Raw genomic sequence first — 262341 nt, 5'->3', positions numbered from 1 at the left:
CTGTTTAGACAGAGTTCAACTGGCATTAGATAAGGGTTAGGATACATCAGAGATCTGGCATCCATAATCTGCATGAAGAATATGCATTGTACTTGTTTTAGGACTATTAGTTGCTTATATCATGGAAAGAATTGAAAGGTCATTGAAGGGGATTCTCTTTTTCACTGTATTAAGGCCCAAAACAAGGAGAGATGCATACGATTTTAGGGGAAGGGGGAAGAAGACTGTATTGACACGACCCGTGATTAGCAAATGTTAGAAATATTATTAATTGTTTAGCATTCTGGTGCGTTCTCATCCTCCCCTCCCCCTTCCAAACCCCTCCGCCCTTCAAGGCCCTGCCTTGTCTTTGGCTCAACTAAAGCTTCCTATAGCTTGCAGCGACCTTTAATTGGCCTGAACATGGATGCAAAACTGACTCATGCACGAAGCTAACACCGTAGACGAAGAGGACACCCCAAAGGCAGTCAAAGGAGGAAAGGAGGGGGAAAAAAACAACCCACACACTGCCCACCCTAGCACCGCATTAACATGGAGACAGACTAACCAGGCTGCAGAAGTCATCTATGCTCTATAAATATCAAACACCCTTTTTGTCATGATCCAATCAATTGTGAAGGCAACGGATTGGATCGTGCAGAAGTTCTTTGCCAGCTGGAAACTACCCGCCTCCTCCTACAAAAGCCATTTGAGCAAACTCAGCACGTAGAGCAAAGGAGCAAGGTTGCAGTTTAGCAACAAGCGCAGGGCGCCTGGGAGGGAGCCGCCGTAGTAATCGTAGTAAGCAGAGCATTGAGCTCACAGCGATGACTCGGAGGCTGTGAGTGAGCGTTGCCTCCTATTGGCTCAGAGCTGCACCTACCAGCTCTCCCAGCCTCGTTTGTGCTGGGGCCACGGCCGGCCTGATTTGTTTGCTCTTCTCCCCATTCATTGGCCTCCTGCGTGCACTCCCTGCCGCTGGAGTGGTTATGGCGCGAAAACAGCCCCCTTTCCTCTCTCGGGTGTTTTTGTTTCTTTCCTCTGGTTGTTCTGTTGGGCCCCTAAAAAAAGGAAACAAAGTGTTACTGGGTAGGATGAAGCGATACAATGTGTAGTTCTTCCTGCGATTCGTTCACCCTCTAATGGCTGATGGAGGGTTCTGCTGGGCTGATGCTTTGTAAACGTGTAAGTTTGTACCACGCTGCAGGACGAGCAATGCAGCTTCTCACCATTTTCGTGTGCCTCTTTCTTTTCCACGCTCTGACTCTGCCTTAGCCGTTAACATCCGTTGTAGGGAGCGAGAATACTTTATTTTCTCGTATTTTTTGTAAAATGACTGCTAATATTCAAACGTTTTTAAAGAAACTACATTAGTAGCTTTCCCCAGAGTTTCCAAAGCTAAATCTTAAAATACATTTTTTAAAAACCGAAAAAGACTAACAAAACAGTACATAATTATTTTGCCATGGACAAAATACATAAAAACCTTTTTGTTTGAAACAGCTACAAGGTAGGTAAGGATGTTGCAGTTTTATGGCTGAACAGCTAGTTCTAGGGTGGCTGATCCAGCCTAGTTTTGTGAAGATGTAAAAATTTGGGGGTGGGGGGTGGTAAGGCAAAAACAAATCCAGTTCAGAGACAAACTGAAAACCAGTGAAATAGGAGTCTTCAAGATGAACAGCAGAGAGACTGAAAAAGTGCATTCACCAAGGTGCTGCAGTTCATTTTGTCACTCGATTACATGATAGCAGTCCAATATCTGATCAATATTGCTACTGTTTGCATTCAAAAACTATCAAGCATATAACCACATACAGCTTTTTTTGCAGGTTTAACTGGAATAATCACTTACACCAGCCAATACCTGTCATATTGATTTGTGTTGCTAATAAGACCAAATGAAAACATCCATTGAGACCTACATTATGTATTTTGTACTAGTATAAATAACTTTTAAAACATTTAAGAAAATTATCTAAAATTAATCAAATAAATAAATAAGAAACTATTCATAACTTGTGCAGTGAACTTGGATGAAAGCAGTTGTAAGACTTTTATATTTTTTGCTATTAGCAAAGTTACAACAGTATAGAAATTCTTTACAGACCATTTCCTGAAGAACAGTTAGTTATCAATTACTGTATTGAAGTTTTAATCTTGAATCCATAACAGTAAGTGAATGAACATAATCAGTATAGTGTATATGTATGCAGTTATTTGCTATAGATACTTACTAATAATGAGGCACATAAATGAGAACTATATCAAGTTTTAGTGGTTGGGGTAAAAATAATTGTAACAGAAATCTGTTTAATTTTTTCACTTAATAAAAATATTAAGAAAATATATAGAAGTTAACTTTTGTGGCTTGATTTACCAAAAAAGTTATTTATTTTTGCTTTATTTATTTGTAATGCTAAGAAGAGTTGTTAAAGAGTTTAGATAAAAATGAAAATAATGGTAGAAACAAAATGTAAATATTCCATTATAATCTGAAAGAGAAATAACTGCAGTGCATACGTGGTGCTATATATTTTAGTGGAAAATTAAATAACTTGCTCTTACATTTTATGGAAGAATATTCTTATGCAGTAACTGATTTCTGTATTTATTGTGTTTCTAATTGTTAGACTTTCCCAAAACAGTTCTTGCAAAATGAAAACCTGATTATTTTTGTATGTTTACATTAGATAAATGTAGCCTAAACTCCTTTAAGATTGCTTATATGTAAAACAGATATTCAGCACAATATTAATTTGCATGGCACAAATGGATTTAAAGTTTGAGCTTCAAAATGACTTACAAATATTTAGTGTATTAATATCTGAAACTTTGTAGATAATTTATAGTACTGTACAGGAGGAAAGCTGGTTATTGTATGGAAAAAATATCTCTGAAATTATAAACCTCATGTAAAACATATCTAGTGAAGAAGCAGGAAAATTCAAAAAGTGACAGTAGTAATTGTTTATATGGCTTCCTCTATATACAAAGGATTTATGGACCCTTTATAAGAAATCAAGAACTGAAAATTAAGTAGTTATTTCACAGACAATAAAAATGCTTGTCCTAATTTAAATGTAATTTATCTTATATATGTATATATTTGCATTTGGAAGAAGTCAAAATATGTTTCTTGTTTGCTACTCATTTGATCCAGCAGGTCTCTTGCCAAGGGGAAAAATGTATTAACTAATGGAGTAAAATGGGACAGCAACCCAAGCATGAAATCTCACTGGAGAGAACAATAAGAAGCTGCTCTACACTATAATATTAGTAAAGCAAAACATATTCTTATGTTTTCAGCTAGTATTCAACATCATAGGTACCTGATGAACATAGCCCAAACCTTTCTTTAATATCTGTAGGTTACAGGAAGAGAGCCTTAAATTTGCTTTTTAATACTGCTTTGTGGTTGGATCTTGGTCTATCCTTTCTCTCTAAATAAACAACATCTATAGATTACATTTCTGTTGGGAAGATTTTCAAAATTTACCTTATTTCATGATTTGTGAAGAAAATCTGATGTAGTGCCAGTCTTTGACAAAACTCTGAAAGACTTACAGCTGTAATAATACTCTATTCTGTGATGTCAACAAAAGAAAAGTTAAACTTGCTAGTGTTGGAAAGTTTCCTAGGATTTACAAATAAAATATTTTAAATTAGTCCCATGTCTTAAAAGTAATTTATTTTGTAGGCTGAGGTTGATATGTGTAACTCCGTTCATTAATGTTTAGTTTAGATTTTGTTTTCTCTCTTTTACAAATTGTATTTCATTAGATTGAAATCATCAAAATAGTTGCTTATAAAATTAGTTACTTACGATTTTATACTTGAAACGATTGGTCAGTAATTTTTTTTAAAGCAAATTTTCAAACACATTAGGGTTTCGTTGCTTGCTACTTTTTATTTTTCTCAAGATCATAAGGTAGCAATGTTAATTGCAATCCAGTTTTGTTGCTCTTCAGTTCTTTCCTCAATTTAGCTGAACAGCTGAGATTGGTTCCTCCTGAAGACAGTAGTGCTTATACCCTTAGTAATTTTGTCACTTCAGTTATTTTTACTTAGTTTTAAACAAATCCTCTGCAGTTGTATGTTTTTCATACAAACCATATAACTGTTTCTTCTGTAACTAGTTAGCTTAACATATTGTTAAGAAAATCAAACTACCAATGATGTATTCATGTAACCACTGTCAACCTAAAATAATCTGCACAATAATATATATAATGAAAATACATAGACCACCCTTTTTACTCAGTTATGGCACTGCAAGTGTTAAGTAGTCTGAACAAATTTACTTATGTTCCCAGATGTTATAAAACATCATCTGGTACAACCAAGTAACTAGGACTTATACAAAGATTTTTTTTTTATTATTATTAGACTGATAACCACTCTTTCAACAATATAATTCTTTGTCCCTGGAAGAAAAAGTCCCATAATCCAAAAAGTATCCTGCATCATCATAATTATAATGTGTGGAAATAAATGTAACTTAATTTGGCAAGGAAAAATACTGCTACTCCCAAACTAATTCTGATTTTAAAATACCTAATTTGTATCTGAGTTTTGTTGTCCTTGGTAAAATTTGGGCTAATAGGATGTTTCTATTGATAAATAACTGGTTTCTGTATATTAAGATTAATTTTTTTTAAAGACTGTTTTTAAATGTCTAATATAAGTGATAAAATCCTATGTTCTAAAGTATAGGTAATGAAACAGCTTACCCGTGTGTCTCCTTCACATGTAAAGCCTCCTGTGAACTAAAGTTGGAATTGTGAGCAACAATAAAATACAGAGAAAAGCTAAACGATATGTTTAGATAAGCCTGAAATTTTAATACTGAGTTCACTCTATTTTGTTATTTTATGGTGAACTTCTATGAGGTTTGTGGTTCATGCATTTAAAAACTCAGGTCACTGAAGGCATACTAAAATAGTATAATAGGGGTCACAGAGGCCAGGGGAAAGAAATCAGCTTTATAGCATCAGACCTGTTATAAAACTTCAACCTATATGTAAACATTCCATGATACATTCATATATGTAGTAGTTTAAGTGCAGAATAACATCTACATTATTTGCTGTAACTTAACATTGCTAAAATAACTTTATTTTTTACAAAGACATACCAATACTTTGGTTTATGTTTGTTCTTTGTTTTGTTTTTGTTTTTTAAAGGGAGACCTTGAATGATGCGGTTGAAACATTGGATATCACTCTTTGAAATTCAGTAACAACCTCAAGAAGTTTCAAAAAGTGTATTTTTTGATATCCCTGTCTTTTGTATATGCATATCTGCTTCAGTTACAATGTTAAAATAATAATAGTTAAAGCTAAAATCAAAATGTTGAGCTAAAAACATAAGATCATGGGCAAAATAAGATCTTTAATCTTTTTTTCAAAATAGGAAATTAAAATGTTGACTTCAGTACTAACTTAAGTAAAATGCAAAATAATTTAATTTAATTCAGTGTTAAAGTTGCTTAATTAAACCATAAATCAGGAAACTCAGGTTAGAGTTCCCAGGGATGTGTAAAGGTAGCCAAAATCCACATGCTTCTAAGATTTAACAATATCAAAATATATTAAGCTATACATTTAAGAAAAATAGGAATAGAAAATAGTACATTTGACAACATGGTCAAATTAAGCTAGTTCTGTGAATCTTAACTTTCGTTTCCTGATCTTGTGATTTTTAACTGTGAGGTCTTAATGTTGCATTAAATCTTTTGACAATGTATAGTCTAATTTTTATATGAATATATTTCCCTGGAGTGTTAGGAGCTTTTTGGTGATGCTGGGGGTTTTTGTTTGTTTTTTTGTTTTGTTTTATTGAAAGAGAGAAAAGGGGTGGGGGGAGGTAAACAGAGAAAGGAGTGGGAATAGGACAAAAGTGTTCACTCAAGAAAACAGGCTCAAGTAAGTCAAAGGCCAACAGGTGCCTGCTCAGTTCCTCATCAAAGCACATTCTGGCCTAAGAGGTTCTACTCAATAGCTATTAATGTGCATTTTTAAATGCTCACTATTGAAAAAACACACACACTGTATCTTTCTATAAGTGCAAATTCTCAGATTTAAGTGACATTGTCTCCCATGTGCAGTATGTAACTTTCAGATGTTCAAAACTAACTTCTAGTCTTTTTTTAATTCAGACTTGTTCATGGATGTACTCCAGTGAGGACTAGTTAAATGTCAAGTTTCAAAGTATAGCTATCTTTTAATTATTGGGGATGTGGGAGTGCCATTTTTTAAAAAACAGAAAATGTACTGCCATTCTTTCCCCATATGTGCATCTGTATACACCTCCAACTTAAGTCACTTTTGAGCAGAAAATAAGCATGAAAACATTAGCCAAAAAGAATAATTTTTCACAAGATTGAGTGATTAAAAGAGATGGGAAGATTATAACTGAAACTACCATGAAGACATTATTATACAGGAGCATCAGGGTTTTCATCTTCCTAAAATAAAAATTTCAATCTAACTTTTTTGTTGCCCACAATGCAACATTTGCATTTGTATACACACACTTTCAGTTTGGGTAAGTCTTTCATGGTGGGTTGTGAGGTGATAAAACAAGATAGGGCTTGCTTACAATGTGTAGCACTGAACAATCTTGAGGTCTTGTTATCAAATTATTATTCCAGATTCTAAAGCCATATGTACATAGCTCAACATACAACATTTATTTTAGAATCTACACTACTTTGTTTTCTTCTTTTTTCAGTAGTACTGGATTTCTGAAATAATAATGCAGGTCTTTTTTTTTAGATTTTTTACTAGATTTTGAGGGGAGTTTTACTGTTTCCCTATTCTGTCTAATTAAATGTTTGTTACATTAGAATAAGTTATTTTACTAATAGTATTTAATTTAAGTCTTTTTACAGAAATAATTCCATGACCATTTAACTTTTCAGTTAATCATTATTCCCTTATCTTTTAATTTTAGTTGCTTTTATAGACTTTGTTATTGTCCTCCATAGTCCTTATAGTCATACATGTTATAAAAAGCTTATATATAAAGATTTCTTAGAACCAAAATATTAGCCGTTATCTCTTAATGTCAATGGAATAGAATAATGGTGTGATGTTATGTGAGAGATGAGGCATTTATTCAAATTAAATATTGAGACACTGCATTTAAAATTTTCAAAATGATCTCTCTATTCTTTGCCTGAGTTCTTTCCTTTGTAGCATACCTGTAAACTTAGGAAAATGTTTTAGACATGGCCACAAATTAAGTTTTCTGAGTGGCCATCAGTTAGGATTGTCACTGCAATCAAGTGACAGTTTAACATCTTTCTTTTCGTTGGCATAGAGAAAATACTTTTTTAATGTTTAGTCACCTATTAGTTTCAATACTATTAAGTACTGACATATTTTCAGCTGGATACAACTGAAAAAGTTGGATTAATATGAAATAAATTAATGTAACATTTTACCTTACTAAGCTGTCACTGGTTTTGTCTCTTTACTGTAAGAGAAAATGGTCACACAAATAAGTATTGTTTGCTTTATAATAAATGTCACTGTACTTTCCTTTCTGGTAAATTTCACCCATATTCTGGCAAATCTGCTGAATAGTGTTGAAGAAATACACTAGCTAAGTACTGAGCGATGTGTTTGGCTGGACCTAGAAAGATAGTGGAAGGAAAAGGAAATAGCTGCCTATGAGACTGATGAGTGGTGTAGGTGAGGTCTTTCATGCACCCCAACTCCCCAGGCTGCAGGTGCAGGGAGAGAATTGTCCTTTGGAAAATTTCTTTAGGACAAATCATTTTTGCCTGTAATCTGCTTTACAGTAGTGCAAAGTTACTGCTTTTCTTATTTCAATTAGGCATAGACCTACACTGCTGCTATGGGTGATAGATGTGCATGTATACCATTTTATCTGTAAAACTACAGCTTCCAGTTTCATATTGTGGAATCCACTGAATGGAGGTTGGATAGAAATCTGCTATTAAACCCGATAGATTTAATGACATTTACAAGCTCATAAAACAAGTTCTTATGATCAATCTAGCAGATAACTTAGGGGCAGTGGTAGAACTTGGTTTTATACACACAATTCCCTTAAAGAACACCTATTGGACTTCAACTAATTAATCTAAATCCAGTTGAGTAAATGGTGCATTTATGGTAGTGATTCTACAGTATACAAAATGAACTGGGAGGCTTTTTGACTTAAGAACTGACTCTCTTCTACCTCTGCTTTAAAATGCAATTGAAGTCTAGCAATTCATAAAAACTGCCAGAATACCAGCTTGCTTCAGGAAACCACAGGAAAGCCATCTTCCTCTGCTGCTCATCTGCTAGTGCAAGGGGTGGGAAAGGCAGAGTTAAATTATGCAAAACTGTGGGCATCTAAACAATGTAATAGTTTTAATTTGCTGGAAAGGCACTAAAAACCCAGTGGGGGAAAGTGCATAGGATAGAAGCTTGAAGTAGCACTGTTACTAGTAGAATGAGATTATGACACCACTATCAGAGAGAGTCGAAGTTGCCAGAAACTTTACATTCTAAAGTCTTATTTCCACTCCATTTAATTCCCCCCCCCCAAAAAAAATGCTTTTGGGACTGAAATGTCATGTTTAGTTTATTCCCAAAGGCAAATGTTTGTTTAAAATGTGAGATTTTTAAATGAGGAGCTACTCTAGTGGAGAGCTGAAAAAGGTTTTTTTGTTCATGTTCATAACAAATGTGCAGCTGATAACTTCAAAACCTGCTTGTTTAAAACCAAACTTGCCACATTTTATGACAGGACAAGTTTGAAGAAATTGCATCCTATAATTATAGCTGTGGAAACTTTAAACCCTCTATGCTAACTAGTGGCAGCATGAACAGTTTGAGCACTGTGAGATGTAGATCTCCAGTGATCTGCAAGTGTGGCTCATTGGGGATGTGCATATTCCCAGTGCATTACCCTCTCTCTCCTCCAGCTGCCTGAAGCCCTCCCATCCCCCACTAAGCTGCCAACTGTCCCTTCCCACCCAATAGAAATCCTCTCTTATCTCCTTTCTCCCAAGCCTCTGCAGACCCTGACTCCTTAAGCCATGACAGAGAAGAGGAGACAAATCACTGCTTGTGGGGCCCTCACTGTGTAAGCAAGGGTGGGGGGATGGGGGGAGAGGGAGTGGTTGTTCTCCAATGGCTGTAGCAAATTCTCAGCTTATGTGAGGTGCATTGCAGCAGTCACTTAAAGACCAGGTATACACAAGAGAAGTCCTCATTCCCAAGCAGCAGAAGAAGAGGCGTCACCGATATTTTCTCCCCATTAACCCCACAAGAGGAGCCCCAAGCCTGAGGTGAGGGAGAGTCCAAACCATCCCAGACTGCTGTGTGTGTGTTTTAAAATGTGCATATTTTGTATGCCCGATTAACAAGTGCTGTTTGAATTTCAATAGGGGTATTTTTAAGCTTGCACCTATTTAAACAAGTGCCTGGAGTGGGGTACTGGTTTCTCTTCTCCTTGGTTGCAGTCTTGAGCAAGGGTTGGGAAAAGTTCTTTTCTCCTTGTTGGCAGGTCCTAAAGAGTTTGGGGGGAGGGGAAAATGTTATTTGTTTCTCCCCATTATAGGGGACCGAAAGGCAAATGCCATATACTCACTCCTTGTTCTGTGCAAGCCCAATCTTAAGTGTAATGGTACCTTTGGCAAGAATTTTTGGAGCATTTTCCTGCTACCTAAATAAGGTGAAAGGGAAGTAGTCAACAATATTTAAATTAGGACTGTCAAGTGATTAATTTTTTTAATCATGATTAATTGCATGATTAATTGCACTGTTAACAATACCATTTATTTAAATATTTTTGGATGTTTTCTACATTTTCAAATATACTGATTTAAATTACAACACAGAATACAAAGTGTACAGTGCTCACTTTATATTTATTTTTAATTACAAGTATTTGCACTGTAAAAAAAAATACTATTTTTCAATTCACCTAATACAAGTACTGTAGTGCAATCTCTTTATCATGAAAGTTGAACTTACAAATGTAGAATTATGTACAAAGAAAACTGCATTCAAAAATAAAACAATATACAATTTTAGAGCCTGAAAGTCCACTCAGTCTTACTTCCTGCTCAGCCAATCGCTCAGACAAACAAGTTTGTCTACATTTGCAGGAGATAAGGCTGCCCGCTTCTTGTTTACATCACCTGAAAGTGAGAACACCCAGGTGTTGTCATGGCACTGTTGTAGCCAGCATCTCAAGATATTTACATGCCAGATGCGCTAAAGATTCGTATGTCCCTTCATGCTTCAACCACCATTCCAGGGGACATGCGTCCATGCTGATGACGGGTTCTGCACGATAACAATCCCAAGTAGTGTGGACTGCGCATGTTCATTTTCATTATCTGAGTCAGATGCCACCAGCAGACAGTTGATTTTAGTTTTTGGTGGTTTGGGTTCTGTAGTTTCTGCACTGGTGGGTTGCTCTTTTAAGATTCTGAAAGCATGCTCCACACCTCGTCCCTCTCAGATTTTGGAAGGCACTTGTAGGACTGAGTGGACTTGCAGGCTCTGAAGTTTTACGTTGTTTTGGTTTTGAGTGCGGTTATGTAACAACAACAAAAATCTACATTTGTAAGTTGTACTTGCACGACAAAGAGTTTGGACTACAGTTCTTGTACGAGGTGAATTGAAAAATACTATTTATTTTGTTTTACAGTGCAAATATTTGTAATAAAAATATACACTTTGATTTCAATTACAACGCAATTCAATATATATGAAAATGTAGAAAAACATCCAACATATTTAATAAATTTCAATTGATAGTCTATTGTTTAGCAGTGCGATTAAAACTGCGATTAATCGTGATTAATTTTTTTGAGATAATTGTGTGAGTTAAATGCAATTAATTGACAGCCCTAATTTAAATAATCTCTTCATGAGACTTTCCCCTAACACGCAGATTGGAATGAACATGGGTAAATTACCATAACCCTGTGCAGGTTTGTTCTGTTTTGTTTCTCGCTACACAGTACTAGACTGCAGGTTCTCAGGCAGAGGAATCTATTAATTGTTCAGCACAGATGACCCATTGTACTATGACATGAACACTTTTACACAAATATAAACCAAATATTTACTAACCTGAAAGATGTGATCTGATTTTTTTCTTTTCTTTTTCAACCTTCCCCAGCTCTCGCTCTTCTTTCTCTCTCTCTCTGTTTTCCTTACACTTATTGTGTTTCATCTTCCATTTCTCTTCTTCACACATCTCTTAATATTTAGCCCTCACAGATTTGTCTCTCTCGAGTTTTACTATATGCTCCCCATTCTCTTTTTCTGTTATCAACATTGCGAGGAAGGGAAAATAGGTAAGTGCAAAGTAATGCACATTGAAAAACATAATCCCAACTATACATATAAAGTGATGGGGTGTAAATTAGCTGTTACCACTCAAGAAAGAGACGTTGGAGTCATTGTGGATAGTTCTCTGAAAACATCCACTCGATGTGCAGTGGCAGTCAAAAAAGTAAACAATGTTGGGAATCATTAGGAAAAGGATAAATAATAAAACAGAAAATATCATAGTGCCTCTGTATAAATCCATGCTACCCCCACATCTTGAATACTGCATGCAAGTGTGGCCACCCCATCTCAAAAAAAGATATATTGGACTTGGAAAAGGTTCAGAAAAGGGCTACAAACATTATTAGGGGTATGGAACAACTTCAATCTGAGGAGAGATTAGTAAGACTGGGACTTTTCAGCTTGGAAAAGAGACAGCTAAAGGGGGATATGATAGAAGTCAATAAAATCATGACTGGTGTGGAGAAAGTAAATAAGGAAGTGTCATTTACTCCTCATAACACAAGAACTGGGGCTTACCAAATGAAATTAATAGGCAACAGATTAAAACAAACAAAAGGATGTATTTCTTCACACAATACGCGGTAACCCTGTGGAACTCTTTGCCAGAGGATGTTGTGAAGGCCAAGGCTATAACAGGGTTCAAAAAAGAATTAGATAAGTTCATGAAGGATAGGTCCATCAATGGCTATTAGCCAGGATGGGCAGGGATGCAAAACCATGCTTTGAAGTATCCCTAGCCTCTGTTTGCCAGAAGCTGGGAATGGGTGTCAGGGGGTGGATCACTTTGATTACCTGTTTTGTTCATTCCCACTGAAGCACCTGACATTGGCCACTGTTGGAAGACAGGACGCTGGACGCAGTGGTGCTGGAACAATGTTCATAGTGGAGGTGCTGAGAGCCAATGAACCAAACTGTAAACCCTGTATATACTGGAAACCTCTTCAAGCCAGGGGGTGGAGCAGCACCCCTCCTCCCAGTATGTATGGACTGGATGGACCATTAGTCTGACTGACCCAGTATGGCCATTCTTATATTTTTTCCTCCTCTTTACTGGGTAACATCACCATGCCCCCAACACCTCACTATCTTTTTTCTTTTAAACAGGGTTCCTTCCCGTCCCCAGCACTGTGTAATAGTACCCATGGGATGTGACAGGAATATTAACCTTTTGTCCTGACCCATGTTGGCTGCCTGAGGCGAGAAATAAATACCGGTCTCTTACCAGAGCTCATGCGAATCACACCTTGCAGGATCCCCCTTCCAGGCTGACTCTCTAAACCTTGTGCCCCCTTCCAACTTTCAAGTTCCCCTTTTCCCTCTCCTTGTCATCCCTTCCAGACTTTTTCCTCCTCCTCCAGGCAACAACTCATGTGATGCTCCTAATAGCAATGAGCCAGGCTGGGGATTCAAAGCAGCATGTGGTGCCCTACAGCAATTGGGAGCAGAAAGCAGTTTCATTCTCCATCACAGCCTGGGAGGCAGAAGGGCAGCCAGCAGGGGGTGGGAGGGCCACTGCTCTTTGGCCACACTGGCACTGCTGCAGCTGTGCACAGCAAAATAGGAGGGAAAGAAATTAAGGAAGCTGTAAGGCAGAGAGGAGAAGGGTCTGTAAACCTGCAGGGCGGGGACTTTGGCACCCTCTGTACTGTAGTACCCTAGATGGCCACCCCATTGGTAGACCATTGTGTTTTTTGCCAATGGGAAAGAACATGAAATAAAATAAAAAATTCACCCCACAGCAGTGGCTCCTGCCCCATAGGGCTGGGCCCAGCTGCCTGCTCCAAGCGATAGCATTCAACATAATATTTAAGAGACGGTGTTCAGCTGAATACACTGAAAGTGGGTTTGTTGCATCTCTGCTTTCGGTAATAGGAAACTTGGTTCTCAGAGGAGATGCTAGCTGACAGGGTCCATAGTTCTGAGGAGACATGGAGATGCTGAGTGGTTTTGGCAGTTAGTGAGGGTGTGGTGCATAAGCACAGCTACCTATTTACTGAGATGTGAAGACTGCAAGAAAGCATAAGATGTGTTTTGCAATGCCCACCATTCGGTGCCCTGGGTGCTGTACCAAGGCATTAAAGATTTCCCACCCGCACAAACAAAGTACTTCCCATCCACCTGCTCCAGAACCCTCATTAACCCATCAACCCCATAAAATCTCCTTCAAACCAGAGAAACCCACAGTATTTCAGTAAATCCTGAACTCTGGTCTCCAGCAAACGGGGGCAAGCATTCCAGATCTGAGGATTCTTTACTGAGGAGTCCTGGCCCTCAGGGTGGCTTTTGGCCCCATCACATTGCCTCAACTAATTGCAGCTGGTGTGATGTAGCCTACGAGGGGAGGGGCAATCTTCTATTGCACCCAGAATCCAAACTCTTTAGAGCATTACAGGTCAAAACTACAATTTAATTTAGCTACAGCTATAAAAACACCCAATGTTAGTTTTTACAGCAAATTGGCTTGGTAACTGAAAATGCATGCAGTTCAGCCTCCCTACTCCGGGGGAGTGCTCTTGTACCCTTTCAGGTCAGGCTGGAGGCTGCATCTTGGTCTTTTCTAAACCTGAGTCTTCTTTCTCTCCTGCTGCTTGGAGGAGTTGAGAACAAAAGCCAGCTGCAGGTTCCCTGTCTGTCCACCATCAGCAGGTTCTCCCCTTCCTTCCACCTGTTACCTGGGTGGAGGACAGGGACAGTGGGGCTTTAGAGAGGAAGACTGACCTTGGAGATGGGGAATGGGGGTGAACTTAGGAAGAGAGAAAATTTGGGAGAATAAACAGAGATGAGGAAAGCTAGAGGGAGACAGGCACACAAGGATCTTGGGGAGGGGTTTTTCATGGCTTAGTGAGTATGGACTAGATAGGCACTCTCAGAATAGGTCTCTATAATGCCTGCAGTGATTAGTTGTGAAGGTAGGCTACCAAGTGCACTTGAGTGTTAAATGGGATATGCTAGGGCCTCAGGTTTGAGAACTGCTGCCTTAAACTTCAGCTGGGAATACATTGTTAGCCACTGATGTGCTGTCTATGGGAAGGGCCTCCTAACAGGCAAGTAGCTCTATTTTGCACTATTATTATTAATTACTCGTATTACCATAGTGCCTAAGAGCCATAGTCATAGACCAGGACCCCATTGTGCTAGGCACTATACAAACACAGACCAAAAAGTCTGTCTCCGCCCCAATGTAAATGGCTAGATTTAGGTGGGACCTCCTTGTAGAACACAAGTAAGAGCACATGCGTGTAGTGTGGCTTGTAAGAGAAGGAGTCTTCATTTTGAGAATGGTTTTCTGAAGCTGGACCTGACTTCTCTTCCCAGGCTTGCTGGATCTGACCCCAAAAATAACAGCAGCCCTCGATGTGGGCCAATGGGGAGAGCCCCATGAAATTCTTTAAAAAAGAAAAGGAGTACTTGTGGCACCTTAGAGACTAACCAATTTATTTGAGCATAAGCTTTCGTGAGCTACAGCTTACTTCATTGGATGCTCACGAAAGCTTATGCTCAAATAAATTGGTTAGTCTCTAAGGTGCCACAAGTACTCCTTTTCTTTTTGCGAATACAGACTAACACGGCTGTTACTCTGAAACATAAAATTCTTTATCATTTTTTGTTCTATTTCTTAGAAATTTCTTGCTAATTTATTTTATCCATTCCATTCCCCATCCCAGGGGTTGGTAGCCCTGGGGGATGGGTTGCAGAGCAAGCCTGCTCCTGTCCTGCAGGGTTGGGCCTGGCTCCCTGCTCTGGGCATTATGACCTGGAGCGTGGGATCAGAGTGCCATTCAGGTTTGCTCATTGAGTTGGTGAGACTGCATGATAGCAGTGAGATTTGCGAGAAAGATAGTGTGATGTTTCCACTAATAAATAGGGAAGCCAGAGCACAGAATATTAGCTTCAGAGAGAGTCCAAGAGACCTCCTTAATTTTCCTCTTGCATCCAATTCCACTGGCTTTCTTCGTGAGTTACAGAACTCCTTCCTATAAAATCAAGGGACTGTATGTGATTTGCACTACAGACTTGTTCTTTCCACCCCCACTTTATCTTCCTGCTCCAGCAACTTCACTTTTTCCTGTCTGCCTCCTGTGGTTTCAACCCCATATAACTCTTTTCTGTTTTTGACTCCTAAACTCAATATCCATGATACTTCCCTATTTTATCCAGGATCTTGCCAGTTTCTTTCAGGAAAAATTAATTCTTTCTAGCTGGAGTTTTCCTGACCCTGAGAGACCTCTCTTACTCTCAGTTTCTTATTCCTCAGCCTATTCTTTTATCACCTCTCATTTTCTGACTCACTTTCTCCCTCATCTTTTCCTTTATTCTCAACTTCTTTCACCTGGCTCCTTTCCTTCAGCCGTCATCTAACCTCTTGTAGCTCTTATCCTAAAAAGCTTTTTCTTTCACCTCCCCTTATTTGCTCATCCAACTATCACTCTATTTCCTTTCTCCACACTGACTCAGAGATCCATAAGCACATTTCTGCTTTCTGTTCTGGCATGTGTGCCTAGCAATTCAGTTTCTGTGCCAGATGCTCCACTGAAACTCTTTGTACCAAAGTCACCAGTGACCTCCTGACCAAAACTGATAACCTTTTCTGTGCTTTCATCTCCCTCAGTCCATTCACCACCCTCAGTGAACAAGGAAGAGTCCAAAATCTCCATTATCTACCATTCCTGTCTTCAGACTGCCGTGATTCTGAACTGTCCTGAGTCTCCTGCTCAGGGCCATCCTTACCCATACGCGAAGCACACAAGTGCGTAGGGCACCAGGAAATTTGGGGCACCAAATTTCCTGATGCCCTGCGCAGCTGCGTGCTGCTCCAGACCCTACTCCGGCTTTTCCCTAGGCCTCCGCCCCGCCTCTTCCTGCCCCAGCCCCGCCTCTTCCCACCTCTGCTCCGCCCCAGCCCCCCCACCCCACTCCCTTGAAGATTGCAGCCAGGCCCTGTACTCATGGTGTGGTAAGTGGAGCGACCTGGCCTCAGCCTGCTCCGCTCCCCTGGCTCCCAAGCTTGGGGGACAGAGGGAAACCACTCGCCGGCAGCACGGCTCGGAGCCAGGGGAGTGGAGCAGGATTGGGGCCAGGTCACTCCACTTCCTGCAGGAAGTGGCCAGCCCCCTTCCCCCATGGAGGCCTGGGGCCACACACACCCAGTGGAGGCCTTGGGCGGGGCCCCACACAGCCCCCCCGCAGAGGCCTGGGGCGGGGCTCCCCTGCTCCCACCCACGGAGGCCTGGGGCCCCAAACAGCCCACCCACGGGGCGGGCTGCATAGGGCACCAAAATAGCTAGGGACAGCCCTGCTCCTGCTCCTGGTCCTCCTCCTCCAAATGTTACTATACCCCCTCTCCACAATCTGTTGAGATCCCTATCCCCTCTGTTTACTTTAACCTTTGGATAGCCTCCTCTTTTCTCATGCCTTCATCTGTACTGATGACTTCCAAACCTACCTCTGATCTTCCCAACTACCGTGTATCCCTACCTTCAGTCTCACATGTCTGAGTCTCCATCTCCCCCTGGATGTCCCAACACCAACTCTCAGCATAGCAAAAATTGAACTCCCTTTCTACCATCTCCCTTCTTTCTTTATGCACATCATATTCCATTATCCTTCCAGTCACTCAGGCTCACAATCTTAGTGTAGTGTTCAGTTCCTCTTCCCATACATCCGTCCTGTCACCAAATCTTGTCTGTTTCTTTCTCTATCCCATCTATAAACAACAACATGTACCCTCCATTTCTCTCATAGGGGGAATTTTCTAACCACTTTGTATATAAGAAGATTCTGATTCAGATTGCACTGACCCTTTTTGTGGAGGCAATGCATTACCATGGTGGAAGGAGGTACAAATGCAGTCTTCCCTGCTTACGTCTGATCTATTGCATTCTGTGAAGTTCTGGAAGTTCTTGGCAGGGCTGAGTTGAGACTTGACATTTTGACCCATGATCTTCCTGATTGGTAAAAGATTGTGGGAAGAGTCTGCATAGAGATTATCAATGCTTCTCTTTTAGAAAGCAAAGTGGCAGCAGCCCTTAAATGAGCAGTTGTTAAGAAATGGCTATATAAGTACTATCTTGACAACTGCAGCTGTCGCTCACCTTTCTTTCTGAGAAGAAGTTACTGAGAAGGGTGTTGGAAGGCAACTTTGGCAATGATTGGAATCTTCAGAGTTTCTGGACCCCTACTAGCCTGGTTTAATTCTTGAGCATGGAGTATGCACTGGTCCTGTTGGTCAGTTGTTTTCTGGCACCGAACAAAGATCAAGTGGCCATTCTGATTCTTTTAACTCCCTTTGGTACCATTGTTGCTAATACTGATACAGTGAGTGAATTCCAGGAGTAAGGCTCTGTGCAGTAGGAGGCTAAAAGGGGGGTAGTAAGGAATGTGGCTTGTGTGAAGCAAAGGGGCAGACATGGAAAACAAAAGGAGACAACAGTAGGTAAGTTCAATTTCTTTCCCAGAGGGTCCAGAGAATGGTATTAGATCAATGCCCTAATTGCTCTTCAGTCCTGAGGGATTTCTTATGTGGGCAGGATTCCATTCTGGCACCTCTCCTGCTCCGTGTGAAGCTAGTAGGGGAGACTGAATATTTCCATTATATGATTGACACTTGCCTCTATATTGCCATTTCATTCAGCCCAAACAGCGTGCGTGATGGACTTTCTCATTTCTTGGCTGAGACTGAACCTAGATTATTGCTAGCTATCCAGGCTCAACCACAGGAGTTGGTGGAAGGTGTTATCAGCCTTCTTGCTTGAGGAGGTTTATCTTTCCCTTTTAGCTAAGTGTTATGATGTGGCTGTTGTTGGCTATTCTGATAGCAGCAGTAGCCAAGAGTGTTTTTTCCCCCCATCAAAGCCTAGTTGGAAGATTGGTGCTGCTATTCCTTTTTGATTCAGATCTTACCCTGGAGAACCATTGCTTTTTCACCTCCAAACCAGATTAATCTCTGAGGAGTTACATTTGAAAGTCACTCACAAACCTGAGAGAGTGCAGCATGCAAATCCTCCCTCAATGAGCAGTATTTTACAGGTATAAAACATATTAGGTTAGTCTGTAACCACAGGACTGAGTAAAAGGAAAAGCTAGGTGAAAATGTAACAGCAACCAAAACACATACTAGCTAGAAGGGTAGGGAAGCAGTCAGCTGCAAAATGGCCATTTTAGGGTTGCATCTGGTTGTCTCTCCCAGATTTAAAAAGACAGTTACCTTTCCCATAACTGGTGTTCTTCGAGATGTGTTGCTCACATCTATTCCATAATAGGTGTGCGTGCTCGCCACGTGCACCAGTGCCGGAAGTTTTCCCCCTAGCAGTATCTGTAAGGGGAGTGCCCCAGCGACCCCCAGAATGGCGCCTCCACGGCGTGATATATGGGGAGCTGTGCACTCCCCCCATCCTCAGTTCCTTCTTGCCCGACAGTGGGGAAGGAGGGCGGGATGTGGAATAGACATGAGCAACACATCTTGAAGAACACCAGTTACGGAAAAGGTAACTGTCTTTTCTTCTTCAAGTGATTACTCATGTGTATGCCACAATAGGTGATTCGAAGCTATATCGGTTAGAGGTGGGTAGGAGTTCACAAATTCTTGGGATGGAGGACAGCCCTGCTGAACCCAGTGTCATTTCTGGTTTGGGAGACAATCGCATAGTGCGAGGTGAACCGAAGACCACGTGGAAGCCTTACAAATGTCCTTGATGGGGACGTGGGCCAAGAAGGCAGCCGACGAGGCTTGCACTCGAGTTGAGTGAGTTTTCACAATCGGTGGCAGGGGTTACCTGCCAGACCATAACAGGTACGGATGCACGAAGTGATCCAGTTGGAGAGCTGCTGAGTGGAGATCGACCAACCTCTCATGCACTCAGCCGAGGTGATGAACAGTTGCAAGGACTTTCTGAACTGCTTGGTTCACTCAAGGTAGAAAGCCAGAGCCCGTCGCACATCGAGCGTGTGGAGACAGTGCTCCTCACTGGACATGTGGGGCTTGGGGCAGAGGACTGGCAGAAAAATGTCCTGACCCATGTGATAGGTGGAGACCACCTTCAGGAGAAATGCAGGGTGTGGGCGGAGCTGGACCTTGTCCTTATGAAAAAACGTGTATGGAGGCTCCGAGGTCAGGGCCCTGAGCTCCGGGTGGGTCTCGGCCAACATGATCGCAACCAGGAAGGCCACTTTCCATGAGAGGTGGGACCAGGAGCACGTGGCTAGCGGCTCAAACGGGGGCCCCGTGAGATGGGCCAACACCAGGTTCAGGTCCCACTGCGGGAGCGGGGGCCTAGCATACAGAAAAAGACGGTCCAACCCCTTGAGGCACCAGCCAGTCATAGCATGGGAGAATACCGTGAGACCCTGCACTGGCAGATGGAAGGCCGATATGGCTGCCAGGTGCACCTTGACTGACAAGGGCGCCAGGCCCTGGGCTCTAAGGTGGAGAAGAGAGTCCAGGATAAGATGGATCGGGGTGGTCACCGGAGAAACACCCCGCTCGTCCGTCGATTTGGAGAACCGGGACCACTTTGACAAGTAGGCGTGGCGGGCCGCCTGCTTTCTAGGAGGATGCGTTGAACCCCTTCTGAGCACGTCCTTTCCTCCCTACCTAACCATTGAGCAGCCACGCCCTGAGATGGAGAGCCGCTAGCTTGGGGAAGAGGTACGGCCCCAGTCCTGGGAGAGCAGGTCCGGGCGGAACAGCAACAGCCACGGCGGAGCAACTGCCAGGCCCGTGAGGGTCCCGTACCAATGTTGCCTGGGCCATGTCTGGACAATCAGGAGGACACGGGCCTTGACCATGTTAGTCTGGTGGGAGTTGACATTGATCCATGTGGATTTTGCCCTGACTTTGCTGGGTGGCGAATGGCATCAGGAACTTTCCCTAGACTGAGACCCATACTGAGCTGGGGGCGACTGCAGAGATCCCAGCGGCAGCTTGCCTACAGAGCTTGGAGCCGACATCAGCGGTGCTCCTGGTACTGGCATGGACATAACATCCCGGGCCGCCTGCAAGGCTTCTGGTGTGGAGGGCATCCGGACATCCGGGGAGGCCTGCTCTGAATGGGCCGGGCTACTCCACTCGACTTGAGTCAGAGCCCTCGAGGCTGGTGGGGGTCAAGGACTGCCCAACATGGGTCTAGCCTCTGTCCTGGGTTTACTTTGGTGCCGCTGCAAAGAAGGAGACTTTCTAGCCTTCTTGGCGTGTCCCGTGGACGAGGAGCGGTGCTGACTGGTTGATGGCACCAGAGGGTCGCTGCGCAGCGACACTACAGTGCCCCGTGCCAACTCAGAGCGGCGCACTGGAGTCAGGGTCAGCGTGGACTCCATCAGAATGGCCCAGAGCCTAATGTCCCTTTCTCTCTTGGTCCGAGGCTTAAACGACTTGCAGATCTTGCAACGATTGCTGATATGGGCTTCTCCCAACAGCACAGACAGTCCACATGCAGGTCACTCCTTGGCATAGATCGCCTACAAGTGTTGAACGACTTAAAGCCTGGGGCATGCCCTGGCCCGGGCACTCTAACTAACTGAACTAACTAAACAGCTAACTAACTACAGGTACCAACACTGAACGACCAAGCAGTTCGGGGGACGAGCTACAGCAAAGCTGGAGCAGAGCAGTTCCGACGCACCTTCACTGGCAGCAAGAAGGAACTGGGGGGGGGGGGGGAGCACAGAGCTCCCCTTATACCGCACCATGGAGGCGCCACTCCAGGGGTCGCTGGGGTGCTCCCCACTACGGGTACTGCTAGGGGAAAAACTTCCCGCACTGGTGCATGTGGCGAGCATGCACACCCATTGTGAAATACACATGAGCAGTCGCTCGAAGAAGAAACATCAGCTACTGGAAAGGAGTATGCTAGGAAGAAAGCACACATTAAACCTAAACAATAACAATAATTCTCCATTTAGAATATAAAGAAATATCTTTCCAGAAACACTTCCAAATGGCTGCTGTTCCCTTTCTGCCTTTTTTATAAGATAAGACCAAAGAAAAAAGGAGACTGCACAAGGAGAAGCAGAAAAGCTCACCAAAACAAAAAGCCCACAATGGGGAACAGCTGCTCTTTCACAACTTGAAGCTTCTTGGTATAATTTCTCCTCATGTCCTGCAAACAAACAAGTAATTTTATGCACAGAAGTCCCAGTGAAGTCAAAAGGAGTACACGTGAGTCATATGTATTTACAGGACAGAGCCACTGGATTACTAGAAGGGATTCCTGGCTTTTATTTACCTGCAAAGCATGATGCGCACCTGTGTAAATAACAAATGAGCACCTGTGTAAATAACAAATGAGCACTCTGTGATCACCTGTGAAGCGATCCTCCCTTTTCAATTTTTTCAGTGGGATGTTTGAGGTGGACTGAGAGACAAAGGGCACCTACCCATAGATCACCACTCCATTCCTCACCCAGCTATCAAAAAGACTTAATATACAGGAGTACAATAGCACACATCCATACATCTCAGTTCTTTAACAAAGGTATTATCCCTGTTTACAGACGGAGTAATTGAACTGCTCTGGGCTTCAATGATTTACCCAACATTACCCAGGGCAGGGTTACAGACAACCATTTTAAATTAAGTAGATAACCCAGCTTCACCTATTGCATGCTGCTTGTCCTCTTTCTTAAGCCCTCTTCCCACCCCATCCTCAACATAATACAGATAATTTGTCTGTGGGAATGGACAGTGAAATAGTCTCATCAAAGAGAGTGTAATGGAGGCCTTGATTTTTTTGTATGAGAGGGTAACATATAAAGTGTATCTTACCTAAATTTGGATAGATCATACATACAATTTAAAATGTAGTATTAATTTCTCTTTCTTTTTGCCCCCCCCCCTTTTTTTTAAGGAACCTGAGGTGTGTAGAAATGGTGAATCCAAGTACTTTGGATTAAAGTGGATTTGGGGGGACGGTCACATGGTTACATAAATAAAATTCCTACTATAAAATGGCCGAATTTCAGACTTCTTTTTTGTTTGTATCTGCTACAGTCTATTTTGTGGGGTCTCCCAACACTCACAGCCAGTATCTCTTGTGGGGGCAGCAGAAACGGCAACTGTTTCCCAGCATCCTCTGCTTCCAGAGAACAGTGGTAAAGGACATATGAAATGGATGGAGGGGCATTATTGTTTGTTTTCATAGCACACCTCTGAACAGTGTGCAGTGTTTGATAAGGACTTTTTATTCTTTTTGGTGGGGTGGGAGGCTGGGTGAACAAATTAGAGAGAAGAAGGCTGGCTGTAAATATTACCAGATGCTTAGATAAAAAGAATACCGGGCAAAACTGGCTTTTCTTTGAATTTGTAAGAAAGTTTAAATTTAATTTAGGGCTGGAACGTACTTTGCTCCTATTTCCTAATGATAGGTTGAAGCTGGGACTGAAGTCATTCCGGTGATGACATGAGCACTAGACAGTAGCTCAAGTAGTTAGGAGCTCAGTGCTGAGACACTGTCACAACTAAAGTAAAAATCCCCCTCCCCCACATTCTCTATCTCCATAATGGAGAGGCTGGGAGAATTAGACTTCCAGCACTACATTTGTGGGTGTTGCCCACTAAGCTAGCTCCTGATCATTGAGGGAGAGGAGCCAACATGTTAATAAAGTCACAATGGAGCAGTGAGAAATAAAACAAGAAAAATGTTTAAATTTGTGTGAGGATAGGATGAGACAGTTCTTGCCCTTCCCATGTACGTATCTGGCACTATTTGCAGCTCATCTCACCAGTGTAGATGCAACAGCCTTCTCCATTGCAATGCCTGAAACAACTTCTCTAAAGCCGTCTGCCTGCCCACCTCATTTAAGACCTCTATTTTCCCCCTTTCTTGTGGAAATATTAAGTATTAGTAATTGTATTTGTTACGGCATTTCCTCTCCTGCTAAACAACTGAATCCCAACCCAGTATAAATGATGCACATAGTCTCTAGAGAGCTAGTCTTAGAGGTTCAATAAAGCCAACATCACAAAGCAGGTTATTAATTCAGATAAGCTGTGCAGTAATATTACACAGCTGGAAATGACCACATCACATATTTCGCTGTATCTTTGAAAACACAGGGCTTCTGGGGATTAGCTCCTACCACTAATGTACATGTAATTTATACTTTTACACTGAGTTCACAAATCGTGACACTACTGCTATGTCTACACTAGAAAATCCTACTATGTTTGACAAAAGAGCTAAACATCTGGCAGTGGCCACTGTCAGAAGACAGGATGGTGGGTTAGGTGGACCATTGGTCTGACCCAGTATGGCCATTCTTGTGTTTAAGGCTCCTCCAGACTTCCTATTGGGGAATTTATTGCCCCACAGATCTGGAGAGGATCAGATTTTTATTTTCCCCCTCGGCCAGTAACTGCTCTGCGCCATAAACGTCAGAGTCTAGATGTTAAGAGGACTTTTAAATGTTGTTTAGTCCTGACAAAGACTCTTTACAAGTCTCCAAATCTGTTTGTTTCCTTAGACAAAACAAGGCTGTAAGAGCTTTTAGAGCAATAATTTCTTGATGAAATAACAACTGTCAATATGAGCAGAAGACCCCTGTACCTCAACATCAGTTTGTACATGCTGTACAACAAACATATCACTGCTCCCTCTAAGGCAGAGAGGGCAATGGATTTAGGGGCACTATATCAGCACCTCCCCCCACCCCAGGTCTGAAACAGTTCCAAAATATATTGCCGTTCAGGACATGCTGCATAGTCCATTTATTTGAACAAGCGTTTGGGGATGTGGGTGGAAAGTAAGTATTTTTCTCCAAAGCTTCGGGGTGGGGCTGTTTTGTTAAGGGTTCTTGCTGTTTAGGGAGGGAGTTGCTGCTTCTTTGTTTTGACTTGTGTTTTTAATGGTTGTCAGGGCACCTTCTGGGATAGTCATCCTCTAAAATGTTAAATTTCAATAAATGATATGGATCTAGTTTCACTCGTTGTAGCTCCCTGCTGTCTAGATCTATCCCCATTCCACAAGGCTGACTTTGATTAGAGTTTTCCAAACTGCCACTCAAGAAAAGTTCACCTCCTTGTTCTTGCTGCTCCTCATTCCAGCTATTATTCACAGACTTGTTTTGAAAGCTAGAAAAAGAGAGGTCAGACAACAAAGGGAGAATTATCTACCAGTAACTGTGTGTGTTACCATCCTCCCTTATTTAATCCTTGTTTGTTTGTTTGTCTATCTATCTAAAATCTTTGTCTGTTACATTTTTCATTGAGAGAAAGAGGGTGGAAAGTGGATAATTACATATTGCACCTGAGATTGGTAGTGTCATTTTAGCTCCCACTTTTTAGTGGTGCTGATGGCTTTAAAGCTTGGTGTGTGGATTATTGGTTTGTTTTCCATTAATACTGATGATAACCAGTGCCCCATGTTTTCTGTGGTACATCAGCCCTAAATTCTGCAGCAAGGGCCCCTGATTTCTGCACATGGTGCTGAATCTTGTGGTAGCATAAAAGGCACATTAAAAATGGAGATTATATTGAATATTAAAATAGCATTAAACTGACACTGCGATACTGAGTTTAATACAAACCTCGGAGTTTGAATGGCTTTCCATACATTTCAATCTGCTGTGCAATTTACAGCTCACTGTGGAATGCAAGACAGGTGTATGTACAGAGGCAGAAATTAGGAGCCCTTACTCCAGATCAACAGTGTTAAACTTGGGATGGGAAATGAAGCCTCAGTCCCTTCTCTCTAATTGCAACAAGGAAGTGGGATTCCGTGTTCCTTAATTTCCTATCACCTGGGAAAAGGAGAAGATTCTAACCCATCCCTTTATCCCAGCTCCAGAGTGAAGGACTCTGAAAAATCCCCTACAGCTTTCCTGCAAAGGCCTTAACTCTTCCTTAACACAGGAACACTCGTGTTGTGTCAGACCAGCAGTCCGTCTAGTCTAGTATTCTGTTTCATAGTGAAATTGCTTGTTGATTCAGAAGGTGCGAGAACCCCATCGTGAATAAATACAAAATAACTTGCCCACTAAGGAAGTTTCTTCCTAATCCTGGTTAGTTAAAGGCTGTTTTATGTCCTGGAGCATGAGGGTTTATAATTCTGTAAATTTTATCTTGTCTAATATAACTATTATTTGTATTACAGGAGAATGTAGAGCCCTTCTGCTTGCTAGGCATTGTCCCTGCCCTGAAGAACTCATCATTAATACAGGTAAAAGGTGGGAGAAAATAAATATTATCCCCATTTTTATATCTGTGAACTTGAGGCAAGGAGAGATTAAGTGATTTGTCCAAGGTTATGCAAGTAGGCTGTGGCACTTCTAAGAACTGAATCGAGACCTCCTGAGCTCCTGTTCTCATTAGCCAGACCAATGTCTAATCCCTTTTTGTACTCTGTTAAGATCTTGGCTTTAATATATCGTTGCAATGAATTTCAGCTATTTATTGTAAAAAGTACTTCCTAATATTTAGTTTAAATCTGCTGTATTTCAATTTCACTGCACTATTGTAATATTAAAAAGGATGAATAGAACACAGTTTACTTTCTGCACATTCTTTATTTTGTATATGTCTTTGTCATGTCCCTGTTGTTTTCTCCTTTCTAAACACTTCTACTCTTGGGTTCCGGGTGTTTCCTCTTCTAGTTTCCTACAGACGTAAGTTACACATGGTTTGTCCAAAGACCGTGTAAATCTCCAATTTAAAAACAGGAAAATATGGTTGTCTCCATTTGTGTGTGTAACCAGAATGGAGTATTTTAAAATAAAATTTGTTCTAGCTACCTTCCCTCAAGACCAAAGCAGCTGATCTGACCTGCATTTAAAACCCTGGGTGCGTCAACTGACTGAATCTAGTACTGGCTTCCCATCTCAGTTACACCTCCATACAGTAGTCTGGGGAGAACACACCCCGTCTTCCATGTTCATTCTTCTTGCATGTCCGAGAAGGAATGGAGTCAATAGAAGGGTAGGCAAATCACCCATTCCTCAAAGCTGTGTGGAGCTTTTAACAAACTGAGGCAAGATGCCGGTTTTCATTCTTTGCTGCTGTCTGGATGTATAGATCAGTCAACTTTTAATGAGTGCACCCAAATGTATTTATTTTTTGTATTACCATAGCAGCACCTAGGAGCCCCAGTCAGGGACCAGGACACCGTTGTGCTAAATGCTGTACAAACTGCGATATCTTTCCTTTGTATTGCTATTCAGACAACAAGCAATATGTTTCAAGTGGGGCCCCGTTTTGAGTAGAAGGGACAGAATGTTGGCACTGATGTTCTGGAAGGTTCTGTGACATTTGGGATGGAAAGAGATACCTTAAGGAAGCAGAATGAAGGCAGCAGTCTCCACTCCCCCCTCCCCCAACCCATGGAGGAGACAGATCGGAAACAGGCAGTGAAAGAAGGTTCATAGGAAGCAGGGTGAAGTGTGTAGAGCAGCTGCATAAGGGAAGTTAAAAGTGCTCTGTAGCAGGGGAAAAGGAGAGGGACAGCAAAAGAAACAACCCATGGAACTAGGGAGGAAAGAGAACAGAGTAAGAAAAACAAAACTGCCCTACCTCCTCCCTGACCCCCAGATAAGTGATCTGCTCTTTGTTACTGCTGGTTCATTGAGTGTATGAAGGGATTGAACTGCTGCATAACCACTCTTATTTAAATATGAAGAGTCAGCCTTAACTGCAGCATTAAGCAATTGCATATACTATTATAAAAACTCAGTGTTTTTTCACAGTTGAATGGTCTTGAAGGCAATCATTCATTCTGTGAGGGATAAACAGGTTTAGTGGTTATTACTACAAATTCTGAGGTATTTATGGATTGTGCTGTGGTTATTTGGGGCTGCAGCCATGACTCCTAGAATCAGGGACTCCAAATAATCTATTCTTTAATTATCATCCATCCTTAATTAAATGCATGTGGAATTCTTAAATGCAGGCAGGCACCTTGTCCAGTGGGCAGTAAATAATATTTGTCATCTGGACTAGGTTTTTGGGCTGTCGGGCTATCGTATATGCCTATGCCTAGCCTACCCAGACATAATCAAGCAGGGAGGAGGGTGAGTGTAGACTTATCTCCCTATCATGCTGTCCACCTGGTATTTAAAGGAAAGAGAGGATGCCTGCAGCAGAGGACAAACATTTTTGTAATTTGCACTCCACTCCTTGACTTGAGCCTATGCCCACGCAAAATGAAGCACTGATTAGAGCATAGACTTCTGCAGCAAGCCCTGTATCAGCAGCAATTTCTGGAAGGCACAGGGCTCTGGTGACAGAATAATGGTGTTGTGACCTGTAAACTACTCTTCCCATGATAAGAACTCATTGGTCTGGAGGAAGAGGAACTGCTGGAAATAGTCCCAAGGAGTCACACAAATACTTGGAAATTACTGAACAATAAACCATTGCACACTGTATAACCCACAACCTGAAACTGCTACAATACATGGCAACTCTTACTGAAAGGGCAGGGTCTGTAGGACTGCTGGATTCTTGTTAGAAGACAAATTTAGAAATAATTGCCGGACAATTGTTGTGCCCTGGATTTTTAAATGCATACCAGACCAGCAGCTGGTTCTTGAGGTAACTTCCCCCTACCCCATTCTCGTACACAAAATGAGTTAATCTGGAGGAAGAGAAACTGTTAGCAATCAGAAAGCAGAAAAAAATGGAGGACAGATAAGAGGAAGAAATAGGAATATGAAGAAAGCATAGCACACTGCAAAATTCAACAAATGAAAGACATCCACCTTATAGACAGCCGTGTTGCTGCTGTCTGCATCATGTAATAAAACACTTTCTCATTGCCCATGTGGTAGCCACTGAACTAGCTGAATATGTCCTAATCCTTGATGAAAGAGTTTTATATGATCTTTTGTAAGATTAGCTGATAAAAAACAGTTACCTTTCCGTAACTGGTGTGCTTTGAGATGTGTTGCTCATGTCCATTCCACATTAGGTGTATGTGCTCGCCACGTGCACTGGGGCCGGAAGTTTTTTCCTCAGCAGTATCTGTAGGGGAGCAGCTCTGGCATCCTCTGGAGTGGCGCCAACATGGCGTGGTTAAGGGGAGCCACTGGCTCCCTCCACCCTCAGTTCCTTCTTGCCAGAAACTCCGACAGTGGGGAAGAAGGGTGGGTCATGGAATGGACATGAGCAACACATCTCGAAGAACACCAGTTATGGAAAGGTAACTGTCGTTTCTTATTAGAGTGCTTCTCATGTCCATTCCACATTAGGTGACTCCCAGCAGTTCCTGTGGAGGCGGGTAGGAGTTCACGGCTGCGCAGATTGTAATACAGCTCTGTGAACCCAGCATTGTCTCTGGCCTGCTGAGTGATAGCATAATGTGACATGAACGTGTGGACTGAGGACCACATTGTGGCTCTACAGATGTCCTGGATTGGGATGTATGCCAGGAAGGCCACCAAAAACGTCTGTGCTCTAGTCGAGTGAGCCCTGACGATTGGTAGCGGCGGGACCTTTGCTAACTCATAACAGGTCTTTATGCAAGAGGTGACCCAGGTGGAAATCCTCTGCGAAGAAACTGCCCTTCATCCTATCCGCCACAGCGATGAAGAGCTGGGTCAATTTACGGAAAGGCTTGGAACTCTCCAGGTAAAAAGGAAAGGCCCTCCGGATATCTAGCAAGTGTGGATGCCTCTCCTCAGCAGTCTTGTGCGGCTTGGGACAGAACACAGGCAGGAATACATCCTGGCTCATGTGGAAGGAAGAAGCCACCTTCATTAAGAAGGCTGGGTGGGGCCACAGCTGGACCTTGTCCTGATAACATTGTGTAAGGCGGTTCCGAGGTCAAGGCCTTAACCTCTGAGACTCATCTCACTGACGTCACTGCCACCAGGAAAGTGACCTTCCAGGACAAGTTGAAAAAGGGAGCAGGAGCCTAGCGGCTCGAAAGGCGGGCCAGTGAGTCTGGAGAGGACCAGGTTAAGGTCCCACTGCGGGACAGGGGCCTGTACCTGCGGGTAAAGCCTCTCAAGGCCCCTTAGGAAGCTGACAGTCATGTCATGAGAAAAGACCATCTGACCTTGGATCGGCTGGTGGAACACAGAGATGGCCACAAGGTGCACTCTGATGGAAGAGTGCACCAGATCCTGGGTTCTGAGGTGCAGTAAGTAGTCCAAGATGGACTGTACTGAAGAACGCTTGGGAGAAATGCCGCGTTCCAACGCCCAGCGAGAAAACCTCATCCACTTGGCCAGGTAAATTAGTCTCGTGGATGGCTTCCTACTTCCGAGACGGACCTGCTGGACCTCCTCCAAGCAGGTTCAACCATGGAGCATCCACGCCGAGAGGTATAGAGACTCGAGGTTGGGGTGTAGGAGCCGACCGTGATCCTGTGACAACAGGTCTGGGCAGTAGGGAAGGGGTCAGGGAGGGGCCACCGACATGTTAATGAGCGTGCCGAACCAGTGCTGGCGAGGCCATGCAGGGGCGATTATGATAACCCGTACCTTGTCCCTCTTGATCTTTACTAGGACCCAGTTGACCAGAGGGATCGGAGGGAATGCGTACATCAGACCCTCGGCCCACGACTGGAGGAAGGCATCAGAGAGGGAGCCCTTGCTCAGGCCCTGTCAGGAGCAAAACCAATGGCACTTTCTGTTTTACCTGGTGGCAAACAGATCTACTTGGGGAGTTCCCCACCTCTGGAAGATCATGCAGGCCACCTCCATGTGGAGCGACCACTCGTGGTGAGAGGAGAAGTCCCTGCTGAGGATCTGCCAGGGCAATCCTGATACGGGGGAGGTGACCAGCTTCCAGATGGATGCCGTGGCCAATGCTGAAGTCCCAGAGACGGAGAGCCTCTTGACAGAGAACCAATGAGCGTGCTCCTCCTTGCCTGTCGATGTAGAACATCGAGGCCATATTGTCCGTCAGGATTCTCACCACTTTGCTCGACACGTGAGGCAGGAAGACCCCACAGGCCAGCTGGACCGCTCTGAGCTCCTTGACATTTATGTGTAACGTTGTCTCCTCTGGGGTCCACATCCCCTGGGTCCGGAGATGTCCAAGGTGCACCCCCCAACTGAGGTCCGAAGCATCCGACACTAGCTCAACAGATGGAGTGGGACTGTCGAACAGGACTCCTTTCAGGACCTTCTCATGATCGGTCCACCACCACAGCGAGGTGAGAACCACCGGAGGAATGGTTATGATCTTTTCCAGGTGATCACTGGATTGGGAATAGGTCGATGCCAGCCATTGCTGCAAGGGCCGCATGCAGAGCCTGGCATGGTGGACCACATATGTGCAAGCTGACACGTGGCCTAGTAGGCACAGGCACACTCTGGTCGTTGTCAGGGGAAACGCGGACACTTCTGCAACGAGGTCAGGACCTGAAACCTGTCTAACGGCAGAAACGCTCTCGCCCAGGTCAAGTCAAGCATGGCCCCAATGAATTCTATCCTTTGAACTAGAGCTAACATGGACTTTTCGTGGCTGACCAGTAGGCCCAAGGAGCGGCACGTGGCTTGTAGTATAGTGACATAGCATTGGACCTGACCCTTGGAGCTGCCTTTGACCAACCGGTCGTTGAGGTACGGGTAAATCTGGATACCCTGATGCCTGAGGTAGGCTATGACTACCACCATACACTTGGTGAACACCCATGGTGCTGTAGCCAGACCAAACGGAAAGACCGCAAACTGGTAGTGGACCGAGCCAACCGTAAAACGGAGAAAGCATCTGTGTCCTGGGAAGATCACTATGTGAAAGTATGCATCTTTCAGGTTGAGGGCAGCATACCAGTTTCCAGGATCCAGGGAGGGCATAATGGAGGCCAGGGAAACCATGAGAAACTTTAGCTTCCTTAGGTATCTGTTGAGGTCTCGCAGGTCCAGGATGGGATGGAGAGCACCCTTGACCTTTAGGATCAGAAAATACCGGGAATAGAAACCCTTGTTCTGGTAAGGAGGCGGGACCTCCTCCACCGCCCCTAGCTGTAAGAGCCCCTGAACCTCCTGCTCGAGAAGATTCTCATGAAAAGGGTCCCTGAAGAGGAACGGGGAGTGGGGGTGGAAATAAATTGGAGAGCACAGCCGTGCACCACCGTACTAAGGACCCAGCGGTCCGAAGTTATCGCCAACCATACCTGGAGGAAAAAGGAAAGGCGCTTGCAAAAAATTGGGAAAACTGGATCCAGGAAACAGACTGGTAGGTCGTCCCCGGGCACACCCTCAAAACGACTTTTTAGCTCCTTGCATGGAGCGGGTCGAGCCTGACTAGGCAGAGGGTGGGGAAAGGTGGCTCGTGTACCATCTGTAACCCTGGGGCTTTTTGTGCGGCTCGTCCTGCCGTGGCTAACTCCCTTGTCCCTGGGGAAGTTGCAGTTTGAACTGCTTACGTGCCACGCCCAGAATGTAGAACCCCAGGGTTTTTAGGGTGGTTCTGGAGTGCTTCAGCCCATGTAACTTGTTGTCCGTCTGTGCCACAAACAGAGCCTGGCCATAGAAGGGGAAGTCCTGAATTGACTGCTGAGCCTCGGAGGACAACCCAGAGAGGAGCAGCCAGGACGCTTGCTGCATGGAGATGGCGGACGTCATGGTGCGGGCGATGGAGTCTGACACGTCAGATGCCGCTTGAAGGGCCACCCTGGCAGTAGCCGGGCCCTCATTGAGGATCGCTCAGAATTCTTTATGGGAACCTTCCGGGAGGGTATTCTCAAACTTGGCCGCGGACTGCCACATATTAAAGTCATAGCAGCCAAGGAGGGCCTGGTGGTTGGCCACTCTCAACTGTAAGCTAGATGAGGAATACATTTCTCATCTAAACAAGTCCAGTTTCCTGGAGTCTTTATTTTTGGTGGTAGCTTCGGGTTGCCCCTGGAGTTCCCTGTGGTTAACTGCCTCAACTACTCGGGAATTTGGGGCAGGATGGGAATAAAGGTATTTGTTTCCCTTAGTTGGGACAAAGTACTTGACGCTCTGCCTGTTTTTAGGAATGGGGGGCAGAGAGGAGGGGGTTTGCCACAAGGCGCTGGATATCTTCAATACCCCTTCGTGAAGGGGAAGGGCCACCCTAGCAGGGGCAGTGGAGGAGAGGATGTCAAACAGGGAGTCCACTTGCTCCTCCAACTCTTCCGCCTGCAGGCCAAGGTGGGACCCTCTTCAACAGCTCCTGGTGCGCCTTAGCATCACCCTGAGGAACCAGGTGAGGGGGCTCTGTGATGGCCTCGTCCGGTGCCAATGAGGAGGAAGCTGGTACCACAGGTTCCATGGCACCCATTGGTGGTCCAGCAGGCTGTTCCCCTTGGTCCCCATGGACATGTGGGGTCTTATCCCCCGGGGCCTTAGGCACCGGAGGGGGTTGGGTCGTCAATGCCACAGGCCAGTCTGAGGCTCCCGAGGCCAAGCGGGTAGGCTAGGAGGACTGGGTGAACCCCCACAGGTGCCAGGGGTACCACGGGCCCGGTCACTAGGCCTGGGGCCATGGGGCAGGTTTCGGTACTGACGATACAGGCTGCACCAAGGGTCTGAGAGGCTGCCCCACCGATACGGAGCCTTGCTCCGTACTGGAGCCATGTGCAGAGCGATTGCTGCCCAGTGACCTGGATCCACTGGAGCGGCGACCCCATGCCTGGCGATAATCTCGGTCGCGTCCAGAGGAGGACCAGTCCGAGCAGGACGTGCGCCTTCATGGGGACCTCGGCGACTGGCAGCTCTCACCAGATCCGCGACAGAAATCCGGCGATCCACACTTGTGCTTCAAGAACTGGTACCAGGATGAGGAGCGGGACTTGAAGATTATTGCAGGCCAGGCACTGGGGGGAATCTCCCCCCGTATGGTGACACCTGACTCAGGGAACGTTGGCGGGGCTCCCAGCTGCGGTCCTCCAATCATTCCCGGGATCTGTAACGGCGTTCCGGTGACACGAAGGGCTGCTCCTGACATTCCTGCTGGGGAGTGCATGCCTCTGTGGGTCTGCGTCAGGTAACTGGCGAAGTCCGCTTCGAATCCCACTGCCAGTACCCAAGGTCTGGTGACCGTAGACGGCTCCAATGCGTCTGCCTCCCTAACTCCGAGGCATGACAGCTTTGAGAAGGTAAATGGTAGCAGGACAGTACTGTTGAGGCGGTACTGTTGAGGCAAGAACGCACGGAAAGGTCCCAAGGCGGGCTTATCCTGTGGTCTGGGCACCGCTGGGGCTGGTGTGGGCAGGACTGGGAGAGTCAGGATCTCCCGCACAGCCTGGAGTACTTCAGGCATCAATGGCACCTGAAGCTGATGAAGGCCCGCTTCTGTGTCCAAGCTTCCAGGCAAGTAATGGGGTGGGCTGCATTGCTTGACATGAGCTGAGGCCCGACTTCCCAACAGGGGAGATGAGCCACCTGGCGCAGGTCTTAGCTCACCCCGAACCCTCTCCTTCCCCTCCCCTTGCGGGAGTAGGTGACCGTCCCCTACCAGCCTTCTTCGACTTCTTGGCCAAGGCCACGGATGAGGATCAGTGCCGGCTCGTCGATGGCACCGGCAGGGCACTACGCACTGATGCCGCGGTGCTGGGTGCTGAGTCGGACCTTTGCTCCGGGGCTGGAATGAGTGCCGACTCCATCAAGAGCACTTTGAGTCTGATCTCATGCTCTTTCTTGGTCCTAGATTTAAAGGATTTGCAGATTCAGCAGTTATCACTTATGTGTCCTTCACCGAGGCACCTGAGACAGCTACTATGTGGATTGCTCACGGGCGTGGGCCGTTTGCAGCAATTGTAGGGCTTAAAGCGACAGGACAAACTCTAACTACTGCTAAGGGCCAACTAACTCAATTACTATGTACGCTAACTTTACAAGAACTCTAGTCTGTACGAAGCCTAAGCAATGCTCGTAAGAGCAGCAAACATTCCATGCACCATCACTGGCGGCAAGAAGGAACTGAGGGTGGGGGGAGCTGGCGGCACCCCTTATACTGTTCCATGAGGGTGCCACTCCAGAGGGCGCCAAGGCTGCTCCCCTACGGATACTGCTGAGGGAAAAACTTCTGGCACCGGTGTATGTGCAAGCACATACACCGCATGCGGAATGGACATGAGTAAGCACTCAAAGAACTAGAGTTCTCTCATAGGCAGATACTGTTTTTCATAAAAAGAGGTTACTTATAGATCCAAAGGCCAGAAGAGACCACTGAGATCATCTAGTCTGACCACCTGCATACACAAGCCACAGAACTTCCCCAAATTAATTCCTAGAGCATCTCTTTAGGAAAATACATCCAACCTTGATTTAAAAATTGCCAGTGATGAGAATCCACCATGACCTTGGATAAGTTGTTCCAATGATTAATTACTCTCACTGTTAAAAATGTATGCTTTATTTCCAGTCTGATTTTGTCTAGCTTCAACTTCCAGACATAGGATCGTGTTATACTTTTCTCTGCTAGACTAAAGAGCCCACTATTAAAAGTTTGCTCCCCATGGAGGTACTTAGAATGTAGTCAAGTTACCCCTTAACCTTCTCTTTGTTAAACTAAATAGACTGAGCACTTTGAGTCTATCACTGTAAGATATGTTTTTTAATCCTTAAGTCGTTCTTGTGGCTCTCTGCTGAACCCTCTCCAATTTACCAACATTATTCTTGAATTGTGGACATCAGAACTGGACAGTGTTTCAGTAGTGGTCACACCAATGCCAAACAGAGAAGTGAAATAACCTGTCTACTCCTCCTTGAGATTCCTCCATTCAGGCAGCCAAGGATTGCATTAGACCTTTTGGCCACAGCATCACACTGGGAGCTCATGTTCATCTGAATATCCTCCTCAACCCCCCCCCAAATCTTTTTCAGTCACTGCTTCCTAGGATAGAGTCCCCAAGCCTGTAAGTATAAACTACGTTCTTTGTTGGCAGATATAAGTTTACATTTAACCATATTAAAATGCATATTTTTTGCTTATGGCCAGGTTAACCAAGTGATCCAGATCTCTCTGTATCAGTGGCATGTCCGCTTTATTATTTACTACTCCCCCAATTTTGGGGTCATCTGCAAACCTTTATCAGTGATGACTTTCTTTTCTTCTAGGTCATTAATAAAAATGTTAAATAGGATAGGGACAAAAACAGATTCCCCACAGCACCTCAACCCAAACATATCTGTTTGATGATTTCCCATTTACATTTTGAGATCTATCAGGTAGCCATATTTTAATCCATTTACTTACCACAGTAGCTCTTGTTCTCTGTATGTATTGCCACCATAGAACCATGCTGTAGGGTTGCAGGCCTGGTCCCACAAACCTTTTATAACTGGATGGGCAGTTGGGCACTCACAAATTCCTAAAGCTTAACAGTGCATTGACCACAGATATAAATATCCTACACACCCTCCAAACTGCCTTCGGTCCCTCTCTCCCTCCAGGAGCTTCTGGGCTTTAAGAGTGAAGCAAAGAGGATGGTCAGTGTGGATCTGTGGAGGTGATGCTGTTGAAGAACATGTTGGTGCAATAGACGACCCTTTTTTGCTTTCATAACCTTGCCTCAACAGCACTATGCTATCGAGAACTAGCTGGCAGTGACAGGCGTCAGGAGGTGTGGGCTGAGACCACCACTTATTTGTTGAACGTTAGCTAAAGCACTGCCATTTTTGAAACCAGCATCTTGTTCTTTGTGAGAATAGTGATTTGTGAAGATGTGAACCAAACTCCATGGACTAGTGGGCTCTTGACATAAGATAGGGCCCCACCTCAGAAGCATTCGTCAAACAACAATTGATGACAGCATAACTGTACAAAACTCATTCGTCCTAATGAAACAAAATCACTATGTAAACAGGGTGCCTTGCAATGAAACTTTGGGTTTGTCCTGCCATGACTTCCCCGAAGCATCGTGTCATGACCAAGAGAACCCGGCTCCTCCTTACCGGTGATCAACCTAGCTGGCCACTAGATTGATCCAGACCCTGGACTGGTAACTATAATATCGACTGGTGGGACAGTGTGTGTGTAGTGTGATTGAATACATATGCTAATTGTTGTATCTTCAGTAAATGCAGTGTATTGCCTTTTCCCCTGAAAAAAATCCTGTGTGCTGCTTATAAGCATAACAATGTGGGGACTGGGATTAGCCAAGATGAGCATACAGATATCTCCAGGAAGCAACAGAATCACAACATACGGGGCTGTAAGAATAATACAAGGCAATAAGAATTCTGCGGGCTGAGTCTGCTCTTCTTAGCTACTCATGCCAACAAAAGACATACACCAAATAGTCTATTTGAGTGAGAATACAACTCTCTGTAGTCTCTATATCAATGGTGGCCAACCTGAGCCTGAGAAGGAGCCAGAATTTACCAATGTACATTGCCAAAGAGCTGCAGTGATATGTCAGCAGCCCCCCAACAACTCCTCCCATTATCTCCCACCCACTAGCAGCCCTGTTATCAGTGCCTTCCCGCACCTACTGATCAGCTGTTTTGTGGCATGCAGGAGGCTTGGGGTGGGGCGGGGTGGAATGGGGGCAGGGCCTGTGGCAGAGCAGTGAGCACCCCCCAGCACACTGGAAAGTTGGCACCTGTAGCTCCAGCCCTGGAGCCGGTGCCTATACAAGGAACCTCATCTTAACTTCTGAAGAGACCCATGTGGCTTCAGAGCCACAGGTTGGCCACCCTGCTCTATATCCTAGAGCCTTGATCAAGAAAAATGCAGTCTGATTATTGCTTGAGACAAATAAGTTGATTTGAGGCCCCCGCTCCCCCAATTTCTCATAGATCTTGATCAGTACGGTATATTTCAACTCCAGTTCCCTTGTGGAAGCGTTTGGTAAGTTAACTAGTCAACTTGAAGGCTGACCTTGCACTTGACATCTGTATCCGAGACAGGTTTCCCATACACTGGGGATTTGCAGAGTAATATTTGATGGAATAGCTGGCTCATCTGTTGCTCTGAAGCAGGATGGAGCTAAATTTCATTTGCAGGCTAAGGGTCTCCAACAGCATTGATCATTGGCCTGACTCCAATTTTTAATCTTGCCATGTTTCTTCCTGGTCCACCTACCATAATGTGTGAAGATCCATGAAAGTGCCTCACCCCAACACTGATGTATCCACAGTTATCTTTGTGGGCAGCATCTCTCATCATACTTTCCCCTGGGATAAATCTATCTTGCTCCACCATCTCAAGGATTATAGTTACTTGTGGAGAGCATTACCTTGTGCCATGGATTCTTCTTGGCAATCCACTGTGTTAGGAAGGATTACAGGTCTGATGCAGGACAGCTAACTGAATTTTGTCTGCATGCATTAGGTCCAGAAGTTTCAGCAGCTGACAATTTAGGGCAATTGGGATTTTGTACAGAGGATCTGCACCCTCGTCCTTAATCTCCTGCTAAAAGGAATACAAGATCTGGATCACGAAATGGGCTGATGTGATGATCATGCTACCACTCCTCTTCTGTACCCAACATTCACAACTATTCTCGCTCTCTGTTGTGGCAGTGTCTGAAATGCCAAAGTTTGGAAAACATCCCCTTAAAGCAAGAAAGGGAGGATTTATGTATGAGATGGCTGCTCTTGTGACTGCCTGAGAAGCACTGTAATCCTCCTTTGAAAGCTTAAGTGCCTACCCTTCCACAGGGATTACTTTGGTATGGGAAGATTTACAACTTCGTAGGCTTTAGTAATATGGCTTTCTATTTTCTTTATATTTTTTAATGTTTTCCCCAAACAGGAATGTCTGTTCATTTGGATGTGCAGAGTATCTATTGGGAATGACTGTCAACCATCCATGATACAGCCACAATAGCCTCCCACGTGGCTAGGATGCAATCATTCTGCAGGGGGTAGCTTCTAATGTTTTCTCTATGGAATCCTTTGGTAAAAAGACTCCCTGACCAAGCTGATCATGTCTTTTGTCAGCAAGGCCACAGCTGTATTAACCTTAATCACCTGAAACTAACACAAGTTCTAAAATGGGTTTTTGTTCGGCCTTTGTTTTTCTAAGTGTTTATTTAGATCTCATAATATTCATAAAGTTGTGAAGGAAAAATCTGCAACCATCCTAGCCTGAATAGTAGACTTACCCTTGGTTTTGAGGCCTTCTTCCTCTATCACTAATGTGGCATCAAAATAGTTGGATGGAAAGAATCTGACCTGAGTATTTGATTCTGATTTGGACATGTCTAATATAGGCAACTGTGCAAGGGCAGGGTGTAGGTGTGTTTAAGAACTACCGCCACTTTGGGCTTTTTCAGTACCCAAGGCCTTTTAGTGTGTTTCAGCAACTCCTGCTGTCTGAAGAAGCTTGCGTAGCAGTGGGAGGGCGGTATCTTGTGCTGTTCAGACAAGGTTCTCTTAATTGCTCTTAGGTGGGGCAATGTATTTGTACTTCTTCAACTGGGGGCAGACCAATCCAATAGAGGCACTGGACAGTGTTCCTTTGGGGGTAGGAAGAACCACTAGGGAGTCCTGGGATCTGAAAGACACTTGTCTGCTTCCCTAAGCCAGTTAGCTCCCATTTAAGTACTTTGAGGGACCTAAGTATCCTAGGTCCTTTTCAAGTAATCTGTGTTTGGTACATGAGAAGGGTTTTTGCACTTAGTGTTCCTTGGGTGCCCCTGAATGAGAGCCAGAGTCCTTTATGTATCTTCTTCTGGGAAGAAGCCACCCAGAACAGTCCCTGTGCTGTGTGGAAATTGGGGGAGGGAAGGAAAAAGGCTCCTTTTGAGCCCTTTTGCCAGCTTGAGAAAACAGATATAGCCCCGCCCCACTTTCTGATGCAGCCTGTGGAGGACTTTGCAGATATTACATAGAGGACAGCGTGCCTGACAGAAGGCACTCCAGGAGAGTCTGTGCTTAGGTCATTTGCCTACCAAATAAAAAATGCTACCCCTTGTAGGGAGCAAGGGAGAAGAATGGGTTTCACTTGTTTTTGTGCCCATCAGTTGTCCAGAAAACGTTAGTTCCAGAGAATTTGACTCCTACCATGTCACTGGAGAACTTCAAGGTAACATAAGATAGTGCTGTGACCAAGTGGAGTAGATAGTTAAGCAACAGTTTGAGTTTCCTCTGCAGCAAAGCAACAAGCCAGTATTGCAGACTAGTGGTGCCCTGAAGCAGAAATACTTGACATTTTACTAAGAACCTAAGAAACAGAAGAGGGGAGATGGACAGAAGGTTCAAGCCAAGTATTTCTGGAAGTGTTAAACAGCTGAATGCATCAAGACTGCTTCATAACTCACATTGCTTCTGTTTTTAAAGCAACTTACTTGCTTCACATGTAGTGAGACAGGACATTGAAAACTCACATTTTCAAGCACAAAGTATGGGTATACAGTATAAATGACATTTTTAAAATGGTAGCTTCAGTAAAGCTATTTCCTCTCATAGCAAACACTTCTAAGGTCCAACTACCACCAATTTTCTGATAATTTCTGTATAACTTATTACAAATAAACTGCCACTTGCTTTTCACAGTAAGTACTGAAAGAATCTACATTGGTTTAACACATTTATGCTATCCTGGGTAATTAGAGGTTGTTTTGGACTCAGTGCCATTTGCAAAACATTTTTCACGACCAGTACAAAATACACTAATGAAACCTTTTCAGACTATCATTAGGTGTTTACATAAAAATGGCACCTTCTATGTCTATTGTGGTCCTGCCCCAAAGCCACTGATCAAGGCCTCCTTATGCTAGGACTGGTAATGCATAACCATTATGCTCAGAAAAAACTTACAACCAAAGCTCACTGAAAACAACCAATCCCTGATTAATGTCAGGTCTGCTTACTTTAGTAACAATACTTTTTACAGCTTTACTCTTGTTACCCTGTAGAATTAACACAGCTACTGGATATGGATTTGATTCCTTGTGCTTAAGAATTATTCCATTGTTACACCAATGCAAGTGCAATGAGAGTTTCACAGGTGTCACTGAACACGAATCTCTACTTTCTTTTCCTGGGGCACCCTCCCCCCTACCTCAGTAAAAGGGGTTTATTACTTAATTTCTTCACAACAGAGTTAGGCTTAATTCTATTTTTTAAAATTGCTTTGAGAGTCTCAGTTAAAGCACTATACACATACAAATAACTATTACTGTGGGAAGTTTTGATGGCTTGGGAATTAAAAGGAGAGCTAATTTCAGCCTAAGTTTAGAAGAGTCAAAACCCTAAAATATGTAGTTAAAAATGCAATACAAATATTTTGAACATTCCTCCTCCATGCTGTTGCATCCAAAAATTTTGCTAGTGAACAAGATCATGTAAATGAGGGAAACTATTTTAATTTTCTAAATTTTGTCAATCATTTGGGATGGTTTCTTTGGAGACATTTACTTCAAATTGGTAAAGCTTTCTGCATGTGACCAGAGCTCCAGCTGTGCATATTTTACAAATCTAAAACTGAATGAAATGCAAAAGGAAATGAAGTAAATTAACTTCCACAGTTAATTAGTAATAGTTAAGTTTAATTAGTTGAGAGTATTCCTTGCTAACTTTTCCACTAAGTCAATACAAATAAAGTGTAATCTAAATCTAGTCATGGGAGCTGGATGATTCAGAAGATTCTTGGAATGTGGATCTTCTCCATCTCTAACTCACTGGTTAGAACTTAGCCCATAGTAGTACTTTTTGTTACCAGATGACATGTAAATGCAGAATAAAAGACATGAAAATCCATTACAGTGTAATTAACTTTATTTTGAGGAAGAAGTTTATATGTAACTGTAATTTTTCTATCCATACCAGCAACTCCAGAAGGACTGAAAACTAGAACTTCCTTAACCATCATTGTAATACCAACATGAGTTTGTATGAACAGCAAATTATATAACTAATTGCTATGTTCAATAAATATTTTTTCTCCTGCACTGATTAAGGGGAAACACTACTTTAAGTTCAATTAAAAAAAATCAGTTAGATTTGTATGGTTTTAACTTCAAATGTTATCCACTGAGTAGCAGTCTAGAAACTTTTCATCTATAAAACACAACTTTTATCTTCAGTGTACAAGAATCTGTTTTTCCAAAGAAGTTAAACCAAATATGAAAATGTGCTATCACTTTAATATTTTACACAAAGCAATTTAACAAAAAAAAAAAAAAAACCTGTCGGGTTCATGACTATCTAGTAAAATTTGTCATTACAGAAAAGGTTCGGAGACGTTACTTATTTTTCAAAATTAACAACCAAGCATTAACAGAAAGATTAACAAGTTATTTTTTGGAAACACAGGTTTATATTAAAGTAGCTGAGTGCGTATATTACACACAACATGCAAGCTTTAAAAAACATCAATGCTCTCTTCTCCTCATTAGATTAGCCAGGAGTACAACTGTTTTAAAAACAAAAACAAAATGACTTACAAAATGTATAACACTTTGGGATTTCTATTTAGTTTTGCTTAAGATGTTTAACTACACAAAACTACAACAATTACAATTTTAAGAGTATTACAATAAAAGGGGGTGGAAAACAGCAATACTTCAACTGAAAATATGTATCTTCTAAATGAACCAAAGATCTTATAAGAGAGATTTGAGGGGAAAGGAGGGGGAGACCAAAGGGAAGCTAAGGGAAGAACTTTATTTAAAAATCATGTCCACAACTGTAATTCTTCCGTTCTTCAGTAGCGTCCTGGAAAAAGATAACAATATTACTATAAAAATCATGTACATTTAAACATTCAAACTTGCAATAGCTGAACTTACACCAAGGTGAATTTTCTGTTGCCACATTCAAAATTTCTCATTCATCACAAGTCTATTTTCCATTAAAACTAACAAATCAAGTCCAGATGCACTAGCATGGTTCAATACGAACTATTTACATACACTTACTTGGGCTATAGGAGCGGGATCTTGACCGTGATCGGTATCTGCTATAATAAGGTGAAGGTGATCGTCTCCTTTAAAGAGAATATAGAAGTTGTAGCTTTGTTATGAAAGTGTCTTTATACAATCACTTCTATATGAAGACAGTTGTTCCCTTGACAGTGGAAGATCGGACTGTATGGTTGATTTAAATCTGATCTGGCAGAGACTCACAATGAAATATTTAAGGAGCTTCCTAGCTTCTCTATTCCAAGTATGGTATTTAAACTTATGAGTTTATTTAGAATATGTTTATTATCCTATATGGTGCTCCGAAGTGTGCACAGCACTTCTGCAGACATGTAGAAACAAGTCCTTACCCCAAAGAACTTAGTTAAACTATACAACTTTGACAAAGGAGAAAGATTTTTAAATGGATTTGACCTCATGCTTAACCATCCCTTTAGTGGCTTTTACTTTCAATAGGACATTTTCCATTTTGTTTTAATATTTCCCATTAATTATACTTGCACCCCTGCCTATTTACATCCATTCTTATTAACTTGGGCTCAGATCTTTTTTCTCTTCCTCCCGATTATGAAACCTCACCTTTTTATTACATTAGCCTTTCCTCCAGCTCCCTACTAACATTATTTCCCCCCCCCCTTATTCCTCTAGAAATTAGTATGTGGACTGCTGAATATGCTATTTAGTTGACATAACTGTATTAGTAAGGCTACAAGGCTTGCTTCTGCTGATCTCTCTCCTAGGGGTCACTTGAAATTTAAGGACACCAGATATGTATGAGAGTCGCAAGCCTCCCCACAGCAACTACCTTTATTAAAAAAATTAAAATGAAAGAATCAAATAATTAATCCAACTTGTTACCTGTACCGGTAGTCATATTCTTCATATCTGTCATATCCTCTATCATATCCCCTATCGTAATAGGAATCACGACGACGACCTGCTCCTCCACCACCACCACCACCGCCACCTCCACTGCTATTTACAAAAAGGAACAAAATGGAAGCACAGAAATCTGCATTCTTTCTTGTGAATTTTAAGTTCTCTAAAATGATCTTCAGCATCCTCAAATGACAACTACTCCCTGTACACTTTCTGTCTCAGACTCAGTAGATCCCACATTTTAAAAAAAATCACTAAGTGCATTAATTGACCGGAGTGGGGAGGGGTTTAGACATTAAAGAGCCCTGGAACAATTCTCTCCCCCCCCCATCTTGTTTATTTTTAATATATTCCTCACCCAGTAAGCTCTTGGGCTATAAAAGATGTTCACCTTAAGTAAAAATACCATACTAAAAGAGGGCTTAATAGTGTACCTCAGGATCAACTGCAACAAACCCACCCACCCTACATTAGAGATAAGGAGCAGCTTAAAAAAGGCAGACGACTGAAATCCTCACAAGAAATACATTGCTCCTAGTGTCTGCAGTTCAATTCGAGTTCAAACATTTAGTTTAACTCGATCTGAGGGCCGTTCACACAGAATGAAGAGTCAATTCCTTACTGGGTTGGCCTGCCCATGTAGATGCCCGGGGTGGGGGTGTGCGCCCTCTTGGTGATGGAGTAATCCACGCGAATCCTCCTGCCGTCCAGCTCCATGCCATTTGCATGTTCCATCGCCTGCAGGGGAGACAGGGGCCCGGCCATTAGCTCGCGAGCTGCTACACCGCTTAATGAATAGGAGATAAAATGAGCGCTTCGCTTCTCAGTACGCGGCGCAAGCCCTGAACAACGGGCTCCAGTCAGGCTGCTTACTAGCGCCCCGCTGTGGCGAGCGGCGCGTCCCGCCCGCCGACATGCCCGTCGCAGGCGGAGTGTTGCAGCGCTGCCTGCACTGGGGCGCTGGAGTTACGTGACACGCGATCCCTGTGCTAGCCATTAACATACTGACGCTTTCCCCAGACTTCGACATTTAGCCAACAAAAAAGTTAACAGGCAGCAAAGCAGCTTCCCCTGCAAACTGCATCCTTCCGAGCGCCTGCTCCGACGCGGAGGGGACGGGCTCATTGAGAAGCCGCGCACACAGTGGCTTCCTACGGGGTGCATATGGCCGCATTACTGCTAGTCGGCTGCCATTTCATGCTCTCTCTGCCTCCTGCCATCTCCCTTACAAGGACCTACTCCAGCAGAGCTTAATAAAATGGCGGGTTTAGCCTACATGGATACCTAATTACAACCTTCCTCCCCACTCGCACTCTGAGCGGCTCGCTAAACCGATACACATCGGAGACTGTGCTGGAAGGCTGCGCCCCCAGACAGGGCTGAAACCCGCGCACGCCACTCATTCACTGGCCCCCTGCGACTCTGAGTTTTGAATCAATACAATGGCCCCCTAGCCCTATTCCAAATCATGCAAACTGGAATTCAAAGGTGCATAACACACTTTAAAGAGTTACGTGAATATAATTAAGACTTCAGTCAAAGAGATCAGAGTTAACCGCTATTATTTAAATATATTTATTAGGTTACAATTAAGTGCTACTTGCAATAAGCAGCAATTTCTGGACCCTTCCATCTAAGGGTGTTCTCAGCTGCTAACAGGTCTTTGGGCAATCGGTTCATACTAACAATTAGTTTACCTTATTTAGATTGTATTTTCCTTCTCCTATGTGAGCTAAATAGAGTTTTATTAAAATTAGCATACCAAATTGTGTTCCCATTTTATGGATTTTAAGTTAAATATCACACACCACACAAAAACTTTCTTGTAAATGATACACAAAGCATTCTCTTTTACAGACACTAAAATTGTAACCTTTAAAACAAAATTAGATTAAGAAATGGTTCCTTTTCAAGCCCTCTTTTTAGCCAACAATTTTATAATTTAATGTTAAAATCAATGCAATAGGAATCTACAAGACACCACCACATGGTCACTGTTCATATCCCTACCAAACTGGAAATAACACGATTCTCCACTAACCAATTTAATCCCACTTAGTTTGCTCTTTTATAATGCTGTTTATATCTAGACTATATTGCCACCTAGTGATATCTATTCAAACTCAAAAATAGCTAGATTTAGTACACTGAATAGCAGAGCAAAACCATAAGGGGATAATAAGCAAGATCTCAATCTTTCAACACTACACTTAAACATATAAATACAAGGTTTTGAAGTGGTTGCATACCCATAATCTTTTAAACTATTCCTATAATGCCATAAAATAAATATGCTGTTCACCAAAGATGTGCTAAGATATAAAAAAGCAACTGGCTACAGAATACCCTAGAACTCAACAGGATTCTCAACTGGTGTCATTTTGACCATAGGCATCTCAGAAACTTGATAAAGTGAAATTAGGTATAAAAGGTGGGGTTATTTTATATTGCAGTGGAAGATGTTTTAAAATCTCAGGAAACATGAGCCAGCAATTCTGGTCAAAGTCTTACAAAGCAAATATGGCGGAAGTGACAGCTAGCTCACAAATACAGACTTCTGATTGAGGTTTTTGTTTAACTGAAGAACTAACTCTACAGAAAAAGGAACTTCTAATTCAAACGGTCCCTTCCGTTTCAGGGAGAAGTCAGCCTTGAAGATGATCCATTTTGAGAGCTTTTATATACCAGCAACATACCTAAGACACTCAAACCTTATTTGCCAGTTAACTGGAAGAACGTCTTAGAACCACCATTAAGATAGGTACCTATGTATCTAAAGAGTGTAATTCTAGTGTCATATTTTGACCCAAAATATTCATAAACCGTTTCCCCAAAGAACATTACACTTTAATATAAAGATTATCCAGTTTAATTTTTAATTCCAGAGCTCTTCAGAAAATCTGACTGGCCTGCTTAGCGTCCCAAATAAATGTTTATCAAAAACAAAACACAAAGATCCCCAAAACCCCCACATAAAACACAAAACTAAAAAAGTTGAACTGTCAGCATCATGGTCAGGATTTTTAAAATAACTTTAAAGCAATTTCCTTTTTTACCTATGTGTATTACAGTTTGTATAGACATCTATTTACCCAACAGGCAAGAACAATGGGGCCTAGTTTTTTAAAATGTAATTTAAGTCAAATAATTTTTATAACCTGATCCCACCTTCAGCCACTAGCAATTCTTCTTAATGATGCTCTGTACTATTCTTAATAGCACAAAGCAACAAACAGAGAAATCCATGCAATAATAGTTCATGGACTGCTTTTGGCATCTAAGGATCATTGCAAAATGACTCAACTAAGGCCACTTTGAAAATCTGCTTCCATTTCCTGCTTCTAAACGGTCCACAGGTGAAAGTGTCTTAAATTTGCACAGACATTGTCAGGGACACACATTAAGAATGCTAATAACTTTTGATATTGTTTGCATTTCTGTATCTCAAACACATTAGTTTTTATGGTTATTTTGTATTTATATGCAAAGCGTATATTTACTACTTACTGTAAAGTATATAATAAAAAAATGTTAACTTGCCTAGGGAAAGTTTCCCATAGTTAATTAAATTCTTTAAACACATTTGTAGCAAATATATTTTCAAATAGGATTGCACGTCCATACGGCAGAGTCTCAGAAATTCAGTTTTTAATAAAAAGGGAGGAAAACAGTATTGATTTGAATGTGCCCAAAATCTAGAATAGATGCCCAAATTTAAGAAGAAAATTATTAAACTTTAATTTTGGTTTTAAGCATCACTGTTTACTACCTTTCAGAGGCATAATATGTTTTCCCTTGTTGATTTTGTCCTTTTCTATTTGAACACTGATTTTCTCCCCAATGCCTGAATGTTTCTACTGGACCTGAAATAATCATGGCTTTTATAAGATGATGTAACAGACAACTCTTCTACAGAAAGAAGTTTTAGTAGTTTACTTGTGTAGATTACATGGGCAAAACTTGGTAAGTCACCATCTTCACAGAGGGAGAAAGAGTAGAAGCATATGAACATTAATTAACCACATGTGAATGCTTCAAATGATCTTAAACATGGAACAGCTTAGTAGCTGTTTAAAGCCTTACAGCTGTTCAGTGGGCTATTAACTTCTAAGTTGGTAGTTTGTGTAGATCTTAGTGGACTGGTATACCACCTTTACCCTAGGTGACAATGGCCAAGGATTCAACAGGCAGAGAATCAACTACACTTTCATCCCCCTAGAACAGAGGTTTCCAAACAGTGGTATGCATAACCCTGGGGATACATGGGAGAAATTGTGCAAGGGTGGATTTTATTTATTATATTATTTATTGCATTTTCATAATAAACTAATCAAAGCTTTAAAACTGTGGGAATTTGTTATATAAAATACAGTAGTTAATTTACTCCAAGATGTACCAAAGAGAACACAGATACATTGATGTACAGAGCCCTCACCTCCAATCACCCTGCAGCATGGGTTCAGTTGCCCACTAGAGGGGAAATATATAAGCTCAAGGGTAATTAAGGCATGGTTCCCTGTAGACTAGGGAAGGTAGCTGCAGGTTAATTGGAGCACCTGCAGTCAATTAAGGCCCTGTTAGGAACCTAATAACCCCTACCAGCACCAGCCCCATCAGGCAGTCAGCGAGAAGGAGGAAGGAGAAAGGACTGGAGCTTGGAGGTGTGTTGAGAGGTTTGGAAGACCTGAGAACTGAAGCAAGGGAGACCCTGCCCAGCAGGACAGGGAGACTCCCTTCCCCCCAGCATCTAAGGACCAAGGGTAACCCCACCTAAGGGGGACGAGGGTAAGAAACCCACAGGGGTTGAGAGGGGCTGGGACTCAGAGTGAGGAGCAAACCCAGACCCCTCCGCTGCTTCCCTCCTCTACCACCTTCCCGGGCTAGTAGCGGGGCCCTCGGCACCCAAGAGCAGGGCAAAGGGTGGCATTTTAGCTCCCCACCAAGAAAAGCCCAGGACCCACCAGACTAAAATCAGACATCTTACCACACCTTACACACTGTAAAAATGTTTTAAATAAAAAAGCTTCCAGCTATAGCTTCTAAATAGTAGTCAATGCCTTTTGGGACATTCAAATATTTCTACATATATTTATTTTCAGTATTTCTTCACTAAGAACTGAGATTACTTGCATAGAAAGACTTTCTACTAAGTCATTGGCTTCTGTTACCTATTTCTTACCTGAAGTCCTTCCTATGTCATAATCACTTCCACAAAAAACAATTGTGATGCAATGGACAGAATTAAAAAATGTGATAGGACTACACAGTCACAATGAATGAATTAAACTAAAGCTTTTATGAAACCAATATATTGTTTAATACCTAATTCAGATCAGAATAAAAAATGCAAACAAATTAAGCATGTAAAAATAGCTTTTTATACTGTAATCTGTGAAGCCTTACATTCAAGACTATTTCCTTATAAGACTCTGAGTCAGTTTCCTACTCTGGTGCAGGTATTTGTAATGTTAAATATGTTAGAAATTACAAGCAAGCCTGCATTTTACATATTTAAACATCCTGCTAAGAATTTGGGATCCTGTTTTTTAAAAAGCTTTTAAGAATTTACGAGTAGATAAATACAGGGTAGAAAACAAAATTATTTTTAACTGGAATGCTTTTCTAATGTTTCTATGTTGTGTGTCAGCAATGTCAGGACATTTTACAATCAGCAAACATGTTTTTAAATAATCATCCCATAGGTCCAAAACTCTCTTAATTTCTGCTGGTGCATTTTGTTCTCAAGAGTTCCTTCTGTATGATTTTTTTAAGCACTCACTGAATAATCTGTATGAGAATTTTCGAAGTCTGTAATAAACTATGTAAATTTATTTCTGAACACACCAACAAGCCAGCACTGTAGAGAGTAATTAGCACTGATAATTCATAACAGTGGTCATAAGTAATGTAAATATTTGGTCAGAATATTTTTGTGATTTTTTTGGAATTAAGTTCATGTTTCAGTGCTTGGGAAAGGTGATGAACTGACTGCCCTTAAGTTCTCTATCTGCAGAACAAAAACACAAAGTACATCTAGCAACAATGTGAAGTTCATGCTTTATTAATGTGTTATGCTGACCCAAGGAAATTAATCTATAAAGGTCTAAAAAGCAGCGCAGTCTCTATGCCTACACAATCCTTGGTGCCTTTACTTAGACTGCCAAGAGTGTAAATTACCACCATTTCTAAAAGTAGTTTTGTAAGATTAACAAAACTGTAAATTCCATACAACTGGCATTGATAAAACTGAAAATTTTCCATATAATTACCAATACCCTGAATTATCCAGTCTCTCACAGTTAGAAGTTTCCTGACCCATTACTGAACAAATACACAATGTTACAGATATTCCACTTAGGATTTTAGTGAGAAGGCATTCCACTTCCCCATATGTGCAGCATTGTTACTGAAAGGTGTTTTAGCTATGAGTGCGGTAGTAGTTTTTCCCACTGCTATATATATTCTTAGTCAACACAAAACATTCCTGAGGATGCATGTTTTTTACAACGGAAAAGTGAACCCCAAAACGCAAATAGGAAGTAGGTGGATAGGTGAGAATGGGCTAGAATTCCATCAAGGTTTTTAAGTAACAATGCTGTAAATAAGTGGAGGTAGACTGATTTTTCATTAGAATTTTATGATGGAATGCCAATCCTGTGAATTATCTCCAAAGGGAGAAGATTACAGATGTGATAATCCCTTGTAATCAAATGCCATTCCTTAAACATCTCATTCTTTGAGACTGAGAAACTCCAGGAAGATCAACGCAAGTGACCACATACTGCAACAGACAAGACAAAAACAAATATCTTAAGAAAATATGTGAGTGATAAAACATCTCCTTTCCTCTAAAAAGCACAATCAGACAGAACCTCAAAGACTGAGCCCTCAGAAACCATACTTGTTTTACAATTGATCTTACTCAAATAAGAAACATCCTGGATAGGACAAAAAAATACTCTAGCAGGTAGAATACTTCAGGTACCTCTGCTTTGAAAATAGCAACTGAAGACCAAACTGGACCCTTAAAGAGTCTTAGTAACATTGTTTTGAAAAAGCATACAGGAAGGACCACGTGCAAACTTTGCATATATTTTGAAGCAAAACAGGTCTTAGGTTGGCAAGTGAAACAACCCAGCCTTATGTAACAGCATGATAGTACAGGACTGCTAAAAGCTTATAGCAGCAAGAAATACACTCAACACAGCCTTTGTAGTAATAGCAACACCTATTCAATTGGTGTTAGATAGAAGAATCTGGGTGGATTAAGGCTGTTCAACAGCTGATCTTTTGGAAACACTGGAATAAAACTGTAAAGTCATTTATTGCATCTATTGAAAACAAAGATGAGTTTTGTCAGTTGACCCCATGGTGTCTTGTAAGCTCAGCAAGTAGATCTTTACAGTACTCCACATGAGAGCTCTTTGGAAAGAAATTACTCGCTTTGTGAAGTAACTGGTTCTTTGAAATGTCTCCTCCTTCAGGTGCACATTCACCCCTCAAAGCCCTTGATCAGAGAGAGTTAGCAATGTCTATTCAGCCCATGCCTCCTTGTGCCCAGTACCAAGGCTACTGAGGGGCATACAGGTGAATCGCCCTTTCCTCTCCACCCAAACAGGAATAGTCTGAAGCAGAGGGGAAGAGGGGTGGGTAGTGGAGCACCCACAGAGAGAGACATCTCTAAGATCCCAGTGATGCTGGAACAGGAGAGGCAAGGGGCTATAGCCCCACTACTTTTAAAAGTGGGAGGGCATACTAGCCCTAAGGGCAAGCGACCCGGGGGGTGGGGGGGAGGCAGAGCCATGGCAGAGGGGACATAGGGAAAGGGGCCACAGTTCAGGCGCTGGTGGTCCCCCCACCTTTAGGGAGCTTCTGCCGCTCCTGAAATAACCAGTTACTGCACAAAGTAACCAACATCATCTTCTTTGAGAAGTGTCCCTATGAGTGCTCCACTTAAGGTAACTTCTGAGCAGTCTTCAGTGGAGGAGGGAGCTTCAGAATAGAGTCCGGAACTGAAGACAATACTGCAGAACCAAGCCTGAACAGCATGGAGCAAGGCGTAATATTTTGATAACGTATGTATTGAAGCCCATGTAGTAGCCCTACAATATTTCAGATACTAGTACACTCACTCAGTAATGCCACAGATGTTGCCTGAGATCTGGTTGAATGTGCTATTACCCTAAGGGGCGGGGGTGGATGAACACCCGCAGCATCATAACAAGTGATAAATACATCTAGATATCCATCTTGATAGCCTATGAGTATTGAGAACTGATTGAGAGATCGAGAACTGTGTGGCTCTATCTGCAAAGGAAATAAAGAGCCTAGGTGTCTTCTTAAATTGCTTGGTCCCATCTAAGTAGAAGGCCAATGCCCTTCTGACATCTAGGGTATAGAAACAAAAATCTTGTAGAGAACTATGTAGCTTTGGAAAAAACACTGATAGATGAATGACTTGAATACGGTGGAACTCTGATAGAACCTTAGATAAGAAATTTAAGATGTGGATGTAAAGAGAACTTACCCTTAAAGACCACTGTAAATGGGGGTAGGGAAAGGGAATCTGCCATTTAGGATCCAGTCTCCTTAACCTTATGGCTGACGTGATGGCTACTAAAAAGGCTGTCTTCATAGACCAAAGCAACAGAGCAGGTTGCCACTGGTTCGAATGGAGGTCTCATAAGGTAAGTGAGTACCAGACTGAGATCTCAGGTTGGGACAGGGTTTCTAATCTGGAGATAGACATTCTTCAAACCTTTAATAAACCTAGACCACACTGCATGAGCAAATATGGAAAATCGTTCTAGTGGAGGATGAAAGGCTGATATTGCCTTAGTATATATCTGAACTCCTGTGGTACCGAATAGGGGATCAGTACTGATACAGTAGCGGAGGCCATGGTCGCTAAAGTAGATGGTACCACCAACTGTGGGCATACCGAAACAGAAGCTGATGGTGTGTGGTGCTGTTGCTTGCTGGTGCCGAATGCATGGGTACTGACAGTTGGGCTGAACTTGATGGTGCCAGTCCTGAGTGTCTGTGCTTGCCCTCCTTGCTGGTAGAAGGTACCAAGTCCTGATTGGACCTCTCTCCTTCCTTGGTGCTCCAGGACTTTACAGCCTCTCCAGTACTGGATGAGGACTCCTTCAATTCAGTGGTATCGATTCAAGAGGTAGAGCCTTCAAGACCATAGATCTCACCAGGGTCCTGGCATAGGGATGGATGAGCAGATTGAACGGACATTGTTAAGTAAAAATCTCCAGTCATGGGCTCGACAGGAGCACCCATAGGGACACCACTTGAAGAAGAAGAGGAGCAGCTTTCTAACACCTCTATCTAGGTCCTGTTCAGTTGGAATGAGTGTAGTGTTATGCCATCTACTTTAGTTATGCCATGCAACAATAGAATCAAAAGCCAAAGTAAGGCTGAGGTTTGGCTTTTATCCATACTGGAGAGTGCCATTAATTACTGCTACAAGGACCGCCTCTTTCTCAAGTCCTATCTAAAGGATGACAGAAAAATTCAACATGTCCACACATATTAATTATATTTAATTTCGTACGGCCTACGAGAGACACTCATGTACCAGGACCCCACTGACAGGCGCTCCATAAACACAGAACAAAAAAGAAGGTTCCTGCCCCAAGGAGCTTACAATCTAATTATACAGCAAGAGACAGAGGGTCACATGAGACAACATTCGCCAGCCTCACTGGCTACTGGTGTGCTGAGACCATAGCCCAACTGTTAAGCTTTTTGGGTGCACCATGGCATAGGAGAGTTTTAAGGACTGATCTGAAGGAGAACACTGAAGTGGTTTTGTGGATGTTTACAGGAAGCTCCTCCCAAGGGTGAGGGGCAGCATGGGAGAAAGCATGAAGGTCCTTGTTTGAAAATCTAACAAATGGGTAATGGAGGCTACCATCATGAGCCAATCAGAAGCAGGAGTAGACATCTTGATACTTAATGAGAAATGATAGGGTGGGGCTATTAAGTGATGTTGAGTTTGGTTGTTACCACCTATGATGTTTTTACTTAAGTAGAGGGAGACTGGATAGGATATGGAGAGGTGGCAGTTACATGTACTCTGAGACATGTTGGATGGACGTAAATTCTACCGTGACAGAAATTTAGCACTCTGGTAAAAGACTGGAAATTCTGTAGCAGTTTCACACTGAAGGAGTATTTTACAGAATTAAATACAAGCACGTTAAATTCAATTAAATGTTGCACCATAATTATCAGTTTTTTAATCAGCTGCAGAATATTGTACTGAAAATACAGAACTGCATTGTGGAAGCTGGAGACTATCAACAGTTAAGAGATAGCTGGGGCTTTTGGAAACTGGGAAAACAGTTTATGATTGTGAAATAAGCATAATACCTAGATGTTTCTGCTAATGTGGTCAGCATCATTATAGTTAATAAGACTGACACAAACTGTCATAATTAGGTTCCAGAATTAACACTCCATTGAGCAGGAAGATAATTCATACTTAGACCTACTGTTTCAAACTGTCTACACACTTAGGAAGACAACACAGAGACAGTTTACACTCATTTCATATTCTCTTCATAACCACGAGGGCTAGAAACTTTAAAATAAAATCTTAAATTTTGCTTAAGGTAGGGTCTGTGTAGCCAGTTACTCAGTAGCAGAAAACACAGGTACTAAACTCAAAAGCTGATCAGCTTTGGCAGGGTCACATTAAAAACTGAAAAGAACCTTAGTGAAGTTTCAGACATGTCAGAATGCACATGAACCTGCTAATAGTCCAAAGAGACACTTGTCTACTTTGGACTAGTTCACGAAAGACTAAAGCATAACTCCATATTGAACAGGAAAGAAAGTTCAGCTGTTTACATGGATTCACTTTAAGGGACACATGCTGGCATGCATGACTTCTACATATGGCAAGTAATTCCCAAAGGTATGTAAAAAAGTGCTCTGCTTCCAGTTACTTCAGCTGAACTGGCGAACAAGAGGGAGCATGGTCTAGTACTGTGGATATGAACTGTTCCCATTGAGGATCCAACCATCAATCACACTTCTTCCTGCAATCCAAAATCCCACAAAACTTGGTGGCCAGAAAGAAGTGCAAATATGGGCACCACAAGAAGAAACTGGGCCTCACTTTGGAGACTGGGGGCAATGTGTTGAGTAAGGTGCTGATAATTACGATGATTTCCCCCATTCCCCAACCTCCTTCCATCCAACTGTTTCAAGTTATTGTGGAATAACAAAGTGAAGTAACTGCAAGAAAAAGAAAGAAGCTTCTCTTTTCCTCACTCCTAAAAGCTACAGCCTCTGGTAGCTTTCTTCCTATCTCCCATTCCTCTCCCATGAGTGCTTAACAAAAAACATTAATAAACTGATGTTCTACACCCATGAGCTATTCTCCATTTTACAATCAAGAAACTTAACCTGCAAATTACTCATCTGTAGTTACACAAGAAATCGGTGGCAGAACCAGGAACTGAACCCAGATCTCTCAAGTCTCAGTCCAACGTTAACTGCTAACCCACCCTTCCTCTTAATCAAAATGCCTTCTACCTTAGCAAAGGAAGTTTTCTGTTTCTCAGCCCCTGGAGTGCAATCAATTGGGTAGCTACCCCCTCATGACCCACTGGTGGGGAGAGTAGGGGAGGTGTCACATCCCAGCATTTGAGAAACTAGTTTAAAGGAAGCAGCATTGACTGCACACTTGAAACTGCTGATGTGGTGTCTATTTTTCTTCATTTTGACAGAGCATTGTTTAGAAAAACTGGAGATACACCTTTAATTGAGGTGGCCTCACAGCCACTTGAAATTTCAATATAATTTCATATCTCGGAAGAAGTAACAATACACCTCTTTTTAAAAGACACACTACTTTTCTATGGTGTTCTGTACCCCTCGTGCAAAAATCAATTTAGATTCTTGGTTTCCATTCTTTCCTCCTCAACTAACCATATCATGGATAGAGAATGATCACTCCCAGGAGCAAGGTATGTCTTAAGTGTTTTGCATTGATTAGTAACCCACTGACCAATAAAGGCACATACTGACAAGTCAAAGTAAGCTTTCCAAATCTTGTTCCTTAAAACAATGGTGACAGACAAAAGCTTAAGACTATGAGGGAAAACAGTGGTATCTCACAATTCTGACAGATAAGAGACTGCTCAGGGGAAGAGAGAAGTGACTTTTTAAAGGCAGATGTTTAAAAAGTTTAATAGTTTAAAAAATCCATGCCCTCTAAAGATTTTATTTCCTTTTTGTAACAGATGTATGAGGCAAAACAGGGCTTGCATTAGTGAGTAGTTATGGTTGTGTTAATGGATGTATAATGATTTTACTTTACAACTGTCAAGCCCAATAATGTTTGCAAATTAAATCCCATTGCTTAAACAGTATACTGGTATATAAAATTACAGTATTTTATAAACACTAAACCATTACTTCTCATGAATTTGACCAATGTACTATTTAAATGGCAATTTTCAGCATTTATGAGATTCACAAAATACAATGCATCCGATGAAGTGAGCTGTAGCTCACGAAACCTTATGCTCAAATAGATTTGTTAGTCTCAGGTGCCACAAGTACTCCTTTTCTTCTTATAAAATACATTTAAATTCTTTAATTTATAAAAATATCTGTAAAGATTTTTACAAATCTGTAATAAGAATCAACTACAGTCAAGAGCAACAACATTAATTTACCTCTTTAGAATCGTCTATTCTCTCAAAATAAACAAAAGCGAATCCTCTTGATCGTCCAGTCCGCTGATCATAAACCACATTGACGCCACTCAAAGGTCCGTAACGGGAAAAGACTTCACGCAAGTCTCGCTCAGTGGTATACAAACTGAGGCCAAACACTCCAAGGCATGTGTTAGGATCTGGATTAGCCTGTTAAAACAAAAATTCAAAATATATTCCATTAAAATGCTATTACTATCATATCCGCCAACTACTATTTGTTTTCCTGGTTATTCAAAGCTTAGCATTTCAACCTTAATAAACTAAAAGATATTTTCAAAAATCAAACTTAATTTTTTGATAAAATCTATTACAGCAAATTAAATATTGGCAAACGATGCTGAATTCACAGTACTGGAAACCGAAGCCCTTTGTTCACCTACAGAACAAGTACAATGTAGACGCCTACTCCAGAAGCTTTCCGATAGCTGCCCCTAGCTGATATGCTACTGGCCTGATTTGGAAGGACAGACACTAGTGGTAAGAGTAGCACTACTCTCCATTGAGATTCCATCCTTGACCTCTCTGCAGAGACTGGAATGTCATTTAACACTCTATTCATGGATATTTAGCATAGGGATGTCTGAATTCCTAATTTATCTTTTGCTAGATATGGACATCTCAACTATTACTATACCTGTAATCTCCCCCAAAGACTGAATATTTCTGTCACTTTCCCCCATAATAGTTCTATGTCTGTAAATAAAAGGCTCAATTTAGGTTTGTAAGGTGCATCTCTCTAAATTGTCCTATCCCTCTAAACTGACCAAGATCACAAACTCATCTTATCTAGATAGTATAGATGTGCACTATTTTAAGGGACCTTGGCAGTCCAGAGCCAGCAGGACTAGAGTTCTGCAGCAAGATGCCAGGATTCTTACATGGTAGACTGGAAATTCTTTGGCACCTTCATTTCAGTTGCACTTTACTACTTTTACTTAACCTACTTTTTTAAAATATAAAATTGAACCATACAATCAGTACAGTACTTCCTTTTATTACATTTATTTTATGTTGTCTCCACATTTTCATTTTTTGATATGCTGGATATTTTAGTTTTAATACAATCCATTGTAGAAACTGTTTAGAAACTTTTGGAGCTGTCGAAGCACTTTAAGACTGTAGGATTAATTGCAGTAGCTGAATGTTTCAACTACAATGATCAGCAGTGAAAGTTAATAAGACTGAAATTTAATCAATCATTTTTAGATAGGACAATGATATGAATGGAGCAGTTCACACTTTTCAGAACTATGGTTTCAGATTTTCTATCCACAAGAAGTACACTGGTTTACAGGTAATTTTCTTCACAGCTCCAGGGATCAGGAACACCCCTCCTCCCATACACACACTTTGGAGCATAATTCCACAGCCATGAAATAATTCACTGACATTTTCAGTGACTACTAACTTGATGCAAGTCACTGATTTACATAAAAAAGTGTAATTTCATTCCTTAATTCCCTAAGGGATCCCACATCTCTACAATTGGCATGAACCTCTTATTCATGTCAGTTATTCTAAAAGTAATACTGTTTGTGACAATGTGTGGGACCTGTGCAATTTGAAATGAGGTTTCCATTCTGTGTAAGGCATAAATACACATTAAATTTAAAAATCAAGCATCTGTATGATAATTTTGTTCTTGTCATTGTTAGAATTTAAAATTACTAACTGAAATTTTAGTGAGAAAATTTGTTTGTACCTTCAATTGGTTTACTTTATTCAACAATGTCAAATGCACAATCAGTTTGAATTATTTCTTTGTGTAAATCTTATACAGTAAAAGAGAATGTTTAAAAAGAAAATGCAATTGTACATGCCATAAAAACTGACAGGGGATTCCTGGACAGACATGGGTTCCAAAACTACTACTATAATGACCAGATCACAAATTTATGGTGTTTCTTTAAGCACTGCTCCTGACTAAACCATTTTCTAGCTGGTTTTCACACTTGTTTATAATTTACACAGCTTAAAGTTTTCCGTGTCTGAGTGTAAGCTCATTTACAATATTATATCGCAATGTTTATAATTCATGGTGAGAACTGATACAGACACGGACCATTGTAATCATCTAATCTGACCTCCTGAACATTTCAGACCACAGAATCTCTCACACTCACTCCTGTAATAAGCTCATAAACCTCTGAGTTACTGACGTCCTCAGATCTTCATTTAAAGACTTCAGTTTCAGGGAATCCAACATTTACTCTAGTTCAAATTAATTAGTGAGTGACCCATGCCCCATGCTGCAGATGAAGGCTAAAAAACCTGTCACTCTCACCTGGGGAAAAATTCCTTCCCTACCTCAAATATGGCAACTGCTTAGGCTCTGAGGATGTCAGCAAGACCCAACAGCCAGACACCTGGGAAAGAATTCTCTGTAGTAACTCAGAACCCTTCCCAGCTAGTGTCCCATCTCAGACTGTTGGGGATAATTGGTACTAGCAATAGTGGATGGGCCACTGCAGGCTATCATTATACCATCCCCTCCGTCAACCTATTAAACTCAGTCTTGAAACAAGTTAGGAAATTAGACAAAAGTTTCTAGCCATCAGAGGAGTGAAGTTCTGGAACAGCCTTCCAAGGGGAGTAGTGGAGGTGACCAGGATGGTGATAGTGACTGTGAAATGCTCAGGGAGATTAAAGAGGCTATTAAAATATAAAACTCAGTAATAATGGGGGATTTCAACTATCCCCATATTGACTGGGTACATGTCACCTCAGGACAGGATGCAGAGATAAAGTTTCAGAGTAGCAGCCGTGTTCATCTGTATTTGCAAAAAGAAAAGGAGTACTTGTGGCACCTTAGAGACTAACCAATTTATTTGAGCATAAGCTTTCATGAGCTACAGTATCCAATGAAGTACTCCTTTTCTTTTTGAGAGATAAAGTTTGATACCTTGAATCGGGGTGGGCAAACTCTTCAGCCCAAGGGCCACATCTGGGTATGGAAATTGTATGACGGGCCATGAATGCTCACAAAATTGGGGGTTGGGATGCAGGAAGGGGTGAGCGCTCTGAGGTGGGGCGAGAAATGAGGAGTTCAGGGGGCGAGAGGAGGTTCTGGGCTGGGGCAAGCCGTTGGGGTGCAGGCTCTGGCTGGGGGTGCGGGCTCTGGGGTGCAGGAGGGTGCTCTGGGCTGGGACCAAGGGGTTTGGAGGGTGGGTCGAGGATCAGGGCTGTGGAGGGAATTGGGGCTCAAGAGGGGGTCAGGGGTGCAGGCTCCAGGTGGCGCTTACCTGAAGCAGCTCCTGGAAGCAGTGACATGTCCCCTCTCCGGCTCTTAAGCAGAAGTGTGACCAGGCGGCTCTGCGTGCTGCCCCGTCTGCAGGCGCTGCCTCTGCGGCTCCCATTGGCTGCGGTTGCTGACCAATGGGAGCTGTAAGGGCAGCACTTGGGGCGGGGGCAGCATGCGGAGCCCGCAGCTGCCCCTCTGCATAGGAGCTGGAGTGGGGGACATGCTGCAGCTTCCAGGAGCCGTGCAGAGCCACACATGGAGCGGGGCAAGCCCTGAACCCTACTCTGCGGCAGAAAAACACAAGAGCCCAACACTGTAGCATTTAATTTCAGAAAGGGGTACTACACAAAAATGAGGAGGTTAGTTAAACAGAAATTAAAAAGGTACAGCACCAAAAGTAAAATCCCTGCAAGCTGCATGGAAACTTTATAAAGACACCATAGAGGCTCAACTTAAATTTATACCCCAAATTAAAAAACGTAGTAAGAGAACCAGAAAAGAGCCACCATAGCTAAACAACAAAGTAAAAGAAGCAGTGAGAGGCAAAAAGGTATCCTTTAAAAAGCAGAAGTTAAATCCTAGTGAGGAAAATAGAAAGGAGCATAAACTCTGGCAAATTTTTAAATTATATTTAAAAATATAATTACGAAGGCCAAAAAAGAATTTGAAGAACAGCTACCCAAAGACTCAAAAAGTAATAGCAAAAATTTAGTATATCAGAAGCAGGAAACCTGCTAAACAACCAGTGGGGCCATTGAACTATCGAGATGCTAAAGGAGCACTCAAGGACAATAAGGCCATTGCAGAGAAACTAAATTCTTTGCAACAGTCTTCACTGCTGAGGATGTGAGGGAGATGCCCAAACCTGAGCCATTCTTTTTAGGTGACAAATCTGAGGAACTGTCCCAGAATGAGTGTCATTAGAGGTGGTTTTGGAACAAACTGAAACTAAAACAGCAGTAAGTCACCAGGACCCAAGAATGCTGAAGGAACTCAAATGTGAAACTGCAGAACTATTAACTGTAGTCTGTAAACCTATCATTTAAATCAGCTTCTGTACCAAATGACTGGAGGATAGGTAATGTGACACCAATTTTCAAAAAGGGCTCCAGAGGTTATCCTGGCAACTACAGGCCGATAAGCTTGACTTCACTACAGGGCAAACTGGTTGAAACTATAGTAAAGAACAAAATTGTCAGACACATAGATGAACATAACTTGTTGGGGAAGAGTCAACATATTTTTTGTAAAAGGAAATCATGCCTCACCAATCTACTAGAATTCTTTGAGGGGCTCAACAAGCATGTGGTCAAGGGAAATCTAATGGATGTAGTATACTGAGATTTTCAGAAAGCCTTTGACAAGGTCCCTCACCAAAGGCTCTTAAGCAAAGTAAACTGTCATGGGATTAAGAGGGAAGATCCGCTTATGTATTGGTAACTGGTTAAAAGATAGGAAACAAAGACTAGGAATAAATTATCAGTTTTCGGAACGGAGAGAGGGAAACAGTGGTGTCCCCCAGGGGTCTGTACTGGGACCAGTCCTAGTCAACATATTTATAAATGATCTGGAAAAAAGGGTAAACAGTGAGGTGGCAAAATTTGCAGAGGATACAAAACTACTCAAGATAGTTAAATCCCAGGCAGACTGCAAAGAGCTACAAAAGGATCTCTCAAAACTGGGTGACTGGGCAACAAAATGGCACATGAAATTCAATCCTGGTAAATGAAAAGTAATGCACATTGGAAAACATAATCCCAACTATACATATAAAATGATGGGGTCTAAATTAGCTTTTACCACTCAAGAAAGAGATCTTGGAGTCATTGTGGATAGTTTTCTGAAAACATCCACTCAATATGCAGTGGCCGTCAAAAAAGCAAACAACGTTGAGAATCATTAAGAAAGGGATAGATAAAAATATAGAAAATATCATATTGCCTCTACAGAAATCCATTGTACGCCCACATCTTGAATATTGCATGCAGGTGTGGTTGCCCCATCTAAAAAAAAGATGGATTGGAATTGGAAAAGGTTCAGGAAAGGGCAACAAAAATTATTAGGGATATGGAATGGCTGCCGTATGAGGAGAGATTAATAAGACTGGGACTTTTCAGCTTGGAAAAGAGACAACTAAGGGGGGATATGATGAGGTCTATAAAATCATGACTGGCGTGGAGAAAGTGTTATTTACTCCTCATAACACAAATTAGGGGTCACCAAATGAGATTAATAGGCATCATGTTTAAAACAAACAAAAGGCAAAAAATTCTTCATACAACGCACAGTCAACCTGTGGATCTCTTTGCCAGAGGATGTTGTGAAGGCCAAGACTATAACAGGGTTCAAAAAAAAACACAAAAAAAAACCACACTAGATAAGTTCATGGAGGATAGGCCCATCAATGGCTATTAGCCAGAATGGGCAGGGATGGTATCCCTAGCTTCTGTTTGCCAGAAGCTGGGAATGGGTGACAGGGAATGGATCAGTTGATGATGACCTGTTCTGTTCATTCCCTCTGGGGCACCTGGCATTGGCCACAGTCAGAAGACAGGATACTGGGCTATACGGACCTTTGGTCTGACCCAGTATATCTGTTCTTATGTTCTTTTTGTTTAGAAAAACTGGTTATCTTCTCAAAGAAAGATCAGGTTAGTCTGGCATCACTTATTTGTAAAACCATGTTGTAATTTTATCCCAATTTCCATTTACCTCTATGTCTTTAATTACTTTTTCAAAATTTGTTTGAACACCTTGCATTCATCTGAGGTCAAACCAACAGGCCTGTAGTTTCCCAAGTCCCACCCCCACCCCCCTTCTTAAATATAGGCACTCTATCTGTAATTCTCCAGTCACATGGTATGACACCCAAGCCTACGGATTCATTAAAAATCCTTGCTATTGGCTAGCAATTTCATGAGCCAGTTCCTGTAATATTCTTGGATGGAGATTACCCAGGCCCCTCAATTTGATCTCCTTAAGCTGTTTTGAGTTTGGCCTCCCCGTACAACGTGGTAGTTTCTACTTCCATATCCTTGCTCCTATCAGCAACCCTACCACTGCCCCCAAGCACCTCATTATCCTTATTAAAAACTGAGGCAAAGTATTTGTTTAGGTGTTGGGCCATACTTATTTTAATCTCCACCATGTCCTCAGTGTTTAGCAGTCCCACTTCCTTCCTTGTTTTCTTTTTGTTTATATGGCTAAAGAACCTTTTACTATTGGTTTTAATTTCCTTTGTAAGGCCCAGGTCTGCTTGACTTTTGGCACTTCTCACTTCATCACTATGCTTTCTGACCTACATTGGTGGGTCAAGGAAAATTGTTTATTCTCTCAAATATACAAATAAATAGGAAATCAAGTCTATTCAAAGTATTTAAAAGGGGAGATGATGAAATATTTAGATCTATCCATAAAGTTAAACAGAAGAAAAAAAATGTGTAAAAAATGCACAATGCCACGTACTATTACAGGAGGAACTGGTGGTAATCTCTATATTTAGGCTTCCTTACGCTTTCCATTATATCAGATTCTTATAACTCTTTTTCCAGAAGCTTTAACACCTACACTGTTCACAGCAGGCTTTTGCAATTTGACAACTGAAAAGCCCTTCGGTAGAAACACGTCTTTAATCCCATGAAATTCCTTTTAGATTTAAGCAGCGTTATAAACAGTTAAATAATTTCCCTTCTTTCACTAGCATTCCTCAGGAAAATTCTGTCTGCATGCCAAAATATTAACAGAACACAGACATTCTAATGAATCAGGCTGCTACAGCACACGACGTACACTTCTATCCTGACATAACGCAGTCCTCAGGAGCCAAAAAATCTTACCACGTTATAGGTGAAACCGCATTATATCAGACATGCTTTGGCCTCGAGCATTTCCTTTATTAATAGTCACTTCCCATCCCCTGACTGACCCCTCTGAACCCCCAACCCATCCAACACCCCCCCCCCGCTCCCTGACTGCCCCGACCCCTATCCACACTCCCGCCCCCGACAGACCCCCACCCCCCGGACTCCCACGCCCTATCCAATGCCCCCTTTCCCAGTCCCCTGACCGCCCCGCCCCCCAGAACCATCCAACCCCCCCCCCCAAGACCCTCTGCCCCTTATCCAACCCCTCAGCCCCAGCCCAGCACCCTAACACGACACTCAGAGCAGCATGTCAGAGCCAGACACACTGACGCGCTGATCCGCCAGAATGCACAGCCCCACTCCGCAGAGTGCTGCTTTACCGCACTATATCGGGGTAGAGGTGTATTAGAAACACCTGGGCCCTACCAGAGCAACCTAGTAGTGCTGTTTAGGGAAGCAGCTTGACCAAGCCCCCTAATTCTCCAACCACATGGGTAGAGCCCTACAAATCTGTGGATATCCACAGACTATGTTTGCAGATTGGACACGGATAAAATTTTATATCCATGCACGGCTCTACACATAGGACTCTGAGGCCATGATCTGGGTCTCCCCAACTCCCTGCCCTTGGGGGCATCATATGAGACAAGAGCTCCCTCAGCTCCAAGGGCAGTTGGGAAGGGAGTAGAGACAATCAGACCAGGATCCCCCATCTACCCCACTGACTCTGCACATGGCACCTGTAGCCCACTCCTGCTTTGGGATAACAGTCTTCTGCTGCTGCCAGTTAATACGGTCAGTTCTTAAGTGGTAGAAATTTTGCTGCACTGCTGAGGGGTTGAGGTCTCAAACTTTCTTGATTATCCATGATGGTGACTGTTACAGCCGTACAACCCGCTTTATATTTTTCCCTTTAACAAACCTAGCGAAGTGCAATACAAATAACTGCTTCAAAAGAAAATTGTTTAGGTTACAAAACCAAGAATGCAAAAGTTAAGAAGGTCCATATTTATAGTTGCCTGTGCAGATTTATAGTTGCCTGTGCAATCTTAATTCTGCAACTTTGTGCACATGCATTTTGACAATCTTTAATCACATTTTCCGCCCCCCAAAGACACCTACCTCATTTAGTCCACAGTATGTACAAGGGGGAAGAATTTAGGTTGCATGGACAACTGTGAATCTGACATTCCCCAACTTTCAAGTTATTTGCTTTGTAACCTAAATAACTAAGGGTAGGTTTTTTAAAATGTAATTTCCTTGGGTGTTTGTTAACATACTTTTAAACCTTAAACAACCTTTTTTAATGCATTTTTGTATATATGCGTAGAATGCATACACTACTCGTAGGTGTGAGTGCCTAAAAAATTGCCACTCAAGTAAAACACATACTCATGTTGTACACATGTTCTAGGCTGAATTTTATACCGAAAATGTTGTATTGTGCAGAATAAATGAAATGGGCATATCGCCATATCCGAAATGCTTTCCTCATTTGAACCTTCTAAAATATTTTAAGGTAGCAAGGGGGTCAATAGCCACTTTTGATATGGAGAAATGTATTGTCTTATTTTGGACTGAAGTTAGCTACCATGGTTACATAAACTAGTGTATTTCCCAAGTTGAGCAATTTAGACTGCTTATTGATAACTCCAACAATAATGTAAAGAACATGTAATCAGGCAAACTGAAGGCAAATGAAATTTTGTTCCACCTTACACGCTGACTTTCAGTGTAGCACTAGTCTGGAATTTGAAGCTGCTATGTTTTTTTACACCACAGATTGCTAGATGCTAGCTAAAAGCCTAAAAACCATTTGACACCACCCCAAAGCCCTAGCTGAAGTTTCAAAAGTGTGAAACATCTAATTTAAAAAACAAACAGAACTCTGAAAAATACCACTAAATAATGGCTAATCAACAGGGGCGTCATGATAAATAGGTCTTTCTGATTCAGTAGGATTTATTTCTGCTGTAATACGTGGTCACTGTATGGAATCGGTTGAGAACCAATGCAGATGACTGGATAAACCAACAGAGGTTTATACCAGGATGGGACTACCAGACAGATTGTCTCCTTTGCAAAAGGTAATTTACATGACATGACAAAAAAAAATGGAGGTTATGTAGGAGCAGGATTTTATAATTGTACAATAAGAATAGAGGTACTAATGTATGTCTTGATTTCATTTTACCAGCTACACCATTTGAATAGCAGAAAGGAATGACCCTCTGGGACGTTGGTAGAAATGCATCTGACAGACTGCCAGTGTCTGTACTGATGTTAAGGCAGGGACAGACCAGAACAATCCTTATGACTGATTATGGTCACCCTTTTGTTTTAGGATAAGTTATGATGTCTACTAGGATTTCCTATATTTTACAAATTATGCACTCTAGTTAAATGTATTGTACATTTCTTTGTTTTAAGGTTTATTAAGTAAGAGACAGGATCTTGTATTGCGTCTATGTTAAGGAGATCCAAAATAAACTGACACTATTGGTATTCTCAAAGGTCTCTGTAAAAGACTGTTTGTGTGAATGAGGAATGTATGCATAAGGAAAAGATAAGGTGTGAAGGCCATTGTTATAGCCAGATGGTCATGGAAGAAGGAGTGAAGAGACTTAACGGACACCAGAGAATCATCAACATGCATCCATAATGAAGGAAGGGCAGACTGACGACCCTGAGATGAAGGCTGGATCAGAACCAGGACAGGAGGACCCTCTCGGAGGTGTATTGGAATGTTTACATCAAAAGATACACCAATTAAGGAGTAACCCAGTCACAAACTGACACAGCAAAATCCAGAGACTTCAGAGAAAAAAAAGACGGTAAGAACAGGGTGCTTGGCCATGGAACTTTGGGTTCGTCTTGCCACACTCCAGGAGCATCGGCTCATGACCGACAGAGCCCTACTCCCCTCTGCGACCAATCTGGCTGGCCACTAGATTGATCCAGACTCTGGACTGGTAACTATAAACATCAACTGGCAGGAGAGTGTGTGTGTGAGAGAGAGAGATTGAAAAGCATATGCTAACTCCTGTATTCTCAATAAATGCGGTGTTCTGCCTTCTCCCCTATAAAGATCCCGTGTGCTTCTTATAACAGTTAGAGCTGCTCATCAGACTGGAATCTGGACTATGTCTAGTAATGTACCAAGTGAACTAGGGTAGGCTGAGATAGGAGAACTAGGTATTGTGCCTGAGACCATGGGTAAGCAAAGGCCAGACTTCAAACAGGCTCAACGGGGAACAGTTTGGTAGGAATATTCTTTGCTGTTTTCAACAACCTTGTGACTTGGGAGAAACCCATTATGAGTACCCAAATGCCCATCAGGACAGACAGATAATCCCTGGAAGCCTTAAGATCAGCCCTTTAAGCCTCCTTGGGAGACAGAGCCAGAAACTAGGGACAGATAGGGAAGTATTACTACCATGATACAAGCCACTGGTGAAATCTCATCTGGAATAGCATGTGCAATTCTGGTCTCCCATGTTTAAGAAAGATGAATTCAAACTGGAACAGGTGCAAAGAAGGGCTACTGGGATGATCAGAAGAATGGAAAACCTACCTTATGAGAGGAGAATCACAGAGCTTGGCTTGTTTAACCTAGCAAAACAAAGGCTGAGGGGAGAGATGACTGCTCTCTATAAATGCATCAGAGGGAAAATACCAGGGAGGGAGAGGTCTTTAAGTTAAGTGCCAGTGTTGACAAGAACAAATGGATGTAAACTGGCCATCAACAAGTTTAGGCTTGAAACTAGACAAAGGTTTCCAACCATCAAAGAGAAGAGAAGTTCTGGAACAGCCTTCCAAGAGGAATAGTGCGGCAAAACAACTAAATTGTTTCAAGACTGAGCTTGATAAACTGACGGAGGGGATGGTATGATGAGACAGCCAACAATGGCATGCAGCCCATCTGTGACAGCAACTATCTCCAACGGCTGGTGATGGGACACTAGATGGGGAGGGCTCTGAGTTACTACAGAGAATTCTTTCCCAGGTGTCTGGCTGGTGGGTCATGCTGACATGCTCAGGGTCTAACTGATCATCATATTTGGGATCAGGAAGGAATCTACCCCCAGGTGACATTGGGTTTTTCACTCTCCTCTGTGGCATGGGACTTGGGACACTTCCTGGTTTAAACTAGAGCAAATGGTGGATTCTTTGTAACTTGGAAGTCTTCAACTCACGATTTGAGGACTTCAGTAATTCATCCAGAAGTTATGGGCCTATTACAGGAGTGGGTGGTTGCAGTTCTGCGGCCTGTGATGTGCAGGTCTGACTAGATGATCATGATGGTCCCTTCTGGCTTTGAAATCTGTGAACTTCTCTCTCAATCTGATACAAATAATAGGAGTGGGAGGGGGGGAGAAAGGGGGAAGGGTGTTTTGTGGTAGGATGGTTGTAGAGGCCTTTGAATTTATCAAGGTGGAAACTACCTTGCCTGACAAAGCCTAGCAAGCCAGAGATTCTCTTTTGCAATCCAGATCTTTAAACAGCTTTTCTAGTACCTTTTCTGGTAGTCAACACATGGAGGCTTTGACTCAAGACTAGGAAGGACATCTATTCTCCAACAGGATCATCCTGATCATTTCTACCAAATTGGGGGTGATCAGAATCAGAGCCACTGAATTCAGTTTCCTCAGGACCCAACAGATCAGAGAAAAATGGTATACATTAGATGAACTTCCTAAAGGATAAGAAGTACGTGAGTTGTCCTTTATAGTAAGTGGATAGCTGGACAGCGTTGGTATTCTTAGTAGTCACAAATACATTTGCAGGAAGAGCTCCTTTCAGCTTTCATTCCCCCTGGCAGTAAAGACTTAAGTCATCCATTTTAATCAGATTAAGCTTGCTGACTCAGTAAATCATCTCGCGGAATACCAAACAGCATATTGCCCAGCCCATCAGGATCACAGGTTCTTGTTGTCATCAGACTTGTGGGACTCTCTTGGTCTTGAAGGAGGGTCAAGATCCTGTGGGCAAGCTTGCCGCAGAATCAATCAGGCATACTCCAGTCACTATAGTGCCCCATGTTTCATTTGGATCTTGCTTCTGCTGCCATAGCTACAGAAGTGCTGAAGTAAGAGTGCCTGACTCACTAAACTAACTGTCAACTGGAGCTGAGAGACAGAGGACTACTGATAGGAAGGGCTCTGATGTGGGCTAAAAGCCTATATGGGAGGTAGAGCTACTTGCAACAATGTAAAGAGCAGCACCTCAGATTTCAGACTAGCAGATTTCTTCCAGAAACTAAAGTCAGACAGGTACTGATTACTCTTGATCATGGATCAAAGTGACACACCAAAATGTATGATAAAAAATAAATCTTATCCAATTCACATTTACACCAATGCCTGATATTCCCCAGAAATTTTTGTATACTTTGCCTTTTTGTTATTTCCTTTGATCCAGAATGGCTTCACTACTTTATTTAATGTTTCAATATAGTTTTGTCTTGCTCAAGTCTGAGTAATTTGAACAAGGATGCCAACTCCTCCTTTGGAAGATTATTGCATCAATTGCATGTTTAAGCATTTTTTCCCCTGAAGTTCAGCCTAACTGGCTCCATTTCACTCCATAATTTCCAGTTATTCCTCCCTGTACCATTAAGCAATTTCTTCTTTATCCTTGACACCCTTAACTATTTGTGTTTGTTACAGCATGGCTTTAGTAGTTTTTTTAGCTTAATAAATATTTCTTCTAGCTTTTCTTCATGGGTAAGTCCCTCTATACATAGTGCTATCTGTACTGCCCTTCTGTAAATCTCCTATTTGCACATAGTATCCCAAAGATGGCTCAACCATTGCTATTACCTTTCTAACGTGCGAAACAGACAGCTAGATATAACAATAACTATGCCACTGTATCACATTGCAAACTTATGCAATAGGTTACAATCCCTGTTACAGGAGGGATTAATTTAATATTGCCTCCCATCACCATAGTATGTGAGAAACCTTTCACGTAAAACCAACGGGAATAGTGAAATTCCTAGTGTTTTTGATAGCATCTCTGGCACTTGTCCACATAAAGAAAAAAATTCTACTTGGGCCTTTTGTTTTCAATTTTTTAGACTTTATAAATTTACCTTTTTGGAGACTCTAGGAGTTTTACCTGGGTTGAAGGGGGCGGGGGGGGGGGGGGGGAAATCAGTGCTGTAAGTGCCTTTCTTATGGTAGAAAGACCTTTTTGAAGAGGAATGATTTGCACTGTCTTTTCTAAAGTAGTAGCAGAATTTACTCTTGCCTCTCCTTTCAGCCCTCACTTAAGAAGATAACTAGCATATTTCCTAAATTTTATTATTAATTCCAGCCAATTTTTCTAAGCGTTATTTAAACATGTATTCTCAATATTTTAAGTGTATACAACTCCATTTGGCATGGTCATCTGCAAATCTAATTAATTCATCCCCAGATCATTGATAAAATAGGCTAAAATCAATTCCTACACTGACATTTCAAGAAGTCCTGCCAAACAGTTAATTCAGACAAGATGGTCAAGTCAAGCAAGATGCAGAATTACTCCTTAATTACATCCTGTCATCTTTTATTCCTTTTAATTTTGTATTTGTCCAATACAGTGAAATTTCATTAGATAAAAATTAATTTGAGGCATATTCAAGTGTGTCAGAGAAGTCTAGATATCTTTCATAGGAAATAATGTCTAAGGGTTTAAGTAGAGAACCAGGAATCATGATCCTATCCTACCAATGTAATGTCTAATCTTAGGTAAATAATTTTAATCCCTCTATTATCCCCCCTTGCTTGTCTTTAAAATAGGGGTTTGGTTTGTTTGTAAAGTGCTTTGATATACTTAGATATTGCCTTTCATAAGTATACATAATAAACTAATGTTTACACTGTAGCTAAATAAAAGTGTAGTTTATTTTAAAAAACTTATAACAATGTTTATTCTTCAAAAATCCATGCCACTTTTATTCATTCAATGCCAACAGATTTGTTCCCCCTTACATGCTATCATGTTGCAGATGAGACTTTGTGGCAAGGCTAGATTCTTTACTCCTCCGGCTGGAATCATTATATAGGCAGATTCCTACATTATGTTCCCAAATCCCATCCAGCCAAAGCACTTAGCAGAACTGATTAACTCCAGATGCACCAAGACGAGAGCCCATAGAGCACCTCCCTCAAGAAGGCGGCACAAGAAATGCATCCTAATCATAGCCCTTCTTTAGCTGTTATTGGACATGAATAGTCACAAGTGCCCTGAACACAGTACACTGCAAGCTATGCATGTATAACCAATCCAGAAATCTCTTACTCCTTCAGTCAGGCTTAGAGGCAGACATCTCCTGGAGTTTCTCTTGCCTTATTCATCCACATACACAAAGAAAATACAGTAAACTCATAAGCACTTTAAAAAAAGAAACTAGCCTCCCTTATGATAGAAATGTCCACAGCGAGCGATACCTTACATCATTTATTTAAAATACTCAGCCTTGATTAATACCACATACTCTGCTGCCAGTGTGCCTTCTTCGGTTAGACATTGGAGAATGACTGCGGCTCCTTCGGCGACGATATTCGGGTGTGTACGATCTGCTTCGAGATCGTCTCCTATGCGAATGAGAATGAGAATGGGACCTGGAGCGAGTGTAACGTCTGTGAGAATGTCTTCTTGATCTGGACCTTCAATGAAGAAAAAAGTTTTCAGAGGTATATATAGAAATTATATATATGATATGTATGTGAAATACACACAATAAATTAAATTTTAAAAAAGTACATGTCCCTAAAGGAGATTTCACAAATTCACTATCACCACACACAATAAATAACATTTAAAATATTGTTTAAATTCTACTTCTTAATGTGCCTATAGATTTGACAACTGCAGATTTGTAGTAGTTTAAAACTGGACTGAGTCTGATCAGTAATGTGATTCAAACTCACATGGCAAGTACACTTTGGCCATGTGAACTGGAATATATTTTAAATTAGAGAAAAGATTTCTAATCTTACACTCACAGCATGTTAATATAAAATGACATCTTTAACATGCAGTGATATGGAAGCCCAATATACTATGTTTTAAGGAAGTCTTACATCAGCAGGGATATGGACAGATCTAGCAGGACTTTTCTGTCTAACTTTTATGATTGAGATAAACCTAAGATCAACAGTAATCCAAAATTAAGGCCAGAAGGACCATGCTAGTTTCAGGTAGGTAGGTTGTTCTTCACATCATTCACACATGTCCAGCTGTTCTCAGTAGGATGGTACAAAACTGTTCAAAGTTATGTGATTTCCACACACAAGTATCATAGTCACAGGTAGGGTACAGTCCTCCTGGCCTAACAGTCCAAGAGAAACATACTGCAACAGCCAAAGAATGCCTGACAGTTTGCAGAGTTCAATTCATGGTCTTTTGGCATTCATATCGTTTATGCTCATTAAGAAACCTATGCTCTAACACCTCACAACTAACTGCAAGTCAGAGGACCTGAAAAGTTTTGGTAAACCACAGAAATTGTCTGACAGTAATTATAAAGAAACCAGTTTGGTTGATTTGAAGTCATTGATCTCAATTACATAAGTTTAGAGATCATCCTCAGAAATGCCCTTTACAAAAACTTCACTGTGTCATTTAAAGTTTGGTTGTATTCAGGCTTCTACAGATTTGACCGTTTAGTGATTGCAATTGACAGCAACCTTTTCACATTCAATCAATCATTCTCGTAACGTAGCCACAAAGCTCCTAAGAGCTTCCAACTCAAGCTTCTTACCTTTGTCATCACTCTGAATGGCCTTCGTGGCTGTTTTTCCTAGATTCTAGCTGTGGACACTTCCCTGATGGCTAAATATAATTTTGCATTTTAACTGTGAGTACCACCAGTCAGCCTTAGGGTACGTCTACACTACATGTGTAAGTGCAATTGCAGCGCAGGCAACTATACCCACACTAGCTTTAATCTAACTAGTGTGGGTAACAGTGGTAGGTAGTGAGGATGTGGCGGATGGGGGGGAGGGAAAGCTACCGCAGTATAAGCCCTCCTGGGACTATGGCTACTGCAAGCTATGCATGGGTAAAACAGTCAACAAATATATGCACCACTCTTCCAGTCATTCCAACCCTTCTAGACTGAAGTTAGCACAAGTATGCCTACCCACATTACTATGTCACATTTATTTGTGGTTCAGACATATTCCTCTACTCTTTACACTCCAGATTTCCTTCCAAATAGCTTTCGCCAAAGACCACAAGTCCAAGTTTGCCTTCATGCAGAGCGATAAAAACTGCCTGCCAGCCTAGCAACAACTGCTAGGTAAAGCATGAATTACAGCTCCACCAAAAAAGGATGAGAACCTTTAATAAATGGTGTAACATCCTATGTAATTTAATTTACCCCTTCTGTTTGAAACAGTCAGCAACTATACTCATGAACCATTTTCCCTTGCTCATTTAGCCCAAAGATACTTTTGGTATGTTTTTCTCTCTGGTTCATCAGGGTATTTTTATTCTACTGAATGCAGTACCATGAGTGGAGGAACCAGGAAAACAAAACCTCGCGGTCCCAATTATATGACCTCATCCATCTCGCACGAAAGTGGTTACGAACCGAGCCCTGGAGTCTGGAGGAGATACTAGAGGTTCTGGTCATCGACTGGTACATGAGGGGACTACCGCCAGACCTTCGTGCCTGGGTAAGCCAGAACGAACCTTCCACCTATGACGAGGTGGTCACACTGGTAGAAAGGCGAAGGACAGCGAGGGAGCTGACCCGACCAGTTAAGGAAAAAGCACCCCGGGTTAAACTAGCAGCACCATGCCCTAGCGCTCGGGTGACTGGGCCACCAGGAGAACCCAGGTGGAAAAAGAGAGGGGCTGAAGGCCCACCAGAAGCACTGAGGGGGAAGAGGATCGTGATGTTAGACTACCCAAACTAAGAGACTGGGGAATGCCTAGGGCTCCATACAGATGTTTTGCCTGCGGGGAGTAGGGACACACAGCTGCACAGTGTCCCAATGCCGAGGAGCCTATGTAGTGTAACCTGGGGAACTAGGCAGACCCATGCTCCCAAATCCACCTTGTGGGGGGTCTCACTAACCCCACATATGTATACTAGACCAGTGAAGCTAAATGGGGTAGAGACCACAGCACTGGTTGATTCGGGGAGTGCTATCACGCTTGTCTCGGGGAAGCTCGTGAAGCGCAGTCAGCTGCTGTGGGCTATGCGTATGGGGATAACATGCGTCCATGGGACAGTTGGTTATTACCCCACCATCCCAATAAAAAAAAATCGAGATTCAGGGGAACACTACTGAGGTAGCAGCAGGTGTAGTCCCTAAACTCCCATACCCAGTGCTCATCGGGAGGGACTTCCCAGGGTTTGGAGACTTACTCCCGGTAGGAGAATTGGAGAAAGGGGCAAGCCCTGAAAGTAATGAGGCATCCACAGTAGACTGGCAACCCCCAACCTTCTCTGAAATATCCCCCGATTTGTTATCCACTCCCAGTCAGCGTAGAAAAACAGAAAGGGAAAGAAGGGCAGCTAAGGCCTTGGGAACCCGAATACTGGCCCAAAGCCAGAGGATTGCTCTCATAGGTAGGCGGACCCGAGCAGCTGCAAAGGAGGCCACCCAGGAGGGAGAAGCACCCAAGTCTGACCCACACCCTTTCGCCTCTGAACCAGTAGAGGCAACAGAGACTGGCCCCTTAGATCTTGGGCATATTAGCCCCAGGAGAGAAAATTTTGGACAGTACCAGGCTGAAGACCCAAGGTACGACAACATTAGGAAGGAGGTGACTGAAATAGGTGGGGTCCCCGTGGAAGGGAAAACCCAGGGACCAGGACCCTACTTCATAATGAAGAAGAATCTCTTACACCAGGTTGCACCAGTACAGGGGCAGAAGGTACAGCAGATCCTAGTATCTCAAAAACACCAGAATGCTGTATTAAGTCTGGCCCATTGTCATCTTTTGGGGGGGCATTTGGGGGTAGAGAAGAGCCTGGCACAGGTCCTGTGATTATTCTTCTGGCCCAGAGTATACGAAGAAGTGCAGAGGTACTGTGCGTCCTGCCCGGAGTGTCAGCTGCACAGTCCCCGTCCCCACTTGAGGGCACCTTTAGTACCCCTTCCCATCATAGAGGTCCCCTTCGAGAGAATAGCCATGGATCTAGTGGGACCCCTGGAGAAGACAGCCCGGGGCCACCAATATATACTTGTTCTGGATTATGCTACTCGCTACCCAGAAGCTGTCCCCCTGCAGAACACGGCCTCTAAAATGATAGCTAAAGAGTTGGTGGGGATCTTTGCCTGAGTGGGGCTACCAAAGGAGATATTAACAGACCAAGGTACCCCATTTATGTCGAAGCTAATGAAGGACCTCTGTACGCTGCTCCATATACATACCCTGAGAACTTCAGTCTATCATCTGCAGACCGATGGGCTAGTAGAAAGGTTTAACCAAACCCTCAAGGCAATAAGGAAAGTGGTAAATCAAGACGGGAAGGATTGGTACACCCTACCTTATGTTTGCAATCTGTGATGTACCTCAGGCCTCAACTGGGTTTTCCCCCATTTGAATTATTGTACGGACGCCACAACCCATGGCATACTAGATACTGCAAAAGAAATTTGGGAAGAGGAACCCAATGAGGGGAGAAATATAATTGACCATGTGTTGCAGATGCGAGAACGGATAGCCCGGGTCACCCCTATTGTATGAGAACATTTGGGAAAGGCGCAGGAGGCCCAGCAAACCCATTACAATTGCCAGGCATAAGTCCGACAGTTCCAACCAAGGGATTGGGTGATGGTGTTGGTACCCACGGCAGAAAGCAAACTTTTGACCCAATGGCAGGGGCCCTATGAGGTCGTTGAACCTGTGGGGGAAGTAGCCTACAAGGTGTGGCAGCCAGGACGCCGGAAACAAGAACAAATTTATCACATTAACCTCTTAAAGCCTTGGCACCAACGAGAGGCGTGTGTAGTGGCCCAAGAGACCCCGATCCAGGAAAATAATATGCAGGAGCAGATCAGGATATCCACTGATCTGACACCAAACCAGAAGAAGGAGGTAACTGAGATGATCAACAGATACCAAGACGTGTTTTCAACCAAACCAGGCCGGACCACAGAAGCATATCACCACTTTATCACAGACCCTGGGGCAAAGGTAACTTTAAGGCCCTATCGGGTCCCAGCAGCAAAAAGGGAGGAGATCAAGGCAGAGGTAAAAAGGATGTTGGAGCTGGGAGCCATCGCAGAGTCCCACAGTCAGTGGTCAAGCCCGATTGTGCTGGTGCCCAAACCCGATGGCACCACTAGGTTTTGTAATTACTTTCGCCGGCTGAATGAGATACCCATATTTGATGCATACCCCATATCAATGAGTTAGTTGACTGCCTGGGCAATGCCCGATTTTTGACCACCCTTGATTTAACAAAAAGATACTGGCAGATTCCCCTTGCCAAAGATGCGAAAGAAAAGACGGTATTCTCTACACCAGAGGGTCTGTTTCATTATACTGTTCTTCCTTTTGGACTGCATGGGGCACCTGCCACCTTCCAGCGTCTTATGGACAAGCTCCTACAGCCCCATACCAATTATGCAGCGGCTACCTGGATGATATGGTTATTCACACCCCCGACTGGGAAACCCACCTAGGAAAGGTGGAAGCGGTTCTGGACACGCTAAGACAGGCTGGCCTCACAGCCAACCCAGCCAAGTGTGCTTTAGGGATAGCTGAGGCTAAATACCTTGGCTACATTGTAGGAAGAGGCATGGTCAAGCCCTAACTAAACAAACTAGAGGCTATCCAAAATTGGCCCCGGCCGAATCAGAAAAAGCAAGTCCGGACATTCCTGGATGTTGTGGAGGTACTACCGACAATTTATTCCCCATTTTGCTACCAGAGCGAGTCCCCTGACAGACCTGATAAAAGCCCGGGGTCCAGACATGGTGAAGTGGACAGATGCCGCAGAGAAAGCATTCATGGATCTACAGACAGCCCTCTGCAGTAACCCCGTGCTTATAGCCCCAGACTTCAACAAAGAATTCATTTTACAAACAGATGCAGCTGAAGTAGGATTGGGAGCTGTCCTACTGCAGATGGTCAGAGATGAAGAACACCCAATCCTCTACCTCAGCAGGAAACTCCTCCCAAGAGAGCAAAAGTATGCTGTGGTTGAAAGTGCCTAGCTGTGAAATGGGCCATGGAAACACTATGTTATTACCTTCTGGGATGACGGTTTACCCTTGTGACCAACCATGCACTCCTCCAGTGGATGCAGCGAAATAAAGAGAAGAATGGAAAGGTGACCAGATGGTTCCTGTCCCTACAACCTTTCCAATTCACCATACAACACCGGGCTGGAAGCCACCATGGCACTGCAGATGGCTTGTCACGAGTACACTGCCTGATGTCCCAAGTTGCCCAACCCCGCAGCGTTGGGGGGGGGGGGGGGGGGGAATATGAGACAGGGTCGGACCAGATGGCTATAGGAGGGTAACAGAAGGCAGATATATTAGCCCCAGACTAAGTAGGTCCCTTTTCCCTGGGTAAGGTAACAGGGAAGGTTCCAGAACAATCAGGAACCTCTGGAGACAGGCTGATTAAAAACACCTGCAGCCACTCAAGAATCTGCTAGAATCAATTAAGGCAGGATAATCAGCACCTGAGTTTTAAGAAGGAGCTCACTTCAGTTTGTGGTGTGCATGTGAGGAGTTGGGAACAAGAGGCACTAGGAGCTGAGAGTGAGAATGTGCACTGTTGGAGGACTGAGGTGTACAAGCATTATCAGACACCAGGAGGAAGGTCCTATGGTGAGGACAAAGAAGGTGTTGGGAGGAGGCCATGGGGAAGTAGCCCAGGGAGTTGTAGCTGTCGCACAGCTGTACCAGGAGGCACTCTAGACAGCTGCATTCCACAGGGCCCTGAGCTGGAACCCGGAGTAGAGGGCGGGCCCGGGTTCCCCCCAAATCCTCCCAACTCCTGGTCAGACAGGAGAGTCGACCTGGACTGTGAATTCAGAAAAACGGCCAAGGTGACGGCTGCCGTGAAGCTCCAAGTCACCAATAAGCGCAAGACCCACCAAGGTAGAGCAGGAACTTTGTCACTATATATATATATATATATATATATATATATATACACACACACACACATATATACACACACACACACCCCCGCAAGCTGGGTTCTCAGACTAACTAGCGCAGCTCAGATCGCTCCACAACTTTTCAGTCAAGAGTATGGGATGTTCCCAAAACTATAATTTATAAAACCTTTTACCAAAGTTGGAAGTGAAAACAGTACCACGCACATTAATTATATTATGTATACCACACTGTAAAACAGTAGCTACAAAGATAGTGTTTGCAAGACTGTTTTCTGCCCCTGTATAGGAGTACTTCTTAAGAGGATGTGTTAGGGCCAGGTAGCTCTTTTGTTACTGTCTGTATAAACAGCGCATTAGGGACAAAAAGCGGAAACTATGTCCCAATAACAAACAAGAACAATGACAATCACAATAAGGTATTTTGGGGCTTCTGTTTTTCAGGTTTGTTAATTTCATTTGGGAAGGAGGGGGTGTTTGTTTTTTTTAGCAATTTGAGTGTTATGTAGTTGTTCAAACACTGGAGTTTCACCAGGACACTCTCTTTGTATCTATTGTAATGAGTAATATTTGTAATTTTCCCTAGTGTGCTTTAAGAGACAGTTACTCACCCTGTACAATAACTGAGGTTCTTCGAGATGGTTGTCCCTGTGGATGCTCCACTTCGGGTGAATCTGTGCCCCTGCGCTTTTAATAGGAGTTTTTAGTAGCGGTACCTGGTTGGGTCGTACATGCGCTGTCCCTGTCTCACGCCGCCTCCGGTGGCTACATAGTGCTGTGTGACCAATTGCCCCCCCTTCGGTTCCTTCTCTACTCCAGTCTCTGGTGTGAAAACGCTGATGTAGAGGGGAGGAGGAAAGGTAGTGGAGCACCCACAGGGACAACCATCTTGAGGCACCGCAGTTACTGCACGGGGCTAGTAACACTTTCTTCTTCAAGGAGTGTCATTGTGCAAGCTCCACTTTAGGTGACTGTAAAGCAGTGCCCCTCCTTGGTGGAATAGAGGGGTTTTGGAGTTGCAGTTATGGCAGATAATAAAACCACAAGTTCCAGTAGAGCATCTGATGATGAATGCAGCTCTGTGACATAGTGCTATGTAAATGTATGGGCTGATGCCCAGGTTGCTAGCTTTGCAGATGTCCATAACAAGCACATTGTTGAGGAAGGCTACTGATGTGAAGAATGGTCTGGTGGAGTATGTACGGGTCCCAGGTGGGAGTTGTAGCTGTTGATGGCAATAAAAGTCAATCCAGCTGGTGATCCATTTCCACAGCCTTTGTTTGGATATGGTGTCTCCTGTAGATTGTTCCGTGATGGAAAGAAATAACTTTGGTAACTTCAGGAAAGACTTGATCCTTTCATTGTAAAAAACTAGTGCCCGGGATGCCCAGGATATGAAACGTTTGGTCCCATGAGGTTCTGGGAAGAATGATGGGAAATGGATGGGTTCATTCAAATGTAATGATGAAACTGTTTTAGGTAGGAATTTGGGATGTGGTCACAGGGTAACTGTTTTTCAAAAATTTTGTGCATAGGGAATGTACCATGAGGGCCCCCAGTTCTTCTCCTTGTCAGGCAGATCTGACAGCAACAAGGCAGGCCATCTTCACTGAAAGGCGGAGAAGTAAACATGTCACTAATTGTTCAAAAGGGGCCCCCATAAGGCATTGCAGCTCCAACCTGACGTCTCATGATGGAGTAGTGGCTCGTATTATGAGTTAAAGATTACAAACACCCTTGAGGAAGCATTTTAGTGGTAGGCTGGGCAAAGATCAAGAACTTGTCCACTTTGTGGAGGAACGCCATGATTCCTGCGAGATGTACTCTGATCGAGCTCATTGAAAGACCAAAGTTCCTTGAGCTCTAGTATGTAATCCAATACCACTGGTAAAGGAGCGGTAGTTGCCATTGTTTGCCTATTCTGGCATCATATATAGAATCTTTTCCATTTGTGAAGGTAGGAATATCGTGTAGTCAGGGCTGACCTTTAGGAAAATGGCACCCTGTGTCCACTTGTATTTTGGGCCCCCCAGGTATGACGCTTCCCCCATTGCCCCAGGTATGAGATGGTTTACCTCCTGTCATAGTAGGTGTTCATGAGAAGGATCCCTAATGAGAGGCAGAGAATAGGTAAGGGGAATGGAGACAAATTGGACAGAAGAGCCAGTCTTGATGATTTCCCGTACCCATTTGTCTGACATGATGTTTTGCCATGCTGGGTGGAATGGAGTCAGACAGTCTCCGAATGGATGGATGGTGCTGGATGGTTCCAGCAATAGAAGACTCTTGTGGGAGGTATGTTTGGTCCTCGACTGAATCCTTGAAACCATTGTTTAGAGGCAGGTTGTTGGGATGTAAGGGGCTGAGAAGAGAGTGGTCTCTGTCTAGTGGGTCTTTGTCTTTCCGGGTCATAATGCCTCTGAGGTTGGGTGTAGAGCTTGTTCTTTACGCCAAATAATACTTCTATTTTTTTCTTTTGAGAAGGTATGTAAATGCCCAATGATTTGAGAGTCACCCTGGAGTCTTAACGTGTGAAGAGACTCATCAATCTTGGCTCCAAACAGCTTTGGACCCTCGAACTGGAGATCCTTGACAGTAGACTGTACCTCTTTGGGAAAACCAGAGAGGTGGAGCCAGGGAACTTGTCACATGACTATGGCTATGGAATGTGCTGCTATGTCCAGAGAGGCTTGTAAGACTGTTCAAGTGAGAAGGTGGGCCTCTGATGTGGTTGCTCTTGAACTGCTTTTTTTTTTGTCCTCAGGGAGATCATCAATAAATTCAGACATTTTTTCAATAATTTGTGTAATTGTATTTGGCCATCGGTGGCTCATAATTGGCAATCCTGAATTGTAGGGTTACTGACAAGTAGGCCTTACGCCCAAAGAGGTCTAACCACTTCCAGTCTCCATCATACGGAGTGGTTCTAGAGTGATGTTGCCTACCCCGCTCATTCACAGCCTCTACCACCGGAGAGTTTGGTGTGGGATGGGAAAACAAAAATTCCATTCCCTTGGAGGGGACGTAGTATTTTTTTATCCGCTCTTTTACAAGCGGGTAGAATTGTTGCCAGGGTCTGCTGGATGGTCTTGACCATGTCCATGAGTGCCTCGTTTATTGGTAGGGCAATCTCAGAAGAGGCTGAAGTCTGGAGGATGTCCAACAACTTATGTTGGGAATCTGCAACTTGTTCCAACAGAATCTCTAATAAATCTGTGACTCTTTTAAATAGTTCTCAGAACTGTTTAAAGTCATCCCCCCCTTGTGGATGGTGGAAGAATGACAGCTTCATCCAGAAAGAAGGATGAAAAACTGGTATCTAGGGTGACTTCCCTCAACTGCCTCTTCCAGAGATGCAGAGGGTACAGGTGCAAAGGGTGATAAGGAACGCCTCATCCTCTCTCTGTGAACTGGGAGGCTTAGGACTGGGTTTGCAGTACACTGCCCATGAGTCCCAATGAGACCACTGTGATGGAAATGGCATTGGTGGCAGCATCCATGGGTGTCTATACCATCCTTGAGTTGGTACTCCTGTTGTAGTGGACCTGGTCTGGTGTGGATAGGTGAGGAGTAGTGGGAAGAGTAGATTTCCCCTTCATTATCATTAGCATCATATCTGGATAAAGGAGGAGCTGATCTTGCTAGTGTGGTAATTTGGTACAGTACCAAACATGCTGGAGTAAGATCAGTACTGAGGAATGGAGATTCCAGTGCTGTTGAGACTAAAGGGTCCTTATGCCAGAGGAATTGCTGCAGTACAGAGAGCATCAATACCAAGGAGGGTATTGTCAGCGGTACCAGCGCCTTTACCTCAGTTGCTGGTGCCGAGGGCCTTGCACTATGCACTGTGGAGGCAGGAGGTAGTGCCATAGATTGTAGTAGTGCCAAACTGCTTACTGCCACATTTGATTAGCTTTGGCAGTACCGAGGCAGGGATTTTCCTGTTTTTGCCTTTTTCTGAGCTAGCCCTCTTAGGGTCTTCTGTTCGCACAGTACCGAATGGGTCCATGTTAGAGGTGGATGGTCTCGGTGCAGTCAATACTGATATGTCCGAGAGGCTGGAAAAAGTCTCTTTTTGGCAGCTTTCTGAGACAGGAAAGTTGGAGCCCATTTCTCTGTCGCTTTTTTGGGGAAGTGCTCTTTCCTCTGAGAGGGTGGTAGGGACAGCTGATCATGCCCCTTAGAATACGGTTCTCCCATGAGGGAGGGTAACTATACTACACTAAGGAGTACACTAATAACAAACAAACTCCTAAAATAAGATTTTATTATTAGTATTATTTTTTTTTTTTTAAGAAAAACAAACAGGGAAAAGATAGGGCAGTTAACTATGAACTAACTGGGTTATAAACTGGTACTCTGAGATGGGGACAGCACACCTGTGACCCAACCAGGCATGGATACTAAAAATCGCTGATTCCAAGCACAGGCGCGCAGATTCACCTGAAGTGGAGCATCCACATGGACACTCCTCAAAGAAGAACATGGTGCTGTTTGAAACAGCCCTATATTAAAGTGCACTAGGGATTTTAGTGCAGAACAACAGGGCCCAGTTAATGCCCAACATGTTATGCAACAGTCTACATTTCTGCTTCATGTAGGCAAGACTTCAGATACAAGTAAACATTTCTGATGTTTTTCCACTGTTTATTGGGTCTAACAGATTTCTATATTAGAGAGTTTTAATGTGTTTCTTGGTTGAAACTAAATATCAGAAGCTCTAGGTATCTTACATCATACCCATGGATATATGATGCAGAATTCATTTTTATCAAATTCAGTACATACCTGGATTTTGACCTCGACCGGGAATGCGATTCAGAATGTTTGGAAGCCCTCGATGGACTACGAGATCCTGACCTGCTCTCCGATTTTACACGAGCAGGACTCCCAGCTGGAGATTTTGACTGGGAGCGAGACTCCTAACAAAAAAGATAGTATTACAAATGGTACTGGTCACATAAATGCCTAACTCCTAACATTTAAAGTACCGTAATTATAATATTTTGATTGCTCCTGAAAGACAAATGGTTAGGCAATACCCTCCTGAACAAATTTCAGTCTGTTAACCCACTGTTAATATTGTATGCTTTCCTCAAATAATTCCCTACTTGAACCAGATCACCAATTCTCTATTAACTAAGTAATCATGCAAATTCATCTACAACTTGATCATACAGACACTGGAACATAAACCATACATTTACTTAACCTAGGACCCATTCATTCTTCCAGATTCTTTTAATTCTACTTCACTCTTGCTTTCTACTTTTCTTCATTCTTCATTGAGTTTTTCATTTTTCATACTTCGTGTATCTTCCCCAATTCAAACAATTCATTATAGCCTTAAAAAAACATTCAAGTGCTTCTATCTGACCAATCTTCTGTTCAATTTTTTCCCCCATTCAATTTTAATTTTCTGATCTTTAATATTTTTCATTAGCCTTCTTTTATCTTGATTTATCTTCCACAATCTTGGAAAAAACTCTTCAATTTCTTCACGAACATTAACCTTAATGGAAAAAGAACATTTAGTATATTTAAGCACTAGGGATTATAAAACTCTGCTGGAGTTCAGAATGTTATCTACCAAAATTGAAAAGCCAGCAGGTAAAGTGCAAGTAACTATTTTTATAAAAACATTTTTTTTTTTAAAAAATCTTTAAAATTGTATTATTTCTAGGTTCTGACAATGAGTTTACTGATTTTCTCTAAATGTTTCAAAGCTGCCCTCCTCCCCTTTCAAATTATAGAATTATCCTTATTTTTTAGAATTTCTACAAGATACAAACATGTACTAAAAACTTAATTTGCACAAATATATTAAGATGTTCTGATATAATCGATTTTTCCTAATATTAAATTTGCGCTTTGATATTAAATACCTACAAGGCTAGTCTTGTAATAAGCTTTTATTAAGCCATGTTTAGTTCAACAGAATGTTAAAGCAGAGCTTTCCCAGTCAAAAAAAAAAAAAAAAAAATTTGTCTATGCACAGAGATATATACAGGGCCCAAACTAAACCTAAAGTTAAGGATTCTCTAATAATATTCTTTTCTTCCTTGTTGTTATCCTATTTTCCTTGAGTATTAAAGCCATATTTAAAATAAAAAGTGTACTATAGTACAAAGCAACCCAAGAAGGGCCATTTTTACTGTATAAACGCACACAGGAGAAATAACCAGGAAAACAAGCAAACAGAGCAGGATAGGATTTTTTTTCTAAAATACTTTTTTCCAGGGAGCTTAGCCATATGTGGCTTAAATTTGCTTTAAGTAATTGTAAATGTTTAGATATGGAGAAGTATTAAGTATGACAAATTTTGATTATGAAAGCATAGCAAGCTTTCCCCACCTTTCAAGTTTTTTTATTTTCTTTGTTACATTCTGTTCTGGTTTTCACTGTATCTCATTCTGTTTTACTAATTGTATATCATCTGCTAATCTTATGGGATGTTGCCAAATACATCTCATTCTGTAGTTAACATGGTCAGTTTCTTTAGTGCCTTTCCTACTTAAAGAGGAGAGTTTCCCTTCTCTTACCTTTTCACAAGTACTAAAATGACCAGATAGTAGAGGATTTTAACTTCTATCTCTATTTAAGCCTCATAACATAACCTGAGCAAGCTTCCCCAAAATACCTCAACAAGAATTCAAGAGAAAGAAGGGAGAGCTACATTCAGACTGCTAACTATTCAGAATGCCCTCTGATGTCTATGGGAGGCTTCCATAGAGATCACTGGAAGAAGGTGGCTTTACATATCTTTATTCTATTCCATGCCTTATTCTCACATCCAGAGCTCACTCAGAAAACATGCTCCCTTTCAGGCCCACAACTATTCCTGCCTTTTCTTTGTTTCCTATCCTCCTTACTCTATTTCTCTGCCCCTTCATTGTCTGAGAGCCTCCTCTAGTCTTTCCTCTACACTTTATTCCCTGCAGCAATTCCCAATACCTACAGCAATAATTCCCACTGCCTTCCTCATTAAAAGTGACCAGCAATTAAATTTAATGTTGCAGAAGTGTCATTGACAAATCAATCAAATTTAAAAGGGAAAGGTGTGGCCCACAGACTATATATTTGACACCTCTGTTATAAGAGTTTATAGTTTAGTATCCCTGTCCATTCAAACTTAAAACTCTGCTGACATTGCCAACATGGTTTCCAATTAATACCACATTGACATGAATGTATCTACCAGATATTTGAAAGGAAACAATACCTCATTTCAAACTATAATCCATTTGTTTTATTTTTAAAATATTTGTGTGGATCCAGAACAGTTCAAATTCACAGGACAGTTCAACTGTTCAAATTTTCAAGTGGCAGTGAGAGCACAGGTCCCTACAAGTTTCAAACCTCTAAAAATTAATAACAATTGGAGATATGGACTGCAACTGAGGAGACAACTATTATCTATCAGCAGCTGCATACTATAGGTCAATGCCAGGCATTCACAATTTTCTGATGCAATATAGACCACTACTCCCACAGAACTTCAAAGAAAGTATTGAAGGAATCTGTACAATGGTTTTATGAGATAGTTTAAGAATCTAAGGAAGGCAAAGCAGCTAAGAAAATATTTCCTCTTACTTGTGGTCTTTTGCTGAACTAGAACAGGTTTCCAACCCCTGGTGAGTTACATAATATGGAATGAAGTCTTCTGTTGGGAAGGATTTTTTCCCAGAGACCTCACCATTCCTACCTTCTTTCCCCAAACTCTCCTCTCCCCGCCTCCCCCAGCCCCAAACCAATATGGCATCTTTAAAGTTTTATCATCTACAACACAGACAGAGCAGACCTGATGGTTTTGTACACAAGCATTTTATGGCATGGATATAATCCACAAGCCTCGTATATTATGTATTGTTCTACAATATATGTTGTTCCTGTCCCAGGAAGTAAGATTTTTCCTTAGCACATAATCTTTAATGGATGAGGGGGGTGGGGTGGAAATCTCCTGGGTGATTTGAATTTTCTATGCAGCCACCAGGTCATAAAAACGATAAAAAGCACACCAAAAATAAGGGCTTGTCTACACTAGAGCCATCAGTTATTGCTCTTCAACTGGTCATACAGGACTGATGGAAATACCAACACTTGAGTCCACACTTGCCTCCCTTAATTGATTTAAGTTTTGCCCTTGTGTCCACATTCATCATGGCAAATCGTAAATGAATGTGGCCTTGCAGATCAAAAACCACCTGCATTGATCTGAATTTACATGAAGGCTGCCCTAAAATAAAGATGTGGACAGTTATCTTTCACTGCTGCCTAAGACAGCACATATCCTTACTTGCCAACTAAGAGTCCCCTCTCCGCCTTCCTCATCCTTTCAGTATATCCTGCTCCATAGAAATGCCATTGAGACATGCCCTCCCTCCTGTTCTGAAGGTCCTCAGTTTGTGACCGACCACCAGTTAAGGCTGTATTTCTTAAACCCCATTAACCTCCCATCCCACTGCCACCACTGGACAGAACACCTACACTAATGCCTCCACCTCTATCTGCTACTCAGTGAGTCACTAATGGTTCACCAGTCAATCCTCTTGCTCTAACAAACTACAGGTAGTTTGTCAGAGTGAATGCTTCAGATTGCAATCCACGGATGATTCTCCAGCTCTAGAGGCAGCAAGAGCACAATTGGTAGCTGTGCTCCTTACAATACCTCAGGTACCAGATTCTCCCTAACACTCCAAAGCTAACAGAACACCTTAACCAACTCCACTCTCCCTGTGGCAGGCCCACATTATGGCTGACATTCTCACTCTGATGAACCACAAGAAAGCAGTGGCATAGTCAGAGCAGGGGACATTACTGGAGGTGAGTAGAAAAGCTACAGAGTACAGTTTCAGCTACTGAGCTACAGGTGCTTCATCAGATGAGGACATACAGAGCCAGAGGTATTTCTAAAGCATACAGAGGGGCTCTTCTGGGAAGTGAGGAAACCAGAGGCAGGAAGAGGGCCAAGCAAGGGCAGAGAGGGAAAACTCACAATCAACAAACTGAGGACCATTCACTAGCTGAGGGTATTGTGAACTCTGATAAGTATCAGTTGACAGGGCACCAACTGTGGCTGGGTCTACACTGATACACAACTGGTTGAGCCACGGGGTTTATCCGTACAAATTTCAGATGTAAGTTACACTCACTGTTGCCTTCCCAATAATCCATGTTATTTTCTCCAGCACAGATAAGGCTTTAAAACAAGCTTTCCAAGTACTTAAACTATCCCACTGAATCTTTTGCAGGGTTTAAAAATGCTATTTCAAATTTCCAGGGGTGGGGAAGAGAATGAGGTAAGGGGAAAAAAGGGCAAAAAATGAGTCTTGTGGGAAGGGGTATTTATGCCCTCTCAATGACCACTTATCATAGAATATCAGGGTTGGAAGGGACCTCAGGAGGCCATCTAGTCCAACCCCCTGCTCAAAGCAGGACCAAGCCCCAATTTTCGCTCCAAATACCTAAATGGCCCCCTCAAGGATTGAACTCACAGCCCTGGGTTTAGCAGGCCAATGCTCAAACCACTGAGCTATCCCTCCCCCCTTGAACATCTCTAAAGTGTGTGAGAACGAGCTTGTCAAATGAATATCAATAGACCCCATTTCTGAGATGAGATATTAAAAGAGATAAAATAGGGCACAGCAGTGTGTGCATAAAGAGTAGAATAGGGAAAGAAAAAATTATATGGAATTTCACTATGGCTATGTCTCATAATACTTCCCCCCTGTGCCAAACTGCAGTATGCTTGCCTTGGTTAAAAAGAAAACATACATATTACATGTAGAACAAATAAAATCAGTCTTAGACTTCTATGTAGCTAACATTTCACTTGTAAGAGATGGTCTGGAGCCAGTGGAAGGACCATCTTATGTACTTCCTTGGTAATTTCACCAGACCCTTCCCCAGAGAGACGGACAGACAAAAAGAAACACTAGCAAAATAAAGAGGGAGTGAAAAGAAACACAACCCTTTAAAAGGAAAGGAAAAATAAAAAGGGAGATGATCAGAAAAGGAGATTTTAAGGAATGTACTGACAGCAGCCTGAGTCTGTAGGATCATCAACAGGGTAACATCTATCAGAGGAGTCCCTTCAGTCACAGTTATTTACTCGGTGATCAATTGGAATTTCTTGCCACAGAATATGGCCAACTTTGCTTTAAATGGAGAAACAGATCTCTTAATGGCTATTTTTTCTTAGACCCTATCAAGAGCTTGACAAATCAAAACAAGACTGCAAATCCTAAAGTGCGAAATCGGTATATTAAGGTGTCTATGTATGAGTATTTCAACATATATGGGAGGCAGATGAATTGCTGCTAAAAAAGGTAATTTGCCAACTATACTGTCCAACAGAAAATATACTGATAAACATATTCAAATCACAATGTTAATGAGTTACATGATTATCAATAGAAAACTCTTACTCTGTAGTGTTCAAAAAATTAACTGGCGCTAAAAGGTCTTTGAAATACTCATATTTACTGTTCTATCCAAAAAGAGAAATTCTGCGCTCTACTTAGGGTTTATTTAGGTGAGTATTTAGGTGAGTATTTTTGCAGAAGGATTGTTTTCAAGTCCTCCTCTATAAGGTTGGGAAGACAGGAACAAATCTCATTTTTGAAAATATAACAGTCCTGCTGGCTACCATGGCATGAATAGTAGTCTAGCAGTAACTACCACAATTACTCAGTAACAAGACGAAAAGCCAAAGGGAACAAACAGGAATATTCAGACACTTAACACAAAAAAAAGCTATCCTCCTTTTTCATACTCTTATAGACACAAACCATGGGATTATCAGAGCATTTCCCAAAGAACTGTGGGACTATCCATGTGTGAAAACTGCCATTGCCATCTCCAAAAGCTGCAACAGAATATGTCCACACCGTTGTCCTCTGAATTCTTGTTGGGAGTGTCTGGTCTCTACTGAGGCAGTAGACTGTTCTTGGAGAATATGTTCTGACCCCAACCAAAGGTTACAGATATAGCCTTCCCTAAAATTATCTTTGAGCCAATGAGAGGACCACAAAGAGAACAGATGACCAGATTTCCTTAACTTGTATATTTTTAAGATACACCTGCAAAGTCCTCTTTTCAAGCCAATACTCCTTTCACAATTTCTCTGATCCAGAAAAGCACTTAAGCACATAAGTAAACACATAGACTTAAATGAGACTGCTCATGTGCTTAAAGCTAAATACACACTTAAGCACTTTTCTGGACTATGGCCATTTTTAGGATTTGTACAGAGTAGGAAGAGATCTCAGTTAAAATCAAAGGTACTGACAAACTTAGGAAGATGAGAAAAGATTTGACTACTACTTTGACTTGGTGAAAAACTGAATAGCAATTCCTACAAGATGTACCTATCACTCCATGACTAGCAAGGTACACAGCAGCTGAAGACACCATTTTTGAGTGACAGAATCCCAGTTGTCTATATCTAAAAGAATGGTTTTATATATTACTTATGAGATGACAGGGATTGAGTAAATTGCAGTACTGCATTTTTAATGTACTCTCCCTGCTGTGCATAGAATGATCTCGGGATGAAATAAAGAATATGGTCTTATTCACCTCTTTGAAAACAAACAAACCATCTGGGATTAGGAATTAAACTGAGATCCTGAAATGGAAAGGAAGAGTGTAGTTTAGAGCACTGATTCTCAGCCAGGAATACTCAGAGGTCTTCCAGGGGCTACTCAATTCATCTAGATCAATGTTTCTCAACTTCAGGGGTTCAGCCCCCTGGGGTGGAGGGTCATCAAGAGATGTGTTGGGGGGGTCACAAATGCAGGGGTTGGCAAGCAGGGCAACTGCCCAGGGCCCCATGCCACAGGGGGCCCTGCAAAGCTAAGTTATATGCTTCAGCCCCAGGCAGCAGGACTCAGTTTTCAGATAAGGCTCACAAGCCAAAAATAGGTTTCAGAGTAGCAGCCATGTTAGTCTGTATTCACATAAAGAAAAAGGAGTCTCTAAGGTGCCACAAGTACTAACAAATTTATTTGAGCATCAGCTTTTGTGAGCTACAGCTCACTTCATCGGATGCATTCCACTGAATAAATTTGTTAGACTCTAAAGTGAAAAATAGTCTCAAGTGTCACACTGTAACAACCAGCTGAACGTGAAGGGAACAAAGACTCAAATCTTAAGTTCTCTGTAATTTAGTAAGAATTTGTGCAAATTGTGCATAAGAGGTGAATACGCCCATGTTTTTTATTTCACTCTGAAAACATCCTATACACAGCAGGGGAGTATATTAAAAATCCAGTAATACAATTTACTCAACCCCTGTTGTCTCATACATAATATATAAAACCATCCTTTTAGACATAGATAACTGGGATTCTAGTGAACTATTGTTCCCTGAAACAAGAAACACTCCCCTGACCTGAGGAAGGACAAAGAATATGACTTACAGTTTTGGGAACCAAAAGGTAACAAAGGCCAAACTGGAGCTACCAGAATGAAAATAGTTCTTCGTGAGTACATGAGCATAGGGCAGTGGTTCTCAAACTGTGCATCAGGATCCCGTTTTAATGGGGTTGCCAGGACTGGCATTAGACTTGCTGGGGCCTGGGGCTGAAGCCAAAGCCTGAGCCCCACTGCCTGGGACCCAAGCCCAAGGCTTCAGCCCTGGATGGCGGGGCTCAGGCTACAGGCCCCCCGCCTGGGGCTTAAGTCCTAGGGCCTCGGATTTGGACCCCTCACCCAGGACTGTGGGGCATGGGCGGGCTCAGGCTTCGGTCCGCCCTCCTGGGATCATGTAGTAATTTTTGTTGTCAGAATGGGGGTCATAGTGCAATGAAGTTTGAGAATCCCTGGCCTAGGGACTGAGCAGAAAATGGAACTATGAACCAGACTTAAATCCAGGGATATGACAAAAAAATCCACTCTTGACGATTTCCTAGAAGCTGGAAAAGGAAGACTTCATCTTAGTATTGCAATTAGCAACCACCATATTCATTTGGAAGGTATTAGTGTTTGCCACATCAATTAGCACCTTAATTGAAAAGGTGAGGATATTTAATCTTTAATAAAGGCTTCCTTTATATATTTATCCAAAATATCAGGTGTTAAATAGTTTTAGTCTCTCTGAATAAAAATCCTTTTCCTTTTCAAATTGCTCAACTTCCACCATTTTGGCTCTAATGGGGCCACCATTTCACTAGTTTCCCAGTCAGGGTCTTTCAGCATAGAGATCTTTTGTTATTTTTAATGTTAAAAAAACAAGAAGGATTTTTTTTCTTTTAAAACATTTTCCTAGTCCTCCATATACATCATATATAAAATATGCACATGCCCTTTTTCTCGCTTAGCAGATGACCTTTAAGAGATGCATCAACTTAGAATCTACTCAACTTCAACAAAATACTTTTAAATAGCTTCAATTGCTATAATTGCCAAGTTATGAAAATTTCCCTAATAATTGTATTAAGGTTTGCCATGACTCAGTTTCCATACAAGCATTCCTTTATTAGTTCAAAGGCCACTTGGGTGCAAGTTACATCCAAAATAGCAATATAAGAATATATCCTTATATTCTATGCCCTAACAATAATAGAGTTATAAGCTTTGGCCAAAATGCTTACAATAAGTTCAGGCTCGGGAGACACCTTCCCCACATCATGGCATGCCTCCAGAAGGCTAAAGAAAACACTGACAAAAACTCTAGGAAGCCTTACTTTTTATGCACTATAACAAGTGATATCACTGCCGATTATTGGGCCTTAGCTAAAATCAGCTGAAGCAGTTCAGGGCTGCACCATACTTTATCATCTCACTTTGCCATATTTTTCCCTAGCTGCAAGACTTGACTAAGCATTTGTAAATTATTATTTACTGGTTTATTTACTTTATTTATTTATTTATTGAGCTGGTGCTCAATTAACCATGTTTTCTTTATTTCTATTGCTTAGCTCAAACCCTCAATAAGGTAACAGGGTATTTCCAGGGCCATTACAAATTTTAAGATAAACAATCCCTCTCATTTTTTCTGGTTGCATGCTTCAGACTTATCACTTTGGTTAAAATCAAAATAATATAAAATCATAGTTTACTTAGGTCTAATGTAGGCCTATAGGCCTACACCAAGACTTCCCAATTTTGTGGCTTTGCAAATCATATTTATCTTTACTGTGTTTTCTAGCCTACCATGTGGATGGGTAAGACACCCCTATAAACCAAGTCTTACTGATTATATAGTCAGTTTCACTTCTTTCCCTGTATAGAGTGATGTCAAATGCAAAGTAAAACTGACAAATAATTCTCTAGCTATTTCTAATATTTCAAGTACAGTAAACTTAAGTGTCGTTTGCAGCAATAGTACATAAAATAATTTCAGAAGTGTGATTTTTTTAAATTGAAGTCTTATTTTAAATTGAATGGTTTATCACACATTGTTGGGCAATTCTTAAGGTAGTCTGCAACACTTTTTTAAAGTTACTTTATCATAGCTAGGCTTTTATGAATCCACAACAGTGGCAATTCAGTTCAATTCGTACTATTTTAGAACACAATAAAACACTCAGAAATGCATGTATCAAGGACACATGATGATTAAGGTATGGCTAGTTGGGCTGACTAGTGAAGAACACATACTTAACTAAAAAGAAAAGGAGTACTTGCGGCACCTTAGAGACTAACACATTTATTAGAGCATAAGCTCACTTCATCGGATGCAGCTCACAAAAGCTTATGCTCAAATAAATGTGTTAGTCTCTAAGGTGCCGCAAGTATTCCTTTTCTTTTTGTGAATACAGACTAACACGACTGCTACTCTAAAACCTGTCATCATACTTATCTAAGCAGCACCACACAATACTTCAATTTTATTTTAATTAACTTTAGTGTAATTGTTTAGTGTAATTGTTTTGTTGGATTTGGGAGAAGTGTTCAACAGATGGATCTTCAAAATCGTTCACAAGCGAAAACGCAAGTCACAGATTTATTGCATCTTTAAAAAAATGTTTTACACAAAGCAAAAGAAAACCAGATGAAAAATAATTTTAGAATACTCCTAGAGTAACGGGAATTAGTGTTTGTTTTCTGTTCTGATACATATGAACAAAAGTAAACACATCACTAGTTTTCTCTACTACTGCATTCAGCTGCATGGAAGACCATAAAATGGAAAATATATTGCCATTTGCTATGCTGGTTAAGAAATTTCCTCATCATTGGAAATAAAGATAAGTATACTCCCAAAAGAATTGAAGTAAGGCTAATGGCACACACTGACAAGTAAACTTTCCCCTCTAATCAGAGAGGGGACCAACTGCAACAGCAGTCACAGAAACCTAGCTTCAGAAATGCTTAGAGTAGACCCTCCTATTTCAACATCAGGCAGTGGAAAACTTACAGTAACTCTGAAACCCATCAGTTTCATCACCTCCCTAACAACAACTGTTCTCTTAAACCAGAGAAAGTGATGAGAAAATATCTTTGACAAGAAAAGCAAGATACCGAAATACACAGTAAAAATGAATGGTAAACTAGTACTCAAAGAACATAATAAACTGTAAAGAATTACTGACAAGCACCTTAGTTTGAAAAACTTGGGTAACAATCTAAAAATATAAGTTCATTTTCCATTTACTCATTACATTAATTAAAACAGAAATACCACACCTAACAAAGCCACTTTTGCCTGAATAATCCACACTAGAACTGTTTGTTTACCTCACCTGAGGAAGCAGCAGCCAACACTACAATAGTGTATGGTGCTTCTAGCCCAGAGACTATTTTTATTTAGTGTTACAAAAGTAGCACTATTTCAGTAGAGATACTTGTTGAAATACAACACTGCACTGTCAGAATTTCATGGGTCATTTCCCTAGGCAGCATCAGGTTGCTACAAAGCTGCTGCCACTGGTTCATCAGAGGAGATCACAAAAAAGATCCTCTAAAGTTCTCTTCAAGAGCAACTCTTGTGAGGACACCAAAGATTTCCTACAATAAAACAGAGGTAAACAGGGATGGGATGAGGGCAGTGACCACATGGACGTGAACATCTGTCCCATGTTTCAAATAGTACCAGGCAGTTACTAATGCCTGCCTTTGTCCATCACTAAAAAGTGTACAGAGACTATTCACACGTGTACAGAAAGACTGCAGCAACCATTAGAGGGTGAGTGAGGGAGTGAGGCGCTCAGCCTAACGAGGCCAGGGGCCACCACACTCCAGTAGGTGGCACCGGGGGAGAGGAGGGGTACAATCGGATCACCAGTGAATACACAGGGCAGTAGCGGAGACCGCCGGTGGCATCGGGAGTCTGGCTCAGAGGAAATCCCGATCACGGGCCATCGGAATGGTAGAGGCGGCTGGTCCCTGCGCTCCTCCGGCAGTGACACGGCCCGCCTCTCACACAGGCGGAGCCATTAACTGCCCGCCAAAGAAAGCGCAACCAAACCAGCGCTGACACGTCGGGATCCCCCCCCGCCCCAAGGGCAGACACAGCACCGCCTCCAGCGCCCAGGCTCCGGGTAAAGAAGCTCCAGGAGCGGGATCCCGTAGTCCGCGGGGGGCGGGCGAGCTGGACTCGGAGCCCAGGAAGGGGAGAAGGGCTCCGGCAAAACGCAGGACGCGCTCCCCAGGGCTGCCGGTGAGAGGAAGGGACCCCAGGCAGGCTCAAAGGGAGGTGGGCAGGTAGCACGGCTCATCGCCCGCATCAAGAAATGAAGGGCGGGACCAGCAGGGCAGGGCGCCCCATAGCTAACGGTGGGGTGCAAGACAGGGCGGAAGGGCAGCGGGGCGCGGCCCAACGCAACGCCCGCCGCGGGCGGGAGGCTCCGATGGCTCAGCGCCGCCGAGGGGAGCCATCTTAGGGAGAAGCTGCTGCGCCTCCCAGCCCGTCGGAAAAGAGCGCCTCTCCCCTCCCCCACTCCCTGGAGGACCGGGCCGGCCTCCCCCAGCACGGCCCGGGCGGGCTCGCCACTCACCCTCCCCTCGAAGTTATTCTCCTCTACGTCGCTCATGGCGGTGGAGTGCTGGTTGCTGCGCTCAGCGATCGGGGACGCGAGTCCCGGGCAGCGGCCTCCTTCCTGCCTCCCTCCCCGCAGAGCCTCCGGACCCGTCCTGTAGACAGCGGCGGCAGCGCAAAATGGCGCCTCTGCCTCCTCTGCGCCCGACACCGCGCAGGGGGGCGGGGCCGCCCCGCCAATCACAAAGGAGGCGCCCGCTGCGGGCGGGAATGGGGAGGTGATTGAGGTGAGGCCCCGCCCCCGGCCTTCCGCCGGCCCGCACTGAGGCGTCGGAAACTGGAGCGAGGAGAGACGCTGTCCTCATTTATCCTCTCGTGCACGCACCCGCGGTGTGCACCGGCCCCCTGCAACACACAGGGGACTTGTACGATTCCCTCGCACAGTCAACACGCACCGCTGCGTACATGCCGCTCCCCCCACCGCAGTTTGTACAAGCTACCCCCTAAACACACAACATAGACCACCATGCATGAGGCGCCCTACACACGACACACAGCAGCGTGTATGAGCTCCCCGCTCCCCCTCCTCCCCGCAGCCACAACACAGCGTGTGGGGACTCCTGCATCTCACAGTGTGTGTATAAGAGTGAGATGAGAGCCTGAGCAGGCCACTACGTGTGCGGGGGCCTCTGGGCATGTGTATGCGCTGTGCTTTTTTTTGGAGGGCGGGGGGGGGGGTTGTGCATGCTAGCGTGTGTGCGCGGTTGTGGGGGCTTTGCATATGGCAGCATGTGGGCGCATTGAGGAGAGCATTGTGTGCAGGTAGATGTGTGTGTGTGTGTGAAGAGGAGACGCGGCGCACACTGGTGTAGGGGGTTGGGTATGCCAGTGTGTGTGTGCCTTCTGTATGCCAGTGTATGTTGGAGGAGAGTGTTGTACAGACCAGTGTACGTGTAAGGAAGCAGAGCCTCATAAACATTAGTGTGTGGTGAGGAGAGAGAGGTGGGACCTCATGAATGCCAGCATCTGGGTGTGTGTGGAGGGGATGGGCCCCCACACACACTGTTGTGGGGGGCTTCATGCACACTGATTAGGAAGACCACCTATCTTTTATTTCAAAGGACCATCCATATTTCATTGATTTGTTCCTTAGGGTTACCATCCATCCTTTATTTTAAGATGAATTTAAATGTATTTAAACTGATAAGTACCATTTTAAACATTAAATTGAAGCTTAAGATAATTGCATTGTATACTTGAGGGCAGTAGAAATATACACTTGAGAGGAAAATACATGATATGCTAAGGAAAAAAGTGTTTCCTTAAAACATCTCTTAAAATAAAGCGTTGACCCTTATTTTTCATGTGGTTTTCCCTTATTTCTATCCAATAAAGGTGGTCACCCTAACACTGATGAATATGTTGAGGGAAACTCTGGACATTTCTGTGAGGGAGAAGAGGACTGTGCACATCAGCATGTGTCTCTGTGACAGTAGTGAACTCCTACACATTGATGTGTGTATAATGGGGGGTTTTACACACTGCAGTATGTGATGTGGGCGCTCGCCAGTGTGTGTTGTATGTGTACATGGTAGGAGGCTTGTACACACTGATTGTGTGTCGGGGCAAAGGGGCTTGTACGCACACCAATGTGTGTGGTGAAGGTATAGGTGGTAGAGAACTCATACACATTGATGTGTGTGATGGGTGACGGGGTTTGTACACACTCGTGTGTGTGTAGGGGACTTGTACACAGTGATGTGTGTGGCAAACGGGTGTGTACTGGAATGTATAACACTCTCCCCCAACGTACAGTGGCATACATAAGGCACACACACACACTGGCATACACAACACTCTACACCAGTGTGTCCCTGTCCTCTTCACACACACACACACACACACACAGACATCTGCCTGCACACAGTGCTCTCCTCAATGCGCCCACATGCTGCCATATGCAAAGCCCTCAACTGCACACACACGCTAGCATGCACAACCCCCCCCCCCAAACTGCACGGACATACACATGCACAGAGCCCCCCACAACTGCACAGACATAATATCCTGCTCAAGCTCTCATCTCACTCTCTTTTCATACACATATAGGGTTGACAACCCTCCAGGATTGGCCTGGAGTCTCCTGGAATCAGCATCGATCTCCTGATGACTATTGAAAGCAATCCAGGAGATTTTAATGGGCTATTTTAAGAAAATGACATCATGTCATGTTAGGGGAAAAAAATCTCCCGGAATAGCTTCAGTCAGAGTTGGCAACCCTAGACACACACTGTGAGATGCAGGAGGCCCAATATGGCATGCAGGAGGCCCCCTTATGCCGTCTTACTGCAACCCCCAACATACCAACACCTTCCTGCAGAGGTGCGTACATATCCATCTTACCTCGTACACATGCTCCAGTACACACATCACCTATACTTTAATACTGTGATAGCTGTACATTCCTAATTGAAAAAAAGTAACAAGAGCATGACTATCAGCCCAAAGGAACAAATATGAACACAGTTAATAATTTATAAGACCCTATATGCAGTACAAGGATCCTGGATACAACACAGTGGTATCCTGATACAGTTTACTCTTGTAGGGTGAACAGACTATTGTAACACAGATTTCCTGACCCGTATTTGCACAGTTTCCCATATTTAGGCCTTGTCTACACTACATAGTTTTGTCAACACAACTCAAGGTTTCATCGACAAAACAGTGCAGGTGTACACAAAACAATGCTCCTCCCGCCGATTTAACTCTCCTGCTATACCGACATAATAAAACCGCCTTGACGAGTGGCATAGAGCTTTTTACGACAAAGTTAAAGCGATGCAGTGTCAGTGAAGACACTGTGCTTGCTTATGTCACCCTAAGTGGCCTCCAGGAGGTGTCCCACAATGCCTATCATGACCGCTCTGGTAAGCGGTTTCTACTCTGCTGTCCTGCAGCCAGGTACACAGGCATGTACCCCTGTCCCTTTAAAGCCCCAAGAATTTTTGAAATTCCACGTCCTGTTTGCTCAGCGTGGACAGCGCACATTGCACGTTCCCAGCTGACCATGCTGGCTTTCCGCTGCAAACACAGTTCCTCCTGGAGTACATCAGAGTTGCTGGATCTGTTGGGTCTGTGGGGAGAAGAGGCTGTGCAGTCGTAGCTCTGATCCAGCTGTAGGAACTTTGACACCTACAAGCAGAGTGCTTGTGACATGGAGGAGAAGGGGCATGGAAGTGGCACACAGCAGTGCCATGCTAAGATGAAGGAGCTGAGGCAAGCGTACCAGAGGGCAAGGGAGGCTAACCATCGCTCTGGTGCAGCACTGAAAACATGCTGCTTCTACAAGGAGCTGCACACCATCCTCAGCAGCAACCCCACCTCCACCATCAAGAGCCCCATGAATACTTCAGGGGGACTGGATGCCAGTGGAGTCAACTCTGAGGATGAAGTGATGGACAAGGAGGTCGAGTTGGAGAAAGAAGTGGGACAGGCGACAGGCTTGTCTGGTGCCGTGGTGAGCCAGGACCTTTTCTGATTCCGGAGGGGTCTAGCCAGTCCCAGCAGTCTGGCTCTGGTGTGCCTGAAGCAGGAAAGGGGCGCTCCAGTGAGTACTCATTTTGCTTTGATAGTGCCCAGTTACATGAGGTAGAGGTGTCCTTTATTTTGTTACACAGTGCATGTGGGAGAAACAGAGGCGGATTAAGGTTTAGTGGAGGCCTGGGCCAGAGCAAATGGGAGGCCCATCCCCAACCATTCCACCTGCAGTCCCGCCCCTGTTCCACCACTTTCCCCCACGGCCCTGCCCGTTCCACCTACAGGTCCGCCCCATTCCACCCTCCCTGCAGCTCCTCAACCTGTTTGCTCCTTTCAGTCCCCTTCTGATGCAGCCCCAAGACTGGAGAAGCTCTGTGTCCCCGCTCCTACACACACAGGCTGCAGCGGGGACTGAGAGCTCCCCGGCTCTGAGGCCACAGCAGGGAGCAGCCAGGGTCTGGGCGCGTGAGCTTCAGGAGGGTCCTGCCGAAGTGCGGGGTCAGGGCGTGGGTGTGCCCATGTTTCCAGGGACCCCCCAGTTGGCTTGTCATTGTCTTTTACCCTCCATTTTAGTGCACTGCTTCATGCTTGGTCTAGCGCCATTTTTGTGGTGTCTAATTTTTGATCTGTTAATGTTTATGTAATCCTGCCCAGAAACTGAGTGAAGGCAGGAAATTCAAACAGTAAAGGCGGAAAGGGGTCATCTGACTCCCAGTTATTCTGCCTAGTGACAGAGAGTCTATATAAGGGGGTTGCACACTCTGTCAGGTGCTGTCTGCCCAGGAAGTGCTTGGTCGTGCAACAGAGGAAGAGGAACATCATCAAAACACCTTTGCTTACCTGGTTGTCCATCGTCCAGGAAGATCTCCTGTTCCATCTCAAGCTCCTGATTCTGGTAGCTGTCCTCAAAGTCTTGACCTGAGTTACCTGAGAAACAAGTCAGATGAGAGCATCATGAGCCATCTACACCTGAATTCCTGTCACTATAGAGACTGAGTAATTTGACACTTTATTTGTGTTATGCCCATATTGGTTATGGGTTGGGTCAGGGCTTCAAACTGTACTTGTAAACCACCGAGCTGTTTTATGCTGTTTTACTCTGTTTAATGCTTTATTGCCCTTTCTCTGTCTAATCTCTTAATAAACCCTCCTTCCTGTTTTCACCTTTTAAAACAACTAAGTTTAATTTTACCTGCAACTAAGAGGTGATAGACCCTTCAGGGGAATCAATCCTTTTAGGGAGGTGGGGTCCTTAAATCAATTCCACCAGTCTCTTCTAGTAACACCCCGCCCAGTGCTCCTGCCGGGGAGCGGGGTTGGGGCATGGGTGTGCACATTTTTCCAGGGCCCCCCAGTTGACCGGGGTTCGTGGGCATGGGCTCCGTCAGCTCAGTGACTAAACCACTATGGGTAGAGAAGGGATCAAAATTAACAACACTAGGTACTGTTTGCATCTGCTTTGCATTCCGCTGTGCAGGTACGCAGTGGGGGCCCTGCGGAAAAGTTTGTTAATGTGCACCGAGATCTCCCAGAAATTCTCCATAAACTTTCTTGCTGATACTCTGCAATCCTCTGCTGAAGGTTCCTTGGCAGAGCTGCTTTGTTTTTCCCCCGTTGTAGGAAACTTTCCCACACCAATTGGCAGTTACTTCTGGAGGCACCAAAGCATCACACAGCCGAGCAGCATACGGATCTGGTCTGAAGCCACCTCCATGTAGGAGACGTACCCTGACATCTTTGATAACCCACAGTAGTGTGATTTCAGCTTCGATCGCCCCCACCTGTGGAAAACAGTGCCAGTATTCAGAATGGCGTCCCTAGGCGCTTGGACTGATCCCCTTATGAAAACACCCAGACCTTTTGTACTGTCTTGCACCACCCCCCCGGGTCTGAACTCATCATGTTTAGTGCTCTGGCCATGCTGCGTGCTTGGCAAGGGAATGTGAGAAAGAGATGTATGTAACTTCTATGATTCAGAACAGTGAGTGCACGCACAATATTGACTATGTGTATTCTTTCTTTTGCTTATGCAAATGTGCCCTCGAGGGCCAGCTCCTACACACTGGCTGCGATCATCAGATCAGGCCAATAGCGAGCACAGAACATGGAGAGAGACAATAAACGAAAAACTAGAAGTGGATTGCCAGGAAAGGAGACAGGCCCAGGAGCGGATCATAGAGGGTCAGAAGCAGAAAACAAAGCTCATGAAGGACCAAACAGAGATGCTGAGCTCCCTGGTTGTGCTTTTGGTGGAACACATGCATGCTCGACTCCCCCTGCAACTCATACGGGACTGCCTTCCTTGGCCTCCCCAAACTCCCCCCACCCCAACATTTCTCTCATGTTCCCAACCCATCACAGTAACCCTTGCACTCCACCCCGAGACATTTTCCATAATGACAGCTGGACTTGCACACCGCTGTGAGATCCTCAATTCAGTGAATGCTGTTTACTATCATGTCCCTTGTAACAAATGTTAATCTGTGTATTGCTGTTTAATAAAAATTTAGTCTTACAAAGACAGTGATTCTGTATTTGTGACCGACACAGAGTGGCTGCAACAGAAATTCATGCACAGTGGTAATTGGCACATTTGCAGACCACAATTAACCCTCAGGCAGGAATAATTACGGGGTCATTCGGTGTGGCAAGTAAACAGTGTGGCTCAATTCAGAAGCCCTTGGAATTACTGGATGGATAAAACTGCATCATGGGGTTGGTGATCCCACCCCCAGGATGCACTGCGATCCATTCCCAGAACTCCTCGCGGGAGAAGGTGGCGATTTGCACAGTGGGATAACTACCCATGGTGCACTGCTCTCTCTGTCAGTGCTAGAGCACCAACCGTGGATGAGCTCCACCGACACAAGGAGTGTTGTCTGAACATGCACAAGCAATGTAATTACAGTGGTTTATGAGAGTTGACATAATTTAAGTCGACAACTCTGTAGTGTAGACATGGCCTTAGATTTACTCAAACTGTTTTACCCACTCTCTTAAATAAACTGGAAATTGCACGTAAATAATAATTGTGATTTGTCTAAGTTGGGGGGATGTTATCAGCTGCTGACTATGCTTGTCCATGGGAATAAAGGATTAATCACTAGTTTTGGAGAGGAAGAGGAATCAGATAGGAATAACATTGCCACAGACAAAGTCAGAGCTTGTAATCTCTATCCATAAAGGTGTCACAGCCAGGGACAGTGATCCAGGCTGCCATAAAGTGAATCTTGTGACCTTAGGTAGGCTGGAGTGTAGTTACCCACTGCAATAGATGGCCTGGGTTTTCAGAGATACTAAGCAAGGAGACCTGTTGGCACTCAGCATCTTTGAAAATCAGGCTAAGAAAGACTCTCTCGCCCCAGTAATCTCTGTCAGACAGAGTTTGCAGTTCTTCTGTCCTCTTCTTGATATCACAAGGGGGAACCTTCAGTGGTTGTGCTAAAAATCTAGAAGATGACTACTGAATATAGTGAGGGAATCGTATTTTTTAATTTTTAGCAACAATTTTAATGGCACTGTACAAGACAAAGACAATGTCTGCATTGAAAAGCTTTTACTTACTAAATATTTTAATTTATAATTTTTAACATGTTCCTCCCCTCCCCCAATTTAGCAAAGCCACCATACCCCATTTAGGAATATTTAAATTAAAAGTTCAGTCTTTTAAAATTCAGCTACTTCTGAGTTCTCTATAGGGGTAAATGTTGCCACACATATTATTAGGGGTTTGCACTAATGTAATTAGATTGATTTAAAGATGATTTAGTTACACCAGTGCAAATTCTCTAAGTCTAGGCTTCCATAATCATCCCCTCCCACTGCCCCAAGCTTGTTGGCTGGGCCGAAAGCATCATTTCAGCAAGTGTAATTGCTCAGATAATAGATAAAAAACAGAATTTAGGGGACCCTGGTATGAGAGGAGAGGGAAATAGGGGCACACAGAACTGGCAGAAGGGAGACTGGGGGACCTGGCAAGTGGCTGAGGTGGAAATGAGGGTCACACAGAGCCCCTGCACCACAGAGGACAGAGAGGAATGGGGGACACAAAGAGGCCCAGGCATGAAGCAGGGGTCAGGGAAGTTCCAAGGAGTCCCTGATATGGAAGGGAATGGGAGGGTGGCACACAGGGAGCTCGTGGGGGGGAAAGGAGGAATGCAAGGAGCCCTGGTGTGTGCAACAAGCTCGGCCTACTGAGACTATGAAGTATATGATCCCATAGTTAAAGTGCAATTAACATCTGCATGGAGATTCTCATTCTGAAGTGGCCTTAGGCCTGGTCTACACTACAAAGTTAGGTCAACCTTAGTCAACTTGTTTTGATCTAGTTGTGCACATGCCTACCCCTAAATTGTCTCCTGCTGACATAAGCACCCTCTTCCAGCACTACAATAACACCACCTCCCTAAACGACAGAGAGGTATCGTCGACGTACTTAGGGTGACACAGTGCAAGTGTAGACATTGCATTACCTATGTCAACCCTAACAGTCCTCCAGCAGCTGTCCCACAATGTCTTTTGCCCTATGACAGTGGCTGTTCCAGTCACAATTCTGAACTCCACTGCCCAGGAGTCACAGAGACTGGAAGCCTGTGCCCCCTTTTAACACTCCGACCCCCGGGTGTTTTTGAAATCCCTTTTCCTGGTTGCCCACCTTGGCAAGCGCACCTACTAGCCCACCTCTGCGAACATTCAACCAGACCAGCTCACACACATGCAGAGCTACTAGACATGCTCCTGCCAGGAACAGGAAAGAGGTCATGGATCTCCTTGGCCTGTGGTGAGTAGACACTATGCAAACACAGCTAAGGAACAGTCAAAGCAATGTAGACATCTACACGCAGAGTCCACTGGGGATGATGAAACTGGGGCATGACTGACGAGTAGCAATGTCATGTGAAAGCAAAGGAACTTTGGCACACATACTAGAAGATGAGGGAGACTAAGAACAAATCTTGTGCTGCCCTGCAGACCTGCTGCTTCTACAATGAACTGCATATCATACTTGGTGTGGGCACACCAGTAACCCATATACAACAGTGGACATTTTGCATGAGCCTCAGGTGGAGACTCCTACAGTGCACAGCAGCGAGGAGAAGAAAGTAGGGAGAGATGTGGAGGGGAATGCAAACGATGCAGCGAGCCAGGAGCTGTATGAAACTCTGCTGGAGGCAAGCCAGTTCTGCCAGTCAAATGCCAAATGAGACTGCTGATGAAGGGAAAAGGAGCTTGGGTAAGTGTGCACAGGCATTATGCCTTATAAGCATTTTTTTACCTTTTAATTGTCTGAAACCTCATCTTCCTTCCTCCCACCCCCCTCCACCCATTTTGCCCATTTAAAAATGGCACCCACCCCATCCACAAGTTTAGAGAACAAAGGCATTGACTTTTGATTGCTTATTTTGCTTGTAAAATGTTAGAAAATAAAACGTTAGAGAATATAGTAAAAAAAATGTGTATGGCATCTGAATTTCACAATCCACATTAGACAGAGGTAGAAGAAAGAGGTAGAGGAAGCATTCACTTTTCCATTCTTTAGCTTGTTGGACAAGGCAAGGTGGACCATGCAGAGTACTTTATTTATCTGAATAGCATTATCCCTTTTATCCTCTTGAGTGATCTCAACAAAAACTTTCATGGAGATACTCTGAAATCCTCTCTTGAACATTTTTAGGGATATGAAATTACTGGCGCCATTCACCACACTTTCCCTATATATGAGAAAGCTAAATTGCCAAGTCTAATCATTGTTCTCAAACACAGACAACACCATTGTCTTGCTCATCTGCACCAGATGGACATATTCCAAAGGATCTCCTGTATGGAGAAATTCCAGATGCTCCAGGGCCCCGGGCCAACCTAGGTTCAAAACGTTTGCAAAGGGGAATTGAAAACTTGCAGCATTGACACTACAAGGTGGGAAGATGCAGCTAGCAAGAGGACACGCTGGAGGGCTGGTCTGCACCAAGGAGTCAAAGAGGCTAAAGGGAGGTGGTTGAGAAAGAGGAAAGTACAGCAGGCCTCAAGTGCTAGCAGTGTATTAGTTCACCTTCTGGCTCAGTGCCTTATACCTGCATTATCTGTGGCAAGGACTGTTGCTTGAGAATTGGACTTATTAGTCACTCATGATACTGAAGCATAACACACAGTAACTGAATTGCTTCAACACTTACACCATTGTCTTTTGAGATGAACACCTGCCATTCATTCCCCACATTCATACACAGGGATGCCCAGTGTGACAGTCTGTATCCCTATATTCACCCTTTTTACAAAACTATAATGGATTTTGTACAAAGTATGCCTTGTGACTTATCATTTGAAAACTCATAATGTGCTCATTGTTATTGTCCTGGTAAAATATGTGTGGCAACATTGTATGTAAAGTTATAAGATTCCACTGTATAACATTACTGAGACATATTCCAAGTTTAGAAAAGCAGGCACAAACCAGTTCCTAAAAGGCAAACTGATGCCTCAGATAGCTGTCAACAAAATCAGACGGACTATTACCTGGTTAAGCAGCCATGCTTTGTCAGGAAAAGGGTGTACATAAGAAATTTACATCTTGGCAAAGAAACAGCTGGAAGTTCCCGTTCCACAGACTTTCTGTCTCCTGAACCCCAGCTGGAGATGATTCTCAAAGAGGAGGAAAAGATATAAAAATGGGGAACAGATGCCTCAAATGACTCCTCCTTTTTTCTATGCCCATGGCATCAACAACTACTGAAGAACAAGGAAATTAACACTGAACTGGGGCAGGGGTCCTGGCTGACAGGATTCCAGCCATAAGACTGCTAAAGCATATGGTGAGATAAACATTTTGCTTTGAATTCAGTTAACTTGTTAAGTTAGGTGTTAGTTGCATGTCACCTTTTATTTCTTTGTAATCAATTCTGATTTTTATGCCTCATTACTTGTAATTACTTAAAATGTATCTTTCTGTAGTCAATAAAGTTGTATTATTGTTTTAACTAAACCAGTGTGTGTTTGGACTGAAGTGTTTGGGAAATTTCATTTGGGATAACAAGATTTGTGCAAACAAGATTTGTGCATATCATTATCATTTTCTATTAATGAAATGACAGACTTTATATGAGCTTGTATTGTCGAGGAGAAGCTGGGCAGTACAAGACACACATAACTGGGGGAAAGTCTGGGCCTGGGAGTTTGCTGGTGTTGCTCTGTAGTGTAATTCAGAGTGACTGGCTATAGCACTCATACAATATAGCTGGGAGTGATTTCCATGCTGGAGGCTGTGTCTGAACTGAGCAGGAGTAGTTGCTCTCACATTGAAGCACCCCAGGTTGGAGAATTGAGAAGACACACACAGCTGTCCATCAGTCCACATTGTACCCTGGGTAATGTCACATCCAGTGTCTAAACTTTCCATGCAACACCACCCTCCCTGGCCTTCTCCCTGCTAGGCTGTACTCATGATGGCTTGAGCTGCAAAATGGTGCTGTAATGAGCACTCCAAAGCTAAAGTGACAATTAGCATTTCTTATTAAAGAAATTTATGGCGATAATGTAAGGGAGCTTTAAGACTTATCTTTCCCTTTCCACTGTGACTGTAAATCTAACGGTGTGTTTGTCTGTTTTAATCAGTAGCCTCTGGCATGGTGACTTTGATGGTCCCTCCATGCCTGCTGAACACTGGACCTTGATCAGGCACCTTGATCAGGGAGGATATGTCATCTTGCTTCCTTCAGAGGGGATAAAACTAAAGTGAACTAAGGACATGTCTACACTATGGGGACTATAGTGGCATAACTATGGTGCTGTGGCAATGCCGGCATAAACCCATACTGTAGACACATCTTACGATGATGGAAAGGTTTTTCCATCATGGTAGGAACATCACCTGACACTAAAACATTACCTGGGACTTCTTGTAACTTTCCACTGTAAGGGAAGGGGGGAGGCAAGTTTGGGAAACAAAGGATTCCCACCTCATGTAAATCCTATGTAAGGGTGGGGAGGAAGGTAAACAAGACTAATCCTCTCCATGGCCTGTCTGCCCAAGAAGAAAGACTGCAAAAGGAAAGGCAAGGGGGAAGTCCAGAATGAGATGGGGTACAGTCTGAAAAGGAATATAACTGGAACTCTGAACCACAGAAACTTTGCAAACTGCCTGCAACAATATCTAGGGTGAGAAATACTATTTGTAACCAATTTCTTTAATGAAACTAGCTTAGTTTGCATGTTTGATTCCATTTGCTTAGTAATCTGCTTTGTTCTGTTTGTTACCCCTTTTACCACTTAAAATCTGCCTTTTATAGTTAATTAAATTTGTTTATTAGTAAACCCTGTTTCTGGAATTTCCAACATGGGGGAGGGTAGGTGGAAGAAGTGTGTACACCCCTCTCCACATTGAGGGAGGGGGTGAATTTCATAATATATCTTTGGGTCTGCACTCCAAGGGAGGTAGACATCTGAGTGCTGGAGCAAGTCCCTTAAGCTGAGTCTTCCCAAAGCTGATCTGCAGCTGGGTGTGGCCCTGCCTGTGTGTGTGTGTGTTAGGGGAGGTTTTAAGAGCCTGGCTCAGCAAGACAAGTTAAAGGGGGCCCATGCTGGCAGAACAGGGAGACTCAGTGGCATCTCAACACATCAGGTGGCTTCCCAAAGGGTCCAACCCATCACTTACCTTGTATAGTAACTGGAATTCTTTGTGATGTGTGTCCGTATGGGTCCTCCACTTGAAGTGCACCTGTGCCTTGTGCACCTTCAATTGGAGATTTTCGGTAATCTCAAACAAACAGCAGTGCATGTGCCCTAGCTATTCGTGTGCCCCATACTGAGGGACATCACAGACGAACTCCCACACAGTCCCATGGAGACAAAACTACAAAGCAGAGGGGAAGGAAGGTAGGTAGTGGAGCATCCAAAGGGACGCACATCTCGAAGAACTCGTTACTGCAGAAGGTGAGTAATCTTTCCTTCTTCTTAAAGTAGTGTTCCTCTGGATGCTCCCAAGCAGTACTCTTCAAAGGAGGTGGCAGCTTCAGAACTTGGTCAGAACTGTTTGCAGAACTGGGCGTCAATGGGAGATGGATGGCTTTGAGAGTGGTTCTTCCGCTGTAGAGGTAAGAGGGAGGACTTTGCAGTATTGAGCTGAAGGCCAAGCATATACAAGAAAGATGTAGCCTTCTTTACCACTGTTTGAACTTCAATGTAGGAATGCCCTTTTAGAAGCCAATTGTCAAGACAAGAAGATGATTACTCACATTGGTGAAGCATCTACTGCCATAAATTTTGTAAAAACTTTCGGGGGGTGGTAGAGAGTGCGAAAGGGAGGACTTGATACTGACAGTGGGTCCTGACTATGGCAAAGCATAGAAAACTCTTGTGAGAGGGATGTAGTGCAACATGAAAGTATGTGTCTTGAAGGTTGAGAGTCACAAAATAATTTCCTGGATTCAGAGATGGGATAATAGCTGTGAGTTTTACCATCTTGTATATCTGTACTTTGACAAAGGTATTCAGAATACTGAGATCTATTTTGCAAACCAGAAAGTACTTGGATTAAAATCTGCTTCCTTTGTACTGAGTGGGAACTGGTTCCACGGCTCCTAAGCAGAGGAGGGAGAGAATCTCTTGTCTCATGAGACACTCGTGAGATGGGTCACTGAAAAGGGATGGGGGGGGGAATAGGAGGGAGATATGGAGTGAAAATAGATGGAGTAGCCTGATGTTATAACCTTCAAGACCCATATGTTGGAGGTAATCTGCTCCCAGGAGCTGCAGAAATGGTAGAGATGATCTCCAAAAAGTGGGAGCATGAAGGGGGGCAGGGCGCTACAGCCTCTGCTACAGATCATAGGGGTGTTCATGGCCCTCCACTGAGGCATCAAAGCCAATGCTTTGGAAATGGTGACTGCTGCATCGATCCGGGTGCAGTGGTTGAGAACTTTCCCCTCTGCATTCTGGGTTTCTGTTTAGGTGTGGAGGCCTGCAGTATCAAGGAATGTGCAGGAGGCACTGACAAGGATGGGCAGAAGAGGGAGGGCAAGCAGGAGCATGGTTCCCCCTCAATAATCGGTGGGGGCACAGAACTCCTCTGGCCCCAGGGCTGGGGTTGGGAGACCGTGCTCCTCCGGCCCTGGGATCGCAGTGGGAGAGTGAGCTATATGGAAATTCTCCTTCAGGTTCATGGGCAGCGGGTATCATAGGCAGGGGGAGGCTGTGCCTCCTGAAACAGCCTGGCGTGGCTCCGCCCATGCTTCACCCCCAGGTCCCCTCCTGCCTGCTGTTCCCTTCTGTGGCAAAGAGGCTGGGGCAGGCAGGCTGGGGACCGTGGTGTGCACAAGACCCCCGGGCTGGGGCTATGCCATGCTGTGCCGCCTGTCTTCCTGGTGCTGGGACGATGCTGTCTGCCCACCCGCCCGCCCGCCCAGCGCTGGGGACACTCCAGCAATGCTGCCTGCCTGCCCACCCAATGCTGGAGGTGCTCTGCCTGCCCGATGTGTTGGGGCTGGGGGCATGCAGGGGGGCCAGCAGCCAGAGGGAGCAGGGATGTGCTCTGGTGGGGGGTAGGGCAGAAGGAGCAGGGCCTCAGGCACTCACCCACTGCCTGTGTTCATGTTTAATTGCTATCAAAAGCTGTCAGAAACAGAACAGATATTCCTGTACCCATTATGCCCCCACTGCTACACTTGCCAAATAAAGCACATTTATATGATAACAAAAATATATCAAGAAATGCTATATCTTTGCCTCTAAATCAGCGATATCATATTTATACTGTGGAGATGGCCAAATTCTATTTAAGCTCTCAGAGGCAGAGATTGTTTCTTTTCTATTTTTCTACAGTTCCCAGCACAACGGGGTCTCAATGTTGATTTGTGGCTGTTGGGCACTTCCATAATATAAATATTTACGAATAAGTTTTACTAATAACCCATGGACTGGGGTATGCAGGACTGCATACTACCCTCACTTCAGCATAGAACTCCCATTTGGAAAGTGTCGCTAAATGTCAACTGGAAAAGTAACTAAACTTGCAGTCATAATTTATTAATTTCCCATTGACTATTGCTTTTGTATTCAGCATCACTAACTGGAAAAATATGCTTACCTTTAGGACACCTACTTTTTCTACCCCTTGGGTTTGTCTGCACATGGAACAGCTGTTCCTGAATAACTCCAATAGTGGACACACTTATTGTGGAATGAGTCCACATCTACAACAGGGGCTTTTGCCAGCATAGTTATTTTGGTCGGGGTGTGAAGAGGTGTGACTTGTAACGGACATAGCTATGCCAGCAAAACCTTCTAGAGTAGATGCAGTTATTGTAGCAAATCTATGGCGTCACCAGTTTAGTTTGTTTCGCTCAGGGTGATGGTGAAATAAGCTGTATTGGTTAGCTTTGCTGGTAGAACTATTTCCACACTAGAAGCACTCCGCTGGTATACCTATAGCAAAAGGTGATCCTAGTCTTGACATGGCCTAATAACGCCTGATCTATATTTAAAAGCTGTTGGCATACCTATGTCAGTTAGGAGTTTGATTCTTGTATGGTTAGGCCTGGTCTACAGTACTAAGTTAGGCTAATGTAAGTTGCCTTGCGTCGACTTATTTGCATATGTGTCTACAATGAAATTTGTCTCTAGCCAACATCGTGGCACATTACAGCAATGCAGTAAAACCACCTCCCTGAAATGATGTGGAGCCATGGTCGACTTACTGAAGGCGATGCAGTGCGACTGTTGACAATGTGTGACCTGTATCAATCCTAACAGTCCTGTAGCAGTTGTCTCACAATTCCCTGCAACAGTGACTACGTCTCAATTTTACACTCCATTGCCCGGGGTCACAGAAATCAGAACTCCGCCTCACACACACACTCCAAGCCTCCCCATGTGTTTTCGAAGTGCCTTTTCCTATTTGCCCACCTTGCTTATATCTAGCAGTTCACTTTTGTTGTGCGCAGCTGCCCAACTGATCATGGTGGCGCCCTGCACTTGTCACGCTCCTGCCTGGAGCAGACAGGAGGTATTGGCTCTCCTGGGCTTGCGAGGGTCAGAGAAGAGCTGTAGTAACAGGGACATCTACCAAGATTGCACAAGGGATGCAGGCAAAGGAGTACAACAGGGATCGGCAGCAGTGCCAGGTGAAAGCAAAGCAACTGCAGCAGGAGTGCAAGACTAGGGAGGCCAACACTAGCCCTGGTGCTGCCCCACAGATGTACTGCTTTCACAATGAAACATGCTGCACTTGGCTGGGCCCCGCCAGCACCCCACAGCCCGCTGCTAAGTTCGGCCAGCACCAACATCAGAGCCACGTATGCCCACACCCAAGGGATACACAGCTTCGGTGGTAACGACGTGCGTTGACCAGTTTGTGGGGTACACATGGCCTGAGACTAATAGGGCATGGGGGAGTTTAACTCTCGCTGAGCCAATGTTTCAGGTTAACCCCCGCTCAGGAACCAGTGGGAAAGTGCTCGACACGCCGCTGAAGGTCAGACACGTTGTTTTCAATATGAAAGCTAAGACCCCGCGCTGCGCGAGGCTGCTACCTAGACACCCGTCCGAGGCGGGCCGTCTGCCCGGCACCTCCTGAGCGGCACAGAACAAAGGCCCGTGCACACACCCACCCACAGATGGCCGAAGCGCAAGGAGACCCCAGCAAGCGCTGCGGCGGCGGCTCCCGTGCTGCGGCGAGGACTTAGCACTAGGCGGCGACAGTAGCGGCCCGGGAACAAACCCACGCGCGCGCCCTCAGCAAGACACGGGGACTTTAGCCCGCAGCCCGCGCGAAGAGGAGAAGCGGCACCGCGCCTGCGCCTGGCTCGGCGAAGGCTGCGGAATCCGTTCCCGGCATGCGTCGGGCGGAAGGGCTCGGGGGGCGGGGCTGGGGGATGAGCGGAAGCGGGGCGGGGAGCTGGTGTTGTGCCTGTCAGCCAGGTAGGGAAGGGGTGAGAGCGCCGCCGCCGCCGCGGGAGTCCGAGCCGTTGTTGGTAGGGGCGGCCCCGTGCCCCGGGGGGACAGGGCCTGCCCCGTGCCCAAGGGGGGTGTTTGAGATGGGGCGTAGCAGGGCCGGCCCCGTTCCCCGGGGCGGGGGGTGTTTGAGAGGGGGCAGGGATGGGGCGTAGCAGGGCCGGCCCCGTTCCCCGGGGCGGGGGGTGTTTGAGAGGGGGCAGGGATGGGGAGTGGCAGGGCCGGCCCCGGGGCGGGGGGTGTTTGAGAGGAGGCAGGGATGGGGAGTGGCAGGGCCGGCCCCGGGGCGAGGGGGTGTTTGAGAGGGGGCAGGGATGGGGAGTAGCAGGGCCGGCCCCGGGGCGGGGGGTGTTTGAGAGGGGGCAGGGATGGGGAGTAGCAGGGCCGGCCCCGGGGCGGGGGGTGTTTGAGAGGGGGCAGGGATGGGGAGTGGCAGGGCCGGCCCCGTTCCCCGGGGCGGGGGGGTGTTTGAGAGGGGGCAGGGATGGGGAGTGGCAGGGCCGGCCCCGGGGCGGGGGGTGTTTGAGAGGGGGCAGGGATGGGGAGTGGCAGGGCCGGCCCCGTTCCCCGGGGCGGGGGGTGTTTGAGAGGGGGCAGGGATGGGGAGTGGCAGGGCCGGCCCCGGGGCGGGGGGTGTTTGAGAGGGGGCAGGGATGGGGCGTAGCAGGGCCGGTCCCGTTCCCCGGGGCGGGGGGGTGTTTGAGAGGGGGCAGGGATGGGGAGTAGCAGGGCCGGCCTCGGGGCGGGGGGGTGTTTGAGAGGGGGCAGGGATGGGGAGTGGCAGGGCCGGCCCCGTTCCCCGGGGCGGGGGCTGTTTGAGAGGGGGCAGGGATGGGGAGTGGCAGGGCCGGCCCCGGGGCGGGGGGTGTTTGAGAGGGGGCAGGGATGGGGAGTAGCAGGGCCGGCCCCGGGGCGGGGGGGTGTTTGAGAGGGGGCAGGGATGGGGAGTGGCAGGGCCGGCCCCGGGGCGGGGGGTGTTTGAGAGGGGGCAGCGATGGGGAGTAGCAGGGCCGGCCCCGTTCCCCGGGGCGGGGGGGGTGTTTGAGAGGGGGCAGGGATGGGGAGTGGCAGGGCCGGCCCCGGGGCGAGGGGGTGTTTGAGAGGGGGCAGGGATGGGGAGTGGCAGGGCCGGCCCCGGGGCGGGGGGTGTTTGAGAGGGGGCAGGGATGGGGAGTAGCAGGGCCGGCCCCGGGGGGGGGGGGTGTTTGAGAGGGGGCAGGGATGGGGAGTAGCAGGGCCGGCCCCGTTTCCCGGGGCGGGGGGGTGTTTGAGAGGGGGCAGGGATGGGGAGTGGCAGGGCCGGCCCCGTTCCCCCGGGGTGTCTGTGAGTGCTAGAGTGGGACAGGGATGGAGGGATGAGAGCTGGACTGCCCTGTGCCGGGATATGAGGCGATATAGGGGCTTCGGTAATTGCAGGTCGGTCTGAGATAGGGATTAGGTCATTGTGTGTGTTCTGTGAACTGGGACAGATATAAGTGTGAGTTTGAGAATGCGTATGGGATGGAGTTTGTTATACTAGGTGTTGGGGGTGGTGGCCGTTGTTGGGCAAAGTGAGGTTATTACCTCATTATCATCAGCATTTTATTTGGATTCTTCTTTATAGATGTCTCCTTGGTCCAGGTCATGCTCTTTTCTCTTCTCCTTCCTCCCCTCCCTGCTCCTGCCCACCCAATCTGTACATGCAATGATTTGCTTTTGCTCTGGTTTGTCCTGTTGCAGCAGTTCCTGGTGCTGGACTGTATGAGCACTTGGATTCTGATGGCAGGAGCAATCCCTTTTTACCCTCTCAAATCCCTGTTGTTAATACCAATGTAATGTTCCCTGTGTGCTTGTAAGGGAGTTGTTGCTGACCTCTCTTACCAGTGCCTCTGCAGTGTTCTATGGGAGCTAGCTTCCGTGACTCAGCCTTATTCTAGCATGGATCACCCAACTGCACATCTGTGCTGCAATGACCCTGAGTTGTCTTGGAGTGAGTCGGGGTTTTACTATGTGTTGTGCACTGTTAATAATGTATACTTTCCTAAATTGTCCTCTTAGGGGTCACAAGATCTGAGGATTATCAATTTTAGGTATATATACAATTTTAGGTATATATAGAGCTCTTGTTCTCATAGAACCTGAGAATGTCACAATCTTTAAATGTATTTATCCTCACAACACCTCTGTGAGGTAAGGAAGTGCTATCACTCTTCTGTGGCTAAGTCCAAATATAACAAGTTATATGAATTATTGTTTGTTTTGGGGAGAACAAGGGATATATTGAGGGAATGAAGCATCAAATAGTCAAGTCTTTTCTTACTACCCAAATGTAGAATTTACTCAGGGCGCTAGATTGGTGCTTCCTTAAAAGTAGTTTTGTGTTTCCTTCTGCATCTGCTATAGAATCACAATTTTACCCCATATAATTCCTAAACTTTAAGAACTGTACTATGGCTGCTGTGACTCTGAAAAACTAATGTGTTTGCTGTACTGTAAGGACCCAATCTAACTTTCATAGGGTCCAAGCATGTCACTTGCCAGAAAATCAAAGCAATGAGTCTTCTGTTACTGCTTAGTATGCTATTCCACAGCCTACCATACCACACTGTCATCTGTCTGTCTTTATTGTATGTAAACTTTCATGTATAAAATATGATTCAGTTACTTCTAGTGACAATCTCTTATACCTCCTTTAAATAACATTTTTCTTTCCTTGGAGTTTAACCTTTCAGATATTTATAGATTATTATCATGTCTCCTGTTTAAACAAGCTATATATATTTACCTTTTATTAAACTTTCTCTATAAATCATTCACTCCAACTTTAAACTCCTTTTTTGTACCTCATTATTGGAAAGATACAGATAACTAGAATGGAATGTACTTTTCCAGGTGTGATATAAAGAAGGATTTTCTCTCTTTTCTGTGATAATGACCTGGGGCCTACTTAGGCTAGTTTGCAGCAATTTAGTAATCTGATGCTTTTTCTTGGTGGCTCCAATCTTTGCTCCATAATCCAGGTTACCGTTTGAAAAATAAGCCCCTTAGGTGTTATATTTGCCAACACAACCTTCCGAATGTGAACAGATTGTAAACTGATGAAGTTTTAGTGCACAGTTCTGAGAGGCGAGTTGTTCCAGTTAATCTCAATGTAGTATTACCTCTGGATCTAAAATATGATTTAAATATCACTTTTGTTGCTACTAGAGCTGTCAAGCAATTAAAAAAATGAATTGCGATTAATTGTGCTATTAAACAATAATAGAATACCATTTATTTAAATATTTTTGGATGTTTTCTACATTTTCAAATATATTGATTTCAATTACAAGACAGAATACAAAGTGTACAGTTCTCACTTTATATTTATTTTTATTACAAATATTTGCACTATAAAAAACAAAAGAAATAGTATTTTTCAATTCACCTAATACAAGTACTGTAGTGCAATCTCTTTATCATGAAAGTTCAACTTACAAATATAGAATTATGTACAAAAAAATAACTGCATTTAAAAAAAATAAAACAGTGTAAAACTTTAGAGCCTACATGTCCACTCAGTCCTGCTTCAGCCAATCACTCAGGCAGACACGTTTGGTTACATATACGGGAGATACTGCTGCCTGCTTTTTATTTACAATGTCACCTGAAAGTGAGAACAGGCATTCGCATGGCACTTTTGTAGCTGGTGTTGCAAGATATTTATGTGCCAGAAATGCTAAACATTCGTATGCCCCTTCATGCTTCGGCCGCCATTCCACAGGACATGCTTCCAGATTGATGATGCTCATTAAAAAAAAAAAAGTGTTAATTAAATTTGTGACTGAACTCCTTGGGGGAGAACTGTATGTCTCCTGTTCTGTTTTACCCGCATTCTTCCATATATTTCATGTTATAGCAGTCTCGGATGATGACCCAGCACATGTTCATTTTAATAACACTTTCAAAGCAGATTTGACAAAACTCAAAGAAGGTACCAATGTGAGATTTCTAAAAATAGCTACAGCACTCAACTCAAGGTTTAAGAATCTGAAGTGCTGTCCAAAATCTGAGAGGGACGAGGTGTGGAGCATACTTTCAGAAGTCTTAAAAGAGCAACACTCAGATGTGGAAACTACAGAACCTGAACCACCAAAAAATAAAATCAGCCTTCTGCTGGTGGCACCTGACTCAGATGATGAAAACGAACATGCGTCGGTCTGCTCTGCTTTGGATCGTTATCGAGCAGAACCCGTCATCAGCATGGACACATGTCCTCTGGAATGGTGATTGAAGCAGGAAGGGACATATGAATATTTAGCGCATCTGCCATGTAAATATATTGCAATGCCGGCTACAACAGTGCCATGAGAATGCCTGTTCTCATTTTCAGGTGACATTGTAAACAAGAAGCAGGCAGCATTATCTCCTGAAAATTGTAACCAAACTTGTTTGTCTGAGTGATTGGCTGAAATAGGACTGAGTGGATGTGTAGGCTCTAAAGTTTTACATTTTGTTTTTGAGTACAGTTATGTAACACAAAAATCTACATTTGTAAGTTATACTTTCACGATAAAGAGATTGGACTACAATACTTGTATGAGGTGAACTGAAAAATACTATTTCTTTTATCACTTTTACAGTGCAAATATTTGTAATAAAAATAATATAAAGTGAGCACTGTACACTTTGTATTCTGTGTAAAAAAACATCCAAAATATTTAATACATTTCAGTTGGTATTCTATTAACAGTGTGATTAATCGCAATTAATTTTTTTTTGAGTTAAGTGCGTTTAATCGACAGTCCTAGTTTCTACTTCATTTCTGAGTAAAGTATAGAAGAAACAAGAGGAACAATATGAAGATAAGCACAATCCACTTGGAGTGGTATCTCCTCTTGGTGTCATGAGCCTGTGGGTTTTGGTTTGTAGGTAGAACGTGGAAAATTACCACTACTCTTGTCCCATTTTGACCCTCAGGATGTGATCCCCCTGTGTACACAGCGCATTGGCCTCGTGCCTTCTTATTTCTTGTATTGTGTATTCATGTCTAATTTGTTAATTTATTTACAGTTATTTTACAGCTCCTGGGAATTATGCAATGGTTTCTGAGTTCTCTAATCTAGTAAACAGGGATATTCCCCAAAACCTTAGTAGATAAGTGCATTTAAACTGCACTCTTATTGTTAGGCCCTTGTGTTCCCTTTCCTCAAAGAAAACTCTTCTTATCTTCTAACTGGTTGGTGATTCAATGAGAGGCTGTGGTATTCCTTCTGAGCTAATTCTGATCAAATGGTTCAGTAAGGTACTGAAGGTCACTCTGCAGCAAAAGATGTCACTTCTAGTAGAAGAGAGATACTGAGGTCATGATCACACGTATTAAAAATCCCATAACACTTTTCACAAGATTTAGGGGTGTTAATCCTTGTATCCTGTCTAAGTTATAACTTGAGTCATTATATGTTGTCTACTGTAATTTCTATAGGCCTGGTCTACAATATCTGAAGACTAATGGGTACTGGAGATAGTCAGCAAAGAGTTTACAATAGAATTTATCAGGGCTTCTTGGGGTTTAATACTTAGCTGGTGATGCTGAACAAAATTAGCCCTGGTCTAAACTGACTGCTAAAATGTATTCAGCATTGTATAAGTTAGCATGGACAACCCTGTTCAGATGTGGGTGAAATCTAATAGTGTGGTGTAGGCCGTATCTTTTCATTTGGATGTGAAGAGGAGTCTTCACTTCCTCTTCTAAACTTTCTCGTTAGGGCTGTTCACTGTTAAACAGCTGCTATATTCCTTCCAAGTGTAGAGGAAGTGATTCTCATACGTAATATTTTTGAAGGACTTTGGGATCCTTTGAGATTAATACTGCTTTGTAAATGTAAGATGTGGTTATTAATTTGTCTAAAATAGTGCCAAATCATCTATTTAAGTTTTCAAACGTTTTGTCATTGAAACAATCTGTTTTGTCCTTATGGTAGGGGGAAAGAGGCAGGCTTTATCTTGATTATATTCCTGAGCCTTGCATGTGTTACGAACAACAAAATACTTTGTCACTCAAACCACTATGGTCCCCATATTTAGCTCCTTTTTAATGTGATCACGGCTTTACTAAGATACATTGACTACTTCACCTAGTCAAGCTAGCAAGGATAATCCCAGAGGAACCGAAAGCACTGTCTTTGCCTACTGTGTGATTTTTTTATATTATTTTTTTAAAATCTTCTGTTGGGTCAGTACGCTGTGTCAGAAGTAAAACACATTGGAAAGAGAAATTTTAACTACTTGTACACTTTAGGGGATTCTAAATTAACTTTGTTAACTCAAGAAAGGTACCTAGACATTGCTGTGGGCAGCCCAATGAAGACCTTGACTTAATGTGCAGCTATGGTCCAGAAAGCCAAGATGTTAGGATGCCAAAGGAACATGATAGAGAAGAATATGGAAAATACAATGCCATTATATGAATCAATGCTGAAGCCTCACCTAGAATATTATGTGCAGTACTGTTTACCTAATCTCAAATGGGATATTGCAGAATTGGAAGAGGTCCAGAGAAGGATAACACCTGATTAGAGGCATGAGGAAAAACTCATTTAAAGAGAGACTGAAAAAATTGGGTTTGTTTACCTTAGAAAGGAGACAAATAAGAGGGGATATGATAAAAAATATGTCACAGGTTGATCCAGAGTTTCTGTTCTCCCTGACATGACACAAAACAAGGGGATGTTTTAATAAAATTAAAAGATGGAAGATGCAAAACTTATAGAAGGAAATATTTTTTTCACACATTATTAAGCAGTAGAAGTCATTGCCACAGGATACTGTAGAGGCCAAATGCTGAGTAAGATTGTAAACAAGGATTTTAAAAGGCAAAGTAGCTGCTTAAAAGAAGAAATCTTTGCCTGCCTTTCAAACAGAAGAAGTGACTTTATGTATGTGAAATTTGTGTTTGTATGTATGCTAAGCCACAGTATCCAGTTCCAATCGTTATTTTAGTAATTTTGGGCTTTCAGACATAGTTGCTTACGATTAGGCACTGCTCAACGTGAGGCTCCTCCTTGAAAATGTTGGTCTTAACATAATATGCAGAACTTTATTTGAATAAACTTTGCTTGACATGCAGAGCTCTCTTTGAAGATGTATGGCCGATACTACTCCATACCCTCAGAAGCTGGATATTTGGTTTATAAGTACTGATATGTTCCTGCTGATCACATCCCACCTGAAGTCATAATCTGTAGTGGCATCAAAATTGGTTGCTACGGTAAGGATTATATAACTAATGGATGATTATTAGCCAAAGTGCTATAAGGAGGTGTAACTTCATTATGTTTTATTAAGACACTGACTGTGTTTGATCCTGTACAAAAGCAAATGAGGACCTTACCAAAGAAACTTAGTCTAAATAAATTTTATGTTTAAGTTTCACCATAGCCTTGTGACTTTCAGTGGGGAATAAGCAACAGCTGCAGATGAATTTGCAAGGACTTTTTTTGTGAAAATATGGCATTATAAACAACCCAAAAATATTGCTTACAAACTGAATAGTTTCTAAAGGGAAGAGTTTTTTACAGGTTTCTATAAGATTGAACGCAAATGCACTTTAAAAAGTTAATTACAATTACAGTAATTTAAAACTGAAGCAATGATGGTGGCATTGAAGTTTTGACTTGATGCAGAAAAGCTAAAAGACAAAGCTGTAGAAATAAGTGAGGTGGACAGGTATGTTCCTGCACAGATATGAATCCACAAAGAATTTCTAGAATATCTAATAACTTGAAAACTTTTTTGTTCTTTTTCCTGGTGAATGAGCATTTTGACTAATCTTGTAATACTTCAAATTTAGGAATCAGTTGACATGGAGAAAATGTGTTTAAGATGGTCCACCCAGAAGATTTGTTACTTTGTGAAGATCTTGCTTTTGACGAATATGTAAATACCATGACAACTTCAAATTGAATTATTTTTCGTGAAATCAAGACTCATCTGTTGCCTTCATCAGAAATGTTTTTACCATTTTCAAGAAAAAACATGTCCCAGAAACTGAGTTTGTTGTTGCTGGTGTTTGGATTCATTTGGGGCTTGATGTTGCTGCGCTATACTTTTCAGCATCCAAGGCACCAAACCAGTGCTGAATTGCGTGAACAGATACTAGACTTAAGTAAAAGATATGTGAAAGCACTGGCAGAAGAAAATAAGAACATAATGAATGGTGGTAATGGAGCCTCAATGGCAGGATATGGTAAGATTAAATAAACCTGGCTACACAAACCGTTTTGTTCTAAACTACCTTTGGTACAGCTTTTAAATCTTATTTTAAATGGTACATGGAACTCTTCAAAGTAATTTTGTATGTGCTGACTGTGTGTTTGCTCATTGATAGGGCTTAATTTTAAGGCATAACGTCTTTTAACACTTGTTCTTTAAACATAGTTGTATGTATTACAGTAATTTGACTGTCAGAATCAATACTAGGTTGTCTTGTTTCTCCACCAATTGGAAATAGAGCTCTGGGGGGTTTTCTCCACAGTAACATGAAGGACTACATTCATAATGTAGGAATTAAATGTAAAATTAAAACACTTCACTACCCAAACACTGTCACTTTGTGTGTTATTTCTACCTCTTTATTGCTTTTATCTTCCCCCCCTTAATTTTCTTCTCTTCTACTATTAACAAACAATGAGAAGCAATCATGATGGTAGAATAGGAGAGATGGGGGAATGATTATGTATTTAGCAGAATCTGACCCTTATTTTACAGATGGCAGTAGAGTGCTCCAAATCTTGAGCCTCCATTGTGTTTGCATCAGCATATTCCCCTCTGACTTGACACCACTGTGCCCTGTTACCTGTGCACCCGCTATATGTCTATAGCCTATGCTCATCTAAAATGCAAGAGAGATCTGTGTGTGGTTTACTTATTGAGATCTGTTTAATGTAAACATTGAAAATTTCTCATTTCAAAAACATAATACTTTAAACTCTGCAACCCCAGTCTTATGATTTGTCTAGGTGTCCTAACCTGCAATTTGACAAATACAATCTACTTAAATTTCCTACACTATACTCCAGTGTTTCTTTCAGACTTAAATTTCTGAGAACTAGATAAAAGAAACTAATTGCCTGCCTATATTCTGTCATGCAAAACAAAAACTTCTGTGATAACACATGTAATATAGACTTAAACAGGAATTAGTTTTCAGAGAAAGAGATAAATTAGGATTTTACACACACAGAGACTCATTACTATACTTACTGCCCCTTCTTAGAAGGAATGCTAGTTGAGGGTAAACCTCTCTTTCCGTGTTTAGGTCAGGTTCAATATTTTAGGGTGTCAAAATCTTTAACCAGACAAGACCCTTAAAGGAGCTAGGGGTTGTACATCTATAACTGGATCTATATTCCTTGGTTTTGTGCAAAGGAGTTTATTTGAAACCTATTTAGAACAATAAAATTAATTAGCTTGTTCACTGATGCAGACTCACTGTCTAAGGTTTGGTTTGAGAGAATAAGAAAAATCCAAATAATGAAGAATTTTGCAAAACTAAGTGTCAAAGAATTTGGTCAGGCCAGATGGCTCTCAAATTGTGAGGAAATGACCTAATTAGTTCTGAAAGAATACGTACAGCAAAGTGAATTTTTTTGTTGAATTATGTTGATTACTGCATTGTTTGCTTAGTAGTCTTGCCTATTTGTGTTCTTCCTTCCCACACCGTGATTAACTGTCCTCTTCCACCCTGCTTCTTTTTCTCGATATATAGATAAGTTGATCTAAAAAGAACCTAAGTCTAAATCTTTACATCCAAGAATTTTAAAATAAGAAAGAAACTGTATTCCTTTTTTCTGCTTTAAGAATTACATTGTGTATTACAATAGTGCTTTACCTTGTCCTGTGGCAGACAGCACGTTCTGAACTTGGAGAATAATTGGAAAGGAACTACAGAAGGAAATAATTAAGATCCATCTTATCTAGGGTGGAAAAACTAAGTGCTTTCTAATGCTGCCAAGTGCCAGAAGCTGTTATACAGGTTGAATTTATTTCGCCTCTACTGCTGTTGTGGGTTAAAGTCCAAAATATTACCCTTAAATAGTCACTTATCTTTAAAAAAAAAAAATGGGGGGAGCACAAGGGGAGACTAATGTTATTTTATATTCTGTGATTCAATGGGCCAATTCTCAGTTTGCCATTGTGGTAGTATCTTCAAGTATGCAAAAAATAAGAAATAGTACTTTTTAAACATATGGACAGCTAGAATCCATATGTAGGAGAATTAAAGCACACTCTACCTTTTCTCTATCTTCTCCAAACACATCCAGGAAAAAAGAAAAGCAACCTTTGGAGACATAAGTTAGATGTCCAAATCTGCAAATTTCTCACACACTGCTGATAATATAAATGAACAGTATTCAATGCTACTTTCTTTGTTTTGTCTTCTTCAGCTGATCTCAAAAGAACGATTGCTGTTCTTCTGGATGACATCTTACAACGTCTGGTGAAACTGGAAAACAAAGTTGACTACATTGTTGTGAATGGCTCAGCAACAAATACCACCAATGGAACTAGTGGTAATCTGGTGCCAGTAACTACAAGTAAACGTGTAAATGCAGCAAGCAATATTAGATAACATACAAGATCACCTTATATTGCTTTATCTATCATCGATTTGATTGGATTCAAGAAAAGCTTTTTACCTCTGGCTAGGCAAAGCAATAGTTGACACTAACATATCGTACACTGTTCTGCTATAGAATGTGCTGAGTACATGCAGTCCCAACTTCTGTACATAAGGTTCTCAGAGGATTAATTTGTTGCTTTCAGAAAGTTCTGTTAAAGCAGTGCTGTACAATATCGTATTTAAAGATATTCTGGTAACTTGGTTGATGTAGTATGCCAAATGGGTGATACTTTATAATGTTTGAAGTTAAACTAAAATGGAAAAATATATATTCACTTGTAAAATATATTTATTTAAATAAAAATGTAACCTATCTTTTGGATAGATTGATTATATAGCTTAATCATTGTTTGTGTGATTGGTTTTAAACAGGTAACTAAGGATAATGTAATGTTAGAAGATGTGTCTTTACAGTACAGTATTTTGTTACTTATTAATTTGCTAGTGATATGTTGAAGATAACATTGAGATGTTTTAAAAATTGCAACCCAAAGAATGTCTTTATTTGCACTACCTGCTAGAATAGCTAGAGAGAATTTATTGTATATTTAAAAAAATCAATTATAATGAAAATCTTAGGTAGCAACACTGTCCAGATATCTTTGCTCCAGAAATAGGTCAGTTAAATTATCAAAGGCAAAACAATCTCTGATATCTTTCTATGAAATAGCTATGTATGATATTTGTGTGTGTATTTTGTAACTTCAGATAAGTTATTTAAGAGATGGAAGTCAGTTTTCAGATATGTGAATATTTGTATTCATTGCTGTTTCTTTTTAATATTTTAGTATCTTGCAGTGTGTGACAAATATAGCACATCATCTTCTTAAGTTACTTTTTTAAACAGGAGGGAGTAGGTAAGTGAAGTTGAAGGGAAGCAGAGCATCTTGGCATATACTAAAGAGATGCATGTGCTAATGGTGTTTTATGAGGGACATAGGTGGGAGCTGAGGTTACGTTGCCTTATATCCATGTTAGCCTTACAGAAATGAAAATTGTAGTGAGGGTGCACTATATTTAAAAATGTGCTTTCTGCATCATGAATGCTAAAATGAAAGTGCCATTCAGTCCTATGTTTTTTAAAACTATATTGAGTGGTTGGGGTTTTTTTTTTTTTAGAATTATGTTCAGGAATTTTTGCTTGAAATATGCTGTGTAATAGCTTTTCAATATTTTATTAAAAAACAAAAACTGAATAAGACCAGAAGTGCTGGATGACATATGGTCTCACGGTTTTCTGCTTTTCTCCCCGATGATAGTCTGGACTGGTCTAGAGGAAAGTAGAATATATAAATAAAACTTGAGTTAGTGTCCAACTGTTTCTTATTTTGTGTTTGAGATACTGAGTGTAAACTTTTTTTTCCAGGAAGAAAGAAAATAAAATTGTATTTGTGAAAGTTTTTTGTTTTGTTTTTTAATTAAGTGATTCACTTTTTCCTGTTTTCTACATGTACTCTCTCTATGTACCTTGAGACTTTAAACTATTGATCTTTGTAGTTTATCACTAATTCTAAAGTCTGCTATTTATCTCATAGGCTATATAAGTAGAAGAATGGGTATAATTCATTTGGTTTTGAAACCCCAATATTTCTCAAAAACTTTTGCCTAGGTTGGAGGGGAGAGAAGAAAATATGACTGTGCAATAGTTTGGGGGGGGGAGGGGGAGTTTTCAAAGGCACAGAAGACAGCTAGACACATAACTCCTGTTGATGCATTTGAAAAATCTCCGACTAATCTGAAGGCAAGCTGTTTTTCTGGATACTGGTTGATTTCACCAGGCAAGTTTTAGTAATATTTAGTAATGCATATATAAACTGGTCGTTGATTACTCCCCTTGAGGAGCATAAAGTCCAAAAGAAAATTGTCAAGGACTACTAGACATGAGTGGTAAAAGTTTCAAAAGTAGGCAGATGGATCTCTTAGGACATAAGAACGGCCATACTGGGTCAGACCAAAGGTCCATCTAGCCCAGTATCCTGTCTTCTGACAGTGGCCAATGCCAGGTGCCCCAGAGGGAATGAAAAGAACAGGTAATCATCAAGTGATCCTCCCCTGTCACCCAGTCCCAGCTTCTGGCAAACAGAGGCTGGGGACACCATCCCTGCCCATCCTGGCTAATAGCCATTGATGGACCTATCCTTCATGAATTTATTTAGTTCTTTTTTGAAACCTGTTATAGTCTTGGCCTTCACAACATCCTCTGGCAAGGAGTTCCACAGGTTGACTGTGTTGTGTGGAATAAATACTTCCTTTTGTTAGTTTTTAACCTGCTACCTATTAATTTCATTTGGTGGCCCCTAGTTCTTGTGTTATGAAAAGGAGTAAATAACACTTCCTAATTTACTTTCTCCACACCAGTCATGATTTTATAGACCTCTATCATATCCCCCCTTAGTCGTCTCTATTCCAACCTGAAAAGTCCCAATATTATTAATCTCTCCTAATACGGCAGCTGTTCCATACCCCTAATAATTTTTGTTGCCCTTTTGTGAACCTTTTCCAAGTCCAATATATCTTTTTTGAGATGGGGCAACCACGTCTGTACGCAGTATTCAAGATGTGGGCATACCATGGATTTATATAGAGGCAATGTGATATTTTCTGTCTTATTATCTATCCCTTAATGATTCCAAACATTCTGTTCCCTTTTTTGACTGCCGCTGCACATTGAGTGGATGTTTTCAGAGAACTATCCACAATGACTCCAAGGTCTGTTTCTTGAACGGTAACAGCTAATTTAGACCCCATCATTTTATATGTATAGTTGGGATTATGTTTTCCAATGTGCATTACTTTTCATTTATCAACATGGAATTTCATGTGCCATTTTGTTGCCCAGTCACCCAGTTTTGAGAGATCCTTTGTAGTTCTTTGCAGTCTGTCTGGGGCTGAACTATCTTGAGTAGTTTTGTATCCTCTGCAAATTTTGCCACCTCACTATTTACCCCTTTTTCCAGATCATTTATGAATATGTTAAATAGGACTGGGACCAGTATAGACCCCTGGGGACACTACTATTTACCTCACTCCATTCTGAAAACTGACCATTTATTCCTAGTCTTTGTTTCCTATCTCTTAACCAGTTACCAATCTATGAGAGAACCTTCCCTCTTATCCCATGACTGCTTACTTTGCTTAAGAGCCTTTGGCGAGGGACCTTGTCAAAGGCTTTCTAAAAATCTAAATATGCTATATCCACTGGATCCCCTTTGTCTACGTGCTTGTTGAGCCCCTCAAAGAATTCTATTAGATTGGTGAGACATGATTTCTTTATACAAAAACCATGTTGACTATTCCCCAACAAATTATGTTCATCTAGTGTCTGACAATTTTGTTCTTTACTATAGTTTCAACCAGTTTGCCCGGTACTGGAGTCAGGCTTAGTGTCCTGTAATTGCCGAGGTTTCCTCTGGAGCCCTTTTTAAAGATTGGCATCTCATTAGCTATCCTCCAGTCATTTGGTACAGATGACAGTTAGTAGTCCTCCAATTTCACATTTGAGTTATTTCAGAACTCTTGGGTGAATACCATCTGGTCCTGGTAACTTATTACTGTTTTTAGTTTATCAGTTTGTTCCAAAACCACCTCTAATGACAGCTTGATCTGGGACAGTTCCTCAGATTTGTCACCTAAAAAGAATGGTTCAGGTTTGGGAATCTCCCTCACATCCTCAGCCATGAAGACTGATGCAAAGAATTCATTTAGTTTCTCTGCAATGGCCTTATCCTCCTTGAGTGCTCCTTTATCATCTTGATTGTTCAGTGGCCCCACTGGTTGTTTAGCCGGCTTCCTGCTTCTGATGTACTTAAAAAATTTTTTGCTATTACTTTTTGAGACTTTGGCAAGAAGCAGTCATTTAAAGTGCCAAGAAACTTTATCTCTGCATCTTTTCATAAGGTGATAAATACGCAGTCAATATGGGGATAGTTGAAATCCCACATTATTATTGAGTTTTTTACTGTAATAGCCTCTCTAATGTTCCTGAGCATTTCAGTCACGATCACCATCCTGGTCACGTGGTCTGTAATATATCCCTACAGTTATATTCTTATTATTCAAGCATGGAATTACTATCCATAGAGATTCTATGGTGCTGTGTGGTTCATTTAAGGTTTTTACTTCATTTGATTCTCCGCTTTCTTTCACATACAGTGCCACTTCCCCACCAGCATGACCTGTTCTGTCCTTCTGATATATTTTGTACCCTGGTATTACTGTCCCATTGATTATCCTCATTCCACCAAGTTTCTGTGATGCCTATTATATCAATATCCTCATTTAATACGAGGCACTCTAGTTCACCCATCTTATTATTTAGACTTCTAGCACTGGTATATAAGCACTTTAAAAACTTGTCACTGTTTAGCTGCCTGCCATTACATGATGTAACTGAATGGGACTTTTTTTCAGTTGACTGTTTCTCCTCAGATTCCACCTGTATTTTATCATCTTCCATCCTCTCCTCCTTATTAGGACATAGAGAATCTCAATCTGTAGATCCTCCCCTAAGGGATTTCTGAACCACGTGCTCCTCTGCACCTGTCAGCTTTCCCCCCAGCCCTTAGTTTAAAAACTGCTCTATGACCTTTTTAATTATAAGTGCCAGCAATCTGGTTCCATTTTGGTTTAGGTGGAGTCCATCCTTCCTGTATAGGCTCCCCCTTTCCAAAAATTTCCCTAGCTCCTAATAAATCTAAACCCCTCCTCCCTACACCATCGTCTCATCCATGCATTGAGACCCTGCAGTTCTGCTTGTCTAACTGGGCCCTCAGTGTGGAACTGGAAGCATTTCAGAGAGTGCTACCATGAGCTCCTGGACTTAAATCTCTTACCTAGCAGCCTAAATTTGGCTTCCAGGACCTCTCCCCTATGTTTCGCTATGTCATTGGCACCTCCATGTACCATGACCACTGGCTCCTCCCCCGCACTACACATAAGCCTATCTAGATGTCCCGAGAAATCCGCAACCTTCGCACAGCGCAGGCAAGTCACCATGCAGTTCTCCCGGTCATCGCAAACCCATCTATTTATGTTTCTAATGATCAAATCGCCCATAACTAATACTTGTCTCTTTCTAACAACTGGAGTTCCCTCCCCTGGAGAGGTATCCTCAGTTCAACAGGATACCACAACATCAGCTGGAAGTAGGGTCTCAACTATGGGATCACTTCCCTCTGCTCCAGTTGGATATTCTCCTTCCCTGAGACTTTTATCCTCCTCAACAGCACAGGTTGTCAGACCGGGGGTGGGACCATTCCAGTGTCCTGGAAAGTCTTATCTGTGTATCTCTCTGTCTCCCTTAACTCCTCCAGCTCCGTCACCCTGCTTACAAAGCCCGTACACCGTCTCTGGGGGCTAGGAGTTCCTTGCACTAAATGCATATGTCACAGCATCACTGGGCGATGCTCTGGAACTACTCCATACGAAGCCACTCAGGACTCTGGGGGCACCTCCTCTCTGTGAGCATACTGTCTCCAGGGCAAGAAGCTTACACAACTTTGGACTTCCTGGGGCTGACCTCAGAGCATTCAGCATCCCCTTTTCACACCGTGCGCTTCCCACATCAGGTCCGCACTGGCAGGGCTTCTGGGGAAGCCAGAGGGCCCTGCACCCCAGCTCCGCAGTCAGACGTGACTCTCAGCCAACCAGTAAAACAGAAGGTTTATTAGACGACAGGAACATGGTCTAAAACAGAGCTTGTAGGTACAGAGAACAGGACCCCTCAGTCAGGTCCGTCTTGGGGGGCAGGGAGCCCAGAGCCCCCTCTGGGCATCCCTCCATTTCCCCAGCCAGCTCCAAACTGAAACTCTCCTGCCCCTCCTCTGGCCTTTGTCTCTTTCCCAGGCCAGGAGGCCACCTGATCTCTTTGTTCTCCAGCACCTTCAGTTGGCACCTTTGCAGAGGAGGGGCCCAGGCCATCAGTTGCCAGGAGACAGGGTGTCGGCCATTCTCTGTGCAGACAGCATCACACTGACACTCTAGGGCTCTGCAACAATCACACACACCCTAGATACTTAAGAAATGCCAAGGGGAAACGGAGGCACCCACACAGTATTCAGAGAAAACATTAAAAATATTCCCACTTCATCACAGCACACATACGCCACCTGCCCATAGGGCAGGTAATCATACATGCTGCATTGGGTGCAATAAACTGGGTAGCCCCCACTTTGTTGCTGGACTTCTGCCTGCATTCTCTTTTTACTCCTGTAGCTGGTTCCTTTGTTGTTGTTTTGTTTTTATCACGGGATGTTTTTTAGCTTAAGTTTAAAGAAGTTTAGGGAATGTGAAGTGTATGTAGCCACCCAACCCACATTCCCCCTGTAAACTCCCTTGCAAAACTCCCCTGTTAACCACTCCTGTTCACTGGATCCTTGGGGCCAGGGGTGGCCAACCTGTGCCTGAGAAGGAGCTAGAATTTGCCAATGTATATTGCCAAAGAGCCACAGTACTATCTCATCAGCCTCCATCAGCTCCCCTGCCAGCTGCCCTGCCAATCAGCGCCTCCCCTCCCTCCCTGTGCCTCACGCAGGATGCAGGAGGATCTGGGAGGCGAGGAGAAGAGCGAGGGTGCAGCAAGCTTCGGGGACAGGGCCTTGGGGAAAGGGGTGAAGTGGGGGCAGGGCCAGTGACAGAGGCAGGGGTTGAGCAGTGAGCATTGGAAAGTTGGTACCTGTAGCTCCAGCCCTGGAGCCCGTGTCTATGCAAGGAGCCGCATATTAACTTCTGAAGAGCCATATGCAGCTCCGGAGCCACAGGTTGGCCACCCCTGCTCTGGTCGCTTTTTAAAGCCCTGGTCTTCCTGAGTAGCCCCGCCCCCTGGTTAAGGGTTGATGGGTGCTAAAGGGACCAAAGCCTTGTTAAGAAGCTCTCAGCCTTGCCTAGCAGGCTGCTAGGCTCAGCACCCATACGGTCAGCACACAGTCCAGACCACACGGTATGTTTCAGTCCAGCAGCAAGCACACCACACCACAACAAACAAACACACACACAACAGACAACAAACTTACCCCAAGGGTCATGTAAGCACTCCTCCTTTACCCGGAGAAGTCCCTCGCAAAACTTCCCTGTTCACTAGCTCTTTGCCCAGGCACTGTCGATTAGGGATTTTGATGACTGATGAGCTTGTGTAGATTTGTGTGCAATCATACAACTATTACAAAGCAGTTCTGTACTTTTGTAGTAAACAGTTGCACTATCTTTCAGCTTTATGTAATACACGTACTCACTGGATATAGCTTGTAAAAATACTAAATATTTAAGGAGAACTTGTAGATAATATATATAACAAATATTAAATTACTTTTGTGGATGGAACAGATGTCTCACTACTGTTTTAACAATACAGTGTTATACTTCTAATTTCAGGCTATGTCAGAAACCACAAAAGAATTGGGCTGTTTCAAACTGGTACAACACAGAATTTATTGATAAATAATTTTTTTAGCTGGTAACTACTCTGAAACCAACTGACTTTTTTTTTTTTAATTTTACTGTGGTTTTCTAATGGACCTGAATTTTCTCAATCACAATCTGTTTCATGCCCCTTTTGGGCATAAAGTAATTCACGTATTCCTGCACTTCAATGATTGGCTAACTTGGGCAAGGAAAGCTAGTGAATTCAACACCCAAAATAAAGGTCATAACTTGCTAGGTAGGAATAGATGAAGGAGGAAAAAGTAGTCTTGGCAACTGCTACCTGGAGAGCCAGAAGCACCTGGGAATCCAACACAATCCCCAATATGTTCCAGACCTGATTACTATAGCAAGCACACCTGTCCAATCAAGGCAACTGAAATAATCTCTCATTTTCCTCAGTTGCCTTCTCCAATCTGTGAATTACTTCAGTTTTATCCTGTTTGAGTCCGAGCCTGCTAGCCCTCATCTAAGATCCAATCTCAGCAAGCCCATGGGTCATTTGCTCAGTTGTGCTGTCCGTCATCTGAAATGGAGACTTTAACAAACTGCAGCCGCAATGCAACCACCTCTAACAGCTTTATGTAGGTGTGCATAGCACAATGGAGCCCTGAACAAAAGTTGGGGCCTCCAGCTGTTGTTGTAATCCAAATAATATATGTTGAACAGGAGCAGTGGCAGAGCCTTGTGAAGCCCCATATTAGAGAATCATTGGAGCATACAAAATGTCCCCCTGCCCCCCACCAAAAAAAAGCCCCTCTGGGACCTGTCATGAAGAATCCCACCCACTGCTACTAGGTCACAGATGCGTGCGGATCTATTTTTATTTTTTTTAATAAAGACAAGGATGTAGACCTAAAAGTAAATGTAGCAGAACATCAGTCTCCTGGGCATCCAGTCATGTGCTTTAGCACTACTTTCTCCCTCTTTAATTGGCTCATTTTTTCTTGGGTACAATCCTCTTGTTTCTACAGCTGTTGTTTGCCAGAATCTTTAACAGGGAAAAATATATTAGTTCACCCTGAAAGTACTTGCTAATGGAGAAAACTATGATTTTTTTTAAATAAATGAGAGGCTTAAATTCTATTGCATAACCCAAAAAACCCCCCAAAATCAGAATACTCCATTCTACAAGATGGAGATGAACTGAATAAATGAGGTCATTAATACATGAAGTCATTTCAACTGTTCTTTAAATAAGCAGATATGACCTTAGTACAGTTTTCAGTCTGCATCTTTAGGTGCCTAAATACCTTCGAAAAATCTGGCCCTGTGTCCTTCATCAGTCTCATCCTTTTCCTCCTGGTTTGTATTCATAAGCTTTTCTGCTTTATCAGCTTCCAGTTGGTTTCTCAACTTTGAACTAGTTCAAATTAAGAAAATATTGTTTCTGAACCTAGGAGAAATATTGTTTCTGAACCAAGGAGAAAGTCTGGGATACACACTAAAGCTATACACTATAGCTTAATTGAAACTAAAAGCTTTGGGCAAGAGCTTTTCTACACAACAGAACTAAGAAAGTATTTACATTTGCAAAAATGTAAATACCATAATTTGCTCCATTGTACAGATTGAAAATATAGATACTTAATGTAGTACATGATATTGTGACCTTTATAAAACTTGAGTTGACCTCAAAAGTTAAACATGTTTTCTCCCTGACCTATGCAGAAAGGCTAAAAGAAATCGGGTTTGTTTAATTCTGAGAAAAGAGTGGGTGGGACCTGAAACTAGTCTTCAAATATATTAAGGGCTGTTAGTAAGAGGATGTTCTCTATGTCCACTGAAGGGAGGACAAGAAGTAATCTGCTTACTCTGCAACAAGGGAGATATAGGTTTATATATTAGGAAAAACTTTCTAACTATCACAATAGCAAAGTACTGGAATAGGCTTCCAGAGTTCCAAGGGAGGTTGTGAAATTCCTGATGCTGGAAGGTTTAAGAACATGTTGGGTTCTCAGAACATTTTTGCATTTTTTGTGTCAAAATGCAGCCACCAACCCTTGCTGGTGGCAGCTCTGAAAATTTTTCCAAGCCCAAACCTTGCTGGCCTGGGCTGAAGCTCGAAGCCCATTGATCACACACATTGGCCCCATGTGTCTGGTAAGGCACTGCCCAGAGCCCCCATGAGGGTGCACTGTGCAGTGTACTGATCCTCTGCTGGCGGTGCCAGCAAACAAGGCAGCCAGGAGCAACAGCTGGGTACTGCAGGGAGGGACTGCTGCTTTGCCCCTCCCCCCCCATTTCTGCCCAGGAGGCTGATGTGGCCACAGAAAAATCTGGTGGCCACATTTGAGAAACGCTGGGATAGACAAACACCTGTCAGCCATAGTCTAGGTATACTTGGTTCTGCCTCAGCCCTGGGGGATGGACTTGATCTCTTGATGTCCTTTCCTGCCCTACATTTTTATGATTCTGTGAAGCAGGGCATGCTGACTATTGAAAAGACTACACACAAAGCAAGCACACCGTAAAAAGTATTTTTCCCATTGAAACTTGATTATAGTAATCTTAGGGTTATCTGTAAGTGCACTCAAAAATAAAATAACTTCACAAAGAACTATGCAGTTTTGTACCCATGGTGGTCCCAGGATATTAGAGAGACAACAACCATAGGTATTAGGATGACTCCTCAGTATGCCAACCTCTTCATGGGCCACCTTGAAAAAGAATTTCTGGACAAATGCACCATGAAACTAATGGAATACTTGAGATACATCAATGATATTTTCATCCTCTAGTCTGGACAGATGACCTAAACTCCCTCATAGATTTCCACTACAACTTCAACCACCACTACCACCCATCTATTAAACTCTCTCTAGAACATTCCGACAACAGCATCAACTTCCTGGACACCATGATCAGCTTCAATAATGGAACCCTACAGACAATTTTATATACAAGAAATCCATGTATCACCACACCTACCTTCTTAGATCCAGTAATCACCCCAAACACAACAAGAAATCTGTTCTCTACAGCCAGGGACACACGATACCATAGAATATACTCCAAGGAGAAGGTCTGGGATATACAGCTTAACACACTCAAAACCACCTTCACCAAACAAGGCTACTCCACCAGAGAAGTAAATCGCACCATGGAATGGGCCACCCAAATACCCCCAAAGAATCTTCTTCGGCACAGAAATAAAACCAGCTCCGACCATACGCCCCTAGTCGTCATCTACCACTCCACACTGGAATCCATATGGGGCATTATCAGACTACAACCCATGCTCACTTGGGACACCATCCTGAAATAAATCTTTCATAAGCCCCCACTTTTGGCCTTCAAACAACCCCCCCAGCTTCTCATCACATCACATCATCATCACAAGCAAGCTGCCCACTGACCAGGATGCACCAACTCAAAGTAGCACCAGACCCAGCCAGAAAAACAGATGCAAAACCTGCAGATGTATCTCCACTGCTACAATGGTCAACATCCCCCACAACACATCTTTCAAAATCCATGGGTCCTACACTTGCCTATCATAACATGTGGTGTACCTCATCCAGTGCACTAAATGCCCCAGTAGCAACTATGTGGGTGAAACAAGACAATCACTACACTCTCGAATGAACTCACACAGAATAATGATAAAAGACAAAACCACCACATCATCTTTATATCTGACCTATTACTCCTCATCCTCAAAGAAAATCTGCACAATACTTTCAACAGACAAGTCTGGGAGCTTAAATTCATAACTTTGCTAGACACTAAAAATCATGGACTGAAAAATGACCCTGGATTTATGGTTTATTACAATAATCTGCAACCCACTCTCCTGCTGGTAATAGCTTATCTAAAGTGATCACTCTCCTTATGATATCATACTCTCCTAGGATATCACACACATTGTAAGGAGAGTGATCACTTTACATAAGCTATTACCAGCAGGAGAGTGGGGTGGAGGGAGGTATTTTTTCATGCTTTGTGTGTATAAAAAGATCTTCTACACTTTCCACAGGATGCATCCAATGAAGTGAGCTGTAGCTCACGAAAGCTTATGCTCAAATAAATTGGTTAGTCTCTAAGGTGCCACAAGTACTCCTTTTCTTTTTGCGAATACAGACTAACACGGCTGTTACTCTGAAACCTATTATTATTTACGTTAGTCTTTCTATCTACTCAATTGGACTCAGTGCTCAGTCTAGAACAGTCATCTCCAAAGTAGGGGGTGCGCAAGACCAACCCTGGGGGTGCGTGGCAGGAGGAGCGCCACTGAAGGAGCGCTGCCGGCATGGTTTGATTTGATTCTTTGGTGGCACGCTGGCGGCAGCTCGGCTCTCCCTGCTCCGTCTTCGGCGGCACGCCAGCGGCAGCTCTTCTTCTTCTTCTTTCTTTCTTTCTTTCTTTTTTTTTTTTTGCTTCCCTAGAGCTGGCCCTGGGGGTGCCCGATCCAAAAAGTTTGGAGACCACTGGTCTAGAAGATACCATCAGAGATGCTTAGTTTTGCAGTTCTCAAACTGTGGATTTGTGTCTCCAGAGGTAACATGCTTGTTAACAAAGGCCACATCTGCAGAAGCACAAGAAACAACAAGCAGAAGCATGATTGTTAGTGCACTACCTGCATCAAATCATTATAGTAAAATACATCTCTTTCTGGGACAGGAATGGGCTCAAGATGAGGCAAAGGGTCTAGGTGATTTTTTTAATGGGATCACTGCAAGCAACTAGGGACAAAATTGTAAATTCTGCCACCGTTTTCCACAGGCAGGGGTCATTGAAGCCAATATCTCACTCCTGAGCGTAACCAAGGTTGCAACGGTGCATCTCCTGCATCCAGGCAGTTTCAGACTCAGTCCCTATGCTGCTTGCTTATGTGCTGTTTTGGTCCCTGCACAAGTGATTGCCGATTGGCACAGGAAAGTTTCCTACAACGGGGAAGGAAAAAAGTAGCTCTGCAAAGGAACCTTTGGCAGAGGATTGGCAAGTACCTTCAGGAAAGTTTTCTGGAGATCTCTCTGGAGGAGTCCCATGAAATCTCAGTGTGTATTAACACACTATTCCACCCCACTGCATAGTTGCACAGGGGAATGACAAGCTCATGCAAACACAACAAGTCTTGTACATTTCTATCTCTTAACCCACTTCTAGCATATAACAAAGCAAAGGACAGCTCTATTTCATAGAGCCCAGCAGGATCAATTCAAAAAGATCACTTACTTCCTCTCTGCAACATACACGTCAGAGACAGAGTGCTGGGACTGGCTTGAACCCTCCTTGGTTGAGAAGAGGTCCTGGCTTGCCATGGTACTAGATGAGACTGTTGCTTGTCCGATCTTGTCCTCCAACTCAACCTCCTTGTCCACCACTTTGTCCTTGGGGTTGAGTCTGCTCTCTCCCCTCCCCTCCCGAAGTATCCACAGGGCTCTTCGCGGTGGAGGTGGGATCGCTGCCGAGGATGGCGTCCAGCTCCTTATAGAAGCAGCAGGTCTTCAGCACAGCACCAGAGCAACAGTTTGACTCCCTTGCCTTCTGGTACGCCTACCTCTGCTCCTTGATCTTCTCATGGCACTGATGCATGTCCCGTTTGTAGCCCTTATCCAAGCGGCCATAAGAAATCTGCCCATAAGTATCGAAGTTCCTACTGGAGTGGAGCTGGGACTGCACAGCCTCCTCTCCCCACAGAGCCAGCAGATCCAACAATTCAGGTGTGCTCCAAGCGGGAGAGCATTTGCTGTATGGCTGGCTGGGAAGATGCGATGTGAGCTGTCCACAGGGAGCAAACAGAAAGTGGAATTTCAAAAATTCGTGGGCCTTTAAAGGAGGGAGGGGCAGAAGCCTGTGTTCCTGGGCGCGGGGCAGCGGAGTTCAGAGGGGTTAGGATGGACACCTCCTAGAGACCATTTACAGGGACATAACTAAGTGCAGTGTCTACCACTGACACTCTGTCAATATAACTTTGCTGCAAAAGCTCTACCCCTCTGACGAAGGTGGTTCTGTTATGTCGGCATAGCCGGGGAGTTCCATGGGCGGGAGGAGCCTTCCAGTGTGTACACCTCCACCCTTTTGTCCACGGAAGCTGATGGTTGTCCATACAACTCTGTAAGGTAGCTAAGCCCCTCGTGCGGCCCTGGCCTTATACCAGTATAAAGGCAATGAAAGCCTTGTCTGCACTAGAAACCTCTCGCTGGCAAAGCTACACACCCCTGTGGCTATATCACCAGCCCTTCTACCCCGCTGATTCCTCTCCCGCCGCAGAAAGACCAGGGGGATAAAACTGCCCCGGGGGGCGGGCTGGACTGAGGCACCGGCCGCGCTGGGGGGATACTGCGGAGACTGGGCGGGCGCAGTCGGCCAGTCCCCGCTGGAGACCCGTTGAACCGGCGCCAGCCGAGCAACGGCCCAGCCGCGCGAAGGGCGGGGGCAAGCGCTCGTCTCCCGCCGGAGCCGCCTTCCCCCTCGGCTGGGAGGGCGGCGCTTCCGAGCGGGCAGCCGGCGCTGCGCGGCGCTCCCCCCGTCCCGCCCCGGGCCTGGGAGACCGGCGCGGATGGAGCGGCTGCGGGTGCAGGCCGGGGGCGCGGCGGCGGTGGACGAGTACCTGGATTACCGGAGGTGAGGGGCCGCCTGCACCGGGACGGGACCGCACTGAGTTTCAGAGGGCTGCGGATAATGTTAAGGCCCTTCCTGGTGTGTCACGGTCTCACCTGGCCCCGGGGTCGGTCCCCGTCCCCGCTCGGCTGGGGCTGGGGCGTGGGTCGCCGCCACGCTCCTGGGGATGGGGGCGCAGGTGCCTGGGGGGTAGTTCGCAGGCTCTTTCTCCTGCCCCGCTTGGGGGTGGGCTGCGGGGGTCAGGCTCCCTATCCCCTGGGCTGGAGATGGCGGGTGCTGGTTGAAGAAGCAGGAGTGACTCTCCTCGGGGAACACTTTAATAAAGCTGAAATACCGTTTTACGAGAGAATAAACGTGAATCCCTGGCGGGGGTGGTTTGGAGCATCCAGGTAGGGGAATCCTCTAAATTAGAAGGGTTGGACACTGGGTAATTTCTCAGCCAAGTCAGCCTCTGCTGTTAGACTCGCGGAGGCGCTCTGCCAGAGTATAGAGAGAGGTTCCCCCGAAGGCAGGGTAGATAAAAATCAATGATTTAAAAAAAAAAATCAGATATTTTTATTTAAATGGGATTTTTTTAATAAAATGCTTTTTTTGAGGAAAAGACCTATCTAAAGATAGTTTTAATTAAGATACATTATAGCTCAAAGATATCTCGTCATGGAATAGGGATTATAAATTCTAATTCTATAGTATGAGATGATATATTCATGTAATGTTTAAGAAAAGTTTTGTAAATGAGTTCCAATAATTCATGGATTAGGGACCTAATTTTATGGGGTTCCACAGGCTTCTGGAGAGATTATTATTTAGGTTAATCTTTCTATCTACCCAATGGGACTCAGTGCTCAGTCTAGAACAGTGGTCTCCAAAGTGGAGTGCGCACCCCACTGGGTACGCAAGACCATCCCTGGGGTTGCGCGGCAGGAGGAGCGCCAGTGAAGGAGCGCCGCCGGCATGGCGGCAGCAGCACTCCTGGACCTTTGATTCTTCGGAGGCATGCCGGCGGCAGCTCGGTTCTTCCCGCTCCGTCTTCGGTGACACGCTGGCAGCAGCTCTTTTTTTTTTTTTTTTTTTCCGCTTCCCTAGAGCTGGCCCTGGGGGTGCGCGATCCAAAAAGTTTGGAGACCACTGGTCTAGAAGATACCATCAGGGATGCTTAGTTTTGCAGTTTTCAAACTGTGGATTTGTGTCTCCAGAGGTAACATGCTTGTTAACAAAGGCCACATCTGCAGAACCTGATGTCACATGGCAAAATTATACCAGTATATTTTATCTGACAAGGTTCTCTTCTCACGCAAATCTGTCCCCATCCAAATATCTTTAGGAACCTGGAATCTTTTTTGTTTTGTTTTGTTTTTTGAGACACGGGAAGAACGCTTTTTTCCTCCATGGAAACACCAAAGCAACAAAGCTTCTTGCTTAGCAACGGGAAGCAGTGTTTTGTAAATAAAAATGTTATTTAATACTCCACCTGAGGTTATAATCCTGGTGTTATCTACGTTTTGGTGTTAGACTTCTTTCTTTTCTTGCTGTGCGATATGCTACGGCTGATTTTTAAGTTATCATTGATTGAAATTCTGGATAGGAGACCTCAGCAAAATTTAGGATTCACCAGGACTCTAGAATGTTTTAATGAGTTCTGTGGATACATCAGAACACTTCAGAACTTTAAAAAAATGTTTCGTTTTCAAAGGCAGGGAAAGGGAAATCTTCCAACTACCCCATGCAATGCCTTTATCTCTGGTATTATGGCTCTATTAATATTTGTCTCGTTGAGCTTTGTCTGTGAATATTTTGACATGCAAGTACCTTTTCTGTTGACATATATAAACTCATCTTTTAGATATATCTCAGTTGAAATATGAGAATGGAAATTATGTTTATGTTCCCCGTGCCCAGGCGTGCTTGTATGCCTGCCATCTGCCCATGAGTAAACTTTTGTGAAATAGTTTGGGAGGACAGTAAGCCAGTTCAACTATTTTTTTCAGGAAATACAAATTGACACACATTTTATTTTGACAATTATAAAAATGTCCCCATTTGTAAGAATCTCTAGGTGCATCTTATTAAAATAATAACTTTTAAAAAACCGCAAAAGTGAATTAGCTCCTGTTTTACTTACCCTATGTGATGCAATACCTTGCACACTATTTTTAGCTTAAGAAAACATTCAGTAAAATATGAAAGATGCAGGTAATCATACTTTTTATCCATATATGTTCAAAATGCTTTAAAAAGGAGGGTAAATTTCAATAAATTGTTATATCAGGTGTTGATGAAATATATTAGCGCACATTATGTGATATTGTACGTTACTGATATATTGTGAATTTGCATATGTATATCCCCACTGTAGCTTACTGAAAAACAGGCCCATGTTATATCTATTTGTAGAAAGTCTTAACACATGCAACTTATAATAATACTATAAATTTTTATAGCATTTTATAAACATGAATGAATGAAGTTTAACAACTCCATGAGGCAGGTAAGTATTATTTCTGTTTTACAAATGAGGAAACCGAAGGCCTTTTAGGGCTTGTCCTCATTGCAGAGTTAACTAGAATTATAACTTGAGTGTTGCCCCTTGAGTCCTGTCCACATACACAAATCTTGAGCATAGTTAATTCAAGTTGGCTGGCCTGTTGGGATGTAGGTTATTGCTCTGGTTAGCATGGCTCATCAGCTGCTTATAGCAGTGGTTCTCAACTGGGTTTCGTGTACCTTTGGGGGTACGCAGAGGTATTCCAAGGGGTACATCAACTCATCTTGATATTTGCCTAGTTTTAAAACAGGCTGCATAAAAAGCACTGTCGAAGTCAGTACAAACTAAAATTTAATATAGTCAAAATGAGAAAATAAGCAATTTTTCAGTCGTATGCTGAGACACTTTTGTATTTTTATGTCTGATTTTGTACGCAAGTAGTTTTTAAGTGAGGTGAAACTTGGGGTACGCAAGGCAAATCAAGACTTCTGAAAGGGGTACAGTAGTTTGGAAAGGTTGAAACCTACTGGCTTACACAATCACTTTGCGCTGCTAATATACCATTCAATACATCTTGAGTGTTATTTCATGGTGTAGCGGCTGTGATTCAAGCTGGGTTAACTTCAGAAGAGTTAACTCAAGAATAGATAACTGGAGCGAAGACATAACCATACAGCAGTGTCCCCTGAACATTTTAGGGTCATGCCCCCTGCCCCTGAGCCAAGGATGGGAGTGGGGTCACAGCTCCTGGGGCAGGTGGGGAGACGTGGATAGGGGTAAGGGAGCAAGACTTAGAGTGGGGCTGGGGCTGGGAGCAGAGCCAGGGCCGGGGCCAGGAACAAAGTCGCGGCCAGGGGCCCAGGCTGGGGTGGAGCCACAGCTGGGCTGCAGTGGGTGCAGAGCTGCAGTGAGGCTGAGGCTAGGGCCAGGGCCAGAACAGAGTTGGGAGGGGGGGCTGGGTGGCACTTCCTCTCCACCCCCTGTGGGGGCTGGCCTGGTCACCACCACACCCCACCAAACATTCCTCCATACTCCCCTAGGGGGTCGTGCCCCACAGTTTGCGGACCTCTGCAATAGAGAGATGACGTGGCTTGTTAGTGGTCATGCAGGAAGTCTGAGTTAGAGCTAGGAAGACCTCAGAACTCCTGACTTGCAGTCCGTTTTCTTTAACGTAAAAAGGAACTTGGTAGCTTGCCGCTCCACTCCATCCTTCCCTAGCCCTTCTTTACACACTTTTCATACCATCTTAATTAATTAGCCTCTTACAGTTGGTATGGCTACTTCCACTTTTTCATGTTCTCTGTATGTATATATATATATATATATCTTCTTACTATATGTTACAGTTATATATCTTCTTACTATATGCATATTCTATGCATCCGATGCAGGGGGCTGTAGCCCACAAAAGCTTATGCTCAAATAAATTTGTTAGTCTCTAAAGTGCCACAAGTACTCCTGTTCTTTTTTCCATACCGTTAAAGCCAGTTTATAAGCATTTGTTTAAAAACTTGAGTACAGTTCCTTACAAAGGCTATCTCTAGGGTACTATTATGGAAGATAAAATAATATTCAGTGTTGTTTACTGGTGTATCATTATATATTTTCAGAATTGCAATCTACCTTTGCCTCCCTCAATTTTACTGAAAGTTAAATGTAATTAAAATATTATGAAACACAATTATATGTTGCAGAATTGTAGGTGATGACGATAGAGGGAAACTCTTTACCCCTGAGCAATATGAAGAATACAAAAGAAAAATGTTACCAATACGATTACAGAACAGATTGTACGTGAGCTGGAGATCACCAACTGGGATGGACTGTAAACTTGTGGGCCCGGAGACACTCTGTTTTTGTACCCATAGGTGAGTTTTGTTTTTTTTTCTTCTTGCTGCTGAACTTTGTTTTTACTTAGAAAATGTAAAATGTTTATAAAACGCAGTGTCATAGCAGTAGTTAACTTGAGAATCTGGGGTGAAAAGAGTGATGTAATTTAAGGAAGCATTTTTGAGACGAAAGAAATCATTCTATAGTGATCTATAAATGCAGTTTATGCTTGGAACTGTGAGTCTACCAGAGATTGAAGTAGTCAGAGATAAATTCAAGAGTTTAGAGCTTTGAATTTACTGATATATTCTGATTATATATTATATATTTACTGATTATATATATATATAATCCTGAGTGTCTCTGGATTAAGTTTAGAAGTGTGTGCAACAAGAGTGATGTAGCGGTGGGAGTCTGCTATAGACCACCGGACCAGGGGGATGAGGTAGATGAGGCTTTCTTCCGGCAGCTCACGGAAGCTACTAGATCGCATGCCCTGATTCTCATGGGTGACTTTAATTTTCCTGATATCTGCTGGGAGAGCAATACAGCGGTGCATAGACAATCCAGGAAGTTTTTGGAAAGCGTAGGGGACAATTTCCTGGCGCAAGTGCTAGAGGAGCCAACTAGGGGGGGCACTTTTCTTGACCTGCTGCTCACAAACCGGGTAGAATTAGTGGGGGAAGCAAAAGTGGATGGGAATCTGGGAGGCAGTGACCATGAGTTGGTTGAGTTCAGGATCCTGATGCAGGGAAGAAAGGTAAGCAGCAGGATACGGACCCTGGACTTCAGGAAAGCAGACTTCGACTCCCTCAGGGAACGGATGGCCAGGATCCCCTGGGGGACTAACTTGAAGGGGAAAGGAGTCCAGGAGAGCTGGCTGTATTTCAAGGAATCCCTGTTGAGGTTACAGGGACAAACCATCCCGATGAGTCGAAAGAATAGTAAATATGGCAGGCGACCAGCTTGGCTTAATGGTGAAATCCTAGCGGATCTTAAACATAAAAAAGAAGCTTACAAGAAGTGGAAGGTTGGACATATGACCAGGGAAGAGTATAAAAATATTGCTCGGGCATGTAGGAATGATATCAGGAGGGCCAAATCGCACCTGGAGGTGCAGCTAGCCAGAGATGTCAAGAGTAACAAGAAGGGTTTCTTCAGGTATGTTGGCAACAAGAAGAAAGCCAAGGAAAGTGTGGGCCCCTTACTGAATGAGGGAGGCAACCTAGTGACAGAGGATGTGGAAAAAGCTAATGTACTCAATGCTTTTTTTGCCTCTGTTTTCACTAACAAGGTCAGCTCCCAGACTGCTGCGCTGGGCATCGCAAAATGGGGAAGAGATGGCCAGCCCTCTGTGGAGATAGAGGTGGTTAGGGACTATTTAGAAAAGCTGGACGTGCACAAGTCCATGGGGCCGGACGAGTTGCATCCGAGAGTGCTGAAGGAATTGGCGGCTGTGATTGCAGAGCCATTGGCCATTATCTTTGAAAAGTCGTGGCGAACCGGGGAAGTCCCGGATGACTGGAAAAAGGCTAATGTAGTGCCAATCTTTAAAAAAGGGAAGAAGGAGGATCCAGGGAACTACAGGCCAGTCAGCCTCACCTCAGTCCCTGGAAAAATCATGGAGCAGGTCCTCAAAGAATCAATCCTGAAGCACTTGCATGAGAGGAAAGTGATCAGGAACAGCCAGCATGGATTCACCAAGGGAAGGTCATGCCTGACTAATCTAATCGCCTTTTATGATGAGATTACTGGTTCTGTGGATGAAGGGAAAGCAGTGGATGTATTGTTTCTTGACTTTAGCAAAGCTTTTGACACGGTCTCCCACAGTATTCTTGTCAGCAAGTTAAGGAAGTATGGGCTGGATGAATGCACTATAAGGTGGGTAGAAAGCTGGCTAGATTGTCGGGCTCAACGGGTAGTGATCAATGGCTCCATGTCTAGTTGGCAGCCGGTATCAAGTGGAGTGCCCCAAGGGTCGGTTTTCTTCAATATCTTCATAAATGATCTGGAGGATGGTGTGGATTGCACTCTCAGCAAATTTGCGGATGATACTAAACTGGGAGGAGTGGTAGATACGCTGGAGGGGAGGGATAGGATACAGAAGGACCTAGACAAATTGGAGGATTGGGCCAAAAGAAATCTGATGAGGTTCAATAAGGATAAGTGCAGGGTCCTGCACTTAGGACGGAAGAACCCAATGCACAGCTACAGACTAGGGACCGAATGGCTAGGCAGCAGTTCTGCGGAAAAGGACCTAGGGGTGACAGTGGACGAGAAGCTGGATATGAGTCAGCAGTGTGCCCTTGTTGCCAAGAAGGCCAATGGCATTTTGGGATGTATAAGTAGGGGCACAGCGAGCAGATCGAGGGACGTGATCGTTCCCCTCTATTCGACATTGGTGAGGCCTCATCTGGAGTACTGTGTCCAGCTTTGGGCCCCACACTTCAAGAAGGATGTGGATAAATTGGAGAGAGTCCAGCGAAGGGCAACAAAAATGATTAGGGGTCTGGAACACATGAGTTATGAGGAGAGGCTGAGGGAGCTGGGATTGTTTAGCCTGCAGAAGAGAAGAATGAGGGGGGATTTGATAGCTGCTTTCAACTACCTGAAAGGGGGTTCCAAAGACTCTAGACTGTTCTCAATGGTAGCAGATGACAGAACGAGGAGTAATGGTCTCAAGTTGCAGTGGGGGAGGTTTAGATTGGATATTAGGAAAAACTTTTTCACTAAGAGGGTGGTGAAACACTGGAATGCGTTACCTAGGGAGGTGGTAGAATCTCCTTCCTTAGAGGTTTTTGAGGTCAGGCTTGACAAAGCCCTGGCTGGGATGATTTAACTGGGAATTGGTCCTGCTTCGAGCAGGGGGTTGGACTAGATGACCTTCTGGGGTCCCCTCCAACCCTGATATTCTATGATGCTATGATTTACACTTATTGTGTGGATCTATGACCATTTGATTCCATCACCACATACTGCTTTGAAAATATATACTTGAAATGGTGCCAAAGGCAAATTTAAAGGTTTGCCATATTTTTTCACTAGAGTATAACTTAAAAAGCACTTGAAACCCCACACAGCAACGAAACCTACCTTTTGTGAGAATGAGCACATTTTTTGTTTGTAGAAGAACTAAATGTATCTCTGCATTAAACTTGAAATCTAAATTATAAATTCCTTAAAGAAATTTTTAATGGTAAATGCTGAATGACTTTGAGCTATAATTGTTTGCAGTGTTGTTGCAGCCATGTTGGTACCTCAGTGACTTGGTCTCTTTGAACTATAAGGGTATTGTTATAGCCCATATGCATATGTACTAATTTATTTTTTTTCTGTTTTTAGGTATAAACAACACAAAACAGATTATGAAGAGATTCCAAAAAACCGTCCTATTTGTGTACCCTGTCGAGTGAGCCGTTGCCAGTGCAAATCCTATCACTATGTCCCTCTAAATGGCACTCAGCCCATTCGTTGTAGATGCAAGCATTTTGCTGATCAGCACAGTGCAGCACCTGGATTTTCCTGTAACTCCTGTAAGTTAGTTTCTTATAAATACACATGCAGTATTCGTTACTACTAACTTAAGAAGCATAGGCTTTAAATATAGGTATATTTTCTAAACTTAGCAGGAAATAGCACTTAATGCCCATGCAAGATTATTGGTAACACTAATTTAATATACTAATGGTTAAATTCAGGTATCACTCAGTTCAGTTGAAGTTTTGCTGTTGACTTTAGTGGGACTAGGATTTGGCCCTAAAACAGGAATTATTATCAGCAGTTAAACTATGTACTCAAGTATCAGAGGGGTAGCTGTGTTAGTCTCTATCCACAAAAACAACAAGGAATCCGGTGGCACCTTAAAGACTAACAGATTTATTAAGGCATAAGCTTTCATGGGTAAAAAACCCACTTCTTCAGATGATTTTCTGTCTTTTAGAGCTCTTCAAATGATATATTGATGGATATTTTTAGCTAGATTTCTAGATTGCTAGTAAATTACTTGCATGAAGTATGAGAAATAATTTATAGAGGAAGGATCTCATAAACCAGTTTTGCTTGCAGCATGGGAAATAATATCTAACAGAATAATATACAACATTGATATAACAGCCTTTCAAGAATTAACTCTAAATCGTATGTAGCAAATTAGTTTAAGTGTAACTGGATTGTTTCATACTGAATCTTTAAACTACAAACGAATATAATATTTTTGAATGACAGGTCATATTATGCTTAATAAATTTTCTAATGCTTCAAGTATATATGATAGTTAAGAGGCCTGGCTGTGTTTGAAAATTCTGTAGAAGATGTCAGGAATTGACCCCTCTCTTGAAAATTGTACATTTTTATTATACTGGAGTTAGTTTACACAATCTTGGCTCTCAGTCTCCTTTGCCTTGTGACTAGAATATTTGGAACCCTGGCTTTTGTTTTTATACAAATCAGGGTACTTCCTTTTCTTTAAACAAATAAATAAAACCATCCTGGTTGCAAGCAATGGCTGTGATCGGTGAGGAACAGGATCAATACCGGAATAGTGTTGATGGATTTTTTGTTTTCTGTAGGAGTATATATCCACTGGGTTTATCCTATATACTCTTATAAGCTGTAGTATATATGTGTATAGAAATATAGAGTGAAGTGATTTCTTTGCTCCCAAAGATGGGACTAAGTCATCAGAGTGCTCTTGATTCAATCATAAAGAAGTAACCGTGGTAGTAGTTTTGCAGATATTTCATTCTGTGGTCTACTTTGTAATAGAGACTCTTCGTAGCCTCTCTCCTGTTCCCAGCTTTACAGTCCCCCATTTCTTGTATCGCAAGTGTTCCATTTTGTAGAGCACCAAGAAGAATTTTGGGAGTCTTGAATCACAGTTTGAGAACCACTGTGAAGGTCCAAAACATGGCAGTGTTCTAATAAAATTTGTGGATGACAAAGTTGGGAGGTACTGCCAAAACAGGGGAGGACTGGAATATCACACAAGAAAATCTGGAGAACCTTAAAAATTGGAATAGAAATGGGATGAAATTTAATAGTTCAAGGTCATGCACTTAAGGACTAATAAGAATTTTTGCTATAAGCTGTGGATGAACCTGTGGAAAGGAACAGAGGAGGAGAAAGACCTAGGTGTGTTAATGACAGGATGACTATGAGCTGCTAATGTGATACAGCGGTGAAAAAGGCTAAATGCAATCCTAGGATGCATCAGGTGAGGTATTTCCAGTAGAGATAGGGAAGTGTTATTACCATTATACAAGGCACTGGTGAGACCTCATCTGGAATACTGTGTGCAGTTCTGGTCTCCCATGTATAGGAAAGATGAATTCAGACTGGAACAGGTGCAGAGAAGGGTTACTATAATGATCAAAGGAATGGAAAACCTCCCTTATGAGAGGAGACTCAAGGGGTTTGGCTGGTTTACCCTAACCCAATGAAGCCTGAAGAGAGGTGTATGTTCTCTCTCTCTCACTCACTCACTCACACACCCCAGAGATGAAATGGAGTTATTTAAGTTAAGCACCAATGTTGAAACAAGAACAAATTGATATAAACTAGCCATAAATAGGTTTAGGTTTGAAATTAGTTGAAGGTTTCTAACCATTAGAGGAGGCAAGGTCTGAGACAGCCTTCCAAGGGCAGCAGTGGGGGCAAAAAACTTAACTGGTTTTAGTTTATGGAGGGGATGGTATAATGAGACTGCCTAAAATGGTGTATGACCCATCAGTCACTGCTAGTACAAATATTCCCAGTGGCTGTAGTGGGGACATCAGAGTGGGAGGCTGAGTTGCTACAGAGAATTTTTTCTCAGGTGTCTGGCTGGTGGGTCTTGCTGACATGTTCAGAGTCCAACTGATTGCCAATTTGGGGGTTAGGAAAAAGTTTCACCCTAGGGGGTTTTCCACTTTCCTCTGCAGTATGGGCGCAGGTCACTTGCAGGTTTAAAGTGGAGTAAGTGGTGGATTCTCTGTAACTGGAAGCCTTTATATCATGATTTGAAGACTTCAGTAACTCAGCCAGAGGTTATGGGTCTACTACAGGAGTGGGTGAATGAGGTTCTGTGGCCTGCAGTGTGCAGGAGGTCAGACTAGGTGATCACAATGGTCCCTTCTGGCTTAAAAGTCTATGCCTGTAAATAACTTTCCCAAGGTCACACAGGGAGTCCATGGCAGATCTGGGAAGTGAACTCAGGTTGCTAGAATCCCAGACTTTCGGCTGATCAGTTGGACCATTCCGTGCCCTGATTTAGGTCCATGAATCCTTCTTGGCTGGGCATATGTTGGGCTACATGCTGCTGCTGGGTGTGACTGTGCCCATTCTACAGAACAGCTAGAGCCAATTGGCAAGGGAGGTGAAGAAGTCAGAGAACTATTGCTGCTATCCAGTGGCGTAGCCAGGTGGAGAAAACCAGAGGAGCGGAGATAAAAAAAGGCGCCACCCGCAGCGGCGCTTGAGGTCTTCGGCATCGGGTCCTTCGCTCGCTCTGGGTCTTCTGCAGCATTTTGGTGGTGGTGGTGGTGTTGGGGTCCTTCAGTGCCGCCGAAGACCCGGAGCGAGAGAAGGACCCGATGCTGAAAGACACGGAGCGCCGCCAGGTGAGTAAAAATTAAAGGCGCCAAAAAATTAAAAAGGTGCCACTTCTGCTCAGTGGGAGAGCGGCCGTTGCCCCGCTCCTCCACTAGCTATGCTACTGGTGCCATCTGGGGGAGCATAACAACAGTGGATCTCACTCACTAGTTGTTACCTTAGCTCAGGAGTGGGCAAACTTTTTGACTTGAGGGCCACATCTGGGTATGGAAATTGAGTGGTGGGCTATGAATGCTCATGAAATTGCAGGTTGGGGTGCAGGCTCCAGCTGTGGGCTCTGGGGTGGGGCCAGAAATGAGTTCAGGGTGCAGGAGGGGGCTCTGGGCTGAGGTAGGGGGTTGGGGTGGGTGTGGGAGGGGGTACAGGTTCCAGGGTGAGGGCTGAGGTAGGGGCCCAGGAGGAGGTCAGGGGTGCAGGCTCTGGGCAGCGCTTACCTCAAGCAGCTCCCGGAAGCCGCAACATGTCCCCCCTCTGAGTCCGGCTCCTATGCGGCGGCGCGGCCAAGTGGATCTGCGAGCTGCCCCATCTGCAAGTGCTGCCTCTGCAGCTCTCAGAAGCAGTAGTAGCAGCAGCATGTCCCCCCCCCCGGCTTTTACACAGAGGCACAGCCCTGGCCAGGCAGCTCTGCGTTCTGCCCTGTCTGCAGGCACCCATTCCAGCCAATGGGAGCTGCAGAGCCAGTGCTTGGGGCAGGCGTAGTGTGTGGAGCCCCCTGGCTGCTCCTACATGTAGGAGCTGGAGGTGGGGGACATGCCACTGCTTTCGGGAGCCACATGGAGCTATGGCACAAGCAGGGCAAGCCCCTGATCCTGCTTCCTGGTAAGAGATAGAGGGCTGGATTAAAAGGTTTGATGGTCTGGATGCAGCCTGCAGGCTGTAGTTTGCCCACCCCTGCCTTAGCTGAAGCAGCCTCCACCTCGTTTAAATTGTTGGACAAATTGTAGGAGCACGTGCACAATCAATCCTTCGATTTGCCTGGGACTGATTCCAGGAATAGAACTCAGATTCCCATGATTTAAGCACATGTTCATCCTTTTTCTTATAGAGCATCCAAATGGAAAGTGTGGTTGGGTACTTATGCATGGAAGGAAACCAGCAGTGCTTGGGAAAGCAACAATTTAGGGAAACTGTAGTGTGTGAGAGATAATAAATGAATAGACTCCATTATCTCACTCTGAATACTTTTTATTTAGGTTCTAAATGTTCAGGATTTCACAGCTGCTTTACCTGTGGGTGTGGTCAGCCAACATATGCCCATGAAACGGTTGTGGAAACTAAACAAGAGCGCTTAGCCCAGGGAAAACCTGTGGGGCAGGATGTTCCTTATGCTGCAATGGGAGGATTAACTGGCTTTAGTTCACTGGCCGAAGGCTACATGAGACTTGATGACAGCGGAGTCGGTAAGTGCAGGAGACTTGAGATAATATTTTGATCCTTTGTCTATTTAATTTTCTTATATGAAAGTCTCTTGAAATATGAAGTTTCAGACTTTCCCATAGGATGGGGACTCCCAATTCCTGATTTTTTTTTTTAATAGATTTAAAGGCAAGAGATGATCATCTTCTGACTTCTTGTAGAAAAGAAGCTATAGAAATTAGAAGATATGACATAGTTGGCATCATGGAGACTTGGTGGAATAATATGCATGACTGGAATATTGGTATAAAAGGATACAGCTTGCTCAGGAAGGATGGCAGGGAAAAAAGGGAGGAGGTATTGCCTTAAACAGGGCCGGCTCCAGCTTTCCAAACAGGTGCCTGGGGCAGCAATCTTAAAGGGGCGGCAGTCCATGCATCATTAGGGCTGCATGGGTTTTTTCACCGCCATGACAATTTGGCATCAGCTTGTATCTTCACAGTTCCACGGTAGCAATTCGGCGGCAGCTCCCTTTTTCAGGTGGCAATTCGGCATGCTGCTTGGGGCAGCAAAAACAGTAGAGCCAGCCCTGGCCTTATGTATTAAAAATGTATACACTTGGACTGAGGTTGAGATAGAAATAAGAAACAGACTTGTTGAAAGTCTCTGGGTAAGAACAAAAAGGGATAAAAACAAAAAGGTGATGTAGTGGTAGGGGTCTACTGCAGACCACCAAACCAGGAAAAGGTGGAGGAGGCTTCTTTTAAACTAACAAAATCATCCAAAGCACAGGACTTGGTGGTGATGGGCGACTTCAAGTACCCAGACATCTGTTGGGAAAACACAGGAGGGCATAGATTATCCAACAAGTTCTTGGAATGTATTGGAGACAATTTTTTATTTCAGAAAGTGGAGAAAACTACTACGGGGAAGGCTGTTCTACATTTGATTTTGACAAACAGGGAGGAACTGGTTGAGAATTTGAAAGTGGAAGGCAACTTGGGTAAAAGTGATCATGAAATGGTAGAGTTCATGATTCTAAGGAATGGTAGGAGGGAGAACAGCACAATAAAGACAATGGATTTCAAGAAGGCAGACTTTAGCAAACTCAGGAAGCTGGTCGGTAAAATCCCATGGGAAGCAAATCTAAGGGGAAAAACAATTGATGACTGTTGGCAGTTTTTCCAAAGAGACATTATTAAGGGCACAAGAACAAACTATTCCACTGTTTAGGAAAGAGTCACTATGGCAAGAGACCACTCTGGCTTAACCAGGAGATCTTCAATGATCAAAAAAAAAAGTCCTGCAAAAAGTGGAAACTTGGTCAAATTACAAAGGATGAATATAAACATATGTATGTAGGGACAAAATTGGAAAAGCCAAGGCACAAAACAAGATCAAACTAGCTAGGGACATAAAAGGAAACAAGAAAACATGCTACGAATACATTAGAAGCAAGAGGAAGACCAAGGGCAGAATAGGCCCATTACTCAATGTGGGGGGAGGGAGGGAGGGAGAGAGAGACTAACAGAAAATGTGGAAACGGCAGAGGTGCTTAATGACTTGGTTTCGGTTTTCACCAAGAAGGTTGGTGGCAATTGGACATCTAACAGTGAATGCCAGTGAAAATGAGGTAGGATCAGAGTCTAAAATAGGGAAAGAACAAGTCAAAAATTACTTAGACAAATTAGAGGTCTTCAAATCACCATGGCCTGATAAATTGCATCCTAGAATACTCAAGGAGTTGACTGAGGAGATATCTGACCCATTAGCAATTATCTTTGAGAAGTCATGGAATAGATTCCAGAAGACTGGAAAAGGGCAAATACAGTGCCCATCTATAAAAAAGGGAAATAAGGATAACCTGGGGAATTACAGAACAGTCAGCTTAACTTCTGTACCTGGAAAGATAATGGAGCAAATAATTAAGCAATCAATTTAAAAACACCTAGAAGAGAATAAGGTGATAAGCAACAGTCAGCATGGATTTGTCAAGAACAAATCATGTGAAACAAACCTGATAGCCTTCTTTGACAGGGTAACAAGCCTTGTGGATAAGGGGGAAGTGGTAGATGTCTATCTAGATGTTAGTAAGGCTTTTGATACTGTCTTGCATGACCTTCTCATTAACAAGCAAGGGAACTACAACCTAGATGGAGCTACTGTAAGGTGAATGTATAACTGGTTGGAAAATCATTCCCAGAGAGTAGTTATCAGTGGTTCAGTCATGCTGGAAGAGCATAACGAGTGGGGTCCTGCAGAGGTTGGTTCTGGGTCTGGTTTTGTTCAATATCTTCATCAATGATTTAGGATCAGGGATCAGCAACCTTTGGCATGTGTCTCGTCAGGGAAATCTGCTGGCAGGCTGGGACGGTTTCTTTATCTGCAGCATCCGTAGGTTCTGCTGATTGCAGCTCACACTGACTGCGGTTTGCTATTCCAGGCCAATGGGGGCTGTGGGAAGCTGTGCGGGCTGAGGGATGTGCTGGCTGCCACTTCCAGGTCAACAGGGGCTGTGGGAACAGCGAACCACGGCCAGTAGGAGCTGCAATCGGCCGAACCTGCAGATGCTACAGGGAAAGAAACCGTCCCAGCCTGCCAGCGGTTTTCCCTGACTGGCTGCATGCCAAGGGTTGCTGATCCCTGATTTAGATAATAGCAGAGAGTACAGTAAAAGTTTGCAGACAATACCAAGCTGGGAGGGGTTGCAAGTGCTTTGGAGGATAGGATTAAAATTCAAAATGATCTGGACAAACTAGAGAAATGGTCTGAAGTAAATAGGATGAAATTCAATAAAGACAAATGCGAAGTGCTCCACTTAGGAAGGGGACAATGTTGCACACATACAAAATGGGAAATGACTGCTTAGGAAGGAGTACTGTGGAAAGGGATCTGGGGGTCATAGTGGATCACAAGCTAACTTTGAGTCAACAATATAAGGCTGTTGCAAAAAAGGTAAACATAAGCAAGAGTATTGTAATCAAGACATGAGAAGTAATTCTTCTGCTCTACTCTGCACTGATTAGGCCTCAACTGGAGTATTGTGTCCAGTTCTGGATGCCACATTTCAGGAAAGATGTGGACAAATTGAAGAAGTCCAGAGAAGAGCAACGAAAATGATTAAAGATTCATGATTAATGATTCATGGAGCAGGTCCTCAAAGAATCAATCCTGAAGCACTTGCATGAGAGGAAAGTGATCAGGAACAGCCAGCATGGATTCACCAAGGGAAGGTCATGCCTGACTAATCTAATCGCCTTTTATGATGAGATTACTGGTTCTGTGGATGAAGGGAAAGCAGTGGATGTATTGTTTCTTGACTTTAGCAAAGCTTTTGACACGGTCTCCCACAGTATTCTTGTCAGCAAGTTAAGGAAGTATGGGCTGGATGAATGCACTATAAGGTGGGTAGAAAGCTGGCTAGATTGTCGGGCTCAACGGGTAGCGATCAATGGCTCCATGTCTAGTTGGCAGCCGGTATCAAGTGGAGTGCCCCAAGGGTCGGTCCTGGGGCCGGTTTTGTTCAATATCTTCATAAATGATCTGGAGGATGGTGTGGATTGCACTCTCAGCAAATTTGCGGATGATACTAAACTGGGAGGAGTGGTAGATACGCTGGAGGGGAGGGATAGGATACAGAAGGACCTAGACAAATTGGAGGATTGGGCCAAAAGAAATCTGATGAGTTTCAATAAGGATAAGTGCAGGGTCCTGCACTTAGGACGGAAGAACCCAATGCACAGCTACAGACTAGGGACCGAATGGCTAGGCAGCAGTTCTGCGGAAAAGGACCTAGGGGTGACAGTGGACGAGAAGCTGGATATGAGTCAGCAGTGTGCCCTTGTTGCCAAGAAGGCCAATGGCATTTTGGGATGTATAAGTAGGGGCATAGCGAGCAGATCGAGGGACGTGATCGTTCCCCTCTATTCGACATTGGTGAGGCCTCATCTGGAGTACTGTGTCCAGTTTTGGGCCCCACACTTCAAGAAGGATGTGGATAAATTGGAGAGAGTCCAGCGAAGGGCAACAAAAATGATTAGGGGACTGGAACACATGAGTTATGAGGAGAGGCTGAGGGAGCTGGGATTGTTTAGCCTGCAGAAGAGAAGAATGAGGGGGGATTTGATAGCTGCTTTCAACTACCTGAAAGGGGGTTCCAAAGAGGATGGCTCTAGACTGTTCTCAATGGTAGCAGATGACAGAACGAGGAGTAATGGTCTCAAGTTGCAGTGGGGGAGGTTTAGATTGGATATTAGGAAAAACTTTTTCACTAAGAGGGTGGTGAAACACTGGAATGCGTTACCTAGGGAGGTGGTAGAATCTCCTTCCTTAGAGGTTTTTAAGGTCAGGCTTGACAAAGCCCTGGCTGGGATGATTTAACTGGGAATTGGTCCTGCTTTGAGCAGGGGGTTGGACTAGATGACCTTCTGGGGTCCCTTCCAACCCTGATATTCTATGATTAAAGGTTTAGAAAACATGGCCTATGAGGGAAGATTGAAAAAAGTGGGTTTGTTTAGTCTGGAGAAGAGAAGACCGAGGGGACATAATAGTTTTCAAGTACATAAAAGGTTGTTACAAGGAAGAGGGAGAAAAATTGTTCTTAACCCCTGAGGATCGGACAAGAAGCAATGGGCTTAAATTGCACCAAGGGCGGTTTAGATTGGACATTAGGAAAAACTTCTTAACTGTCAGGGTGGTTAAGCACTGAAATAAATTGCCTCGGGACATTATGGAATCTCCATCACTGGGGATTTTGGAAGCAGGTTGGACAGACACCTGTCAGGTATGGTCTAGATAATACTTAGTCCTGCCTTGAGTGTCAGGGACTGGACTCGATGACCTCTTGAGGTCCCTTCCAGTTCTATGAAATTCATTCATTTCTGTATCCAGAAGATTACATTCTGGTTGAAGGATATTGACATTCAATGAAGACATTGAAAACGCCTACTTGATATTCCCCTGTTTATATATTAAAGAACTGAATTGGCCCTCTTATCCCAATATAGCTCTGTGGCTCTCATGTGCCACTTGGTCACCTAACCCATAAGGGTAAGTCCTCGTTAGAAGCACTTCTTCCCAAGATACAGTCCCCATCCCGCATGTGTGATCTAATTCTTTGTTCTTTAGATGTATGATTTTGCATTTGGCCATACTGAAATGCATATTATTTGAATGAGCCCAGTTTACCAAATGATTCAGATCACTTTGCATAACTGACTTATACTTATCACTGTTTACCATTCCACCAATTTTTGTGTCATCTGCAAACTTTACTAGCCATGATTTTATATTTTTTTCCAGGTCACCCGTACAGATGTTGAATGACATTGGGCTAAGAACAGATGCCTGTTAGAAACACTCCCATTCATTGATGATTCCCCATTAACAGTTACATGTTGGGGTATCTTTGTTTTCTCTTATTATTCATTTTAAGTTTTCAGCCTGACACATGCAGATAAATGATTTTTTTCCCCAGTGTAAGGCACAATTCATAGTGGGATTTCAAGCTGATTTGTATACTGAGTATTAATTGTAATCTTGTAACAAAATTGGGCATATGTAGAACTGGGTTATCATCTTACACCCCTGGCTCTTAGAGAACTTCTACATTCAAAACTACATTACAGGGGAGTAAAGAGAATCAGGAGTCTTTATTTTGAAACACTGTTGGTATTTAATTATATTTTAAAATCTGGGTCTGGTCTCCACGATCTTTCTGCAATGTAGTTCCCGTATAGTACAGTCACAGCAACAGGAGGAGAAGAGCTCAGCCATTTAATTTCTTTTCAAGCCATACTTTGGTTCTTTTACCACACCTACTTTGTTCTAGTGTTCTGGATGACACACAATGCATAATTTTTTCATGCTGTTTACTAAGTATCAGCATTATTTATTTTAACTGGTAGGTATGTTTGGTTTCCATCATGTATGATTAACTCTTCTTGTGAAGCTAATTTTTCCCCCCAATATGTTTTCTATTAGGGGCACCCTCTGCTGAATTTCTAGAGTCACCTAGTAGTGGCATGGACCATCCATTTCTAAAAGCATTCCAAGGCCCATCCAGTTCTGCACAAGCCAGCTCACAATTAACAAGTGGTAATGAAATGAACTACCATGCTTTTTTTTTTTTTTTTAAATTGTTGTGTATTAATGTCAGATTGCCTTGATACTGAGTACACTGTATAATGTTGACTTTTTGATGTTAGGGAAAGCTTAAAGGTGTACATTAGAGTTCAAAACTAAAGCAAATATTTAAGACATTTCCTCTAAGAGGGGTGTATGTAATTAATATACAAACTTTTCTGTAATCAAGATTTTCAAAACAAGGGTTTTTTCATTGTTTTAGAGAATCTCTCTCATTAGTTTAATGTTTTAGAGAAACTAAATGATTAGTTTAAGAACTAGATTTTCTTGCTTTTGATGCCCTCCCCCTGCACCTGTTTCCTTTAATAATGGAATCCTCTATTCACTGGAGTACTGTCTCTCCATTTTTGTTTCCAGTAAGAGAACACACTGTATGTATTTACTCAGTGTAATACTGGGCTATGACTTTCTGCCTATATCGACATAGCTGTAACGTCACTTCTGTCCCATGGCTAGTAAGATGGTAGTTACAATGTAGCTACTCTGAGGCCTCTCATAGAGACTACTGGTCTTTTCATTCCAGACCTAGTTAACAGTGCTGCTTACTTGGCTGAAGGTATTGCTTTTAAGTAAAATAGGGCACTTCTCCCTTGTGCAGACTGAAATTTTCGTTTGAAAATCTTTTTCCAAATATAAAGCATATTGAAATAAAAACAAGTATTTTTAATAGACATTTGTTTTGTGTTTCTTCAGGTGGCTCTAGTGCAGCAAAGCAAGTTTCTAATTTAAGGAGTTCTGAAGAAGAGGACATGGCTTACTTTGAAAAACAGTACCAGGAACGGGCAAGTCATTGTATTTAGGTTTAATACAAACATGTTCCTTAAAAATAAAGAGGCTCAATTTAAGGTGGATAAACTTAAAATTGAACTTGCCTACAATGGTGCACATTGCTTTAACTGGTATTCTGATCCTGAAAAATGTATTAGCATTTCAAAATGAGGGTTACAACATAAAGAACGAGGAATATTAGTGGCACCTTAGAGACTAACAAATTTATTTGGGCATAAGCTTTTATGGGCTAAAACTCACTTCATCAGATGCATGGAGTGGAAAATACAGTAGGAAGATATATATATATATATATACACACACATCCCCAACATGAAAAAATGGGGGTTGCCATACCAACTCTAACGAGACAAAATCAATCAATGCCCCTCTGCCATGTACATTGGCCAAACCGGACAGTCTCTACGCAGAAGCATCAATGGACACAAATCAGACGTCAAGAATTATAACACTTCAACCTCTCTGGACACTCAATTACAGACCTAAAAGTTGCAATTCAACAAAAAAACCCTACAAAAACAGACTCCAACGAGAAACTGCAGAACTGGAATTAATTTGCAAACTGGACACCACTAAATTAGGCTTGAATAAAGACTAATGACCCATCCACTCCCAAACTAAAAACTATTTCCCCAGGCTAATTTTCCCCCCTACTGTTACTCACACCTTCTTGTCAACTCTTTGAAATGGGCCATCCTGATTATCACTACAAAAGTTTTTTCTTCCTCCTACTGATAATAGCCCACCTTAATTGATCTCTCTCATATAGATATATCTACTGTATTTTCCACTCCATGCATGTGATGAAGTGGGGTTTACTCCACAAAAGCTTATGCCCAAATACATTTGTTAGTCTGAAGTGCCACTAGTACCCTCGTTCTTTTTCCTGATACAGAGTAAACATGGCTACCATTCTGAAACTGGTTACGACATAGTGACCTAATAGTGTAGGTCCATAGGCCAATCATATCTGGAATAGTTCAGTGACCTTCCCACCGAGATCAGGCATATTTAATTTAAAAACTTAACTTGCTTTGGCCAGAGGAAAGCCAAAGCATAACTGCACCAAAATACCAAACAATCACAGAAACAAAAATATCAGTAATTGTTTTGGACAACTAGGAGAAACTGTAAAAACAAAATAAACCCACAAACCTCCTTCGGATACCCAGAAAAACATGGACTGCCATTCTCAGGCACAAAACTGCTTAATTTAATTTATATTTAATTTAATATGTTGTCATTCAGATTCTGGTTTAACTCAGTATTACTTAACTCCACCATCTTAGCCGGAAGTGAATTCTACCCATTCCTCTATAAAGTAATATTTCACTTAACTAGTTTTGATAAAGCCTAATGTTATGCTTGTTTCCCGCATCAGGTAGCGTTTGTTTCTGTGAGAACTGGTCTTTGAAATTGAATCTTTTCTTGAGAAACATTACAAAAAAAGAAAAGTGCTACAGATTTTGCAAATGTAACAGTTTATAGATATAGCATTACTACTAAGTCTCAAGACATTTTCAAGTATTTTCTTTTCCTTGGTGAAGAGGTAAGAATTTCAGATATTTGATTCAATTCTGCAAAGACTGAGGCATTTTCTTTTTCTTGAGCGAATGAGTAGTCCCACAGCAGGACTTAGCCGTGTGCATAACTTTAGGCATGTATGTCAAAAAAGTGAGTAAGACCCTGACCCTGCAAAGAATCTTCCCAATGGGGACCTAGCACCAGTGGCAGCAGCAGGGTCCATCTCTCGCTGGCCCCACACAACCAGCACCAGCTCTGCTCACTTACTATTTTTCAGAAAATTTCCTTTAATTTTCAAAAGATTAAAGTGGGGCTGTGATTCCTCTCCCAGTCACTCCCTCAGCTCAGGAACCATCCACAACCATCCTAAGGGCTGTGTTCTTTTAAAAGGAAGGTTTCAGAGTAACAGCCGTGTTAGTCTGTATTCGCAAAAAGAAAAGGAGTACTTGTGGCACCTTAGAGATTAACCAATTTATTTGAGCATAAGCTTTCGTGAGCTACAGTTCACTTCATCAGATCTGTAGCTCATGAAAGCTTATGCTCAAATAAATTGGTTAGTCTCTAAGGTGCCACAAGTACGCCTTTTCTTTTTTTAAAAGGAAGGAGACCCGCCCTGCTCCTCTAGATACCTCTCCACCTGCTGGCAGGCTACTTTTCAGCTCTTACTCAGACAAGACTAAAAGGTAAGTGCCATTTCTCACCCTCTACATCTCCCTCCCAAAGCAGGTAAGAGCAACAGGGGTGTCATGACAGACAGTTTATTTCAAGGAAATGGATGTCTGATGCCATTGACACTTCCTCTTGCTGGACTCAGCCCTATTATTGTCATTTATTACAGTTTCCATTCCTGTTATGCCACCTTGCTTCCAGCATACCCATCACTGCTCCAGGGAAACACTGCTCTGCCTCTTCCCAGGACTCAGCCAAGTTACAGATCCAAAATATATCCAACAGAGCTGCCTTTCCTATGGCAACTGGTAAACCAGACAACCCGTTCCTTCACTTGGAACATCCCATGGCAACATGTACTTCATTACCTATCACAGTTCAAATTGGGAGGACCGGTCCAAGAAAACAGGAAAGCAAAAAGAAGCTAGATGCCAGACATAACACACCTGTATGATGCACAGGTCCACTACATAGTCCACAGGTCAGAAACAGACAGCACAAGGCATCACAAACTAAAGCGGATGTTGATCAATGCAAGACCTACTGCTAACAAACAATACACAACCACATCAGTGATGAGGCTCCTGATATAGCCTGCATCACCAAGACCTGGCTGGATGACAGAGCAAGTTCTGTAGTAGCCAATCGCATTCTCCCAGGATACTTGGTACGCCCCAACCTAGAAATGACAAAAAGCCAGTTGGTACTCCATTCATTTTCTTTGAAAACAGACCACCACAGAAAAGGATTCATGAAGGAGCTCACTGGCATGCGGTTGGCAATGGTGGTAAAATACCCCAGTTGTCCTGGGAGATTTCTATATTGATACTAACAAGATCACAGATACAACCCCCACAAAACCCATCTCCTCACTTGTCTCCCTAGGACTTTCACAGATCATGTCTGGCCTTTTTATTTTCATTTTTAACCAAAAAATTCCTAGGTTTTATAAAAGCAATTATTTTTCCCCACCCAAATATTGGAAGGGCCAGAACTTCCCACCTCCCCTCTCTCGAAGGTGAGATGGTGGCTCAGTAACCTGGGTGGCCCTAGTTTCTGATCCACCATCTCTTTTTCCAGAGTGGGGATGGGGATGGATCAGAAGTACTGGAATGACTTGAGCGCTGATGTGTTCTGCTGTCAATCCCACGCCCATCCCATACTTATTACCTGTTCTACCGATAGAATGGATGTTTATAGCATTCAAAGCAAATAAGTTAGTGAACTACTTTTCATGCCAAAAGTAGTCAAAAAATGAAAAATTAGGGCTGTTTTGGAAGTTAAAAAAACAAAAACAGGAAAGAGGAGAGTGAAATTTATACAGAAAACTGCAAAGTTCATTTTTTGCACTGATTTTTCACCCCTTTTTATTTTTTGTAACAAACGTGGATAAATTTCCAGGAAATTTAAACAAAATCAGAAAATGCAGGGCCTTACCCACATAGCTGACTCGTACTCCAACAAATTCCAAAGCCTGCTGAAGGAGAACAGCACCCCGCCCACGGGGTGAGGAATCAAGGACCTGGTAAATCATTCTACACTGGCCTCTGCCATTGACGTGTTTGCCCCCAAATGACCCCTTCTCCCCATTGGCCACACAGATTATCTTGATTTTCTGACGCCCTGTGCTGGATGAAGAGAGAGGGTGGAAATACAAAGACTGATTCCGACAGGATGAAACAAATTCCTCAAAGCCTATACTGAGGCTGTATTTCAAGCCAAGAGCTTTCCTATCAGCCTTCTTTGAGGCTGCCAAATCCCACCCCAAGGAACTAGCCAGAGTGGTAAATTCCTTCAATCCTGAATGCCTACAACCTGTAGCAGAGCCAAGAACACCAAGCACCACAAAAAACTATCCTACTTCACTAATCACACACATTCAGGAAGTCTTCTCAAACAGCATGGATCTGCTTTGCCTGCACTCACTAACTAAGAACCAACTGCATTCTCAGAATTCAGTACATTGACTCATCGAGAAGTTTTGGACACCCTAAAGGAGTCCTGATCCAAGACTTGTTCATGACTTTCACAAGCCAGGAAGGGCATAGGTCAGATTCACAACTAGTGCCACTCCTGAGTGAAATAGCCAATGCTTTGGTCATGCTGTCTAGAGTGGTTCACAACTGAGTGCCAGTCTCAGAGCAGACAAACTGATAAAGGCAGGGCAGATATCCCAAACTAGTGGTATGTATCATAATTAGATTTTACCAACCCAGTAACAAATGTGAACTTCTGGATCACTGTAACAGTCTTACTATGTAGTCACAGACCATCCCCTTGGGCTCACCAATCTATATTGCCACCCAGGCAAGCTGGATTTAGTGATAAATGGTCACTTACACCAGAAATCATAAAACATTTAGGTTGTGACCAGTCACTTACCTCAGATCAATTTGTACCTTAGATCTCAAAGACAATGCTGGTAGCCAATCCCATAGTAAATTAACAGAGGATTTATTAACTAGGAAAAAGAAATGAGATAATTTACAGGTTAAATGAGTTCAGCCTATGGTTCCATGTCAACTATCTTTATTTCCCTCTTGCAGCATTCCAACTCACGGGATGAGACCTTCTACATGTACTTCTCCATGGGTGGATGGGGCAATTAAAGCTTTTGTCCTACAATGGCTCACAACTTTGATAGCCCTCCTGGATGAGCCACTCTTCCCTTCCCAGTTCACAAGTTTGGAGCAGGCATTTTTAAACTTATAGTTTACCGTGTAACATGGTATACAGACATTACAATTGTAATGTTAATGCATGCAGCAACTTAGTCTTTTTATAGCACCTAAACACATCCTTACAAGTCTAACACTTATCTAGAACAATATTAACATATAGGTGAGCTGGTTTGGTTTCCAGCTATGAATTTCACAGTATTCAGCAGACATCTACAGACTCTGCAAGAGCTGGCACTTGGTTTTCCATCATCACAGCCTCATTCAGAGAAGGAATCTTCCCTTCCTCCTTCAAACACAGAATAGTCGGACTAAACATTGAAGAAACCCATGCTGGCTAACCCAATACTAGCCAACTATCACAGAGTGTCAAACCTCCCATTCCTGAGCAAACTCAGGGTATGTCTACACTACAAAATTAGGTCGAATTAATAGAAGTTGGTTTTGTAGAAAGCGTTTTTATAAAGTTGATTGTGTGTCCCCCCACACAAATGCTCTAAGTGCATGTAGTCGGCGGAGTGTGTCCACAGTACCGAGGCAACCGTCGACTTCCGGAGCGTTGCACTGTGGGTGGCTATCCCACAGTCTCCGCCGCCCATTTGAATTCTGGGTAGAAATCCCAGTGCCTGATGAGGCTAAAACATTGTCGCGGGTGGTTCTGGGTACATATCATCAGGCCCCCGTTCCCTCCCTCCCTCTGTGAAATCGTTTTGCGCCTTTTTTCTTGAGTTACCTGTGCAGACACCATACCACGGCAAGCATGGAGCCCGCTCAGCTAACCATCACCGTATGTCTCCTGGGTGCTGGCAGACATGGTACTGAATTGCTACACAGCAGCAATTTATTGCCTTTTGGCAGCAGACAGTGCAGTATGACTGGTAGCCGTCATCGACGTAGTCCTGGGTGCTCTTTTAACCGGGTGCCTGGGCAAACATGGGAGTGACTCAGCCAGGTCATTTCCCTTGTTTCATCTTGTGGCGATTGAGTCCTACCGGCAGTGCACTGTCTTTTAACCTCCAGCTACCAGAAGATGATGGCTAGTCGTCATACTGCACCGTCTTCTGCCGAGCACCCAGGAGATGATGATGGCTAGCTGTTGTACTGCACAGTCTGCTGACAGCAAGATGTATAAAGATAGATGAAGTGGCTCAAAACAAGAAATAGACCGGATTTGTTTTGTATTCATTTTCTCCTCCCTCCCTACCTCTGTGAAATCAACAGCCTGCTAAACCCAGTTTTGAGTTCTGTCCCTGAGGTTTTGAGTTCTATCCTTGAGGGGGCCATTCAGTTTCTTGCAAAGCCACCCCTTTTGTTGATTTTAATTCCCAGTAAGCCAACCCTGTAAGCCATGTCGTCAGTCGCCCCTCCCTCCATCAGGGCAACGGCAGACAATCGTTCCGCGCCTTTTTTCTGTGCAGACGCCATACTACGGCAAGCATGGAGCCCGCTCAGATCACTTTGGCAATTAGGAGCACATTAAACACCACGCGCATTATCCAGCAGTATATGCAGCACCAGAACCTGGCAAAGCGATACCAGGCGAATAGGCGATGTCAGCTCGGTGACGTGAGTGATGAGGACATGGACACAGACTTCTCTCAACACACGGGCCCTGGCAATGTGGGCATCATGGTGCTAATGGGGCAGGTTCATGCAGTGGAACTGATTCTGGGCTCGGGAAACAAGCACCAGACTGGTGGGACCGCATAGTGTTGCAGGTCTGGGACAATTCCCAGTGGTTGCAAAACTTTCGCATGCGTAAGGGCACTTTCATGGAACTTTGTGACTTGCTTTCCCCTGCCCTGAAGTACAATAATACTAAGATGAGAGCAGCCCTCACAGTTGAGAAGCGAGTGGCAATAGCCCTGTGGAAGCTTGCAATGCCAGACAGCTATCAGTCAGTCGGGAATCAATTTGGAGTGGGCAAATCTACTGTGGGGACTGCTGTGATGCAAGTAGCCAACGCAATCAAAGATCTGCGGATATCAAGGGTAATGACCGTGGGAAATGTGCAGGTCATAGTGGATGGCTTTGCTGCAATGGGATTCCCTAACTGTGGTGGGGCCATAGACGGAACCCATATCCCTGTCTTGGCACCGGAGCACCAAGTCAGCGAATACATAAACCGCAAGGGGTATTTCTCAATAGTGCTGCAAGCATTGGTGGATCACAAGGGACATTTCACCAACATCAACGTGGGATGGCCGGGAAAGGTACATGACGCTCGCCTCTTCAGGAACTCTGGTCTGTTTCACAAGCTGCAGGAAGGGACTTTTTTCCCAGACCAGAAAATAACTGTTGGGATGTTGAAATGCCTATAGTTATCCTTGGGGACCCAGCCTACCCCTTAATGCCATGGCTCATGAAGCCATACACTGGCAGCCTGGACAGTAGTCAGGAGCTGTTCAACTATAGACTGAGCAAGTGCAGAATGGTGATAGAATGTGCATTTGGACGTTTAAAAGCACGCTGGCTTTTATGGCGTAAAACATTTTACTATGCCATGTCCTTTGGCTGAAAGTTCATAGCCACAATTAGTCAATTCAGTCTATAGTCTAGGAGTACTCTTGGATTCTTTGCCAACACTGAGCCCTCATCACAACAGTCACCACACGTAACACTTTCAGCTGTGTCTGGTTGTGTCATGGGGTCCACTCACTGCATGTGGCACCTCCTGCTGGCAGCTCCAGGGATTGGTTCGTGCCAGGCACTGCTCTTCTCGGTTAGTGTCTCTTTCACTGTGTGGCCTATCTTGCTGTCAGAGCTGCAGCTTCCTGTTCATGGCTGGGCCCTCCAGCCAGGTCACTGAGGTCCTCTCCATCCAGAGAAATCAAAGACCTTCCAGACCAGCTGTCTGGCTGGTGTCCCCAGTGCCCTCTGCCACTTCCCAGTGGCTGGAAGGAGAACCCAAGCCCACTCTCTACTCTGGATTCCAGCCCAGGGACCCTAGAACAGTGGCTCTCAACCTTTCCAGACTACTGTACCCCTTTCAAGTGTCTTTTTTGTCTTGCATACCCCTGCATTTCACCTCACTTAAAAACTACTTGCTTACAAAAATCAGACCTAAAAATACAAATGTGTCCCAGCACACTATTACTGAAAAATTGCTTATTTTCTTATTTATACATAAATTAATTGGAATATAAACATCATACTTACATTTCAGTGTATAATATATACAGCAGTATAAACAAGATATTGTCTGTATGAAATTTTAGTTTGTATCAACTTCACTAGTGCTTTTTTTTGTAGACTGCTGTAAAACTAGGCAAATATCTAGAGGAGTTTCCGCCCCCAGCAGGAAGACCTCTGCATACCTCCCCCCTAGCTGAGAACCATTGCCCTATAACAAGCAGCCAAGGTCTGTATGGTCCAACTCCTTGCTGCTATTTCTGTGGACTTCTTCCTACTTATTTAGCTTCCCCCTTTTTCTTGGTTTACCAGCACACACACCCTCCTCCCAGAGAATAACTATAGACTACTTCCTTGAAGCCTCTTGTTGCTTACAAGCTTCTGGGCTTTATATAGGCTTCTCCTGTTCCTGCCCAGCTGAGACCATTTCCAGTTAGTGACCTGCTCCCTGTCTCCTTCTCCAGGTGCAGCCTGGGCAGTTAATTGGTCTGCTTAGCCACTTTAACCCCTCCAGGTCTTGTGTGGGTTGGATCTCCAACACAGCTTGGTTAGGAGACTCTTTTCCATCCCAGTGGAGGAAGACTTGGCTGGACTACAGTAATGTAATGTAACATACCTGAACATGAAACCTTTGCACTTAGAAAACTCCACCTAGTACAAAATGCTGCAGCTAGTCTCCCCAGCAACACAGGCTACTGTGAGCATATCACACTTGTCTTATTGGAAAAACCTGGGAAGTGGGTGGGCGCCACACTTGTCCTCTACTCTCTACACTGGCTTCCCATAGAATTTTGAGTTGAGTTCAAGGTCTCAGTTCTTATCTTCAAAGCTCTCCATGACCTCAGCCCAGGATACCTAAAAGACTGTGAGATGTTCTGGGATGAAGACAATGGTGGACAATTTCACTTCTCTGGCACAATGGAACTCTCAACAATAAGAGTAAAGCTCATCTGTGCGGGAGACATAACTTTCTTCAGGAGTGGTCTGAGTCTGGAATGAACTCCCCCAGGGACTAAAAACCATCACAAATCTCATCACTTTCCATTCCAATTGCAAGGTGTATTTCTTTGACCTTGTCTTGCCTAATGTAAACACATAGTAACAGGTGTATTTATTTAACAAATATTAAAAGAACCCTACCAAAACAAGATACTCCACTTCAAGAATACAATAAAATTACAAAAGGGACACAGGTTAAATATGTTGCTTTAAATCTCCCCAACCCCTCTTTGATATCTTCCCCCCGTCTCTCAAGGCAGTGCAGTGAACACTTATACACCAAAGATCCACACACCTTCTCAATACAGTTATTCAAAATAATGTTTAATGTACCCATGCATCACACTCCAGTGAGTGCTGTAGACCAATTATTGGCTTCCAAAGCTATGGTATATACATGCAAAATTGAAGGAGTTGCTATATTGAAATTGCAGTGGGATGAATATAAATCCACAGTAAAAAATGGTAGTCAGGTACATATTTTGGCAAATCAAAGCATGCAATAGGAAACTAGTGAAGGGAAAATCAATTGGGAGGAAGAATGATCTTGTGGTTAAAGCAACAACCAACAACTCAGGAGAGCTGCCGAGACTTCCTTTGTGACCTTGAGTATGCTAGTTAGTCTTTTGGTCTGTGTTCCACATCTGTAAAATGGTGTAAATAGAATTTCTCTTCATCTAATGAGTGTGAGGATAAACTCATATTTGTGAGGTATTGTGGTGTTGGGGGCCAGGTAAGTAGCTAGATTTCTATTATAAAGTAGTAGCTTAATTAGTACTGCATGGTTGATTTGTTGACACACTAGTGCTTGGACCATTGCTGTTTTTCTTTTATTGCAGCTGAAAAATGAGAAGGCTGCTAAACAGAAAGTTAAAGGTCCACTGCCATCAAAGAATCCATGAAGATTAATAAAACAAAGGAGTTTTTGTAATACAGAATCGTTTATCATTATATTTAAGTGTATTTTCATGGTGTTTATTGCACACACATATTTTCTAGTTTCTCAATATTAACACTGCTATATTAAAGTATTGATTAAATTCATTTAAAAATACTTGGTGATTCTGGTTCTTTCAAATAAAATTGTTACTTTTTATCAAAGTAGCTTGACATACTATCTAAGCTCTCAAATATTGCTGCATGAGTCATATGTAGTAGAAAATGATGGTTTTTAGAGACTTCTAGAATTTTTCATTTAGGCTTTGATCCAGCAAACACACGCTTAAGTGCTTTGCTGAATCAGAGCCTTAGGACAGCAAGTAAAATATACATTATACACCACATCATATCATCAGACTTCCATTACATACTTGCTTCTTTATATGTGGACTTAGAGTTATTCTTGTTCCTAACTTTCTACTCATTGGGGTTGTAGTTTTAATATTTTCTTAAAAGACACAGACACTGCTCCCTTCACTGGCTTCACATCTTCCACATCAAATTCAAATTGTTTTTTCTCACCCTCAAGCTTCTGCAAGCTCTGTCCCTGCCAACATATATTCTTCTCTCACCTCAGGCTCTGCATTCAGCTAATTCTGCTTCCCTTCATGCCTGTTTTGTATCCTTCTAATACACTCACCTCTGTAAAAAGAACAGGAGTACTTGTGGCACCTTAGAGACTAACAAATTTATTTGAGCATAAGCTTTCGTGAGCTACAGCTCACTTCATTGGATGCATGCAGTGGAAAATACAGTGGGGAGATTTTATATACAGAGAACATGAAACAATGGATGTTACCATACACACTGTAACAAGAGTGATCAGGTAAGGTGAGCTATTACCAGCAGGAGAGAAAAAAAACCTTTTGTAGTGATAATCAAGGTGGGCCATTTCCAGCAGTTGACAGGAACATGTGAGGAACAGTGTGTGTGTGTGGGGGGGAATAAACATGGGGAAATAGTTTTACTTTGTGTAATGACACATCCACTCCCAGTCTTTATTCAAGCCTAATGTAATGGTGTTCAGTTTGCAAATTAATTCCAATTCAGCAGTCTCTCTCTGGAGTCTGTTTTTGAAGTTTTTTTGTTCAAGAATTGCGACTTCTGGTCTGTAATCGAGTGACCAGAGAGGTTGAAGTGTTCTCCGACTGGTTTTTGAATGTTATAATTCTTGACGTCTGATTTGTGTCCATTTATTCTTTTACATAGAGACTGTCCGGTTTGGCCAATGTACATGGCAGAGGGGCATTGCTGGCACATGATGGCATATATCACATTGGTAGATGTGCAGGTGAACAAGCCTCTGATAGTGTGGCTGATGTGATTAGGCCCTATGATAGTGTCCCCTGAATAGATATGTGGACACAGCTGGCAATGGGCTTTGTTGCAAGGATAGGTTCCTGGGTTAGTGGTTTTGTTGTGTGGTGTGTAGTTGCTGGTGAGTATTTGCTTCAGGTTGGGGGGCTGTCTGTAAACAAGGACTGGCCTCACTTCAAGCTATCTGATCACTCTATTACAGATAAAATCTCCTCACAGTATTTTCCACTGCATGCATCTGATGAAGTGAGCTGTAGCTCACAAAAGCTTATGCTCAGAGAAATTTGTTAGTCTCTGAGGTGCCACAAGTACTCCTTTTCTTTTTGCGGATACAGACTAACACAGCTACTACTCTGAAACTCTCCTCTGTGATTTTTCCTAACCTTCCTCTACACCACTATTATCCTCCTTGATCCTTTATGTCCTACAGCCTCCCCAAAATGACCATCATACTCCTGCCAAACTAATCAAATATAAATTAAGAAAGAAGGGACAAAATATATACTGCATGAAAACCAGCAACTATTGAATCTTGTTTTCTGGAAAACCTCCCGCTGGCTAAATAGGTTTTCCTGTTTAGATTGTGAGCTCCTTGAGGCAGGAGATGTGTATTTATTTCTCTGTACAATGCCATGCAGAGCTATGACATAAATAAATGTGTATTAAGTATGTCAATCTATTTAGCTAACACACTTATTAAATTCATTAAAATGCATAATAGGATAGCCCATATCCATTTAATGTTAAATATAAATATATATTAAAAATCTCTGCTGCTGAGAATTTTTAAAATAAAAATAGCTAACTTTTATGTGGGACTTCTGAAGATGAATTTAAGCTCCCCCTGTTGATTCTAGCACAGTGCTATCTCATGAACAAGCACTACAACGTATGCTATGCTCATGCAGAAACTTTGAAGTAAACATGAAGTTACATGTTCATTTTGAAAACAATGAGGAGTCTTTGTGGCATCTTAGAGACTAACATTTATTTGGGCATATGCTTTCGTGGGCTAAAACCCACTTCATCAGATGCATGGAATGAAAAATACAGTAAGCAATATATATATATATACTCCCAACTCCCAAATATGCCCAAATAAATTTGTTAGTCTTTAAGGTGCCACAAGCACTTCTCGTTGTTTTTGCTGATACAGACTAACACGACTACCACTCTGAAACCTATGTTCATTTTAGGCTCACTAGAAATTGGGGGAAGGAAACAATTTGTAATTAAAAAAGGAAAAATAGGGAAAGACACTAAATTTAATCTTCAAAGTGGGTATTGCAAACTAAGGGTATGTCTTCACTACCAATATTAAAGCGTGCCGTGGCAGCACTTTAATGTGGTTGTGTAGTCATGGCAACAGCGCTGGGCGAGAGCTCTCCCAGCACTGTAAAAAACCCACCCCGATGAGGGGAGTAGCTACTAGTGCTGGGTGCACAGCTCCCAGTGCTGGTGTACTGTCTACACTGCCACTTTACAGCGGTGAAACTTGCATCACTCAGGGGGTTGGTTTTTCACATCCCTGAGCAAGAAAGTTTCAGCGCTGTAAAGTGGCAGTGTAGACAAGGCCTAAGTGGGTTTTTCATTGCCATTTTAAAATGTAAAGGAGTACTTGTGGCACCTTAGAGACTAACCAATTTATTTGAGCATGAGCTTTCGTGAGCTACAGCTCACTTCATCAGATGCAACGGATGCATCCGATGAAGTGAGCTGTAGCTCATGAAACCTTATGCTCAAATAAATTGGTTAGTTTCTAAGGGGCCACAAGTACTCCTTTTCTTTTTGCGAATACAGACTAACACGGCTGTTCCTCTGAAACCTGTCATTTTAAAATGTCTTTCTTATCCTTTGTTTGCAATGTTGTAGCTGTGTGGGTCCCAGGATATTAGAGACACAAGGAGGTGAGGTAATATTGTATTGAATCAACTTCTGGTGGTAAAAGAGACAAGCTTTTGACCTTACAGAGAGCTCTTCAGGTCTGGGAAAGGTACTCAGTGTCAGAGTTAAATACAAAGTGGAATAGACTGTTCAGCAAGTTAATTAATGCATAGCATAGGCACCAACTCTGTGGGTGCTCGAGGCTGGAGCACCCATCAGCACCAGGAGAAGTTGGCCCCTATGATACATACTCTAAGAGACCATTCAAAGTGTCTTGTTAACATCCTTGCAGTCAAAGAATAAAAAAATGGGGAGTGTACCTTCAAAAGATGAGTCTGGAAGCTTAAATTCATAACTCTGCTAGACACTAAAAATAATGGATTTAATAAAAACACTGGATTTATGGCTTATTACAACACTCTGTAACCGACTAACTCCCCCAACACACCCCTTTTTGTCCTATGGCTGCAGAGGCGTTAACTGGCCACTTCACCTTGAATGGTCTCTTACAATGTGTTTCCACAGTATGCATCCGATGAAGTGAGCTCACGAAAGCTTATGCTCAAATAAATTGGTTAGTCTCTAAGGTGCCACAAGTACTCCTTTTCTTTTTACAATATGTGTTAACTACTTATGCTAAAGAATCTGTTCCACTTTGTATCTAGCTTTGACATTCTGAGTACCTTTCACAGACCTGAAGAAGAGCTCTTTGTAAGGCCCTGTCTATACCACAAACTTTGATTGACACAAGTTACGTTGGGTATGGGCTCTGGGCTGGGGCAGGGAGTTGGGGTACAGGAGGCGGTGCAGAGGGGCAGGCTCAGGGAGGGAGTTTGCTGGGTCTGGGCTGGAGTAAGGGGTTGAGGTGCAGGAGAGGGTGAGGGGTGCAGTGCTTACCTCGGGCAGCTCCCAAAAGCGATCCGCACCCCCTCTGGCAGCAGCTCGTGTTGATATTGTAAACTTAGATTTTCAGAAAGCCTTTGACAAGGTCCCTCACCAAAGGCTCTTAAGCAAAGCAAGCTGTCATGGGATAAGAGGGAAGGTCCTCTCATGGATTGGTAACTGGTTAAAAGATAGGGAACAAAGGGTAGGAATAAACAGTCAGTTTTCAGAATGGAGAGAGGGAAACAGTGGTGTCCCCCAGGAGTCAATACTGGGCCCAGTCCTATTTAACATTTTCATAAATGATCTGAAAAAAGGGGTAAACAGTGAGGTGGCAAAATTTGCAGAGGATACAAAACTACTGAAGATAGTTAAGTCCCTAGCAGACTGTGGATAGCTATAAAAGGATCTCACAAAACTGGGTGACTGGGCAGCAAAATGGCAGATGAAATTCAAAGTTGATAAATGCAAAGTAAAGCACATTAGGAAACATAACCCCAACTATACATATAAAATGATGGGGTCTAAATTAGCTGTTACCACTCAAGAAAGAGATCTTGGAGTCATTGTGGCTAGTTCTCTGAAAACATCCACTCAGTGTGTGGGGACAGTCAAAAAAGTGAACAGAATGTTGGGAATCATTAAGAAAGAGAGAGAAAATAAAACAGAAAATATCATATTGCCTCTATACATATCCATGGTACGCCCACATCTTGATTACTGCATGCAGATGTGGTCACCCCATCTCAAAATGATATATTGGACTTGGAAAAGGTTCAGAAAAGGGCAACAAAAATTATTAGGGGTATGGAACAGCTTCCATATGAGGATAGATTAATAAGACTTTTCAGCTTGGAAAAGAGATGACTAAGGGGGGATATGATAGAGGTCTATAAAGTCATAACCGGTGTGGAGAAAGTAAATAAGCAAGTGTTATTTACTCCTTCTCATAACACAAGAATGAGGGGTCACCAATGAAATTAATAAGCAGCAGGTTAAAAACAAACAAAAGGAAATATTTTTTCACACAACGCACAGTTAACCTGTGGAACTCCTTGCCAGAGGATGTTGTGAAGGCCAAGACTATAAAAGGGTTCAAAAAATAACTAGATAAGTTAATGAAGGATAGGTCCATCAATGGCTAATATCCAGGATGGACAGGGATGATGTCCCTAGCATCTGTTTGGTAATGGACGACAGGGGATGGATCACTTGATGATTACCTGTTCCGTTAATTCCCTCTGGGGCACCTGGTATTGGCCACTGTTGGAAGACAGGATACTGGGCAAGATGGACCTTTGGTCTGAGCCAGTATGGCTGTTCTTATGTTCTTAAGTGCTGCTAATGTGGATGTTGTTCACCGACACAAGGAGCATAGTGTGGACATGCACCAGTGGTTTAATTATAGTGGTGGCTTTACATCAACATAACTTAAATTGACTTAAGTTTGTTGGGTAGACATGCCCTTAGTCTCGTTGGAACTCACCCAGCGCACTCTGAAGTTGTCAGACCAGCTACATTAGTTCTTTATAGGCACTTTAATGTACTCATCAGTGTACTATTGTGAATTCCTCTGTTATTCACCTGGACTTATTAAAAGTTTGTGGCTAATTCAAAGGAATCTGGAGTGGGAGAGGTGTCTTGCTATCCTGGAAGTGGTGCTATTCAATACATTTCACAACCCTTAATCAGCCCTGAAGAATGCTTTTCAAATAGTTTTCTTTCTAATAAAATAAAACCTTTTGCCTTTATTATGCTATAAATAGGGTAAAACCACCACTGCTTTGATGACTTTTAACCAATATATGTAACCATTCCCACTCCTAAAGCTTTTATCTCAGGGATTTTTTAAAAATGTAGGATGAGTAATTATGCAATCTCACCTCAAGTAGAGATACCTAGTCATAACTGTTTTTTTTTAATTTACACTGTCCATTTTTAAAGGCAAGTTGTGCATGTGTAATTGTCTGGGGAATTGGGGTCTATGTGTGTTTAGGGTTTCTGGAATGTCTCATCTGAAAAATAACTCTGGTTGCTTGGAAGAGATTGTTTGGTAGGATAAAATTAGAGTTCTAAATTTTACATCATTGCTAGGACATTGTTTAATACAAGACTGAATTCCAGTTGTCTAATTTAAAAGACGTATCATGTATGTATATATCTAAAGTGTGACTGAGGGACCCATTTTTAAACAAATCAGTACAGCCATGCTAACAATGGGGTCTTTTCCACTAAAAAATATCCATAGCCTGCCAAAGCACATGTGCTGGATAGCTGTATGCAGACACTGGCTGTGGAACAGGACAACCTATTCTGGAGGCATGTCTGCTTCTTGCATATAGCCAGAACTTAAAAAGAAAAAAAGCCATCTTCAGAATTCAGGAACCACAGAGCCTTCCATATTCTGCCCTAACTGGTTTCAGACTTACTAGCACCTGTCCATCCTTTTTTTAATGTTAATTATTTAAAAAAATGATAGGCGATAACAAAGCAACACAATTATAAATCAACTGAGTATATAAAATAATTATTTCACAGCTAGTAGAAGAGAAATCAGAGATCAGAGCAACACACATTCATATGTTATCTGGACAAGAGTGTACAAGAAATATTTATCTAGGAGTCTGACTGCTTCCATTAAGTTATTTTATTCATATTCCAAAAATGGAAACCAAATCATCAGCCTGTACTGGGTCCTGTTGTCTAGTCATGTGTGAGTTTTTACATGATTAGAGGTTTCCATGCTCTTCTTTTACAGTATTATCCAGGGGTTCTTTTCCTGTATGCAATCAGGATGAGACATGTTAAGATAGTGATGAGTTTCTGAGGTGTGAGTCTTAATATTTTTCTTTTAAAAGAAAAGATTAATTGTATGAGAACATACTTGTATGGGAACTTTTAACAGGGTAGTTTCAGTTAATATTTATGTTATGGTAGTGCTCTCTTGTGCTGGGTGCTGTACAAACATAGAGAAAAGAAAAAGCCTGTTGTCTCCCTGAAGAGGAGATAACATTTCTGTCTACTAGTAGGAGTTGTTCTTCTGGTCAAGTAAAAAAACTGCTGTATTTTTCACAAAAACATCCACAACATAAACATGGCAGTTACATTTGACCTCTCGTGATCATGAGCGTCAGGCAGTGTGTCTGCCACAGTGCCTTCTGTGTCACACCCAGGGTTAAGTATTCGGGTTGCCAATTTTGGTTGGAGGTATTCCTGGAGGTCTCCTCACCACATAATCTTTGACTGAAGATTTAATTATGCACACTTTAGCTCCTGGAGACGCCAGGACAATGCCAGAGGGTTAGCTACCCTACATTAAGCACGGATGTAACACCACATTAAAGCAAAGACTTTCAAACTGGAAGGAGCATCTTCTGTAAGGGACACGCCAGGGAAGGGCTCAGAAGAGAGATCCAGGCGCCTGCCGAAGGGTGGGCGGGGGAGCGGGTGCTGGGAAGTGACACTGCAGGGGAGAGACTTGTAAGGGAGGCTGCCATGCGCTGGCGAACCAGGTGGGCAGAAGCCGGGGCCATGCGGGGCAGCAGTGTCGGGCGGGGGATACCACCAGGCACGGCCTCGTGCTAGGGGTGGTGCGAAGCCCGTTGCTGGTGTGGGCGGGGAAGAGGATTTTTTAAAAAATCCACATATTTGTTCTGTTTCTGAATTAAATCCCCGTGGTGACAGGGACGCGAAGCCGCCCCCTGGTCTCTGCCCCTCGCCCCTGCTAGCGCAGCCCCCGCTGAGGCCAGAGGCCCGCGGCGGAGCCAGAGGCGCGGAGCCGCTGACGGCAGCGACCTTCCCGCCTCGCAGCCCCACGAGGCCTCTCAGCATCTCGCCCCCGGCGCGCGCGCCGCTTGACGCGTCTCGTGAGAGCGGGCACCGGCGTGGCGTGGGCGGGTTCCCGTGCGTATGCGCAGGGCGGGAAGGGGCGCGGTCCCTCCCTCGGTGGCGGGGTAGGCGGGTGTGTGTGAGTCTCCCGGCCCGGCTGCCTCTGCAGGCTGACGCTGCACGTGCGCGGGGGGCTGGCAGCGCGCGCTGCGGGTAACCTTCCCCCGTCCCCGCATCCGATACCTGCAGCCACGGGCTGGCTCCTCGGTGTCGGGACCGGTGCAGCGCTCCTGGGGTTAATCCTGGCCGCTGTCTCCGGGGATCGGGTGCAATATGTGCTGGGGCATGGGTGGTGTAAGACCAGGGCATGCTTCTTCCCGTTGGCCTGCGGCACTGGGGTTGGTGTGAAGGGCAGCAGCGGAGACGGCTTTTTGCAACTCCTCTTGCATGAGTTCTGGGAGCCAGGCCCCCGGCAAGAGGCCACGGGTCTCCAGGATCCACTCCCACTAAATGCTCACAGCAGCCTGGGGTTCAGCACTTAAAAACCAGGCTGCAGGGGCCCTTTCCCTGTAAAAACCAGTTGGTTTCAAATCACGGTAAACTGCATTGCTGTAAACCATGCTAGGTCAGCTTGGAGCTTGTACTGGTGGAGCTGCCATAGTCAGATGAAGGCCCAACTGGAAAAAGTTGAAATGCAGATTAATGATCAGACACTTGAATGTATTTTCTGGAAGTTGGCAGTTGAGTCAGTGGTTTAGGACTATTAAGATGAACAGATAATTCTTTATTGATGGGATTTCTTGACGACCATTAGACTTTTTCCACGCTACAGTTGTACCTATACTAGCAACAGTTTAGGTAAAGCAGGATTTTCTCTGGGGAAGCTGCCATTTTGCCATCTAGATCAGAAGTACAGTACAAAGTTGTTGTTTCCATAGGGCCATGCTTAAAATATGCCCTCTTTACACACAGTTGTAGATTTGATGGTAACATTTAGATGCTATTAGGCGATCCTAAACCATATTCATACAATTCTAATCAGGGAAAAATCCTCCAGGTTATTAAATACAGTTCTTAGAACAAAGCCCTCTGCTCTCTCATATATATTGGGGGAGGAGAGGAGAATGGCGCCGCTATTAGTTTTGATGTCTTTAGGAAAAATGTCCTCTCCTTCCATTGTTGGTTCTGATCGCACTATTTAGCGGACAGATTCTATTTCCAGATCTACAGTGTAATTAAATTGCATTTAAAGTCTGAAAAGAGACTGGAAAATGTCATTGTGTGGCTCCATGCATGTCTCCGTGAATTCCAGATTGATTTTACTAGTAAAGTGGTTATTTGTTCCTTAATTTCTACTATTAGGTTAAACTCTAGATGTTTTGTATTGTTTCAGGATTTGTCGTAATGGATGAAGACACAGAATACAATAAAGGTACTGAAGGAAAATAGATTGTTTCTTTGTTAACACTGAAATTCAGAATTGATTTAAAATATTTTTTTTTCCCTCCCAGTTGGAGATGTGGTTGGTTGTCACGTTGAAGACGCTGTGACATTTTGGGCGCAGGTGATGTAAAAAAACCTTCTTGAATAAGATATTCCAATAAGGTGTTTGTTTGTTCTAGTTTCACACAAAAATGGCAGGGATGTACTTACACAAAATTTGAAATGCCTGATGGATATATGAATGGGACTTGGGGTAAAAAACAGACTCCTTAGGCTCCAAAGTTGAACATCCAACAATGTGGTTAAAATATTCCATCCAGCTGTTCAGTTGCTTAATACTGACATAAACAGGAGTCACATATTGCCTTCTGAATTGGATTAGAAAACTACTGACCATCAACCAACTTGGATTTTGCATGGACTTACTCTATTCAGTGTACAGTAGGTCCTACATAAAAGCTTGAATGTTAGAACTATCAGTGTTGGATCAGGAATAGTATGGAAAGTTGATCTTGGGGCCTTTAAACTTTTAACATGACTAACTTTAACATTCTGACAAACCAAAAATAATGGAAAAATCTATTGTGATTCTCAAGTTAGAATGGGAAACAGCACACCAGGTTGGAGGTTTCTGTAACTTTTTGTGGCTTTTAATGAGAACTTGGTCTGTGTTGCCCATCCCCAGGTACATAACTTTAAACAATGGACATGCTATCTTTTGGGGATGTAGGTGATGCATGTGTTTTGTCAGGTGTGTGGTGTTACAAGTAACACTTAAGATAACTGAAAAATTAGGAAAAATATTCAGATTGTCTTGTTTTTACTTTGTGAATTTGACAGGACTTTGTTTATAGTTAGTTTCACTTTCCTGTATATGGCCAATATCCCTAATTCTTCATGTGGGCACACAGTGGCAGGAAAAGCAACACTTAAAATAGAGTAAATGATTGTAAAACCCAAAACTGGTAGGGGGACTCAGTGGCAGATGTGCTACCTGAAATTGCTTTTAACTTTTTTTTTTAATTCACTAGATATCATGTTGATGGTGTCCTTTTTAATTACAGTATTCTTAATTACTTGGAAGTCTTTTCAAGTATTGGCTTAACTGTATGTGTACTCACAGACTCATTATGATACATGAGTTTATTTAAACTACTTATAAATTTATGCATTGACTGTTTTCTTCTAAGGAGATCATTAGAGCTATCACTAGTAATAATTTCCTTCTTTAGAATTTGAATTTATTCATTCTGCACTTAATCCAAGAATTTTTCTAGTGTTCTGTACCCTGCTATTCTTTTAGTGGATAAGCAAAAGTCATTTTTATTACACTAATTTTTTCTCTCCCTCTCCACACTCTTTATTTTCTACACTTTGAACTTAAAATAAAATAGATGTCTCATCATCTGTAGTTGATACAGGTTTTTACAACTTGATAGACCAAAATACAATTAAAAGGACTTGTTCACATCAGTCAAACCAAACAGTTATTCCTACAAGTAGGAAAACAAGATATAAAAAAGTTGTGACCTTTTCCCATAACGTTGGAAGAGGAGTGCTACATACTTCGTCCCAAAAATACATGAATGCTTACATTATATGAGTTTTAAAATCAGATTTTTGCAAGGTCTTATGACTGTCATTTTCACAAAATGTCTAAAAAAAAGTTAAGCTGTTAAAGTAAATATTTTTTTCAGACCAATTTTCTGCTAGAATGACATCTCACCACAGTATGTTCCCTAACCCCTGAAAGTCGCTTTCCAGTGTTGGAAATAAATTGCAAACAAGCTTGTATATACAGTTCAAGATTTAGAAGGTGAAACTTGTCAGGGCAGTGCAGTGGTGTCAGGATTAGTAGATGTTTTGACTTATTTATTGGCTTTTGAAACAGATGTTTAAAGGCTTTCAAATGATAGCTAACACTTTTTACTCTCCCCTCCTACTTCTTAGAACATCAGTAGAAATAATGACATCTTGAAATTAAGTCGTGCACTGGCTGAAGTTTGTCCTCAGGCCAACTCAGTTTTTGGCAATCCTGATTTTACTAAGGTAAAGGGGGGTGTGTACGTGTCGAGTGTGTGAATTTATAGTTTTTTTACACATATGTAAAAATCTTTATTCTACACAACTGATTTCTTAGATTTTTTTTTTTATTATTTTTTGTAATATAACTTTTATTCTGTCAATTAAAAGATAAATCCCAGATACTCGGGGGGGGAAAAATGCAAAATAGAGCAATAGTGAAAATTTTCTAGGGTGTGTGTGTGTACGTATATCTTTATATACGTACATGAAAAAAGTACGCATGCCCACACTTATGCTACTTAAGTTTACCTATAACTTGCTTCATAGTAGACTACCTCATCTCCTGAACTGCATATGGTTGTGCAGGTAAATTAGATTATTCTTATGATCACCTTTTTGATTTCATTAAAAAAATAAAATCCAGAAATCTCTACGATATTGTGGTTGGCATTTACCTTCTTCATGTCTATTATTATTTTTATTTATTATTTATTTAGTATTGTCTGTAAAACTCTGTAGCATGGCACATAGCAAAAGCTCCATGAATCCAATACATAACATGTTTTGCAGCATGATAAAACGTTTCTTCAAAGTATCGTATTGTGTAACAAGATCTATTGAGGATTATATATTTTGAAGCATGCAGCATATGCTAACATAGGAGACAGGATACTGAGTTAGGTGAACTGCCACTTTGTTTCAATATTGTGCAAATATCCAGATTACAAACTTTTGAAAAATAAGTGTTGTAATGGACTGTGGTATATAATTTTGAGGTGCACTTATGCTTATAGAATGCCACTTTCTCTTCTGATCTACAGATCTACGGTGGATGTTTTTCTGAAGATAAATGCTGGTATAGATGCAAAGTACAGCAAGTGATCAGTGATGAAAAGGCAGGAAATACACTTAAGGATATTATTGTTCTTTACTGCTGAATCACTTTTAAAAGCAAATATATGGAAACAAAAAATGATATACTTCTGAGGCGTATCGTTGCCTAAAAAAAATCTAAATCTGTGGTTACTTGCCTGGGGCATACGTTAAAACAGGGGTGGGCAAACTACGGCCCGTGGACCGCATCCGGCCTGTCAGACCTTTTAATCTGGCCCTCGAGCTCCCGCCGGGGAGCAGGATCAGGGGCTTGCCGTGCTCTGCGCAGCTCCTGGAAGCCGCAGCATGTCCCACCTCCACCTCCTACATGTAGGGGCAGCCAGAGGGCTCCGCACACTGCTGCCACTCCAAGCGCCAGCTCTGCAGCTCCCATTGGCTGGGAACTATGGCCAATGGGAGCTGCAGTGGTGGCGACTGTAGATGGGGCAGCACGCAAAGTCGCCTGGCTGTACCTCCACGTAGGAGCCGGAGGGGGGACATGCCACTGCTTCCAGGAGCTGCTTGAGGTAAACAGTGCCTGGAGCCTGCACCCCTGACCCCCTCCCATGCCCGAACCTCATGCGCCAGCACTGATCCCCCTCCTGCCCTCTGAACCCCTCAGTCTCAGCCTGGAGCACCCTCCTGTACCCCAAACCTCCCAGCCCCACCCCAGAGCCCGCACCCCCAGCCGGAGCCCTCACCCCCCCTGGCCCGGACTTGATGCGCTTCCCGCCCGCCGAACCCCTCAATCCCAGCATGGAGCACCCTCCTGCACCCCAAACCCCTCATCCCCAGCCCCACCCCAGAGCACCCAAACCCCTGCCCCAGCCCAGAGCCCCCTTCCACACCCTGAATTCCTCATTTCTGGCCATACCCAAGAGCCCACACCTTCAGCCGGTGCCCTCACCCCCCCCCCGCACTCCAACTCCCAATTTCGTGAGCATTCATGGCCCGCCATACAGTTTCCATACCCAGATGTGGCCCTCAGGCCAAAAAGTTTGCCCACCCATGTGTTAAAGTGATAAGTCCTTTTGGAAGCTTTAAGTTGATGGGAAGGTTGGCACAGTTTGTGTATACCTTTTGAAGTCATACATGCACACTTGCCAGGGTTATCAAGCAGCACCATTTCACTTCAGAACTTCCAAGAAGAGAAAATGGGAGTTGGGATCTGGCTGATAACATTCACTGAAATAATATTAGAGCTGAAACTGATGGCTTTCAGGTGCCGCCTCCCCCTGCCCCCCCCCCTTTTTTTTTTTTAAAAGCTCCCAGGCTAGGGTTGTTTAGTAATTTTGATGTCCAAACACAAGAGATTTATTACCCTCACTTGAAATGGTGATGTCCACATGATTTGGGAGCTTCCTTTAATTTCACCTCTGCACTCAAAGACAGTCTGATTTCACAACTTTTCCTATGTCATTTCATAGCCAGATTTAAAACTGGAAAAATTATCAGTGAAAAGCTGTTTTGTTCTTAAAAATAAAGTTTAAATTTAGAGTGAGGTGCTACATTAGGGATTTTTTCCCTAACTCAGTGTTTTTCAAAGTTTGGGTCGCGACCCAGTACTGGGTTGCGGCATGTAAGGCACTGGGTCGCTCTGGTCAGTACCGCTGACTGGGATGTTAAAGAGTCCTGTTGGCGGTGCTGCCCAGCTAAGACAGGCTAGTGCCTACCTTTCCGACACCACGCTGCATCCTGGAAGCAGCCAGCAGCGGCTCTGGCTTCTAGGCAGGGGGCCACGGGGCTCCGTGTGCTGCTCCCACCCCGAGGCTTGCGTGCCTCTGCCTAGAAGCCGGACCTGCTGCTGGCCACTTCCAGGGCACAATGCGGTTCACGGTGCCAGGACAGGCGGAAAGCCTGCCTCTGCACCCAGGCTGCGCTGCTGACCGGGAGCCGCCGGAGGTAACCCTGTGCCCCTATCCCCTGCTCCAGCACTGAGTCCCCCCCCCCCCAAACCCGGAACCCTTTCCCGCACCCCAAACCCTCATTCTTGACCCCACCCCAGAGCCTGCACCCCCAGCCCAGAGCCCCCCAAATGCAGACCCCTCCCCCTTCCTGCATCCCAGACTCCAAATGTAATATGAATACATATACCAATACATATACTTCCTTCCCAAAAACTCAAGCTGCTAGCAAGCCAGCACTTTAATTATTAGAAGAAAAGTAAGACTGAATGTGTTTTTTCATTTAAAAAACATTGGTACATGAGCTGTTGAATTAACATAAGCAAATTGTAAAAACACCATGGAACTTGCTTAACCTTTGAAATGTCCTGCTTTCAGACCTGCTTTTAATCATCAAATATATCTCCTTCTTGGAAATACCACAAAAACTGTAGCCTGCACTGTGAGACTTGAATGGGCTGAAGTGGACTCATGAAACAACGAATGGATATTTATAAAGATTGTTCAGAATTTTTTTAAATCGTATACTTACTTAGTAAATATTTAGCTGTTTATGCAAGATATTAGAATAAAACTGCCAAAGATTTCCTTTGATAAGCCCATTGTAATTTCAGGCACGCTTATTGCCTTTTGTATCTCTATCTTACTGTGTTGTTTTTTTAATATTTGATACCATTTTTTCTTCATATATTGAAACTGTAAGCTATTTCTTAGTTGTTTGTCAAGGTCTTTTGACACCTGTCAATTGGGAGCTTGTTGCACTGAAATTGATAGTTTTGTACTTGAGGAGAGGTGACAGTTGCTTCCTCTAAATGACATCATTGTTCACAGCTTAAGGTAAGGGGTGCTATGAACAATGATTATTCTGTATAGAGAATAGATTTACACTGGAAGAGATGAGGATAATAAATGTTCAGGTTTCAGAGTAACAGCCGTGTTAGTCTGTCTCTAAGGTGCCACAAGTACTCCTTTTCTTTTTGCGAATAAATGTTCAGGATTTTTAAACAGAAAATGGAAGAGCTTTGACCTTGAAAACACATTATGCTGACCATAAAAATGTCACAGTAACTTAGGACAACAAATTTTATATTTGTAAATTAAGATTTTATTTTAATTTTCAGTTTTGATGGGATAGTTTGAGCTGTGACTTCTCCTACCTAGTAGGTTTGCTTCTATAAGGGCGTAGCTATCTTTTCTGTATGTTGCCCTTGATCAGATGTAGAACTCCCTTTAGGACTCACACACTAGCATCACAAGTGATATATAGTCCTCTAAGTACTGTATACTTTAATACATATTACTTAGTAGACTTGTAGCAGCTATGCTTATTTATGTTTTATATTATTGCCACAGTGTCAAGTATTATACATTGATTATGGAAATTCTGAGATTCTAAATCGATCAGAAATAGTTGAGATTCCAAAGAACTTGCAGTTTCCCAGCATTGCTAAAAAGTATAGACTCTGGGGACTACAGATTCCTCCTGACCAAGATTTAAATCAATTTGACCAGGTAAGTGATAGACTTCTAAATGCATGGATGATGAACTGTGTAACACATAAAGCCAACTATCTACAAATTTTCATGCTTAGGAATCCATAAAAGATGAATGGGGAGAATGTCTTTACCCATCAAGCTGAGACTCATGGGGGATATCTGTAAGATAGTCACATCTCTCACTGTTAATGAACTTTAAAAGCCAAAATGGGCATCTTAAAAAAAATCAGTGAAGATGCTATCTAGATAGCCAGTAGTAGATGAAGGATGGTCTTGGGAGCTCTAGGTTCTGTTCCTGGCTCTGTCACAAACTCTCTGACCTTGACTAAGTGATATGGCTCTCTCTCTCTGTTTCAGTGTCCATCTTTAACAGAAAATAATACTTCCCTAAATCAACAGGGAAGTATTCCCTGTTGGAGTGGATCATGAATCCATTGATGTTTGTGAGTTGCTCAGGGATGATGATGATGAGTGCCACAGGAAATATTTAAATAAATTAAATTCAGAGGAAAGAATGCTGGGTTGATGGATGGAACTAGAAAATACCTGCCCTCTTGCCATCAGTGAGCGTGAATTTGCTTCGTCTTTGGCACTTATACATTCAACTGGTGGCTTAGAGGAGAATCTGGAGATTGTTGTTAATCTTATAGTTGGAGGTAGTAACAATGCCTCTAGTAAAGGCTGCCTAACAAATTCCATTGTAACCCACTGTTTCCAGTTACTTATAATTGTGCCAAACTTTAACTGTTAGGGCTAAATTTTTCCATATCTGCTCTCTGCCTCAGGCTGAATTTGTTCAAACCCCCCCCCCCCCCCAAAAAAAAAATCAGCAAAAACAGCTTATTCCAAGAAATGACTGAGTTAAGGGTAGTTTTTTCTCTGTTAAGTTGTTTTCAGCTTGTTTTCAGCCACTTTTTTGAAGGGCTGTACCACATCCCATTCGTCTCAGCCTTCAAAGCTGCCAGTGTCTGACACTAGCAATCAAACTATCATTTCTGGTTTGATTGACATTTCCTAACTTTTGAATGCTTGATTTTTCAGTCTTGACATTTCAATTTTGATATTCACAATGTAGATTTTTATATGTAGTAATGTAATTACATTTGCATTCCATTTCCAGTGGTGGATATGTAGCTGATCATGCATTTTTATATAATTTGCTCTGTAGTAGTAAGGACTTATTTAAATGGGAGATATTTAGTGCTGTGGTTCAGCTGTAGCCATTTCATTTAAGTGACTCTGACCAATGTGGATAAAATGTTGACAGCTAAAATGGCAGGGGGAAGGGGTTAGAGGAATGGCACAAATCACATTATTATTTATAATATCTTTTCCTGTATTACTGAATGGTTAACCTTTTTATAATGCTGTTAAATATTTGGCCTGGGATTTTCAAAGTGGCCTAATGTAGTTTGGTGCCCAACTTCCATTGAAAGTCTAACTCCTCTAGGCTCCACTGAAGTCTTCAACAGATCTGTTTGCTGATGGAAAGTTAGTTGAGTTAAGCAAAGAGAAACTATTCACTATGAGCAGTTTTATAACTTCTGTACATTTATTTTACAGGGGAGAAAGTTCTTATGCAGTTTAATTTTTGAAAAAGAAATAAAAATGCGACACAAAGCCACATACCAGGATGGTACCGTTGTTGCCCAGGCAGAGTATGGAAAAGTGGATATTGGGGAAGAGGTGGCTAAGAAGGGGTTTGCTGAAAAATGCAAATCCCCTATAAATGCTAACAACTGCAAAGAGAAAAAAATAGATGTCGTTCCGTACAAACCCTGGAATGCAAAAGTTACAGCTCCAGCATGGGAGAACAGACCCAACCCTTCAGTATCCAATCGACTGAAAGGGCGTTTTGGTGACCAGATAGGTACCAATATGAGGAATGAAAATCATACTGGGAACCATATGCCTTTTGCGAAGTAAGACAGCGTGGAGTCTGATAGTGAATGTGTCACTGTTTTGATATAGACTCATTACTGAGCAGTGTGTATGTAGGAGAGGAAAGTGGAAAAAGCAAAAAGTGAGCAACTAAAGACAATAAATTTCAGCCCTTGCTAAGTGGATGTTTTGTCTCCTAAAAGCTCCATTTACTAAAGAGAACATTTTGGAATTTTTTTGTGGATTATATGTCCAATGGTTAGTTAAGGGATAACTTTTATTATTCTATAGTGCACAAAACAATAAATCGCTGCAGAGATTAAGCCATTTATGTGCCTTGTCTTTGCTTAATCCCAAAAGCCATATGTTCTGCATATACTAGAAAGCAAGAGATGTTACTGCCATCATACAACAAACTATAATTGGTACAAAAATATTATTAGTTTTAAAAATGCTGCACTTCTTTTGGGCTTTCTAGCAACATAATGAGTTATAAAGATAGCCTGTTCTAAATGATTGATTAAATTGGAGTTCGCACTCAAAGGGCTGGCTTTTTGAAACTGGGCTGTGTTTATGTACACATGGTGTCTCTTTCTCCCACTGTATATTACTGCTGCCGTGAATTGCAAGGGAAATTTATGAATGACCTGTGGACGTGGGTACAAAACTGACCCTGCAAAAAAGGAAGCCTGGTATGAAAATCAGGCCAAAAGTCTTTACACAATTCCGAAGAGAGGTCTGTACAGAATCAGGTTGGAAAACAGAAATTTTTTGGCATCCAATAGAACCAAATATAGAAGGCATGGTAAATTGTTCTCTTCCATCTCCTAATTCACTCCTCTTTCGTGTCTTCATTTTCTTTCCTTCTTTACGTTTAGGTATTTTAAAAAAAAGAAAGATTCCATCCTTCTTGAGAAAGTGCTTAGTGTAGGAAAGTGCACCGTGTAGGAAACTCCAGCCCCTTTAAGGGCTTTCAAGTTGGTCATCCAGAATCACTGGACACATTTCAAATCTTTGCCTGATACTCTTAATTATTGTTTTTATTTTCTCTAGCTGAAACTTGTCTTTCTTATTAAAGATGGTTCTTCTCTGTGACTCATTTCATTTGAGCTTTTATTCTCTTCAGTGTTATTACTCTTATCTTTACTATTTTATTAATCTGCACACTTGTGTAGCAGAGAGAGAGAGAGAGGGGTCATGCAGTGAGAGCACAGCTAATTCTCTATGTATTAACTATCTGAAGAATGTCCGTCCCTTCTTCCCCCTTCCCCCTTGCTCTTGGAAGAGCTTGGGGCCTGGCTGTTAAGAAACATTGATGAAAGTTGGGACAGTGGTTCCAAGGTAAGGGAGAAGATGATGTGCAAAGGTTTAGTTGAGGATTGAAGTTGCAAAGCATAGGTTCCCTGCCATAGTTTTGCAAAAGAGACAACACATTTATACATTATATAAGTATGCACTCACACATGTTGTTTTCAGCTTGTGATAGAGCATATTGGTTACTTGCGCTGGAGCTTACCTGATTTAGTCAGTCCATGTTAATTTTCCTGAATATTAAAAAAATTCACTGTCTAAAAATAGAGTATAAAAGTATATCTTTTGTCTGTTGGGGAAGGGAGTACAAGAGCTATGCTCAGATGAAATAAAGCCAAGTACTATAACTGGAAGTAAGTATGTGTCTGTACCTCTTGTGCTTACAGTGACAAGAGCTGGTGATGTTGGTCATAAATCTTTAAAAAGACACTCGTCGTAACTAGAGTTTCCAGGGTTACAATTTGCTGAAGAAGGGGAATGTGGGTGGGAAAGATGCTGCTCAGCAACCGAAAATATTAGACAGCAGAATAAGTTAATGTCTTCTAAAAATATATATATTTGAATTTCACTGGCTGTTCATATTTTCCTGATCTCCTCTGTCTATTTAGGAATTTTATAGAGAGCCCATCACTGAAGCATCTAAGGGCATGACTTCCCCCATGTTATGTGTTGCAAGATCACATTCTGGAACACCAGGATGTTTGTGCACATTGATGTTTGTTGGGACCCTAATTTGGAATGCAGCTCAGTTAGCTTGATAGTAAACCGCCTCATCCCTGAATTGCTTTGAAGTAGCCAGCACTGTTTCCTGAATTTTAGAGAAGCTCAGGGTCTGGTAAACAATCCATTCTTTCTTCCTTCCTGCTGCAGCAGCATTGTCCTCCATAATGTCCAGACTGGCCTAGGGAAATGGGCACCTCTGGGTAGAAAGGAGATCCTAGCTTTTTACTTCCTCCCATTCCCAGGGCTGTTTTTAATAATACTATGCATATCCTAAACTTTATTTAATGAGGTCTTTTGTACATATATGCCCATGAAGGAAACTCAGGCACAAAGAGGTTGTGGCATACCCAAGGTCACAAGGTAGTTTATGGCTGAGGTGGGAACAGAACTGAGATCTTTGATCTCTGATAAACTGTTTCAAATCACTGTTCTTAGATATGGGGGATAATATTTCTTGCCCATCTTTGTAGAGGTTTACACATGACCACTAATTGTAAAGTGCTTGGGTCCATTTTACAGACAGAAAATCTGAGTTACAGCAGGTTTAGACTTCCCAGTGCAGCATGTGATGTACTGAGTCTTTTGTTTTTTGGGAGGGCAGGGGGAAGAGAGAGGAATTAGATTTAAAATCTTTTACTGAAAATACTTGAATGTAGAAGAAGGTTTGTCCCAAGCAAGTGAAACCAAATAAAGGGGTGTGTGTGCCTTTTTTCATTGATGTATACAAATCTGTTTGAAGACCAGCGTGGGAAGGTCACACTTCCAAAGAGATGTGGCATAATTTAATCATGTATAATTGCTTATACAATAGATTTCTATTCTTGATCTGTATGACTAAGGTGTTCTTGACAGTCATGATTAAAGAATTGTCGTACCATTCTAAAATAAGCATCTTGATTCTGTTAATATTCATTTATTTTTAATAGGGAAAAATTGATGGCTTGTGACTTTATTATGGGGTCAAACATCAGTTTGGCAAAAATAAAACAGGATCAGAAACTGATTGAAGAGAATGAAAAGCTCAAAAAGGAGAAAGAGATTCTCCAGGAGGAGAATCACATTCTCCTCCACAATTATAAAGAACTAGAATCGACGATTGCACAGCTGAACCATCAAGTGCAGGTACGTGAAAAAGCGAGGAAGATTCTCCTGGTGCCCTTTCCATCCTCACCATCAAGATTGCTTTAGATTGGAAACTTCATAATCTTGCTGTAGTAGGATACTTACTCACCTGTCTAATAGGCTTATCTGATTAATTTCTATGGAAATCTGTCTTCCACAGTAGACTGAATCTTGCTTCTGGCATATAGACTGAAACTTCTTTCGTACAGAGGAGAGGTCACGTTGGCTTTGAAAACATCAGATTATGTTGACTCATCCACAACTTGAGTCACATAACTGGATGAAATAGATTGCTTCTCTAACTGTGGTGCCAAATAAAACACAAGTGTATGTGTGTTATACTCCACAGTAAAAGATATTTGTTCTAATTGAGAAACATAGTACTTAGTACCAGACTTACTGATTGATTTTGAAAATGGATAAGTGGAATATGGTGTGAAAGAAGATGCTTGACCCAAATTATCAAAATGAGAGCGTGTCTCCTATGTTAAATGAATCTTGTGTTAGCTCAGGTTTGAATAACATGAGATATGTACATTTCAGAACTGTTGAAAGAGCTGGTTACCTTTGATCTGATTCCTTGAGGTTGGGCAGTTGAGGTGGGTGCGTGTCTACGTCCCATTCTTCCAGAGATGTGCATTTGTGGAGGCCAATCGTCCACTGTGAATACAGGTTTTGGGGTATTGATAGAGTAACTGGCACACAGGCGCCTGTCTCCTCTCCCGTTCCTACTGGACAGCAGATCAAACTGAAACAGACAGGGAGGAGAACTCAGGACTGGGAGTGCAAGTGAGAGGGAGCAGGAATGTTCAGACCCAGCTTTGCTGCCCAGTAGCACTGCCATATCCTGTGGTGAATTGCCTCTCTTTAGGAGGGCAGCTTTTCTTGCCTCATCTCTCCATGACTGATCAGTATGCAAAAGTCATCACCAGCGCTTCTGTCCTCTGAAGATACTATCAGATCTTTGACAGGTTTCAGAGTGGTAGCTGTGTTAGTCGGTATCAGCAAAAACAATGAGGTGTCCTTGTGGCACTTTTAGAAACTAATAAATTTATTTGGGCATAAGCTTTCATGGGCTAAAACTCAAAGTGGGTTTTAGCCCATGAAAGCTTATGCCCAAATAAATTTGTTCGTCTCTAAGGTGCCACAAGTAGTACTCGTTTTTATCAGATCTTCGTAACTCCAGATAAGTCGGAGTAACGTTGGTATGTCTACACTGCCGTTAAAAACCCACGGTACCAGTGGACTCTGGCTCGGGATAAGGGGTTGTTTAATTGTGGTGTAGATGTTTGGCCCAAGCCCAATGTCTACACCAAAATTAAACAGCCTCTTAGCCTGAGCTGTGGAAGCCTGAGTCAGCTAGCATGGGCCAGCTGGAAGTGTCTAATTGCAGTGTACGCATACCCCTTAACAAACAAGGTGGCAGCCAGTGGCCTGTAAGTGAAGTTGTTTGAATGCCTGGAGTACAGATGAGCCCTTTTAAAGGAGATAGAATCTCTGCCTTCTAAGAGTTCTGCTGGCTTTCTTCTCACTTCCTAAGATGAAAGGTTGAGTGCCTTTTTGTGTTAATCATGCATAGAATCATAGAATATTAGGGTTGGAAGGGACCTTAGGAGGTCATCTAATCCACCCCCTCCTCAAAGCAGGACCAGTCCCCAACTCCATCATCCCGTCCAGGGCTTTGTCAAGTCTGACCTTAAAAACCTCAAAGGAAGGAGATTCCACCATCTCCCTAGGTAACGCATTCCAGTGCTTCACAACCCTCCTAGTGAAGAAGTTTTTCCTAATATCCAACCTAAACCTCCCCCACTGCAACTTGAGACCATTACTCCTCTTTCTGTCATCTGGTGCCACTGAGACCAGTCTAGATCCATCCTCTTTGGAACCCCCTTTCAGGTAGTTGAAAGCAGCTATCAAATCCCCCCATATCCTTCTCTTCTGCAGACAAAATAATCCCAGTTCCCTCAGCCTCTCCTCATAAATCATGTGTTCCAGCCCCCTAATCAATTTTGTTGCCCTCTGCTGGATGTTTTCCAATTTTTTCACATTTTTCTTGTAGCGTGGGGCCCAAAACTGGACACAGTACTCCAGATGAGGCCTCACCAATGTCGAATAGAGGGGAACGATCACATCCCTCGATCTGCTGGCAATGCCCCTATATATACATCCCAAAATGCCATTGGCCTTCTTGGCAACAAGGGCACACTGTTGAGTCATATCCAGCTTCTCGTCCACTGTAACCCCTAGGTTCTTTTCTGCAGAACTGCTGCCTAGCCATTCGATCCTTAGTCTGTAGTGGTGCTTGGGATTCTTCCGTCCTAAGTGCAGGACTCTGTACTTGTCCTTCTTGAACCTCATCAGATTTCTTTTGGCCCAATCCTCTAATTTGTCTAGGTCCCTCTGTATCCTATCCCTACCTTCCAGCATATCTACCTCTCTTCCCAGTTTAGTGTCCTCTGCAAACTTGCTGAGAGTGCAGTCAACGCCATCCTCCAGATCATTAATGATGATATTGAACAAAACCGGCCCCAGGACCGACCCTTTGGGCACTCCACTTGATACTGGCTGCCAACTAGACACGGAGCCATTGATTGCTACCCGTTGAGCCCGACAATCTAGCTAGCTTTCTATCCACCTTATAGTCCATTCATCCAGCCCATACTTCTTTAACTTGCTGGCAAGAATACTGTGGGAGACAGTGTCAAAAGCTTTGCTAAAGTCAAGGAATAACACGTCCACTGCTTTCCCCTTTTCCACAGAGCCAGTTATCTCGTCATAGAAGGCAATTAGATTAGTCAGGCATGACTTGCTCTTTGTGAATCCATGCTGACTGTTCCTGGTCACTTTCTTCTCCTCTAAGTTCTTCAGAATTGTTTCCTTGAGGACATAACCATGTTTAAATTAAAAGGTTGTGACATAGTACATAAAAGACAAGTCTTCCCTTCCCATGGCTGCATGCTGGGTGGAGCAATTTAGATAATTGATTTTAAAAAATCTTCTTGATTTATATCAGTTTGAGGCTTTCAAAAACTAATTGGAAAATGATTATTATTGCAACTTTAGATTAAAATTTAATATGAACTCAACTATATATGCTGTTTGTTCTGAATGGCACTCCTAGTAGGGTATCTTATTTAAGTTTTACAAAACTGGTACAGGCCTCCCCTCCGTGCCCCCCCCCCCCCAAAAAAAGAAAAAAAAGCTGAAAGTAAAGGACCTGATCCTGCTAATAGTTATGCAGGTATATAATTTACTTACAGATGTTCCTGTTGATGACATTTTAATGAGCATAAGTATTTGCAGCGTCCAGGGCTAAATTGCTTTTATTAAAAACTGTACTTAGCCTTTGACCCTTCAAAACAAAATTTCTGTGTTCAAAATAAGCTTCTAAATAACTTTTCATGGTTAACTGTTTAAATATACATACACCAAAGTTTTCAAAAATAGGATAAAATTAGGTGCCAAGACATGGATTTAGAAGCCTGAGTGTGATTTTTTTTAAAAGCACCTAAATGATTTATGTGCACAAGTCCAGTTAACTGCTCGCTGCAAACCCTGATCAAGGAGTGTAGCCTGGTATGAGTTTTTTTCATCTTTATTGATTTGTGGAAGTTCAGTATATTGGAAGAGTGATATTGATTGCAAATATAGCACAGGGTATTTGCTTATCAATTGGTGTTTGCATTTGTGGTGTTCGGACAGTAAAAATGTTAATGGGGTCCTGGACTTGTTTTTTTCAGCATCGATGAGCGTTTTAAGTGTAATATTTCTTAGTGGGAGGAAAATCTCAATAAAATCTGAAATTCTGCAAACAGTTAGGAAACGGAAGAAGTACAAAGCATCTCCTTCAACGATTTAAGACTAAAAGGGGAAGAAAGTAAAGAACTAGCAATATTTAAATACAAAAATATAATTTTTTAAAACCATTATTTTCATCCACCATAGGTACATGATCATATATAGCCATTTTGTCTGTGCTGGGCACAGACATGTCTGTATTTCATTTCTAGTTAAAAATCCCAATAATACTGTGTTTTAGTAATCTAGGCCAATGATTTAACCATTATTTGTGTCCTTTGTCACCCCTTCTCTGTCCCCACCCGCCAAAAAATCAATAATGCAGGAAGAAAAGGAAGCATCTAAGGAAACTCTTAAACATCTGGGGGAAACTCTGCATACGTATGTAGGAACTAAACTGAGAAGTTTGGCTGCCCAGGTTGAGGTACTGAAAGAAGTTAGGTATGTGCACGTTTTTTAACTGTACCAAATTACCACTGCTGTATTTTTTTCTTTTAAAATGAGTGCATGCTATTTGTTCCCTCATTCAGTTTTAATTTTTGTAGTCATTATTTTATTCTGCTATTTTCCTTTTAACAAAACTAACACGAAAAGCCGTAGAGAAGTCTTTTGGACTTGCTACTACAATCCTTGACTGAAATCTGCAGCTTTTGTATCCAGCTGTCAAGTTGGTAGACTAGTCCCTGCCTTCCAATGTTGGTTGGATAGATCTGAAGATTTTAGTTAAGATCTTCGTATTTCTTTCTTACTATCATAGCAAACAGCTTGAAATTCCTATTCAGAGTCCTCAGGCAGTTTCTGATTAAAGTTGTTAAAAAGTATGAGCACAGTGAAATACTTTCACTGCTGATCATCGGCTAGCCATTCAAATTACACACCCTCTATCTGGGATGGGCTTTAAGAGCGCATGCTACTATTGTTATTCAAGCTAGCTAGATCAGAGCTAACTCAGGTATGGTGCAGTGTGCTGTGGCCACACCTTTGATTGCAGTGTAGACATAAGTCTTTCCTGTGGTTCCCTCTCTGTGCTGCTTTGTTTTGTGTTGCCTTTTTGTTGTGTGTAGATTGCAGAGTGAAACAAAATGAAGCAGTACAGGGCAGCTGTGGAAAGGGGCTGTGCTGGGAGAAGTCTAGGATAGACGTGACATCAATTCTAGTGAGAAGGAAGTCACTATAGTGTGTTTAAGAGATAAAATGGATGAGCTTTTCAAAGAGAGAGGTGCCTAGGGTAGAGAATAAATCTAAGAAAAATGAACAGACAAAATATAAAGGGAGAGAATGAGAAAGCACAGAGCAAGAGAGAAAACGCAAGTGTAGCCTCTTATACTATTGAATATTCATATATACCTGTTACTTCCTGCAATATTGTGTTACTTGCTGGCAGATGTCATACCGTTTCATTATCTTCTTTTTTGAGATGGGAGTGGGTGAGAATACCTGCAGGGACAAGTGAAAGTTCTGCTGACTCACTGTTATTGGATATGAAATTAGGTTAATGTGGCAGGTTTTAAAAAACAATTATGTGCACCACTATTGAGTAATATTGTTCTAATATTGTTTCAAGCTATGAAGAAAAGTGTTTTCCAGCTAAATATTCTTGTTTAATTCTTTCTCTCCTCACCACCCAGGTGTGCAAATATGAATGTTCATTTTGGAGATGACCTCTTCAGAGCTGTAAAGGAGGTTACTGAAAGGTGTCTCATTGTTCCGTCTTCCTTGGGAAAGTTGGAGAAGATTTGGGCAGAATATAACTTGGCTCAAGAGATGATTCAGTTGTGCAAAAATGTGGTGGGTTGGATGTTTTTTCCTCAGAGCGGTAATTTATAGCATGTTGATAGAGTACATTAGTCTTATAAAGTGAACTGTGGTATCATGAATAGAGAATGGAAAAATCTACCTTGCCTCGGGAAACTGCAACATTTTCCAGGAATGAAAAATTTGGATTGTTTGCTTCATTTTGAAGAAAATTAAACTTTTGACACTCCTGACTTAAATGAGGCTTTTGGGGCATTCAGAGCCATTAGAACATGGCAGGTGAAGGTTATTGGTATGCTCCTTGCTCAGAAGGCGAAGAGATGTGATATGGGTTTTAACCAGGCTGCAACTTTATTAGTCAAATTACATCCAAGGTTCCCATCGGGGAACAGTCCAGTGCAGTGACTTGCACCCCATTGATCTTTTGCCTTTTCTTGGGGCTCCCACTACAGAGGGAGCCAATCATCAAACTAAGAAGTTCTCTGTGCGCCTCCACTCGCTCTCTAGCATGTCCCCTTTGGTGGTTGAGGCGAGAGGGGACCTTGGCACCCCTCTCCCCCCCAGCCAACATTGCTATCAAGCACATTGATGGGGCAGTCCCCCTGCGGTAGTATCCTAGCCCCTGGTTTCTACTTGCCCTCTGGGGGTTAGACACATGCCCCATCATTGGGAGGCTGCTATGTTACCTTTTTGGATCTGGAGCCTAAATCAGCAAGTTCCTGCACTGGGTACCTGCCAAAAGTTGTGGCAAGTGAATGTCTCTCCAATAGATCCAAACTTTGCCCTCCGGGACAGGGAGAATCCCAGCCCTCTGGTTGCCCAAAACTCAACCCCTAGATTTCATTGTGAGGAAGGTGAGAAAACCTCACCAACCTTGGCCAGTTTATGGTATGTAGAAACATTCCTTCCCAGCCCCAAAGTGGTGACTACCACAGCCCGCAGCAACCTAGATAAGGGAGGGAATGTTGGTTGACTGCTGGAAGCCAGCAAACAGAAGTGGCCTTGAGCACGGGGATCCTATCATGGCTGCAAATCTTGTGCCAAATCCCGTGAGACCGTAAGCCCACCCTGGAAGTTCTGAGGAGGCTGGCAGTCTTATGGGATCCACTCCCTGCTGTTTGCCCCTTCTTGTTGTGTTAGCCATCAAAACACACACCTTCCTAGGCTCAGGGCTCTTTTGTGTTGTTATTAAAGTTGAAACTAGTTTCCTATAACGTTGGAGATTGTGTCTCTCTGTCACACCCCACAAGTGATCTTTGAGACAGTATGCTAAATACAGGAGAGCTCTATGTTCCCTCTGTGTAGTAGGGAGAAAACAAAAGTGTTAATGATACAGAAATGGGTGTGGTGATCTAGTGTAGGAGAGAGCATGCCACCCAGCATAGCCATTGGCAGTCTCTTTACGTCAGTTAACTTGATTGGAGCCGACCCAAGTCAGGGAAAGTTCTAGTTATGTGCTTTACTGGTGATTGATGGGCAGGACAGGGTGGAAAAGGGGGATCCCCCTCTCCATGTCCCCCATGTATGGCTCCAGCATTGGGAGAAATCAAAGAGAGGAGTGGTTGAAACCAGTGTTCTGTGGAGTCCTTGGAACGAGCAAGAGAAATCAATGGTGTGTATATGTTTTGGGGACAAAGATGAGGGGATTATACTTCCGCTAGCAGGAGGCTGCTTCTACCTCAGGTACTTCTCCAAAGCTACCCAGGAGAACGGGGAAAGGAGCCGTTATTCACACAGCACCCCTCTCTCCTCCAATGTGCGCGCACACATGTTATTTTCCCCTGATTGCGCTCCCAAGTGGCAGCTTCTTTAGGCTTCCCTTACAGGCTTCCTGTGCACTACATCCCTCTTTGGTACTGGCTTGTGCTGCTGCATGTTCTGTAATGTTTACCTACCTCATAATTCTGCTATAGAGGCTAAAATAATGTTTGCAAGGAGTCTTGAGGTTTTTTTTATATGGAGGATGCTGTAATATAGCTTTATCCATTATCTCAAAGGACTTTGCAGAGCAAGGTAAGAGTATCATAAGTGCAAAGTAACTTTTGTTATTAATACATTTATCCCTTTCTGTATAACCTACCTGGGAGAGTCACTATGACCAAGTTCAGCAGTTCTGCAGATAAAGTGAACCCTCAGGATTCATCATTGCTAGAAAAGATAACTTTATCTTACAAAATGTGAGACCAGTAGACAATGTGTCATGAATTTTCTCCTAAATTTAAGAAAAAACATTTGAAGTAAGTCTATTTACTTCCCAAGCACTGCAGAATTATACTGATGCATTAGCTCGTGAAATGGACTAGAAAATTACTGTAAATAGAAGAGAAACAAGTCCCTTTTCCTCACCATGCATGAGCAATATTTAAACTAAACAATAGTTAAAAAGAAACTCTTTTTAAATTTTCAGCTTTTAATGATCCAGTAGGTTAATTGTAAACAACATAAAGAGATTTGTTTTTAAAAATAGTGTTTAACTTTGCTCTGCGTGAGTAACACCCACTACGAACACATATGTTAACAGTAAAACAAATGAGCTTGTTATAATTTGTTTACAGAGAGGTGGTCAGTAATGAAGAGAAATAGGTTGGTTGCCAGGGCTTTGATATTCAAAATTGTTTAAGAGTAGCAGCAGAGAACAAAGAGAAAGAAGGAGCTTACAGCAGTCTTAAGAAAGAAGGAGCAGTCTTAAGGATTTATTTAAGTGACTTGTCCTTGGGAACATCCTTCATCCCAGATGAAGCAGCAGCAGTTGAAATCTTTTTGAGATACATGGGTTAATCAAATATGAGCAGCAGAGGACAAATAAAACAAAGATCCAGACTAAGAGTGAAACCAGCACTTGAGTGATCTGCAGAATTCATTTTAAGGTCTCCCTCTCCCACCACCTCTGATTTGCTACAATTCATTTATGGAAAAATCACTTAGGGAAAATAAGCTGAGCAAATGCTAGAAGTGACCTGATGCGTGAAGAGGATCTCTCTAGTCTCAACAAGTTCGTTCTCTGTGAGATAATTGGATAAGTTTGGAACTGTCTGCAACCAGCCTGTAATTTTCTGTGAAGAGATTTTGTAATAGTGTATTACAGCACACCGAATTGTTACATGATAAACATCATGAAGGGAAGATCTCTTCACATGGCAACTTTTTGTTAATCCTGATATGCTCTAATTGGTGGGACATAGCATTGGGGTTCCACTCCCTGCTTGTTGTGGATGGCTAACAGTATGACAAATGCTACACACCCAGTAGAAAAGTTTCTTTTTACAAAACTATACTTTGGATCATGTTTGACCTGATATGTCTCCAATTACATAGAATCTAGCTATCATCTTGTTTGGAATCTTGTTTGAGCGCTCTGACTGTGCAGTGAAGAGAACAAGAGTTCCTGCGGCAGGGTTACAAGTAGCATGAAGAGGAAAAGTTGAATAGACAGGTAATAGTGCCAGGGGACAGGCAGGCCTGAGAGGAGCAGAGGACATACAAATGGGGAAGTGTGTTCAGGCTTAGAGCAGCCTGAAGAATTAATTTAGACACCAATTCCCCAGGTGAAGTAGCAGCAGCTAGAGGCAGAAAATTTTGCAGCTCCAGTGGGATTTGTGGGGCAAGTACCTCTGAAGTCTTTGGGAAGTGTAGAAGAAAGAATTTGAGTTGTAGTGACTCAATACCAAAACACTTTTCTTAAATAAAAAAATTTCTTGTTTTTAACAAAAGCTGTCTTGTTTTTAAAGGACATAGAACTTTTCTAATGAATTACCTAAATTTAAAATCCATGTGTAAGTGGAATAACACACTCCATAGAGTGTTAGTTAAAAATCACCTCTATTGGGTTGATGAAAACACAAGGCATGCACCTCAAAGGTTGATTAATATACACCTAATCATCATTACATACATCTAAATAATTTTGCTCTAAATGTTGACTTTTAATCTATCTACAGTTGAACAGGTCTCAAAGATTGAGAAATATTTGTCTTCAAAATTGTCTGATGATTTTAATTCCATATGCAGTTTGAAATGAAGTGCATAAAAACCCAGTGAGCCCAAATAGGCAATGGACAGAAAATTTGTTGATTATGTCTACTTGCTCATTCTGTCCATTTAACTCATTAAAACAATTTTTATTAGCTCCTTCATGCTATGCACTAGCCTTAGGAACATTATTGATATTTCCTCAATTCTTCCTTCTCTACCCTCTCTGCTATGTTGGTACTTTATCTTGTCACATCTCTAATTAGTTTGTAAGATCTCTGAGGCAAGGATCTTTTCTTTTTTTTTTTGGCAGGCCCATAACATAGTAAATAACACATGGACAAGTAAACCCAATACAGGACTGGTTGCATGAGGAATATAATGCTAGTTGCAGGGCAAATTATATAATATGATCTTAATTTTCAGCATCTTTACTTCCCCCAGTTTTTTTAGACTGACTTAACTAGATTCTTCCAATTTTTGTGTGTACAGCCTGCAGTGGGTGGCTTTTGAGCCTGTATAGTAAGTGTAAGGTAAAGCAGACCTGATATGGAATGAGATGTATCTAGATGCAGTTTGGCAAGTTCTTGACCCCATTTTTTTTTTATCAGGACTGGGTTTATGTACACTGTGAAGGTCTTCCCTTTCCTAGTGGGCCTTGAGAGTTATATCTCTGCCTTAGTGCTCCATGTGGAAAGTCTCTAATTTTGGTGTTTTTTGCCTCTGGCACAAGTGAACAGGCACAAGTGACCAATTAAATGGTAGACATTTTGGGGATACTAACACTATTGATCTTGAGCCGTTTGTTGGTTTCCCAGACTTACTATGTTGGGGGAGGGGATATAACCCCCCCCCCCGCACCACAGTAACATTTAACTTTTAAAAATAGGAGGTACACAAGAATGAGGATGGCAGTTAAATGACATATTAAAAAGAACAATCATAAGGGTAACATGCCTGCAAGCAGCATGAGGACTATTTAAAAACACCATAATAGAGGCTCAGAGTAAATATACATCCCAACATCAAAAGAGACAGGAGGACCAAAAAGAATGGCTAAACAGTAGAGCGATGGAGGTTGTTAGAGACAAAAAAGGAATCCTTTAAAATTTGGAAGTCTAATTCTAATGAGGAAAATACAAAGGAGCACAAACTCTGGTAAGCAAAATGTAAAAGTGTAATAAGGCAGGCAAAGAAAAAATTTGAGAAGCAACTTGTTAAAGATGCAAAAACTAACAATTTTGTTTTTAAGTACATCAGACCCAGTAAGCCTGCCAAACAGGCAATGGGGCCATTAGACAACAAAGGTGTTAAAGGAGCACTCGGAACATGAGGCCATTGCAGAGATGCTAAATGAATTCTTTTAATCCCTCTTCACTGCAGAAGATGTGAGAGGGAGATCCACATCAGAGCTATTCTTTTTGGGCAGCAGTTCTGAAGTACTATCCCCAATTAATGTGTCACTAGCAGAGATTTTGAAACAAATTGATTGACTTAATGGTAATAAGTCACCAGGACCAGAGGCATTCACCCAAGAGTTCTGAAGGAACTGTGTGCACATGAAATTGCAGAACTACTGACTCTAGTATGTAACCTATCACGAAAATCAGCTTGTGTACTAGATCAGTGCTTCTTAAGCTATCTGATGTGGGGGACCGGCAATTTCTTTTTTTCCAATGTGCACGCAGACCAGCAGCCGGTGGCTCATGGACCGGCAGTGGTCCGTGGACCACCACTTTTAGTAGCACTGTACTAGATGACTGGAAGGTAGCTAATGTAATGCCAATTTCTAAAAAGGGCTCTAGAGGAGGTCCTGGCAATTACAAGCCAGTGAATGCAATTACAAGCCAGTGAACGTAACTTCAGTACTGGGCAAATTGGTAGAAACTATGCTAAAGAACAGAATTAGCAGACACATAAACACAGTTTGTTAGGGCAAAGTCATCATGCCTCACCACTCTAGTGTGTATGTAGTTAGTGTACATAGTTAATGAAAATAGATCTTGTTATTTGAGGGACTCTTTCGCCCCAGGGGCCGGGCATATCCCAGTCTCCAGACTTTAAACCTTGTGCCTCCTGTGACAAACCTATTCCCATGAGTGACCCACATTCCAGCTGCTTGAAGTGCTTGGGGAAACTCATGTGAAGGACAAGTGCCAGAACTGTCATGACTTCAGACTCCACACTAAAAAAGACAGAGACATTAGCCTGAAGATGATCCTCTTGGAAGCCGCTCTTAGAGTTGAGCTGCTCCAATTCAGTGCCAAGCACTTTGGCATTGGTGCGAAGTGTCCCTTGGCACCGAGCTCTTCCCGGCACTGTTCAGTTGGGTACCGAGGAAGAAGCACAAAAAGCAGCAAACTAACAGTGCAGAAGAAAGACAAGCAGGAGAAAAGCAGCACAATGAGACCTGTGCTGGGCTGCTCTTCCACTCCTGGGTCTACGATGGTACTGTCGACTCTGCCTAGAATGATGAGTCTGGTACAGGCCCCTCTGCCGATACATGGAAGCCATTGTGGCACCAGCGGTCTGATTGTTTCATTGACGCTGGAGGCTTTCCAAGTTACGAGGGGCCTACTTTCTCTCCCAGTCCCCCTCCCCCAACTCTGTTGGGACACCCTCCAGCTCCGATATCCAGAAGTAGGAAGGAACAAGGGGTGTTGGGCTCCTTTCTAACACCCACTAGAAGCAAGCCGACCCTGATCCCAGGGTCCCAACCATCTCCAGTCTGCCATCGGTCCACAGACCCCGGCACGGCACGGTGGCAGAATTTGTACCGCTCCTCTGTGGTCTCAGAGAGAGGACTCTTCTTCTGAATCTGAAGGAGAACCGTATGTGCAACCTAAGGCTCAGCACCGGTACCCAGCCTGTGCACCACCAGACTTCGATACTGGTCCCCCCTCCGGTTCCAGTGGCCTTACTGGAACCCTTGGGTGTTTCCCCTCGCATTGTTCCTACTCAGTGGCTTCTGAGAAGTGGACTAAGCTCCTTATCACTTGACACCAGACCCCGCCTCCAGTACTGATGTTCAGGAGATGGCTCAGGTGGACATTGTTGAGGCTGAGGAAGAAAAAGGAGCCTCTCCTCCTTTGCAAGCCGCCTCATTTTCTCCAGACGAGGTTGTCAATGGGACCCAGTAGCCTGATTCTGCAGGACGATTTCAGGGCCCACCAGGACCTTTTGAAGTGGGTAGCTTCATTGGAATTTGGGTCTGGAAATTGAGTAGCTTAAAGAGACATCACACAGCCTTATTGATATCCTGGCTGCAGCAGCTCCCTCCAAGGTGGCCTTACCCATCAATAAGGCTGTGATGAGACTGGTCAAGGCTCTCTGGCAAATTCCTTCTTCTCTGCCCCCCAACCTCAGAGGGCAGAGAAAAAATATTATGTCCCAGTGAGTGGATTTGAATGCTTGTACTTGCATCCCCCTCCAGCATGCCTGATTATGTTTGCAGCAAATGAAAAGGATAGGTAGGGCCAGTCAAGCGCTACCACTAAACAAAAAGACACCAAGAAACTGGACATTTTCAGGAGAGAGAGTTTTCGACAGGTAACCTTCAACTATGTATCTCTAACCAGCAAGCTTTTCTGGGGAGATATATATATATATAATAGTGGGACTCCCTGGTGATTATTTAAAGATTCTCTGCTTCAAGATTCAAGGAAGGAGTTCGCTGCCCTCTTGGAAGACGGTAAGAATGTGGCCAGGACACTCTGCAGGTGGCGCTGGATGCAGGCAACTTGGCAACCAGGACAGTGGCCTCCACTGTCACCGTAAGGCCTTGTTCGTTACTTCAGTCCTCGGGGCTTCCTCATGAGGTCCAACAGCCCATCCAGGACCTCCCCTTCAAAGGCTCCTCTGTATTCTTGGAGCAGATAGACACAAGATTTCAGGGCCCGAAGGACTCAAGGGCCACCCTACGATCCTTAGGCTTTATGCTCCATCAGCTTCCAGGAAGCACTTCAGGCCCCAGCAGCCTCTTCATTTCTTGGTGCCTACCAAAGAAAAGGGAGAGGTTAAAAGCAGTGCCAACCACTCCCGTCCACCTCAACCTCACAGCTGGGGTCTCAGAGGTACTCTGGTGGGCCCATGCAGGCCTTTTGAAGGCGCACCTGGGGGCGATATACCAGTCACCATTTCAGATCCCTTCCCCATCCCTCTTCAGGGACCCTTCTTAGGAGAAACTCCTTGTCCAGGAAGTGCAATCCCTTCTATGAATGGAGACTGTGGAGGAGGTTCCACAAGAGGAACGGGGTTTTATTTCCAATATTTACTAATCCCAAAGGCCAAAGGGTGCCTCTGGCCTATTCTGGACCTGCATTGCCTCAAGAAATATCTCAAGAAACTGAGGTTCCACATGGTCTCCCTGACCTCCATCATTTCCTTCCTGGATCCAGGAGACTGGTATGCTTCCCTCGACTTCAAGGACGCATGCTTTTACATTTCTCTCTTCTGTGGCCACAGAAGATTTCACAGGTTTGTTGTGGGTTAGCGCCACTATCAATTCAGTGCTCTTCCTTTTGGCCTATTGGTGGCCTCCCAGGTCTTCACGAAGTGTAAAGCAGTGGTAGTAGCAGCCTTCCTCAAACAGTGAGGCATCCAAGTCTGCTCGTATCTCGAGGCTCGATGACTGGCTGATCAAGGGTTGGTCACAGACTCACATTCAGAACAGCAACAACACGGTCCAAGCCACCTTCCGAGTGCTGGGGTTGCTGCTGAACTAACAAAAGTCAACTCTTGTTCCGGCTCAGAGAATAGATATTATTAGGGTGGTTGTGACGGGTTGGATCACAGAAACCCCCTGGGAGCTGCCACCTGATGTTCCAAGACTACTTCTGCCCCTGTTTTCCTGCCCAGCAACTTAGGACTTCAGAGTCCTGCCTGGTTTGAGCCAGACCCGCCTGCTACAAACTCAGACCCAGGTCTGAGCCATGTCCCCTAACAGATGTAGGCTTAACTGAAAGCAGTTTACAGTAGTGTGCCTGTCTTTATCATTCAGATGTCCAACTCCCAATAGGGTCCAAACCCTAAATAAATCTATTTTACCCTGTATAAAGCTTTTCAGGGTAAACTCATAAATTGTTCGCCCTCTATAACACTGGTGGAGAGAGATGCACAGCTGCTTGCCCCCCCCCCCCAAGTATTAATACATACTCTGGGTTAATTAATAAGTAAAAAGTGATTTTATTAAATACAGAAAGTAGGATTTAAGTGGTTCCTAGTAGTAACAGACAGAACAAAGTGAAATACCAAGCAAAATAAAATAAAACACGCCAGTCTAAGTCTAGTACAGTAATAAAAACTGAATACAGATAAAATCTCATCCTTAGAGATGTTTCAGTAAGTTTCTTTCACAGACTGGACAGACAGTACCGTGGCCATTTCTATATCACCAAGGGAGGGAGGTGCCCAGTCTTCAGCCCTGTGTCAGGAGGCTATCCGTCTATGGGACTTCTGCACAAAGCAATCTATTCATCTCAAGGCGTCCCATCTCCTGGGAGCCCAGAATGTACAGGCAGATCACATCAGCAGATCCTTTTCCTCTTGACATGAGTGGTCCCTTCATCTGGAGGTCACCAGGTTCATATTCTGAAGGTGGGGCCTCCCCAGGTGGACCTGTGTGCTACCAGAGAGAATAGGAAATGCCATCAGTTTTGCTTGGTACATGGGCACAGCCCATGCTCCCCCTCCGACGCTTTCCTGCTCCCATGGAAGCAGATCTCCTATTGTACATCTTTCCTCCAATCCTTTGGGTCCACAAAGTCCTTCTAAAAGTCAAACGAAACAAGGCAAGAGTTACTCTGGTAGCCCCAGCATGGCCACGCCAACACTAGTTCGACACGCTCTTGGACCTGTCAGTAGCAGCTCCACTCTATCCAGGGCCGGCTCCAGGCACCAGCGCAGCAAGCAGGTGCTTGGGGCGGCCAACGGAAAGGGGCGGCACGTCCGGCTCTTTGGCGGCAGGTCCCTCAGTCCCCCTCAGAGAAGCAGCAGTGGTAGAGCTGCCGCCGAAGTGCTGCTGATCGTGGGTTTTTTGTTTGTTTGTTTTTTGCTGCTTGGGGCGGCAAAAACGCTGGAGCCGGCCCTGACTCTATCTCCCATTCTGTCCAGACCTAGTCTCAAAGACTACAGCCGGTTGCTTCACCCGAACCTTGCCTTCTTGCACCTAATTGCATGGATGCTGCATGGCTGAATCCAGAAGAACAGACTTACTTGGAACAGGTCCGGCAGATTTTGCTAGGTAGTAGAAAGCTGTCCACGAGGGCTTCCTATCTCACTAATTGGAAACTCTTCTTGACATGGGAGTCTCTCAAGCTCTCTCTCTGTCTCAATCTTTCCTTCAGTCTATCTTGAACTACTTGCTCCACTTAAGATGCGAGGGCCAAGCCCTTCTACTTATCAAAGTGCAGTTAGCAGCCATCTCAGCCTTCCACCCACTGGTGAACAGTAGATTACTGTTCTCCCATGAAGTGACAGGGGCTGGAGAGGCTCTCTTCTCAAATCCATGAGCCGATATCCCCCCAGGGGACTTAAACCTGGTTTTGTTGAGACTCACAGGTCCCTCCTTTGAGCTGCTAGCATCATGTCCCCTGCTGTTTCTCTCTTGGAAGGATGCCTTCTTGGTGGCGATCACCTTGGCCAGAAGAGTCTCTGAAATCAAGGCCCTGACATCAGAACTGCCTTACACGATATTCAAGGACAAGGTCCAACTTGGCCCCCACTTGGCCTTCTTTAGAAAGGTGGTGTCACAATTCCATAACAGTCTGGCCATTTTTCTACCAGTCTTCTTCCTGAAGCCTCACAAGAACTCTGAAGAACAGAGGCTTCACTCACTAGACGTTAGGCGTGCCCTCACCTTTTATATTGAGAGGACTAAACACTTCTGCAAATCAACACAGCTCTTCGTCTCAGTTGCGAAAAGGATGAGGGGGTTCCGTGTGATGTTGTCCTGAATAACTGCAGGTATTTTGGCCTGCTACATGCAAGCGAATGTCCCGCCTCCATCCATCTTAAACACTCACTCCACAAGAGCCCAGGTTTCGTCAGTAGCGTTCCTCGCACAGGTCCCAATCCAGGACATCTGTAGGGCCACAACTTGGTCATCTGTGCATACCTTTGCATTTCACTATGCCATTACCCGACAGGCCCAGAACGATGCCAGTTTCGGGAGAGCAGTGTTGCTGTCAGCATGTCCATGAACTCTGAGCCCACCTTCTGGGGTACTGTTTGAGAGTCATCTAACATGGAATGAACATGAGCAAGCACTTGAAGAAAACACGGTTACTAACCTTTTTGTAACTGATGTTCTTCAAGATGTGTTGCTCATGTCCATACCACAACCAACCCTCCTACTCTTCTGTCAGCGTTAACGGCAAGAAGGAACTGAGAGGGTGAGTGGCTGGCAGCACCCTTTATACTGACGCATGCTCATGCGGCTCCAGAGGGCACTAGAGCTGGTGTGATTGATACCACTAAGGGAAAACTCCCTGGCAATAGTGTATGTGGCATGCACACACCTAACATGGAACAGACGTGGGCAACACATCTTGAAGAACAACAGTTATGGAAAGGTTAGTAACTGTTTTTTCTTCTCACTCTACTAGAAAGGTGGGTCAGAGAAAGCTGAGGTAAAACTGTGGAATTGCAATATTCTACGTTCCACAGTCACAAGACAGTTTCTAAATATTCCTATGTTGTAAATTTTTTGGAGCAAGGACTGACATAGTAAATGTGTGTACTACATCTAGTCAAATGGAACCCCTAATCATTGAAAGGGATCTCTCAGTACCACTGTAATATAAATAATCCAAAAGAAAACTTGTACATGTTAGATGTTTGCAATAGCAATCAAAATCCACCAGGTATGAACTCAATCATACGGAAATCAACCACTGTGTTTGTACTCTACTAGGTTGTATTGGAGGCATGCTTAGATGTGATGGATACAGCATTTCCAGCGGTGGATATAACAGGATTGCTGATCCCCTGAAATAGTGCCTAAAGCCTGTAATTTCATGTGTCACTCATTCCTATTCTAGTGTGATGCATTGTAACCTAACTAGTTAAGCTCACTTTTTATAAACAGGAAGCAATTTTACTTCATAAGGAATCTGAAGGAAAATATCTTGATATCATTTCTTTTTATGTTGTGCTTGCAAGGAGTTTAGAAGTGATCTCTGACTGCTGTTTCTTCTACATAGAATGAAAGTGATGTCTTAATTCTCAAGAGAAATGAAGTGCAACAGAATTTGTACTCTGCAGTGGAAGAATTCATTCGGGAAGTAGAAGAGCTACCTCTCTCTGAGCGTTCAACTATTTTGCAGGTTGGAAAGAAACTTCTTGCTATTATTATTAAACACCTCTAATCTGCTCTTCAATTTTTTTTGAAGTTCAGTGTGGTAGAATTGGAGGTTTCAACAGCAATAAATTGAGCTTAGTGTATTACATGGCTAGGCAGTACAACTTTTTCTACACCTTTCTGCTAAATTATCTCTATAATTTGATTTACTCAGTAATCACAGCAACTTGCAATACACTTTTAAAAAGTTCTAGTCATTTTTGTTCAAAATATGTAATTAGTCCTGTACTTTTACAGTGTATATGCTGAGGTTCCCTATAGTGTTGTTTTTTTTTCCACATGGAAAATGGGGAAGGTAGTGGGAAATTACTTAAAACCATATACAGACATATTTTAAAATATTCAAAAACAGTTCAGCACTGAAAAATGATATCAAACCTGTATTCCTGTTTGTGGAGTTCTTTCATTTGAAGACAAAAGAATGTGAAAACTAAGAATTGCTATAATCCAAAATCATTAAACACTTTTCATCTCTGTATTAAGCCTCAGCCTTTAACAGTTTACTGTTCTGACCCATAAACCATTAGGAAAATGACCAATTGCTGATTGTTTGTAAGCAGTGTGTCCCTGTAAACCCCAGGAACTCTTCATCTGGTGTTGAAAAGGGTTTAGGCAGAGCAAACCAGTGTTCAGCACATTCACAGAAACCCAGCGAAACTTGGCTTCAGTCATGCTATCTCAGTCATGCTTTCTGTAACAATTTTGTCTGATCTCTGTTAGCAGCTAGAATGTTCTCAACACCATTTGAAGTGGGGAAGAGTGGTTAGCAATGGGTTGTCTTTTCTGGGGCAGACAAACCGTAATGTGTGTGCTACTTTTCACATCATGTGTGAATGAATGTCAATCAAGAAGAAATAAGTTGTGATGATCAAGCTCAGTTCCCCTGTAACACATGATGGCTTCGAAACCTGGCCTGTGAAAGTGAGTGCTAGTATTGTATATTAGCTCATGGCCACCTAGGGCACATCTGCAATACTTTTTTCCCCCATTTTTTCCTTTTTTACTCTGTTGTGATAGACACACTTGAAAATGTGACTAAGTTTTACATTTGCAAAAAATTCTTTTATAACCAACATTTCAGTATGTTTGAGGGATTTTTAATGAAGAAACCTTATTGTAGTGAATAATGACAAGCAAATATACATTCTTCTTCATTAAGCTGTACCACTCAAGATCATAGTAACAATGAGTCATCTGAGTACATGCAAAGAAATGAGAACCCAAACTTCGGCCAACCTGTTCAAGTCTGGCACGGATCTGATCAACATGTCAATAAAAATTAGCATTAGTTGAAAACATTTGAATTGGGAGTGTTTTTAAATAGTGCATTCAGAAGTACAGTTATATCTAAAAATACTTGTTTTTCTGATTCTGCTGCTCTACTGCAGAACTGGATGTTCTTGATTCACTAGAAAATGAAGTCATATAAAGAGATTATCTGGGTCTGGCATCATTGGAAAGAATGAAATGTCTTGATCTAATAGTTTCAAATTAGAATAAAACTGATTATTTTCCTAGCTGCATTACAAGATTGTGCTTCTTTAGCTCCACTAGGTGGTAGTCTTTAAACATTTTTTAGATGCTGCACCAGAATAGAATTGCAGCGAGATTTTTTTTCAGATAGTTAATAGTGTTTTGAATGTTGAGTGCATTCAGACCTTCTCCTATTAGTTGTGTTCAACAAAATAAACTTTTTTCTTGTTCTTTAAGATAACTCTGCTGACAGACTCAACTAGTATTGGAAAACGGAGGGTGAAAGACTAAAATAATACTTCCAAATGCTAACACTGCCTTCGTTATAGACTAGTCTAACACATAGCTGCTTGGGTTTTCAGTTACTGTGTTTACTCAGTAAGAGCAGTTATGAAGAAATAGGATTCAATTTACAGGATTTTAACAGGAAAGTTTTCCTTGATAGCCTGATTCCTCATACAGATTATTTCTTCTAACTAGTTTTTCAATGTGACTAGTTCCAGACGTATTTATTACAGGTTTGGGAATAATATTGCAATAAAACTATTTCAGTTCAGAAAGTATGTTGTTACACAGACCTGTTTTCAGGTGCTAAGTAGCACTCTGAAATTAATTTTCTTTTCCAGATGAAATGTCTGTCTTGTTTCTGTCTGCTCTCAACCCAGAGGTTACTTCTCCAATCTCTTCACCAACCCCTGTGCACAAAATAAATTGTGGTAAATTCTTGTCCAGCTGTTCTTGAGAAAGTGTAAAAAAGGGTTTTCATCAGGCAGAAATTCTTCAGATGACTTTTGTGTATTCAAATAATTCAAGTGGCTGCTATAAACTTGTCATAGACCTACCCCTTAGTTAAGAAAAGCATATTTTGCATATTTGAAGAGGTCTGGTTTAGAATGAAGTAGTAGAAAACCATCTGTTATGCTTGCGTGAATCTTATTCACTACTATCACAGTGGTCAGGCACCAATAACAAAATAAATTCAGTGTCCCAGACTGTAGCAGTGTTGCATGTTTTAATGTTGGGAAGTTTATTTACAGTCCCTACCACAGCTAGAAATCTGTTATGCTGCACATTTACAGTATAAGAGTCTAATTGTAAAAATATAATCCTATACAATGCTAGGTACATGTAATGAGGCTATTCTAGTTGTTGGAATAAGTATTTTCTGTCTCTTGTATATCTAAATTCTCAGCCATCCTGTTGCATAATTTTTTTTTGTATTACAGTATTATATGTTATCGTATCTTGTGCATTCAACAAAGATTTACATCTGGTACGTTAACCTTGTAAGTTATGTTGTAGCAATGTTAGTATATATTATTGTTTCCAAAATCATTGGGGAACTGGACATGATCAACCAATCAGAATTGTGTGATCTACACCTGCAAGAAGGTAAGGAGTCAAAAAAGGCTGTTATTCAGGGAAGGGTACCCGGCTAGTCTCCTTCCTCTTCAGTCTTTTTTTTTACCTCCTGAATGTATAGGTGATGCTTCAACCTTCTGATCTATGAAGGACAGTTAAGAGACAACTATGTTATGAAAGATAATTGGAGGGGATAGTTTGCCTATAGCTAAATCCAGGTCTGAGGCACTGGCTGAGACTCCCCCTAGGAATAATCTTCTTCCCATGCTGCTGCCTCTTTCCATTCACCAGTGGCATGGATCACCTCTGCTACGTTTGGGTAAGGCCTCTAATATTGCCACCCTGTGGGGGGGGGGGGCGGAGCCCAGGCTTCGCCTCTGCCTGTCCTCAGCTATCACTGGTGTGATGGGAGAACTTTAGCTATAGGCTCCTCTGTTCTCTATAGCTTCTGGTGATCTTGGGCTCCTTTCCACCCCCATCTCATGTAGCAGCTTATTCCTAAGAGGGAGGTCTGGATCAGGTACATACATGCCTCTACCCTGGTTTCTCTCCAGCTTGCTCTGTCAGCAGCGAGGGTAGTGGTACCAAACTTTTCCTGTCACACTCCCCTCTTACCAGTAATGGAATCTGGCTGCATCCCCCCTCCATTACTGCACAGTTGGCTCAGCAGAGGAGTTTGGGTGAAACTGGGCTTGGGGGAGCAACTGGGGCTAGAGGTGGAGCTGGCCTGGGGGTAGAGAGGGAATGAGGGCAGAACTGTGGCTGGGGGCAGAGTGGAGCTGTGGCTGGGGGTGGAGCTGGTCTGGGCACCTCGGCCTTGAAAGTTCCTCTATGCCTCCTAAGGGGGCATGCCTCACAGTTTGGTGACCATTGAGCTAGGGGAACCTCTTAGTGACTTCTGCCACTTGGAAACGTATAATGGCAGGCAGCTGCCTAAGTTTTCTGCTACAGCAGGAAGTCTTATACAGGTTGCCCTTTCCTGTGGTTCCTGTTGTGCCATTGGGCCCTTTGTTGTGATAGCCTTGGGTTCTGCCAAGGGTACCCGACCCCTTTACTGAGCAGGTGCAGAGCCAGCCTCTTCTGGCTTCATACAGATCCATGCATTTCTTCATCCACAGTGGGTTCTTTGCCTGCTTTCTCCATTGTTTGCATCCACGGCAATGTGTGTATGTGTGGGGGGTTGTTCTGACTGTAGTCGGTTTACATTGTATGGGACGGATCATCAGTCAGCCAAGGGAATCTCCTTCAGCATACAACAACTTTCTGAGTTCAGTGCTTCATCCCTCTTTCCTCAGTCCCAGTTTTAAGACTCCTATCTGTGCTCCCTCATCAATTTCCCCTTTCCCGCCCTCTTGATGCTCCAGTCCCTCTTGCTCCCTGATTCTTGTGGAGAGACCCTGTTGGCATGCCTCTTTGAATCCTGGAAGAGGACAGCTTGCTGGAGCCGTGTTAGTGGGAGAGTTGGGGTGGCAGTATGAAGTACTATGCCTCTGATCAAGCAGAAGCTCTTATTGCTAGGATATTAGCATCTTTGGAGGAAAACAGCCATCTCTAAGAGATGCTGTACTGTTCCCCATAGTGTTCCCTTTCTGCAAGGTTGTCACTGTTGGTAAGTGTCTTACTTCTCCCCAAGTGGCCAATAAGTATTTCTCTGACCTTAAGGTCAAAGTAGTGGGTATCGCCTCTAAATCTGCTCTGCCTACTTTCTCATCACACCAGTGATGCTATTCATCCATAGAGAATCTGGGCCAGATTTGCATTTGCTCTCCTTGCTGTCCTGGTTGTCACCATTTAGCATTGATCGCTCGAGTGCTGCAGTCTGGTCTTAGCAACTGGGTCACAGAGCTGACTGTCAGGGCCACAGAAGTGATCAAGTGGTCATTGGAAGACTCCAGGCAAGTGACATAGTTCTTGTGTAATGTCATTTTTGGTAGTGCCCAGTTGGCCGTCAGCTCTGTTGGTGTCTCCAAGCTTGGCTGCAGGCGAGTTTAGCTCTGGGACTAGAAGGATGACCTACCTGCAGAGAGAAAGCTTGCTGCCAGATTCTTTTTAAAGGAGCTGAACTCTTTGGAGAAGGCCTTGGTAATATAACCTGAGCATTTTGAGGCCTAGGAAAACCCATTGTCTCAGTTTCCAAAACACCCTGCATCAAGCAAGCCTTTCAGCCTCATTCTCTCATGGTTATATTAAGTCCTTTTGATGCAGGGACAATCTAGACAAGTAAAATCAGCAGTTCACCACCTTTAGAGCTCATGGTAGGAGCTTGCAAGCTGATGGGAAGGTGTTTAGCACAAAAAATACTGTCAGCCATTCAAATCCCCTTTTTCGGGGAGCACTTTATCTTTTGGTCAGAGAAAATCAAATGCCATCATCAGAAAGGAACGCACAAATATTCCCCAGCATGGAACTTCTTATCTAGGTGCACAACCCTAGGTTCAGAAAATAGCTTTTTGCCAGGATGTATCAGCGGAGAATTGACCTAGCATTTTCTTCAATTTATTTGTCAGATCTTTTTTATTTAAAAGTGTGGGTTTGCTCCCTAAGCTTTGGCCTGAAAACCATCTCTTTCATGCTGACTTAGTCGTCTCCCCGTCCCCCCCAAGTTCCATATACGGAGGGAAACTCCACGTTTCAAGTATTTATGTTGTATTTAGATTGAACTGGAAGTTTCAGGATTGGAAAAGCCCTGTTTATTAGGGTCTTGAAAATGCACGGGGTAGGCGCCTCAGATACTGCAGTTTCTGTGTGGGATTGTTCTCTTAGATTATGACCAAAAGAGCTCAGGAGAGATTTGACTAGAGACCTGTGTCTCCTGGCATCAGTTTAGAATGTCAGAGCTGTTATGTGGTTGACACATCTCACGACCCACTTGTTCTCTGCATTTGGACCGCTCTGTAGGGAGCAATCTAAGGTGAGCTCCTTTTTTCTTAGTACTATTGGTCACATCCACATCCAGTTCTTGGTCTCAGGGAAGAAGAGATTTGAGAAAGGGAAAATTACTTTATTGTAGTCTCTTCTCTGACCCGCCCCCTCCCCCCACCTTCTGAATCCTTCTTTCCTCTCGCCTGTCTTTTGTATGCTATTAGATATGTCTGAAAGTGCTTGATTGGAAAGGCAGGAGCCTGGTTATGTAGATGCCACCATGATTCACAGACTTTTTGACATCTTACCTCTGGCAGGTGAGAGACATAGCACAGCCAGTTCTGAGAGGAAAGGAGGAGACTACACACTTAGTAGTAAATAATAGTGTAATTTGCGACTTGAATAGGGTGTGGGTCTAGATTTTCAGAAGTGAAAAGTGCTGTAGTGAGTCAGCACACAAGCTTAATTCTTTCATTTGTGATCATACATTAAATGTCTTTTAACGGCCTATTTATAGGACGTCCATCGAGTTCTTTTCTGTTTGCATACCTGCTGTTTTTTTTTTGTTGTTGTTGCTTACCCTGTACAGGAACTGTCTGCTTCTCTGGAGGCAGTATATGGTCAAGCTAGTGAAGCAGATGACTCTGAGGAGGCATTTCAGCAGTTTTTTGAGTGGAAGCAAACTAAACTGGAAGAATTCAGTCGTGTCAGAAGTGGTACAAATGCTTCCCTACAGATTCTTGCAACATGGTTCAGTGGCATGATAAAGGTAGAACAGACTTTACTTCTATCCTGTAATGTATGTGAAAAAGACAGTTCTGCATGCAGACAGTAATCTTGTGCAATAGATGTTTGTGCCTGATAGGCTGACATTACGGGAGAGCTAAATACAAATTTCCATAGTTGTACTTATGAAGAGTGTGATTTGCTGCCAGTGTTTCAGTGCAAAAAGGACAGCACTCAGTGAGGACCAGATTACTATTTTAGCTCAGTACCTAATACGTATTGGAGTCAGCTGGTACAAAATACAAATGCATGCTCTTGGGTTAGAGGACATGTTTTGTGGTTCAGTTAAGTGTTTTCCTGGTCTGACCTAATATAAGCATATCATGGGGGGAGAAAGAACTGCTCAGTGCATTAAAATAATCTGTTCAGACTTTTCTGATGATTAAACAAAAACATCCTCATTGCTCCTTTCATACTACTTTTGAACTAAAGACTTGAGGGTAAATTAAAGGAATCTAATCAAACATCGGTGCTGAAATAGTCTGAGGAGAGAGAAACAAAAACAAGGATTACCAAATAAAAGAACAGGCTGTTTGTGATTTTAAAATGCTCTAGGTACAGATTACCTTTTTCTTGCCTTGAATGTTAGATGGAGGAATTAATTCAAATTGGAAGGTTGTTTGGTATTCTATTTTTACGTAGTATTGTTCCTGAGCTGATGTGCTGTTTTAATGCTATCTTATAGCTTCTTACAACAGTGCTTAGTCTATATCCAGCAGTTTACTCACAGTACATTGGGTAGGGTTCAGTTACCTCCCCTTCCTTCTCCACCCCCAAAAGAAATCAGAGAATCCTCTTTAGAACTTTGCCAGATCAGAATACTGACCCTTGCACTGCTGATACAAGATGATGTGCTTTAAGTGCATACCAGAAATAGAGCGCTATTTTGTTTTACTGGCAGTGAGGTTTATTTTCCTTATTGAATTGTGGTAGTGGGTGCCGTAGAGGTTTAGAAGATGCTGCTGAATGGTGCTGTTGCAGCATTTTCTTTTAAGCTCTTTGGGAACTAGTCAATAATATTGTGGAGCAGCCTTTTGGATATATCTACACAGCCACTAAATGCCTGTGGCTGGCCCGGCTTGCAGGACTCAGGCTGTAAAATTGCTGTGTAGACATTCAGGCTCTAACTGGAGCCTGAGTTTTGGACCCCATGAGAGAAAAGGGTGCCAGAGCCTGGGCTCCAGCTTGAGTCCGAACATGTGCATCACAATTAAACGGCCCTGCAGCCTGAGCCCTATGAGCCAGTCAGCTGACTCTGGTCAGCTGTGGATATTTAATTGCTGTGTAGACATACTCCGTTAGTCTGGAAGGTGTCAGGCAGTGGCTGCCTGAAGACAACTGCTTCTTAGGAGCAGTTGGACAATGGTTTGGGGCCAGGGAGAGGTAAGACTAAGACAATAAAAATGACCTGAACTTCCAAGGATGATTTAAAAGTGAAAAACGCAGTCTGCTTGGATGAGGAAGGAGAATATTATGAAGGTGAGCCATTTATTAACCATTAATAGTTTCAGCCACTTAGGCCTACTCCACACTATAGTATTTTACTACACCTAAGTACTGCTGTGAACAGTTGGGTTACCTGACATGGTGAATGCTTTTTTGGTAGTCAGTATAGACTGGAGTGGGCTGCATTCAGCATGATGTCAGTTAACATAATTATTCACAACTGTGTTGAGTTGCAGTTCAAGTGTACCAGACCTTAGAAACACAGTTACAGTTAAAGCAGTTTTAGTTACGTGACTGATATTATGTGTGATCCAAAATAGTAATATTGCCAAGGGGTATTTTTGTGTGCTGGTGTGACGGCACAAGCTGATGCATTCATTCAAATCTAAACTCTGAAAATAGTCCAGGGAGTTGGGGAATTTCCAGATTGATGTAGCTGTGGTTTTGGATGGGGGAGGGAGCTTTCAGCCCCTAAACCTTTCATCAGCTTCAGATGTGATTCCAAGATTTCTCCATTGCAACTGGCTGGATATTACAGTTCCTGTTTTTGTGAAAAAAGGGTGACCAAACTGGACAGAGAAACTATTTTAATTTTTGTTTTTGTTTTGTTTTTTAAGTTCCTTCAAATGTTTACTACTTTCACTGCAAATCCATTCTTAATATGAATAATAGAATCATAGAATCATAGAATATCAGGGTTGGAAGGGACCCCAGAAGGTCATCTAGTCCAACCCCCTGCTTGAAGCAGGACGAATTCCCAGTTAAATCATCCCAGCCAGGGCTTAGTCAAGCCTGACCTTAAAAACCTCTAAGGAAGGAGATTCTACCACCTCCCTAGGTAACGCATTCCAGTGTTTCACCACCCTCTTAGTGAAAAAGTTTTTCCTAATATCCAATCTAAACCTCCCCCATTGCAACTTGAGACCATTACTCCTCGTTCTGTCATCTGCTACCATTGAGAACAGTCTAGAGCCATCCTCTTTGGAACCCCCTTTCAGGTAGTTGAAAGCAGCTATCAAATTCCCCCTCATTCTTCTCTTCTGCAGGCTAAACAATCCCAGCTCCCTCAGCCTCTCCTCATAACTCATGTGTTCCAGACCCCTAATCATTTTTGTTGCCCTTCGCTGGACTCTCTCCAATTTATCCACATCCTTCTTGAAGTGTGGGGCCCAAAACTGGACACAGTACTCCAGATGAGGCCTCACCAATGTCGAATAGAGGGGAACGATCACGTCCCTCGATCTGCTCGCTATGCCCCTACTTATACATCCCAAAATGCCATTGGCCTTCTTGGCAACAAGGGCACACTGCTGACTCATATCCAGCTTCTCGTCCACTGTCACCCCTAGGTCCTTTTCCGCAGAACTGCTGCCTAGCCATTCGGTCCCTAGTCTGTAGCTGTGCATTGGGTTCTTCCGTCCTAAGTGCAGGACCCTGCACTTATCCTTATTGAACCTCATCAGATTTCTTTTGGCCCAATCCTCCAATTTGTCTAGGTCCTTCTGTATCCTATCCCTCCCCTCCAGCGTATCTACCACTCCTCCCAGTTTAGTATCATCTGCAAATTTGCTGAGAGTGCAATCCACACCATCCTCCAGATCATTTATGAAGATATTGAACAAAACCGGCCCCAGGACCGACCCTTGGGGCACTCCACTTGATACCGGCTGCCAACTAGACATGGAGCCATTGATCACTATCCGTTGAGCCCGACAATCTAGCCAGCTTTCTACCCACCTTATAGTGCATTCATCCAGCCCATACTTCCTTAACTTGCTGACAAGAATACTGTGGGAGACCGTGTCAAAAGCTTTGCTAAAGTCAAGAAACAATACATCCACTGCTTTCCCTTCATCCACAGAACCAGTAATCTCATCATAAAAGGCGATTAGATTAGTCAGGCATGACCTTCCCTTGGTGAATCCATGCTGGCTGTTCCTGATCACTTTCAGAATCCATGTCTGTTTCTATGAAACCTACAATGAAAATGGCAGACCACAGCAGAGACATTGTGGCTATCATTTTCAGAGGTTGGGTGGTCGTTTTCAAATGTACTACTCCTGACTTTTTGAGCCAATGTGTTCTTCAGGCCTGCATTGTTACATACCTACTATAATTTTGTTACATACCTACTATAATTTTAGCTTTTTATTTTGTGAAGTTCTTAAAATTAAAGCAATAACACATTTTCAAGATCTGCAGTTATACTGAATATACACTGTTATGAGATGGTTGATTGAATGAATCTGAATAGGGCAAGTATGTAGTATAGCTTTGTATCTCTGGTGCATATGCTGTGTATTAATTACAGAGATCAGATTCCCATGTTAGTGTGGTCGCTGCTGTTAATTTAATACTCCTACATGCACAATGAGAGAGAAAGCTATTTATCTAAAATATTTGGCATTGCAGTTAATATTTGGTGTAGCCACAGGCTAATCTTGCTCCATTGATTTATTCTCTGCTCTATGGCACCCTAAACTTCATGCTCAGGGGCAAGTTAAATTGTTTCCTTTGCAGGAAAAGCCTGTGCTTCATGTTGTGCACATCTAGGAGTTCATATAGCACAACAAACCAGTCACTTGTGTGCTCCTTTACTGTGATCTCTGGAACAGCCTTCGGTGTAGGAAGTACAGAATTCCTCCTATTTCGGAATAACACCTCGAGAGCTCCTTTACCTCAGGGCTCACTAGAACGTTTTAATTTTGGAAGTATGCAGCTCTTTTCATTCCCCCACACCCCGATCCACCAGCTGTTAAAATGTAACATGGACCCCAAAATACATTTGTGCACAATCTGCTTCTTATTTTTCATTAAAATGGTTCAGCTGCTTAGTTCACTTCACTTAAAAACGACTTGCTTACAAAATCGGACCTAAAAATATAAAAGTGTCACAGCGCACTATTACTGAAATTGCTTACTTTCTTATTTTGCCTGTATTAAATTTTAGTTTGTACTGTCTTCGCTAGTGCTGTTTATGTTTCCTGTTGTTAAAACTAGCAAATATCTAAATGAGTTGATGTACTCCCTGGAAGATCTCTGTGTTCCCCCACGGGTATGTTTACTCCTGGTTGAGAACCACTGGGCTAATTTGTTAGTGAAAACGTTTTAATCCTGTGGTGATAGTACATGGAAAAAGCTGCGCTAAGCTCAGTTTCACCACACTGAGTTCAGTAACCAAGCAAGCTCTGATTACAGCCTTTGTTTCTGTAATGAAAGGTCTGGGTAATAGAATACATCAGCTATCCATGTGTCCATTTCACTTACAGTTAAGCACTATGCAAGAGCAAGGTGTGCATTCCTGGGCTATTGGTACAAAACTTGTGTTTTGTTAAGCATGAGGCAGAAACAAGCATCTTTGGCCACTTTGCACCAAAGGCTCTGAAGTGCTTTTTGCTGTTGGAGCTTTTTTAAAAAAAAAAAAATCTTACAGCAACTTAGAGCAATTAACAGCTTCAGAAATATTTCTTTTTCTCTCTCTCTCTCCCCTGCAAATATATCTCCACTATCCTTTTTTCACATGTGGCAAAAATTGCTTAATTTAGCTTTGATGTTGCTTTATCTCTCTTTTTTTTTTTTTTTGGATTTTTACAGAGGGAGAAGCCAACTAACAGCTGTTTAAGCATTACTAGATGTTGTCAAAAGGTTTCTCAACAATGAAACCTAAAAGTGCCTGTGTAGAAACATGAAGATGGGGAAGGGAATGGGTTTAACTGAAGACATCCTCTTTATTTTTCTCTGGAAAGATGATTAAAAACACAAAATGAAAGGCTCTGTCAGAGAAACTAAAGGGTTGTTTAACCCAGTGGTTTTCCAGACTACTGTACCCCTTTCAGGAAACTGATTTGCCTTTTGTACCCCCAAGTTTCACCTCACTTAAAAACTATTTGCTTACAAAATCAGACATAAAAATACAAAAGTGTCACAGCACACTAGCACTGAAATATTGCTTACTTTCTCATTTTTACCATATGATTATAAAGTACATTTTGACCCTCAGGTTGAGAAAATCTGATATAGTATCTAGGGCAGTAAAAATAAATTGTATGAAATTTTAGTTTGTACTGACTTCACTTGTGCTTTTCATGTAGCCTGTTGTAAAACTAGGCAAATATCTAGATGAATTGATGTACCCGCCGGAAGACCTCTGCTTACACCCAGGGGCATGCATACCCCTGGTTGAGAACCACTGGATTAACCTACCAGTTTTGTTTTGGTCATTTTCTGTTTCATTGTGTGAGTGAGAAAATATGTTGTTTTCAACATCAGAGACTCAACAGGTGATGGATTTGTGATTCCTCTGCCACTTACATTAGTTTTAGTTTGTAATTTAGATAAAATCGGGATGAGGTTGGGAAAAAGAACCAGAGGGAGGCAGGATTCAGTTTACATTTCTTTTCTAGTGATGAGGCACAGTCTATGGTGTACATTTTCTAGGAGTTGTATCAGCTACAAGTCTCAATCAGCCAATAAGAACCTGGCATTAGACTCTGATGGCCTGATTTCCAGAAGCATTTGGCATTTGTGCCGAAGCCCTGTTTTAATAGGAAGTACTAATTCTTTGCTGGTATTGTGCATTAACTTGTAATTATAGCATTCAGTTCTCTTTCCCCTCAAGTTTTTTGACCTGACATCAGAAGTATCTTTGAAGTCAGAAGAAGTGGTTGGTAACGTGGATGAAGTTCTTGAGAAGGTTGAGTCAGATATCTGCAAAGAGCTGGAGATTTCTCTAGTTGTAAGTTCTTATTTCTATTTGTGCGTACTTCTGAATGTTTTACACAACTCTGATCCCAGTTACAACTTTTAATTTATGTATGGGTTGCTATTAATCATTGCAACTTAGGCAGTATCTTTTTCACAGAAATGAGGTGGAGAAGGCGTATTAAGTGTTACATAGGTTGTCCTCTGGTGATGTAAGTGCCAGCATTGTACAGTGGCCTGAGCATAGGAGTGGGAACTAGGAATTCCTGAGTTGTAATCTCAGCTCTATCTCTAGCTTGCTGCATTGCCTTGTGAAAATCAGTGCCCCATCTGTATAATGGGAATAATACTTCAGAGTGCTGTTGTTAAGTTTAATGTAAGTGTGCTCTGAAAATGTTAAGTGCGTTAAGTATTGTAGTAATTTAGATAATTTAGCCTGTTTCCATGCTAGCTCTTACTACAGTATATTCTCCAGTGCTTTGTCCAGTCTTAAATGGTTTCCACCACCTCTCCTTAAAGACTTACTCCATTCTGCTCTGATTAGGAAATGTTTTCTGATGTTCAGCCTAGTTTTATCACTTCACTTATTTGTCTTTCATGATAAAGAGGATTGCCCCATTCTCTTCATTTTGATAATTCTTCTCTGAACTCCTTGCACTGTCTCAACAGTACAAGTCCCTGCTGTACCAAAGAGAAACAGCCAGGAACAGAAATTGAATCAGTCTCTTGATAACATAATGCTACTAGAACATCAGTTCAGTCAACACTTACTTTGACTGCAGTCTGCAACAGAGCAGGTGACTTGCTTTTTAGAGGTGAAGATGATGCACATCTTGACATTTAGTATCCATAAAAACTAAGCTGTTAGGCTTTCTTATACAGTACAAAATATAACATGACAAAAATGAAGCTTTTGTATGGAAATGCCAATCAGTCTTTATTTTACTGCAACTCTTTGGTGAACTTGTAAGACTTGTGAACTTTCCATTTCCAGTCTCCTCAAGAAAAGAGATAAAAATCTGACATTCGAGCCATTCCATTAACATTGGTATTTTCAGTAGAATTTTATATCTTAGATGTTGACACTTACAAATTGAGAATAACTGCAAGCCTTTTATCTACTTCTTATGTGTAATTCTACCCAGGCGCAAGATGAGGCAGATAAGGAAATAATCTTAAATGCTTACAATAAAGTTATACAGAAGATCCGTCAGGAGCAACATCTAATCACTGTAGTACAGAGCAAGTATTTAACCAGTGTTGAGGTCAGTTTACCCCTTTACCTGCTTGTCTATCACACTGTTCGATATTTTCTGAACTCATTTCTTTTTTAGGGTGTTCTTTAACATTTCTTTTTATATTGAAGATTATGTGTGTCTGGTTCTGGTGGTAATTTGCTTTTTATTTTGGAAATAAGAACTGCTGGTCTCCTATTCTTAACTTAAAATTTAGAAATGCTTTTTATAAATAAGTAACTTAAGATCTGAGTCTACAAACTCTTTTTAAAAATTCATGAAGTATAACTTTAAGGAGACTGTTGGTAGATGACTTTTTCCTGAAAGATGATTTTAAGATTGTACTTGTAAAGAAGCCTGCTCCTATAGGCAAGTAGTAATCTATCCTACAAAAACTAAATTAAATAGTAGACTTCAGCCAGTCTTTTCTAAATGTATTAGGACATGTATGTAAATACATTCACTAACTATTTCATTTTTTAAACTTAGTTTAAAAAGCAGATTGCGGAATGGTTGAATAAAAGCCCCAACATTGACAATTTGTTCTCAATTAAGAAGACTTTGAAAAATGTAAAGGCACGACTCAGATGGAAGTTGGTTGAAAAGAGCAACTTGGAAGAAGTATGGAAATGTTCCCCCCTTTTTTTTTTTATTTGGAAACATATTAGAGACATTAAATTGCTTATCCCAGTTAAGTGGTAACCAGTGGTTATAGTTTGCTAGATTGGAGATGTTTCCTTTAAGTTCTGACTAAACAGGCATTTATTTGAAGACCAATTTTAAGTTAAGTAGTTTGGACTCAAAAAGCTGTGGAGCTTTTCACATATATTCCATAGTCCAGGCCTGGGTAGCTTTGAAGTCAGCTCTTTTTGGGAAGGGAGAGAGTTTTGTGTAGTGACCCAGTCATATTTCATGTCATATTAAGCAAGAATATCATCTATCTTACTTTCCAGTGTTCACTGTGTGATCCCTTTCACCTTACTTGGTTTCTCAGATTCCACTTTTGTTCACCTTCCTGTGGGTTATACTTTGGTGTTCATCTGTCACTTCAGGTTTTTATATGAATATTTTGTGTCTCCCCTATTTAAGTGTGCGAAACCATCCCTGGGTGACACCACTGTTTACCTTTCTCCATTCTGAAAACTGACCACTTATTCCTACCCTTTGTCTGCTGTCTTCCAATTTTTAAAGGATGCCGTTTGTCTCTAACCTCTTATTTTACTTTTTACTGCAGAGTTCCAAAGGGATCTCATAAAACTGACTGACTTGGAAACAAAATGGCAAATATAATTCAATGCTGATAAATGCAAAGTAGTGCACATTGGAAAACATAATCCCAACTATACATGGAAAATGATGGGATCTATATTAGCTGTTACCACTCAAGAAAGAGATCTTAAAATCATTGTGGATAGTTTTCTGAAAACATCTGCTCAATGTGCAGTGGCAGTCAAAAAAGCTAACAATGTTAAGAACCATTAGGAAATGGATAGATAATAAGACAGAAAATATCATAATGCCACTATATAAATCCATGGTGTGCCCAAACATTGAATACTGCATGCAGTTCTGGTCGCTCCATCTCAAAATAAGATATATTAGAATTGGAAAAGGGACAGAGAATGGCAACAAAAAAGATGGGCTATGGAACAGCTTCCTTATGAGGAGAGAGTAAAAAGAATATTCATGTTGGAAAAGAGATGACTAAGGGGGCATGTAATAGAGGTCTATAAAATCATCAATGTTATGGAGAAAGTGAATAAGAAAGTGTTTTTTACCCTTCCACGTAACACAAGAACCAGGAGTCACCCTAAGAAATTAATAGGCAGCAGGTTTAAAACAAACAAAAGGAAGTACTTCTTCACAAAACGCACAGTCAACCTGTGGAACTCATTGCCAGGGGATATTGTGAAGACCAAAGTATAACTGGGTTCAAAAAAGCATTAGATAAGTTCATGGAGGATAGATCCATCAATGGCTATTACTTAAGAATGTCAAGGATGCAACCGCATGCTCTCGGTGTCCCTAAGCCTCTGACTGCCAGAAGCTGGGAGTGGATGATGGGATGGATCACTCAATAATTGCCTTGTTGTGTTCATTTCCTCTGAAGCATCTGGAATTGGCCACTGTTGGAAGACAGGACAGTGGGCTACATGGATCATTGGTGTGACCCAGTATGGCTGTTCTTATCTGAAAGAACAAGAACTCTAGATATATGTGTCTTACTACTCCCAAGAGTTTATTTACAAAAGACACCATCCTTACCTCCAGGAGTTTACAATCTTGAGTTTTAGATGTAGCACAGGTGAGAGTGACACACCAAAAAGTAATTGGGTAGGTCGGATGATGGTTACAGTAATGCCATCGTGCATATATTCAGTTTACACATATGCACATTCTGATGTTTTTTTTAAACCACATATGCCTCAGTGATTGTGAGCACCGTAGAGTCGAGCTTTCAAGAGAGATTTAAAATGAGAGAGGCTAATGGACCAGAGAAGGAAGATGATTCCATACATAGGGAATGGCATACTCCCTGTCCCCACCAAGTGATGCTTATGGGAGAAACAGGTGAATGGGCTATGCAGACTAGCGTCCTTGGTAGAGAAAGGTGGAGCAATTACACTATAAGAGACAGAAGGTTTGGCAATTGGAAGGGAAGAGTTAAGTAGGGCCTTGAAAAGGAGGACAAAATTCTTTTAGAACTCTAGTCGTGCAGATACCTGAGGCAGTTCAGACTTTTCCACGATACTCTTACGGTTTTGTCTACATTCCTTCCACCGTCTCACCAGATTCTCTTCCTCTGGACTGTGAGACAGAGGAGCGATTCAGCACTCCCACCTTATCTATCACAGCCAGCATTTAAAGATGATTTTGAGATCACTGTCTTCTCTTCTTTATTGAGCCAAAATTTCAGGGCCTTATTTCTCTGAATAGCATCACTTGCCATGCACCTTTCTTCTGTTAATTCTCCTTTCTTCCAGCATGGCAGAGCTGGCCAAAGGAATCGAGCTGAAGATCAACCTCGTTGTCTGTCTGCAAGAAGATATTCAGTGGAGCCACAGAAGAGAAGTTCTGAGGTGATTGCTCCCAGCCCAGAGCCCTCCCCGAGTCAGGAGGAAAAGGCTCTTTATAGACAGCTTGTTGAGGCTTCTGTGTCTCACAACACCAGCCAGAACTCCCCCAGAAACACCTCCACTGCTTGGTCCTACTCAGCTCTTGGGAGTCTGGAGAGATCAGTGTTGTCACTGATTAAGAGTTCTTCAAGGGTAAGGCACTAAGTCACCCCTAGTCCAGTCTCCCTCAAAGGGAGAAAAAAATCTCAGGTTTGCATCTCAGGTTTTTAATGGGTTAATTGAGTCGTCAGTCAAGGGATCCGTCATCCTTTCAGACAGTTGTTCTTCCCAAGAGGAGGATTTGGGATCTCTTAGGGGCAGTCCCCTCCACTTCCTCCTCAGTTCTGTATTACATGATGAGGCACAACTGGGCTCAAAACAAATTGTCGTTGCCCAGGCTAAGACTTCAAAGAGAACACTAGGCTAGGAGAGACTGATCCTCTGGGGATTCTTGCTCTGCAAAATACACTAGAAATCCAAAAAAGGCTTAAAATAACACAGGAAACAAGCACAGCAGGTCTTCAGCTCCTTGGGGGACCCTGAAGTAGGGGAACTGTTAGTTTTGGATCAGGACAACACCGAGGAACAGATGTGCTTGAAGATTGGCCTGAAGGTCGGTGGGCACTACTGACATCTAGCCGGAGAAAGAGGACGTGAAAAGGGTAATATTTCTTCAATTCAAAACTAATAATTTGCTATCTCCTTATTTCTCCTTCAAGAAGATCACAAGGAAGAGCTGGAAAAAGGCCAACAAAGGGAAGAGGCTGAGTCTGATAGCCTTCCAGGTTCTAGAATTCCAAGATTCTCTCTTCATACTTCCTCAGCTGTGGTGTCCCTGTAAAGGACATGTTAATTTCTGCCAAGGGGAGATGTCTTCAATACCTTCAGGCAGGAAGATGGAAGCTGCCCTTAGAAGAGAATTAGAAATGTTAGTATAGCCCTTTGAGTCTCATTGGTCATTGCGTGCTTTGTGCAGCCTCAGTATTTTGATGGGATGCCCTTAAAGAGCTTTGACCCCCCCCCCCAAAAACAAACAAACAAACAAAAAACATGTCAGTACTAGATAAAATATCCCTGATGATGTGTTCATGGAGGATAGAGCCATCAGTTCTGTGAGGCTGGCAGCAAGAGTTATGAGAACAAACTAAGTAGTCAGGTGCCAACTCCTACCAGTCCAAAAAGTCAGTATGTCTGCATCTGAGCGCCAACCTCCATCCAGCATGCAGGCCATCAGGCAGGATCATCCTACTTCTTAGACTCCTGGTTCAAGCAGTAGCACAGAAAACTACAACCAAATTTAAGTGCTCTTGTGACCCCATGTGCCAGGTTGCAATATCACTCTGATATGGTCTGGCTGCCTCTCCATTATGCCAGCAGGGAGGGGGCTCGTCTGTTACACCACTCAGATCTGGTGAGAGGCCAGCTGGGGAGGGGTGGGGACCCCCTCATGTTGTGTGCCTCTGCCTAGTTCTGATTCTCAAAAGGTGGGGGCTTGTCCCCCTGTTTAAATGGGGGGGGCATTGCCCCCCCCCGGTCTCTAGTACCCAGGGGTTCAAGTTGTCCCATGCTGGAGGGTGTATTAGTGAAAAAGTATCTTGTGTTGTATTCTGGAGCTTCAGGCTCCTGCACATCCTTTCTTTTCCACTCTTTCCAGCCTCAATAGACAGTGACAAGCACCCTCAAGGAAATTTCACACCTTCTAGAATTATTTGCGACAGAGGCTGTTCCTCAGAGCAAAAAAGTCAAGGGCTCTAATCTCTTCTTCACAGAAAGAAAAAGAACTGACTGAGTCCAGGTGCAGTTAGACTTTAAGAGGCTGAGTGGATTGGAGGAGAAGACTGAATACAGGATGCAGACTTTCACTTCCCTTTTGCTACACTCTCCCTCGGAGAGCTGATAATGGACCTGGCAGGAGCTTATCTGCATAGTCGTGGAAGGCCCTGGTACCCGCAGTTCCTTCAGGATGCTTATAAAAATAGCCACTGTCAGTATAAAGTGTTACCATGCGGTCTGCCCTCCACACACAGAATGTTAACAAATCTACTGAGAGAGATAGTGTCCTGTCTGAGGAGTCTAGGGACTCAGGTGCATCTTTTCTTAAACTAAATAGTTACCTCGTACAATCTTACAAGAAGCAACCTAACCAGACCTGCATGCTGTAGGGACATTTGTCTGTGTCAAACTTAAAGAAGAGCTCTCTGATTCCCTTTCAGAGAACCATCTGCCAGGCTTGATGCAGAGACAGCATGAACATAGCACAGGAAAGGGTTACAAGATTCAGGCACTGATCTCCTGGGTGTCGAGGAATACCATGTGTATTCATCCGTACCAGCTCCTAGGGTTTCCAATCTCTTTGCGGTAGGGGTTATTCCCTGGGTAAAGCTGCACTAGAAAGGTTAAAGGATTGATTTTAAAGGCCTGTAACAGTTTCCAACAGGAGATGGAAGGGAATGTGAGGATACCATACAGTGATCAGGTCCCTAAATTGGTGGAAACAGCAAATCCATGTGATGGTAGCATCCTTCCTCCACAATCCAGAATCCAAAATTGTTACCGTGGATATTGATGTTGCAGGTGGCTGACACACCATGGGGCACAGGGAAAGATCATGGAGCAGGTCCTCAAGGAATCAATTCTGAAGCACTTGCATGAGAGGAAAGTGATCAGGAACAGCCAGCATGGATTCACCAAGGGAAGGTCATGCCTGACTAATCTAATCGCCTTTTATGATGAGATTACTGGTTCTGTGGATGAAGGGAAAGCAGTGGATGTATTGTTTCTTGACTTTAGCAAAGCTTTTGACACGGTCTCCCACAGTATTCTTGTCAGCAAGTTAAGGAAGTATGGGCTGGATGAATGCACTATAAGGTGGGTAGAAAGCTGGCTAGATTGTCGGGCTCAACGGGTAGTGATCAATGGCTCCATGTCTAGTTGGCAGCCGGTATCAAGTGGAGTGCCCCAAGGGTCGGTCCTGGGGCCGGTTTTGTTCAATATCTTCATAAATGATCTGGAGGATGGTGTGGATTGCACTCTCAGCAAATTTGCGGATGATACTAAACTGGGAGGAGTGGTAGATACGCTGAAGGGGAGGGATAGGATACAGAAGGACCTAGACAAATTGGATGATTGGGCCAAAAGAAATCTGATGAGGTTCAATAAGGATAAGTGCAGGGTCCTGCACTTAGGACGGAAGAACCCAATGCACAGCTACAGACTAGGGACCGAATGGCTAGGCAGCAGTTCTGCGGAAAAGGACCTAGGGGTGACAGTGGACGAGAAGCTGGATATGAGTCAGCAGTGTGCCCTTGTTGCCAAGAAGGCCAATGGCATTTTGGGATGTATAAGTAGGGGCACAGCGAGCAGATCGAGGGACGTGATCGTTCCCCTCTATTCGACATTGGTGAGGCCTCATCTGGAGTACTGTGTCCAGTTTTGGGCCCCACACTTCAAGAAGGATGTGGATAAATTGGAGAGAGTCCAGCGAAGGGCAACAAAAATGATTAGGGGTCTGGAACACATGAGTTATGAGGAGAGGCTGAGGGAGCTGGGATTGTTTAGCCTGCAGAAGAGAAGAATGAGGGGGGATTTGATAACTGCTTTCAACTACCTGAAAGGGGGTTCCAAAGAGGATGGCTCTAGACTGTTCTCAATGGTAGCAGATGACAGAACGAGGAGTAATGGTCTCAAGTTGCAGTGGGGGAGGTTTAGATTGGATATTAGGAAAAACTTTTTCACTAAGAGGGTGGTGAAACACTGGAATGCGTTACCTAGGGAGGTGGTAGAATCTCCTTCCTTAGAGGTTTTTAAGGTCAGGCTTGACAAAGCCCTGGCTGGGATGATTTAACTGGGAATTCGTCCTGCTTCAAGCAGGGGGTTGGACTAGATGACCTTCTGGGGTCCCTTCCAACCCTGATATTCTATGATTCATCAAGGTCAGAGAGGCTCCTGAGAAACTAATTCCTAGAGATCAGAGAGGTGCTAATTCTTTGAGACTTCCAGGACCGTCTGAAGGAGGACCATGCACTCGCTCAGTTAAACAACTCAGTGACTATGACATACATAAAATGGCAAGGGAGCACAAGGAGGTCAAGTTTAAACACTGTAGTAACACACAGACTTCTTTGAGCAGAATGTCTCCATTAGAGAGATTCCACATAAAAGTGATGCTGAACACACAAGCAGACAACCTCTGCAGTCAACAGATGAACCACTCAAATGGTCACTGAACCAAGAAGTTTTCCAGCTATACTCAAGTAGTTGGGGTACCTTCCTCCCGTTTACCTATTTATATCTAATCCAAGCACAAGAGCGAGAGTCATCTGTGGGGAAGGAGGTACAAGATCACTGGGGACAGATGCTTTGGCTAATCTCATTTCTCTTTCCTTCTAATTTTTCCTTACAGAGTGCTACATCCCACATGGAGGGGAGGGTAAGATCCAGAATGGACAATTGTTAATGTATTACCTTTCCCTTATTGCCCTCTCCCCCCAAATTTGTCCCACTCAAGATAAGGCCTTCAAGTATCCTTTGTGATGGCCTCTTCCATGCATGTCAGTAATATAATGGAATAAGGCTTTACCATGAAGCTTATATTTAATCTGTTCATAAGAATTTAGTGTTTCCACTCAACACTGGGAAATAGTCATCTGGAGAGAGTATGCAGTGTTGTTCATCCCAGGATATTAGAGAGACAAGGTGGGTGAGGTAATATCTTGTATTTGACCAATGTCTGTTGGTGAGAGAGACAGACTTTTGAGCTACAAAGAACTCTTCCTCAGGTGTCAGAGGAAGTGCTCTGTGTAGCTCAAAAACTTGTCTCTCTCACCACAGACATTGGTCCAATAAAAGATATTACCTCACCCATCATCTGGAGAGATGGCAGAAGCGGTTTAGTCAAGCACTGGCACCTCAAGAATAAGTCTTACTCTCTAGCCTTCGTTATTTGCAGGAAGATAGGTGCAGCTCATATATTTTTGAATGTGAGATCAGTAGAAGAACTGATCTGGTAAATCTGTTACCAGATTATTTCCATTTATTTTAGTAGAGGCTAATGGAAAAATTCAAAGGGTGATGTAGTTTAATTGGGCTAGGAAGATACTTTTAGCTGTCACGTTTTGGGTGGACTGGATGGTGATATGTACGGGGTGGAGATCAGAGAGGAAAGGTAGAGGTAACAGTTGAGATGAGAGATGTTTAGGGTATGGATGAGTGTTTTCACTGTCAGGATATCAAGGACAGGTTGGATCTTCTGAATGTGTAGAAGTACTAACAAGTTTTAGGAGAATGAGAGAGGAGACCAAACTGATTTAAAATTAGAGTTGGTCAGAAAATGCAGTTTAGTCAAAACCAAAAGGTTTCTTGAAATTGTGTAGATTTCACTGAAATTTTGTGTGATGGAATTTTTTTTTTTTTTCTGCAATGTCAAAACATCCTGTTACTGCACTTTTCGAACTAAACATTTTGATTAGGGCTGTCGATTAATCGCAGTTAACTCACGCAATTAACTCAAAAAAATTAACTGTGATTAAAAAAAATTAATCGTGATTAATCACACTGTTAAACAATAGAATACCAATTGAAATTTATTAAATATTTTTGGATGTTTTTCTACATTTTCAAATATATTGATTTCTGTTAAAACATAGACTACCAAGTGTACAGTGCTCACTTAATGTAATTTTTTGATTACAAATATTTGCACTGTAAAAATGATAAAAGAAATAATATTTTTCAGTTTACCTCACACAAGTACTGTAGTGCAATCTCTTTATCATGAAAATGTAACTCTGTTGTAGATTTTTTGTTACATAACTGCACTCAAAAACAAAACAATGTAAAACTTTAGAGCCTGCCAGTCCACTCAGTCCTACTTCTTGTTCAGCCAATTGCTAAGACAAACAAGTTTGTTTACATTTATGGGAGATACTGCTGACTGCTTCTTATTTACGGTGTCACTTGAAATTGAGAACAGGTGTTTGCATGGCACTTTTGTAGTTGGTGTTGCAAGGTATTTACGTGCCAGATATGCTAATCAGTCATATGTCCCTTCATACTTCGGCCACCATTCCAGGGGACGTGCTTCCATGCTGATGATGCTCTTTAAAAAAAAAAAAAAAAAAGTGCGTTAATTACATTTGTGACTGAACTCCTTGGGGGAGAACTGTATGTCTCCTGTTCTGTTTTACCCGCATTCTGCCCTATATTTCGTGTTATAGCAGTCTCGGATGATGACGTAGCACATACTTGTTTTAAGAACTTGCACAGCAGATTTGACAAAATGCAAAGAAGTTACCAATGTGAGATTTCCAAGGAAAGCGAGAGCACTCAACTAAAGGTTAAAGAATCTGAAGGGCCTTCCAAAAATCTGAGAGAAATGAGGTGTGGAGCATGCTTTCATATGTCTTAAAAGAGCAACACTCCGATGCGGAAACTACAGAATCCGAACCACCAAAAAAAAAAAAAATCAACTTTCTGCTGGTGGCATTTGACTCAGATGAGGACAATGAACATGTGTCGGTCATCTCTGCTTTGGATTGTTATTGAGCAGATCCCGTCATCAGCATGGACGCATGTCTTCTGGAATGGTGGTTGAAGCATGAAGGGACATATGAATCTTTAGCACGTCTGGCACGTAAATATCTTGCGATGCCGGCTACGACAGTGCCATGCGAACGTCTGTTCTCACTTTCAGGTAACATTGTAAACAAGAAGCGGGCAGCATTATCTCCTGCAAATTGTAACCAAACTTGTTTTGTCTGAGCGATTGGCTGAAGTAGGAATGAGTGGACTCGTAGGTTCTAAAGTTTTACATTTTTTAAATTTTTGAATGCAGTTTTTTTGTACATAGTTCTACATTTGTAAGTTCAACTTTCATGATAAAGAGATTGCACTACAGTACTTGTATTAGGTGAAATGAAAAATACTATTTCTTTTGATTTTTACAGTGCAAATATTTGTAATAAAAATAAATATAAAGTGAGAACTGTACACTTTGTATTCTGTTTTGTATTGAAATCAATATATTTGAAAATGTAGAAAACTTCCAAATATATGTAAATAAATGGTATTCTATTGTTTAATAGCACAGTTAATCACGCGATTAATTTTTTTAATCACTTGACAGCCCTAGTCGTAACAAAAGTGATATTTAAATCATATTTTAGATCCAGAGGTAATACTACATTGAGATTAACGGGAGCAACTCGCCTCTCAGAACTATGTACTAAAACTGCATCAGTTTACAATCTGTTCACATTCTGAAGATGGTGTTGGCAAATATAACACCTAAGGGCCTTACTGTTTAACAGTGCAATTAATCGCGATTAATTTGAATAACAGTGCGATTAATCGCGATTAATTTTTATAATCGCTTGACAACCCTAATTTTGATTTGTCACTTGAAAGGACGTTTTGTTTCTATTTTTTTGTTTTATATTTTGAATTATAATATAAAATTTTAAAAAGTCAAAGTGAATATGTAACACATTTTCTTTCACAAAATATAATGAAATTTTCAGGTTTTGTTCCAAATTGGAACATAAACAGATTTTGAAATCTCAGACTCCTCTGTGAAATGGAATTTGCATTTCTTTCCCCAGGTCTATTTAAAACATTTCCTATTCCAGTACATTCACAGGGCCTAATCTCCTGTTGCCAGATAGGCAAGTGTTTGCGTTCCTACTGAGCAAGTACCACCTGGCTTGATAAGCTCACGCTTAACCATGTAGATACACAAATGTTGATTTGCGTATTTGCATCCATCTGTGTGGTTTTCAATATAAAGAAAAGTTTCACTGTTTGTTTCAGAGTAGCAGCCGTGTTCGTCTGTATTCGCAAAAAGAAAAGGAGTACTTGTGGCACCTTAGAGACTAACACATTTGTTTGAGCATAAGCTTTCGTGAGCTACAGCTCACGATGAAGTGAGCTGTAGCTCACGAAAGCTTATGCTCAAACAAATGTGTTAGTCTCTAAGGTGCCACAAGTCCTCCTTTTCTTTTTTCAATGTTTGTGTGTCCCTCACATGTCTTTCTAGGCCAGTGTGCCTGCTCTGGGTCTGAAAATCGGACTCAAAAGTTCTAGTAATGTATCTGATAGAGAATGGTTTAAAAAAAATTATAGGAATCCTATGGAAAAAAAAAGTTCCTCCTCAGAGAGAAAGAGAGACGGATCTCCAGTGTGTGCTACTGAAGTGAACACACACCCTCCAGTCTGATTTTTTCATCTCTCTTCCTGTCCAGGTTCTGTAAAGTTTATTTCTAAAATGAAGCCAGTGGCCAGGAACTTTCAGATAAAATCTAAATCTAGTGTAGCATCTTGTCCAGTCATTCAAACCCCTAATTTTATTGTAACAATAATTTAGACTACCCACCTGGGTGAACTGAATGCCCTTTCTAATCATTAGATTTTATTGGTGTCCAGAGGATTTCCAAAAAGGAGAATGAAGAAAATTACAGCAAATAGATAATTTAGAAAAGCAAAAAAAGAGGTCTGATGATGTTAGTAACTTTCCTTCATCCTAGAATACTTTTGAGAATAAACTGCATTCTCAAATTATTATGTGATATGGAAGCTACTTTTTAGGTCTTATGTACTAGGTTACATTATATAGTATGATAATTTCTTGAGAGACATATACGATGGTAATTTTATTGTTTCTGCATTCAGTCTGATGATTACAGTGAGTATGAAATAACAAAAATAAAAGAAGAAATCACTGGACTGAGAAATAGTCTCATTCAGGAAATATACAATGAACAAGAAGAATATGTAAGTATCAGTTATGTAAGCAGCTTAAACTATGTAGTTTATATGAGCTGCATTTACATATACATTTATAAATAAATAAATTTGTTATAAAATTTGTTATATAAATAAATTTATTAGTCTCTTTGTTAGCCACAAGGACTCCTCGTTGTTTTTGCTGATACAGACTAAAACGGCTACCACTCTGAAACCTATTTACATTTCAGTTGCTTTATTATATACATTCATTCTCAGTAAAATCTAAAGAATGAATGTTACAGTACTGAATGGAAAGAGACTAAAGACACACTCATATTCACTAAAGCCTCTGAAATGAAATAGTACTCTCTGAGGTGGAGGGAGATAATCATCTCTTTTTCCTCTTTTCCACCTGATATAGCTTTTTTCAAAGTGAATGGTAGACAAAAATCTGGAAGTGTGAGGTCCAGTCCCCTCAGCAGAGCAATAGGAAGATGATCAGGCAGCACAGTGGCTGAATTCAGAGTAGCAGCCGTGTTAGTCTGTATCTGCAAAAAGAAAAGGAGTACTTGTGGCACTTAGAGACTCACAAATTTATTTGAGCGTAAGCTTTCGTGAGCTAAAGCTCACTTCATCGGAGGCACGAAAGCTTATGCTCAAATAAATTTGTTAGTCTCTAAGGTGCCACAAGTACTCCTTTTCTTTTTACAGTGGCTGAAGAAGGCCTTTATCTGTGTGATATGGAGGATAGGATCAGGACAGTGAAGAGGGAGGTTCTTCCTCCAAGTTGAAGGCAAGACTGACACCAGTGATCTCCCACTTCCTAAATACTCTGTTTGGAGGGAGGAATCCAGAATCCGTGGCCACTCCTCTTTCGAAGTAGGAAGGGGGAGGGCAGGAACAGGACCTCTGGTAATGCAGTGCTGAGCATGAGTAACAGTAACTCCTAAATGTTACAGGTTTGGGGTGGCTGGAGGTGGCAAGAGCTGTGGCCTGTTTCACCAACTCTAAGGTTTGGCCACTTGGCTTCTGATTTCCCCTGCTTGCTCCTGCTGAGGTTGGGCTGCCTCTGGTGGTGGTACTGGGGTTCTTCTTCAAGTGCTTGTTCATGTCCATTCCAATCAGGTGTGTACACGGGCACGATGGCTGGAAGATTTTTCCTCTAGCAGCATCCGTCGGGTCAGCCTGGGCGCCCTCTAGAGTCATGCCTTCATGGCGCCCAATATAGAGCCCTGCCGACCCACCACGCCCTCAGTTCCTCCTTACCGCCAGTGACGGTGGCTGGAAGTTCCCCTAGCTCTTGCTCAGCAAGTTCACTCTCTATCCGGTTGTATATAGTTAGCTGTTAGTTTTAGAGTTTTTAGTATAGTGTTTGTTGGGCGTGTGTCCCCCCCCCACTCCAGTTCGAGGAGCCATGGTATGCTGTGATCCCTGGGTTTCCAAAAATGTTTGGCATGTGCCAAGTGCTTGCTGAAGAGTGACCCATACTCACTGTGTCAACGCCTGGGGGAGACCCATCAGAAAGATCACTGTAAGATCTGCTGCAAGTTCTGTCCAAGAACTCTTAAGGAAAGGGAACAGCGGCTCAAGGTGATCCTTATGGCAGCAGCTCTACGCCCCCACTCCAACCTGGACTAGGAGACCTGACCCCTCTACATCGTCCTTGTTGTGGAGTGCTCCAGCGCTGTTGGCGAGCTCAGCGCCAAGAAAGGACTCTTCCTGAGACCCTCGGCACCATCACTGCTCCTCGCAGGGCCTGTCTGACAGTAGGATCTGCTCCCACTCACCAGTGGCTCAAAAGAAGAAAAAGCCAGACGATTGTTTTCCGGAGAAGCCACGAGATGTGCAACCCCAGGTGGGCTGCCACTCAGGATCTCCTTTCGGGATCGTGTTGACTCCTGCCCAGGTGCGGCAGTTAAGTCCGGCCCCGCCTCAATCACCGGTGCCTACACGGCACCTGCAGCTTCTGTCCACGCCGGAAGCATAACAGGCTGCTCAGGACCTCCTCCAACTGACGGCATCTTTCTCGCCTGCCAGGGAGGAGCCCTCAGTGTCAGCGGACCCGCGTCCTCGGGTGCATTTGAAGGGGAAGCCGCCTGTAATGTTGAGATGCTCCCCCTCGCCATGTCCCTCGGCGCCTGCCTGCTCCGACAGAGAGCCTACCTGCTCCCTGCGCTTTTGGAGTTGGAGGCACCAAGGATCGGCTCCTCCATGGTCTTCAGTGTCTGAGACTTTGGAGTCAGAGTCCAACTCCTATTGCTCTGGTAGGAGCAGAAATCATAGGTTGAGGTACAGAAGAGAGCCCCAGGCATGGCCTCTGCAGTGGCAGAACCTGCCTCAATGGCCCTTCTGGACCCCCTGGGCTTTTCACCAGGGCCAGGAATGAAACCAGGTCCATGCTCAGCAACATCTTCCGTTGCCTCTGCCACCTTCTGCTGTGCATTTGCCCTCGGCGCCTATGGTCCCGATGCCTCTGCCTCAGTCTCCGTCATTGACTCTGGCATGGTGCTCGGCTCCGACCTTGGCACAGCCTTTCATGGCGTTGACGCACCTGTCTCCCACGCCTGCACCATTGTCGACATTGACCTCGATGCAGGCACCTTTGGCCCAGTGCCAGTGTTGGCACTGGGCCCCCTACTTCCAGTGGTTCCTGTGAGCGTGCCGACGCAGCTCCCTCCCGTAGGACTGATGCCGATGCCTGTTCCAACGCCCATAGCCCCAGCACTGTCAGTGACAGAATCGCAGCCCAGGCTCCATAGCAGATGCATTCCTCCTCCATTGGGGAGAGGTTCTTCTGTATGCCTTCCCGCCGATAGATCATGCTTGGGTTATGCTGATAGCACCGGCCTGGCCATGTCGGCATTGGTACACATCTCTCCTGGACAGGTCTGTGGGAGCCCCAATTACCTTGCTGCTCTTCCCAGACTTTCTCACACAGGATCACGGACATCTCCAACACCCAAACCTGCAGTCGCTCCACCTCATGGCACGGAAACTCCATGGTTGAATCCATCAGAGCTTTCCGGTTAAGACCAGGTTAGACAGGTCCTCATTTGCAGGAGAAAACCCTCAATGAGGGCCACGTACCTTGCCAAGTGGAAGAGATTTTCAGTCTGGTCGGCGCAGCGCGATGCGCCCCCGATGCTAGCCTCAGTGCCGCACATTCCGGACTATCTTCTGCACCTGAAACAGGAGGGTCTCTTGTTGCCTTCTGTAAGAGTTCACTTGGCTGCCATCTTGGCCTTCCACCCGGGTGCACAGGGCTGCTCGGTTTTTGCTAACCCCCTGGTCAGCCGCTTCCTGAAGGTGCTCGACAGATTGTACCCACATGTGCACCAACCGGTTCCTGCCTGGGACCTCAACTTGGCCGTCTCTAGGCTCATGGGGCCCGCCTTTAGCAACATGCTCCCTGCTCTACCTCTCTTACAAGGTCGCATTCCTGGTGGCGATAACCTCGGCCAGGAGGCTGTCTGAGCTCATGGCCCTAACTTCAGAGCTGCCCTACACCGTATTTTTTAAGGACAAGGTTCAGCTCAGGCCCCATCCTGCTTTCGTCCCGAAAGTTGTGTCGCAGTTCCACATCAACCAGGACATTTTCCTCCTAGTTTTCTACCCTAAACCTCATTCCAGCAGCAGGGAGCAGAGATTCCACACACTGGACATCCGCAGAGCACTGGCCTTTTACATCAAGATAACAAAACTGTTCAGGAAGTCGGTTCAACAATTTGTGCCGGTGGCGGACATGCTGAAAGGTCACGGTTTCAGCCCAGCGCATTTCATCATGGATTGTGGCCTGTATCAGCGAGTGCTACAATCTAACGGGTTCCTGCGCCTCCAGTCAGAGCGCCCTCTACCAGGGCACAGGCTTCATCGATGGTGTTCCTGGATTAAGTTCCCACCCAGGAAATCTGCAGAGCTGCGACATGGTCATCCATACACGCTTTCACCGCGCACTATGCAATCATCCAGCAGTCCAGAGACGATGCGGCCTTTGGAAGAGCAGTACTCCAATCAGTGGACAGCTCAGACCCCACCTCCTGAATTTGGCTTGGGTGTTACCTGATTGGAAGGGACACGAACAAGCACTTGAAGAAGAAAAAATGGTTACTCCTCGTAACTGTTGTTCTTTGAGATGTGGTGTTCATGTCCATTCCAATACCCACCCTCCTACCCCTCTGTCAGAGTAGGTGGCAAGAAGGAACTGAAGGGGTACTGGGTCAGCCGGGCTCTATATTGGGCGCCATGAAGGCACAACTCCAGGGGGTGCCCAGGCCGACCCGACAGATGCTGCTGGGGAAAAATCTTCCGGTCAACGTGTACGTGCACGCGCACACACCTGGTTGGAATGGACATGAATAACACATCTCGAAGAACAACAGTTACGAGAATTGAGTAACTGTTTTTCCCCCTTCTTTGTCCTCTGAACTATCTTCAGGTTGGGGAAGGAGAGGAGAGTAAGTCCAGCTGCCCTCCCCTTGCTACTTTGATGAGGAAGCTCAGTTTATGGTAGGGGGTGGATCATATTTTTCTAAAGGATGGGGGCATCCAGAAGTCCCTAAAATTACCACACAAACCCTGTTTTTAAAAATACATCCAATTTGGCTGTTATAGTACTGATGCTGTGAAAAAGTGAAAGCCAGTTGCATTCTGAGTGATGTGACTGGAAGAGGGTAGATTCCACTCTTCATATTTTCAGAAATCGATGTTTTGTGGGCATACAGTCCAAACTTCAGTTAATGTATTTTTTTGGTATATACTTGTATGTACTGCATGCGGACGCGGTCGGCATTGATGAATGTGTCCCTAATTCAGGAGAGGCTTACTTGCCTGGTACAGAAATGGTTCCCTGAGCTGCCACTCCTTCACCCGGAAGCAGGAATTCTGAAGTATATGGTAAGAAGCCCCTGCTGTGTTTCTAAGGGCAGGGAACTGAGAGTATGTATTTGAGAGTAAGGGAAGTAGCTTCATTAAATATGCCTTAAAGCAAGAGCTGCCAAAGATTCTAGTAAGTGATGAAGTCTTTAAGGGCAGTAGTCAGATTACAAGTTAAACAACTGAACGTATTCATAGATTCATAGATATTTAGGCCAGAAGGGACCATTATGATCATCTAGTCTGACCTCCTGCACAATGCAGGCCACAGAATTTCACCCACCACTCCTAAAAAAGACCTCACACCTATATCTGTGCTATTGAAGTCCTCAAATTGTAGTTTGAAGACCTCAAGGAGCAGAGAATCCTCCAGCAAGTGACCCGTGCCCCATGCTACAGAGGAAGGCGAAAAACCTCCAGGGCCTTCCAATCTGCCCTGGAGGAAAATTCCTTCCCGACCCCAAATATGGCGATCAGCTAAACCCTGAGCATATGGGCAAGATTCATCAGCCAGATACTACAGAAAATTCTTTCCCGGGTAACTTGGATCTTACCCCATCTAAAAACCCATCACAGGCCATTGGGCCTATTTACCATGAACATTTAATTACCAAAACCATGTTATCCCATCATACCATCTCCATATTGTCATGGACCAAATGAAAACTTTAAACAATAAGTGAGAGATTTTATTATTCACATCCCAAAGAGACTTCTGTCTCACACACACTTGCAATGTCACCCACTCATGCCAGTAACTAGAAAATAATTTCAAATATGGTGTTCAAACTTCATTTACTTATATTACACATTCAGCTTTACTGGTCATGTTATGGTTTAATTCACCAACAGTAACACCTAAATGCTGGCCCAGCTTGAAATGCTGAGACTGGCAGTGTCTGGGGCAGGGTGAAGGGAGGAGAAAACAAAAACCATGTGTTATGCATGTCAGGAGCGTAGGTTTTTAATGTCTGTAAAGTAGATGGCCGGTCAGTGGCTCATGTAAATGACACTGACAGATTAAATCCAAATTATGTGCATTGAAGGAATGAAGGTCACGTTAATATGTTTAACACAGAGGGAAGGAAAAAAATCACCAAATGGAATCTCTCTTTATTTTAAAAAAGAGTACTTAGGTTTAAATTAAGTTTGACCTTCCTTACATTATGGTCAGTGTCCTGCATTATCCGTGGTGGCAGATAAATATTAAGCATTCAGCAATGCCAGGATGGTTTAAATATATGCAGTGTCTGGATTATTTAGGTAGTTAGTGGCATTTCAGTTGTGTTTGCATGTGTACTCCAGAACTCTGGTGGACTTCTGACAGTCAGCTTAGAACGGGACCTCCTTGATGCTGAACCCCTGAAGAAATTGAGCACGAAGCACCCATTAGTGTGTTCAGAAGTTCAAGAACAGAAGGTTCTTTTAAAGGTAATTTTCTGTCACTGACTTTCAGTTCTTATCTGTATGTGGAGCTCTTGGTAACTTAAAGAGTATATTGACCTGCTTGTACTCAGTAACTGCTTCTTTATTACTTTCAGTAGTACCCTTGTAAATGCTAATTAATTCGGGCTAGACTCTTGGATCACAACCAAAGCAGTGTTAGTTTTTTACTGTTTGTCTCCATCTCTCTTCTCCTCTTTCACTTCTCTGGGAGCAGCTGCAAGCATGTTCCTTCCTTTTGCTGACTGCCATTCCTGTGAGTCAGTGGGCCCTCCTCTTACTGGCTATCACTCCCTGTTCTTGGTGCATTCATAGAATCCTAGAATATCAGGGTTGGAAGGGACCCCTGAAGGTCATCTAGTCCAACCCCCTGCTCGAAGCAGGACCAACTTCAGTCTCCATCCTACTCATACTAACACCTTCCCTACTGATTTCCAGGTGTCTCCTCTGCTTTCCACTGCCACGCTTCCCCCTCCTACCCACCAGCGTTCGGGAGATCAAGAAGTAATGAAGTTAATGTGGAACAGTGTAAACCAGTGGTGGGCAAACTGCGGCCCATGGGCCGCACACAGCCCCTGAGGGTAATCCGCTCTTGGGCCACGAGACAGTTTGTTTACATAGACTGTCTGCATGCCCGGCCCCCCACAGCTCCCAGTTGTCACAGTTCACCATTCCCAGCCAATGGGAGCTGAGGGAAGCAGTGCGGGCCTCAGGGATGTGCTGGTTGCTGCTTCCCACAGCTCCCATTTTCTGGGAACGGCAAACCGGAGCCACACCTGTGGAAGGTCAATGTAAACAAACTGTTTCATGGCCCGCCAGCAGATTACCCTGATGGGCCTCTGGTTGCCCACCACTGGTGTAAACACTGCTCGTTAACTTGGCTATGATACTGTTTGCGCAATGGGAACACTGGACCTGTATTGCTAGTCCAACAATTTAAACGTTTACAAAGAAAATTTGGGACTTATCTCTCAGATCCCAGGTTGAGCATTATAATACGATGTAACAGGAGGTCACTCAATAGAATTTGTCTTGTAATTGTTCTAAAAAATAAAATATAGTAATTCCACATTAACAACGTTAAATTAGGAATCATCTGAAAATTCTTTGTTTTCAGGGCTATTCTGTAGATGTGAACACAGAGGCAAAAGTGATAGAAAGAACAGCCAAATATCACAGAGCTTGGAGTGAATTTAAGGAGAAATCTGGATTATTACAGTTGATGTTCCTTTTTTTGTGCAAGGTAAATTCCAGATTGACATCCTTCTTTGATTGCTATTTTTCATCTAGAAGATTCATAATTTGTTGTTAAAGCTTTTTGTTTTTTAACCAAAGCTTTGCATAGAAAAACTTCCGTGCAGAATTTACATAAGCAATCAAATAAAATTAATTTGGTTTAGTGAGGATTTAATATGTGCTATATGTTGACTTTGCAGTAAATAGATATTTTAACTGAAATCCCCTTCTTTATCAGTCTATTGTCCTTGATTTTTTTTTGTTTTTTAAGTCTGATCCTTTGGTATATCTGATGGTCCCATATTACCCAGGAGCAAGTCTAGGAGCACTGCAAGCTAGTACACCTTTAACTTCAGAAGTAAGTAATAGGGTAATTTATTCAAAATCTCAGCAAAGTTTTTCAACAAATATTTAAACCAACTTGATCCTCTCTTCTCTTATTTCACCTTTTTCTTTGCTGGCCAGTGATATGGCAACATAACTTGCATTCACGGTGAGCACTGTTGAGAAAACCCTGCAAAGGAATAGGCCAGTTTGTGTTTTTATGAATACCTCAATTTAGTGTCCAGTCACTGGGGCTGGGATTTTCAAAGGACCCTGGAGGAGGGGACCTAACTCACGCTCCTTTCAATATTCCAGCCTTTGTTGTTGTTGCTATCCTTTAAAAAATATTGGCAAGCAAATTCTAATCATGATTAAAATGATCATGATTACTCTTGTCATTTTCTTTCTTACCTTTCCTTCCCCAAAATGACTTCCAATTGTAAACAAGCCATTTGGCCGCATAGCCTTCTTTTTAAATAAGTGGTCATAAATTTTGTGAATGGCTTTTTCTCTTGCATTGCTTGTCAGGACAGAGCCAGGTATGAATCCATATATCCAAATGGGTATTTACATTGTGTGTTAAAAATGATTAATTCAGGTGTGCCTGGGTTCTTTTTTGACTGGCTCTGCAACTCTTCAGAATCTTACTAAGTGTTGTGTAGTTTCCCATTCAGAATACTTGCAATGGTTCTGCAGTGGAAGCATGCTGAGTTTTTTTTCACTTGGCTCCTTCAGTTTCTAAAATTTCTTCTTTTCATCAGGAAATATTGAAAGTGATGGAAGGAGTGGCTCGTGGTCTGCATACGCTGCACAAAGCTAATATAGTTCATGGATCTCTGCATACAAATAATGTGTTTGCTCTGAATCGAAAACAAGGAATTGTTGGAGATTTTGACTTCACCAAATCAGTGGTAATTTTTTTTTTTCAAATATATTCAGGGGTTTCCTTAATCTCACTCAGAATTCTTCATTATGAGTTATAGCGTGAATGCCTTTGCTATTTTTTTTGGTACCCCTTATTGTGACAATTTAAAGGTAGGTTTTATTGACAAATTCTTCATTTGCCAGTGTATTTTGCATACTACTTCAAATGTGAAAGCATGGTGTATGCAATGATTCTGAATAATTCCAATATAGTGTTATAAGTACTGGTGGAATAAGTTTCTATAGGCACTATAACCTGAAAAAATATGATCTTTACTGAGTATGGCCCTGGTTCAGCAAAGCAGTTAAAAAAGAACATGGGTATTGTTGTATTGGATCAGCCTTGTCCAGGTCTAGGTTTGTCTAGTCCAGTATCCAGTCTCCAACAGTGGCAGCTAAATTCCCTGAAGATTGTGTCTGCACTGACCATGTTCCATCCAGGGGCTGCAGGAGCTGCAGTTATTACTCCTGGCACTCATGGAGTCTTGTGCTGGGCACAAGAACTGAGAGCAGGAATTGTCTCTGCTGTGCTCTAGCTAATCCTGGAGTCCAGGCGGAGGAGGAGGAGACATGCAACTGACTCTGATGTGGACCTGAGACAGAAAAAGCAGGAAGCCTGACAGAAATGAGACTAGAACCTAGTTCTTCTGAGTCCCAGTCCAGTGCTTTACTGCAAGGCCCACCTTCCTTCTCTGGGCTGAGAAGGAATGCTGCCCCTCTAGAGTTGTATACAATAAGGCAGCCAGCTGGATATCTATATACCTCTTCAAATTTCTGCATATTACATTTTTGATAAGTGGGTCTTGTATTCTGTAGTCTGTTAATCTGCTTTGTGGTTACCTACCCTTTGTTCTGGAGTTGTATGTTTCTATCAAAGTTATGTCTGTGTCTAGAATGGCTTAGACAGTAGCTTTTCAAATTTTCTTTATTTCAACCTTAACATCGCAGTCGTTTCTCATGGTACTGGAGTATCTTTTCATGTGTAGTTTAGCTCACGAAAGCTTATGCTCAAATAAATTTGTTAGTCTCTAAGGTGCCACAAGTACTCCTTTTCTTTTTGCGGATACAGACTAACCCAGCTGCTGCTCCGAAACCTGGTATTAGAATTGTTATTTTTCATGACGTGTGAGCAAGAATCACCTAGTCCTGTGTTTTAAGAGTGATACTTCATTGCCTTTATTCCCCCTCTGCTCCATTTTTCGTAGTAGGAGGCCTTTACAATCCCGTTTGGGCCATCATTGAAGGAAGAAATGTAAGGCAAAGGTGTTCCTGTGAGATCATGGGGAATGGGAAGGAATGTTCATTTTACTGGATTGCCAGTTCGGCTTAAAATTGCTGATTGTAATGTTGTCCCTTCTAGGATCAACGTGCCTCTGCGAACTCTATGGTAGTTGGTAACTTGAACTTAATTTCCCCTGAATTAAGAATGGGACATCTGGCATCTCCATCCTCTGACATGTATGCCTATGGCTGCCTTCTATTCTGGGTATGTTATTGTGCATGAAAATGACATTTTGTTAATATAATGAAAATATAGTAGGCATTATAAATAGCAATAAATGTTATGTCCCTCTTCTATTTTAATCTGTCCTATTGTAATGAATGCTCATATTTTAAATTGAGTGCTGTGAGCAGAGGGAATGGGAATTAGATCTGTGAGCAGAAGAATGCATTTTTCAGTACAATTTACAGTGTGGCTTGTCTCCCTAAACAGCAGCACTTAATAAAATGAGGCTTTTGTTCTGTACACTGCAGCTTGTCAGTAGTATTATATTTCTTATCCTTTCTATGTAAGCTGCTTTCTCTAGCTTCATCTGCAAGTCAGTAGATAGTTGCCATCATTTTCCATCCCTCCTGTGATCTGAATCAAGAATGGGATTGTCAGGTGCTGTTTTTCCTGCAGTATCACTTGGATTTCCATCTTCTGGTATTAAGTCAAGGAAGAGAAAATGCCCCATTTTCAGTTAGTTACTGGGTTATGTTAGGTAATATGCTCTGCAGTAACTCATGCTGCCCTCATCCACCCTGGTTTTCTGTTGCTTTACTTCTGTGCTTCCTTGCTTAGGGTTCTGAGGATTCTAAGGACATAAATGTGGCAGTTGTAGAGATAGGTTTGTGCAAAATTCTACTTTAGAGGGGCTCAGTCATAAGGGTCAGTATTATGAATATAGGAATTTGGAGAAATGTCTAGGAAGCAGGGGTGGAGAACACAGTGTAGCTGTGCCCAGCAATCCACCACTAGAAGCTCTCTAGTTTGTTTTTAATAAAATTTGTATTCCTATCTCTTTCACTGATTTTCTGTTTAATGAGAACCCCAAGATTATTACATGGTGTCAGAAGTGCTATATGAAAATGAGACACTAATAATTTTGAGGTTTACTCCTGTGTTTGAAACAGAAAGGGGAACACGTGGAGCAGCAAATAGAGAAGAATAAAGGCTATTGTATGTATTTTATGAGCACAAAAGTAGCTCAACTAGCTTAAGAAGGGAAGAAAGCCAAAACTGGATGTGTTGCAACCTCCATCCAGTCTGCAGTTGACAGGCAATGCTTCAAAGAACTGAAAAAAATTCCAACAGATTTGCTTAAGCAGCCACAGAGGCAGAGGCCAAAAATTATGAAGTGAAATCATCCATTTTTAAAGGTTGTTGGTGAGGATGCTTTGGATATTTGTAACAATGTTAAGTTCTTCGAGGGCTTGTTCACGTCCATTACACATTAGGTGTGCGCGCGCTGTGTGCCCAAACGTTGGAAACGTTTTCCCTTAGCGGCTCCCTGTGGGCCCCCCCAGTGGCGCCACTGTGCCGTGCGTATATACCCCTGCTGGCCCGACCCCCTCCAGTTCCTTCTTACGGTCCGTGGTGGCGTTGGAACAACTTCTCTCTCTCTCTCTCTCGTAGAAGAGCAGTCCCTTAGCCTTCAGAGTAGCTGTTATCAGTTAGTTAACATACCTTTATTGTGGATGCTTTAGTGATTAGGTGCTTGGAGGCTTCGAGCACCCACCCCAGGCATGCCGCAGGCCCACGGCTTCAAGGCTTGCGCCACGTGCTGCAAACCTATGCCAGTTAGTGACCCCCACAACTCGTGTCTACATTGCCTGGGGGATGGACATCAAACTGAACGGTGTAGGATTTGCAAGGCGTTTAAGCCAAGAATAAGGAAAGAAAGAGACTTTCATTTAAAGCAGCTGTTGATGGAGGCTGCATTGCAGCCACCGGGCCCAGAGCGCCCGACGCCAGCTAAGGCTTCCTCGGTGCGTAGTGCCCCGGCACCAGCTAAGCACTGTAAACTGTCGGCCCCAGAGCGCCAGGCTAGGTCCTGGCACCGTTCGTCCTCCCCGGTGCAGCCCCCGGTGCAGCCGAAAGGAAGGCACAGTCGTGCTCCGCACAGGAGGCTGGCGCCTTCCAAGGCCCCGAGCGCCGATCAGAGCGGGAAGGCTGTGGTACTGGTGCCGACACCGGCGGTCCCGGCAGCACAAGCCCCACCGAGCCCAGACCTAAGTAAGCTCAGTGTGGACGATGGGCTCGAGGGCATAACGGATCAGCCCTCTACACCTGCCACCTTTTGAGGCTGCAAAGGACCTCATCGACCTGTTGGCGGCGAGCCCCCTCCCGTATGGGGAGAACCCTCTGGCACCCATGCCTTGGGTGCCGTCGAGGGGTAAGCTGGCAATGGTGTGCCGCTCGAGGACACCGTCCCGGCACTGCTCCCAGAGTTGGTCCTGGTTGAGCTCCGACTCTGCGGACTCACAGTTGCTAGCGGCCCAGAAGGAGGTTGCAGCACCGGGAGTGAGTCGGTGCAAGGAAGCACTGGAAAGGGCACACTGCTCTCCGGCACCACCCAGAGACTGTCACCGGGAGGAGTTGAGACGGCCCTCGCCAGAGGACTCCTGCAGATGGTCCCGGTCCAGGTCCCAGGGATACCGGTACTGCTCCCTCTCAGCCAGGAGCCTCTTGTTCTCCTGCTGGCGCAGATCATTGGTACTGCCGTGGCCTTTGTGATCAGCGTCGCCACAATCCGGTGCAGACTCCGGCCACTATAGCTACCCGCACTGGGCCCCAGACAGCAGGGACCCTCAGGTGGGCTGGCAACACCAATGGGGGCCGCCAGGCCATTGGCCCTTCTGGACCCCCTGGGCCTATCAGGAGCACCAAGGGTCCCTGTCTAGGGCAAGTTACTTGGTGCAGCGGTCCCGGTTGCCGCACCGATGCCAGACGGTGCCGGAGGCTACAGTATCCAGGCCTCCAGCATCCCCCCAGGATAAACCGGAGAGACCAGCACCGAATCTCTTGCCGTCCTATGGAGTCCCGGCCCGAGCCGGAGGCCCCTCCCATGGGAGGAGGGGAGCAGGAGGACCAACCAGAGGGGGTCGAGCAGTAGCTCATCTCCTCATCATCCCTGGATGAGGCGGTGGCGGGTACAGAGGTGTCCGGCCCTCACCGGTAGACCATAGAGCCCCCCAGGAGTTCCTGCATATGGTCGCCCAGAACTTGGGGTTGCAGGCTGAGGAGATGGTTGAGCAGGAGGACCCCATGGTGAACATTTTAAGCCCCAAAGGTCCATCCAGAATAGCGCTCCCACTCATTAAGACCATTCAGTCCAACTATAAGACCATATGGCAGACCTCGGCCCACAGCGCTCCAACGGCCAAAGGAGTGGAGCGTAAATACTTTGCCCCATCTAAGGGCTTTGAGTTTCTGTTCTGCCACCCGAGTCCATGCTCCCTAGTGGTCTCAGCGGTAAACGAAAGGGAGCGCCATGGACAGGAGGCCCCAGCCCCTAAGGCCAAGGAGGCGAAACGCCTGGACCTTTTTGGCAGAAATGTGTACTCATCTGGGGGCCTTCAATTAAGGATTGCGAACCACCAGGCTATCCTCAACAGGCACAATTTCAACTCTTGGGCAGTGGTGGGGAGGTTTAAGGACAACCTTAAGGACAACCACAAGGTTCCCAACAGGAGTTCACGGCCCTGGTGGACGAGGGCAAGGCAGTAGCCAAGACCTCTCTCCAGGCCTCCCTGGATTCGGCAGATGTAGCGGCTAGAACAGTCGCGTCGGGGTGGTCATGAAGCACTCGGCATGGCTCCAGGAGTCAGGCCTGCCACTCGAGGTCTAGAATTCACTCCAGGACCTCCCCTTCGAAGGTTCTGGACTCTTCTCGGACCAGACAGACACGAGGCCGCACAGCCTTAAGGACTTGCGAGCTACGTTTAAGTCGCTGGGTATGCACACCCCGGCGACCCAGAGGAAGCCCTTTAAGCCGCAGCCTCCCCCTCAACACCAGTACCTGCTTTGCCATGGGCATGAGCCTTACCGTAGGTGAGGCAGGGATAACAGGCAACAGCGCAACAACAGTAACAATAATGCGCCGGGCCAGAACCAAGGCCAGCACAAACCCCAGCCGGGCACTAAGCCAGGCTTTTGAAGGTGCGCTCGAGGACAGCATACCAGACCAGTCACCGGATCTGTTCCTTTGTTTATGTAACTGCCTGTCCCGTTTCTCCTGAGTGTGGTCCACCGTTACGTCAGATCGCTGGGTCTTACACACGGTGCAGAATGGGTACTCGCTGCAGTTTGCCTCCCTCCTACCCCCCTTCCCTGTCCCTCTTCAGGGACCCCTCTCACAAGCATCTCCTAGAGAAGGAAATCCACTCACTGCTAGAGGCGGGGGCGGTAGAGGTGGTGCCGCACAGCCGAAGGGGGAAGGGGCTCTACTCCCGGTACTTCCTCATCCCCAAGGCCAAAGGGGGTGTTCGCCCCATCCTAGACCTGCGCGGGCTCAAGAAGTTCCTGGTCAAGGCCCTGTTCCACATGGTCTCTCTGGGCACCATCATCCCTTCCTTGGATCCAGGGGACTGGTACGCTGCCCTCGACATGAAGGACGCGTACTTTCATATTGCCATCCACCCAGCACATTGGCGGTTCCTACGCCTCACTGTGGGCCAAGAACATTACCAGTTTGTGATTCTCCCGTTAGGTCTAGCTGCGGCCCCACGGGTGTTCATGAAGTGCGTGGCGATGGCCTTCTTACGGAGGTAGAGAATCCGGGTGTACCCATACCATGACGACTGGCTCCTGGCGGGCTGATCCAAGGCGGAAGTGCGGGGCCATGTGGAGGTGGGCGTGAGATTGTTCCGCGAGCTGGGGCACCTGGTCAACGTCCCCAAGTCCACGCTCGTACCCACGCAGAAAGTGGAATTCATAGGGGCAGTCCTGGACGCGGTGCAGGCCAGGGCAAGCCTTCCAGTATCCCGATTCCAGGCTATCCAGCAAGCGGTGGCCTCCCTGCGCTAGTTTACGACGACAACGGCCAGGTGCTGCCTGCGGCTGCTGGGCCACATGGCAGCATGCACGCACGTGGTCAGGCATGCCAGACTGAGACTCAGGACTCTGCAGGCGTGGCTTGCTCGGGTGTACCGCCCAGGCAGGGACGCCCTGGACTTGGTAGTGACCGCCCCAAGGGACATGCTGGACTCCCTGCTGTGGTGGCAGTCCCAGCCTGTGGTTTGCAAAACCATCCCCAACCGGACCTGACGCTGGTGACAGACGCTTCAGACCACGGATGGGGGACTCACCTGGGGGACCTCATGATGCAGGGGTTGTGGTCCGGAGCAGAGCGATCGCTCCATATCAATGTGAAGGAGCTCAGGCGGTTCGTCTCGCCTGCCAGACCTTTCACGCCACTCTGAGTGGTCACAGCGTGACAGTTCTGACAGACAACACTACTGCCATGTTTTATATAAACAAACAGGGCGGGGCTCGTTCCTCACCACTCTGTCGCGAGGCTCTCCTCCTCTAGGATCTTTGCATAGCCCATGCAATTCACCTCAAGGCGTCTTATCTCCCGGGGGTATGGAACGAGCTGGCAGACTCCCTCAGCAGGTCGTACCGCATGCATGAGTGGATGGTCAGGGTGGATGTCGTGCTTTCGCTCTTCCTCAGGTGGGGGTTTACCCGGGTAGACCTGTTTGCCACCAGGGCCAACGCCCAGTACCCACGGTTCTGCTCGTTCTAGGGCCGCAGTCCGGGCTCGCTTGTGGACACATTTGCGATCCCTTGGAGTGGGGGCTTGATGTATGCCTTCCCACCACTCCCCTTGGTACACAAGGTCCTACTCAAGATGTGCAGGGACAGGCAGATGGTGATCCTCATTGCCCCAGCCTGGGCCCGCCAGCACTGGTACACATCGCTCCTAGCTGTCGTTGGAGGCCCCAGTAGTCCTGCCCCTTACACCGGCAGCTCATTATGCAGGACGGCGGGCGGCTTCTCCACCCCGATCTACAGTCACTGCACCTGATGGCGTGGAGGCTTTGTGGCTAAATGCCCTGGAGAGCCAGTGCTCCCTTCCCATGCAGCCGATCCTGCTTGGCAGTAGAAAGCTCTCTACCAGGGTGACCTATATGGCCAAGAGGAAAAGGTTCTCTTGTTGGTGTGAACCCCGACAGGAGCAGCCGTGCCAGGCCCCGGTGCAAGCCATCCTGGAGTACCTCCTATGCCTCAAGCAGCAAGGGCTAGCCGTGTCCTCACTCAGAGTACACCTGGCAGCCATCTTCGCCTTCCACCTGGGGTTCTTGGGGGGGCTCGGTGTTTTCCCACCCAATGGTGGGACGGTTCCTTAAAGGGTTGGAGAGGGTGTTTCTGTACTCCCGCCCCCCCAGTCCCTCCATGGAACCTTAACTTGGTCCTCTCTAAACTCATGGGACCTCCTTTCGAGCCCCTTACTTCCTGTTCTCTCCTCCACCTTTCCTGGAAGGTGGCATTTCTGGTTGCCATTACCTCGGCCAGAAGGGTGTCCGAACTGAGGGCCCTCACTTCTGAGCCACCGTATACAGTATTTCACAAGGACAAGGCGCAGCTCCAGCCACATCCCAAGTTCCTCCCTAAGGTGGTCTCCCAATTCCACTTGGGCCAGGACATTTGTCTGCCAGTGTTCTTCCCGAAACCGCATATGGACCCGAGTCACCGCAGCTTGCACACCCTGGATGTGCGTCGAGCGCTGGCGTTCTATTTGGAGCGCACCAAGCCCTTTCGCAAATCCGCACAGCTGTTTGTGGCTGTAGCCGAGAGAATGAAAGGCCTCCCTGTGTCGGCGCAGCGGATTTCGTCTTGGATTACAAGCTGCATCCGGGCATGCTATGAGCTCGCAGGTGTTCCGGCCCTGACAGTCACGGCCCACTCGACCAGGGCGCAAGTGACTTCCACGGCGTTCCTGGCACAGGTCCCGATCCAGGAGATCTACAGAGCAGCCACCTGGTCCTCGGTGCACACCTTCACGACCCACTATGCGGTCAAACAGCAGGCCAGAGAGGACGCGGCGGTTGGCAGATCAGTCCTCCGAGCAGTTGTTCCGTGACTCCTACCCTCCTCCAGAGGTAAGCTTGTGATTCACCTAATGTGGAATGGACGTGAACAAGCACTCAAAGAAGAAAAAATGATTACTTACTTTCTCGTAACTGTTGTTCTTCGAGATGTGGTGTTCACGTCCATTCCACCACCTTCCCTCCTGGGAAGAAATGCTATAGAAGATCGTTGAGGATCATTTAGGAATTGAGAAGTGTAATTGTTTACAACGAGCAAGAGAGAGGTGATGTGTTGGATGTGGATCAATCACAACATTACTAATGTGGTAGGAAACAGCTTTTCATGCTTGAAATATAAGTCATGCCAACAGGCAGAGCCACTAAGACCTCAACCAGTTTCACAAAGAGCTTATGAGAAGGTAGGCCTTGATTTATTTAGCGGGCAATCAAAGGATTATTTAATAGTCACAGATTATTTTGCACACTGCATAGTACTAATATTAAGTCAGTGATAGCTGCCATGAAGGGACTCTTCTCCAGACATGGAATTTCAAATGAAGTCTTTAGCTATAATGGAATGCAGTTTTCCAGTGCAGATTTTAGGCAATTTGCCATGGATTGGGATTTTCATCATAAAACATCATGTCCAAATTACCTCCAGTCGAATGGACTTGTGGAAAGGTCGGTATGGATGGTAAAGAACTTTAAAAGAAAGACTTTTAACAATGGGGGTGATTTGTATAAAGCTTTGTTGGTTTACCAAAGTACACCTCTGAAGAATGCCTCTTTTCCAGCTCAGCTGTTATTGGGAAGAATGATCAGATCTAATTTAACAAGTACTGATATCTTGCTGAAATCTCATAACAGTGAAATCACATGGAAGATTAAATCAGAAGAGGAAGCAGAAATGTTATTTTGACAAAAGGACCCATGATGTCCTATCTCTTAACCTAAGTGATAGTGTGCCTGAGGAATCACACTTACAATACTGGGGCCAAAGGGGTACCATTAAATAGCAGCTGCATCCAAGGCCTTACATAGTCCAGAAAGACCAAGGGGACACATTTCAGCATAATTAAAGGAAGCTAAAAGTAATCCCAGAAAGTTACAAAACATCGACAGTAGATGTGGACTCTGGCATTTCCCAAACCTACTTTTGCCAGTTTCTCCTTTATCTGTTGATGATAAACAATCAGCAAGAGAACAACTCAGACTCTAATGAAAGGCTGATACAGAGAAGATCAGAGAGGCAGATTTTAAAGTCCTAAAAGACTTATGGAGACTTGATAACCTGCAAAAAAGGAGTATTTGAGGAAAGTGAGTGGTAAAGACTCACTCTAGAGTGATGTGCTGATAACCTCCCCTGGGTTGTTGGGTTTATGGAAATGTACTAGATGGCTTATTTAATGTATGTGTTGTTAGATAGTTGGGGTGTGTGCGTGTGTTTATATATAATATACATAAAGCCATATACATATATATACACATATATAAAGCTAATTTTTTAAAGGGGGAAGATGTAGAGATATGTTTGTGCAAGGCTCCCTCATAAGGGTCAGTTTTATGAATATAGGAATTTGGAGGCATGCCCTGGAAGCAGCATGAAGAACACAGCGTAGCTCTGCTCAGCAGTCCACCACAGAAGCTCTCTACTTTGTCTTTAATGAAACCTTTATTTCTTCTGTCTCATTCACTGGTTTGTTGTTTAATGAACCCCAAGATTATTGCAGCAATGGTCAGGTATTTAATATGGAAAATGACATTAAACAGCTGTGGGTTAATTTCAAGCATCCACGTTCCCAAGCTGTGATTTTAGTAGGAACGTTCCTGACATCTCATAACTGCCTCACCAGGAGCCAGTTACAACTGGCGGTAAATAACTGGGCATTCCTGACAACTCTCAGCAGGTTAAAGAGGTCCCACTCCATCAGCTGCAGTGTGATAGGTTTGATAATAGCTTCTATGCCAGAGCATCATAGAGGACTTAATTATAGACTTCACTTTGGTAACTGACCCTGGACCTGTTGCATGGATGCTTGCAATGAGGAGATCTTAATTCCCTGTGCTGAGCAGGTAAAAGATTAATATAAAGCTGTTAGTGGTTAGACTGGTTAGTTAATGTCACTTTTCAATATGTTTTCTTCTTGATTTTATTTAGGAAATGATAGGTAAAAATGAAGCAGTCTCCATGTTTGTAAATGGGATTATTTCTAGTAAAATAAGAAATTCTTAAATCCAAAACTAACAAATGTTTAATCACCATGACAGCAGCTAGTTGTAATGTATTAATGCGATAGGGCTTATGTATGTTTTCAGGAGTTTAAAGTCACATTAAAGGTGGTTGAAAAAATAGTTTTCATTGCATAGGAGGGCTGGGGGCGCTTGGCATAATAAATAGGTTAAATACATGTATTCCTGCATGTAGGGAGTAATGTGAATTTTGTATACAAAACACACCATTCTTAGAAGAAATGAAAAGAATGCAACACAAGCTTTAGGCCAAAACAAGTTCAATCCTAAATTCATCACTGACGTAAGCAGGTGTTGCCCCTATTTCTCAGTATTGTGGAAAGAGGGTCATTGATGGAGTTAAGCATGGAGGGGTAACATCTACTGTGCCTTTATCCAGCATTGACTGCTAAGCAGTGCCAGTGGCCACTGGAATGTTGTTAAAGAACAATTTTGGTACTGGCGATGTTTCTTCCTGGTGAATTGTAAATTCTGTGTCCTTGGCCTGCATAACTACTGGAAGTGTATATAGGGGAGGGAAATCGCCTGGTACTTTTCACAAGAAAAGAAACCCTTCTACTCCCTAATCACTTAAATATGTTGTTCATAGCTGTAGGAAAAATCAGCTAGGGAGTTCCTAGTGGGTGCAGGAGTTAGTGGTGGCTGGCAGGGTGAAGCAAAAAGGTGTGTGTGTGTGCTGAGGAGTGGCAGACAGATTGTAACATGGTTAACAGTTGCAGCTGTACCAGTGACCCTGGAAAGAGGCAGGAAAAAGTGGCCAATATGGGAGGAGAAGGAAAGGTGAATAAAGAGGTGCAGAATTGGCTGGTGAAGGCTGGCTCTGCATAAAGAAAGGTTTGTAATATGATGTGACAATAGCAGCCCTCTGAAATCTCATCAGTTCCATAGGTACAGCTATCTGTTTCCTGCCCAAATTCCAGGTTGGTTAATACACATCTAATCATACCATTGCCCCCTTGTAATTCAAATTGGTATGGTAGTATCACTATAACTCACTGGATCACAGCTGACAATACCACATTCAGGACAGACTTCTGAGAAATAGGGCAGACTCATCCCAAACTGATGGTTATTCTGTCATTAGATTATACCAAGGTGTGATAAATGAAGGGGTCGGGGGTTAGCTCCCTTTTATGGACACCCAGCCAGCCAGTTAGCTATAAAGTCCCTCTTGGTGGCTGTTCTCTGCTTGCTTTACCTGTAAAGGGTTAATAAAGTCCCCCAGGCAAAGGAAAGAGAGTGGACACTTGACCAAAAGAGCCAATGGGAAGGCTAGAACTTTTTAAAATTGGGGGGGGGGGAAACCTTCCCCCTTGTCTCTGTTGTGGTTCTCCTGGAAAGAGGGGAACAAGGAGCAGTTATACTATGAGAAGCTTGAAGCCAGGTATGATCGTAGATCATCAGATCATACCTAGAACTACTTATCTGGAACCCCCAAATGTGTAAGTAGATCAGGAATGTTTAGAAAGACGCGATTAGGTTTATTTCTGTTTGTTTCTTATGGCTAGTGGACTCCTCTGTGCTAACCCCAGATGCTTTTGTTTGCTTGTAACCTTTAAGCTGAACCTATTTTGGGTACTTAATTTTTGGAATTGCTCTTTTAAAATCTATCAAAAGCCTGAGTTCCAAATGTATTTTCTTTCTTTTTGTTTTTAATAAAATTTACATTTTTTAAGAACAGAATTGGATTTTTGGTGTCCTAAGAGGTTTCTGCATATGTTGTTTAATTAGTTGGTGGCAACAGCTAATTTCCTTTGTTTTCTTTCTCAGCTCTTTCCCAGAGGGGTGTGTGTGAAAGGGCTTGAGGGTACCCCACAGGAAGGAATTCTGAAGTGTGCCTTCCTGGGTTCCAAAAAAATGGGTTTTGCATTTGGGTGGTGGCAGTGTTTACCAAGCCAAGGTCAGAAAAAAGCTGTAACCTTGGGAGTTTAATACAAGCCTGGAGTGGCCAGTATTAATTTTTAAAAATCCTTGTGGGCCCCACCTTCTGCACTCGAAGTGCCAGAGAGGGCAATCAGCCGTGACACAAGCCAATAACAAAAGTGAACTTCTGTATCACCACACTGGTTAACAAGAGGTTAAAAATGCAGACTCCATAGGCATTCCAGCCCTTGGCTCACCACCCAGATGCTGGAATTCATGATGAGTGGTTATTGAAAACCAGTTTTATCAGATATAGGGCCTTTCCAAGTCCAAGGTATCAGCCACATAGCCAAGTCAATATATAACTCAGATCTTACTCAGTTACGCTGATACCAATCCTTTAGTAGCTAAAAACTAAAGGTTTAATAATATAAAAAAGAGGGAAAAGAGGAGAGTTATTGAATAGTTAAAGGATCATAGACATACAAGTGATTTTCAATGTTCATAGATCAGGATCACAGCAGTAATGGAATAAACTACTGGCTTGCAGAAGTCACTCTCTAATCAGATTGGGCATCACCAGTCCTTGTTTAAAGCTTCCTTGTTAGAAATCCAGTCCAGAGAAATGAAGCAGGAAATGAAGACGAAATGAAAATCTTTCAGGGGTCTTTACAAGGCAGTCATGACAAGAATCTTATTGCTCTTATGGGTAGGATATATGTGTGACTGAGGGGTGGCAGACAGGGCTAATCATCTTACAATATACTAGTAAGGCTTCTTCTAGTAGTACATATACAACCAGATCCAGGACTCTGGAGTTTGAATCTCATTTTTAAAAGGCTCTGCTCAGCTTTCCTTGGAGCCTCTGATGGCTTTATGTACTTTTGATACTAAAAGTAAAATTTCTAGTGGTTGTTATATCTTTACAGATAATGTAGGTGGCTTGGAAGCCCCTGTGTGGGTTTTCCAGTACTATGAATCTGTACTTAAGATTTTTGGAGACTCTTAATTCCAAAGCTAGTATTCCCACTTCATTTGGAAAAAAAGATCTCCTTGACCAGTGTTTACCCCTCTGTAAAACTAGAGGTGAGATATTAGCATAGCATGTTTTAGAGATGAAACTCTAAATTTTTTTCTCTGAACAATACACAGTCACATTTGAATATATGCAGGGATTGTATTTTTAACTTGCAGCTGTTTGTTGGAGACCAAGAATTTAAAATTAAGGAAAATGGAACCCCTGAAGTGGATGGACTTAATATGGTATGTGAACTTCCTTATTTGGCAGCTGAGTGAGACATACAGAAAATAGGCCAGTGCTGTTTAGCTGGTTTTATTAAATGTTTGATTAAAATGCCATGTTTATAAAATGTTTAATTGACAGTTTGGCTGTAAGAATTCTCAATAGCATACACAAATGGAATCATTACTGAAAAGGTGGAAGAGGCTGAAGTTCTCTTCATATTTGACCCTGTTCTCCACGAGAAGTAAAACACTTGCCTCAAATGTGTTAATCTAATAAAGCTAGTTTACATACATACAGGTTTAGGGCAAAATTTTCAAATGTGGATGCCTTAAATTATGCACCTAAATAAGGATCTGATTTTTTCAGAGGTGCTGAACACCTACATTTGAAAATGTTGGCTTTAGTGCTTCCTGACTGCTCTAAGAAGTATGTTCTCATGTTAATGCTGAAGGATTACCCCATACTTCTAATGGACATTGCCTAATCTTTTAAAAATGTTTATTGCTGTTACAAAAATTTATTCTGTGCCCTTCACCATGTAATTTAGCTGTAACTATCAAACACACACTAATTTAAATCAATATTAAATTAATATTTTATTAATATTAGCCATAAACAGGAATTCAACTATTTTATTGGTAATGTCAATTTTAACAAACCGTTACTATCTATTTGAAAAACTGCAAACCAGAATTGAAGAGGTGGTCTATGAAATAGCCTGGCCCTATTCAATTTAAGACTTCAATGATCTCCTTCCTTCTGTCCCTCTGTTTCCGCTCTTTCCTATGCATTTGTTTCCCCATATACTTGTTTTTACCTAAGTTTTCAAGATCCTCCCAGCAAAGTACTGTGCCTGATTCACAATAGCCTGTTTGCTGTTGTCACAGCTTTAGTAAAAGTAAAAAAAAAAAAGTTTCACGCTGTATTTATGTAATGATTATGCGTACAAAAGTGACTGTCATCTAGCAATACAGCGTTTATTACAGATGTGAAACATTAACTGGGGAATAATAATAAAAACTTCACTTTGGCTGAGAAGCCATTCTTTAAACTAACAAGTTTAGCATATCATGTATGAAAGCTGTGCAGATTTATTACAGTTAAAGCGATTAGGCTGTTGTGAAAACAATATTGTAAGACAAAAACAAAACTGATTACTTCACATGGAAATATCAGTTCTGACTGCCCAAGGATTTAAAAAGCAAAACAAAACCCAAAGTTTACCCAGAACCATTTGCCCAGTGTATATTTCAACACATTGTTATGCTAGAGGAGACAGTCTCTTTGAGATGGGAGTTTGCTGAAACACCTAACACCCAATGTCAGGAAGGCTAACATAGCAGGATAAAGAAATCTGTCTGCAGTTCAACACATAGCAGGCATGATTATCCACTATCATGCACCTTGCATAATCACTTGCATCTGTGGAAAAACGCTACCACAGATATGAGTGGAGAATTCTGATTCTGTATCAGGTTGCACTCACTTTGCACAGAAATACGTGATTATCCAGAGTGCAAGGCAGTGGAGAATCATCCCAGCCTCTCTAAAACCTGTAACATTGTTTAATCCTTAAATACTGAAAAAAAATTAACTTCTCTCTTGCTACTTAAGGCGTACAGAAAAACCTTAATTTTTCAGGAAAACAGAAATAACAAAATCCTCAAGAGATCAACAGCATCATCATCTGGGTCAACAGTAGCTGTCATATGATATCTGCTGTAATAAAATACTAATTTTATCAAATGTACTCTGAATTACATGCATCCAGACTCAAATGGGTGATTCCAGCTTGCCAAACTTTGTTTGTTTTCCTCTGATCCAATAGTTTAAATACATTTGGAGATGTGAAGAAATGCTTTTTCTACCCAAAACCAATTAAGAATCCTTGTTGAGAATAGTAATGTATAATTTCCTTTTATAGTTTTTAGCTGTTAGAGAGCAAGATTTCCTTTCATCAGTGAATAAATTAGAATGCACCAGGCAATATGGTTCCAATCGGTATATTATCATGGGCAGTTTGAGATTCATCCCTTCCGTGTTTTGTACATGAGGCATCTGAGTCCAGGGGGAAAGTCATCCATGCTGCTCTTGGATTACAAGAATTTCAGTAAGAAAACTTCGAGTGCTTGCTCATGTCTATTCTAATGAAGGTGTGTGCACCACTGCTGGGAAGTTTTCCCCTGTGGTATCCAGTGGGTCGGCTCTGCTGCCCCCTGGAGTTGCACTCTCATAGTGCTGGTATATAGTGTCCTGTCGAGTTGCTGCCCCCTGAGTTTTTTCTTACCGCCGATGAAGTTCTGCTCGTCCTTGCATTCACGCAAGTACTCTCCTCAGTTGATTTTGTCTTTTTTTCCTGTATATAGTTAGTTATAGTAACTAGAATTTACAATTTTGTGTTACTTAGTAGTTATTAGATTAGAACCTTGGTAAATGTGGTTACCTCGGTACCGGGACATGCCTCGGTGCCTGGGGTTTAAACTATGTGTGTTTTACCATAAGCCCATGCCCATTACTGATCCCCCTTCTAGCTGCCCTAAGTGCTTGGGGGAGGCCCACCTACGGGACTGCTGTAGGATTTGTAAACGGTTCAAACACTGTATCTTCAAGGACAAAGACCAGAGATTTAAATTCCTCATTATGGAAGCAGTTCTCCACCCCTTAGAGCTGAGCCAAGCCATCTTGGCACTGAGCACCTCTACTTTGGTGACAAGTGCACTGGCTTCTCTGAGAGACAGGTAGTGCAGCTTGACCTCACCAGCACCGGTTCAAGAGGTTTTTCTAGGGAGCGGAAAACCATCCCTTTGGGTCACATACCTGGCGAAGTGGAAAAGGTTCTCAATCCGGCCAGAAAGGGGTCTCGCTCATGCGATCATCAGTACTGTGTGTTCTGGACTACTTGCTATACCTGAAGCAGCAAGGGCTACCAACGTCTTCAATTAGAGTCCACCTGGAAGCAATCTCGGCTTTTCACCCATGGGAGAGCAGGTTCATCTTTGCAAACTCACTCTGGTAGTTGCTTTCTCGAGGGGCTGGATAGGCTGTACCCACAGGTGACAGCTGATCCTGCCCTGGAACCTTAACCTGATGCTGTCAAGACTCAGGGATCCCCCATTGGAGCCCTTGGCAACGTGCTCTGATGGCTATCACCTAGGCCAGAAGGGTTTTGGAAATCAGGGCTCTTATGTCAGATTCTCCATACATGGTCTTCTTCAAGGATAAGGTCCAAATGCGCCCTCACCTAGCCTTTCTCCCAAAGGTGGTGTTGCAATTCCACAACAGTCAGGACATTTTTTTCCCGTTCTTCTACCCAAAGCCGCATGCTAACAGCCAGAAAGGCTCCATTCGTTGGATGTCAGGTGGGCACTTGCCTTTCACATAGAAAGGACTAAATCATTCAGGAAACTACTCAGTTTTTCGTGGCGGTGGCAGACAGGATGAAAGGCCTCCCAGTCTCAACCCAGAGAATTTCATTATGGATCGCTTCTTGTATCTGCATCTGCTGCGACCTGCTGAAAGTCCCTGCTCTGATCCTGATGGCACATTCCACAAAGGCCCAAGCGTCTTCAGGTGTATTTGTGGCACAGGTTCCCATCCAAGATATCTGTGGAGCAACAATGTGGTCTTTAGTCTGTACCTTTGCAACTTACTATGCCATCACTCAGCAAGCCAGAGACGATAACTTCCTCAAACCTAAGACTCTGTTCTGTTCAGCAACTTTTAATGTGTTAAGCTTTGGACTGTAGAGTCCAAATAGTCTAAGGTATAAATGCAGGGCTGAGTATAAATTTAGCCACTGTTGGTTTACTTTCCATTTTTTCTTTATCTGTCAGAGTTGGGACTAACAAGTGGAAAAGTAAATCTTGAACATGACAAAAATTACAGTAACTAAAATGAATGTAGTGGAGGACACAAGACAGTTTTAATTGACCTTTTAATTGCCCTACTGGTGTTCAGGATTTCCCCGATGATGGCAAATAAAAACAGTAGAAATCATCCATTTATAATGGCTGTGGGAACTGGCACTGTGGGCCATGACATGTTACTGAAGAAATTGCCCGAGTGTGAGATTCACAAGCGTTAAAAGGTTAACGGTGCTTGTTTTTGTCAAGTTGTTAACAAGTACCACCTCTGTTTAATGTGTTCAGTATTGGAATTATATTAGGTTAGCACTGTTTTTTGCATGTGTATTATCTCTGGGCTCCAAGTACTTGGAAGAAGCATTGAGGAAATATTTGATTTGTTAATGGACATTTATGGAGTTGGAGGCCTGCGTGTTTCTCCTGCTAAGTAACTCTTTTCACGTGCTTTCCCCTCCCTCTTCCCTTTTATTTTCTCTTAGGATAATAAGGTTAAATCTCTACTCTTGAATCTGATCTGCAGTAACAGAATGACAGCTGAGCAGGTGCTGAATGATGAGTGTTTCTTGTTCCCGGATGTGATCCCAGCTCCACCGCAGAGTGAACCTGGTGAAGAACTTGAATGTGAAAAGACAGAGGAAAAAGGCGAGGACATTATCAGTTCTGACAACAAGACAGATGACAATGAGGAGATTGACCCTTCTCAGTAGGCCAGAGGACTCGCCAGCCATTTGCTTCAGTTATTTTTATTTTGTTTGAGTTCTAAAAAAAAATAAAAACTTGCATGGGATCTGAAAGTAGTTGTCCTACACTCAAATATTCAAAATATAAAAGGGTTTGGTAAGCCTAACCATTTTTGTGTAATTACAGGTGTGGTCCCTTCGTTGGGATTTCTTTTAAAAAAGTATGTTGCTGAATAACTCTTTGAATAACTGTTTGAAGTTAAGAGCATGATGATGCTAATTGAGGCAATAGCAAAGAGAAATGCTCTAAAGTTTGTCAACGCTTTGCTTTATCACTTTGACATTCTGAGGACCTTTCGAGGGGATGTTATCTACTGGTGGTAGAGCTGTTAGCCAGATACCAGGAGATCAGACGTGTGAAATCATGACCCCTTTTCATGCCACTGTCCTCTCCCTCTTTCTTCTGCTCTGCTCCCTTCCAAGATGTTCCTGTTAAAATAGATGACTGCTGCTCTTACTGAGGGGCCAGTGATGTGTTTTGTCAGATAGCCAAGCAGATATTCCAACAGCAGCTGCCTCCAAGACAAAAACCACCTGTGGTGCCTTGAGAATTGGTCAGCAGAATGTACTAAGTGGAGAGAGCTATCAAACCTATTTTCCCTCCCCAGAATCCAAGCAAGGTATGTTTGAGCTCCTCTGATTGAGTTGGCAAAAGGCCGAGGACATTGTGTCTGTCTCATCTTTGCAGTGCTGCCACCATGCCACCTGCCTGGCCAAATAAAATACTATGCCTTGTATTCTGCTTGTTTGTTTATAAAAGCGGGGGAAGGGGGAGCGTGGGCGTGTTTTTTATAGGAAATCATTTAATATCTTTCAGGTTTTGATGCATGACAAACATAAATAAGATTTCTGAATGTTTGTCTAAATATATTTTGAAGACTGCAGATTCTCACCATGGTGGGAGGGGAGGGTTGTTTGAATGAACAAAAGAATAAAAACTCAATTTTATGCAAAATTTGGAACAAGTCTATTTATAATTACTGGAGTGCAAGAAGTCACTCCTGACTTGCATGTTTATTGAAGCCACTGCTGAGTCACTCTTTCATTCAGTGGCGTATTTGGAGACTGAAATGGGAAGGAGGGAGCAGCAATGGAAAAGAAGAAGGGCGAGAGACATAATTCCTGTAAGAATATATCTGGCCACAGGGTGTTGCTCTTGACTGGTGATATTGCTCTTGGACAGCGTTTTAGCCAGAGACTAGTGTGTGTAGGGGAACTTTTAACAGAATTGGCCATTACCATTTGAAGAATGTACAGTGTTGTGTTTTTGTTTTGGGGAAAGACTAGGAAGTTTCAGGTACAATGATACAGTCAATACTAGATTTAAGATGCAGTCTTGGAATTGCTTCTGTAACATTAAAGAATGTTTTGCCGGAGGTGGTATTTCAGCTTTAATTGATATTCGACTTTGACTTTGTTTTGTTACAGAATATTTGATTAAAATGTTGTCTTATTTTTCTGATTAGAGGACACTGATTTTCAGATATTTGTGTCTATAATAAAAATCAGTGATAGAAAAATCTTTGTAAAGTGGTTTTGGTTTTAAAATTGTTTAGGGTTGACAAATTAATTTTGATTACAAAAAAGTCACAGATGCATAGTATACTAAAATGTGTATTATCATTAGAGTAAAACAACAAAATATACAACATTTTAAAAACTTTCATATTGTTGAATAAAGCATTTATTAATTCAGGGGTATGTTTTAAATACATGCAGCAGTAAGCATCATCTAGAGAGCTAACCTAATATTTGGGTTTTACTTTAGATACTGCATTTAGAGTTCAGGTTGGGGAGGTATAATATACACAACTCCCTCCAACATGCTTTCTTGTGCCCTAGAATCTAAACTGTAATCTTATTATTGCTTACACTATGGTTCACCTAGGAGCCCCAATCATGAAGAAGGACCCCGTTGTGTGAGGTGCTGTACAGACATGAACCAAAAGATGGTCTATGCCTCAAAGAACTTACAATCTAAAGCTTGCATCTTGAATAAAAAATTTGTTAGGCCTTGTGGTTGTGAAGAAAACCTTCAAAATATGAACCAAGTGTGACCAATGTAGTGGTGATGGAGTTTGCAGCTAGCCTGAAACAAAGGTATGAAAAAAGGGAATCTGTTCCTGTTCGTTTTAATGAAAGTTAGCATCAATGCCTAATGATAATTTAAATGTCATTAACTAGTTCACTGATGAACAAGGCATGTAAGAGAGTAGAGGCTGGATGGTATTCTCTATCTACTGTGCATAACATCTCATTCTGGCACCATGAGGAGTGGTACTTGTAAGAATATCACGACTTATTGTGGAAGCTGTTGTTGGGTCTGCATCACAGTGAGGCAGAAGCCAATGATGTGGAGTCTGAGTATATTCTAAATGTGCCTTGTTTTATTTAAACACATATACCAATCCTGGAACAGCGGTAGCTACAAACAACATGCTGGTAATATTTTCTTTCAGAAATCTCATCCTGTCACCACAATGGCCTGTTCTCAGAAAAGTTCTGCCTGAACAATTGACTTCCGTGAGACCTAGGCAGAGAGCAGAGTCTTCTGCTGCTTGCTCAGTTCCCTCTACAGAGAACCTTGATAACAAAAAGTAATACATAGCATGTCTTCCCAAGACTGAACATTTACTTGCACATTAAGAAGAACTTGGTAGACTGTGTAACAGCAGAACCTGATGACACCTGCCTTAACATTTTTACCCGATCAAGAAAGGGCTATGCCTAATAAGCTCACCAGTGTACATAATCATATTAGAACTTTTTACACAATCTAGTGAGAGTGGCAACTCATTTGTGCCATCTTGGCTAAGTGGAACTTAGTTTGTGGGAGAGTATTATTGCTCTTGTTTTCTCCTTTTGTTTTCTTCTTTTTTTGTGTGTGTGTGTGGGGGGGCTGGTTTAATTTCTGACTTTATTTTCTATGTGAAAGCATAGATTCTGGAGCTCATGATAGCAACCTTCAGAATAAAGTACCTGTCTGCTAATCCCCAGTGACCACTCAGCAATAGAATCAGATCTGAAATAGAACCAGAACAGAATCTTGTTAGCAGTTCATTTAAAAAAAGAAATTCAGATGCAGTCTCAGATATCTGGAATATTGTATTCTCCTACCTGTTGTTAGAGTATGAAGCTACTGTGATGTTTTGGGTTTTTAGTATGATTATTCAGGCATCCAGATTCACCAGTAAGGAAGGACATAGACATTAACTATATGAAGGAAAGAAATGTAATATATATGGGGGAAAAAATTATTCCAAGTGAGTTGCACAGTCAACTTCAAATTGAATTGCTACACTATGTATAACGCACTATAATTTAACATAGTAAGAATCTGAGTAAGATGTGTTTTAAAAAATGAAGCCCGTAAGTAGGTACTTGTGCAGTATCATCTAGTGTATAGAGCACTGGACTGGAACACAGGAGAATGGCTTCTATGCGCAGCTCAGCTTGTGGTCTGCTGGGTGATTTTGGGAAATCACTTCATCTCTTTGTGCCTTTGGTTTCCCCATCTGTAAAATGGAGATAATGATACTGCTTTGCCTTGTAAAGTGCTTTGAGATCTATGGAGAAAACGTGTTATATAAGAGCCAGACAGTGGTGGTGGTATTGTTTGTTGTTACATATCTTGTCTTCATAGTCCATACAGTTTAACTGATATGGAATTAAAAAGTTACTTTCACAAATCTTGTTTTACTCATTTTTACTGTTTTCTTAGGGAGCTGGAGATTCAGGTCTTTCCCATTTTTTTCTTTCTTGTAATAAATGTGTGTGTAGCTTTAGTTAAAGAATTTGAGTATTGTCAAAGCTATTTGAAGAGGTTTTCTTCTCCTAAAAATATTTAAATTCAAACAATCAAAATGTTTGTGTTTGCTATGTCCAAGAACTGACACGCCAACAGATGAAGACAGAATATGGGTTCTCTTACAGTATCTTGCCATGGTATATCTGACACTATGAATTATTTGGTGAGTATATACCTGTAGAGTGATACTGATATATTGCTAGAGACAGGAGAAGGGTACAGGGCAATTCTGGGGGATTACTACTTGACTTATAGCTAGGGCCCTACCAAATTCGTGGCCATGAAAAACGCATCATGGATCATGAGGTCTGGTCTCCCTCCCCCCCCCCCGTGAAATCTGTTCTTTTGTGTGCTTTTACCCCATACTATACAGATTTCATGGGGGAGACCAGTGTTCCTCAAATTGGGGGTCCTGACCCAAAAGGGTGTTGCACGGGGGTAACAAGGTTATTTTAGGAGTGTTGCAGTATTGCCACCCTTCTGCGCTGCCTTCAGAGCTGGGCAGCTGAAGAGTGGTGGCGGTTGGCTGGGCGCCCAGCTCTGAAGGCAGCACCCTGCTAGGAGCAGTGCAGAAGTAAGGGTGGCAATACCAGACCACGTCATCCTTCCTTTTGCGCTGCTACTGGTGGCAGCTCTGCCTTCAGAGCTGGGCTCCCAGCTAGCAGCTTCTGCTCTCCAGCTGCCCAGCTCTAAAGGCAGTGCCACCGCTGGCAGCAGCAGAAAAGTAATGGTAGCAGTACCACAACTTCCCCTACAATAACCTTTCAACCACCCACAACTCCTTTTTGGGTCAGGACCCCTACAATTACAACACTGAAACTTCAGATTTAAGTAGCTGAAATCATGAAATGTATTATATTTAAAATCCTATGACTCTGAAATTGACCAAAATGGATTGTGAATTTGGTAGGGCCCTAGTTAAAGCTGTGACATTGGCTCTCACACACAGTCAGGAAGTGTAAGCCAGATATATATCTCCAGTTTTTCTCTTTTTCTGGGTCTTGCACTCGTCTTTGGGAAGGTGGACAGAGGAATATAATGTGAAGGAGTTTAGAAACAGTTCTTGTGTTTGGAGGCAAATTGATGCTTGGGGGCAAATTCTGGAGGCAAATTGATGTTCATTTCACACTAGTCTGTCCAAGACTCTTTGTTCAAGATATTTGTAAATTCTGGTTGCATTCATTTGTGATGTCAATGATACAGGATGCTTCAGTACATCAAAGTGATTCTGTAGCTGTTCTCTTTGGTTTGCTCATGATCAAATATCTGAAATGGGGAAACTGAAAGAAATTCTGTAGCTAAACCATTTTTCCTTCGTAGTTAAATACTTAAAACAACGGTATCATCTGAGAAGAATTAAAACCTGTTATTGCTGCGTCCAATTTGTAGAAAAGGAGGAGAAACTATGGGATTGTTTTGCAAGAACAGATTGCTCTACAATGCTTTGATCCAAGTGTCATGAAGGAAACATGATGAATTTCCCCAAATACATGCCTGCCAATTTATAGATATCCAGAGTTGCATGAGATGGCTATTTAAGCAAGCTTCTCTGAAAGTGCTTATATTTGCAAACAGATCTTTTCTTTTATAACTTATTTCAAATTAAAAGTCAACAGTTCTGTAGGAGACTCAAGTCTGTGTTTCATAATGCATGTGGCCTCTCAGTGATTAATATGAAGAAACTAGTGGCAAAGGTAGCCCTTTAGGCTGCAGTGGATGTGTGGTAGACATGGCTTCCAGAAGTTTGGCCACTGGTCTAGTCAGGAGAAGAGACTCCTAGCTGCAATAGTCAGTCGAGTCTCTTTAATGAGGAAATGGACAAGTCCCTGCACTCACTAAAACACTCAAGATTGACTCTGCATTCCCTGGGCATTTCTCTGACCTCAAGATAAAACACCAGAGGCAGCCCTATAAACCAAGGCCATCCCCTTCTTATGCACTTTAGTACCAGCGCACAGCTGAGCCGTCACACAAATGTAAGAAGATTCAGCCTTGCTTCTGAGTCCTCTTTACTCTCAAGCCTCTACTCTCACACAACCACTAGCCAAGAGCCACTTTTGACATGGTGGAGACCCATGTACCACCACTGATGCCAACCACCTCGTCCCCTTTTACCTTTGGGGGCAGTCTTGCATTCTTTGGCTACAGCTGGAACAAGATCACTGTGGATAATCCACCAAGGACACTCCACAGAGTTTCTCCTCTTCCCACCTCACAAACCCCCTTCCTGGTCCCCTTTGGGGACCACTCTCATGAGGTAATTCTTCAAAGGGAAGCAGAATCCTTCTTACAAGAGTGTGTCCCACCTCATTACCATGGGAGAGAATTCTACTCCCCATATTTCCTAGTTCCCCAAAAAAGCAGAAGGTGGAGACCTATCCTGGACCTTTGGCAACTCAACATCTCTAATTGAAAACTGAATTTCCAGATGATTAGGCTGGCATGTGTAATCCCCTCTCTTCAAGAAGGGATGTAGTTCATGGCTCTTGCTATAAAGGACTCATATTTCCATGTGGATATTCACCCATCATACAGGAAGTTCCTGTGTTTTATGGTAGGCCAGGAACACTTCCAGTTTCAAGTCCTTCCCTTTGGGCTGGTTACAGCACCCAGACTATTTACAAAGGTTTTCTCCATGGTAGCAGCTTAGATGAGACACTATGGCTAGATGGTATTCCCATACCTGCATGATTGGCTCCTGGGAGGCTGATCTTGTCAGGAGGTCAGGTCAGCAACAAGGTTTCTCATACAACTTTTAACTGCACTAGGTATTTGCATAAATGAAGAAAAGTCCATTTTGTTACCCACACAGGCAATAAACTGTGTAGGGTGAAGGTTGGACTTGACTTCTGTGAGAGCATCTTCTCCTCATGCACTGAGCACCCTGATGTCACACATCACTTGCAGACCATGAACCACAGTGCATAAGTGCTTCTCACTGTTAGGCCACGTGGCCATGTGCACCTGCATAACTCTTTTTGCCAGAATCCACTTATGGTGCCTGCAGGCTTGGCTCCATTTGACCTATCAAACAAACAAGTACCATATCAGCTCCAGGGTGGTCATTCCTATCAAAGTTGTCGCTCTTATAACTTAGTGGCTCAACTAGGAAAGGTCATAGTAGGAGTTCCCTTCGCCCCTTGTACCCTCAGGGCCATCATTGTGACGGGTGCCTCTGTTCTGGGGTG

General features: G+C 43.1%; 4 protein-coding genes and 2 long non-coding RNA genes across 19 annotated transcripts; 4 read left to right on the top strand and 2 right to left on the bottom strand.

The window, feature by feature from the left end:
- Positions 1 to 40865: 40865 nt before the first annotated feature.
- TRA2A (transformer 2 alpha homolog) lies at positions 40866 to 94119 on the bottom strand. 2 transcript variants are annotated; one of them, XM_048838384.2, is made up of 8 exons: positions 93793 to 94119; positions 81638 to 81771; positions 70244 to 70415; positions 55612 to 55800; positions 43530 to 43645; positions 42887 to 43003; positions 42026 to 42093; positions 40866 to 41822 (listed from the first exon to the last, which is right to left on the bottom strand). In XM_048838384.2, exons 1-8 carry the CDS (start codon positions 93826 to 93828, stop codon positions 41812 to 41814), a joined length of 843 nt encoding a protein of 280 aa, XP_048694341.1. In that variant the 5' UTR covers positions 93829 to 94119; the 3' UTR covers positions 40866 to 41811. The 2 variants fall into 2 exon arrangements, with proteins under 2 accessions (XP_048694341.1, XP_048694342.1); XM_048838385.2 differs by lacking the exons at positions 70244 to 70415; positions 81638 to 81771 and having other exon boundaries at positions 93793 to 93968.
- On the top strand, positions 93309 to 104224 carry LOC125631532 (uncharacterized). Of its 2 annotated transcripts, none has more exons than XR_007354977.2 (3): positions 93309 to 93455; positions 102285 to 102546; positions 103077 to 104224. It is a non-coding gene; the product is annotated as an uncharacterized LOC125631532 (long non-coding RNA). The 2 variants fall into 2 exon arrangements; XR_012667219.1 differs by having other exon boundaries at positions 102988 to 104224.
- A 5940-nt stretch (positions 104225 to 110164) lies between these two features.
- On the top strand, positions 110165 to 122294 carry CCDC126 (coiled-coil domain containing 126). 4 transcript variants are annotated; one of them, XM_048838388.2, is made up of 4 exons: positions 110165 to 110222; positions 117343 to 117483; positions 118066 to 118461; positions 120662 to 122294. In XM_048838388.2, exons 3-4 carry the CDS (start codon positions 118224 to 118226, stop codon positions 120844 to 120846), a joined length of 423 nt encoding a protein of 140 aa, XP_048694345.1. In that variant the 5' UTR covers positions 110165 to 110222; positions 117343 to 117483; positions 118066 to 118223; the 3' UTR covers positions 120847 to 122294. The 4 variants fall into 4 exon arrangements, with proteins under 4 accessions (XP_048694345.1, XP_048694344.1, XP_048694346.1 ...); XM_048838387.2 differs by having other exon boundaries at positions 110200 to 110275; XM_048838389.2 differs by lacking the exon at positions 110165 to 110222 and adding an exon at positions 111583 to 111671.
- A 4247-nt stretch (positions 122295 to 126541) lies between these two features.
- LOC125631536 (uncharacterized) lies at positions 126542 to 135300 on the bottom strand. 2 transcript variants are annotated; one of them, XR_012667218.1, is made up of 3 exons: positions 135215 to 135300; positions 133492 to 134037; positions 126542 to 132841 (listed from the first exon to the last, which is right to left on the bottom strand). It is a non-coding gene; the product is annotated as an uncharacterized LOC125631536 (long non-coding RNA). The 2 variants fall into 2 exon arrangements; XR_007354978.2 differs by lacking the exon at positions 135215 to 135300 and having other exon boundaries at positions 133492 to 134717.
- FAM221A (family with sequence similarity 221 member A) lies at positions 134744 to 164128 on the top strand. 2 transcript variants are annotated; one of them, XM_075125791.1, is made up of 8 exons: positions 134744 to 134883; positions 139060 to 139233; positions 142538 to 142728; positions 146977 to 147183; positions 153122 to 153235; positions 153977 to 154065; positions 156196 to 156279; positions 163914 to 164128. In XM_075125791.1, the coding sequence occupies exons 1-7, from the start codon at positions 134819 to 134821 to the stop codon at positions 156274 to 156276; spliced, it is 921 nt and encodes a 306-aa protein (XP_074981892.1). In that variant the 5' UTR covers positions 134744 to 134818; the 3' UTR covers positions 156277 to 156279; positions 163914 to 164128. The 2 variants fall into 2 exon arrangements, with proteins under 2 accessions (XP_074981892.1, XP_048694349.2); XM_048838392.2 differs by lacking the exon at positions 156196 to 156279.
- Positions 164129 to 171999: 7871 nt separating this feature from the next.
- On the top strand, positions 172000 to 256082 carry STK31 (serine/threonine kinase 31). 7 transcript variants are annotated; one of them, XM_075125787.1, is made up of 24 exons: positions 172000 to 172049; positions 173318 to 173356; positions 173436 to 173488; positions 175318 to 175416; positions 176214 to 176288; positions 179523 to 179681; positions 181230 to 181588; positions 184508 to 184703; positions 188827 to 188942; positions 190130 to 190289; positions 202427 to 202549; positions 208871 to 209050; positions 215132 to 215248; positions 216360 to 216479; positions 216939 to 217070; positions 228230 to 228331; positions 233099 to 233179; positions 234464 to 234589; positions 235719 to 235844; positions 236109 to 236195; positions 236923 to 237072; positions 238446 to 238571; positions 250691 to 250759; positions 255085 to 256082. In XM_075125787.1, the coding sequence occupies exons 2-24, from the start codon at positions 173329 to 173331 to the stop codon at positions 255310 to 255312; spliced, it is 3012 nt and encodes a 1003-aa protein (XP_074981888.1). In that variant the 5' UTR covers positions 172000 to 172049; positions 173318 to 173328; the 3' UTR covers positions 255313 to 256082. The 7 variants fall into 7 exon arrangements, with proteins under 7 accessions (XP_074981888.1, XP_048694350.2, XP_048694352.2 ...); XM_048838393.2 differs by having other exon boundaries at positions 172021 to 172137; XM_075125788.1 differs by lacking the exon at positions 172000 to 172049 and adding an exon at positions 172163 to 172520.
- The last annotated feature ends 6259 nt before the right edge of the window (positions 256083 to 262341 follow it).

Source organism: Caretta caretta, chromosome 2 (assembly GCF_965140235.1).
Source record: "Caretta caretta isolate rCarCar2 chromosome 2, rCarCar1.hap1, whole genome shotgun sequence".
Taxonomy (NCBI): domain Eukaryota; kingdom Metazoa; phylum Chordata; order Testudines; family Cheloniidae; genus Caretta; species Caretta caretta.
This window is presented reverse-complemented; position numbering and strand designations above follow the sequence as displayed.

Coding starts and splice junctions, on each gene's coding strand:
- CCDC126 (XM_048838388.2), top strand. CDS start 118,224: ATGTTTTTACCATTTTCAAGAAAAAACATGTCCCAGAAACTGAGTTTG. Junction 118,462..120,661: donor AGCCTCAATGGCAGGATATG/GTAAGATTAAAT, acceptor TGTCTTCTTCAG/CTGATCTCAAAAGAACGATT.
- STK31 (XM_075125787.1), top strand. CDS start 173,329: ATGGATGAAGACACAGAATACAATAAAG. Junction 175,417..176,213: donor GCAATCCTGATTTTACTAAG/GTAAAGGGGGGT, acceptor TCTGATCTACAG/ATCTACGGTGGATGTTTTTC. Junction 202,550..208,870: donor AGCGTTCAACTATTTTGCAG/GTTGGAAAGAAA, acceptor TACCCTGTACAG/GAACTGTCTGCTTCTCTGGA.
- TRA2A (XM_048838384.2), bottom strand. CDS start 93,828: ATGAGCGACGTAGAGGAGAATAACTTCGAGGGGAGG. Junction 81,772..93,792: donor AGAATAACTTCGAGGGGAGG/GTGAGTGGCGAG, acceptor CTTTTTTGTTAG/GAGTCTCGCTCCCAGTCAAA. Junction 42,094..42,886: donor GAATATGACTACCGGTACAG/GTAACAAGTTGG, acceptor TTCTCTTTAAAG/GAGACGATCACCTTCACCTT.
- FAM221A (XM_075125791.1), top strand. CDS start 134,819: ATGGAGCGGCTGCGGGTGCAGGCCGGGGGCGCGGCGGCGGTGGACGAG. Junction 139,234..142,537: donor CTCTGTTTTTGTACCCATAG/GTGAGTTTTGTT, acceptor TTCTGTTTTTAG/GTATAAACAACACAAAACAG. Junction 153,236..153,976: donor CAGCTCACAATTAACAAGTG/GTAATGAAATGA, acceptor GTGTTTCTTCAG/GTGGCTCTAGTGCAGCAAAG.